The following is a 204,252-nucleotide window of genomic DNA, read 5'->3' as shown; positions in this document are numbered from 1 at the left end:
CTCTGCAGGGTTAGGGGCTGGGGGAATGCATGGGCATTTGCCCATGCCGTGTTCAGCCACTGCCTGCCCCCATGTTGATACACACATACATCTCAGATCCAAGAGCACACAGCTGTACCCTTCTCTCTGATACCTGCCCTGACCTCTCACTTCTGCACCCACCACACCTCTGATCCACACATGCCTTATGCTCTCTCCTCCACACCCTGGATATGCACAACCCCAGTCCTTTCTCTGTCTCATATATGCAAACATGCATATTTCTGTCACACATAAATACACCCCCTGTCTCTCATGTGCAAACACACCCCCACACCTCTCACACATGCACACACCTGCATGTGTGCAAACTGCAAACACACACCTACCTCTCCCCTATACTCACATGAACATGTAAATACCCCCTTTCTCTCTCATACCCCTTTCACGTGCATAAACATACACAAACACACCCCACTCTTGTACCCAAACACATCCCATCCCTGTCCCTTTCTTTCACACACCTTCTCATACATGTGGCTGATCTCACAAGGCAGAAGCATGGTCCTATTCATTTGGACTTTCTCCCTAAGCACCCACATCCCACCAAGAGTAGAGAACAACATGCAGTCCTGCATTTAAAAGAGAGGGGCCCTCATCTATATCAGCCATGATTCCCTTCCAGGCACTGCTGTCCCTGATCCCTGATCCCTTCCAGCTTTTGCCCAGAATACATGCCAGCTTGCTTTCCTCAGCACTGCCACGGAGTCATGCTTGCCGACTTAAGCGCCTGCTGCTGAAATTTCAATGGTGTTTGCAAACTTGCAGTGGGTAATAGCAGGGTAATGGTGGATGCCCACAATGGGGCATCATTAACGCGTGTCTCAATCCATCCCCATTCTTTTCAGCTGAACACCAGCCATTAATCAAACGTCCCCTGGGCCTGTTTTTTCTCTCCCTCTCTTTAAACAAAAGTGACCCACTAATAAGCCTCTCTGGGTTATCGATAGGGATTAAACTGCATGTTAAGGAGGACTGTGCTCCTGTGCTTGGAAGTTTCATATAGAGATAGTGATTAGTTACTAAGTTAACTTCGCTGGGGTGTGGCTTCCTGCCCAGGCCATTCCCCAAACAAAGCCTGTGTGAAAAAAGAGCAGAAGATGAATGAAGCTGATCATATCCAGTTGCCTTCTTGGTGCTTTCATGGGTGCCTTTTGGGATGTGGTTCAAATCAGCCCTTCCTCCTCACTGTCCTTCCCTCACCCTGGAGAGATCCCAGGGCCTGGCCAAGAGACATCATTGGAATGAGGCCAGAGGAGAGCAACAGAAGTGATTAGAGATGTAGAAGACAGGAGGGGAGGAGAGGAGACTGGGGTGATTTCATCTGAAGAAGCCTGAGTGGGGACTTGATAACAGTTAAAGGGTTGTTATAAAGAGGATAGTGAGCAGCTCTTTCTCTGTTCCCAGGGGACAGGGCAAGTGATGGGCTTAAACTGGAACAAGGGAGATTTAGATTGGATTCTAGGAGGAACCCACTAACAAGGGTAATGGTTCCAGGTTCCCTAGAGAGGTGGTGGAGTCTCTGTCACTGGAAGTTCTGAGTGCAAGTTAAATAGACATTGAGCTGGGATGGTTTGGACAGGGCTGATCCCACCTTGAAGAGGAAGGCCCCTAGGTCATCTCTCTGATGTGATTCAAAAGACCCCTGGCTTAATCACTCAAGCCCTCCTGGGGTATTCTGGTGCTCAGACTGGTCTCCCAGATACTGGCATGGAGCCAGTAATGACACCCTGGTCCCCACTTTTTGCTCATGTCTGGGGTTTATCCCCAGCATCCCAAAGGTCTCACTCCTTTGTCCCAGCAAGGGTACAATTCCACATAAGATGCTCACATAGACTTCTCTCAGCATTGGTGGCTGCCATGAGACCCATGGTGGATCCAAACTGATTACCCCACAGAACCAGGGTCCAGTTCCCAGTGGGTCCCAAGGGCATCCATGAAACACAAAGTAGGTGTGGGAGAAGAAGGGCCTATCCTGATTACACATCAGTGTGCACCCATGTGCACACATGGACAGACACCATAGCTCAGTGAGCTTGGAGGAACCTGAGTGCCCTTGGGCAGTTATGCTGCTGGCATTTGCACAAACCAAAGACTGCAGGACTCGAGTGATGTTGCCTGAGACTTGCCAGCTTCAGTACTGGATGAAAACATTTTTGAGCAATTTTATTAGTTGGCTGGTGCCTAATCACCTTTTCCTTCCACTCCAGACTACAAGGGCCTTGCACTTCCACCCACTTCTTTAGAGAGATGTATCCACTCAGGTCCCCTGTCATCTTCCACCCCCTCTGTTTATTTCCATGGTCCCATTTGTTCCTTGCTTGCTTCAAATAGTACTCATGAAGCAGAGATCTATTGGGCTTTTGGTTCTCCTGCCCACCCTTTCCAGACTCCAGGATGGCCAAGTGTTTGGGAAATGCTCAGTCCCCTTCTGCTCCATTGCTCCTATGCTTCAGATTGGAATTGATTTTCATCATCTTAATGTGTTCAGATCCAAAATGTGTATCTTGGCCCATCTGAGAACTCCAAATGGTGCTAGCCACTGAGGACAGGGACAGAGCAGCTTGCAGGAGCATTCAATGTAGCAGCATCCAAGGCAATAGCTGGAGTAGGCTACCTGTCTTGCTCTGTGCTGTGGAATTAGCCAGCTCTTCTAGACTGTTACCAGAGGCCATGGCAGGAGCCACATGTGGGAGATGGGAGAGACTTCATGGAGTCCTGTGTTCCACTGAGTCACCCCATCCATCTGAAAGGCAGGAATACAGCAAGGACAGTGCTTTGTTCCATGCACTACAATTTCCAGACCACAATGGGGTGATGCTTCCTACCTGGTCTGCATAGGGAGTGGTGCATGGAAAAGGTCCCTGCATCTGCAGTGAGACCCCTGGTGCTGTGGTCTGGGGTGGCTACTCCCTTTACTAAGGACAGTAGGGATGAAATCAGGCTCCTTTCTGTCAGGGGTGATGTGAATATCTGTCTGTCTTGGTCTCTTCTTCACCCCCTCCATGGTGGACTAGGCCAGAAGCCACTGGGGGAGTCTCAGGTCCAGATTCCACACTGGGGTATACAATGGTCCTGCTTGGCCAGAGAGCGGATGGCAGGACCTTGTGACCCCCACCCTCATCTGGCTCACATTTACCCAGCACATGCAAACCTGCCACCAGCTTGAATGAATTTACCCTCGTCCCACCCCATCCCTCATTGTGCAGATGGAGAAACTGAGCAAGGCAGGGACTTACTCAATTGCTTAGTGAATCAGTGGCAGCGGCAGTGACAGAGCCCAGCAGCCCAGACTCCCAGGCCCCCACATAGTATAACTGCTCTTCTTCCTGCATGTGACAGACACTAAGAGAGATCAGGTTGCTAGTCTGGGCTCTGTAACAGCCCAGCTGGATGCCCCTGAGCAAGTCAATTCTGTGCTCTGTGCCTCAGTTTCCCCATCTGTGCAGTGTTTGTCTTGTTTACCTCGAGTGCAGGCTTGCTGGGGCAGGGACCATCCCTCAGGAAACCTCCAGGTAGACAAAGGTCCCTTAAAAGAAGGGAGTCCTCTGCTGGCATCGGTAGGTGAGCACAAGGGGACCTGACTATAGGTGCCAGGCCTCATTTATATGTCATTTTCATGTTGGTTAACTGCATGCCTGTTCTGTGACACCTTGAGACAATTGTCTGAAGGTGCCATGAAGGTTTGGGGTGGATAAATTGCTATGAGGCATGGCTGGAAATGGGTGTGTAAGTGAACTATACTCCATGTGCTAATGGAAGGGGTCACCTTAACCTCTGCTGGTACATTGGAGTGAAGGACTCCATGGCTAGGGCAGAAAAGAAAGGAAAGGTGGGCTTTGTAGGTGTGTTGAGAGAGAGAGAGAGAGAGAAGGGAAGGCATTTTGTTCAGCTGTGTTGTTTCGAATAGTCAGGGCTTAAGTTGAGATGTTAACAATGCTGGTTCTCTGTTGGGAGCAGCAGTCCTGTGTTGACAGAGAGTGGCAGAGTGGGGGTGACTGGCCTGGCTCTGGCCACTGTGAAGGATTCAGGGGAGGTGGTGGCCCTTGCTGAAGGCTCAGGAGAGGACGTCCTCACCCAGCACCATGAGATGACACTGTGAGGTGATCAAACTGTGACAGTGGTGTAAGGATCAAACTATGAGTGGGAAGGAGGACAGAAGGAGGAAAGTGGATCTGGGAGGAGGATGGTAGGTCACTGGAGAAGGATGGTGGGTGGGTCACCTCTCACAGCTGTGAGAGAAGGTCCTGGCCAGGACTATTGCCAAAGGTCCAGGGGAGACAGATTGTGATTGTATCAACTGCTTCCTTTCTGAATAAAGACAACCCTAGGGACCAACTACACACAGGGAAATGCTGTTCCTCACAAATGCCCAGACAGCTTGATTTAGTTTTCCTAAGGTTTCCAGGTGTGGGCTCAAACAAGAGGTTGCCAGTAAAAATGCTTAGCAATTGAACCAAGCCCTCATTACTGCTGAGCAGGGGCTACATAGCAGGATTACAATAAATCCTGTCCAGCAGAGCTGAATGGTAGCTACCAAACCTGGTTCAGAATAGCAGGGGAGAGAAGCCTTCAGCTCTACTGGGGACTTTGCTGTTGCTGTTGCTTTTAGGTGGGAAGCACCCAGATATGACAGTGATGGATGGTGATACAAAACCCTAAAATAGATTACAGAGGGGAAGAAGAAGAAATTGCAAGTGGTGGCGGGTAGCCTGGCTCTGGCATGCTGAGGCTATGTGCTGTCTGGCAGTGGACAGGTGCCATAAGGTGGGGGGTCAGGGGTAAAGGGAAAAGACTAAGGAAAGTGGAATTCTTGGCCGAGAAATGAATAACTGATGTAACCTCAGCAACTTGCAGAGGCTGGGGGGTTGTGGAGATGTAGCATGTGGCTCTGTGGTCCATCTGACGTCCTCCTGCCCCTCCGGCCTTCACCCAGAAAGGGAAAGACACCAAAACACAGAACCCAGGAGTCTTTTAAAGTCTAATTACCGGAAAACAAGTGGCTCGGGTTTGCAAGCTGGGCTCTCGTCTCATCAGCATGCACAGCCGCGCAGAGAGAGAAGAAAGTGGAGACATGAAAAAGGAAGAGTAGATGAAAGGGGAGCAGTGAGATGAAAACCCAAATGTTTGCTTAATTGTGCTGTGGACTTTTTCTAATGGACACCTCCCCTCCCCCGCACCTCTCCACCTCCTTGCTGCCACACTCCCCAACCCAGCCGAGAAGGCGCAGCTGGCAGTTGGCCTGAGAGGCAGATGCCGCCAGCGCATGGTGGCATTGGTGCCCAGTGTGGGTTTCCTTGATTGTTGTTATAGTTTGGCGTTTTACAGTTCCCATCCCCCCACCACAGACACTTGAAGGCTGATTCTCCTGAGGAGCATGTGTGTGTGTGTGTGTGTGTGTGTTTGTGTGCACAAGCATGTGCGTGTGTGTGTGCATGTATGTGTGCATGTGTGTGTGATGCTGGTCATAAAGGCTGGGCTTGCAGTCCTGGGAGTGAGGCACCCACGATTCAAAAGCTCAAGGCCTAATCCCAGCACCTAGCCTAGAGGCCAAGTTTTCCACAAAGCCAGCTCCTCGTTTGGCACTGAAATACAGGACTGATCTCCCACAGGGGTCATCACAACACATGTGTGAGTGTGGAATGAACTCTTCCAGCCTCTGTAGAAAATCTCAGGACATCACACTTCAGCAGGAACAATACAGAGAAGGTGGCCATCTTCTTCCCTTGTGTGTGTGCGTATGCGCACATATGTCGGGAAGGGGGTCAGTTCTGTGCTCCAGTAGGCATCTGCATTTTACCTCCAAATGAGTACCCCTCTCAATTGTATCCTCAGTTATATACACGTGCTAAATGTGAGGCCATAAAGGCCTCTAATAACCCAGGCACTGGGCAGTGGCAGGGCATGTGGTCCCTCTGAGATGGCTCCTCTGAAGATTATTGGTATACAGTACAGGCAATGCTTAGGGGATCCCAGGCCTAGCCTCAGACCCTGTGGCACTGGGTGCTGCACAAATGCAGAACATCAAGATGTTCCGTTTCCCTGAAGAGCTCCTGCGCCGAGTAGGTTACTGCTGTCCCGTCAGCGAACTGATGTATGAGATGTGGGGAACCACGGCCCAATTTGTTGCCCCCTAGAGGCCAGAACATAGGAGTTAATAGGCCTGGTCCTTTGACTCAGAGGGGAGATGCTTATGCTCTTTGATGCAACCATCCCAGGTTTGGGATGATGGGATGAGGGGAGGGTTCGGTGTCTGCCTGGTCAGAGACTGTTCAAACTGAGAACATGCCTCCTTTGCAAGGGATCCACCACGAGCTGCCTGTAGTTTCATAGTTTCATAGTTTCATAGTAGCTAGAGTCGGAAGGGACCTAGGTAGATCATCTAGTCCGACCCCCTGCCTTAGCAGGAAAGAGCACCGGGGTCAGATGACCCCGGCAAGGTGCTCATCTAACTTCCTTTTAAAAATCCCCAGGCTAGGAGCCTGCACCACTTCCCCTGGAAGCTGGTTCCAGGCCCTAGCCACCCTGACTGTGAAGTAGCGCCTCCTAATATCTAATCTAAACTTACCCTCCGCCAGTTTGTGACCGTTATTCCTGGTCACTCCTGGCAGTGCACGGGGGAACAGGGACTCCCCCAATACCTGCTGATCCCCCCTGACCAGTTTGTAGCAGGCCACAAGGTCCCCCCTTAGCCTTCTCTTGTGGAGGCTAAACAGGTTCAGGTCCCGTAGCCTATCCTCATAAGGCCTGCCCTGCTGACCCCTGATCATACGAGTGGCCCTCCTCTGAACTCTTTCCATATTGTCCACGTCCCTCTTGAAGTGTGGCGCCCAGAACTGGACGCAGTACTCCAGCTGCGGCCTGACCAGTGCCGCATAGAGGGGGAGGATCACCTCCCTGGACCTGCTCGAGATGCATCTGTGGATGCATGATAGGGTACGATTGGCCTTCTTGACTGCCTCCCCACACTGCCGGCCCATGTTCATCGTGGAGTCAATGACGACTCCAAGATCCTTTTCCGCCTCCGTGCTGGCAAGAGGAGAGTTCCCCAACCTGTAAGTGTGGTGCCGGTTCTTCCTCCCCATGTGCAACACCTTGCACTTATCAGTGTTAAACCCCATCCTATTCTCATCCGCCCACCGTTGCAACCTGTCAAGGTCAGCTTGTAGCCTATTGCACCCTTCTAGTGCACCCACATCCCCCCACATCTTAGTGTCATCAGCAAACTTGAACAGGGTGCTTTCTACCCCCTCATCCAAGTCACTGATGAAGATGTTGAACAGTGCAGGCCCGAGGACCGAGCCCTGCGGAACCCCACTGCCCACATCCTTCCAGGTCGAGAAGAACCCATCCACTACCACCCTCTGGGTGCGGCCCTCCAACCAGTTGGCGACCCATTTGACCGTGTGGGCATCGACACCACAGTCACTCAGCTTTTTGATGAGGACAGGGTGAGAGACAGTGTCGAAAGCCTTCCGGAAGTCCAAAAAGACTACATCCACAGCAACCCCTGCGTCTAATGATTTGGTGACCTGATCGTAAAAGGCCACCAGGTTGGTCTGACAAGACCTGCCACTGATGAACCCATGTTGGTTGCCCCTGAGCATGCATTCCCCCGCAAGGCCCTCCTGGATGTGTGCCAGGATAATTTTTTCAAAGAGCTTACCCGGGATTGAGGTCAGACTAACTGGCCTGTAATTTCCCGGGTCCTCTTTTTTTCCCTTTTTGAAGATAGGGACCACATTGGCCCTCTTCCAGTCCTCCGGCACCTCGCCAGAGCACCACGAGTGCTCATAGAGCCGTGCCAGGGGTCCCGCAATGACCTCAGCCAGTTCCTGTAGAACCCTAGGGTGAAGATCGTCCGGACCAGCGGACTTGAACACGTCCAGCTTCTCCAGAAGTACCCTAACTAACTCCTCGCTAACCCTTGGCCCAGGCGTGTCTCTCTCGGGGCCCGAGGGGGGCCCAGCAGGGAGGTGGCTGAACTGGTCCCTACTTAGGAAGACAGAGGCAAAGAAATCGTTAAATATGTTAGCTTTGTCATCTGGTGTGATGACTAAGTTGCCCATCGTGTCCTGCAGGGGCCCCACATTACCCGGGACCCTCTTTTTGCCCCCTATGTATTTGAAGAAGGACTTCTTATTGTCCTTAATCCGGGAAGCTAGTCCTATCTCCAACTCTGCCTTGGCCCTCCTGACTGCCCCCCTACATCCTCGGGCGACTATAACATAGTCCTTCTTGGCGATGACCCCATCTCTCCATTGGGTATATGCCTCCCTTTTAGCAAGGAGACATTCCCGGATGCTCTTAGTGAGCCATGGGGGTTTATGTGCCCTCCTGCTCCCTTTGACCCTTGTTGGGATTACCTCCCTTTGGGCATGGAGGATCGTCTCCTTAAGGAGCAACCACTCACCTTCGACATCTGATTCCCTTCCCCTCTGGGTCCTCAGCGCTTCCCCAACTATCCTCCTTAGCTTGTTGAAGTCAGCCCTCCTAAAGTCTAGGGCTGTTGCCTTGCTGCAGCCCTTTGCCACCTTACGCTGGATGGTGAATTCTAGCAAGCGATGATCACTGTCTCCCAGGTGGCCCATCACCCGCAGCCCCCTCACCAGGTCATCACCCGTGGCCAGCACTAGGTCCAACAAGGCGTCTCCCCTGGTGGGACTGTGCACCTCCTGGGTTAGATGGAGGTCCTGCAGTCTGGCTAAGAACCGACGTGAGCGATCAGACTTGGCTGACTGCTCCTCCCAGCAGATGTCTGGGAAGTTTAGGTCCCCCATGATGACCCCATGCACATCCTGCAGGGAGATATGGCCATATGTCATGTGATGGTGGGCCCCTTATACCTCCCAAGTTCATCTGTAGAGTGGCCCCTGCAGGGTTATTCCTTAGTATTCGATGAGTTTTCATTCCTCTGCTGGACCAGAACCTTTGGGCTATTAAGTGAATTTTGGTCTTTAAGGGTTTTGTTCTCAGCAATTGCTCCCAAGTGGTCATATGCCTTCTGGGCAGAGAAGGTCATGTCCCTGCATGCAGGGTCCACCCAGGGGCTAGCTACTCTGGCTTTATGCCAACAAAGACCTCCCTCACCTATGGGAGCCTCCAGTCTCCATCTTATAAAGCTCTTGGTTCCTGAAAAATCCTACAGCAGTGAGTGTCACAGATTAACAACCCTTAGCTTTAGATCAGAGGCTTCTAGGCTCTAGATCCCCTCATGAATTTGGGGCCTTCTTCCATCAATACGGCCCCGGTGCTAGGCTGTGGTGAACAGCCCCACCCGCACTGTGCCTCTTCTGGGGCTTCCTCTGGTCACTGCCCAGCACCACTCACTGCTGAATCCTTAGGCTACAAGGTGCTGAAGCTAGAGATCCTCAGCACTTGGCTGGATCTGACCCTAAAATAGTCCCTGTCTGCTTCCTTCCTCCAGATGGCGCATGCAATGACTCAACAGGAAAAAAAATAGTGTGCCACTCAGTAGGGTCTTTTCCTCCAGGAACGTGTCTTGGTAACAAGACGACATAGCAAACTGACCTGAGTTCACCCATGCTTCTGCTTAGAGCTGAACCCACCAGGCAATGGACTCTTCTTTTCCACAGGCAGCGTCTCCCTATGAATCCTAGGGACTGAGAACAGCTATAGAGTTGGGACATCAGCCATGGCCCCAAACTGCCCTCTATCACCGGGCCTGGGCCTCAGGTCAGTGTAGAGTGGTTATGCCAGGTTTCAGCCAGGCCCAAAGCCCTAAACAGGGGCTGGGAGGGCTTATGAGTCTAGAGTGAGGGGCACCCACAGAACTGAGGATGAACCAGGGGCTGGAGTAGTTGGGGGCAGGGCTGGAGTCACAAGTGAGGGGCACCAGCAGAGCTGTGGAGGGAGAAGTAGGGCTGGGGCAGCCAGAGGAGGGCAGCTGGTCATGTTTGAAAGCACTGTCAGAGCTGTGGGTGCAGACAGCCCAGGGTTGGGATTGCAAGGGGTTTCCGTGATGCACATCTACACCAGTCCCTTTCTTTGAAGCTCTGTGGTGGATTTTTTTAAATCCTTGCTGGGTAGCAAGCAGGCAAAGGCCCCCCTCAGTATGATATCATTAGTCATTCTTGGCCAGGGAAGGCTTGAATCCAAACACTCTGGGCCTGCATAGTGGTTCCTAGTGGGTCTGGGTGTGAAATGAGTTTGCTGGCTTTGCACTACGCTCTCACATCACGAAACTGCTCCCTCTGTGCTGGTCCCTCTGCTGGCAGCCTCAGTGGCCGGGGGAGATCTGGGCCACTAGTGCAGCCACCTGGGAGAGGTCTGATGCAGGCATCACAGCAGTGTGTCTATGGGGCAGTGGGGGTAGCTGTTTCTTTCCTTCCCTTTGCTCCTCCAGCTCTGGGCATCCAAAGCTCTTTGCTCTGGCATAAAATTAACCAGGGGCCCCTCCCTGTGAGCAATGAGGCTGCCCCTGCCATGGCCCCCTCCCTCCCTGCTTCCGTGAGCCCTGAGCAGAGCCAGCTCCATGGCATTCACTTGCTTCTCCCTAGCTGAACATTTCCCTGCAAGCTGCAGTTAGGGGTGGGGGCTGGGGTTGGGGGGGAGCCTTGGCAGTGCCAGATGGAGCTGACTCCGCGCTGTAATATTTCTGGGAGGTGAAGGCTAGAGATAGATCGATGTGATAATGTGTGTAATGGAGCCACCGTCAGGGAAAATGTCAGAGGAGGGGAAAAACGAGAGAGGAAAGAGAGGGAGTCTTTTCCCCCCTGCCCTAGATTCCTCCAGTGAATAAATGAGTGCTGGGGCCCAGTCTTCTGGTGGAGTCCAGTTGTCCTGCTCCTCTCCCTGGCCTCCTCCCACAGATGCACCCCAGGGGATTGCATCCCATTAGCTTGCCCACATCTCTGCTCCACCGTCCAGCAGATACTTAAAAAGAAACTGGGAGGGATGGAAAAGCAGAGGCTAATTTTGAGGGGAGTTGGCTCTAGGCCAAGTTGGGTGGGGAGGTTGATCCAGGCAATAGCCCATGCCCAAAGATGGGTGTCAGGAGAGCTGGGGTCTTCTGCAGCCCTGGTCTCAAGGGGCAGCAGCCCTGATCTGTCTCAAGATCTGGTGCTGCAGAGGGCTCAAGCAGAACAGCAACCCCAGGCACTGCTTCAGGGGAACCTCACAGCACTGTGGCAAAGGTGCTCAGTGGTTCTGTCCTCATTTTGCAGGTGGGGGAAACTGAGGCTGAGTAACTTGTCCAAGGTTACCTTGCTGGTCAGTGGCAGAGACAAGATTAGACCTCAGATCTCCCTAGTGCAGTCATCTCCTCATGGGTGCAGTGCAATGGTTACTGAGGCTCACCAGCCACAAGCCCTCTGCAGCTGGGACTGTCCTTCTGTTCTCTATTTGTACAGCCCCAAGCACCAGGGGCCCAGACCAGAATGGGGATAGAAGCTCCCAATTCCATCCTAATGCATATAATTGATGATAATGAACCCTATCATTATTCCCAGATCTGGGAATTTCTTTTTCCTTTGGCAGAGAAGTAGATTTAGGTGCCTAAGCACAGTCCTAGTCCACCCTGCCTGAGTCCCTCAAATACTGGTGATACGGGAGGTAGGCAGGTCCTCCTCCACCTTACTGTGTTTTGATGACATAGCTGAAAGTCTAGAATGATGTCTCAGGAGTAGACACATTCATAGATTTTTAGGGATTCAAGCAGGCTGGAACTTGGGTCACACTTGGGTGATTTATTAGGTCGGGGTGGCCAACCTGCAGCATGCATGCCACAAAAGGCATGGGCAGACTCTGTATGTGGCCCACAACAGACTGGAGAGAGGGTAGGCAGCACAGCAGTAGATAAGACAGGGAGCAGAAAGTAGATCTGTCAATGGGCAAGGAGCAGAAAACAAAGCAGCAGACTGGGCAGGGGAAGTGGATCTGAGTGGCACTCAGGGAGGGTGCAGGGCTAATTTGTGGCAAGCCTACCAAAAAGGTTGGCCCCCGCTGCATTTGAGTGGACTAGATCTGCCCTGAGTGTGTGGGGCAGAGCAAGGGGGTCCAAGACAGGAGGGGTAGCACTCTGTCTGTTCCATATGCCTCCTCCAGCAGGCTGGCAAAGCTTCTGGGTTTCAGTGAAATTCCTTGGGGTTTTGGCCCAGAAAAGTAAGATCTCTCCGAGCCCAAACAGGTCATGGTTTCTTTCAGTGTGTGTTTTCATGCGCGTGTGCACACACACACACACACACACACACACACAAACCCCCCAGATTTCTGCCTTGAAGCTCAATCTTATACCCATTACTATAACAGCTGCAGCCCCCAGCATCTGCATCAAGCAACACCCCAGTGTTTTGGACAAGGGTTTGTTCCATGAAGAGGTAGGTGTTTTTCGTGCTTGTTAACATCCTTTCATTGAGGGGGGCGGGGAAATCCTTCCCCACCTGGTTTGATAAATAGGATTTGTGTGAAAGTCATGGCTTAGGGGTGCCAGGTGCTGCCCAGCCATATGCACAAGGCAGACTCTGCCTCACAGGGCTTACAGTTGTGAGAAGGTGATCTGGACCTGTGGCAGGGCCCCATGATGTCAGAGAAACACCAGCTGCAAGGGGCAAACTCATTGCCTACAGAGTAGGCTGCGCCTAGTATATGAGCCCAGGCCCTGCATTTGTGCCTTAGGTGCTCAATGCTTCACAACAGTAGCCCTACCTGTTCTCTTTCAGCTTGACTCCTGCCTGGTTCTCTGCTCCTGCTTATTCTATTTCAGTGTCCTGGACTCCTTGGCTCCTGACTTCCAACCCTGCCTGGATAATGAACATGGATCTTGCTTAGTGACATGGGATTTTGACTTGGACTCTCTGGTACTGACCATCTTGCACAGCCTCAAGTCCTGGTCTGTATCCTCCTCTGGCTCAGGTACTTGGCTACCTCTGTACTCCTCCAGATTGCCTATGACCCATTCCTTACAACAGTCTTGCTAGGTAAAAGATCATCAACCCTGCTTCCCAAGTGGGAAGCTTAAATGTCTTACCTAAGGGTGCACAACGGGTGTGTGGCAGAGCTAGGGATTGAATCCAGGTGCCCTGGCTCCCTGCACCATACCTGTTGACTCAGGTTCCTTTTGGTCTCTCCTGATATCCCTCAAAGCCAGGAACTCTCTCAGCCAATTCAGGCTTTTCAGGAGCTAGTGGGGTTTCAGGGAGGATTTGTACAAAGCGGGGTCAAGAAAAATTCCCAACAGAAGAGCTAGCCTTTCTGGAAGCTCTGATAACACCCCAGGAAGGCAATATATGCAGGGTGGTGTAGTGTGAAAACAGGGGGGAGAGGGGACAGGCTGCTTCAAGGCTGACATAGGTCTTTTCATATAACCCCAAATAGCAGGAACCTTCACCCCAATCATCCGCTTACTGACACATCTCTTTTCACCCTGGAAATGGGTCCAGCCTGGCATTGCTTGGGCATTCAGGCTCATACTACTTCTCTGGAGCTTGCTGGGCAAGGTGTCTAAGATCAGGAGCTCCCCTTGCTGAGCACATAGAATGATAGAAGTCGGGTTGGAAGGGACCTTGTAGATCTTCAAGTCCGACTCCCTGCTTGGGCAGGAGAAAAACTGGGCTCAAATGATCCCAGCTAGGTAGGCATCAAGCCTCTTCTTAATGACCCCCAGGGTAGGAGCCAGCACCACTTCCCTTGGAAGTTGGTTCCAGATCCTAGCTGCCCTGACAGTGAAGTAGTTCTTACAGATGTCTAATCTAAACCTACTCTCCAACAACTTGTGGCCGTTATTCCTTGTTATGCCAGGGGGCACTAGGGGAAACAAGGTCTCACCCAAACCCTTCTGGTCCCCCCTAGTGAGTTTATAGACAGTCACCAGGTCCCCCCTCAGCCTTCTCTTGTGAAGACTGAACAGGTTCAGGTCCCGCACTCTCTCATTGTAGGGTTTGCCTTGTTGTCCCCGGATCATGTGGGTGGCCCTCCTCTGGACCCTCTCAATGTTGTCCACATCTCTCCTGAAATGGGGCGCACAGAACTGGACACAGTACTCCAGCTGCGGCCTGACCAGTGTCACGTAGAGTGGGAGGATCACCTCCTTGTCCCTGCTAGAGATGCACCTGTGAATGCACGACAAGGTCTGGTTAGCCCTGCCAACCGTGACCTCGCATTGTCGGCCCATGTTCATCTTGGAGTCAGTAATGACTCCAAGATCCCTTTCTGCCTCCATACTCTCAAAAAGGGAGTTTCCCATCTTATAAGTGTGCTGCTGGTTACTACTGCCCAAGTGCAGCACCCTGAACTTGTCAGTATTAAAACGCATCCTGTTTTTGTTAGCCCACCCCTGTAACCTATCCAGATCTTGCTTTAATCTTTCCCTCCCTATTAGCGTGCTCACCTCACCCCAAATTTTGGTATCATCAGCAAATTTAAACAGGTTGCTTTTCACCCTGTCTTCCAAATCGCTGATAAAGAAAGTGAACAGCACAGGCCCAAGGACCGAGCCCTGGGGGACTCCACTGCCCACTTTTCCCCAGGTCAAATATGACCCATCCACCACCACCCTCCGAGTACAACCCTTCAGCCAATCTGCAGTCCATCTGACTGTGTAGGCATCAAAGCCTAGTTTTTTAATGAGGATGGGGTGGGAGACAGTGTCAAAGGCCTTGCTGAAGTCCAGAAAGACTATGTCCACGGTGACACCTGCATCCAAGGCTTTTGTGACCTGATCATAAAAGGCAATCAGGTTGGTCTGACATGACCTGCCCCTAATGAAACCATGCTGGTTGCCCTTGAGCATCATCCCTGAAGCCGGCCCATCACAGATGTGCTCCTTGATGGTCTTCTCAAAGAGTTTCCCTAGGATTGAGGTACGACTGACGGGCCTGTAGTTGCCTGGGTCCTCCCTCCTCCCTTTTTTAAAGATGGGGACCATGCTGGCTATCTTCCAATCATCCGGCACCTGGCCCCAGCACCACGAGTGCTCGTAAAGCTGTGCCAAGGGCCCTGCAATAACCCCTGCTAGCTCCCTCAGCACGTCTGAGCGTCTGGACTCGCTGATTTGAACACGTCCAGGCCCTTCAGAAGCTCTCTAACCCACTCCTTCCAACCTGAGGTCTGGAGGCTTTCCCCTTGAGTCTGTCTTGCATCACGGTGGAGAAGTCCCGGTCCCTGCACAAGAAAATGGAGGTGAAGAATTGGTTAAAGAGGTCTGCTTTCTCCTCTGGCACAACCACCAGCCCGCCGTATCTTGCAGGGGCCCCTAGTTTCCTGGTGCTTTCTTCATCCTCCCTATATATTTGAAAAAGGACTTTTTATTATCTTTGATCTTAGACGCTAGTCCTGGCTCTATGTTCGCCTTAGCTTTCCTGACAGCCCCCCTTCAGGCCTGAGCAGAGGAGGTATACTCCTCTTTGGAGATAGCACCCCCCTTCCACCGGGTGTACGCCGCCTTTTTGGCAATCAGACATTCCCGGACACCCTTGGTGAGCCAGGGGGGCTTTTGGGCACTCTTGCCCCCCTTGCTTCTTGTTGGGATGGTCACCCCTTGGGCCCTGAGTATCATCTCCTTAAGGAATGACCACTCGTCTTGGGCACTGAGTTCCCCTGCTCTCGAGAAACCCAGCGCCTCTCCCACTAATCTCCTCAACTCATTGAAGCTGGCCCTCTTGAAATCTAGGGCTACTGTCTTGCTGCAGGCCCTTGACAACCTGCGCTGGATGGTGAATTCCAGCAAGCGATGATCGCTATCACCCAGGTGGTCAAGGACCTGGAGCACACCATCTTTTTCTCCCCACTCAGGCACCTTTGCTGACTTGCACAGAAACACAGTGGGAGGGCAATGGGTAGGGGAGTGGGGGAGGGTGGTGCTGGATTGGGAGACAAACACTCAGCTCCGGTTTTGGTCTTGGTGTTGCTATGTAATCTTGGGCCAACCTGGGGTCTCTCCATACCTCTAGCTGTCTTCTGTCCGTCTCTCTGTCCCGCTCTCTGTATAGCACTGTCCAGCACCTCTCCTGGCTGGGGTCATTCTGGGTGTAAAAGGGGTGCAATGGCTCTGCCAACTTTGCAGTTAAAGTATGCTGGTGGCTGGTGCTCTCAGTTTGTCCCTTTCCCTTCATGCCACCTTCATTCTAGGTGTCAGTATCAATTTTGCTACTGTCTCTCCTCTTGCTGATCTCTATCTTCCTCCACAGTCCCTGCAGCCAGCGCTTCCAGCTGTGCTCCCTTTGCATGTCTGCCAGGGCCACACTCCTGGGTGCCACCACGTCTCGCCGCCCTCCTGCTCTGGTTTTCCCTGTCTGGCTGCCCAGAGAGAACACACCTCATTGCCAGGCCCAGAGACTGCTCCAGGATTTGGTCCCGGTCTTGGCTGCCAACTGGGCTCTCACCCAGTCCGAAGGGGAGGGCACTGTAGGCAGAGGCAGGGGGTGAGCGGGAGCTGAGCTGGGCTGAGTCCCAGCCACCGGCTCTGAAGGCGGCTGTAGTCTGGACGCCCGTCCCCTTTCCTGCTCTCAGCCAGGGAAGAGGCTTCTCTGGGGAGACAGGCCAGGCTGGCAGCCCCTCCGCCTGGCTGGCAAGCAGCAGCTGACTCCTGCTGTCGCTGCTCAATGTCTCTATTTGGGTGGGTGGGTGGGGTGGCAGCTGTGGCCAAGCGAGGTCTGGGGACGGTGACAGGCCTGTTACCCCACCACCACCACATTTGAGGGCACTGGCTCAGCTAGTAAAAGAGCCCAGGCAGTCAAAGGATAGGAGATGTGGGAGTGAGGTCAGGGCTGTGGGGAGGAGAGCTCAGCATGGCTGGTTAGAGCTGGCCATAGTACAAGGCTTCCACATGGACACTGCTTGGCTAGCACAGCTCAGTTTTGACCCCCACATCCACCCACTTCCTAATGCCCCTCTATTCTGCCACGCCTTGGTATTATACAGCATGCCCCTTCCACCCATGACATGGTCTCTACACTTCCAGTCTCCTGGCCACGCCCAAAGAAGCTACTATGAATTCATTTCATGGGCTACACCCCATTAAGTATGTATAATTGCTCCCATTTTCCACATTGTAGGGCCACTGAAGCACCAAGTGGGGAGTGAGTAGAGCAAGGCCACAGAGTAAGTCAGTGTCAGAGTCAGGGCTTGAGCCTAAGAGGCCTGATTCCCTAGTTGGGGCCTTACTACCCCTCCCCCCCCACCATAGCCCCTCTGAGTGTTAGCGAGAGCCCAGCCCTAGCACTGGGAGCCCCCAGGAAAGAGGTGGCAGGCAGAGAGGTCCCATCACATTCTGAGCAGGAGTAGGCCATGACCAGTCCCTTGTCACAGCTGCTTTCCCCGCAGCCACCTCCCATTGAACACCCCACTTGCTCCCTGCCCAGGCTCCAGGCTAGCATGTGACTGAGACAGGGAGGGCTGTTCCCTTCCCCAAGGGCATGCTCCGTGCCAGCTGGCGCTGAATCCTGTCTGGCTCCTGGCCCTTTCCTGCCATCCCCTGGACCACAAGAAGCTAATGATTGCTATGGCGGCACAGTCCAACATCCTAGAGGGCCCAGAAACATGTTGCCAGCCGTGGCCAGCACCAGCTGCTGCAAAGCACAGTGCAAAGTCTCCCCCTGTAGGGTTGGAGCAACCTGTGGCCCTGAGGTATTTTTAACCCTTCCTCAGTCAGCTCTGGAGAACCCCTGCTCTCCTCGCTTTCCTAAGGGAGCACAGTGAGAAAAGGAACAGCCACATCCCCTCGCTGTTGCATTCTGGGATGGGGTCTCCCTTATGGGCCCTCTAAAGCATTCATCATCCTGTCCATCTCTCTTGCATTGTGATCCCACTTACTTACTGCAGTGTTTAAAGTTCAAAGCTGATCTTGGACCCTAGCAACTCAGGCTAGCACTGTACTGATTCTGCAAATACCCCTTCCCTTGGCCCCATCCATCCTTTCATGGGTGGGGGATGTGTTCCAGGAGAAGGAGGATGTTTTAGCCACTGACCAATGGTGCCAATGCCTTCATTGCACAAGGAGAAGAGCCAAGCTCAGGAAATAGGCCCAAAGACAGCACGCTTGCTTGGTTTGCAGGAGAAGATTACTGTTGTTAGCCCAGACAGCAACTCATTTGGGGCAACAAATCCCTTTTCTGCACGGGTTTGTACAGCACCTAACACAATGGAGAGCTGATCCAGCCTCAGAGCTATTTACCTATTGTCCTTGTAGTACCTAGGAAACCACAGCTGTGACAAGGATCCTGTGGTGCCAGGTGATGTATAGACTAGTGGCTTTCACACTTTTTAAATTTGTGGACCTCTAAAAAATGTCAAATGGAGATGTGGACCCCTATGCTAAGTGTGGGTATTTACATACTTCTGGTTGATCACAGTCATCATTCATGGACCCTTTAAACATAGTCTGCAGATCCCCAGGGGGCTGGGAGCCATAGGTTGAAAACCACTGTGCAGAATGAAAAAGTGATGTGTGCCCCAAAGAGCTTGCAAGCTCAGTTTTGGTTACAGATGTTACTGTGTTGTAGCTAATGATATCTCACCTCATGGAGAGCATCATTGACCTCAGCCTGTTGCAGGCATTCTTGAAGTACTCCTGCTCTCAATCTGCTAGCACCAGAGGCCCTGAACCTCAAAGGTTTTAGGTGTTACATTCCCATTGAATCAATGGAGAGCTGTGAATCAGGGCTGCTGGATGTTAGAAAAGCTGTGTGGGGAACCCAGGGCTGCAATCTCCAAGGGAAATAGGGCTGTGGGTTGGGTCAGATGGGCAGCCCTGTTTCAGTAAGAGTTGGGTGCTTGTGTGACTTGGAGGATCTAGGTGTGAGTATTTTGCAAGCATGAATGGACCTGTTCTTTCCAGGCCCCAGACAAGGTAGGAAGTGTCACTTTACTGATGGGGAAGCAGAGGCATAGAGAGCTGAAGCTTTTTCTTCTACATCAGCCAGAAGGTCTGGAGCAGAGGTGGGATTTGAACCCACATCTCCTGGGTTCCAGCCCCTAGGCACCTCCTACCCTGTAGCCAAAACCACCTAGTGCTGCATGAAAGAAGCTTTTAAAATCTGTCTCTCCAGCTGTGCAGCATGTTATTCCCAGCTCCCGTGGCTCCAACAGTGGTTAAGACTGTAACCGGTCAATTCCCAAGTTGATAGCTGCATAATTAATACTGTATGTGTCTTTAAAAATTGTTTACAAGTCCCTAGGCGCATCATGTAAGCGACAAGGAGCCTGGGAAAGAGCAGGTCCCAGGGTCCCCTGATCTGGGGCAGAAGTTGGCTCTTGGGACTTGAGGAGGGGGTGAAGTCAGGGGTGGAGGCAGGTGTAAAGTGGGCTGTTTGGGATGGGAGTAAAGGCATGAGAGGGAGAGAATAGCATGAACCAGTGAGAACTGAGAACAAGAATGGACAGCGGGGGAAAAAATCCTGGTTCTTTTAAAGTGAAACCCACAGGCACTATTGCCATCCAAGCAGTAGTAATGCCATCAGTGTTGCCTCTTGTCTGGATGCCACCAGCCTATCTCTCACACCCATGTTAGCTTCTGACCCATGTCCATAGTCTGCTGTTACCCCCAGTGGAAGAGAAATCAGTGTGAGGGTACTTTTGTGTGTAACTTGCTCTATTGCAACACAAGCACAGGGCTGGGTTCTACAGGACATAGGCAGCCTTTTTGCCCAACCCTTGTACCACACACAGATGCACTGGGCCCCAAGTAGCAATTCTAGCTCCAGAAGCAGCTGCAACCACGGCCCAAGGCAGAACACAAGCTCTCCTCCTGCTAGCTGGACTCCCAAGGTCCCTTCTTCACAAGTTGTTGCCCAGCGCTGATGCAGTACGTCTTCCCACAAAGTGAAAACTTGCTCGCACACTAAGGATAATGGCTCGGGAGATCAAACATAATGGTACTAGTATGGGAGAAAACATGCCCAGGGAAAAAGAGAGGGAAGGGCTGTTGGAAGGGGACCCCATGGCAAATAGATGATAGGCCAAGAGCTCTCTGTGGCTGCAGTCCCTGTGGAAATCTGGCCAGGACCTAGTGGGAACCTTTGAGCTGAGCAGTGCAGGTTGGGAGTGAGAGAGAACCACAGGGCTTGGTTGCGTTCAGTCCCCACATTAAGATGTCTCCCTGTATTTTCAGGACAAGGCTGCCTAATTTCCAGTCCTTCAAACTGGGACCATTTGTGAGATCATCATGCTGGATTTGGGATGTCATGAGCCCTTATCTATGATGTCATAGGCACAGGGCTCTGATGTCACAGAAGTTGAGCTGTGATCTTCAGCCACCAAGCTGTGACACTCACTTCAGGGAACTGTAGCATTATATGAAGTGAGCTGTGACATCACAAGCAGTGAGTTATGATGTCATATATACCAGGCTGTGGCTTCACCCCAAGCTCCAATCAGAGTGGGAGGTGAAGGCAGGGCTGGGAGGAATGTGACTGCATTCACTGGGGCACTGACTATACTACTGGTAATAGGGCAAAGCAGAACCAGGGCAACAAGGCCCTTCAACACTGGGAGAATTAAATGCCCTCTTCAGAGCTCTCCCATGCTCTCCACACCCCCTGGTGCTTGCCATGCTTCTTTGCAGCGTGTCTTAGGGAGCTGGGCCTCCTATCACTGCCAGGGGAAGAAACCCTTATCCCTCCCTGCTCATCCAGGCTGATTCTAGGCAGATACTATTCCCAGGATGTTTTTGCATCCCCCCACCTCTTCCCCACTCCAGCCACAAAGAGCACATGCTGGCTGGCTCTTCCAGGAGCAGGCAGTGAGACAGGCGACATGGAAATGATACAGTTTGAAGCCCAAATGCGCCATTGGCTCCCATACAGCCACAGTATGTCATGGATTAACGAGAGCTCTTTTGGCATCAGCCGGAGCTGGTCTGTGGGGAGCAAGAACAAGTGTGAAGGCCCCCTCCCTCCCCCCAACACCCCCACCTCCTGCAGATGGTGTCGGCTGAGTCCCATTTCAGAGAGCAGCGTGTGAGCGATCCTAGCCCAGAGCTGCCAGGGTGGCAGGAACTTGCACTGGAGGAGAGCAGGGTGGCAGGGAGAGCAGTGACTTGTCTTGGAAGCCAGGATCCTAGCTGGTGCCCCCTTGGCCACCCCATGGTGCGTGGTAAGCCAGCCCCCACCTTCATTCTTCCCTCTCCCCTTGTTTGACGGAGTCGTGAACTGGAGCTCCCCTCTCCTTCTCCCTCTCTGTGTCTCTCTGAACCCATGCGGCGGCGTATGGAATATTACAGAACTGGCCGGCTGCCATGTCATTTGGAGCATCCAGGAAACGCTCCTGCTGTATTTTAAGCCTATGGAAATGTACTGAGTCACGGTGCATCTTGACACTGGACTATTTTTGGTGGGGGGAATCTCTAAGTACAGAAGAGTTGGGGGGGTCCTGATTTGGGGGCCTGGGAGTAGGGAAGCTTCTGAGCCAGGATCCAGGGAGGGGAGGGGGTTATAGAGACAGGTGTTGTTTGTGGATTGGGGTTCAGGTTTGGTAAATCCAGGACATTGGGTCGCCCTCCCCACCCCTACCCCCACCCCAGACTCTGGTGTCTTTATCTCCCACCCCATGGATGATGCATAGGTGGGGCCTGCTCTTCCCCCATCATGATACCATGCTCCACGTAACAAATGGAAGGAGAGCATGTGGCTTCCCCCTACCTCACTACATTTCAGGGACTCCATCACTGCTGCTACCACCCCCTGGGAGCCCATATATTGCTCTGCTCTGTCCCACTGCTGCCTGACTATGGGTCTCCACCAGACTGCAGAAGTACAGGATGTGTAGGGGATAAAGGCAGCTTCCACTACAAGGACAATGACTGATTCTCAGCAGGAAAAGGAACCTTCTGGGGTGGCAATTACCCATTCCAGGTCCCATATCCACACAGGTGTACCCCAGCACAGAGCTAGGCTCCCCCCGCCAAAGCACACCTAATATTCAGAGGCACAGCTAGAAGGCACTTTGGGGAACACCATGGCAGTTACACTGCTGGGTGCCACAAAGCCATTATCCCTGTGGAAGACAGACACACCAGATGACTGGCTGAAGCTGATTTATACCCTCATCTGGCTTTCTGTAGCCCCCCCTCCCAGAATTGAGCATTGTATGGTGAAGAGAGTCACCATGGAGATAGTGCTGGTGAGGACAGTCACCATGGCAAGGATGCCTGACAAGGATAGTTACCATGGAGATGGTGCATGGTGAAGGAGAGTCACCATGGAGATGGCCCATGGTTAGAACAGTCCCCATGGTAAGGTTGCCTGCTGAGAGCTTGGGGATGTGGCTCATGCCATTGTAAAGGAGATATTGCCAAACTTGGGTCTGGGAAACCCAGAGGCTGGTCAGAGGAGTAGGGTGGGGGATGCTGGGAACAGAGATGAGTTAGAAAACAGGACCTCTCTTGGAGGCCCCCACTCCCATCAGCAACCCAGTAGTCACGCCATGTCTCCAGAAAGATAGGAAGGGTAAAAAATGAATAATGTTGGCAATTAACTGAAGGGAAAAATCTGTCTCCAATGAACTGCGCCCCCTCAAGGCTTCCATGGGGAAGCAGTGCAGGTCTGGGTTTGGGGGACTGTGGGGCTCAAACCTGTAGGGGTGGGGGAAAGAAGGGGCTGTGCAGAAAAAAAAGGCTGCTGCACCTTTAAGGTGGCACTGCTATTAATGCAAGGCCTTGGTTAGGAAACAGCTTGCACCATCCCATTACACATAGCTTAGCTACAAAAGGGAAACATAATGCATAACAATAAGGTTTGATTTCAGCAAACTTGGACTGGTGCCATCAAAAGAAATAGATGAATAAAAGGGAATGTTTGGTGTGTGTGGTGGGGGCTGGGGGGCCTGGAGAACCCATGTGGCTTTGATGTGTGGCACACAGCATTGGTGTGCGAGGCATCGTGCTCACACCCCAGCCTCGTGTGACTCCGTGTCACCCCCTCCTTCCCCTTCCCCTCCCAGCACGGGGCGACTGTGCGTCTCTCCCTCACGCACACCCGCCTGGCTTCCTAGCCGGGATTGTAATGCCGCTAAAGTTCATTTGCACAAGGCTTTCCAGTCCAGTTCACACTAACATCTGACAAGCCCAACTTCTCATTTTCAGAGTAATCACTCCACTGCACTAATTGCACATGCAAATATGCAAATTCGTATTAATTAATTACTATACTAATTAGTTCTGTGGTATTTGCGAGTAATAAATCATTCGATGGGAGCGAGGAAGCTGGAGACCTGGCCCATTTACACTTCGCATAAAATTTTAATAGACGCTCCGGCTGATCCGGGACAGCAGTGCTCTTCGGTAGCATCTTAAAGGGACAGAGACGCTGTTTTGGTTTTTTTGTTTATTTATTTGTTCGGTGACAGTTTTATGAGGCTGGGGATAGGTGGAAAGTCTGAGCTGGGGAGAGAGGGGGTATGGATCAAGCCCCTCCTTACTCGGAGCTAATGCAAGGCCTGCTGCGTGCTCCTTCTCCTTGGGGAATGGGGTCTGGACACTGGGCCCAGCCTTGTCTAGGAAGGGCTGGGTTGAGGCGGGTGTTATAGCCTGCACCTTGAGCAAGGGGCTGGACTGGATGAGCTCTTAGCAGGTGCCATTGTTCATTACGGCCTTGGGAGTGCCAAACAGTGGGCAGAGGAGATAGGGCGGAGGGAGAAGTGATGTCCCTCTAAGAGACAGCAGGTGTCAAGCTGTGGCTTTCCCTTTTAAAAGGGGAGTCTCTCTGGCCTGGTGGCTGTGAGAAGCCAAGGGATTGAGGCTGATGGGAGCTGGCAGGGGTCAGTGGCGGGAAGGGAGGGAGGAGGAATGGGCACAGCACAGTCATGCCTTCCTTTGCCATCGGGTGTTGGCAAAATACTGGGCATGGGCAAGGATGCAGCCACGCTGGAGAGTCTCCTGCTTGTGCCTGTTGATGCCAAAGGTCTATGCAGTGCTCTCCCCCTGCACCCAGGGTGTTCATTCCAGGGCCGAGATTGAGATTAATCCAGGTTTAATTCCCCACTTCCTCTACACATGGGGAAACTGAGGCATGGAGAAGGCGAGGGAATCATTCAGGTGATATGGGCACCTGTGTCAGAGCTGAGGGTAGAGTCCAGGAACTCTGCCTCTCAGGTACTTGCTGGAAACATCCAACCCCGCCACCTTGCAGGGCTGGGAGCAGAGGGGTGACAGTACAGTGAGATTGTGCTGCTCTGGGCAGCAGACTGGAGAGGGTCCTGGCTCCTACTCTCCACTTTGCCTGAAGAGTGGCTGTGGACCTGTGTTAGTGTTTGTCCCTCCTCCACTCCCTGGTCCATTCAGCTCAGAAGGTCTTTGGGGCTGCGTCTATTGTGACCCTCTTTGTGCAGTACCCAGGACCAGGACACTGGATCCCTTCTTTCCAAATGAAGAGGGACGGGAGTCCTACTCCACCTTGCACTGTAGCAGCTGGGCAGGCTGTTCTCCCCAAGGCTATGGGCACTTCCTTCACGCCGCCTGTCAGGAGTCACTTGATTCATCAGCTGCAGCTCTCTTGAGGGAGCAATTTCATTTGCTTGAAGCTGACATTTGGCTTTGTTCGAGCTCAGCTTGAACTTTCCAGGATGGTGTCCTGGTATTTAGACATGGTGGGGTGGGGAGTGGAGAGGGGAGAAGAGATCTGCATGCCGTGCTGCCATGCATGGATCAGAGCCTCCACACACACCTCCATGGGGAAACACCATTGTTTCTGTGGCTGAAGGAACCTGGGTGGTGGTGGGAAGGGGAAAGGGGAAATGAAGTGATTTGCCCATGGTTGCACAAAGAAGCAGTAGCAAAGGCAGGAATGGAGCTCAGCTCTCCTAAGTCTCAGGCCCATGCCTAAGCTGTGCTGCCCATTCCCATGAGAATAGCAGTCTGATGCCAGCCTGGGCTATGCTGTTATCCAGGCAGGCTCTTGCTGCTATGCCAGGAAACACTGTATAGTGTAGAGCAGAGCCGTCAAATGTATGACCCATAAGCCAGATCTGGCCCACAGTCACTTTGTCTGGGCTACCAAAAGTGGAGAGGGGGCATAGTCTTCTTCAGAGTCTTTTGGGCCCTGGGAGACATGACCATAAGCAGTTGGGGGCAAATGCTGGTCCTTCGGTACTACTTGACCTACCACTGCCATCCCATCCCCATCACCACTACCTCATGCCCCAGGTAGGATTCATCCTGTGAAGGGGCACCATAGTGAGGATCTGGCCTGGGGCATGGGGTAAGTTTGACACTCCTGATGCAGACCATTTACTGAAAGATGATCTCCTCAAGCAGGAAGCTGGAGGATTTGGCTCCTGCTGTCTCTGCAAATAGTTTGTACCTCACAGGCCAGTGGGAATGTTCCTTCTGGCTCTTCTGGTCCAGGGTCTTAAATTAGTACAAAGCCCCAAGGCCTGGCTTTCTCACCTTCTGGGGGGCAAGCCTGGTCTGTTGGTTCCTTCTCATTGACAGCTGATGCTCTGCTGCCTGGCTTTGTAGCTCTTGCCGCTCTGCACTGCAAGCACCTGCACCTCACTAGACAGGTTCTGAGATACCCTTGGGCCTCAGCTTTGCCTCCCACCACTGTCTATTTTGACTGCAAGCTCTTTGGGGCAGAGCTTCTACTTCTGTGCAGTGTCCAACATGCTTGAGCCTCCATCTCCGTTGATACTTTGAGTGTTATGGTAGTACCAAAGTGAGGGCAGACCCTGCATATCCTATGGAGGGGATTAGCAGCACTCAGGCTCCATGCTGTATGCACTACTGACTAGGAAATAATGCAATGCCTGTAGATCCCAAAGCACTTTACAGAGGGGGCCTGCATCAGTCCCATTCAAGCTGCAAAAAGTAAAGTGAAGGAACTCAACCAAGGTCACATAGCAAAGCAGTGGCAAAGACAGGAGTTAAACCCAGGTCTTCCAAATTCCGGCTCAGTACTGGTCCCACTAGGTCACCTGAAGAGGAGTACACAGGATTGCCTTTTCCTGTGCATAGCTACAAAATCTGGTTTGCTTCTGTACTTCAGGGACAGCTCCCTCACCCAGAAAAATTCACTTCTCCCTTCTAATTCTTTGTTGTCTTTCTCCAGCTCTCTTCTTTCTCTGAGTTGCTCCCTTGTGCTTTCATTTGGGCTTCTCGGCCTATTTCAGAAGCCAGGGGTGGCCAACCTGTGGCACATGTACCACAAGTGGCACAGGAAACCTCTGTGTGCGTGGCAAGCAGCAGATCAAGGAGAGGACAGGGAGCACAGGGGATAGGAGTGGGAGTGGCACTGGGGGAAGGTACAAGGCTAATATATGGCACACCTGTCAAAAAGCTTAGCCCCCCACTGTCATAGGCCATCCATCACATATTATCCAGTAGCCCCTGGAAACCCCACTGTGCTGGGTGTTGTACATACTGTCCCTTTCCTCAGGAAGGACTGGAAGGGCAGTGGGGAACCAAGGCACAGCGAGATAAAGCAGCTCCCCCGTAAGGCTCTGGGGCCCAGCAAACACATAAACAACAAGCTCCTTCTTCCTTCTGTTGGGCAATTTTATGGGCTCTTCTTTTGCAGCTTCTTTCCTTACTGTGTTTCCAACAGGCTGTTCCCTTGGGAAATCTCTGTTTTCTCATTTGAATCCTAGCACCTTCCTGCTTTGTCTGGCATCTGAGGGGCTTGGGGCAAGCATAGTTTCTCCTTCTCAGCTCCACTCAGAGCCATTTGCTGGTCTCCCGGCAGCTGCTGCTTCCCTGTCAAGGTTCCTTCTCTTTGCCTGTTCATTTTCTGTGAAGTTTCCCCTTACTGTTGAATTCCAGTCCTTGCAGTTATGGGTCCTGAGCCCCTGACTAGGTCCTTTCAGACTTGATTCTGTGATTGTCTCAGAAGAACCTGCTCCACTCTGGAGTCCGGGCTGGGTGCTGCCCAGGCTCACAGGCACCCAATCCAACTCTCCCACTGCCCGCCCGGACTTCCAGTGCCTCACGCTGTCCCTGCCAGCTTCTCCCACCCCCAGCAACCCCAGGCACCCTCCTGCCGCACTCCTCACACTGCCCCTGAGACAAGACAGCCCTTTCCTGGGTGCCCCAGGTGTCTATTCGGCTGCACCAAGCTGCTAGAACCACAAGCAGACACAGCCCAATCCTCCTTTTGGTGGAGCCTGCCTGCGTCCCTGCCACTGGGGGGTGAGCTGCTGGTGGGCCAAGCAGCCCCTGAGCTGTGGGGACACCGGTTCTTTCCTCTGTGATGATGGCACCCCCGGGGCTGCCCAGGTAGGCTGCTAGCGGACTGGGTGCTGCCCCAGCTTGGGGTCAAGGAAGAGTTGGATCAGGCCAGGTGCTGTGTCTAAGCTGGTGGGCGCTGCTGAAGGTAAAAGCAGCAAGGGGCCCAATCCTTTTTTTTCTGCAGAACCTGCCTGCCTCTTCCACGGTGGGAAGCGAGTTGACAGCTGCATCATTGCAATTTGCAACATTGCAAACTCAACTACATCCAGATGTAGTTGAGTTTGCACTGATGCAAAGTAATTTAAAACCCCCAAGTCTTGCACATGTACACTGTGATGCCACTAAGCCACACAAAGTGACATTTTTGTCATGTGTACCTGTTAATGGTGTCACATGTACAAGTGCCCCTAGTTATCCTGGGATAACTGCTTGCTCAGTGCTACTAGTTCATTGTAGGGCTGTCCAACAAGCAGCCTGTGGGCTGCATGCAGCCCACAAGGGGTTAGGTTGTGGCCCCTGAGCTCCCACCCAGCTGCCACACTCCCCATGGCTCTGGCTGCAGCAGCAACAGGAGTCACCAGGCTCCCCCTCCCTCCTCTGGATTTCTCCTCTAGTCCTTGTCCCAGGCGGTGGGCGATGTAGCTCGGGCCGCATTGCCAGGCGAGCCCACCGCCTGGAGTTTTCACATGGTGCAGTGCAGTAGGGGGGCCCATATCCAGAGAGCTGAGGGTGAGGATGAGGTATCCACATGCGTAGTGCATTGCGGGGGGCACCTGTGTGTGTGATGCAGCAGGGGATGCCCGTATAGCATGTGGCCTGTGGATTGCTCTAGTGCAGCCCACAAGGTGTGTGGCCCCAGGCCTCTTACAAGTTGGGCAGCTCTGACCTCCTCTCACATACTCCCTCACCATTTTGTGTTGAGATGCTGTAATAGCATGCTGGTAGATACTGTGGTAGCTACCCCAGGATAACTAGTTGTCTGTCTGCTCCAGATTCTGGAGCCATTTATTTGTATTGCAGTACGAAACTGTATATTAAACCAGTGCCAGCATGCTGCATGCCCAGAACCTTAGGCAGGCAGGAAACCTTGTGTCTCCTATGAAGCTGGGTTGAACAAGGTTCTGAACTCAAAGAAAATGAACTTGGGGAGCAGAGATAACCCCAGAGCAATCCTGATGCATAGTTCTGGGGTTGTGTTTCCATCCCATTATAAATTCAGGGAGTCTGTGTTAGTATTCCAGGTTCTGGGATCTGATATTGTTGTTCAGAGACCATCCACAATTTTTTTTCAGATTCTCCTGCTTTCTCTTCTTCTTGCCCTGGAAAGGAGCTCTGATATCCCTGTGACAGGTTGCAGTACAAGAACCCACCTAGCTAATCTTTGCCCTCCTGGTGCCATCCTCACCCTCTCCCACGTGGCTGCCTCTAGCAATCGGCACTGCAGAGTTCCCCCTCCAGCCACCTTTGGGGATTTTGCAAGCCTTTAATTGTCGTAAGCACAGATTAATTAAGCAGCGATAAACACAAACCCATGCATTATTGATGAATAAGGGTGAGTTCAGGTTGGTGCAAATGTTGTAATTAAATATAAACCTCAAGCTGCCCATTGTTAACTTACAAATTACATTACTATTATGACATGTGTTATTGTATCCAGCTGCTGGGCAGGGGTGTACCAAGCGGAGAATTTAACCCTTAGAGACTGGTGGGAGCAGGACCCAGGCCTTGCTCAATACTGCATCGCGTTGATATGTTGGATGAAAGACCTTGTTTAAATTTCCAGAATCTCCAACTCAATCTATATTGGGAGGGTTGGAAAAAAGCTTTCGTTAATTTGAAATACTAGATAGTAGATTCCTTTTTTTCCATTCTGGTTTCTGAGTCTTTAAGGATGCCCTGGTCTCATTCTCAAATATTTCTCTGCAGTCATCAATGTAATTTATTTTTAAGTGAAAGTTAAGATTGTCTCACATCATAGGACTCCAAAAGGTTGGGCCTTTATAGGAAACAGACTCATCAGAACTGGCAACACTGCCCTTCCCACCCCTCCCACCCCCAACCTGTTTACAAACTGAGATCAGAAGACTTGTTTTGTCCCTGCTTCAATGAACTCACAACTGAAATTGAGATAACAAGGGAAGTCTCATGGTCCCCATTTTTCAGACATAAAACCAAGACACAGCAAGGTCAGTGTCCACAGTGCAAAGCCAGGCAATGCCTGGTGCTAACTGAGCAGCCCCAGACTGAACAGGATTGAGCTCCACTGTCAGGAAGGTATCCAGCTCAGGATGCAGGGCTGGTGGGGGAGTGGTGATGGAAGCCTGCCCTGCAGTGCTCCACTTTGTGGAGCGACAAGAAGTTGATTAGCTCTCATCTGTAGTGCAGTAACAATGAGGGGCCATCAACAGGTTAGGAATTTTCATACACAAGCTGTTTGAAATACACATGCATCCATGCACTTATACACACACTTGCAAAGACTCACAAACACAGCCCTACCGTCAGGGGATAACAGGACAGAAAGGGATCGCAGGGAGGCGTCATCTCACCCAATCACCTCTGTCAAAACCATCCCAAAGGTTGGTCCAAGCTGCATTTTAAGACTTCCAGTGATGGAGCTGCTGCCATCCATTATATAGACACGAATGCATTCACACTCCTACGCAAGCTGGCACTCATATGCTGCCGTGGTGCTGTGTGTACAGGCATCATGCACTCACAGTGCCTTGCTGTCCAAGATGAATGAGAACCCTTGATGTTGGGAAAGGCATGTCCCTGGAGATCCTCTTCTCAATAGTGACAAGGGCTTGTCTCAGAACAGACCTGGAATTTACCTGGGTTTTATCAGAGGTGCAGCCCAAACCTGTGCAAAGCGGGGAACAGGGCCTGCTGTGCTCTCCAGTGGACCCTCAGGGCTACTTTAATTTACAACTGCTCCCCGTAACAGTTATGAGGCCTCTCTGCAGCCCAAGTGAACCAGGTTACCCAATGCCTCTGCTACTCCAGCTGATGCCCCAGCTATGCCCCTGCCAAGGCAGTGCCCATGCATAAGGAAATACTGTAGACTTGCCGATATTGGTCACTGTTGCAGTGGGGAATTGTCCAGCCAGCCATTCCAGCCTCTGGCACAGGGTACAAGTCCCTCCCCAAGGTCCCTCTCCTGAAACAGCTACCATTTAACTTGGGTAAATGCAGCCAATTAGATCACGGTTCAGAGGCAGGAGAGGAGCATGCCCAGAGTCCTAGTGATATTAATCAGCTCAGGTTTGTACAGTGACTGCTTGGAGGACGTGTGCTGTTCTGTAATGAAGGCAGCATTAATTGTTCATGCAGATGTCACCAAGGTGATGCCAAGACGCCTAGCAAGATGGGGTTGGCATGACCCCCCACTGATTTGCCAGAGAGGGTAGCTGAGTCACAAAGTGAAAATGCTCTCGAATGAACTCCAGCTGGAGTCAGGAGTAGAACCCCGGTGTCCGGTGTCCAGTGTCCTCGCTCTTATTCCTCACTAGATAGTATCTCCCAGACTTAAGAGGAGAAGCCAAGAGTTCTCACCCTAGCCCCAGTATTCACTGACACACCTGCCAAGTGTATAAAACCCTCAGTACAGACATGCACGTTCCTACAGCTGGCACATGTATTTTGACCTAAGCCACCTTGAGCTAAGGTCCACATACCTACCCTGCCCTGCAGAACCCTTGTCCCCAGGCAAATATCCATGGACTCTTTACTTTGCTCTATGGATACTGTGACCCCTGTCCAATCACTTGCCATGCCCAGTCCTAAGAAGGGTGCATATGCCCAACTCAATGCAGTCAGTGGAGTCTAGGGGGTTCACCTACCTACCTCAGTGAAGACTGGGGCTTGTTGAGTCAGCACTGGCAGAGTTGGGACCAGTGTGATTTGATTTTTCCCCTTCCTGCCTGTAGCCAGCCCCCATGTTTCCATGGCAGAAATCACTCCTAATGAAGGTAAAATGTCTTAAAGGGGCCCTATCCCTTTGGGAGCCCAATTAAACAGGCTGTTCCCACCCCCCCTCCTCCCACCCCCTGTTTCTTCATGCACACGCACAAAAAATAAAATAATTTCATTCTGAAAAGTAAGTGCTTTGCTTTGCCCATATGTTCCGTCCTTTTTAAGAGATTTGCATTTGAAAGTCCTCTTCGCTGGGATTCCTCTCTGTGGAGCCAACTTAAAAGTCCAATTTCTTTATGAAGGGACAAGATTGCTTTCCATCAGACTCATTATTAGAACTTCTTTTTCTTTCTTCCTAGGGAATCAATCGCTCCTGGGAAGGTTTGGCCACCTACTCTGCTACATGTTCAGTAGCCCAGGCCCCTGGAGCCCCACTCTGTGGGTTTATGCTTTAGCAGCCTCCCATTTTGGGAGCCCCAGTGAAGTGCTGGGACTTGAGATGCAGTGTAAAGATCTGGGCTCTGGGTATGGGTATCTGTGGTTCACACCACAGGCCTGATGCAAAGCCACTCATGTGTTATATTGCAAACATTTACTGCCTGTTCCATCAGTGGAGGCTGCAGACCCCAGTTATTCACCTCAGCAGGTGGCAGCATGCCCAGGAACGAGCTTTGGGTCAGAGCTGTGTGAGAAGGTAAGCACTGTTTCTCAACCAGCTGCAAAGAAACATGGCTTTATTGACACCTTTTACACATTTACACCCATTGGGAGCTAGCCCAAGGGCTCTGAGATGCAGGGGATGGGTGCAAGGGATTTTCCTCCACTGTTTTGTTCCATGATGGTTTCTCACAGGCCCAGAAACCTCAGCAAAAGCCTTTTGCAGAACCAGAGCCGGGCTAATGCTGGTCCAAGCTTGCCTGGGCTTTGAGCTTGCCCAGACCTGGATCCAAACTCCACAGAGGCACCATGCTCTCTTCCCCTCTCCTTATCACAGGTTGAGCAGGGACCCCTCCGATTCCAACCCCTCCCAGGCTGCAGGTTCCCATTGGGAGCTCCGCTGCTTGGCTCAAGAACCAGAACTCACCCATGGCTCCCTGGGAAGTCAGCTCTATCTGGGTCCTGTTCATGCCTTTGCTCCTGACCCATACCTCAGCTAGGTTACTCAGAGGCCCATAAGTTGTGCCCACCTGAGCTTTAAAGGCCCAGAAGCTTCCCATCTGCCTTCAGGTTCAGGATGGATGCTGGTACTTGGGACCTCTACTGGGTGGGCTGGACTCATGGAGAGGAATACGGCAATGTTTTGACCCTCACTCACCAGCCTCCAGTATACCAGGAGGTGCAAAGTAGTCCTACAGGCAGGAGAAACTTCCCACATAGGGTTGGACCTGAGGGATCGAGTCAGTCTCACAGCCACATTATCTCAAAAACCCAGTGAGGGGCTAGTTCACCTGTCAGGTCTGTTTTCAAGGCTCGCTGATCCTTAGCCTGGTTTGCAGAGGGTACAAAGCACCCTGCTTTCCTATTGACTTCAGCATGAGTTATCCAGCTAAGAAGCCTCAGTGGTTCCCCATCACCAGAGCAGACCAAGGTTTTTAATGTTATTGCCCTCACAAGCCTCAGGTGAGGCAGGCAGGGCTACTATCCTCCATACACCATTGAGGAGCTAAGGCAGAGAGGAATTGAGTCACTGACCCAAGTTCATACAAGGGAGTCAATGGCAGAGCAAGGAACTACACCCCAAGTCCCAGTCAATACCTCAGCCCTGATTCAGGCTTCCTCTTAGCTGCATATACTCAGTGGGACCTCCTAGTCCCATGGCCATCCTGCAGCACAAGTGCCACATGTGATACAGGCAGGCTCTCTGTGTGTGGCACATGACAGGTCAGGGACCAGACAGGCAGCACAGCAGCACATAGGGCAAGGAGCAGAAGGGCAGAGCAGGAATCAGGCAGGGAGCTCAGGGGAGGAAGCAGAAGGCAGAGCAGCAGATTGGGCAGTGAAAGGGGATTGGAGTACAAGGTTCATAGATTTCATAGACATTAGGGCTGGAAGGGACCTCGTAAGATCATCAAGTCCAGCCCCCCGCCCAAAGGGCAGGAAGTCAGCTGGGGTCCTAGGATCCCAACAAGATAAGCATCCAATTTTTTCTTGAAGGTGTTCAATGTAGGTGCTTGAACCACCTCTGATGGCAGGCTGTTCCAGACCTTGGAGGCTTGGACAGTAAAGAAACTTTTCCTTGTGTCCAACCTGAAATGGTCTTGCAATAATTTATAACCATTCGACCTGAATGAATCTGATATCTTTTATTAGACCAACTTAAATAGTTGGAAAAAAAATGTTTAGCAAGCTTTTGGGTTTAAAAACCCTTTGTCAGGCTGAAGAAGCCTCTGCAGTTGGTGTGTGCTTTGTGTGCAGTTGGTGTGTGCTCCAGTCCCAATCCTGGATGGACTGGGATTGGAGTGGCACTCAGGGAGGGCACAGGGCTAATTTGCAGCACATGTCAAAAGGATTGCCCCCTACTGCTCTGGTCCATTGTGGTACTTACCCTCTTCTGTGATCGACAGAAGCAAAATGGAGCCAGCTAGGCTTTGTGGTCACACCTGAAGCCACCAGCCCTAAGGAGTAGCTGGGAAGGCCTGCCTCTGTGTCATCTCTGGAGATGAGTTCTAGACCCACAGCCTCTGCTTGGCTTCAGGCCCAGTGACCCCTGCAGGACATTATGCTTTAAGCCCAGAAATGTCCCAGCCCCAAACCTAAAATTCAGCTATAAAGCTGCAAGGAGAAAGAAATGTATTTGGGTTTCCTGGTTAGTTCCAGATCCAGAAAACTCTCTTCCTTTTACCCAATGTATTTTTGATTGTTGGGGAATGAAATCCATAACAACAACAATAATAAACAGCACAGAGAAGAGTGCATGCGAGAGCCTGAGCATGCTGGAAAAACCATCTAGATTAATCTGTTTGTATCCTCAATCCCAGAGTGCCCCTCTCCTGAGCTGAGGGGTAGTGGATTTGGCAGCTGTTAGCTATTTATTAACCAGTCATGGTTAAATTGGTTTATAAATTAACAGATGTTTTAACTTTATTCTTTCTTCTGGGAATGGAGGCAGCAAACTGATCTGTGATTGCAGCTCAGCGCTGACGTTTGCCTTGGCAAGGGCAAGGGGGTAAGGAGCCCTCCCCACCTCTCCACTGGCCACCAAGCCCTCTGCCGAGTGCTCCTCTGGAGAAGATGTCTGTTGTTTGCAGGTACTTAGCTACTCCCCCTGTGCTAGGCAGGAAGAGCACCTGCCAGTTTGCAGTGTGTTTACTTCCCGCTATACCCCCACGTGGCAGGGCAAGGCCCCCACTCCCACAGCATAGAGGGAGAACAGGAAACAGGTAGGCTTTGTCTATGCAGGGAAGCTGACCAGCTTAGTGAGAATGGAAGTGCGCTGTTGTGATCCTCTGGTGTGGGGACTCCAGTGGGGAACCAAGGGACTCTACTCTGCAAAGAGAGGAAGGCATCACTGGCTTCCCACATCTAGACAAGCCCAGAGTGATGGGCCCGCGTGTCACTGGGGAAATCTATGGCAGAGAAGGGATGGGAGGCAGATCACCCAGGTGACTGCTTTGACCTGCCTTGCCTGGCTATAGGTCCTAACTGTCCTGGGCATTGATGAATGGGAAAGGGAAGCAGCATTTCACACTGGCTTCATACTGCTGTAGAAGGTGGTAGGAGGTGAGTGAGCCCCTCCCCTCTGATTTTAGTAGCCCAGCCTTTGTTTTCACAGAGAAGGGTTTCTACCAGATCTGGCCACACCAGTGTCACTTCTCCGTGGGTGTCCCTTATTTGCTGCTTGTTTTAAGCAGGACTGGTTGCTTGGAAAGGGATTTAAACTCAGCTAAAGAGCCACACTTATCCTGGGACAGGAGTGTGTGCACAGCAGGAGTTATACCTGGCTAACTGTAACTTCCCGCTTTCATCAGCCTACACCATTGGCAATGCGTAGGGGGTGCACGCGGGTGCATGTGCACCCCCTGAGACTGGCGGTGCACACCCTGAAAAAAGCACTACTGACACTGCCCACAGCACCTGTGGCCAGTCGCTGCTCGCTCCCCCACCCCCCCAACACTGCCAGCGGCATCTGCGGGTGGTCGCCAATCGCCGGTAGCATCTGCAGGCAGTCGCCGACCGCTGGTTAGCGCTTGCCACCCTTCCCCCTTGGCTGCTGATACCGTTGTGGCCGCCTGCGGGAGCTTCCCACTCACCGCCCCCACACCCCCACCACCGTCACTGCCTGCAGGCAGTCACTGGGTCCCCCCAGCCTCAGGGAACACATGTCATTTATGGGCTATACCTTCCCATGTAGAAAAGACTCCAATTTCTTTTTTCTGTGCATGCCATGTTAGCACCATTAGGTGTGCAAACGTGATTCACAAGAAAAACCCAGAGGTTTCCAATAAGAATCCATAGTGCCAAAACCGTTGTGTGCTGTTGTGGGCTTTCTGAGTTCTTTGCAACAGAAGAATTGCTCGAGTATTTTTCAGCAAAGAATTAGTGAAGGCTAAGAGCTGGCATTTCCCAAGGGGTGCCTTGAGTTTAACGAGGAATGCTTTGAGTTTAAAAAGGTTGAGAACCACTGATCTAAGCAAGGGTCCTGGGCTTCCTCCTCACATGGAAATGGCATCTGCGTAAAGGGTTCTGGGCCTTGCATAATCTTATCCCTTCTGGCAGGGTCGTTCCCTGTGAGGGTCTTCTCCAGAAGTTAAACCGGTAAGTAAGAAGGCTGCCAGGAACTTCTCAGATCACCCCCCACCACCCCCCGCCCCATGCCACCCAACTCTGCTTCAAAAGCCAGGCCAGAAGATTTTTCTTCAGTCCTCTGTAAAAGGTACCGTGCGCAGCCGCTTCATTTTTTTATTAGAATCATTTTTGTGATGAAAACCTGGGGGGAGGGGGGAGTTATTAACATTTGTAACCATTTGCCTACCAGTCAGAAATGTGGTGTCCCATTTTGCTACTGGAAGAAAAAGGGAAGGAAAGGAAAGCTGATCTGGGAATCAAACGATAAAAAACAGTTTTAAAAAACCAAACATGTTCAGTAAAAAACATGCTCATGGAAGGCTCAAAGAAAGTCATGCCTTTTAACCTCTGCCCCTCACCCCAGGAAATACGCGTAGAAAAGGTTTCTGGTATTCTTTTTTCTATTAGCCTATTTCAGCAAGTTCTGCTAGTATCCGTGTGGGCATTAGTCTCAGACCTCAGAGTCCCCTGGCCCAAGATTTTGGGGTGCTTGGTGCTGTGCAAATGTAGAACAACAACAAAAGGCTCTTCTATGGGACAGAGTTGCTCCCTGCTCCCCCCATTCCCCCTCCCTCCTGAGATCCTGTTGTTCAGTGTCATATAGACCCAGTGAACAAATTTCCAGAGGAAGATATCCCCTGAGTCTTCTGAGTCTGTGGGTTCCTCAGACCCAGATCCAGTCCTTCGAACCACACCTTGGGCTGTGGTAGGGTCTAACCTCCCTTAAGGTCTAAGGGCACAGCCGGCAGTTAGCGGCAGAGGTAGGGCCGCAGGGGTGGGGACGCTTGGAGCGTGAGCGCTGTGGACGAGTTCCTGTCAGGGGAGGAGACTGCTTTTATGGTGGACGAAGTAAGCAACATCATTAAAGAGAAAAAAATATTTTATAAAAAAAATTTGGGGATGGTCCTGCTTGGAGCAGGGGGTTGGACTAGATGACCTCCTGAGGTCCCTTCCAACCCTAGTTTTCTCTGATTCTCACCCATCTGAGATGTCTAGTTGGGGCAAATGCACTTTGAGGCATTGACCTCAAAGTGCAGTTGCCTGTGTTGAGGACTGTGGTCTGCTCGACATAGTGAGGATTGATTTTTTTTTTTTATTTTTTTATTTTTTTCATATTTTGATTTCTGCTTATTGAGTGCTCGGCACTTCAGAAATTCTAAGCCCAGTTGTGGGTATTGGGTAGTAGAAATTTGGGCTCAGTATCCTAGCTCTCACAAACTTTCCCTTCCTATCACAGAACCAGTCCAGTTTTTCAGTGGTGTATAAGTTCACCAGCTCCTGCTCCCCACCTTCTCCTCCATGGTACATCCCGCAGTACTGTGCATTGCACTTTTTTCCATGGCAACCATTTGTGAAGTCACCAGAGAAGCTATATGACATCAGGTAAGGAAGGACAATAAAAGTAAGAAAACCAGAAACCACAGTCTTTTGTTGCTGTTGTTCTTAATTTGCCCAGTGGGATGCAGGATTCTTCTTTTTCTGTCCCAGATGGTGTTGTGTAGTGTTGCTGAATGGCTGTTAAAGAGCTGCTGCACCCCACCCCAGAGACAGCTGCATTTCAATAGTGGAAGAAGTGATAACATTATGGAAGTGACAGCGATGTTCTTTTTTTAGTTCTTGTCACAAAGCTTCAAACTGTCCCATAATCCAGAAATGACATTTTCAACAAAACAGGCATTTTTAACATTGAGAATGAACAAAATTCCCAATATTGTCTGATTTTGAAGCAAAATGATTTTTCTTTAAAAAAAAATAAAGTTTTCAAACTTATGGAAACTTTTGCTGAAACATGAGTCATTTTTTCCCTGGGGATAAAATGTAAAATTATTGAGGGAAGGGGGGACGTGTGTGTGTGTGTATGTGGGGGGGCGGGGGATGAAGGGTTTCTTACTGGAGGAAAGTCAAACCAGAAAAGCAAAACAATACCAATTATGTTGTGAGTTTTGCATTCCATTAATGCTTTCCCATCTAATAGTTTGGTTCATAACCAAAATGCTATGGGAACAAAATGTCAAAGATTTCATTTTGCTGTAGAGGTGTCTCGACACTGAACTTCGGCTCTGTCTAAAATAAGAAACATTGATACACATCTGAATTGGGATTTCAGATTCCTCTGGCTACAACCTCACAGCTACGATGGTCACAGGTGCTGAACTGGAAAGTTGTGCACTGTCTCTCCCTCCGCTGTTTGTGTCCTTTTTGCTGGGCCTAGGCAACTGAGGTATGTTTACCTTGGGGTGGAGACAAAACCCAGAACACTTCAAATGGAACCTTTGGAAAATGAAGAACGATTAGCAAAAGGGGTTTTAGATGGAAGCAAGCAACTAGAGGAGTTTTCAGAATCTTTCCTCTGATACGATCCAGAATGGAAAGGATCTCTAAGTTAGCATATAAGCTCTTCAGGGGAAGCTATCTAAATGTACAGCAACTAGTACCACGTTGCCTTGATGCTCCTGACTGAGGCCTGTAGATACTGCTGTATTATACAAAACATAAAGGTGACCAGCCCTAGCCTTGGAGTGGAGTCAGTGATGTTCCACCAGGGATGAGTTTCATCTCTTGGTCCCCACCCGCTCCCCCATGCAGTGTCCTGTCTGTCTGTAGAGGACCATGCAGTAACCAGCTGTTTGTCTGTAGAGTTAGGCCAAGCCCTGCTCAGTGCTCTGCTCTGACTAACACTGGCCAGTGAAACTGTGATGGAGCAGGCATAGGAGTCGGTAGATTTGTTGCTATTGCAGAACCTACCTGTGGATCTTGGTGCCTCAGGAATGTCATTCAGCCCAAAATCTTCTGCAGGGCTCAGCAGGAGAGAGGAGCTGTCGGTAAGGAAAAGCTTGTCTGCAGCTCCAATACATTGGGTAAAAGGACTTTAAAAGGTTCAAAATCTCCTCCTAATCACTCACCCACTAACCCTCTGCAAGAGATTTCTACCAAGGGAGAGCTATGCCCACCAGAGGGCGCCTGCATTGTTCAGAAGCGCCTGAGGTTTAGGCCTGATGGACCCTGTCACCCTTTTGTTCTGGCCACCTAGAGCATGACCTATTCTGTGGCCATGGCCAGGGAACCCCATGGGGAAGGCACAAAGCTGGCTGCCTGGGCTTGTGCAGTGGGTGCACCCAATCCAGGTACACATCAACTGCTTGGACAGTGACTTCTCAACTTAATGTGACCCTCCCCGAGGCGGTAGGCTTGTTTATTCTCATTTAGAGGTGGAGAAACTGAGGCACAGGATGTAAGGGGACTCGCCCTGGGGTACTCAGTGGGTTGGCAACACAGCTTGGCAGAGAGCCCAGGAGTCCCAGCTGAACTGAACTGTGGGAACAAAACTTCCCAGCCCTGTTCTGAGTCCGTATTCTGAATTTGTCCCCTCCTAGAGCTGGGCACAGAACCCAGGAGTCCTGGCTCCCAGCCCTCCCTGCTACAGCCCACTCCCCTGCAGAGCTAAGGATAGAAAAAATGGTGGGGGTCCTTCTTCCCGCCCCCCCCCGCCCCCTGTAGCCCCTACATCCCACTCCCCTCCTAGGGCTGGGAATAGAATCCAGGAGTCCTAGTTCCCTGCTCTCCCCTTCCACCTGCAAGATCCTACCTGCCTACAGTGCTCGGGATATGGCTTTGGGGTCCTTCCTGAGGGCCACCACCCCACTGTATCCCCTTGACCCCACTCTCCTGCAAAGCAGACAATGGAACCCAGGTGTCCTGCCCCCAATGTCTCAGTGCATTCCCCCAAGGTGCTGCACCACCATTAGAAAGGAGCTGGGGCAGGGGCAGGGGGTGGGATTTAATTCTTCCTGGGATATTTCTAGCTGAGGCCCACTGAGCTGGTGAGCAACGCTGTCCCCAGGGCCTGATCCTGGTATTGTGATTTCCTCTTTGTCTGCAGTCAGGCTCCCCCACTTCCCCCCACTGCACACTCCTCCCCCCAACCAGGCTCCCACTCTCCCCTGGGTGCTTTGCTCTGAGCTCTGCTGACGAGGAAGAGTCTGTGTGGGGTGGCAGGAGGAGGTCACAGCCACAGCTGACACCCAGCCCAGTTCTTGGCTCCTGTTCAACCTCATCTTGCTGCTGCTGCTGCCACCATGGTAGCACTGCAGCCTTGGTACAGAAGGTTCCCTGGGCAGGTTGCTTTCTACCCATCAACCTAAGCCCCCACAGGCCCAGTGTCCCCCACCACAGGCCCAGTGTCCTCTTTGCTGCTCTCTCCTGAGTGGGCAGCCACAGGGGGAGAGGGTAGGAGAAGGAATCCATCTATCATCCAAGGGTTGAATTTCTGGCAGAGCCTGCTCAGCCCTTGGCTCTGCTGTGGTGTTTTGTGTGTGTATGCGCACGCAAGTGTAGGGGCAGAGGGTTCCCCCTGTTGTGGGGTTTGGAGGAGCTGGTCGATCTGTAGCACCCTCAAACTGAGGGTCTCACAGCTGTTTGTCAATCTCAGGGAACTGATCCTCAAACACTGTCCTACTTCCAAAGGGCTGTTTCCCTCATTGTATAGAGAGTGCCTGGAAGCAAAGTCATATGGCACGCCTGCAGCAGAACTGGGGAAAAGTACCCAGATAGCCAGGTTCAAACTAGGAATTGCTGCTCTCCTCCCAGAGCCAGGAACAGAACCCAGGAGCCCTGCCAGTCCTGCTCTGCTCTGACTGCTAGACCATGTTTCCCAAGCATTTCCAGCCTGACCAGTGCTTGCCAGCCCACCTCATCCCATCACAAAGAACCTTGAGGCTTTATATACCTTTGAGGGTATCCCAGTGTCCACATCAGTGTTCAGAGATGGGGCATTTTCCGAACACCCTTCTCTCCACTGTGGTGGACACTGCATTCACACCAGCCTGCCTTTGCTATCAGGAGAGAATGAGTCACTGGGCCTGTATCTCTGTGTGGCAGGCAGAGGGCCCCACTGGCATGCCAAATCTCTTCTCCAGGGAGAGGTGAGGGTGCCCTACACACTGTTGCACCCTCCTGGCTACCTTGATGCTTGGCAAAGGGGGAGGGGGCACTGCTCTGGCTGGAGAGATGCAGCCTTGCAGATGCACTGGGCATGGTCTGCTCACCTCCCTGGCGTTTTATGGCAGGCGTGGCTGCAGGGAGTGGGGAGCTGGGAGGGCGAGGGCAGGGACAACAGAGCCAGTATAGGCTCTGGTCAGAGGAGAGGCTGAGAAAGGACCTTGATTGCCCGGGGAAGCTTGGCAGAGCTGGGCAGCTACAATTTGCCAAATTTGCTCTGATCCAGTCTGTCTCTGATCTGGATCCCCAGCGCCAAGGTCATTGATCTCGTGCCCAGTCCTTAACGCGCTATGCATGGGCTGTGCCAGCCCAGCAGCTCCTGGCTGCTACAGAGCAGGGAGCAGGCCTGCGAACTCTGGCCAAGGGCTGACACCTGCTGGCTCCTGGTGGTACTGCAGCGCCTGGACCTGTGCCCTGGCGAGGCATTCCAGTACCCCATCCACACATCCCTATGGAGCAGGTCACTCCATGGTTACTCTCCACTCCCTGATTCATAGATGCTGGGGTCAGAAGGGACCTCAACAGATCATCAAGTCCAAACCCCTGCTTGGGCAGGAAAGAGTGCTGGGGTCAGATGGCCCCAGCCAGATGCCTAACCAGCCTTCTCTTAAAGACCCCCAAGATAGGGGGGAGCACTACCTCCCTTCGAAGCCCATTCCAAATGTTGGCCACCCTTACTGTGAAGAAGTTTTTCCTGATGTCTAGCCTAATTCTGCTTCTGTCAGTTAGTGACCATTGTTCCTTGTTACCCCAAGAGGAGCCCTGGTGAACAGAGCATCTCTGATCCCTTGCTGCATCCCCCTAATGAATTTGTAGGCAGCCACAGGATCACTTCTCAGCCTTCTCTTGCAGAGGCTGAAGAGGTCCAGGTCCCTCAGTCTCTCCTCATAGGGCTTGTCCTGTAAGCCCCTAACCATACAAGTGGTCCTCCTCTGGACCCCCTCGAGTCTATCAACATGCTTCTTGAAGTACAGTGCCCAAAACTGGACACAGTACTCGAACTGCAGTCTGGCCAATGCTGCATAGAGGGGAAGTATCACCTCCTTGGATCTATTTGTCATGCATCTGCTGATGCATGTTAAAAGTGCAGTTAGCTTTGCTGATGAGTTCGTCACACTGACGACTCATGTTGATTTTGGAGTCCACTATGACTCCGAGATCCCTTTCCACTTCTGTGCTGCCGATAGGGTCACTTCCCAGACAGTAGGTGTGCTGGATATTTTTGCACCCTAGGTGCAGCACTCTGCACTTGTTCTTGTTGTACTGCATACTATTGTGTACTGCTTACTTTTCTAACCTGTCCAGGTCTGCTTGTAATCATTCCTCACCCTCCAGAGTGTGTACTTCACCCCACAATTTCATATCATCCGCAAACTTGGACTGAGTACACTTCACACCCACATCCAAGTCCTTGATGAAGATATTAAACAGTACAGGTCCAAGGACTGAACCCTGTGGAACCCCACTACCCACATCTTTCCAGGTCCATACAGACCCGTCTACTATCACTCTCTGGGTGTGACTGCTAAGCCAATTTGCTACCCACCGGACCATGTAATCATCTATATCACAGCCTCTTAATTTATTTATGAGAATAGGATGAGATACTGTATTGAAGGCCTTGCTAAAGTCCAAGAAAACAACATCTATCTTTACTCCTGTGTCTAAGCATTTTGTGACCCTGACATAAAAAGAAACTAGATTGGTCAGGCATGATGTACCTGCTATGAATGCATGCTGGTTTCCCTGCTGCATTAGTTTTCCCACTGGGCTACCACAGATATGATCCTTCATAATCTTTTCAAAGACCTTTCCAAGGATGGAGGTGAGACTGACCGGCCTATAATTACTCGGATCCTCCTTCCTCCCCTTCTTGAAAATAGGGACCACATTGGCCCTTTTCCAGTCATCCAAGACCTGACCCAAGCACTGTGAGTGCTCAAACAGCTGTGCCAGTGGTTCTGCTATGACACTGGCCAATTCCTTCAGTACTCTCGGGTGCAGCTCATCTGGGCCTGCTAACTTGAACACATCCAGGCCATCCAAGTGACTGCACAAAGTCAGCATCAACAGTTGACGGGCTGGCGTCCCTCTGATGCCCATGTAAGAACCCGTTAGGTGACGTATCTTGAGCCCTGTTCAGGAACACTGAGGGAAAAAACTCATTGAATAGCTCAGCCTTGTCCCCCCTGTCTGTCCCTAATTGCTTCTTCTTGTCCAGTAGGGGTCCTATGCTGCCCTGCGCCTTCCTTTTACTCCCTACATTCATTATGATTCATTCTGGCTCCTGGGCCATGTGCTGCCTGTGGGATGAGACTTTGGGAAATGTTGCTGTCCTCAAGTCAATACTGGGCAGGGAGAGCCAGGTTAGGGCTTACCTGCAGCTTGCACCTTGCATAGTGTGGTTGTCCTTGGGGCAACTATACTCCAATCAGGGGTGTCAAACTTAGGGGCACTGGGCTGGATCCAGTCTGCAGAGCCAGGTCATCCAGCCCACAGGTGTTGCCCCACCCCTGGCTGGGATGGGGGATCTTCCCACAGTGACAACAAAGTACCTGGGAGGCTGCCCCAGCAGCACCATGGGAACAAGCCCAGCACTGCAGCTTCCTAGCCAAGCACCTGTTATGCAAGCTTCTTTCCACCAGCCCCTGTCTGGATTGGGTGCCGTGTGCACTGGATCAAATGTCTGGGGTCCATGGGCTCAGTCTAGCGTGCAGGGTCAGATAAGACCAGAGCAGCATGGAGAGGGGAAGCTGAGGTGTAGAGGGGGGAGAGAATGCATGAAGTTTGGCTGTGGGAAGCTGTGGTGGCCTAAAAGGACTGAGTTTATGGAGGAAGGGTTGATCAAGGGCTGGCAAATGCATTAGATGTGGCCTACAGCTGGGGACTGGGAGCACATGGGCATCTACCCTCTTCCTTATCTTCATCCTCTACACCAATGGGGGCCAAGTTTTTTGGCAAGCATGTCACAAAGGAGCCCTGTGTGCTCCTGGTGTGTTACTTTGATCCCCTTTCCTTGCCTGATCTGCTGCTCTGCTTTGTGGTTCCTGTCCCATATGCTGCTCTGCTCTCTGCACCCTGCCTGATCTGCTGCTCTTTCTACTCCCTGCACTATCTGCCACTGTGCTCCCTGTCCCATCCTTTGTTTGCTGCATGGCACACACAGAGGCTGCCCACATCACTTGTGGCATGCATGCTGCAGGTTGACCACCCCTGCTCTATAGCATCTGCTACTTGTCATTACTGAAGCCAGAACACTGAGCTAAAGGGGTTATTGAATGCATTTTAAAAGCTCTTGCAGCAGTTGGGCACTGATATCCCTTGTCCCCTTGCTTTACCTGTGGCAGATTAGGCTGCTTTTAGTGTCTTTGGGCAACATGCCTTATTGTTGTGTGACAGGGTTGTTTGCATAGTTTTAGGAGCAGGCTAGACAAGGACTTGTCTGGGATAGTTTGGATAGAGACGATCCTGCCTCGAACAGTGAGTTGAGCTAGATGACCCCCTGAGGGCCCTGCCAGCCTGACTTTTCTATGATTCTATTACCTTTGCTCTCACAAGGCCTATTCTTAAGTGACTTGACCAAGGTCTCATAGCAGGTCAGGTGAAGAGAGGGGGGATGGGGGTGGAGGAAGGGACCCAGTTCTCTCAAGTCCTCAACCTCAGCCCATACCTCACAGTGCCCCTCTGCAGGGTTCCCTGGCCTCTGTGCCTGGCTCACTGACGACTACAAATGTGCTTTGTCACTCTGTGCCTCTGCTTCCCCATCTGAGGAAAACATACGAACATAAAAACTGACATTACTGGGTCAGGCTACAGGTCCATCTTGCCCAGTCTCTTATGTCACACAGTGCCAGAGAGTGGATGCTGACAGGGAGAAGGAGTTGGGTATGACCGGGGTCTTTTTTCATTGTCCCCCTTTTACTTGCAGCCTCCAGCATTCCCTTTACCAGGGGACATAGTTCTTCACCTCTTGATTTTTTGTGGGGGGTTTTCTGGGGGGGGGCGTTGGGAGGGAGATATATATATATAGTTATATCTATACAACATCTAGCATAAACTGTCCATTGTACACCTTAAACCATATTAAGAAACCATGCACTGTTACAATAAATGCACCTGCTCTCCTGTGCTCCCATGCACCCACCCCATCCCCTGCCTTTCCCTTACCCAATCACAGTTCTTTAGCCCCAGTCCCGATTTGGGGTATACATTCTCAGTTCATTCACTGTCCTTGTCATTGTCGATGTTGCTGTCACTTCCGCTGCTGCTTCTCTTTGTTCTTCCTGTCCTCTTCCCCTCCAGGAGGGTCTTTGAACAGCTTGTGCCAAGTGTCCCTTTTCCAAGTGGAATTGGCTGCGTCTTCTCCATCCACTCCCACCGATTTCTAATAGTAGGACTGAAGTTCACACAGAAACTTATCTTATCTCAGACCCTTATCTTGCTGGGGTAAGATGACCCTAGCTGACTTCCTGCCTCTGGGGTGGGGAGCTGGACTCGATGATCCTCCGAGGTCCCTTCCAGCCCTAATGTCTATAAATCTATGAATCTATGAAACATTTTAACACAGTCTGTTTCCTCGAGCTCCGTGTGTCTGTACATCAGAAGGTTCCTGCATTGTCACAGGGCACTCCTGATGCAGGACACAAACTTCACCTCTTGATGTATTTCAACCTTAGCAAAACAGAGCTGGGATGGCCCTCAGGAAGTCTTCATGTCCAACCACCTGCTCCAGGCAGGATCTGAGAGACATAGTTAGCTGTGTTAGTCTGAATTCAAGTAGATGGCAAGGTATATTTGCCTAACACTACTCTGTCTGTTTGTCTGTCTGTCTGTCTGTCTCTCTATATGTATACCTCAGTTAGTCAATAAATGCAAGTCTACCCTGCCCTCTATTCAATTAGCACAGCCAAGCATATGTCTGACCTGCCTTTAACAACTTCCAAGGGAGAGGGACAGATCCCACTCAATAGCATCTCCCAGTCTGACACTGAGTCACTGATGACCGCTCTGAGCACAATGATCCAACCAGTTATGCACCCACCTTACTGCAATTTCCCTCATCTGAAGATTGTAGGAAGCAGTGTCAGAAGCTTCTTTTCACCATATCCACAGCTCACACCCCCACATCTATCCTCAAAGCTGATCACTCTGTCATTGTGGCTGAAGGTTCTTCCTACAGGAGCTGCTTTATCCGGAAACAAGCTACCGGGCTCACTAGAGGTGAGGGGACTGGTGGGAGAACACCTTGACTTCTGTTAAGATAAGATGACATAATGGTGCCTTTCTGGCCTTAAGCTCCCTAAGCTGATGTAAAATGCCCTCTGGGTAGGTCTGCATAGCAAGTACAGAGCTACAGGTCAGCAGAGATATCTAGGCTGGCTTTGAACTACTCTATATACTTTGGCATGTCATACACAAGAAAATATGGTAGCCCAGGGACCAGTACCTGCAGCATGAAGCTCAGCCTGGGGCAACTGTGGACCTTTCTGAGACTATGATGAATATTAGCAACACCAAGCCCTTTTCTACCAGCACCCCACACCCTTCCCCTGCTACTTTGCAGGAATTGAACCCGGCCCCTCTGTACCTTGAGCTAACCTGATTCAAGAGAGGTAGGTAGCCATGTTAGTCTGAAGTCAGTCAGAAGTAAGGTAGCGGTACACTTTTATAGACTAACTAAATAAGATATATATATATATATATATATAAAGAGAGAGAGCAAGAGAGAGCAAGCTTTTATAGGCTCAAGTTCAGTTCATCAGCTGCAGTGAAAGGATGTGCAGAAAGCAAAGTGTAAGAAGAGAGAAATTAGAATACAAAAGAACGGGTGGAAGGGAGAAAGCGAGATAGGGGGCATGGGGGTAGGGGGCAATTCTAGGAGAGACAAACATTAAATCCATAGGAAAAAAGGGGTCACAAAAGCTAATCCAAGTAATGAAATAAGAATCTGTAGTCCCCGTTTAAACCATACTTAACACAGTCCACTTGTAGATGATTTCTTGTTCTGTTATTTTATGCTCAAACGGATTTAAAAAAAATTCTGCCTGAGAACAGCAGTCCTGAGGTCATCAATGTGGGCACTAGGGATGTTGAAGTGTTCTGCCACTGGCTCTTGTCCCTTTCTGCAGCTGACGTCAGATCAGTTCAATCATTCTTTCATGTACAGATCACCCAGTTTGTCTGCTGTATACAGCAGACAGGCAGTGTAAGCAGGTGATGCCATATATGACGCTGGCAGAGCTGCAGGTGAATAAACCTTAGATGTTGTACTCCTTGTTATTAGGTCCAGTGGTGATGTAGTCTGTGTTGATTGGGAGACACAGCAGGCATTTGTGCCCATTGCAAGGCCTGGTGCCCCTGCGAGGATGGGAGTTTGTTAGTCTGAGAGATGCCCTTTGAGGTTGGGAGGGCTGCTTGTAAGTCAAAACAGGTTTGTCCCCAAAGGTGTCCTTAAGACTGACACCCTTTGCCAGGAGGGGTTGGAAGTCTTTAATGATGTATCTTAGGTGTTCCAGCAGGGGGCTGTAGGTAACAACCAGGCAGATTCTGCTGTCCTTGTCCTGGGGTTGGTATTGGAGCAGGTCAGAGCGAGGTCTGAGCCTAGCTTTGTTGATTTGAGTGGTTACAGTTTGAGGGTTGTATTGTAATTGTAAGAACTCCTACTCCAGGTCCTGAAGGTATTAATCCTCTGGCTGTAATGTGGAGGTTGGCAGATATAACCTGACCCACCAGCTCATCCCAGCCTATTTGTACTCCTGCCACTAGAAGGAGTGCATGAGCCACACTCAGCAGGTGTGGGCTCCAGGAGGCTCACCGCGCTTTTCCCTGTGCTCTCCCAGGAACGAGTTAACCCCCCTCCCTGCACCCCACCCACGCGCCACTTCAATCCATTCCCCACCCACCCCTGTTCTCATGCCGTGCTGCCTCCCCCGCATCAGCCAGGAAGATTAGCCCCACCAGGAGCGCAGGTTCCTTAATTAGCATGCAGGCCCCTCTCCTCCAAGGTAGCAGCATGGGGGGTGGGGGAGCGTGTGCGCAGCACAGGCTGAGCTAGCGCTGCCTTGAAACCCACTGGAGAGGGCTGGCTGCCTAACCCCTCTGTGCTCGGGCCACAGGTGCCAGCTACAGACCCAGGCCCAGAGCCTGGAACAGGAGTCAAGGGTGCAGGTGGGCTGGCAGGTGCATAGCCAGGAGACACAATCCAGCCACTTGCCAGTGCAGTGCTGTCCATAGGTCCCTTCCTGACCCCTGCAAATGCTTGTCCTCCAGGCCATGAAGCATGAGGCTTCCCCATGAGGTCTTCTTGTGAGGAGCAGAGGTGGCTTGTGCTGCACCAATTAGGTCTTAAAGCAGCAAGTGGAAGTAAAGGTTTGGCCAGAGCTGTTTGGGTATCCAGGAAGGAGTCTGCTCTTTGCAAGCATCCATGAGAGTTGCCTCCAGCCATCTGGGGCCCAGGTCAGTCACTGTGTGCAGCTGCAGGAGCTAGGCCAAGGGGAGATGCTAGGGATGGACCCCAGGAGTCCTACCTCCTGACCCCGGCTCCAGCCACAGAATACCGCTCCACTTCCAGAGCTGGGGACAGAACCCCGGGGTCCTGGCTCCCAGTCTCCTGATCTGACCAATATGCTGTACACTTCTCAGCTCAGAAGAGAAGCCAGGAACCCTAGCTCCCAGCCTCTGCTTTAACCACAAGGCCCCACTCTTCCAGAGCTGGAATTTGAACCTGTGTGCACTGCCCTGCAGCAGCTACTAGGGGACACTGTTTTTCTTGTTGCCTTTTCCCATACAAACACAGGGGGTGGCTGTGCAGCACTAGGACAGAGAGTAGTGAAGACAAGATGATACCCACCTTGCTACCCCTGTCTTGAACACTCTGCTGCTAAGCAGAGTGGCAGCCCAAGTCTTCTCACCTTTCATACTATGGTGAGCTGATCTGGGTTATGGACACAGCTGCTTTGGCTGCACAGACATGACTTAGATGGAGCCCCACAGTGTTCACAGCCCTTATTCCCTCAAGGAAAAGCTGCCATGACCTAGTGTTTCCAGTGTTATGGGCACTGTTGCCCTATGCCCTGAAGACCTGGAGTGGGGGTTTCCCATCTCTTCCCTGCTCAGGCTCCTCTGTGAGCTCCCAGAGGCAGAGTTAGCCTGTTGCTTACCCAGTTGTCTGTGATAGAGGACCCTCAGGGGGCTACTCTAACTTGGGCTCCAGTTCCCAATTCTCTGGTGAAGCAGAGGCTAGCCCTAGTGTAGTGCTACATCTGCTGCACAGGGGAAGGGGAGTGCAAAACCCTTATTACATCAGCTTTCCAGCAGCCAAGGAGCCGGGTGGCTTGTCAGGGGCACCACTTTAAAGCCCCTTTATGCTGCTTGGAGGACCCTTGGTGTATCATGACAGCTCTGAGCTTTTGTTTTTGACTAGGGAAAAATACTAGAGCAATTCTTCTGTTGCAAAGAACTCAGAAAGCCCATAGCAGAGTAGAGTGTTTTTCACACTATGGATTCCTACTGAAAATTTTTGGGTTTATCCTGTGAATCAGCTGTAGATGTTTGCACGCCTAATATTGCATAGTACCCTGTGGCACCCTTAAAAGGATCTCATGGCACCCTGATTGAGAATAACTGATCTAGTCTGACACAACACAACACAGGCCACAGCAGCTTACCCTTTATTTCCTGTATCCAGGACAGTGAACCAGCTTAAGCACATCTTTTACAGGACCCCAGCATTGGTTTCCAGCTGGAATGCAATGGAGAGCCCATTGTGTCCCTGGCCTAAACTGTTATGATAGTTAATTATCCTGGCTTTTAACAACGGCATCTGATTATTAGGCTGAATTTCTAGAGCTTCAGCTCTGGTTGTTGGAACTTGCTCTGTCTTTGTCCCCCAGATATAGAGACCTCTGCTCTGGTTACATCTGGATAGACTGCATCACCTCTCCACCAGCTTTCGGATAATTACATGGATTGCACATCTCCAGCCTAGCCTCTCTCTTTCTAAGGGAAGGTGGGGGGCTTCTGAGCCTCACATAATAGTTTCAAAGTTGGTAGGGTCAGAAGGGACCTGAGCAGATCAACAAGTCTGACCCCCTGCCATGGCAGGAAAAAGTACTAGGGTCAAACAACCCCAGCAAGGTGATTGTCCAGCCTTGTCTTAAAGACCCCCAGGGTAGGAGCCAGCACCACTTTGCTTGGAAGTTGGTTCCAGATCCCAGCTGCCCTGACAGTGACGTAGCGCCTCCTGATGTCTAATCTGAATCTAACCTCTGCCAGCTTGTGACCGTTATTCCTGGTCACTCCTGGCAGTGCTCGGGGGAACAGTGACTCCCCCAATGCCTGCTGGTCCCCCCTGACTAGTTTGTAACAGGCCACTAGACCCCCCCTCAGCCTTCTCTTGTGGAGGCTGAACAGGTTCAGGTCCCGTAGCCTCTCCTCATAGGGCCTGCCCTGCTGTCCCCTGATCATGCGAGTGGCCCTCCTCTGGACCCTTTCCATATTGTACACATCCCTCCTGAAGTGCAGCACCCAGCACTGGATGCAGTACTCTAGCTGCAGCCTGACTGTGTCGCATAGAGGGGGAGGATCACCTCCCTGGACCTGCTTGAGATGCGTCTGTGGATGCATGACAAGGTGCGATTGGCCTTCCTGACTGCATCCTCACACTGCCGGCCCACGTTCATCTTGGCATCAGTGATGACTCCAAGATCCTTTTCTGCCTGACAAGAAAGGAGTTCCTCAGCCTGTAGGTATGGTGCCGGTTGTTCCTCCCCAGGTGCATCACTTTGCACTTGTCAGTGTTGAATCCCATCCTGTTCTCATCCGCCCACCCCTGTAACCTGCCTAGGTCTGATTGTAGCCTATTCCTTCCTTCTAGCATGCCTACATCCCCCTACATCTTAGTGTCATCAGCAAATTTGAACAGGGTGCTTTTTACCCCCTCGTCCAAGTCACTGAAGATGTTGAGCCCAAGGACCGAGCCCTGGGGGACCCCACTCCCCACATCCCTCCAGGTCAAAAATGACCCATCCACCACCACCCTCTGGGTGCGGCCCTCCAGCCAGCTGGTGACCCAATTGACTGTGTGGGTGTCGACACCACAGTCCCCCAGTTTTTTAACAAGAACAGGATGAGAGACAATGTTGAAGGCCTTCTGAAAGTCCAGGAAGACTATGTCCACTGCTACCCCTGCATCTAAGGATTTGGTGACCTGGTCATAGAAGGCCACCAGGTTGGTCTGACAGGGCCTGCCTCTAATGAACCTGTGTTGGTTGCCCCTAAGCATAATCTCCCCTGCTGGCCCCTCGTGGATATGTGCCAGAATAATTCTCTCAAAAAACTTACCCAGGATTGAGGTAAGACTAACTGGCCTATAGCTTCCCGGGTCCTCCCTCCTCCATTTTTTGAAGATGGGAACCACATTGGCCCTCTTCCAGTCCTCTGGTACCACACCAGAGCACCACGAGTGCTCGTAAAGCCGTGCCAGGGGACCTGCAATGACCTCAGCTAATTCCCTCAGCACTCGGGGGTGGAGATCGTCTGGACCAGCTGATTTAAATACGTCCAGTCCCCCCAGAAGTTCCCTGACTAGGTCCTCCCTGACCCTTGGCCTGGGTGCACCTCCCCTGGGGCCTGAGGGGGGCCCGGTGCGGGGGGCTGATCTGGTCCCTGCTCAGGAAAATGAAGGCAAAGAAGTCGTTAAATAGGCTAGCTTTGTCGTCTGGTGTGACGACCAGATTCCTAGTGTGTCTTGCAGGGCCCCATGTTACCCAGTACCTTCTTTTTGCCCCCTATTTATTTAAAAAAGGACTTCTTGTTCTCCTTGATCCGGGTAGCTAGTTCAACTTTGTCCAACGTTGATCCTTTTTAAGTCAGCAACAACCTTATTGAATCTTGGACCCCAGAACAGAAACTCACTAGAGGTTCATCTCCTACCAACACCACAGAGTCCTAAGTAGGAGAGACGTCTTGGTTGCCTGAGGCTGGAAGCCAGGCTCTGACCCCTCCATGCTCCCTTCTGCCTAGCTGGAGTGCTAGTGTGTCATCACAGCATCTGGACTGGAGCCAGCATCACAGTAGCTGATAGAGGACCAAGACCTTTTTGTGTTCCTTGTTGCTTGTGTATCGGGAGACAACTGTCCCACTGAGACTGGACCCCAAAAAGCAGGAAAATAATCCTCCAAGATGGCTTTTGCTTGGATTTCTATTGAAATAATTTCCATACCAGGTAATGATTGAGAATGTGCATGCTGGAGCTGGGGCTCTTTGTCACGCTGTAGTGGCTGGATCACCTGTAGAAATTTAGGGGTCCATTGGCTCATGTACTTGCGCAGCAGAAATGCTTGCTGGGTTCACACTCTGTCACAGGTGCTGTTGTAAGCTGTTCTTAAAGCAAGATCCTAGATCTTTTCCCCAGTACCAAGGGGCCCTAACAGGAGCAGGCAATAGTCTTTGACTCCACATCATGCATCTGATGCCCCTGTACCCATGCCCCAGGCATAACGGGAGTAGCATAAAAGAAGCATTGAGCTGTTCTGATCCAGAGACCTTCCATGCACCATTGAGGTTTTTGTGGGGAGGAACAGACTGTGTGGACTAAGATAGCATGGACAGAACGTGGACTCAGCCTTACCGGAATGTGAGACAAGGGTGGCATAGCCAGGGATGCCATTAACATCATGAGGCCTGGCTCATCAGTGACCCTCCATATTGGTCACTGATACCAGTGCGAAGTGGCCCTGATCTGGGTGGCTTCACACCCACCTTGTCCCTGGCTGGAGCTCTCAGGTTAAGGGAGCAGCCTGGGGCAAGGGGCTGTGGTCAGCAGCGAACTTGGTCTACCCTGCTTCCTTCCCAGTGTTCTCCTCCTGTGAGAGTCCCCTCATCCCTCTTGTCTCATCCCTTTCAGTCCTACAGGTCTGTCCTTCCCTTCTAAGCTTCCCTAAAGTCCTTGCCTTCCAAGCTCCACCCCGGGGGGAAATTCACTGTCCTAGCCCCACCTACTTATCTCTAAGCCCCACCCACAACCTGACCTTTTATCCTCTTCTTCTCCCTACTTTCCTGTCCTTTTCTCCCCAGTTCTTTTCCCTCCAGGGTTGGAGGCTCCTCTAAGATAACAGCAACCATGTTATGTGCCATCAAAAAAAAATCAAAGTAATAAAATGTAATTTAATTCCTAAAGGAGGGCGAGGCAGTAAGTGGCAATTATGCTAACTGCTCTGCTATTTTTACTTTCTCTCTCTCTCTGCCAGGGAAATTGCTGCTGTGAGAAGTTGCAGCCTTTTCCATCAGCTAGAAACCAGGGGGACGGATTCTCCCCTACCCCTGCAAGTCCAGGATTCCTATGCTGGATTGAGGGAGCCACACCAGGGTAAAACTGGTGTGAGTAAGCACAGGATCAGACTGTGTGCATATCCGTGTGTGAGGGAGAGCAGGATTTGGCCATGTACATGCATGTTTGCATGCATGAGACTAAGACCATGAGACCATGCATGCATGTGTATGAATGAAAACAGGGTCAGATTGCATATGCACGCATGCGCACGCGTGTGTGGGTGCGTGTGAGAGAGAGAGCTGGATCAGACTATGTGTGTGTGCATGTATCCCCAAAAGCAAAAGCAGACCACACATGCATGTATGTGTGTGAATGATAGCAAAGTCAGACTGTGTGAGTGTGCACGTGCACACATGTATGTGTGCACCTGCATGCTAAAGAGAGAAAACAGAACCAGATCATGTGTATATGTGTGTGTTTTACAGGTATATGTTAGGATTGAAGTCTGCATGTGTGTCTTGGGAGAAATGTGTGTATGTGTGTGTGAGGTAGGGTTCTGTGTTAAGAACAGCGGTGTGAGTATGTTGTGAACATGGTGTGTTACTTGCAGGGCCATTAGTTTCCAGTACAGTGTCAGCCATGCATTGGGGTAGAAGGGCATGATATGGTGCACATAGGTAAGTGAATTTGTAGATGTGCATGTGTGGGTTAGGGGCACATGTGTAGAGTGGATTTCATAGACTTTCACAGATTTCATAGATATTAGGGCTGGAAGGGACCTCGGGAGATCATCGAGTCCAGCCCCCCCGCCCAAAGGGCAGGAACTCAGCTGGGGTCACAGGATCCCAGCAAGATAAGCATCCAATTTACTTTTGAAGGTGTTCAATGTAGGTGCTTGAACCACCTCTGATGCCAGGCTATTCCAGACCTTGGGGGCTTGGACAATAAAGAAATTCTTCTCTATGTCCAGCCTGAAATGGTCTTGCAGGAGTTTTCGACCGTTCAACCTCGTCATCCCTTGGGGTGCTCTGATGAACAAACATTCCCCCAGATCCTGGTGGTCACCTCTGATAAACTTATAGGTGGCCATCAGATCACCCCTGAGCCTGCGCTTTTCCAGGCTAAAGAGCCCCATGGCTCTCAGCCTGTGGTTGTAAGTCTGTTTTCCTGATCTCTGATCATGCGCATGGCTCTTCTCTGGACTCTCTCAAGCTTCTCCACATCCTTTTTGAATTGTGGAGCCCAAAACTGGACGCAGTACTCCAGCTGCAGCCTCACCAAGGCCGAGTACAAGGGGAGAATGACGTCCTGGGATTTGCTTGAGAAGCAACTATGGATGCAAGCCAGTGTTTTGGTTGCTGTACTAGCCGCAGCATCGCATTGCAGGCTCATGTTCATCTTGTGGTCAGTCATGACCCCCAAGTCTCTTTCTTCAGTAGTGCTAGCCAGTGTAGCACTGCTGAGCCTATAAGGAAGCTGCAGGTTTTTCCTCCCAAGGTGGAGAACCTTGCATTTGTCGGTGTTCAACACCATCAGGTTCTCGTCTGCCCATTTGCTGAGCTTGTCCAGGTCAGCCTGGATCACCCTCCTGTCTTCTGGTGTGGTTGCTTTGCCCCAAAGTTTGGTGTCATCGGCGAACTTGGCCAGTCCACTCCTGACTCCAATGTCCACATCGTTAATGAAGATATTGAACAATATGGGTCCAAGGACAAGAGTGTTCAGGGTGGACGGGTGGCATGTGTGTGATGTCTGTGTTAGATGTGTTGGGGGGTGGGTGTGCCTTAAGACATGTCCAGTTTTGCTCCCCTTGGGTTTGCACAAGTGCCAGGGCTAAGACCAGGTCATTAGTTCTGCATCAGGATGCTGGCAATACTGCTCTGACTGCAAGACCCATGTTGACCCTCAGAGTGCTGTGGGATGGAAGATGCTGTACGGTGGAAAGGGATACTGCCAGACACTATGATCTACCATTTAACCCCTCCATGACCTGGTTCCCTGAGGAACCCTGATTTTCACCTCATTCTCCAGGCTCCACGGGAGCTGGTGGAGCCAGGGCTGCTCTCAGCTCTGTTGAGACCCCTACTTCTGACCTCACTCCCCCTGTCCCTCCTCCCCACACCCCAGTTGCTATTCCAGTTCTCATTTCCCCATAGGCAGGCCTGCTGGTGCCCCTTACTTCTGGGTTGTGTCCCAGTCTAGCTCTGGCTCACATACTGCTGGGGGTGCATCCATGTAGCACCATACAGTGCTGTGTAGTGACCCCTGAGCTAGCTCTGGAGCACCTATCCACCTTCTCATGGCATGCCTCTGGCCTGATTAACCCTCCTGAGGTACCTTAGCCTGGGCACAGTGCTGGGCTTTTGCAACTGGACTGCTCTGGGTCTTCAGCCTCACTTGGGCATCTGCAGGGCATGGTATTGTGCCATGTGGATCCCAGCCTACAGCTCTCTGTTAGCCCAACTCTGGGCTCCCTCTCAGCTCTGACAGTACCCCTCGTCCTCAGCCTACAGTCCCTCACTGTCCTGGCATTAGTTCTCCAACAGGTCTGCTAGTGCCCCTCACTCCCAACTTGCAAGCCCCATTGGCATCTGCCCATACAGCTCTGCCAGTGTCCGCCTTGCCTGACTCATGCCCCACCACCCATCTCAGCCCCAGGAACATCCCTGGAGCCTTCCTCTGTTGCATGGAACTGTTCTGTGCCCCCTGCCATGTGTGCACTGGGGCGTGAGCCATGTCCTCCAGGGAGGTGACGCGCTGTGAAGAATGTGCCAGTGAGGTGAGACATTGCAAACCCATGGGTCCTTCCCTGGGCAGGGGTGGGATGGGATGGGATGGGGTGGGAGGGGGACATGACACCTGCCCTGCTCTTTTCGTGCTGAGTGCTTCCTGCGGGGGAGAAGTCTCCCAGGAAAAACTGCTTTAGGACCAAAAAAAGCCTGTGCAAAATGATTTAACAACAATCAAAAAGAACCTGTTGCCATAACAACCTGCTGGGTTCCTTATGCTCATGCAGTGCCAGCTCCCTGTGAGATCACATGCTGCTGCCTGGGCGGTGCCACTGGAGATGGCAAGGTGCCAGCCCCAGGAAGCCCCATTGGATGGCTCTGGGCCTGGCATAACCCTTGCTCTGGTCCCTCCAGAGCTGCTAGGCTGGCTTGTCAGCTGAGGAGATTTGCACAGGTGCGAATGAGCCCAGCAGCAACAATGAGAGTCCAACCCTGGGCCAGGCTGGAGCTGCCCAGCTGCTCCCACGGCACTGGGGAGGGAGGGTTGGTGGGCACCAGCAATGCCTTTCCTCTGGAATTCTGGGAAATCAGAAGCACTTGGAAGGATGAGACTGTGTGCCACCATCCATGAGCACCTGGCGGAAAAAGTTGTAGCCTACGAAAGCTCACTCCTCTTTGAACCAGTTAGACTCTAAGGTGCTTCCCTGCCTTTTGCCCTGCAGAGGTCAACACACCCAAGGCACAAGCCAGTATGAGTGTGTTAGCAACAGTCCACCCTACCCTGCTTGGCTAGCTGTGGTGGATCAGGCTGGCTGCACCCACATACCTCCTCACTGGCTTAAAGAAGCAGCAGGTCCCTAGTTAAGTCTACCTGTAGCACCTGACAGATGCTGATTATTGGTGAAGCTTGTGACTGTTGCCCCAGGTCTCCTGGTTGTGGGCTTCCTTGCTTTGTCTGCTGTACTCCCCATGCCTTGGTTTGTTGCAGAGATTGTAGTTTGGGTCTAGTTATCCCTACGCACCTTCCCTTCCTCACAGATGTGTTTGCGTTGTTGTGCTGCAGCCCTAGTTGTGCTCCTAGGCTTCCTGTTTGCTAGGTGCAAACAGCAGTAAGAAAAGACCTGACAATAATGCATTCAAGAGCATTGGAGTCTCCAATTCATTGGTGGTGGCACCAGCCACGTGAATGCTTCACATAGAATCAGAGCAGAACTAGTCCAGAGAAATCCCCACCCTGTGGGACTTCAACATGGGCAGCGTGTAAGAACATGCTCGTGAGGCAGAGGAGCGTATGGGCCGTAAGAACCGGAGACCTTGAGAATATCATGGCCTTTCTCTGGGGTTTGCAGAACCAGCCTGAGATTGCAAGGCCTTTTTTGCTGTAACTGAGAATGAGGTTCCTTTTCGCAGTGAGTCAACAAAAGAGCCCTTCTTGGCACTGGAAGATGCTTCCTGCCTGCCATCGCCCCTGGAGATCAGGCATTTCAGGTAGGGACCAAGTTTGGTATAATTGGTGGGTTTGGAACAGGGCCCTGACCCTTCTCTTGCTAAGACTCTGTTTTCAGTTGCTTGTAACTTCATCCTATTTAAATCCATTGAACTTTTTGTCCTGGGAACCCCAACATAGTCCAGCTGCCTCAGATAGCAAGGAGAGCAGAAGGGGCAGTGGCTTTTTTTTATGATTTCCTTTTTTAGATCGTCTCTTTTCTGCGACTGGTTTTCCTGCTTTGCACTGGGCCCTTGGAATTCACCCAGAAAAGTTTGGAACCTGTATAAAACCTCAGTTTGCGCATTCGCAGTAGAAGCTCAGACATTTGGAAGTGAAGCCCCTGAAACGAGGTGTAAGGTGGCAGATTTGTGCCAAAGGCTGCCCCAGCTATATGCGGTTTCCTAGTTATCCAGGCTGGGGAATCCAAGAAGGGTGGATGTGATGCTGCCCACGTGATTCACTTTTGTGCCATAGGCTTTAGAAACAGGTGCCCTGTAACCACACTAGCTCAATTAAGCCCAGCTGTGTTTTGACCTTTGACCTTGGAAGTACCTGGAGATCCCATCCCACTGGGCAGACTCCCACCAACGTCTGAGCAGCCCAATGCTGTGCTGGGGTAGGGAGTATTTTGCTAGGGTTTGGAAACCTCTTTTTTCTATGCTTAAACTAATACCACTGTTGCAGCCCAGGCATGTGGGAAAGGAGCTGCTTGATTTGAATGCAAAGTGGGACAAGAGAGGGGGATACTGAGAGGGATGGGAATAGATCATGAGAAAGAACTTAGGGATCATGCAGTGGGGGTCGCTGGGAATGGGGGTGGCAAGAGAAACTGGAACTGAGAGGTAGGGTGGAGGGGTAGACTGGGACTGGGAAGCAGTGATGTCAGCAGAAGAGACCTGGAGAGGAAGACTGAGCTGATAAGCATGGACTCTGGCTGGGAACCTGAGGCACTGAAATTGGACTAGGTAGGCATCAGTGCCAGGCTACAGGCTGGAATCCCTGGGGCTTTTTTACATCCTGGTCTGCTTTTGTCTTTTTTAATTTTATTTTAAAACCCCTGGTTGCTGCTCTGAGTAAGGTCACATAGCAGAGGCAGGGAAAGAACCCAGGCATCCTGAATCCCAGCCCAGCCTTCCACCCACTAGACCACACGGCGGAAAGCGCTTTTGCTTTATTTTCCGTAACGGATCTGGGTGAAAGGGAGGCGGATTTGGATTGCTGGATGCCTCGCTTGGGTAAATATTTTGCTGTAACCACAGCTTCTGGAACCCAGCCATTTAAAGCAGTTGGCTCACCTAGAAATCCCTGAGCCTGAGCCAGCTCAGCCCTGCTGCTCACGTCACCCAGCATCCTCCTTATCAGAGCCAGGCTAAAGGTTTGTAATGACACCTGCCAGTGACGAGCTGGGTTTCCCAGCCAACCAGAGCCATCCATCTGAAGGACTCCTAGAACCAGCCAGTCACCTATTACTGTAGGACCTGGAAGCTGAATGGTCTGTAATCCATTTGTCCTCACGCTATTCCTGTGAGGCAGGTAGTGCTATAATCCCTACTATGCAGTTGGGCACTGGAGACTTTTTTTCCCAGAGACCAAGTGACCTGCCCAAGGTTACACAGGGAGTCAGTGGCAAATGTACAATAGGGCCACAAACTGTCGTGGGTATTGGTTTATCCAGTGCTCCACTGACATGTCCTGTCCACATTAGGATGATACTGTGTGATACTTAGTTGGCATGGGGTAAAACCAGCCTTTTTCTGTTGGAGAAGACAAGGCCAAAGCTGAAGTCATATGGAAAAGAACATAAGACTGATGGGGTTGACAGGTAAGTCGGGGAAAATAATTAGATCCCTTTTTGTATCTAATATCAGTTTAAAATAAGTGTCAGAGACTTGTGTTATGTAGCACAGTGTCGGTATGATGAGAGGTGCTGCTGGTTGTTCCTGAGAGCAGGCTGGGAGCTGGATTTTATCTCTTACCAAACAAAATCAGATTTGGTTGCAGAACAATTTGATTTTTTTCACTGAAAAATCAGAAAATGATCTGCCTCCTACCCCCAAGAACTCAAAACTGTGAATATTTTGCAAGTGAAGAAGAAAATATTGATGAAAATGAGAGCTTTTATAAGCAAATTGGAATTTTGTCCAAAATGCTTTTTTTCACAAGAAATGTGGAAACAGAGTCCTAACCTCTTGGCTGATGTCTGTTAGAGAAGTTAATGCAGCCATATTAGTTCATACTAGCTTAGAGACCCAAGCCGTAGATTTTAGGATTGAGCGCTTTGGAAAGAACATAGGCACAGCTGGCAAACCCTGCTGAGAGTGTCTGAAGGCTGACCTTTTGCCTATAGACTGTAGGCCTTTGGCACAGGAACTTTCTCTCTGCTCTGTTCGTGCAGTACCTAGCACTCTGGTATCTTGGGCCAGCACTGGGCTACCCGGATCCATGAAAGGTGTAAAGGTGCGTGTGGATTAATGAGCCAAAAGGACCTGTTCCTTTTGTCTGGTCTGACCTGCATCACAATGGCTGGAGGAACTCGCCTGGTGCTTCCCTGCAGCAAAGAGAATTATTCTTTTCTGCCACGTAAGTGATGCTTACAAGTCAAGTAACTTGAGTAAATCTTGTAAAACAGCCTTTCCATCTCACTTGAACAACTTCAGATGAAAGGATCTTAAATAACTGCAAATCCCACCGGTGGCTCTTATCTAGATCCATGTGAGGTAATCAAAGTTTTAACAGCAAAGTTGGAGTACATCTGCTTCATGTGGCATGAGTCGTTCCTAACTACCAAGTTGTGTGGGTTGGCTGCAAACTTCCAAAAGAAACGTTTTCCCATCAGGAAATGGGCTTTGGCCAAAACTATTTCTAGATTTCTTTTCCCCACGGAAAGGGTTTTGATTTGGGTGGAACTTTCCAATAGGAAAATCAAAAAGAGAACTATAGTTTTGCAGGGGGTTGACATTGTTCCCTGTGCCTGCCAGAGCCATCATGATGCAGCATGACAGGTGTAGTTTGAACCCCACTGTGCCTTCATATTCCCTTATAGGTCCTGTCATCTGCTTGGACTACATCTCCCATGATACCTCCCATGGATAAGTTCCCATAGTACATTATGGACATCCTAGACTCAAATGAAACAAAAATATTTCTGAACCATATTCTTTTTCTTACCATTTTATTCTGAAATGGATTCTAATATTGTCACTTCTTGTCCTGATCTGAGGGACAAAAGCAAACAGAGGAATGTCACATGACCTACAGGGCATACAATGTCTTTCTGGTCAGGTCTACTAGGTATTTATCTGGCCTTTCTGATCATTTAAGGGTTTTTTTTTTTACCCTCTAGACCTTTGTGGTAGGAGAATGTTATCCCCATTTTACTGATGGGGAACTGAGGCCCAAAGCAGATTAAGTGATTTATCTAAGGTCAGCCACAGAGTCCGTGGTAAAGCATAAAAGAGAATCTGGTAGATTTCCTGTGTCCCGCTCCTAGTTCTGTCTGCTAGCTTCACTTCCTCCCAGCCTTCCCCTTTAAGATGCAGCATCTTTCAATTTATTGGGCTGCTCTTGGAAAAGAGTGTTTTAATGAGGTATGTGCTACTCAGAAAATTCAAAGCCAACACAAACACACACACCTCCTGAAAGACAATGCCTGCTTTCATAGGCACATACAACCAGGGCACTCAGGTACACACCACACACCCAAATAACCCGTTGCACCCACTCATGTGACAAATGAACACTCAGCCACATGCACATGTGTGCACACATGCATGCAGGCTGAGGTATGTGCAAAAAGCCAATGCGCATCTATCTCAGTGCCCCCCAGGATTAAAATGATTTGCGCTTGCATGTATGCTTCACGATGTGAACACCACATGCACATGAAACCAAAATGAGTTGTCTATTGGGATGGCACCTCCATTTAGTTTGTCACCCACAAATCTTGGAGGGATTTAGCAAGAGCAAGTGGGTGCTGCAGGTAGGTAAACTGAGGCACAGGAAAGCTAAGCAACTTGCTTTAAGCCTACTGGTAGAACCAAGGCTAGGACTTAAGTTTCTTGGAACCCACTCAGAGCACCGTGTCTAGTGCCTGCTTGTCCTACTGAGCAGCACTGCCTCCTACCTACACACCCACATAAACACCCTTCTGCAAGCAGGCACTAATCCCAATGCAATCAAATTTCCCAGAGGGGAGGGGGTCCTCTCCTGAGCTGGGCAATTAAAGAGTTAAACACGGATGGTTTTGTTTGAAACCACCCGAATCGGCTCCCGGTGAGGGCTCATTAAACGAGGCCTTTGCCCCCTGCCCAGAGGATTAATAATTCAGACCGTGGCTCCAGTGAGCTGGTAGGAGGGCAGTGCTCCCTCCCTCCCTGCCTCCTCCTACTGTCTCTGCCTCTGCCCTCCCTACCTACACGAGTCACTCCTGCAGCGGGGATGGAGCTGCCTAACTCTGCTGGGTGACAGGGGAGCGGGCACATTTGAGCAGAGCAGAGGGAGACTCCTTTGTGAGGCTCGAACAGGAGCCATCTGGGCTGGAGCACGGGGCTCCAGGGGACTGAGCAGCATAGTTCTCCCTTCCCCGTGAGTTCAGAGGAGAGAGGGAACGGGAGAGCTCCAGAGAAGGAGGACCTGGACTTGAAAGCTGGTTTCAGGAGCTGAGAGAGAAGAGACAGAGACAGAGCCCACCAGCACGATGGACCCCAAGGATCGCAAGAAGATCCAGTTTTCAGTCCCTGCACCCCCCAGCCAGCTGGACCCACGGGCAGTGGAGATGGTAAGTGGGGCATATCAACAGGTTCAGTTGTGTTTGTGGGTCTGGGGCAGAGTGGAGGGCGAGGGGTACAGCAAAGAAGGAATACTGCCTTCTAGGACAGGTGCTGGCACTGGCATATGACCCTAGCACACATGCACACATGTGAACGCACACACTCACACGCACACACACATCTACACGTCTCTATATACACAACACATTTACCTGACACGTTTACCACAACACACATTTACTTAGGCACACAACACACATGCACTTAGGCCACACATATGGCATATATTTATACAAATATAACACATACATGAACGTAACACATCATGCACACTCACAGGTGTGACACACGAGTATGAATGCCATTCCTGCCCCAGTTCTCTCAAACTCCCTGATGCCGTTACACACACAGACACAGATGCACACACCCACATATCTGCCCCAGTTCTCTCAAACTCCCTGGTGCTTTTACACACACACACGCACGCACGCACTCTCTCTCTCCAAGGCACTTGTATGCAGAGGCTCACAAAATCATCCGAACTACCACAGTTGCTAGGCTGTGCATGCAAATCTTGGGTGAACTTGTGTGTGCAAGATACCGTGCACTTGCACACTTGAACCTGAGCTGCTTGCCAAAAGTGGCAGTGTGCAGATGCCCACCTATTCTCGCACAGGGTTAACTCAATTTGCAAAAGTCACAGGCAGCAGTTGCACAAAACTCTGTGTGTTGGTCAAGCCCTCGTGAGTCTCTGACAAGCCAACCAGACCTCTGGGGAGGGGGAGCAGAAGAGTGAAGATCTGGGTCCTGTGAACTCCCCCAAGCCTATCTGGGGAGGAGACAACATGACAGGTCTCAGTTCTGTTTTGCTGTGGCCTCCTGACAGCCATGCGGCTGGTAGCTTTGTAGCTCCCATGTGAGTAAGTGGGGTGGGCAATGAGAGGGTGCAGGGAGAGGGAACAGTCAGTAAATGCTGGCTGCAACTTCAGAAAGGAGCTAGTTCTGCCAAACCAATTTGTCCTCATGCATTGTGAGTGTAACCCATCAATGTCCCATTTACTGCCCTCAAAACCTCCCTTGGCAACACACAGTCATCTAAAAGGAGAGCCTGAGTGCCATGTGACCTCAAGGTTACAGGTCAAATGCAAGGCCTTGTTTCAGTGCTACGGAAATTTCCTTCCTCGAGTTGCTGTCCCGTGGCTGATCTCTGGGCACTGAGCGCGAAGGTTTCTGTCTAATGCCCCTGGATCTGTCTCCATGTGGCAAATGTCACCAGTAGCACCATCAGCCTCCTATTTTGCAGAGGCCAACAGGCCATGAAGGCTGATACCCAGTGGTTGTGTGTGTGTTGGGACGGGGGGGATATTTCTAAAGGGAATCCTGACCTCAGTTTTTCCAACCTGGGCAATAGATGAGGGTGCCCGAGTTCCTGAGTGTCTGAGCTGAGGTACCTTAAGGAGATGTTCAGAGAGTGCTGAGTTCCTGTGTGTCAAAGCAGCTGTGTCTTCTGGAAAAAGATAGGCCCTTTTAATGAATTTCATCCTTAGATATGAATTTCACTCCCATTGCTTTCAGGCATTTTTTGACTTTCAGGTGGTGCTGTTAGCTCTCCAGTACCGATAGGGTTTGAGGCCCAGAGAGGCTAAGTGACTTGCCCAGGTTCACATAGGAAGTTGGTAGCAGAACAGAGAACCCAGGCTTCTAGCCTGGTACGCTAACCAGTGGTCTAGGGACCTTCTGTCTCTATTTCAAGCTGCAAAATGCAGCTGCTACTGATTGGTGACTGCTATTAATAGTTTGGGCCTGATTGGTGCCCAGCAGAGCACCCCAGGGACAGGGTCTTTCCTGGCAAATGTGAGAGCCTTGGAACAACTGAGGGAAGGAGTGTGGAAGGTTGAAAGAAAGCAAAAGGGAAAAGGACAAGAGTTTCCCCCAGCTTGAGCCATCTGGCCAGCCTGAAGCTTTCACAGTCCGTGAGTCAGACCCTTGGAAATCATGAGGCCGGCACAAAAGATCATGAGATTGTAACAGATCAATGAACGGAGAGATCCTTTCACTCGCTCACCAATCTCTGAGCCCTCGGGGTTCACGTGAGTCATGTTTTCAATCTTTCCTCAGGAATTGCAATGGCTCGTAATGCACCAACTCTTTTTAAATGAACTCAGGGAGTTCAGCAATTCCAGAGCTGTGAGCATTCTTAACAGCACAAGGTCTGGGATGAGGTTGCGGTGCGGCAATCTTCATCAGGCTCCTAGCAGATAATATGGCAACTCCAGAGTTGCATGGCAGGAGAGAAAGCTTCTCCTGTCCTTTTGCTGTCGCTGTTGTATTGTTTGTAGCCTGTACAAGGTGTAGGGCAAAAGAGGGCAGCAGTGATGTACTGTGTGTACATTGTAAGGGTTTGGTATGAGCCCTGGGGCACTGTCAGGCAGTGGAAGACAAGTCCCTTGGGTTTGAGTGGGGCCAGCAGAGGACGGGAGGGGGCATGTGTTGGGGATGGAGTAGATGAGGGCAGCAGGATTTTACTATGAGTTATTACTTATGTTGCTGTAGTGCCTGCAAGCCTAGTCCTGGCATGGTGAGTCTCACAGTAATAGGAGCTGTACAGACATGGAACACAAAGATGATCCCAGCCCCAGAGTGCTAACAGTCTGAGATGAGAGACCTCGGGAGGCTGCTGGCAAATGGGGCACCACAAAGAAACACAGACCTGGTTTTGGTCATTGTGGTGGGTTTTTAGAACACACTTTAGTGACCTGAGTTTTTTATAAGCATCACAGCCTATAAAATGCCATGTGAGCTCTAGGCCTAGCCTTCTGGCCTCATCCTCTGATGATGGTCATGGCCTGATGCTTCTGGGTATCACAACAGTGGCTCTGAAGGGGAAGGTAAAGGAAGGAGACACCCAGCTAGACCACAATGATGGTGGCTTTGGTGCCAGAAGAAAGCCGGAGGCAAATATTCATCTCCCAGCTTCCCTATGCTGCCCTCTCCTCTCCTCTCATGGGGCAACAAAGCAACACTGAAGACTTTCTTCCTTCCTTTCTGTTTAGATCCGACGACGGAGGCCCACGCCGGCCATGCTCTTCCAGCTGTCGGAGCATTCATCCCCAGGTGAGGCCTGTTCTGCTAGGTGAGGGGATAAGAAGGGAGCTTTGCCCTCAGGCCCAGCCCCCTGAGCAGCAAGGGGCATGTCAGGGAGGGTGAGGAGGGCAGGCAAAGGTTAGTTTCTATGCAGACGGGGCAGAAGTGGCTTCTGGGGCCATGGAGCTGAGAATGCCTTGCTAGAGGGGAGGAAAGGATGGGGCAGAAAGCCAACCCCACTGGCAGCTCAGGGGAGGTGAGGGGAAGACCCACAGCATTGGGAGAACCTCTCACACCCGTTGTTCACTCACTGGGGGCCAACAGGGAGTGTGTGTGTGTTGGGGTTGACACCTTCCCTACTAAAAGGGGGATGGGTGTCCGTGTGGTGAGGTTTGAGAACTGGAAAGGTTGCATCAGAAACCTAAAATGATCATATTTAATGACAAATTACCATGCGTATTTAAAAATATGCACATGAAAATGCTCTTTCTATTCCCTTTCTGGGCCTTACAATCCTACAAACTGTACTGCAGGTGGGTGGTCTCATTCCCCTTTTGCCCCACTTCCCTCCCCTGGGCCCAGTAGCCATTCAGTGGAGTTCCATGTCATGAGCACTGTCTTTTCTGGTGACTTGACCTCCTCCAAGACAAGGTCACATGTGTGTGATATCTGCAAGTACCATGTGTGAGAGGGTCAACATGCAGACAAGCTGAGGTCATGTAGATGCTGAAAATGGATCAGTTAAGAATATATTTCCAGTGCAGAGGCTGTCCATGAGGGTCCTGGGTTTTGGCCTTTGTTGTAAAAGGGTCAAACAGATGCAGTAGTTACTGTAAGTTTGTTACCATTGAGTAGTGGGAGGTCTTCCCCCAGTGGAGTACCACAGGAACACTTTCTCCCAGAGCCCAGGCACAGATTCCATAGCCTCTGAGATACCATGGGGCAGCTTTGGGCTGTTACAGCTTTGGGCAGTTCCATCATGGTGCTGGACAGGTGACTCAGAGTCCCCTGGGCACCCTCCCTCTTGATCTTGATCTTGATCTCAGCTGGGGTTGGGATTGGGGGCACTTCCCATCTGGTGGGTAGAGCGCTCTGCTCATAGGGTGGGGGAATAAGGGCAGATTCAACCAGGGCATGGTGCTTCAATCTACTTGGGTTTCACCTTCCATCCTTACTAGAGATGGATCTGGGGCCCCTCCCTACCCAGCACCAAGCGTCCCTGCTGCTTGTCCCAAGATTGTGTTTTCTTTGTCTTTAACTCTTTTCCTGTTTTTTGCCTTTTTTGTTTCTCCTACAGAAGAGGAGTCTTCCCCATACCAGGTGAGTGACAGGTGGGAAGGAGGGGGGACCTCCATGAGGAAGGGTAGGGGAGAGAAACAGACAGGGATAGGGGGAGAAAGCTATGAAGATGCAGTAAGACTCAGGAAGTCCCTTCTACTGGAGTCAGGTGAAAGGGCGTGCTGGTGACGATGCTGAAGTCTCTTTCTACTTGGTAAGCTGGCTGGGGGGGTGGGCATTTAGTTTGGGGCTGACACAGACGGGACATCAGAGGAGTGAACCATCTCCAGGGAGATTCACTCTGACCTCCCTGTGGAAAAATCACCCCTGTCACTGTACTGGCACTGCCTTTTACCACCACAACAGCTGCAAGATTTGGGCAGGAATCAGTGTGGGTAGTGGCAAATCATTCATTGCAGGGGCCTGTGGTAGAGTTGGGTGACTCCAGGACAGGATTAACAGTGGGAGGGTTGTGGATTGGGACTGAGGGGTATTGGGGGAACAGTGTATAGGGTGCCCAGGGCTGGAAGAGAAAGGAGTTGCAATGAACAAAACCCTGGTTGAGGAGCCCAGAGCTGAATTAATGAGGGAGGGGCTCTAGATGAGAAGTGAGGGTCCTGAGCAGAGCAGCAAAGGTCACTTGCACTGTGTGTGGACAGCTACTGCTTTTGGTTTCTACTAATCATCACCAAATCCATTCAGAATTTACTAAGGGGAGTGCATGAGGGAGTACAGGGGAATGTCAGCCTATTGATCTATGGGCTTGTGCCGCCTTTTTGCCCTTGTAAATCCGGTATAGCAGGGCTAGATTCCAAGGGGCAAAGTTATCTTGGAAGTTAACAAACACTTCTGGCTGTCGCAAGGGCCAGATCTATTGCTGTGTCACCCTGATCTGGCGAGAGCTTATCTCCGCTCGCATTTTCCATGACTTCTCCTTGATCTTGAATCCAATTAAGTTCCTCACTGCATGTGGCAAGAGGCAGTGCCACAGTGGAGCAGGGAGACATGAATAGGAGCCGGAAGTCAGAGGCTTTGGAACCGGTTGGTGTTTTGGCTGCTCTTCAACCCTGCCTTGTAAGGCAGAGATCCCACATTTTGTAACTCTATCACATCCACAGCTTATAATCGCGGCATGGTTTTGCTACTGTGCAATAAATTAAAATAAAATAAGCCCCTTGCTGGATAGCACAATATAGAATCACTTGTCTTCATGAAGGCCAGGTCACATGGAGCCCCCGTGTAGGGTCAGTGAGGACTCTAACCTGTTACCAGCTGACGGGTGTTCTGCAGCTTATGTGAGATGAACGTGCTGTGTCTCAGCACGTTGCAGGTATCCACAGTTGGTTCTGACTGGCCTGGGTGCCAACAGATGTTCCACAACCAGCTCCCAGACATTGTCTGTGGACCCTTGGTAGGATCCAACCCCCCCTTGGAGTTTGGGTTTATTAACACAGGAATTAGCCATATGTTCTCGGGGCTCCTCCTCCAGTAATTGAAAGCCCACACTAGATTCTCTGTCCTCAGAAAGCCACTCCCATTTCCCTTCACCTGCCTCAGTGCCTTTCAGGCCCCAGGGAGGGAGGCCCAGGGTTAGGGTTAGGGTTGATGGACATTGGCAGCACAGTGGGTGGGTGGAACCCGCACTGCCTCTGGATTTCCCATTTCCATTGGTCTAAGCCTATCAGTCTAGATCTTAGCACCAACCTTAAGGCAATCTCTAGCACTTTGTATACAGCTTGACTAGCTGATGGTGACCTGGGCTTTGCAAAAGCTGTTTTCAGAGGTGTGCTGATATCTATACCCCTGGCTTTGGATTCCCTGCATTTTGCTTCTGTCACCCCCAGTTTTTTCCCATCTCAGTAAGGGCATCTATGCTTAACAACTAGCATTGGAAAAGGTGGCCTTGTCTTCATCAACAGGACACTGAGAGGTTCCCACCACCAGTCCAACTTTTATCAGGGGAGGGATGGGCCACGTTGGCTGAGTGGCTGCTTGGCTTAATTTCCCTGCCCTGATCTTGCCCCTTCCTGCATGCTCAAGGCAAATCTCCTGATCACCCTTCTCTTCTCCTCTCCAGAGAGCCATGGGTGAGGGCCATCTGCACAAAACGAAGAGATCCAACCCATGCACCTACACCCCTCCATCTCTGAAAGGTACGGTCCTGCCCATCCAACTAAAGCTCCTGGCAAAATTCACCCCAGTGCCAAGAGCCCAGCCCAGTCTTCTGCGGATCTCAGACGGGCTGGTTCTCTAGGTCTGTGCATGGGGTACTCTCTCCTGATCCTGCTTTGAGCCATATGCTCTGTGGACTGCTTCAGCTCTGCATTTCTCCTGAGGATGCTTAGCTTTCTTTATGATCTGGCACAAGATGCCTTTTACCCTCACTCACTTGTCTCCATGCTAGCAATGTAGCTAGCTCATGGCTACAGTGAATGGGGAATTCTTCAGCGACACCGAAACTCTCCGCAGGAATGTTCCTAACAATTCAGATGAGGATGGAATTTCTGGTAACAATGAGTGAGGCTGAATTGGGTCTCTCTCTCTCTCATTTTGCAAAGGTTTGATTTTTCCCTGATATAGAACAGGAATCATTTTGAAATTCAAAAATATCCACAGCACAGAAAACCTCTTCTTCTTCCCCCAGCCTTTCCATCAGGGAAGGAACAGAGAGACCTAGTCAGTTTCACTTCCTGCTTCTGATCAGTTTCATGTTCCCTCCCTGGGTTTGGGGTTTCTAGGATTTAGGTGCTCAAACCCCATGAGTGCCAAACCCCATGACTATAAATGTGGGGTTTAGCGCTGCTGCTGCAGAGCTGGGCCAGCAGGGGGAGATGATGCACTGTTTTGTTGTGTTGTTTTTTTTAATTCTGTACCCCTAAAAATAGTCAGTGTGTTTTATTCTTAAATGGCTCTGAGCTGGGAGAAGACCATTGTGCAGGGCTTTGGGGAAGTGCCTTATGGAGGTTAAACAATCCCAGCAGCATCTCTCTAGGTGAAGATTCCTTTCCCCATGCTATGTGTAGGGAAACTGAGGCTTGGGAGAGGACGTGACTGGTCCCACCTCACCCAGCTACCCTGTGATCCAGCTGGGGTTAGAACAGGATGATGCTGGATCTTAGTGATGTGTTCAGTCCTCTCTCCCTTGTTCCTTGGTTATGGAGGCTTTGGATAAGAAATGAGGACAGAGATTGAGATCTAGTATTTGTTCACTGTGAGATTCTGGCAATTTTTAGGTCAGATTTTCCTCTAGCTCAGCTGCCAGGATGAGTCAGCAGGACAGTGACCATCCCTCATTCATATCCACCACTTTGCAAAGGGCCAGCATGCACTTTGCAGGCCATTCAAGATCTCCTTAACCCTTGATGTGGGGTCCCAACGTGGGATCTGAAAGGTGCACGTATTTTTGTGAACAGCTGACCCCACAAGGCAGAATTTAATTCCTTCCAAATTCTCTCTGGTTGTTGCTTTATAGTATCTTCCAGAGGCCAGCCACCTCCGGCCCCTTCATGCTAGGTGCTGTACATAGCAAAGAGCAGCCCCTGCTCCTATGCCAACTGATTTCCATGGAGTTACAGGCATGCTTCTGTCATTGCCGCTGTCCCTATTTTAGCTTTCAGACGCTGCCAGCTTGAAGAGTGCAATGTCCCAGCTCCCCGCCCCCCCAACACACACATTCAAATCTTTAATTAGCACCTTCAGAGCTTAACAAACCTCAATGGCAAAATCAAAGGGCCCCAATTCACTTCTCTCCTCCACCTGGTATAAATCGGGAGCTGTGCATCTAATGTCAACAGAGATGTGCTGATGTAAGCGCGAGATGAATCGGGCCCAGTGTGTTTACTGACATGGCCTATTTAAACCCCTAATTTGAGGCTACGTATGCCATTGACAATCTGCTTGTGTTGCTGATGTTGCCAAGCCTTGTCAAGTTTGTACTGCAAGCCAGACTCTGTGCAGGAATGGGACTGCTCCAGCTGGACAGAGAAATGCCTAGAAAAAGGGGAATGTCCCCCTCTCACTTGCCTCCGTCACCAGGGATCTCAGTGCTTTGCAGGATATCTGTAGATTATGCTTCACCTTCTCCCTATGATGTGGGTAAAGGGTGTTTACCCATGTTGCAGACAGGGAAAGCAAGGCACAGAGAGGGGCATGGTGGGTGGATAGTGCGGGGCAAGGAGTGGATTTAGGAGCATGTTCTCATTTGGAAGCTGCTCCTTCTCTGTGTTACATAACTCGCATGCAGTCACTTGTACACAAGTGCGCACATATACATGCATGCAGTCATTTGCACATGAGCTTGCGCACACATGCATACACTCACCTGGCTGCATGCAATCATGGTCTTATGCCTCCATATGGACACACACACATACACACAGTCATTTGCATGTGAGTGCATGCACACACATCTACAACTTGCGTGCACATGCGCACAGTCGTATGTATCCATACAAAGTCACACACAGAGCTTTTCTCTTATGCACTTTAAAGCATGTACATGCACACCCACCCACCCACACACACAATCTCAGAATTACTTAGACACCATAACCGTGCAGACACATGCTGTACTGTACATGGCAAGTTCTCCCCTCTGCTTCCTGTGCTCTGACCTATTTGCTATTGTTCTCTCCTGTCTCTATGCCCTGTGAGGAGTTTGGCAGGATCTGGACCCTGCTCTCCTTCCCACATGTTCCCAGCTCTCGGCTTTGTTCTGCCGCTGCCTTCAAAGGCACTTTGACTCCTTTACAGCCCCCTCTTGTGATAGGGAATGGCCCTGCTGAGATCCACAGCCCTATGTAAAGGGGAACGAGGCAGAGCAGGGGAAGCCTTATGTCTTGGGTTTCTGCCACATGAGTAACCCAGAGAAGGGACTGGCTGGGAGAGGGCACACACTGGCTGATCCTTGGCAAGCCCAGGCCATACAAGGGCTTGCCCAGGACCAGACCTCTTCACAGAGCCCAGGAGGCTGGATTCTCAGCTGCTGTCGACCCCTGTAATGCCAGGGTAGCCAGGCCTGTTTCTACCCCCTGAGAGGAGGGCTCTGGATCTCAGCATTTCAGATCCATGGGATGAGATCTGCAGTGGCCAGGATATCACCTCACTCCTCTTCCAACATGGTGGAGTTTCTCTGGGGCCATTGTGCCCCATCCTGTGCATGTTGGTGATTCACAGCAACTCATGTATGATGCATTTGTACCTTTAAAGTGACCTCTCCAACAGGCTGTGGTCATCAGGAAAGTATGGCCTGTGTGCTCTATGAGCCCTCCTACCCTTTGAATCTCCCTGATTGGAGATCCCCTTCCCAAGAGCAGTACTGTTAGGGGCATGTCAGAGGCAGGCCAAGGTGGGCCCAGGGCAGGAGGAGCCATGGCCAGTGTTCCTCTGTCCCTAGCAGTCCCCACAGGGCATCTAACCTTGTCCAGAAGCCAGAACAAGCCCCAGCAGCCATAGGCTTGGAGATATGCATTGCTGTTCCCCTCCGCCAGCCCCTGTGCCAGCCTCAGCACCAGTGCAGGACTGAATTGGGATCCCTGGCAGCAGTGAGGTGGGGCAAGGGTTAGCCTCATGGCTTCTCCTAGCACAGCAGCTGCCATGCTGGTCTCTCCTTGGCTGGCTTCAGTGTGCCCCAGTCAGCCAGAGCCTAGGAGCAGTACTATGATGCCAAGGGCTATCTCTCCACCAGCTGATCCTTGGCCGTGGTCCCACCCCCAGGTTCCATGGCCAGAAGCTGAGGCCACAGGGCTTCGTGGAGGGGAGGTCACACGTGCCACTTTCAAGGCTAGAGGAGCATTTTTTCCCCCTTCTCTTTACCATCCTCTCTCTCTTCTCGTGAGCTTACAGCCAGCAAAGCTGAGCAAAGAACTAGCCCCTCCCAACCTCCTCCCTCCCCTTCAGGGCATGTTCAGAAGCTCAGGCAGCCAAAATGGCCTCATGGTTAGCTACCATGAGTGGAGAAGACTGAAATGTGCCCCCCATAGCTCTTCACACCACCTCCATCTTCTCTCAGCCAGAATGAAGGCAAGGGACCCTAAAGCACTATTCTGCTTGTGAGCATCTGTTCTGCTTGACTCACAGCCCCAAAGTGTAAAAGGGACAGGTCTTCAGGTCTCTGTCTGGGCCAAGTATGGACTGCCCTGGGCAAAATGAGTGCTGGGCTGGGAGTTTGCCCCTTGAGCTGCATGGGAAGTGCTGATTCATGTTGCGTCATCTCTTAGGATCCAAAAAAGATCCATAAGAAGCCAAGCAGCTGACTCCTACTTGCACTAGCCAAGAATAGAATCCAGGAGTCCTTGTATTCATTTTGCCTGCTCTGAACACAAGGCCAGCTTGTTCCATGCTGGTCTTTGCCCAGAAACCTGATTTTAACCAAGATCCAGGCAGAGACCCCAGGTGTCCTGCTTCCCAGTTCACCTGTTAGCCCCCAAATCCATCTTTCTGCTGGGCTTAGAAGCTACAGTAGTGTTTACATGTTAGATTCCTGTTTCCAGATGACTATCACTGTCTCTAAAAATGACCCCCTTGGAGCTAGACTTTCTCAACCTGGAGGTGAAAAGAAAATTGAATACTGGGGGAGGGGGCGGAAATCAAACCAGTTCTGTTTGCAAGAAAAGCAGGTAGGAGGGTGTGGGCAGGCAGGTGCTTTTTATGCTGCAAGAAAATCCTCCTGATCCTTTTTACTGATCATGCAAAGAAAATATTTCCTTGTTCCTGGCACTTAGCAGAGCCCACAGTCCTTGGTCAAAAATGTGATCAGCCTTGTTTAGGAAAGACACAAGAGAGGCTGAGACAGTGACTGCACTGTTGATCCAGGGTCATCAAGGAGGATAATTTTACCCACTGCCAAGTCTTGTTAATATCTCCCAGCTAGTCCAACACACCCTTACATAACCTGAGTCTGTTTATTTTTTCTTAAGTGAAATACATTTTGCACATTTCGCATGAAAGTCCCTGAGCAAAAGAGGCCTTCAGTCAGAACAGGATGGTGAGATCTGCAGAAACTCATGACTCTTTTAAATTGGCAGTGGTGTTGTTGCTGTAATGGTCCAGGGACTATGTGAGAAGCAAGATTGGGTTAGTCCAGTGGTTCTCAACCCTTTTAGATACAAGGCACCCCTCAGGAAATACTAGCTCTTCGTTTTCACTCATTTTTTGACTACAGAAAAGTAATAGAGCAATTTTTTTTCTGCTTAGATCTCAGAAAGACAGTAACAGGTCAGAATGTTTTTAGCATTATGGATTCCTATTTGAAATCCTTGGGTTTACCTTGTGAATCATGGTTGCACACCTAACAGTGCCAACATTATGTGGCATGCTGCATCCCCCTTGAAAGGTTCTCAAGGCACCCCAGAGTGCTACAACACCCTGTTTGAGAATTATTGGGTTAGTAATATCTTCAGGACCAACTGTGGAGCTTGGAGAGAGATAAGACAATTTTCTGGATGCTAAAGCCCCTTCCTCAGGTGTTGGAAAGAAACAGAGGCATCTTAAACTCAGTGCCAGGGAAAACAGTAGTTTCTGTTTAATCTCCATGATATGAATGCAAATAATCAATGTAGTACAAGCTTCTCAACTGGAGAGATGTGAGATGTTTTAAAGGGTGATGCAGTGCCAACACCTACGTGATTCACAAGACAAACCCAGAGATTTCCAATAGGAATCCACGGTGTCAAAACTATTCTGACTTGCTGTGGGCTTTCAGAGTTTTCTGCAACAGAAGAATGGCTTCAGTATTTTTCTATAGTCAAGAAATGAGCAAAAGCTAAGAGCTGGCATTTTTTGAGGAGAAGCCCTGCTGTTGCACCTTCGTGCTACATGCAGCGAAATGACAAAGGAGCAGGTTTAAAACAAACCAAAGGAAGGACTTTTTCCCCCAGCGTCTTATTAACTTGTGGAACTCATTGTTACGAGATGTCACAGAGGCTGATAATGTAGCCAGGTTCAAAAGAAGATTAGATTAATTTGTGCATGATAGTTCCATTAGTGGGTATTAAACATGACAGTTAAAGTGCAGGCTCCAAATTAGGCCTCTGAATGCTGGAAGCTGTAGGGGCAGAGTGGCAGGGAACAGCTCAGTCTGGATAGGCCCTGCCTGTGTGTGCCTCTCCTGAGGTTCCACTCTCTGCCCCTGTCCCCTTAGCATCTACTGCCTCACTCTGTCAATAAGAAGTGGGACTTGAGTTAGATGGACCTGTGGTCTGACCCAGTAGGACAGGGGTGGCCAACCCATGGCACAGGCAGCCTCTGTGTATGGCACTAGCACATTCAGGAGGGACAGGCAGCATGGCAGTAGTTAGGGCAGGGGGTAGAAAACAGAGTGGCAGATTGGGCAAGGAGCACAGGGCAGGAGGCAGAAAGAGCAGCTGATTGGTCAGGGGAAGGGCACAGGGCTAATTTGTGGCACCCCTGCTTAAAAGGTTGGTAGGGCATCTCTTATGTTCTTAGAAAGGACAGTGAGCAGTAAAAAACAAAGCAAAGTTATTGCTGGTAGGTACAGACAAAGTCATGAATGGTCAAGAGGCAAACCTATAAATCTGGTCTCTGCTTGTGAGATCCCCCTAGAGCTCAGGGCTGGGTAAGTGCTCGGCACCCACACTTGGACCCAGATTATTAGGCAAGTCAATGTGCCATTTAGGCCTTTCATAACGCAATGACTTGGCAGCTGGATTTTCCAAATGGCACCATCTCCTTTCAGTGTCTGGTCCCTGGTGGCACAAGTGGACTCAACAAACATCATTGACCTGTACAGTATCCTGTTGTTTTGACTCATGGATACAGCAGGAGGGTGTAATGGGAGGATGGGAGAGAGGCTAGGACATGCAGAGTCTTACTGGGAAAGTGCATGCCTTTTTAGCCAGGGGTTGCTGCGTTGCAAGTGCTCCTGGCTGGGAAGCTGATGACTTCCTTGCCTGGGACTATTTCAGCCTGACAGCTTCCATCTGCTCTATCCTGCAGCAAGGAGGAGGAGGAGGATGACAATGCAGAGACAGAGATCTGGTTGGTACATCTTGTGTGGGATCAGACCAGGGCATCAAGGCTATGTTGTCTAGGATTCATTTGAAACAGAAGCAGTTTTGTCTCATGTGCCTTGTCTGTTTCATTGACTCCTCTTCCAAGCAGGGCACCTGATCTATTAAAAGGCCCCACCCATTGCAGCATCAGGCTATTGGCAGTGCCCTTGTCTCCTTGCTCCTCAGCTGTAGCACCTGGTAGGTACTTTATAGGGTATAACTGGGGTGCCAGAGTGGGTGCTTTTGGGGGCAACAAGAATCATCCTTTTGAGCTACCCCCCTGCTTATCTGATTCAGCTCCTTATGGCTGCCCCACCTCATGCCCTGCCCTGGCTTACCTCTCCAGCTCCTTTGATGTGGAATGAAAAGCTGTGAAGGCCTCCCCTTCAAAGAGAGCCCCTAGGGCACATTGCTGGGCAAGGGAGGGGGGGTGGGGAAGGATGTTACAGGAGGCTGGGTCTGTGTTACCTGCTGTGGGGTCGATTTCAAGCTGAAAGGCCATTAAGACTGTGTGCATGGGAATGGCAAGGAGGTTGGTAGTCCCTCCAGCCTTCATATGTGGGTGATCATGCGGTGGGTGGAGCACAGAGGTTTGTTATATCACAGAATCACCTAGCCCAGACCCCTGCTCATGTCAGGATCACCCCTGGCTAATCCACCTCAGCCAGCTCTCTGTCTAACCTGCTAGTAACACCTGTCAGGGATGGAGATTTCACTACTTCTCCTGCTCCACCTTCAGAGTTAGAAAGATACTGGACTGCCCTGCTCAGAGTGGGTGCCCTCCATGTGCCCAAAGGGTCCATAAGAATCCACTTCCAGCCCCCTGGTTATAGAACTCAGAGTTGCAAAGATTTTCCTAATATCCACCCCAAATCTCCCGTACTGCAATTTAAGACCAGTAGCCTGTCCTCCTCCTCTCTCTAACCACCCTTTGGATAGTTGTGCGGTGTTATCAAATTGCCCTCAGCCTTCTCTTCTCCAGGCTAAATAATCCCAGTCCTTCCAACCTGTTCTCATCAGTTGTGTTTCCTCAAATAGTGTCCTTAGCTGTGGCATGTCGCAGGGCAGGTACATGGTGCCTGGTTTTGGTGGGGCTGTTCAGGGCGTGCTCGCGCACATGCACACACATACACACTGTCTCTCTCTGTCTCTTTCACATACACATACAAACACACTTGCATATTCACACACACTTGCACCCACACACTTTTGTACACTCACGGTCTCGCACACTATTTAGTTGGTCTAATAAAAGGTATCACATGTACCCAAAGAACCTTGCCTGCCACTCTCGCGCACACATTCTCACACCCATGCATTCCTGTCTGCCCCCAAAGGGCAGCTGTTCCAAGCACCCAGAAAGCAGCTGTAAACCACTTGCAGAGCGGAGAAGTGCCAGAGCTCTGACATCAGCGTGGCTAATGAAGGAGCTGTCACCACTTTTTGTGAGCTGCCTCATGAACAAACCAGTGCACACAGCCCCGGGCTTCCCAGCTGCCCTGCAGAACTACCACAGTGTTGAAGCCTGGGATTTAAAAGCAACCCTGAAATAAGCTAACACTCAGTGGACTGGAGGGAAGCACTGGTGAGGAAACAAGTGATAGGTCCTACGGGGTGGTTACAGCAGCAATTTGAAGAATGCCTTGGCATTGTCTTTTAAAGATGCTACATTTAGCTATGCAGTGTTTTCCCAGCAGCTTAAACTGGCATTAACTTCACTGGTGTCTGTGAGTTGACACAGGTGTTAAAGAGAAAGGGGAATTGAGGCTGGAAGGAGAGAAGTGATCAAAAAATTGTCTTGAAAGGCAGGATCATTAGGTTCTCTCCCTGGCTCTAGCCACTGACTCTCTGCATAACCTTAGGTAAGTTGCTTTCTGTCTGAGTGCAGCGGGGCTATCTCTGGCCTGCTGTGCCTCAGAGCTAGGGCAGGGGCACTGAGACTAGGAAGGAGTATTTCTGAAGTGCTCTGAGATTCCCCGGCAGGGCCATATTATCGGATACATCTGTGGCAGTGGTTCTTAACCTTTTTAGACTTGAGGCAGCCCTCAGGAAATGCCATCTCTTGACTTTCACTCATTTATTGACTATGGAAAAATAGCAGAGCAACTTTTCTGTTGCAAAGCACTCGGGAAGACATTCACAACAGATCAGAATGTTCTTAACACTGCAGATTCCTATTGGAAACCTCTGGGATTATCTTGTGAATCATGTTTGCATACCACACAGTGCTAACGTTGTGTGGCACCCTGTGGTGCTGTGGTACCCTGGTTGAGAATCTCTGGTCTATGGAGACAGATGGCAGGTGAGCTTGCTCTCACCCTCCCCCACTCAGGGCCAGACCTGCAGCCTCTACTGCCAGGTCAGAACGTGGGGCTGGCTTTGCTGGGCTCCCGCTGGTACGCATCAGCTCTTCCCCTCCACCAGCCTTGCTTCTTGTCCCTTCCAGCTGTGCAGCGCATTGTGCAGTCCCACCTGGAAAACAACAGTAACCTGCAAGATGGTGACCATGACAGCTCCGACGGGGAGACTGAAGACAGCAATCCACATGACCCAGAGGATGCTGAAATTGAGGGCCCTGGCCTGTTTGACCTGGAGAGCAGCAATGATTCTGGTAAGAGTTAAATGAGGCATGAGTATGCATTGGGCGCGGAGGGGGCCAGGAAATAACAAAACCCTGTTGCAAATGCCTTGGGGGTGGGGAAAAACATGGGCAGATATTCCCTGCACCAGAAAGCCTCTTGCAAGGTGTGCGGCAGCCTCCAGGAGGATGTTGGCTAGCGGTCCTGCAGTCTGCGTCTGTGTGTCAGTGGATCATAGGAAAATAGGGCTGGGAGGGCCCTGACAAAGTCATCTAGTCCAGCTTTGGGGGTCAGCAGCTCTGGGGAAGATGGACAATGGTGCAAATCATGAGACACAAGCTCAGATCAGTAGGTCTTCCCCAAGCATAAGGATAGAGGGAGTGATGAAGCAGTGTGATTTTGGACTGTGAGGACAGGCATAGGAGCTAGTAGTAAGCCCTTAGTTCTAGTTGTGACTCTGGTTAGACTAAAGCTGAATCTCAACTGGACATGGGTGACTTACCTGGCTGGGGAAACACTGTGACCACCAAGGCGGTTTTCCTAGTTGCACCTGGGGAAAACTGCTCTTCTGGCACAGGGTAGTACTGACGGAGGTAATGTATAACTAACCTCCTGCTTTCACTTCCAGTGGGAAGAGCTTGGCTTTATGCCCACTTTATGGAAATAGGAGACTCCTCCATACCTTGCTCCTGGGGCCTTACGGCTAAGGGCAAATGAAACTCAGAGGCATCCGAACCCTGAGCCTCTCGTAGGATGCCTGCCAAAGGATTTTGAAACATCTAATGCCCGAGGTGGGATGGAGGATGTTTGCCAGTTGTAGGGTCACTTATGGGTCTTGATGGACTCATGGATTAGGAATTGATTTGGCTGATTTGGCTTGGAACACAAAAAAATTTCATAAAAAACCCCAAAAAACAGGACCTGGGTAGCTCATTCATTGCAAATAATGTGCCCAGACAAGTATAGTCAACTGCTGAGAAGGCTTACAATGTTCGACTAACTTTCATTTACCCAGGAGGCTGGGACTCAGGAGGTCTGCATTCCCTCCCCAGCTTCCCTATGGACTTTCTGAGTGACCTTGGGGCAGGCCAACTCCCTGCCTCACTTTCCCTACCTGAGAACCATGATATTCTCTAACCTCCTGGTCAGATGCCAACTCCAATCTCCTGTTCCTTAGCACAAGACTCCTGGCCTCCAAACAACTCCTGTTTTTATATATTTGACCCCCTAGAAGAGCTTGAGTCTATTCTTCAGGCAGGAGGGCAGATGGACATTTCCAAAGGCACATTGTTGGCCTTGAACTGCTGAGATCCATGATGAAATGAAAGTGGTCTCCAAGCATAGTGCCCTGGAGCAAGCCCTGGAGTGCAGGGCTCACCATGTTGGTTTCCGTAGGTGCTGTGGTGGTGAGTGAGAGCCAGGCTGAGGAGGCTAGGTAAGGGGTGGGCAGAGGAAGGGGGGTGGGGGTGGCTGGTGCAGTCAGCGCACTCTGGCATACGGTAGAGTGGGTAATGCTAGCACATCAGAACCAGGAACCAGGGGGATAGGAAGCAGGTTGTCTGAGGCCCCCAGGTAGACTCCATTAGGGCAGGGGCAGAACATGGGTTTTTCGAGGATATTTGTGGAAAAGATCATAAGAAACGAGGGCTGGAAGGGATCTCATGAGGTCATATGATCCAGCCCCCTACTCAAGACAAGATTGTCCCTGACTAAACCATCCCAGCCAAGTGTCTGTCCAACCTGCCCTTGAAACCTTCTGAGGATGGAGATTTCACCATGTCTCTAGGTGGCCCGTTCCAGTGTGTGACCACCCTCGTCATCAGAAAGTTCTTCTTAATCTCCAAGATAAATTCCCCCTGGCTGAAGCCTGAGGCTGTTGCTCCTAGTCCTGTTCCCTGTGGCCACAGAGAAAAGCCCATCTCCAGTCTCTCTATAACTGCCCTTCAGATATTTGAAAACTGTTGCAGTTCCTCCTTTTAACCCAGGAGGGAGGTGATGGTGGGGGGCCCTGGGGAATATTTGCTAAGGAAAATCTTATTCATTTGCTGTAGTCCAGGGCGATTTCTCTAGAATTGGAGTATGGGGGTCAAGGGCGGGGGGCTTAAAGCAGGTGGGAAGTTAACAGAGTCATCTTTTAAGGTCTGGTTCAGTTCCCATCTCCCTTCCTCCTGCTTCCTCCTTGCCCTCCCCAAGTTTCCTGGATCCTACTTGCTGGGGCCTGCTGTGAATACAGAAATATCCCTTCATTTAATGCCTCTGCTGCTAGGGAGAAACCTGTAAATATCCCACTCCGCCCCACGCTTACTCGGCACAAAGAGCCGTCAGTCACCTAGGAAACCATCTCAGTTGCTTGGCACAAAAGGAATGGGAGCTTGGTGCCTTGGCACTGGATCAAAAATAGACACCCCCCAGCCCATTCATCTGCCCACTTTTCTGCCCATTGGGTTTTGGGGGATTTTTGATCTAGTTAAATTTGGGGAGTGGGTGTGGAACGGAGTTGGGAATGGGCTGTTTCTTTCCCCTGAAAGATCAATATGGAGAAATAGACCCTGCAGCCTTCTGGCTCTGGGCAGTGTGACTCATGTGCTGGGCAGTGAGGATGGGGAAGGAGGGTCAGGTTGACTAGCTGGTTCAAGTTCTACATTAGGCTTCCCCACATGCCAAGCTCCTGATGTCCCTCACTCCTTATGTGCAGTCCCCTGCTCTCCTAGGCCCACACTCTTCCCTTGCATGCAGTTCTGCTGATGCTCAGCTGTCCTAACTCACAGCAGCCCCATGCTTTTCAATTCATGAGTATCCCACAGCCCACAAAGCTCTGCCAGCATGCCTCTCGTTAAATCTGCCAGAGAGCTTAGGATGTATTCATCAGTGGGGCATCTGAGTGGTCACGGCAGGGACATTTCAAGTTTGTGCTACAGTGATGTTTGCAAGTCCTGCTCAGGATCAGGGCCCTGCTTCAATGAGCCCTGCACAAATCCTTGACATTTGTCCCAATGGCTGTACAGTCTAAGACAAGTCACATAGGAAGTTGTGGTAGGGAGAGGGTTATAAAAAAATGCATGCAATCTTACAGACAAAATACCTGAATGGTTAACAAAAGGACAAATACCAGATGCCCCAAATTGTACATCACACAGTTTGTGACCAGTAAGCATCATAATGGAAGGAGAGTTTGAAAGAATCAGTAGTAGCTGCTACAGATGGGCCATGTTGTGTATGTGCCTTATAGTAGCACCAAAGGCCTCCAGGGAAATTAGGGTCCCATGCGCTAGGTGCTGTACATATAAGAAAACTTTCTGCCCCCCAGTTGCTGACAATCAAATGGATTAGACAGACGAAGGGGAGGAAGAGGGAAGGGAGGTACAGTGAGGGGAAGTGACTTGCCCAAGGTCACTTGGAAAATCAGTGGGACAGCAGAGGAGAACACAGGTTTCCTGAACCCCTGTCAAAGCCTGCAGAGCCCCTACAACTGAACAAGGCATTGGGTGATCAGGCCTACTGGATCTGCAAGCCAACCTGGTGCATCACTGGGATGACTCAAGGGCATTTGATGCTCAGGACCTGCTCAGTGCTGGCCCTTTGGGAGCAAAGTGTGCAAGCAGGGCCAGTGGTAGTGTTAGCCATCTGATTTGCAACCAAGCTGAGACCTGCCAAACTCAGGCCACAAAACAGCCATTGGATAGCTGCAAAAGAAATCTAAGCCACCCAGAATTGGTGGTGGGGAGGCAGAGAATCCACCCCCATCTTCCCTTGGTAACAGCGGCACCTTGGCTGCATCCAGATGATGACAAGGATTATGACTCTGATTAGGGCTATGCAGACAGAGCATTGGCTAAGCCAGCTGTACTGACCTTGCTCCAGGAACTGATCACTACCCAGATGGCTTTTTGCACCCCTTAACTTACTCCAGGGTTGGTTTCCTTGCCTGCCAGGGGCGGCAGGTCAGACTAGATGGCCCACTGAGGTTCCTTCCAACTCTAGGAATCTGAATCTGTAACTCTTTCCCACTGGAAGCCATGCTACATCCCAGCCCAGAGGGCTGAAGCATCTATCCAGTATGGGCGTGGCGCCCTCTCATGGATGGATAGGGAATAAGGATCTTAAAATGAAAGGGGTGGAGGGGATAGGTTGGGGGAGAGGAAAAGAGGTTCAAGCCAAATCTGTGAAACAGCTGATGCTGCTTTTCACAGGATCTCACTCCCTCCTGAGCAGGCAGGCACATTTCCCGCTGTGCTGCTAAGCTTGAGAGGTGCTGGAAAGCTGGTGGGTGATTGCAACCGAGAGAAATTTTATCAAGGCAGGAGGCACATGTCATCGCGGCTGCGTCTCTCACGTTGGTAAGGGTGTGGTGTTTCACACCTGCGCTGGCGTCCAGGCCTCCTGTGAACACAAGATCCAGGGGTTTCAGAGGTGGTGAAGAATCTGGTGGGGAGGGGTGCACATTTGTGTAGGGGGCAGATGGAGCGCAGCAGGATAAGCAGCACAGGCTGGGCTAAGTAACTCTTGCAGCCAGATCTGCAGGATCTGTTGGTCCAGCAGGCTCTGTAATGGTTCCCCTTTGCACTCCCTACTCATCACTTTTGCCACCCTTCTATGACAGGAGGAGGTTGATTTGGCCAGTGCTGCTGTGTGTTGAAAGGGGAGTTATCTGCTGTCATTTTCCCTTGGGTAAAACTAGACCAATTGGGGGAAGCTCTGGAATTACTGGCCCCTGGTGTATGGTTACAACATGCAGTGGGACACATTTTTCTAGACTTGTGCTAGTATTTGTCTGGGACTATTGCAGATTTACACTGGTTGAACTGAGATCAGCCCGTGGCCAGCTGTTTCCTTTTCAGTGTTACTAATAACTCCTTGGAAGAATAGAACTAAAAGGATTTATTTCAAAATAAATTATCCATTTAACTCTTCTGGTTGGTGCCACTTGAAATTCCTGTGTCTTTTCTGGACTGTATTGTGTCAGGAGTGCAAGTGTTAACAGCCCCGTGGCCAAAAGGGGGATGCTGTTACACACATAAGGAAACTAAACAGTTTCACTCTGTGTTGCTATTCAGGCAGCAGGGTAGGCTGAAGCCAGGATGTGACTTTTGTGGATTTTTCTTCCCTGCAGAGTTAACTCTGCTGGTCAGTGCATGAGCAGGGGATTAGCTTAGCCCAAGGCACAAAGCAAAGCCCTACTCACGCCACTCTGTCCAACCTGCATGCAGCTATGAGTATATTATGAGAGCTTCTGGGGGCATAACCCATAGTTCTTTGTGATACAGAAAGCTGAACCCTTCTAGGAGTGTTTCCCAGCAGTTGGTAGGAAAACTTGTCTTTTTGTCACACGGGGTGGAAGAAGGCATGGGAGAGCTGTCAGCACATGAGTGTACTCTGGCCTGCACCCACACTGCAAGGTGCCTTGAACTCAGGAGATCCATGGGGCTGTGATGTAAAACACCACAGCCCTCTGGTGCAAAGATTGTACATATGGGTAAGAGGGGAGCCAGAGGCAGCACACGGTGAAGAACCTGCACTAAAAGTGTCCCATGAGAACTGTAGGACTCTATTTAATAGCTGTTTGCTTATCTCAAACCAGAGGCAGCTCTGTTGCAAAGACCATTTTTTTCCTTTCCTGCCTCCAACCCTTGAAGCTTTGTATGTGCTTGGTGGGGTTGATCAAACGTGTTCTTCTGAACAGAGAGAGGTAGTTAGCTGTGTTAGTTTGAAGTCAGGCAGGGCAGAGGTGCACTTTATGGGTTATCACAAAGTGTACGCATCTCTAACTCAGCTCCCAGGCTTTAGTTCAGACTAGTTGTATTTGGGTTCCTTACACTAATGGTCTAGAGCAGTGGTGTTCAAGTTTTTGGCCCTGTGGGCTAGGTGAGTGGCACTGGACCAGTCTGTGGGCCAGACTGAGCTCTGCCTATAAGGATCAGGCTTTGTGTGCCTGCATAGGGCATTAGGTGCAGGGATTTGGTCCTGGGGTCCAGCACCACCCTTGTATGCTAGGGTAGGGCCCTGGCAACTTGTGCCACCCCCACCTGTCCCCAGACACCAAGATCAGGGCTCTCCATGGATTTGGAAATTTGGTAGAAGGGGGAAGTCGTGCCATCATGGGAAGCCCCAACAGGCTGAATGACACAGCATCAGGGGCTGGATCTGGCCCACAGGCAAGGAATTGAGCACCCACAATCTAAAGAAAAGGGGGAGAGAGCTATTTGAACAGAGAAAAAGCAGAAACCTGAATTCCTTCTCCCTGTTTATGAAACCATCTAATAAAAGCTGACATAACTCAGGTGCAAGGGGGGTATGCTTGATGTGGGGCACATGTGGATCCCTTGCTATTTGAAACCAAAGACAGAGATACAGCCTGTTACCCTTGAACCAAGGGCACCCTGAGAATATGCAACTTCCCCCAATTGCAGAGCAAAGTTGTTAAGAGATACACAAAATATCTTAGCTGCAAAGGTCTTACCAGACTGATTCTCCACTCAGCAACACTGACATAAATTCAGCACCGCACTGTTGACTATAGGGGAGTTGATCAGGATAAACCAGAGAAGAATCTCTTGTGAGCTCTTTCTTCCCTCCCCTGGACACAGTCTGTGTAGCAATCAGGGCTCTCATGAAGCAATTGATCACCTAATGCTGTGTTGCCATAGCTTTGCCAATTTAATTGTGCTGTCCCTGATTGATGCCAAGAGATGGTAACCATGCCACACTGTTCAGCTTAGCAGCACAGGGGGCCTCCCTGCCGGGTCACTGATCTGTGCCATACAGAGCTCTGATGACAGTCTGGACCCCTCACTGGTTTGTTTGTCCTGCCCGTTTGTATTTCCACTGGGGATTTTGTGCAATGCATGTCTTGTTCTTTTCCTTATTCATTGCTGCCCCCCTGAGAAGTCCCAGGAAACAAGACCAAGGCATCAGAGCCACATGTCTACCCAGCCATCTCCAAGTCTCACAAAAGAAAAGGTAATCTCTGCCTGTGTAGCAGCAATGGGAGATTGCTGGTGGTTCAGCGCCAGGGCTGGAGTACCCCCCTGGGCCTCTGGGGTTGGGGTCAGACTGTTTCCTTTATGGGTGGGGAGTGGAGGTATCTCTCACATGCCTGGTTTAGCTAGCATGACAGCAATCCCAGGCATTGTCTATGTCCATCTTTCTTTTTCAAAGCCTCAGAATCGTTTGGGTCCAAGCCATGAATGCGCCATTCTGCACGTGGCATCGAGAACCATTAAGGCTAAAATTTGCTTGGACAGTCACCCGTCTTCAAGCAGCCTGTCCTGTGAGGGCTTGAATCTAGTTTTCAGAGGGCCTTGTTACACGTTACACTGTGAACCACATAAATGTTGATTGGCTTAGTGCTAGCTTGCAGTCACACCTTCAACTTGAGCTGAACATCTGTGGGGAGTGACTGGGTTATGTGGAACAGGAGCTGGGTTATCCAGATCAAGAGATAATCCTGGCCTGGCATACCATAACTTTGATCTGCAGGTCCAGATGCCCTCCATCCAAGGGTGTTGAGAGAGCTGGCAGGGGTCATTGTGGAGCCCTTGGCCCAACTATATGAGCATTTGTGGTCATCTGGCCAGGTGCTGGGGGATTGGAAACTGGCTAATGTGGTCCCAATTTTCAAGAAAGGGAGGAAGAAGGACCCAAGTAACTATAGGCCTGTAAGCCTCACCTCAGTGCTCAGGAAGATCTTGGAGAGAATCATCAAGGAGCACATCTGTGAAGAGCCAGCAGGAGAGCTCATGATCAGGGGCAATCAGCATGGGTTCATCAAAGGCAGGTCCTGCCTGACCAACCTGGTTGCCTTTTATGACCAAGTAACTAAATGCTTGGATGATGGTGTCGCCATGGACGTAGTCTTTAAGAAGGCCTTTGACACTGTCTCTCACCCCATCCTCATGAATAAATTAAGTGACAGTGGCATTGATGCCTACACAGCTGGATGGGTAAAAAATTGGCTGATGGGGCACACCCAGAGAGTAGTGGTGGACAGATTGTACTCAACCTGGAGAGATGTGAGCAGTGGGGGTACCCCAGGGCTTGGTCCTCGGGCCCGCACTGTTTAACATCTTCATCAGCAACTTGGATGAGGGGATGGAAAGCATGCTGTCCAAGTTTGCTGATGACACTAAGATGTGGGGCGAGGTGGATACACTTGAAGGGAGACAGAGGCTGCAAATAGATTTAGACAGACTACAAAAGTGGGCAGATGAGAATAGGATGGGGTTCAACATAGATAAATGCAGGGTGCTGCACCTTGGGAGAAGGAATCCACAGCATACTTACAGGCTGGGGAGTTCCCCTCTTGAAAAGCACAGAGGCAGAACCAGATCTTGGAGTCATTATTGACTCCAAGATGAACATGAGCCGCCAATGCCAGACCACAGCCAGCAAGGCCAGCCATACCTTGTCATGCATCCAAGATGCATCTCAAGCTGGTCCAGAGAGGTGATACTCCCCTCTCTGCAACTTTGGTCAGGCCACAATTGGAGTACTGCATCCAGTACTGGGCACCACACTTTAAAAAGGATGTGGCCAGCCTGGAGAGAGTTCAGAGGAGGGCCACCCACTTGGTGAGAGGGCAGGATGGCCCTGTTCAGCCTCAGCAAGAGGAGGCTGAGGGGGGACCTGGTGGCTGCCTACAAACTCATCAGGGGAGATCATCAGCAGGTAGAGCCCTTTTCTCCCCAGCACCACCTGGGGTGACGAGGAACAGTGGTAATAAACTGATGGAGAATAGGTTTAGGTTAGAGATCAGAAGGCAATATTTTACAGTTAGGGTGGCCAAAATCCGGAACCAACTTCCCAGAGAAGTGGTCCTCACCCCGACCTTGGGCAAATTCAAGAGGAGGTTGGATGATCACCTGCCTGGGGTCTTGTGAACCCAGCATTCATTCCTGCCTGTGGCAGGGGGTCAAGCTAGATGATCTATTCAGGTTCCTCCTGACCCTAGCTACTATGAAACTATGAGCTGCATAAGAGTGCTTTAATGTACTTAAAGGTGTTAATGTGCAAGGTTAAGTGCTCCTGGAGTCACGCAAAATTAATGTGTAACAAGGCCCAGAGGGTGTTGTTTGCATCCATCAATGCATCCACCTAATTCCTCTTCTCTTTGCCCCCCTCCTCCCTCTGACAATCAGCCACCAGAAATGGACACCCCCACCTGCAAATCAGTGGCCTTTTTTGACTCCCCAAGGTCTTGCATTAGCCTCCCAGCTGCGCCTGGTTTTCCCCCACTCTTCCCCCCACCCATGTGTAAGTTGCTGGGTTGGCTCAGAAGAAGTTTGGAGCTTGGGGTAGGGGGGAAGTAAAGAGGGAATGGTCTTTCTAGAGGAACCCAGTGTTAACTTTGAAGGGAGGAGGGCTTGGATCTGGAGCTGCCTTGGACTTGATCTGTAATCAGGGTGTGGGATTTCACTGAATTATAACATTTCAAAGAACTCACCTGGTTTGCTGCTTGTTGCCTTGAACCCTTTTACTGGGGGAGGTGGAGATGCTCTTCACTGAACGGACCCAGCTGTGCTTGCTTCCAACAGGTGGCCAGAAGGTGTCCTTTGCTGGAGGCATAGATGACCTTGGGGATGGACTGAAACCGCTCGCTGAATCTGAAATACCTGAAGATGCTGAAGGAGCAGGGGCAGAGGACCAGGAGCCAGAAATGGAGCAGGACAATCCTCCTGCAAGCGGTAACGTCCCCAGTCAGAAAAACAGGGATGGGGGAGGAGGGGAAGGATGTTGAAAAACAGAAGCAACTACGGAACTGATTGGTTGCTGGTTGTACAGTCCAGCAGTGCAGCCAGGTACTGTAGGGCCAAACCACACTCCATCCCACTTTGGGGCACCCTACTGTGTGTGAGGATCTTGGACAACTTCACATGCATTCATTGAAGAAAGCTCAACTGATGGATGGAAAGGAAAATACAGGACCATATCCCCACCCTGTGGTGTAGTCAGCTCCAAGGGGAGGGATGTAGCTATGATTTTAACAGTGCACAGTAACTATTAACTGGGGACATAAAGTGAAGAAGAATCTTGTATCCTGTTGGAACCATGGAGTGAACCTCAGCTCAGCAGAGTGGCTTTCCCCAAGCTGGAATTTGGCTATAACAAGCTCTGGTTAACAACCTGATTCTGCTCTGTGAACCTTTAATAACTACATGCTAGGAATTCATGTCTCAGACTGAGTCTAGAGCTTACTCTGTGGGATCTGTGGACTGAATTTCCCTCCTCATCCTCCAGACAGTTTTGGCTTTGGATTGCAAATGGAAGGCATTTTGTGAATGAGAGTGGTTGTTTGGAAGTTAAGTTCTGTCTTCTAGAGAAGGGGTCTCAGCATGGGGAAGCATAGAGTTATTGTTGTTGCTCCTCATGTTCCCAGTTAAAGACCTGAACCTCGGTGCATGAGAGACTCAGCAAACCAGTAATGCTTAAGTAATCCCTGCCCTCGGGTGCTCACCTGTGGCTTTTCTTTTTCCTTCTCCAGGACCTACCAAGGAGCGAAGACATGTTGGCTTTGTTGAGACAGCCCTACACCCTGTTAACATGGAGAGCCACACTCCTTCCTCCCCTCTGGGTGGCACCAGTTAGTTCGGGAGGCAGGAGGAAGGTGGAGGGGGCCACCCCAGGGATGGAGTCCTCTCATCTTCCCATGCCCCAGTCTGGATTCTCTTTCCTTAATAGCTGCATTTCCTCCCTTTCCTCCCCCTTCTATTCTCTTCTCTTTGATTTCTCTGTCTCCTGCCAATGGTTTGTTTCTATTAGATGAGTTTAGCACTGGCGAATGACGCAAGCTTGGCAGATGATTGAAAGCCTCTGCATGTCCACCTCTAGATGATACAATGGAGAAGTCCTTGCTCTATTGCAGTGTATGCTATCCCAGATTGAGTGGCCACTGCAGGATCTATTTCCTGTTGTCCATTTCCTAGTGCTTTGTCCAATCTACCCATAAGCGTGCCAAACAATGAAGCTTCCACCCCTTCCCTGGGAGACAATTGCATGACCCTGTGCAGCATGGAGGGTGGCAGTGCAAGCTTGTCAGTGTGCTTCAGCCCTAAAGGCAAAGCCTTCCTTTGAGAAGTACAGTCTCTTTGGTCCAGTCAGTCCTTGGTCTCACTGATGGAGACCCACCATGGCAAGATGGGAGGTAACTTATGCCGATGACAGCACCCCATGTGACAGAGACGCCTGAAGCAGACCTGAGATCCATCAGCCTCTGAGCTGTTTTTTAACATGACCTACCCTGGACTGTGAGATCCTGGTCTATACAGAGGTGCTTTGGGATGCACTAATGAGAACCCCACAGAGGGTTGTTGATCTAGTCTTTGGTCCTGTTGGTTTGAATATTTCATCAAAACTTCTGAGGTTCTCTGAAGGAGAAGAAAAGAACACTGGAGCAAAGTCCAGCTCTGTGGGGCAAGGGGACACCCAGAGCTCACTGGATGGGGCTGAACAGAATAGAAAATTTGTAGAACATCCACGGACCTCCAGGACTTTCAGCAGAGCAGAGTAGGACTCCAGTGATATCACACAAGGGAGAAAGACCAAGAGGGACTATTTTAAGATGTGAAGCAGCAATGGAAGGCAAGTTAATTATACTGCTGACCTGTTAGACCTCACTTGATTAAATCAAGTGAGGTCAAACCATAATGTTGGTTGACAGCCCTGGAGACTTGAAATCCTTGAGTTAGATCTGCAGGGCAAAGTGGAAATGCAAGCTTCTCCCACCAACATGCCTCCAACCTAGATCTGCAAGGGGCCCAGTCTAGCGAGGGAGAAGGGAGCGAGTCTCCTTGGCCTCTCTACTGGCAGCAGTGCCCCTAAAAGAAAGCCAAGCAGTGCCAATAATGGGGATTTTTGGGGGCATGACCACTTAACAGGGGGCTACCAAACAGCTTATAATAGTCTTGAGCTGGATTTGAACTGGCGACTTAAAGGGAATGCTAATGTGGAAAATGCAAATAGTTTTTGTTGTGGAAAATGCAGATAGTTCTTGTTTGCCAAATCCCAAACTTGCCAAACACCTTTCTCCATGGTTATGTAGTCCCTACCGGGGGCTGTGAACAAGAGGCAGGTTCTTAAGCATAGTTTAGCTGTCTCTTTCTTTCTCTCTCTCTCTCTCTATACACCCTTTGATCCTGTATTGAGCAATGCCTTTCTGTGCTCCAGATCAGATCTGCTGTAATAAAGCTTTGTACATAAATATTTGCAGACTGTTTTATTGGGGGTAGGGAAGAGGGAAGGACAGGGAAAGAGAAAAGGATCCTGGACCAGGAACAGGAGGCTGGCCAGTCTTCTTTGTCCCATCTAGTGCCCAGCAGCAAAGCCAAGAAGCAGACTCATCACAGGTACTCTAAGTACATGAAGGTGGCATCCTATTATGAGGGTGGTGGAGTGATCCAGGCTTCTTCATGGTAAGGAAGAGGCTCGAGTATGACTCTGATGTTCCCAAGACTGATTATGGCTGCAGAGACAGAGATAGGAAGAAGGAGGTTGGCCCTGGAGCCACTACAGTGCTGGGTGGTTAAAGAGCAGGTTCTTGGGTGATGGCAGGGGGGTGCACCTGGAAGGAACTCCCCACCAGGAGGGGAAAACAAGGAAGTAGGGTCAGCACAGGACGGGCAGCAGCAAAATTTCCTTATGCTGCCCCATCAGGTTCCACTTTAGGCTAAGAGAGGAGCTATCAAGCCCCAAGACCTTTCAGTCCCTGTCCTGGGCAGTGGTGACAGTGATAGGGATGCACACTGTTAGGATTGGATGGTAATCACTTCCACAGCTAAACTGGGCAGAAGTAGGACCAGGAACCCGGATCTGACACTATCTGTAACCCTTTATTTCCCATGCCTTCTGGAGAGCCTACTGGTACCCACTTAAAACTCATGGCACATGAGGCTGTATTCAATAATCACAGAATCCAAACCTACCAGAGCCAGTTGACCCCATCCCTTCACACTGCCCGTCTTGTAAACAGATCTGTAAACATGTCCACCACCAACCTAATCCCTTCTTGAGTATTTTGCTACCCTAAAGGCACCAACAAGAAAGCAGACTATTGACTTGCTTTGAGGAGCTTATTAGTCCATTTAATCCCTCCCTTGCTATGTACCCTCCCCGTCTGCTTTAATTACACAGGTTTGACTTCCCTGTGTTGCCTGCTTAAGCAGGCACTTCCGTGTTTGTACAATAACTGGTTTCACTTAGGGTGATACTGGATCTGCTCACAGCAAAGGCATTGTTGCTTAAGGGGAGCAAAGCCAGCCATACTCTCCTTCCAGCCACTGGCTTTCTACATGGATATGAAAAGACATGGGGTCCTGGCATCCACCCTGATGCTGAGACAAAGGCTAGCTTTGCATCATTAACAAATGCAATTTGTGTTTGCTGATCAACACAGGCCTGTTCCCTTCTGTGATCCCTTCCTGCAGGCCCGTGACTGGCTTGTAAGGACTTGTCCTGGGCTGTTGAGGTATGCTGGCGGGATGCGTTTCTAGGATGGAAATTTTGACTCAGCAGGCAGTTGGCTCACAAACTGTACCGCCACTGAGAGAACGTGGATTTGGGACAAAGCTGAAGTGACCGAGATCAGGCAGGAGAGTGTTTCCTGACTCCCAGTCTTGTGCCTCTAACCACGGCCCCATGCAACCTTCACTGATCTCCACCAGTTTCTTCCAAGAACTTTCTATCCTGGCTTTGTTGCCTCTCTAGAAATGGTTCCCAGCTGTGCACTGAAAGACACATACAGTCCTCTGGATCCCTGTCTGTGCCTGTATTTTGCCATCTTGGCCTCAGAGGGCCTCGCTCTTGCTCTGTTACTCCGCTTTTTCTACTCTCCTCTTTACAGTTAGGGCTGCCAGGCTCTGGAATGGGGTCCCAAGGGAGGTGGTGCTCTCTCCTACCTTGGGGGTCTTCAAGAGGACGCTGGACAGATACTTGGCTGGGGTGATATGACCCCAGCACCAGTTCCTGCCCAGGGCAGGGGGTTGGACCTGATGACCTGCTTAGGTCCCTTCTGACCCAAAGTACTATGATACTAAGATACAAGAAGCATTACTGACATACCCCAGCAGAAACAAGGTAGGAAGGGAAGCAGCTGGATAGTTAAGATGTCTCCCTTGCACTACAGATTAGATCTGTGCCAAAGACTGTGCCTTCTGTAAATGCACACCCAGGCGCTCAGCCTTGGGAACTGAGGGTGGCTGGATGTGACGCTGGCCGGATCGCTTTCACGTGCTGTCGTCTACACAAACTAACCTGCCTTTGCCAGACGAGGCCGAGGCCAGGCTCAGGAGTACACTGTGAAGGGAGACCACCCTGAGGTGCGTGAAGCAGGAGACTGAGGGAAAATGGACACTGCTGGAAGCCCAGGCGGTCTCTGAACAGGCAGAGCTGCCCATCCCATCAGCCACCTCCTGTTTTGCGTGTCCCCTTTGCCACCACCCAGCTCCGACCGGTCCCGGGGCCAGCTCCAGGGCTTGGAGCTCGCCCTGCTCAGGCAGGCAGGCTGCGAACCATGGCCTCCTGCTGCCAAGGGCACCGAGCTTGGCACAGGAGAGGCCGATGCCTCCAGGGATCCCTAGGCCTGGAGAAGCCAGGCCCGGCCCGCCGGCAGGCGCCCAGCGGGGGAGGGGAGCTGCTCCCCGCCCCAGCCGGGGGTGCGCCCCTGCCACGCACCTGCCCTTTCCCAGCATGACCCCCCGCACACGCCCCCACCTTGAGGCGGGCTCCACCCCGAGGCGGTGCCTGCCCTGCCAATGGGCTGCGCAGCGCTTCCCCCTCCCTCTGCCCACGATGTTTGTTCCCTCGAGGATTCGCCCCTCTCCCGGCGCTTTTTATCTAGGGCACAGAGCATTACACCACGCGCCGGTTCTTCTTCCGGGGTCACGGAGGAGTGAACGGTCACGGTGGCTGTCCTATGGCCTGCCGCGGGGTACCCGGAAGTCGTGGGGTTTTACTTCCGCTTGCGAGCTGTCATCGGCTGCCGGGAGCCGCCAGCAGGTACCGCGGCCCCCTCCCCAGCCCGGTGTCCCGTCACCCCCGCGCGTCGGGGCTGCGCCGATCGGCGGCGGCATCCGGAGGCTCCTCCTGCGGCCCGTGCAGCGCCTTGCGCCGTGCGGCCGGACCCGGCCCGGCCCTGCCTCCGCCGGTGCCTCCGCGTGCGTGCGGACGGGCGGCTGGGGGGCCTCGCCCGACCCGCTGCTTCCGAGCAGGAGGTCCTGGGCCCGCGTTGCGGGCTGTCCCGGCGGCTGGGGTGGGGTGCATTTGCGGGCCCATGTTCTCCATCCCTGGGGTAGAGGCTTGCTTTGCCCCCCCTGCTCTTCTGCTTCTTTGGGTTGGGTTAAAAGTTGATGCTGCAGGAAATTTTTTCACGTCCCAGGTCAAATCAGCCAGATCAGGTCCAAATCCTTTCAGTCATTCAAGAACCATGTGCGATCCTGCTATGAGCAAGTGTCCTCCACCCCAAACTTTCCAGCCTGGGGCTTCCAATACTTCCAAATCCTTTGGCAGGAATCCTATGTGCAGGCCCAAGCCTGGAGGCTTGGGGTTCGGATGCCTCTAAGTTTCGCTTGCCCACAGCCATATGGTTGCAGCAGCAAGCTAGAGAGGAGTCTCCCATTTTCCCTAAAGTCAATGTGTAGCCGAGATCCTCTCACTGGAAGCTGGTCAGTAGGAAGCTAACTATGAGGCTGTCATAGGGAACCCAGTCTGCAAGCAGACAAGGGTGCACCCTCCATTACACAGTGCCATTTTAATCACATAGCCTTGGTCAGGGTATTTCCCCTGCCACACTTGTGGTCACGGTGTTTCCCTGATGCTGTACGATCCTAGACGAGTGGGGCTGGAAGGGAGCTCCTGAGGTTACCTAGTCCCACTGCTGGCCTGGGACTGCCCTTTCTGCTTCCTGCTGAGGTTCCAGCTGAACTTCTCCCTGCACTGTTTCTGTTACGTGCTCCCCATGCCTGGCTCCACCAAGCCCTGGGACTTGCAGATCAACCTCCACCTGGTGCTGGCAGAGCTTTTCATCTATAAGACCAGGAAGGAGTATGTGAATGGGATGAGCCCGCTGAGTGTGTGTCCTCTGCTCACATCTTCAGGCAGTTTTACTAGTTGGTGTCACAGGGTCCCTTGACTCATTCAGAGGGCAGTGGGCAGTAGGCACTGGCCAGTGTGCTCTGCTCCATGTTCCCTTCTGTGTCCCTTGTCATTAACCTATGACATCGCTCCCATTTCCTTTTTAGTTGTCCCAAGAAATCATTTGATGGTGTCCCCAGTGGCCTCCCTTATTAAGGGAGGCTTGTAGTATTTGGTGATGGGCCTAAGCCCATGATTTTTCAGCACATCCAGTAGGCCTGCCTAAGGCAGGATCATCTCCATCCAAAACATCCCATACAATCCATAGTCTAAACTTTACTTAATACAACTGTCAACCCTGACACAACACAGATCTAACACCTGAACCTGTTACAGGTAAAGCAGGGGAACCACAGCAGCCAACGTCCGGCTTTTATGAAATGTTGTCAATAATTTCTTAGCTCCTGATGCCATGAATAACTCCTTAGCTCTTCCAAGGGCTGAACATGGCAGGTTCTTCATCCCTTCTTTGACTCTCCTTCAGATCTTCTCTCAGCCTTTTCTGCTCCACAGATCAGGCAGGTGATCCAAGGAACAGCCTCACATGCTTTCTAGTCAAGGTTGTGTCCCTCTTAGCTTTTTCTGATTCCCACTGATGGAGAGCCAGGGTTTCTGCGATTTCAGGGAATGTCTTGTTTCCATTAGACATTTATCATTGTTACTGGGGATTTCTAAAACCTTCATGGAACTTAAAATTTGGACCTGACTTGACCTTCTGAATGTTTGTACTCGTGAGGAACTTAATAACTGGGGGTGGGGGTTAGTGGGGTTCTGTGACTTGTGCTATAACAGAGCTTAAAGTAGGTCCCATTCTGCTTGGTGCTTTATGGTTTAGGCTGTGAGCTTTTGAGGCAGGAGCTTTTTCTTTTTCTTTTTCTATATAGAAAGGTAGTTAGGTCTGTTAGCCTGAAGGTAGGGCAGGGTGGCACCTTATAGATTACTTTGTTCAGAAAGATGTATACTTTTGTAGGTGACAGCCTACTTCTTTGGATGCCATGAATGAGCAGGGGCAATAAATTGTATTTAAATTATTTTATTTCTAAGGGTAGGGAAAGAGGGAGGAAAGGACAGGGAGCGGTCACTGCTAAGGGAGGGGAAGGTGGGGTGAAGAGATGAAAAGGGAAAAAACAAAGAAGTTAACCCACTGAGGGACATGAGGGTTAGAAAAGCTAGTCTAGCCAATGGGATAAGAATCCAAAGTCTCTGAGACCATACTTAACACAGACCAAACTGTGGATAGCTGTTCTGCAAAGTTGCGGTTATTTTTTTTTAAGAACAGCAAAACTTTAAAAAACAACTACCCTGAGGTCAGCGATGAAACGTCCAGAGAGGTGACGTGTGAGGGCACTCAACAGTGTCTCCTCCCCCTATCTTTTCCTCTATCCTTTCCCTATCTTTTTGAATTGAAATTATTTAATTCCTCTCCACTTAGTACTTCTGCTCTTTGCAAGTCAGTTCATAGCATCTGACAAAGTAGGCTGTCTTATATGAAAGTGTATGCCTTTCTCAACAAGTTGGTCTTTAAGGTGCTACCCTGCCTTGTCTTCTTCTGTACAGTGGCTAGAAGAGCAGAGTTCCAGTATTTCCCTAAGTATTTATATGGCTTCCTCATTATAGTGTCTGAGTGCTTTGCAGTTATTGCTGCTTTCATTCACGTGCTACTCTTCTAGGTTTGGGGGGCATTATAACTTGTTTTACAGGTGGGGAACTGAGAGAGAAGAGAAATTAAGTTTTAAGTGACTTTCCAGAAATCACACAGGAGTTGTGTGGCCAAGCAGGAAATTGAATCCAGGTCTCCTGAGTCCAAATCCAGTGCTTTATTTTCTAGACCATTCCACCATCTCTAGACCCAAAAGTGTTCATAATCTAACTTGACAAAGTGGTAGGTCATGGGAAGGGGTGCAACATAACAGATCTTGTTACAAGAATGTAATAGATTGCACTTAAATATACACTTAATTCAAGTATCATACTTGAGAAATAACAATTACATTCATAAATACAAAATGGGGAATGATTGACTAGGCTGCAGTACTGGAGGTTGTAATGGTTTGCAAGCTGAATGAATGTGTAACAGCATTGTTGCAAAAAAGGGTAATAGCGGACTGGGATGTGTTAATGGACTGTCCACCACATATCTTCCACTTTTCAGTAAGCCTCCTCTGGTACACTGCATTCAGTTTTGGACACTGTTTCAAGGAAGATCTAGAAAAATTGGAAAGAGTTCAGAGGTGAGCAACAAAAATGACTGAGAATGTGTTACTCAAGTGGAGTTTGGAAGAACTGGTATTTAGTCTACAGAAGAAGAAAGAACACAGAAGTGATTTGAGAACAGTCTTCAGATACAAAAAAAAACCATAAAAGAGGATGGCAGTCAATGTTTGTCAGTGTTCACTGACACAGGGCAAGAAGTAATGGGCTGAAATGGCTGCAAGGGCAATGTAGGCTGGATAGTAAGAAGTCTTTTCTCTGTATGAGGGTGGTTCAGCCCTGGAATAGATTACCTGGCAAGGCTGTGGAAACTTCATCGCTGGGAGTCTTTAAGAGCAAGCTACACAGACACCAGGTGTGGTGGTTTTGACATGGATGATCTTACTTTCAGCAGACAGGTGGAGAAGACCCCCTGAGGCTCCTTTCATCACTACTTTTCTATGGTTCTCGATTTCACCTTTTAAGTACTGATTTGTTGTGTTGATTTGAAAGCAAATAGGGAGTGTCAGTTCCTTAGGACAGCAGCGATCTGGTTTAAATGTTCTCCATAAATTTTGATTGACAGTGGGGTTTGATGTGGGACAGAGAGAACAGCTGATGATTACTAACAATTTATTGATTTAAATCAAATCCTCCTAAAGCTGCTTTATGCACTAATTCGCCAAGGGCACCGTTACATTTTAAGTGGTTTAAAGCTATCTGATCTGTTTTTTTGGCACTGGTGACAGTGAGCAGGAGTTTCAGCTTAGCTGGAGGAGAGGAAGGAAGCACTATCCAGACAATAAACATCTATTAGGAGCTTACAGAGGCAGAGAGATGTGTAACTAAAAGCTTTATTCCTGTTTAATACCTTTTCTCTTCCAACCAAGGACCTCCAAGGTGCTTTTATGAATACTAATTAAGCCTCTCATCTCTTCCTGGGAAGTAGTATGTATCTCCTGTAGCCTAGTTGCCTTCCCCTCCTCACTCCTATCCCTCTATTGTTAGTCCCTCGCTCGGGCAATCTGTATTTCCCTATCAGCTTTGTCATCTTTTTTCTGAATTCCCAATCCTAAACATTTACTAATAAAAGTCAATCCGCTCTTGCTTGCAGCTGGGGAAACTAAGGCATGGAGAGATGAAGCAAATTGTTTAAGGTCAAACCAAGTAAGTCAGGAATTGGGACCAGACCTCAGTTTAAAGCTTGCAGAGCCCTGCTCTGTTGTTTAGCACTTTATTTGAAATAGGTAAGTCTCTGGAATATCCTTTGAGCTCCCTGTGACTTCCAGCCCCAATAAAGCTATGTTGTAAACATTCTTCAGGGCATGAAAACCTTGGGGTTATGTAGCCTTGGTCACTCGAATTGGTTAGTCTCTTTTAGGAGCCTGTGTTACAAAATGAGACAAGACCCTGGACTTGTGCAGACAAATGATACAAACACTGCAGGCTGCTCTTGCAGAGAACTGTGTCTGTTACTTTGTGTAGTTTCCTCCCAACATGCACACCCATGGATACAGGACTATTGTTTGAAATTTAAATACTGTTATTGTTTCCATCGTATGGAGGAAGGCTCAGGAAATATGGGTGTTTCATGGGGGGGCGCCCTGACTGATTGACTGTATACTGAAAGCACATTGTGTTAAAAAGATCAGCTTATGTTGTTAATCAACACAGTTCTGTCCTCAGTGATGACAAGGACAGTGATTTTTTTTTTTTTTTTTTTTTTAACCAGACAGACAAAAGTTAGCTAGCTATACTTAACCCTACCTTGCCCTGTTCCTAGCAGGTGCTAAGCTTCCTTTAAAATCCATGTTAGCTGCCATAGTCGTGGGTTCAGAAGCCTCCTGGTTCTGTCTTTCCACCCTTGCTTTCGAGCTAAACACCACTTGTCAACATAAGGACAGGATTAGAAGGCAGGACTTCCAGAAGCCCAACTCCCTGATGTGATCTACCACAGTTTGTTATCCTAATTGTGCTTGCCCCAACACCCAGGCTCTGCTGATACCTCTCAGCCCTAGTACCTTGGCACAGCAGAAATGGTCCAATCTGTCTCCTTTTGTTGCCCTTATTCCTAACAGTGTTGTTTTCACTGAGTGCTGATGTGAGTGTCGCTCAAACCTGGGTACCATTAAATGTTTGGTTGGAGAAATACACTGCTGCTTTTGCTTGGAAAGCTCATGCAACAGGGAATGCCAGCGATGGTGGGTCTTGAAACAAAAATTCACATTAGCACTCTCGCTGTGATGGCAGTTATGGAGCCCAGGTTTGTGGAAATTCTTCCCGTTCGGCACAGTAAACCCCACCAGGGTGTGATGTTGTTTAAGCACTGGAAGAACTTTAAACTGTTCAGACATTCTAAAGTCCTCCTGTAGTCATGAATCTGAATCATTCGAAGCATTTGCATCACATATATCACCATAGCGCTTAGCAAATAACAATCATGCCTGCCATAAAGGAGACAAGCACGAATTAGGGGAGATTTAAGATTGGAACACAGTGAAATCTGATCAGTTCTTTTTTTTTTTTTCCACTGTGCTTTTTATTTAGACACCACAAGTGGTGGCAAACAAATTGACACCTCTCTGTTTTGAACAGTTTACAAACCAGACCTAAGCCCTAGGGGGAACAACTGGTCTCGCAGTAGAATTAGTGACAAACTAAAATGGGTTGAAGCAAAATGAAAGGAACTTCTGCTTCATGTGTGGTGTCAGCTTGTGGCATTCTCAAAGCCAGGAAACTAGAGTCATGTGGCTCTGTCTCCCTGACATTATCAGGGACTGCGTAATATCTTAAATGTTTTGGTATGATGATAAGGGTCTCCACTGTCTCAGGAGCAGTTTCTCTGAAGCATCCGGTATTAGCTACTCCCGAAGGCAAGAATTTCCAGGAGTAAAAAGCCTCATGAGAAATCTTGTTTCCTAAACCTATTCCTGGCCAAAGATTTTTCTGCTGCACGTTGTTTAAGTCTTATCTTTACATGAAGCCCAGAGAGGCTCCTCATTAAGGTTGCTCCAAACTCGAGCTGGCAGCTGCTGAGGATTGTTAATAAAAACAGTGACTAATTACATCAGACCTTGAGGTTTCAGCGAACACTTGTGAGACCTTGAGTTGCCAGCCTGGATGGTGGGAGTCTCACAGCTGAGCTGCCATGCCATGGAAATCAGACTCCTTGAATATTTAGGCAAGCCGTGTTTTTTTGCTGACTTGCAGGCACTGGGATGGGAGCAAAAGGATTGGTGTCAGACACTGAACTCCAGGGGGATTGTCAGAGTGGGGAGGGAGATGGCTCAGCCCCACAAATTAAGAATAGTCGTGATCAGAAAGCGTGCTGGCTGGGGGTGGGTTGTGAATTGGAGGCTTGAACGATTAAGTTGCCACTGAAGTACTTTGAAAATTGTTTTGATAGTGTGAAGTGCTAATGAGGAGGCTGTATTTGAGGGGTGTGAGCTTGAGCGACTGCAAATTATATGGAGGAAGGCAACTAGCTTTGAATTAAGAAGGTGGCTAGCTATGCCAATAGAATGGAGTCCTGGTTTTCAGGGTGGGGGGTGTTTAATACTGTGCAGGCTTCCCGGGTCATGGGACATGTTGCAAGGCTTTGAGAAGGGTGCTCTTTGCATCCCCTGGTTGTTGAGTACAGCAGAGAGCCCATCTGGCTTTCAAGTGTCTCTCCTACTAGTGTGACTGTCTTAAAGTGAAATCAGTTGCATTCCTTTTGCCATGATCCCATACTGCATAGTTTGGGAACACACAGAGAAATTCCTGATAACATAACCAGTAAGCTGGAGTGGTGTGGCAGGGGGACTGGCTTAAAAGCCAGAAGGGTGCCATATTCTGCATAATTTATTCTGCCCCAGGATACAGGGAGGGTAGAGCTGAGTTTGGAGCAGGCCCAGCCCTTCAGGGTCAAAGGGGCATCCTGTGGTGGGTCTTGCTCACAGGAATTCCTTGCCATTACATTTTCCTTGCCATTCCCAAACTGGAGCAGCAGATCCAAATGCTTCCTGGCTTTTTGTTGTTCAATCCAAGTTGAACTCTGGTCTGAGCTCAGTTCCCTAATTTAGCATGGGCAGTAAAGGGAACAGGGCCTATGAGAAAAGCTTACTGGTGCCATTCTTCCTTGTTGATTTGGATTTCTAGCAGGAGGAAATCAGGGCCTGAGAGGATGCAAGGTGACCTTTAACACAACTTCCAGATAATGCTTCTCGTGAGTCAGTGTATGACTCAAGTAACTGAGACTGCATCGCTTTTTTTTTTTTTTTGAAAGCCTTTGAGTACATCTCTCGTATGTTCTTCCTGCTGCCCTCACTGTTGCTTAGAAGCTAGCGAAAGATTTTCGAGAAGAGACTTGGCTTAAAGTTCTTACCCTTTTGCTTTTGTGCTAGGAAATTCTTCTATTTTGACTTCTGATGTGCCTGTAGCACCAAGTGTTTAGTCACCCCTAGGTCTGATGACCCTTATACCCAACTTCCCTTTGGTGAATCTAAGAGGCATAGTTCAGTGATGGACAGTTTAATTGCGAGTCTTGGAATGGCTTGCCAGTAGAAACGGAGTATGATGGTGATGAATGTGAATTGCAGATAACTGGATCATCCCTCCTGATGACAGGTACAGAACTGGGTGGCTGGAGGCATCCTTTTCTGAACTGAATGATTTGATTCAGGACAGAAGGGGGAAAAGGCCCATCGAATGCATCTGCCTTCATTTGTTCTGAAGGGATTTCAGCCTTTTCTTGGAGGGACTTAAAAGGACCTGCCTGAGGGGATCTGAGGGTTGTCAAATTCAAAGCTCTGTGGCAGAAACTTGTGCTGTCTCTTGGGGTGGGGGGCGCGGGTGTTGGAGTGTTATAACAGCACTGTACCCCTCCTGGAGAGGGAGAAGCACATTATTTGTATGAGGTGCTTAAGCAGTGGAGCAGATGACCTAGAGAGGCTGCGGAATTGTGATTAGTCAAAGCCTTTAAGTGCAGGTTAAACAGATACTTGTCTGGAATGGTTTACACACAAATGATCCTGCCTTGAGCATAGGGGTTTGGCAAGATGAGCTCCTGAGGACCCCTCCAGCCCTGCCTTTTCGGTGAATCAGCATGTAAGTGTCCCTGTGCTGACTGATTAAGGAGTCAAGTGTCTGTGGGTCAGAGCTAATGGTTGCAGTATGAAGAATGTTCCTGTGTCTGGAAGGAATTAATGAACACTCTCTCTCCCTAGCTGGAGGAGGAGGGAGATTGTGAGGAATCCTACCCTTAGCAGAAGCAGAAAGCGGTGGGAGTGCACCAGAGGCAAAAACAAGGATGGTCAAGGCACCTGCAAGGTTGCAAAAACCTACAGAGGCTAAATACCAACTTTCACCCCTCCGACTTGCACCCCTGCTTTGTGGCTTCCTTGTGCCTGCAGCCTTGCCCTTCTCAGGCAGGGCTTTCTTGATGAGCTAGGATGGACTCTGAGGCTCTGAGATTTTCCCAGTTTAATAGCACGGTCTTGCAGGGACTCAGCAAGGACATCGGGCCATTAAGACTATGCCTTGGCAACATCCAGAGCAGAAAGCAGGCTTGCTGCTTCCCAGCTTTATCCTCTGGAGCTCTTCCACCCCCTCTCTGCAGGATAAAAATTTGAGATGAAGATTACAGCTGGGGCTGAGGCTGGATTTATTTATCGGATGAATAGACACAGCTACTTGGGAAAGACTCCACTACAGCAGGAAGCCTGATCACTTTGTCATGTGTTGGGGGTCCTTGCTGTGGCAGAGGGTCTCTTGAGCAAGAAGTGACAGGACTGCATTGGTTAGGCAGTGACCTCTGAAAGGAGGGCTGTGCTTGCATGTCTTAGGGAAGTGGAGGGGACATGTGAATATTCTTGTGTGTACAGTGCTTCTGCCAACTAATGAGTACGTGTTGGAGAACAGGGGGCAACGGTTTGTACTTTCCCCTCAAATAGTTTAGCATCTTCTTCCCCTCCTCTTCCCAATCTAAGGAGCACTCTTGCTGAGGCAGTTCATGAGCTTCTTATTCAAAAGCTCTCCAGAGGAGACTCTCCTCTACAAGGAGGAGCTCAGCTCTCAGCAGTCAGCTTATGAAATATTTGGGAAGAGTCTCTTTATAGAGAAGCCTCTCCTGAAAGCTTTTGTGTTTCAAAACGTTTATATTGTCTTGGTGGCACTGAGAAACAAACTGTTGTTTTCCTGCTACCTTATTTTCTTTTAATTCTCCTTTTCCCTCCATCTGTCTTTGTCTCCTTTGTGGTCTCACAGCAGGCTTAGCATTGTGGAGGCTTTACCAGAAACTGCTACAGACTGTGACAGAGAGAGAACTAATCTTAAAAATACAGGCCCAGGCTTTAATTTGACCAAAGACTTTAACAAGCAGCTGCCAAACCATGCTTTCAGACTCACCCCCTTATTTTATTAGATCCCAACAGCAGGGAAAAGTGTACACAATAGATGATCTTACCTCCCTTCTGGGGTGATGAGCATTAAATAATATTTGTAAAGTGCTTTGCTAATTATTATAATCAAAAACATAATTGCTGTGTGTTAACAAAACTACCTCTATGCAGGCCTGAGAGATCAGAGCTATGAGCACCATGCAGCCTGCCTGCTCTCTCTCCGTCTCGAAAAAAAGCCTGCTATTTGGATTTCTCTGCATTTTTTTCTTGTTTATTTGTTTGTTTAGGGAGGTAAACCTTTTTAAAAATACAGTGGTAATTAAATGTAAAAACACCTCTCCTCTCTAAGAACCCAGGACACGTTTTAACTTCTAGTAAAACATCTGTAGTTTTTGTATCTTTAAAAGGATCCACCTCTAATCCTCTCTCTAGGCATTTTGTCTTTTGATGCAGTATTTGGTGTAAAGGTTGTAGCTATCAAAGGAGGTGACTTGAGAATTACTTGCGAGAGCCATCAGATGAGCTGAGAACACACATTTGTAGTATGAAGTCTGGGGAGCAGGAGGCAAGGAAGAATGATCTTACCGGGCTAAAAGCCTTTTCTTACTGTAAGGCTTGTAATTAACAGGCAGACACAGGTGAATGTGAAGCTTAGGACTCAAATCAGCAGAAGCGAGGCAGTTCAAATGGATATTGATGCTCCAGGCTGACCCTGTATCATGCATGCCACACATCCTACACAGCTTACTTGTACCTGACTGTGAGCCCCTGCAGGGTTTTGATACAGGTGTCTCTTTTGGGTCAACATCTTTGGGGTTTGAGCGCTTGAGTTCTTGCAGTACAAATCTGTGTGAAAGCATGCTGCATGCATTAGCAATTGACATTCTCTTGGCAGTGAATCTGAGACTTAGTTTGTCTGCTTCTTACTCAGAGTGATAGGCCTGTGTGGAGAATGAGGAGGGCAGTGGCTGGAAGGATCCTGGCATACACAAGTTGAGTTGAGGTGCCCTGGGCAAACCAACACTGGACGCCATCTGCTTTCACAGGGTTATGGTCCTCAATCAGATGAATCATCACTGCCAGTGTTAAGTATGTGCGGATAAGTAAGGTGTTTAATGTATCCGCTTCACAGCAATCAAGGCCCTACTCTGACTGCTGGGTACTTCCTCATTGGAGAGGAGCGGTTAATGGAATAACCAGGTCCAAGGCCTGGTCTTGAGATGGGGCTTTTGGGGCAGGGGTTGGGTGTGGAAAGAAACCTTTCTTTAGTTGTTAGCTTCATTAAGGCCTATGGCACTATTTCTAATGGCAAAAGCAACAGTCAGACTCTCTCTCCTCCTGCTTTTTCTGTTCTGTTATCATTGCCTGAGGAATTTCTTGAGGCACTATGCATGGTTGGTCTGGCATCCTCACAGCTTGTTTTGCTTCCTGCCTTTGGTATTGAGCAATACCAAAAAAGCCAAGTAGTAGCTCGGGCACCCAGACTCTGAGACAGACAGCATTCTGATGCAAAAAAGATTTCAGAGAATATATAAATATGTAATATGCACTAGGGTGCTTAATAATTCATCTTCCACTCTGAAGAAAGCAGGCTTTAAAAAACAACAACGCACCCTCTGGCATTACTCTTCCCTCTTCAAGCTCCAGCCCTTTCTAATGGATAAGTCCAGTGTCATGAGCATCGGAGAAGAAATGCTTCATATTCCACCTTATGACAAGCTTATGTATTCCCTTGCCTATCAGAACTTGTAACTTAAGAAAGAGAGAGAGAAAGAAAGGGCGTTTTGAATGCAACTGACTATTTCCTTCCTCTTTAGAACTGAATTTTATAACTGTTCTAAAAATAGGAAAACCCCTTTTTCTCCTTGGACCCTTCCTAGGTGGTTTAATACAGCTCTCTTCAGATGCTGCTTGATCAGGACTTATCTTTTTATTTCTTCTTCTGGGCTGGTAAAAATGCTAGTTCTTTTCATATCTCCCTAATTCATGAGCAGAGAGATTTAGCTGTATTAGTCTGAAGCCTGGCAGAAGACGGGAAGAATTTCACCTTATTGACTTAACTGAATCAAACGTGCATAAGCTTTTGTGATTATGCTGTCTGATGAAGTGAGCTCTTGCTCATGAAAGCTTATGCACTTCTGACTCCTATAAGGTGCATCTCTACCTTGCCTTCTGATTGCATCACTGACCCATGTGGTATTATAGCACTTCAGGTTCTCTTAAAATCTCCTCCAGATGAAAAGGAATGTTTTAGTTTCAGGCGGGGGTGGGGAAGCACCAGAAAGCATAGTGTGGGAGCCAGGAATATGGATTTTGTACAACTGTAGGCTGGTCACTTTCTACTCTGAATCATCTCCTGTGAAACGGGGTTAATGCTGTTGAAGGCTCTGGCTGGGGAATGGGGATGCGTGGTTTTGGTGAAGGATTATATGGCTAAGTGTTCCGACCTTGGAAGTCGTGTAAGTGCAAAGTGCTGTTCGAGTTGAGAGGAAGGTGACACTACCATAAAGAATGAGGCAGGGAGTATGCACATCGATATATAATTTAGTGCTCACAGATGTCTCCGCTTCTTTTCTTTTTTTTTCTCCAGTTTGAGATTGTCCTCATCACAATGGAAGGGCTTGTTGCAGTTTATACAAAATGACATCATCCTATAAAGTCCCCTCAGCTTGATTTAATTCCATATTTTCTCCTTCCCCCTTCTTACCCTACAATAGGGCTATTGAGTTTGAGAGGCTGGGAGCCATGTGCCACTTGGGCTGCACGCTAAGCAGCAGGCACCCTGCAGGACCCCACGCACCGTGCCACGTACCTCCCGCTTTTGCACAGTTACGGTGCCCTCATGCCCCACACACTGCACCATGCCCATGTGCCAGCATCCCACACTGTGCCAGTACCCTGCTTGGGTCAGACTCGGATATGGTCTGTGGGCTACCAGCTAGGCAGCCTTGCTGTGCAGTTACCAGTGGTTGTGGAGCACAGTTGTACGATGCTCTAGAGCTGTTTTGGCATGTATCTTGTTACAGGGACCTGCCATAGGCACTGAGCCAGCTGCATCTCTGACTCCTCTTGGGCATGGAGGGGCTTTAACCCTTCCTGCATTTTGCCATGGCAGGTGTCTCCTGCCATCAAAGCTGAAGGTTGCATCTCTGGTATTGGCAGTGATTACCACAGCAGCTAGGACTTGAGCTCAGATACAGCACTTCTGTCCCCCCCATCAGTGGTCAGCTTCTTAAAGCAAAACATGTGAAACAAAAGTTTTCCAAAGATAGCATAGCTTGCTTCTTCCTGAGATTAACTCTTCTCTAGATCTTGGAAGAGCCAATTTTTAAGACTGTCAGCAGGCCTCCCTAGATGGCTTTGAGAATTGTCCCCAGCCTCCCTGACTACTTCTTCTAAGAAAGGCTTAACTCTTAGTTTTCTCTTGGTCCCCAGGCTCCTGGCTTTGGGGAAAATAAGGCTGTCAGCTTCCTTGGGCGTAGGATCCTTGAAGCCAGTAACTTGCTATCCATTGTCATTCAAGTGTGCATGTGGAGTGTTCTTGTCTAGATGTATATTGTATGAGCTTCCTGTCTGCTCTTCCAACAACCCCTATTACATTACATTAGCTCAGCCGTACAGAAAATTCAAATTCTCCCCCTCCCACCACCACCATCACTCTCATAGTTATGCAGTAACTTCATCTCACTGCCCAGCTTGTACGCATTGTTCATAAAGTTATCATACCTCTGTATTTTTAGATTACATAAAATTGTTTTGTCTGTCTCTGTACCTGCTTAGGAGTAAACACAGTTGGTTAACATAGCTGCACTGTTGTATTTTTTTTGTTATGCATGACTGTTTGCAGTAAAATGGGTTGCCAGCGTGTTTAAATTTATGCATTTGGGCCCTGATACCTTTTGAAGTGAAACTTTCTCAGCTTCCAAGTTTATTTTGAGTGCCCAGTTCCTGCCAGCACACACTGGGTGTGAAAATGCAGCTGTTTTCTCTACTTCCTTTTCACTGTTGTATACAAAGGTGCTCAGAACTTGCCTGGCAGGGTGGCTAATGCAGGAGGCAGAACAGAATTTGCCTCTCTGCAGCTCTATGAGGAGTTCTTAGGAAAAGGGGTTTTGTCAGTGAAGCAAGTAGATCAGATGCAGATGTCCAAGAAACAGCTTAGGTTAAGACAGGGCTGCACCACAGTTACTGGAATGTGAAGGGAGTTGAGGGGTGATGGTTTGAATATCCATGGACAATGTAGAAGGGCCAACCCCCGTGAACCTTACATTTAACACCCATCATTGGGTGGCTGAGGGGTGTCCTTGGGCTCCAATAAAAGGCCCCTTTCTAGTGCCTTTGCCTTTGCAAACATTTCCATTGCTACAGCATCAGTAAGTGGTAAGATTGGTCCTCTGAACATGCAGTTGGCCATGCTTTCCACACTGATGGAGTGCAACAATGAGAATGTGGACAGGTTTATTTTGGAGTGAAGTTGCGCCTCTTAGCGATACCCGCAATGGTTTGGTTTTGTTTTTTAACCCAGAACTAGCAGCAGTGCATTTTCATTTGCCTGGAGCAAGTGTGAGCCTGGGCGGCAGCAGGGAGAGCCAAAAGAGAAAAGGGTCCCTACTTAATGTTGCCAAGTGTGAAATGGGAGGAAAAATAATGCCATATATTTGCTGCTGCTGCTAGGAGGTCTCTGAAACCAAAAGGATGGAACCTGCTTCTCTCCAGCAGTGTTTTCCGTGGGTGGAATTCACTTTACTTGGAGATGGGGGTGACTTCAGAGTGGCCCCTGTGCCTTTGAAAATCCTCCTTCCTCCCCTCCTGCTCCACTTGCCCCCACAATCAGAGCAGTCAGTCTAGGACCGATGATCTGAGATTCCGCTGTGTTGCAAAGGCTGTAGTAAGAATTGGCTAGTAAAGAAACTATAGTGTGCAAGTATCTTAAGAATCTGCTTCATGTTTCCCACAGGTGATACACTGATGAGCTCGCAGGTGCTGACCTGATTGCCGTAGGATCCAGTTGCTTTGGCTGAGGATGAGCAAGCCTAGAAACTTGCAGCAAGACCTGGAACAGAGCCTCCCAGCCATTGCCTCTATAAGCAGCTCGTTCTCCCAGAGCCAGGGCTTTTCCCCCTACTGCTACCTCTCTCCAGAGAAGCGAAAAGCTATCTCGGACGTCCGAAGGACTTTCTGCCTCTTTGTCACCTTTGACCTACTGTTTGTCTCTCTGCTGTGGATAATTGAACTGAACGTGAGTTTGAGACTCTTTCTACTGGGGAAGTGGCAAGTGGATCTCCCCCTGCAGGCCAGGGTGGATAAAAATCAACGATTAAAAAAAATAAATTAAAAAATCAGATTTTTTTTTTATTTAATCAGATTTTTTTAAGATGCTTAAAAAGAAAGCCTATATAAAGATAGTTTAAACTTAAGATATGTTAAAGTTCAAAAATATCATCATGGAATAGGGATTATAACTTTTAATTATATACTATTTGAGACAATATATTTATGTAACTTTTCTAAAAAAGTTTTATAAATAGATCACAACAGGTCATAGACTATATTAGGGGCCCAATCCTACGGGGTTCCCAGAGGCTTCTCTAAAGATTAGTAAAGATTAAAGAAAACTACTCTGCCCAATGGACCTCTAAGTCTAGAAGATCCCATTAAGTGTCTCTGTGATGCTCAGTTTCAGTTCTCAAACTGGATTTGTGTCTCTAAAGATAACATCCTTGTTAACAGCAGTATATGAAGATTAGAGAGAACTGACCTGATTACCTACCCATCAGCCCTATTGTCTCTCTGCAAGTTGGTGTATATACAGCCAAGCCCTAACCTCTCTAAAAGTCCAACGTTTCAAGAAGTTACATGACTAGAGCAGTGGCTCTCAACCTCTTTTGTACTAGGACACTCATTTGCAAAGATTGATGGCTTGTCCCAACTTGCCCCCCCACCTCCCCCAGCTGTGCTGCAGCCTTGGTACCTGGCCACCTTCTCCCAGTGCCAGTAGGTACCTGTCTTCCCCATCCCCCCACCCCACCCCAACAGACACACAACCATCCCTTCCACACATGCACTGCCCTTCCCACCCTGACAGTCCCCAAGCCCTTTCCCTCCAAATCCTGCTCCCCATACACTCACCTGAATCTGGCTGCTGGGGCTGCTCCCATAACCCTGCCTGGCTACATGCTGGCCACACCCCAAGCAGCAGCTTGCAGGCTGGAATGCTGTTAGCTTGCAAGGAGAAGCCCATGCATTTTGTGTGTTTTTCTGGCACTTGCTTACAACCCTTTGAAATATTCTTGTGACCCACTTTTGGGTCACGACCCATGGGTTGACAAATGTTGAAACAGAGGATTGTTGGGGTGGAGTAGATCTCGGCAAGGAGGAGGAGTCTGCAGATAAATGGAAGGAGGTAGGGGCAGTAGAAACAAAAGAAAAACGTTTTGAGCAGAAGATTCCAGAAGTCTCAAGGGGATAAGTTTCTGAGGGTAGTCTTTCCATTTTTTTTGAGATCTACTGAGGGAATGGTATTGTAGAAGGTAAAACCTATCATGGCAACAGACTTGCCAGGCCGTAAAAGAGAGAAGAAATCAAAGCTAAGAAGAAATCTAGAAGAAAGTGGAGAAATTCCCAACCTAATAACATAGCTGCAGCACTCATTTGATGTCCTTCTAATTCAGCATGGCAAAAACATCCCCCAAATATCCACAATTAATCTAGTGAATTGGAGATAGTTCACCTCCCAATGACTTCACAAGTATCTGCTTCAATTAGCTTTGGTACATAAAATAATCAAATCATAATTCAGTTTTCTGATATAGCTGCAAAATTAATTTGAAAAAAATGAAAATAAATCACTGCTTTAAAATGTATAGCATTTCATTCTAAAAATGAAACCCATATCTATCTCTGAGTTGTGAATAATATCTAGTAAGGTTATATCAAACAGCAAGAATGTTCTTTATTGTAGAAAACAATGGTTAAATCGAGGCTTCCTGATCAGTGATTTAAATTAATTTGATTGAAATCAAACCCACCCTGCTGCAGGCTTTGACTTTGGAGAGGCATTTAACTTACGAGGGGTGTTCAACCCTGCAGCATGTGTGTGACATGTGGCATGGGCAGCCTCTGTGTGTGGCATATTGCAGACTGGGGATGGAGTATGGAACCCAGCACTAGATAGGGCAAGGAGCAGAAAACAAGGCAACAGGTCAGGCAGGTGAAGGAGATCAGAATGGCACTGAAGGATGTGGGGCTTTTGTGGCATACTTGCCCAGAAGGTTGGCTCCTGTTCACCTATGTTAAAGGCCCTGCTTTGAAACTAGAGGGCCAGATTTCATAGATTTCATAAACATTAGGGCTGGAGGGGACCTCAGAAGATCATTGAGTCCAGCCCGCTGCCCCAGGGGCAGGAAGTCAGCTAGGGTCAAAGGATCCTAGCAAGATAAACGTCCAGGTAGATCTCAGCACGATCCTTAGCTGAGTTCCATAGCCCTACACTGGTTTATGTCAGATAGATATCTGGTCTATTCTATAATAAGTAGAAGTACCAGTCCACTTTTATGTGTCCCGTGTTGTATTCAGGTTGTCTGCTTTTTCTGCACTCCTCAGTATTGAAAGCAAAGAAGTTCATTTGCAGCATAGTCACCCTCAGAAACCAGTTACAAGACCTATATATTGTTGAACTGCTCAGTGTGAGCATTTGGCCAATGTCCTCTCATTTCTCCCACCTTAAGGTGGGGCAAATGAACCTTTTTGGCAAGTGAAACCTTGGCCTTTGTGTTGGCAACAATGAACATAGCAAGGAACCTCATGCTACCACAAACTGAGCCTATAGACCAAGGCAAGAGTGGCTGAGTGATTACTAGCAGCATATGTTTACAGCTCTCAGCATCTGAAAACCAAAAATGCTCAATGCATTAGAATGGGTCCATGAGGAACCTTTCCAGTGATCGTAGAACTTATACACAGCTTTCTTTTTCATCTAGAGTTAATTGTGCACTTATAACCAGAAACAACATCAACTGAGAGAGCTTGACTGATGAGCTTCTGAATCATAATTAGAAAAGAGGGAATAGGAACTGTTCAATTATGTGGTCCATGTGCTCCCATTCCAGCCATGTCATAATAATTTCTTACACTGTGGGATGGCTTTTGTCTTCTGTCTAGACTAGTTTTAAACATCTTGGGTGCCTGGGCTTTTGAACTGCACACACTGCTGTTCTGCTGTGTTGCAGTATGAGCAGAAAGAAGAGCTGAAGTGACCTGTTTCCACATGCAACCCTCACTGGCTTGGGTTTATTTATTAGGACTGGATCCTGTGATTCATATGAGCTTGTTATCTTTATGATCCATTTACTTTATTCAGAGTCTGCACTTAAAACTGTATCTCAGTCAGGGGTTCACCTCATGTTGCCCACCAAAAACAGTAGGAATAGTGTTGAGGGTTGAAAAAGAAAGCCCCCCACCAAGAGGAAAGAAATGCATAGTCAACACCACACTAATGCCAATAGGCTGGAGTAGAAACTCAACTTAGGACCTGTTCCTCCGACGAATCCTGTGCTCTCCTGAGGTGATGATGCCATTCTCTGGGGGTTGGTTAGAGAAGAAGTACCTCTTTTCTGTGTAATTTGCTATCTGGTTCAAAGCAATAAACTGGTGACCAAGCTACCAAATTATTTTTCATGTGCCAGTTACACTCGCTGTCATGTTGGCTCATAAGTTTTCTTTAACTGGTGGCTGAATGGTAATGGTTGGGCCCCGAGCCCAGGCACTGCATTTAGAAATGTTAGGAAGGTTCATTTGCAATGTTATGAAAAGTACTGGGCTTGTGCTGTGATTAATGCTTTTTTAAGAAACATCAAACAGTTCTTTTTCTCTTTATTTGGCATAAGCAAATCAGCCAGTCCTCATTAAGTGTGTCAGTTGCTTGCAAGCATGACTTCTTCCGTTCACTGCAGGATTGAAGGAGCATCTCAATTTCCTTCATTCATTCAAGGCAGCAGGGTGCATTGATTCTTATTCCCCGCCCAAGACTTTTAACCCAAAGCTCTTGTTCCCATGTTGAGGTCATATGCCAGGTGTGAGCTTGGAATGAAGCTTTAATTTCTCTAAAACCTGCTGGATTATCAGTCCTGGAGACTGCTACAGAAATAAATACAGCAGGATGGGAGTAGTGCAGAAATGTAGTGACCCCCAGCTCTGTGCCCTGGTTCTGAGCAGGAGGGAAGGCATCTTGATGGCTGCTTATTCAGTCCTTGGCCTCTTTGACAGAAGAGCGCCAATTAGAGTAGTGAATTTGGGTAGGTGGATGTCCATCTACTATGAGCTGGACTGAGATCCACCAGCTTGTTTCTCTTGAGCCGTCAAACAGCTGTCAGAATGCAGGAGCTTCAAGTCCAGCTGGGCTATATTCAAACCAGTAGCCTAAAGGTAAAAAGCTCGTTCCAATTACCTGAGCCATCGAATTCCTTTAGACACCACAGTTCCAAGCTTCTGGAAATAGACTCTATGGTGTTAAAAATACCCCTGCTGTCAAACTCTTATCTGTCTTGTGATTAAGTCTGAGGCCAAAAGCCACTTTGACAAAATAGGTGGTAACCAGTGGGCTCTTTGTATGTGAAACTAGCCTGAAATCATTTTGCTTTTTCTCTCTTTCTCTGACCCAAGCTACTTCACATTATCCTGGGAAATGAATAATAAACAATCTGGTCTTTCAACCATCTTTACTGTTCTCTCAGTTCACATAGAATTGTCAATAGTCCTTTAAGAAAAACAGCTTTTATTTATTTATTTATTTAACTTTAAGTACTGGTTTCCCCATTCAGAGTACACTTTTGATGGCTGGGACAGAAGAGAAGCATTCTCGTTTGAAATCAGACAAGGTGGCATACTGTACCGATAAGGGACGGTAAAGAGTCCTTGCTTCGGGAACCTGGTGGAATTGATCAATGACAGTAACATCTATAAAGATCTCCAAAATGATACTTCTAGGACAGTGGTTTTCAACCTTTTCTCACTTGTCAGCCCATAACAAATTTCAAATGGAGGTACAGACCACTTTGGAAATTTTGAATGGAGATGTGGACCTCTTTGAATTGTAAGCGTGGGTATTCACATAGTTTTGATTGATCGTAGTCATCTTTTTACAGACCCCTTAGACATAGTCTGTGGATCCCTAGGGGTCTGCAAACTACAGGTTGAACACCACTGTTCTAGTGTTTGGACCTGTGAGAAGAAAACGGCAGATTAAAAGACCCCACCTACTTGGAGCAGCTATTTGGTGATAAGTAACTGTCACCTACCTGCTCTTGGGTCTTAACCCAATTTCACTGAGGTTTAAACTGCCCTATTTAGCTTTTATTTACTGCAGAGTAAGAGCAGGTACATTAAACAGTTATGTGGAACAGCTGCTCTGGGGTAAGACCCCGGCTCCTTTTAACTTCTATAGCATTAGTTTGTCCGTAAGCTTGAGGATGGTTTTCATTGCATAAGTCTCTTTTTAAAGTTAATGGATACTTTCTGAGACATCCTCCTCTATCCACACACTGTCTTAATGCACCTAATTGATGCTCTAGCTCTGGTACTTGGCTAACACTCCTTGGCGTAAAACAGACGGTAGAATGGACTGTTGCTTACTTTCATGAATAAATGTTTGTTGATGAGTCTGCTTATGCATTCCCCCGGCCTGTCTGATACCTAATCTGCACTGACGGCAACCTTAAATTAGAACTGTCTGACTTCTGTCATGAGCGTCTTATCAGCATGCTCAGTTGTTCTTTCTCTTATCTCTTGCTCTCAGACGAACAATGGCATCGAGAAGAACTTGGAGACTGAAATCATTGACTACCAGTTTAAAACCTCTTTCTTTGATATATTTGTAAGTATCCCAAACCACAGAATATTCCCCCTCCATGTCTAACATTAAACACACTGTAGTTCAACAGCCACAGCACTGAGCCAGTGTTCAGGGAAACGGGTTCTTTTCTAAGTTCTGTTGCTTCTACTGTTTGACGAGGGGCAAAATACTGCCCTTCTTGTACCCATTTTTCTGTCCTGCCTTCTTTCATGTCTGTTTAAGCCATAAGCTCTTTGGGACAAAGTTCAGTTGACACATTCTCTCTGCACAGCACCTAGCACTGAGGCTTTTAGTGAAGACAGTAATGGAACTAATAATTCATCTCTGCCTTCTTGTTTCTAAAGGTCTTGGCTTTTTTCCGATTTTCTGTGCTACTACTGGCCTATGCAGTATTGAGGCTGCGTCACTGGTGGGTTATAGCAGTAAGTAGTCAAGTGTCTCCTTTTAATATTTATGTTTTCTGTATTTTATTTTTTCCATTGAAGTTTAGAGGCTAATTCTGAGTCTCTTTTTCTGTTTCAGTTCACTACACTAGTGTCTAGTGCTTTCCTGATCGTGAAGGTGATTCTATCTGAGGTGAGTTTTTGGCAAGGCTTCTAACAAGGGATTTCTCATGTTCTGTTGTAACTTCCCATTTTGTATAACCCCCCTATGGTTTTGCTTTCTTCCCCCAGCTTCTGGTCAAGGGGGCTTTTGGCTACTTGCTTCCTATCGTCTCTTTCGTCATTGCATGGCTAGAAACTTGGTTTCTGGATTTCAAAGTCTTAACTCAGGAGGCGGAAGAGGAACGATGTAAGTCAGTTTTTGCCCCTTTCATGTTGCGAGATGACAGATGAAATGAAACTGCTTAAACCATAGTTTCTGTTGCTTTGGTGACAGTGTGACATTATAGGCAGGTTACAATAAGTCACCTGATGTGCCTCAATACGTGGTATATAGGTGCTTTACTAGGAAGAAAATAGCTGATAACGGGGTGGCCAGCCAGCAGAGTAATGCAGAACAAGAGCCAGTGACTGGAAACTGGAACCAGGTCCATTCAAATTAGCACGAAAACACAAATATTTAATGCTGGGAGTAATTACATAGTGAAGCAAACATCAAGGGAAAGGCTGGATTCTTCACCTTTCCATTCCTTTCCATTCCTTTCAGAAGTAACTATTTTAGTCAAATGTGAGAGATTCAGCTCAAGACAAAGGAACCTGGATGAGCTGCTTTCATCTAATGTTTACTCCTGACCTTAGAACAGGGGCCGACAATTATTTTGGGTCGAGGGCCGCTTACTGAGTTTTGGCAAGCCATTGAGGGCCGCATGATAGGCATCCAGGCGCAGATAAATATTAATTTTCTAAATTTTTTAGGGGCCCTACAGGCCGGATAGAATGGCCTGGCGGGCTGCATCTGGCCCCTGGGCCACATTTTGCTCGCCCCTGCCTTAGAACCTGTGAATTAGTTGAAGACCCTAAGCACCTAGGGATCCCATGGACTTTGCTGGAAGGTCTGGGTGCTGAGGCACCTGAAAACCAGACCAAAATAGAAGGTTTCTGCCTTTATCTTTCTGGTTCTTTCTGCTTCTTATAGCAGTTGTGCCTGTGACTGCAAGAGAATCTTCTTATCCCTTGTCTTGTACAAAAGGAGGGGAGGAGCAAGGGCAGGGAAGAGGGAGATGGGGAAGACAGCACATAAACCAGCAAGTATTTGTCAGATTACTTGCTCATAAATGGATTGATGCAATGGAAAAGACCAGAGGATGTTCAAGTCTTGCAAGGAGGCTTTAAGATGAAAAATTACCAAGTGTTTAATGCCATTATTGAATTAAGAGCACGTTGCACATTGCTTGCAGGGGAAGCACTTATTTAATTAGATGCTTAATTGCTTTTGGAGTTGACAGGCAGAAGAACCCATTGATCTCCATACAGATAAAATGTTGCATCTCAAACAAAAGGTGAGGGAACAGCAACAAAGTATGTTTTTTGTTTTTTTTTTAAGCTGGTCTGTGTTCTTGCCAAGGTACAGTCCAGGACCAACACAAACCAGTTCCAAGGTTACTTAACTGAGGTGGTTTTACCTAGAGGTGGAGGGACCTCTCTGTTTCATCTCTGATATGTATATTAACAGCTTGCATGTCCCTTTTTTCCCTGTAGGGTACTTGGCAGCCCAGGCAGTGGCATCCCAAGGCCCCCTGCTCTATTCTACAGCCCTTTCTGATGGGCAGTTCTATTCTCCTCCCGAGTCCTTTGCAGGTGACAAATGTTTTTCCATCTTCACGGCGTACAGTGGCCTTCCAGGTCTGGGTTGAGTTGCTTCCGCAGCATTCCTTGTGGTTTTCCTCTTCCCTGTTACCACCTCCTGCAGAGCTCCTTGCTGAGCCTTACCTAATTAGACCACCCCCCTCTTGGCAGTGGAATTAGCAATGCCAACAACAAGCAAGGCTGGAAAGTAAACTCGCTTTGACTTTCCCTGCGTGTGGGGTGGAGGGGGAGGGTTATGTTGTCTAGTTGTTCCTGTGGCCATCTGTGGAGTGGAGGAGAGGTGGAGAACAGTCATACTTAACATTATGTTGCCTTGACTCTTTTGCACTGCCAGTCAGAGCAAAATGTTTTCTTGGCTGGGTTTAAGCAACAGCTCTAATCCCTGGGACAGAGGGCTGATTAAATGCCCTGCCGGATGTCACTTGGAAGAGGCAAATGTCCTGCATTCCGCCTCCAAACAGCACAGCAGTTAATGTCAGCTGGGTGACAGGAGGTGAGGGTAAGATGAAGGCTTTATGGCTTTTTCAGAAGGAACATCACCATTTCCTGCTCTTTCTGTCCGAGAAATCATGGGCTCCCCTACATGGGTTTGTGTGTCCAGAGCCTGGGGTGAAGAGGGAGGCCCTATTAGCAAGTTCTTTACCTTGTTGTCTCTTTCTTTAGGATCAGATAATGAATCTGATGAAGAAGGTTTGGGGAGGAAAGTGTTAACGGCTCAGGTAAATAATGACAAAGTGGCTCCCAATGCTTAGATGCCAGCTTCTTCCCGTTACTCAGATTTGTTTTCAGGCTGTGGTTCATGAGACCTGCCTGACATGGGTTCATAACCAACCCCGCAGGATGCTGTGTAAATTGGCTGGGAAGGAAGAGCTGTCCCTTTTCCTCTTCTCAGAAAACTGAAAGTCATGAAATGTTTTAGCTACTAAGAGATCTAGGCAGCCGAGTCACATTCCCTTATGGTCTGTGGGACAAGCTGCTTCCGCTCAGAATCCCAGTCACCCCCTCACTGCAACATAAGTTGAACTTTCCTGGCTCCCTATCCCTTTAGCTGCCCTTTTTAAAATGGTTCCGTGCTCATGATTACAGCTGTCTTCTGCCTCTGCTTCCTTCCAGTTTCCTTTAACTCAGTGACCATCCTGAATCAGTAACAGGAGTCTTAGCCCTGTTATCCTGGCCAAATTTTGGCTTAAGTAGCATTCTTCTGCCCCTTTCTAAATCACTCCATAGATGCTGTTCCATCCTTGAGGTGGCTGCATCCAGCACCAGGGGAAGTGACTTTTGGTATGGCTTGTAACATTCCTAGTACTAAAATACTTTGCAAAGAGAGGGGTACCAGTCGCAGAGATGCTCAGCCAGCATGTGAATGACAGCAAGACAGGAATCATGGCTTTCAGGTTCCAGAACACAGGCTTCTGTCTCCTTAAGTGAAAGAAACTTCCTGTAGTGAAAGTGATGGCATTGAGTTCTTTACCTGCAGCCTATCTACTAGCATTAACAAGATTCTCTGGTACCCAAGGTCAAATGAACAGGTTCTTTTTTTCTCCTAGGAGAAAGAATATGTCCAGCAAGGCAAAGACGCAATGGAAGTTGTGGATCAAATCCTAGGACAGGAGGAAAACTGGAAATTTGAGAAAAGCAATGCAAGTATTGACAGCTCAGCCTGCAGGCAGCCCTGCTGTGTTTGTTCAGAGCAGAGGACAAAAGGGGCTTTTGAAACTTTTTTATTTTTTTGTGACATGAAGAATTAACAAGCATTACAATTACCCAGTTGAATTAGGACTCTATAGCAGTTCAGTTAAATGTAAAATCACCTCTTATTTAATGAGATATTTAATTACCTTCCTGGTTGAACCCATCACTCTTCTGCCCTCCCCTCCTGCCCCAACAGCAGGGGAGTGCAGTTGGCCTTTGACTCTAGTTAGGATGTAGAACCACAGTTGACAGTCTGGTAAAGGATCAAAGGTACGATTCATCTTTGCATTTCATGGTCCAGTCTGAGAGTGCATGAAAAAATGCCCAGGTGACAGCCCTGCTAGAGCTCCTCCTGCTGGACCTGCTGTGTTTTAGTCCCCATGCTTGGCTAACGTGCTGCTAAGCTTCCTTTGGTTTGGGTAGGTTCCAGCAGCGTCTTTTGCTTTGCCTCTGCTGCTTCCTGGGTTCATGCTGTGCCACAGAAGCGAGACCTGATTTAACTGCCGTAGAGCCCCAGGACTCATGCTGGCCATCCTGCCCGAACCTTCCCAGGTTCTTTAAGTAAAGCCCTTCCTAAAATTTCAGCCACCTCTGTCTTGTGACCCTGGTCAATGTGATGGGGTGTTCAGAATTCTTCCACTGGTGATCCATTGCCTTATACATCAGCCTACCTAGGCAGACAGGCTTTCTTGGTTGGGCCACCACCTTTGTCCTAGGGTGCTGAGGTTTTAACTAAAGATGTATTAAGTTTTAACAACCCTCCTGCTGTTAACCTCCATCTGTGTTATGGCTGAGAAAAAAGCAAGGAAGGCAGACTGCTAACCTTTCAACTGAAATGGAGTTTGAAGCCCAGAGTTTCATAGCCTCATGCTGGCATTCAGAAGCTGCTTTGAGACTGATTTCCACAATCTTCACACCCAGCCTGAAGGGAGCTCTGACAACCAACTGAAGAATCACCTCATTGTCATCTCTCTTCACTCTCAGGTCTCAAAGTGTTGCCATAGGCTGAGTGCAGTCTCCAATCCTGAATCTTCAAAGTGTGAGACCATCAGATGGAGACAAACTTCACTACCTGTCCTAGAATTCCTGCATCATCACAATGTGCCTAAAAACAACTGCTTTTCAAGGGGGCTTCATTTCAGTACTGAATGTAGTGATAGAAGAGCATATGGACAAATACTTAGGAGGGAGAACTGCTCCTTGGCAATGTGCATCAGCTGCTACCATCTAACTTTCACATCTGCAAGAGGCTGTAGTGATACAAGTTAGCTGAATCACTCCAGCTTTGGCCTTGAATGAACCAGGGTTAAAGCTGTAATGGTTTTGCTTCACTGATTACAGAATCATGAAGATGTAACAGATGCCCTGTAACATCTTCTGTTTACATTGTTTGATAGCAAAGCAGTTATGCCTGCCTGTACTCAAAGATCTGTATCTGTTTAGACACAAACTTGTTAGTGGGCATGCTGGGCTCAAGGGTGGTATACAACTGTCAAATTTTTGACTTGCTAAATGTGACGGATACTTCTCTTGCACAGGATTTTGGTGATGCTGTTTACACTCTTGAAATACCTTTCCATGGCAAGACCTTTATTTTAAAGGTAAGGGTCTTTTGGGTCTAAGCCCCTTGGCACATTATGGCTGTGTCACATGGCCAGAACTCATATGCAAAGGAGCCTTGCTTGATGTCATGTGTATAGTCAGACACTCTCTTCCTTTAGTACAGGTCAAAATTCTGCATGAACAGTAAAAATTCCTTATTAGCACCATCAAGCCTGTTAATTTGTTGTCCTGGGTAATAAAAACTTTGCTGTATTCTTGTACTGTTCTCTATTGTTCTCTCAGCAAAGCCTCTTCAGGGAAATCCTTTGGCTTGGCAGCTGAAACTAGACTGATTAGAGCTCTGATAAACATACTACAGCGTGGTCTTCATGGCCAAAAGTTGGACCCAGGGACTAAAGATATGTCTTTCAACCCCAGGTTCTTTGTATTACAAGAACAGGCAGACTAACTGCCTTTGAGATCAAGACTGATTCTACTTCAGATACTGCTTGGCATTAGAAGTTGCTAGGAAGTGATTCATGGCAATGGCTTGGCTATAAACAATGTTTTCTTGAAGCATTCATGCTGTGGCTGGCTTTGCTGTGTTTCAGTACATATGCTGTCCCACTTAGAAATGGCAAGTGCCTTACTGAAGAGAGCACATGTTATTGCATTAAATTTCTTCCTCTAAAAATCTGCACGTGGCTGCAGACAAATGTGGGTTGTTTCCTTTTTTTGCTGAAGCCCCTCTGATCTCCTCAAACAGCATAATCAAATGTTGCTGGTGGACTTGGGAGTGGAATGGCACCATACACTCAGTTTGTATTGAAAATCCATAGAGGAAGCTCACCTAGTCTTCGCCAGTACTGTCTGGCTCTAGCTAGTTCTACTGCTGCTATTTTGCTTTCTATGAACTTTTGTTCCGTCCCTTTGGTAGTCTCTTGTGAACTTTGTTATCCTGTCCTTTTTAAATAATCTGAAAGGAGGGGAGCCAGATCAAATGGCTCAGTGTCTGCTTCCTCCTATCCCCAGGCCTTCATGCAGTGTCCTGCTGAAACAGTCTACCAGGAAGTTATTCTCCAACCTGAGAAGATGATCTTATGGAATAGAACAGTGGCAGCTTGCCAGGTGAGTGCTTGGTGAAGATGGCTTTTTAATTACCCCTGCAATCTGGGAGCTGGAACTCTTCAGCACAGAGCCTCCTGCATTCAGTGCCAGGCTTGGATTTGAAACATTGAGGCGTTAAGTCATCAGGACTCAACCAGGCGATCTGAATGCTCTGGAACTAGCCAGCTGTGCCAGCAGGTCTATCCAGAAGCCCAGGGCCAAGCCAGTGAGACATGTGGCTGGTAGAGCCAAATTTGTTCTCCCTCCCATGGCTCATTGGAGCTTTCAGCATTTCGGGTGACTGCCGTGTTTGGGATCCAGAAGAGACGCCTGCTTGTTGTCCAGAGCAACCCACTCATCACCTGCAAGATGGGCCTGTTGATCTGAATTGTATCACTGATGCTGAGTCCTCAAAGGCACATCACTGGAAAACCTCAGTGGCTTGTTGTTCTGCTGTTAAAGGCTTATTCAGGACACACAAGCACTTCCTTCCCAATTACTCATGTGTGTGAATCCACAGACACAGTTAAAGGGAGTTCTCCTGTTATCTTTCAGATCTTACAGCGGATTGAAGACAACACTATTATCTCATATGATGTTGCTGCTGGGGCTGCAGGTGGTGTAGTGTCACCCAGGTGAATTTATTCTGCTCCAGTACATTACTGGCTAAAGCCCATGAACCTCTTGCTCTAGGCCAATCTGCCTCCCATTGATTTTTCCCGGGGATGTGAAGTAGAAAAACGTAGTGTTGTAGAGGGCACCTATGAGCTGTCCCATATGTGGATAATGTCCAAGGTGCTATGTACAGGGTATAAGAAACCTCTGCCAACTAGCTAGCCCTACACAGAATAGACCCCCTTGGATCCTGGCACCCAGTGTCTCTTTTAGTCACCAAGCAATCACGAGTCACACAGAGGCAAGTCCTTTTCCACTATAATGGAGTCCCTGGAAAACATATAATGCAGAAGGTGACTAAGCTCTCCTCCTGCTTGGTGCTGTTTGTGACTTTAAAGGTAAGATTGAAGGTGTGTTACAAAGGTATGTGCACTGATGGCCTTTTTTTTTTTCCTCTGGTGTCTCGAACAGGGTGGACCAGGATTATACTTGGTGACTAAGTTCTAGTACCTGTGATCTGGCTCACTGTGTCTGCAGCTAAGATTTTTTTCGTTACACCTTGTCCCACTGGTTTAGAAAAGTGCTTCTCAGCCAAGGTGCTGTGGTACTGTGGGGTGCCATGAGATCCTTTTAAGGATGCCATGGGATACTGTGCAGTATTTGCACGCCTAAGCATGCAAACAGCTACACAAGATTTGCAAGATAAACCCAGAGATTTCAAATAGGAATCCATAGTGTCAAAAACCATTTTGCCCTGTTTTGGGCTTTCTGCGTTCTACTCTTCTAGAGCAGAAAAACTGCTCTGTTATATTTCTGTAGTCGAGAAATGAGTAAAAAGCTAAGAGCGAGCATTTTGTGAGGGGGGGCTTTGACTCTAAAAAAGAAACGTTGGCTTAGCATGTTGGCCTTTTCAAGTCTACCTAGTGTAAAATTCCCACTAAATTCGTGAGCACATACCTGTCTGTCTGTTTGCCTAGGGACTTCGTAAATGTGCGTCGGATTGAGAGAAGAAGAGACAGATATGTTTCCTCAGGGATATCTACCACTCACAGTTTGAAGCCTCCACTGCTCAAATATGTCAGGTAAGAGCTAGGTATGCTTCTTATCAGATGAGATTTCCATGCCCATAACAAGTGTGCTCCTGCTAGTGGGTGGTGTTACCCTCAGGGCAAACCAGAATATTCTGGAAGTCATTTTATTGGCAGAATTAAGACCACTTCCACTGTCCCTTTTTTTTTTCTGTGTAAAGAACACTTTGTGCAGAACAACATGGCTTAAGCCAAGGAGGTGATAGGTACGTCAGTGGAATATGGGGGGAACCAACAGGTCTTAAATCCTGACCAATTCCACATCCTGTTGTGGAATCAGCTGGTGCACAAAGACAGTCATAACACGTGTGGGAAACAAGCAGCTGAATGTCTTTCAAACTTTTCACGGGCCCTTGTCACACAACTGTTTATTACTGTGAAATACCAGGGTGATAAGGAACTGCTGCAAGATGGAGCCTTTTCCAGAGCACTTGCTGTCACTTCCTCATGCCAGACGTAAGTGGCTGCCCATCTTGTGATGAATTAAGCTGTGTTTGAATCTCTCCAAGCAAGGACTCTCTGTTACTGTCAGAGTCTCAACCTCCAGAGCCTAGTGACCAGCTGCGCTGCTTCTCTCACTGACTTTGTTTTTCCTGATAATCTGATTAAAGTAATTGACATTTAACTTGAGCCTTTATAGCTGCCCCAGTCTATTTAAGAGCTGGGGATTTTGAGGCCTAGAAAATCTTGCTGGCTACAGTACTCCACAGCCTCAATTTTTGCACTGTTGCTTTTCCAAGAGGTGAGAACGGACCAGGAGGCTTCATTGTTCTGAAATGTCCCAGCAATCCAAGAGTGTGCACCTTCTTGTGGCTACTCAACACAGATCTAAAGGTAAAGTGTGTTCCCTGTTGGCACGGGGTTGGTGTTTCTGGGCCTGCAAAGGTTCAGATACTTGGAGCAGGAGGTTAGAAAACCTGCAAGAAGCACTCGGCCCCCACAAGAACTGCAACCTTTCAACTTGACTGTGTGACCAAATCTACTTCCTCTCCTGCCTGTTGGCCAGTTCTAGTTAGATCAGAGCAAACCATTTGAGATCTACATAGGCTTAGCAGCTATTTTCCCAGCTGATGGGTGATACTGTGAACCCCATTTGAGATGCCTTAAAGGGTCCTGATTTTTGTTGAAAGGCATACTGAGCAGTTACTGGAATTTGAATATATTTAAGGCACTGCTAGTTGGACCCCCTCCCTGTGCCCCAAGATTACTGTCCTTGAATCTTGGCTATAAATATTGGATCCCTTTGTAAAACAAGGGGGAGTATTTTTGCACTGTTTCAGGCAGCAAAAATAGCCATATATATAAGTCCCCTTTAGACACTTCCCTTGCTTTCATGAGGATGGCAGTTGAATGACTCACTCATGTTGCCAAAGCCTTCAATAAAAATACGGCCTTTTGTTGAATACTTGTGTTGGGAGAGGTTTGTTTGCAAACACATTGCAAAAGGCACTTCAGCCCTGGAAGGTGACCCAGATCTAGGGTTTTTGGAGGAAATGCCGTATTGCTGTCAGTTCACACAATAGCATATACAGGAACTGTAAACTGGAGGTCAGGAAGCCTGGGGGGCTGCAGAAAGAGGCATGGGGCAAAGCCTCCCAACCTCCCTGAATTGCACTGATGTTGTTGACATGGTAACCTAGTGCTAAACAGGGAAACACAAAGGCCTTAATTCATTCCTTGGAGTGCCTGCCGTCTTTTCCTACCCCCAGGAAGAAGCCGATGGCCTGTTTCTTGTTGCTCATAACATGATTAAAAAGGGTTTGAAAAGCTTGCAAAATCAGGTGCTATACTGCGGAATCAGACCAAGGGAAGAGCTTAGAGCAGCAGAACACCACTCTCTTGATCACTGCTGCTGTTGTGCAAAGCTTCTTGGGTTTGATTTATGTGGTGGGGGGAGTTCTTGATGGAAACTGGCTCTGATGCTTGATCAGCTGCTAAAGAAATTGAGTATTTTCCACAGATAAGGAGAGTATTCATTTATAACACATGGAATGGAAATGCACAAGGGCTGTATGTGCTACACTTTAGGGCCTTTTCTGGCCATGTGAGGTTTTTAGGAGAATTTCTTAAGTGGGCAGTTAATAGCCTATTATACTCATGCCTTTCTCCATGGCATCTGGTGCTGGTCACTATCAGAGACTGGAATCAGTCTCTCTGATTCACCCTGGGCCTCTTTAGCATTGAAATGTGTGGTTAACGCCACACTATGCTTGTTTTGATCAGATATTCCCCTTTTTGACTCCTAAGAACACGTGCTGCCAACATCTCTCTCGCTTTCTCTCATATGCTCCTATAAGATGACTTCCCATCTTCCCATTTTTTACCCACAAAAAACTCTTTCCTTAGTCCCACCCCTCTGGCACACTGTGGAAATCCTGGTGGGAGAGAGTGCTGTTGGAATTGCTTTGGAGAGTAAGTCAGGACCTATCACTGATCATTTGCTGAAGGTCTTGGCTGTCTTAAGATAGCCCTTATGACTAGGTTATCCACTGAACAAACAGAACAAAATAAAAAAGATGGTCCCTGTCTCACTGTGATGTCAGACCCCTCCCATGGGAAAAGAGTAGCTTGAGTATCTTTGCTGTGGAAGCCCTGTGAGCTGCTGCTGCTGCTTTTGGCTGTAGTGCTCTCAGATCAGTTGGACAGGCTTGTCTCCACCACTGCTCTTCCCACACAAATGCAGTTGCTTCAGAACAGCTGGCTCTGAGATGCATTGTCTTGAAGCCATCTGTGACCAAAAGGTGAACAGACTCATGCTAGAAACCAGAGGGCAAGGTCACGTGCAGTTTGAAATGGGTGGGTGGCTCTTTGTCATGAAGCCTTTTATGTAGCTGATTCCTAGTGAAACTGGCTCTACAGGAACCATATGTCTGAACCCAGAGTGTTACAAACTACATGAATCATAATCTGTTTGTTTGGGGTTTCTTGTAGGGTCGACTTCCTCGCTACCTTATTCATCAAAGTTTGGCAGCCACCATGTTTGAATTTGTGTTCCACCTCCGGAAGCACATCAGCGAGCTTTCAGCCAAGCCTTGAACAGCAGCTCCTGACACTTTGCCCCATATTCCTTTACCTTCTCTCTCCTTAACACATCCCTGGCAGCAACGTCCAAAACATGGGGCAAAAACTGCCTGTGAGCTGCAGAGACCCTGCCACATAGCTGCAAACCACAGCATCTCCTGGCAGCCTGCTCAGGGAGGAGCTGAGACCTGACGGGGGAAGGAGGTGGCTATGACTGCAAAAAAACGCAACAAAACAAAACCAAAAAAACCCAACAACACCCCAGCACTAACATGTGAATGCACAAACTGTGCAGAACAGAAAAGGGTGGGAGATGCATTGGGGTGTCTGACTGGTTCTTTCAGTCCCTGCATGCTCCAGAGAATGTCTTCCTCATCGCCTCCAATCACTGATCAAACTAACAGCTGGAATCAGAAGAAGTGTTTTATGATTTAAACTCTTGTAACATGTGCCAAATACTTTGCTGATCGCTTCTGCTCCTCCTTGTTCTACCAGAAGTTACCATCACTACTGTATGGCCCTTCCCACTTGTCTTAGCATTTTTTTACATTTTTTTTGTGATAACCATGTGAAGACTTTCATCTGGAACTACTGCGTTTACCCAAATGCCTTTAGCAGGAGAAGGAAAAAGAGCAACGCTGTGCATTTAGCTGCCAGAGGGTGACACTGGATGCCATGACTCTGAATGGGAGCTGCAGATCCTAGTGTGTTACTGACTGTGGGACCCTCTTGCTTCTGATCATCTAGAGGATAACTTGGGCCAAGGAGTGGTTGGTGGGCATGTCTCATATGCTGCTGGCTATCCTGCATCATTACTCAGTTTCCATTGACTGGTATGAGTAAGCCCACTGGTAACAGTATTAAGCTAGGTTGTGGGGAGGCAAAGAGCTCCCTGCCCACTCTTCTGAGCCAATCATGGAAACTTCTGACAGTTTAAAAGTGCCTGGGTGAGGACCCTATAACTGGTACCTAGCCTCTGCCCCACTATTACTACTGTCCTGTTCCAGATGCCCATTCCTCTTCATCTAAAGGCTGTGAAAACAAGGGGTGAACATCTCTGCTCATCCACAGTATCTATGCACCCCTGGCTACAGACACAGTGAGGTCTCCTTTGTGATTGGACATGGAGCAGGGACACCTACACAGTACCTCCCCCCACCCTAAGCCCTTATTTAAATAGCTTTCCTGTACCTTTGTTAGGCTCAGCCTCTTAAATTATGTTCCTGACCACCTCCCCACCACATCTGGTGAATGATGGAGCACTGGAGTCTACCTAAACCTACTCTTGCTACATCTTGCTACCATTACCACATAATGGGCACATGGGTGGGGGGCCAGGGAAGGGAATGATTTTTAAATATGAAAAAAGGGAACAAATTTGCCTTATTAAGAGATGTTTGGCTTAATAAGTGACTGGGTTGGGGTATATCCAACTGGGAAGGTCTACTGCAGTGAGGGCTGTCAGACCCAGGCAGTTGTAAACCTGTTTTCATCAAGGAGTGCAATATGCCTGTGTTCTGTGCAAATAATGAAGCCCTTTAGGTGAGGGGTAGGTTGTAGAAGGCAGAGAGTTGAGGGTAGGATTAAGAAGAAATATAAACATCAGCTTTTTGACAGGCCTGGCTATGGCCTTTTCCTCTGAATAAGTGTTTTGTGTAGCCGTGACCAATTTCCTAATGGTTGAAAATACGTCAGCTTGCTCAGTCCCTCTTGCCCAGAGTCCCTTGCAGAAGGGTGTGGTGAGGGGATGGGAAGGTTTTGCACTATCTCCCCTACCTTTCAGTGCTGTGGGAATGGTTGACATTACTCTACATGGCCACCTGTACAGTGAGTCTTCCTAGGATTTGTGGTTCTTGTATATGTACTGGCCTTCCATGTCTCTAGGGGACCTGGCAGAAAGAGCTGGTCACTTTAACAACCTGTTGCCTTCTGCCTGCAACCTTTGTAACTTGATCAAATAAAAACCTAAACCAGAAGAGACTTTTTTTCTGTTCCCCAGTGTTTGTGCTACAACCCCTCAGCATGTGTACAGTCACTGGAAGCTCAGCAAAGCCAAACTTAAACTGAAGAGCCCTAATAGGAGTCAGATGGCCAGCTCTGTTTAAGTGCTCTGCATTGCTGGGGTTGGAGGGTGCACAGTGATGAAGGCAGTGCTGCCTATAGCACCTAGGAGTCCCAGGTGCTCTCCCAGCCATGTACTAGCCAGGCATGATCTAATGCATTCAGTCCAGCAGGGCTGTTCCTATGCATCAAGTTAATTTGCAGGAATCATCTGCAGGTAAGTAGCTCCTAGCTGCTGGTCTTCACTGTGTAGCAGTAAGTAAAAGCAGGGGGAATGCTCCTCAGCCTGGTGCTTTCCACCACAGGCACCCAAATCCAGTGGTTACAGCTGTGCCATGTAACTCTGGACAAATCCCTTTCCTTCTCTGTGTCTGCTTTCTTATCTGTATTTTCAAGGTATTCTGTTCTCCCTCACCTTTCTCCAGCACTATGAGGGATACAATGTGGTCTTCTCCAGAACTTGTACTGTCCTTGCTACTGCAGCTAACAAAGGTGGTGAGTCAGACCCTCTCCCTTTCTCCATAGCAGTCACATCCTTGCCTCACTCCCTCAAAGCTTTTGGAACTGCTTCTGCATACACCAGGGCTATGTCAGGCCCATTACCTCATGCTTTTCTTTTAAACAAAGCAAAGCCCCAAGCCTTGCAAAATCAGCAGCGATTCAAGGAATCAGGTTCAGCTGAACATGGCAGCAAAATCCATCTGTCTCCACCTTCCCTGTCCTGGGGGCACATGAGAGCCTGTCCTTGATGTGTGCTCCCCTCAATGCCAGGACAGTCGGGACCTTTCTGCCTGTAGCCAACGTGTGTCTGGTGTTGATAAAGCAGAAACAGCCTGCAAATAGCCAGTCCATAAATGGCATGAATTCCTTGTGGGTTGGGTTGTGGAGATCAGCAGAGCTTCAGCCCTTTCCTAGTGCCAGCTCTTTTAATTATCTAGTAAAATGTGAAGCCCATGGTGTACAGGCTAAGCCTGATCTAATGAAGCCGTTGCTAACCACCAAGCCCAGCCACCGTCTGTGAACAGCCAAGCTGGAGTATGACCTGCTGCCCACGGGGTGATGATGGCACAGATAGGGGAGCCTGGACACACCTATGGCTGTGTGTGTGTCTGTCCAGCGTATCCTACACATCCTCCTCCTGTGTTCTCCCACTGAACAGCAGAGTGTATAGCACACAGGAGCCTAGAATAATGGCTCTGATCACACAGTGCAGGCTGTACCCATTATGGGGTCAGTCCTGTCTATACAAAAGGTGGTAAGAAAGGTCAGCCTATCCCATGTCATACCATAGGCCTTGGTGGCACAGAAAGGCAGTAGCTGGTTCTTTTGTGAAATCCCAGGAGAAAAACCAAGCAGAGTCAATGATCAAAGCCAATTTGTACCTTTTGACCCCACTATTTGTCTCTGGGAAGACTGCTACCTTTGCAGGACAGAGGAGAAAACAAAGGCTGCCTGATTGCTATTGTACAAGCACTCAGTGCAAATTATTTGGAGTATATTCAGAAGCAGATTAGGGGTGGGGGGTGGAGGCTGGGGAAGACTGATGAAAGGGGTCCAGTTGAATGCAATCTGTGTAACTTGCACTCTGCCACTCACGTAATACCTTGATCTCAGAGGAGGGGACTTCCTCTGGGCATGTCAGTCCTCATGACTACCTGAGGCCCTGTCAACCTCAAGCTCCATCTTGGTGGTTCTGAGCTTAAATCACCCCCTTTTCATGAAGCCTGACCACTTTCACCCAAGAGCCATCTGCAATACTCAGGGGTCATCTCTCCCAGAATCAGTCCAGCTCATCCCAGCCTCTGCCTTCCCACGTGGGTCTAGGCTGCCTTAGAAGTGCCCCAAACCATGTGCTGTCCTTGTGGGAGAAAAAACAAGCCCACTTACATCACTCCATGACCTCAAGCACTGCAGAGATAGGGAGTCCATTCTCCAAGAGGCCTGCTGTGCTTATTGCTCCAGGCTGGGAGCCTGAGTGAGGGGACTCTCACATGATTGCAGCTTATGACTTGCTTGTGAATAAGGAGACTACTGAACTTCCCAGTTGCTCTTTTTCAGAGCAGTTTCCCTGCAGAAGGAAAACAGAGTTCTGTGCAATCTAATGCCCATATCATTGATGACACTTTTGTGGCTTTTCCTTTTGATTTTAGCCAGTGGCTGCATGCAGTCGGGAGGTTTATCCTTTAAAAGCTAGGAACATGGATGTTTGTCTGCAACTCTTCTGCTGTTGCTGTAGACAAGAGGAGCCAGAAAAAAATCCACTCATCAGGTATTAGTATTATTATTATTTACTTCTCTGTAGCCTCTAGGACTGGCTCAGTGTGGAGGCCCTATACTGGGTGCTAAGTTAGGCAGGCCATTCTTTGAAGAAGTGGATGAGAAAGGCAAGATTATCCTGCTTGTAAAGAAGGGGAAACTGAGGCACAGGGAGAGGAAGTGGCTTGTTTAAGATCCTACAGGGAAGCTGACTGTGGTAGGAATGGGTGCTAAAGCAAGGCTACAAGCATGAAGCTACTCTCTGTTCTCAGGTGTGTGAATTTGGTGTCTGTCATACAAGTTTGTCTCCAGGGGTCTTGGCTTTTGGCAAGAGTAGGACACCTTTCCTGGTTGGAACTCCTCTAGACTAATTATAGTCTGCCTCTATTGAAGCCTCTATTGCAACTCCCAACTATCCCACAATGGACTAGGGCATTTTTCTCTTTCACCACCTATCCTGAACTGGTTGTAGAATAGTGTTTGCTGCAGCATCCTGAACACTATGCAGTAGTCCACCCCAGTCAGCCTGATTTCCATGACCCTGGCATGAAATATTTTGCATGAAGCCTTCGTAGTCCCATGAGAAAAAAAGATGTGGGGTCCAAACAGGCACTAACATGCAAGTTGTGGAAGATACTGAAGTCCCTGGGAGATGGGTGCCCATGGCTGCATAAGCTGTAAATGGTCTTTTTTCCCCACCTCCCTCCTTTGAAGGTGAGGGGTTCTGGCTAACCAGGAGGGAGCTAGTCATAATACACCCCAATGATGAAGAAATAATACACCTGAAATTGCTATCTGCTCCCCTTCCCCACCCCCCAGCACCCCCATGGCTGGCTGGACGGCAAATCGGGGGATCCCCTATAAACATCAAAATGGGCTCCCCTTCCAAAGCCCCTGGTGCCAGAGTTTCCCAGCTTAGGGTACCTCAGTCTGAAACACCCCTGCTGCCCACCTCTGAAACACCCCTGCTGCCCACCTCTAGCTTCCCCCTCCTTCTGAGACTCTGTGCCAGGCCCCTGCCACCTTAGAGCTCCCTCCCTGCTTGTCCTTCAGATGTGTGGGTTATGGAGTGACTTTCAGGGCACTCACCCCACTTCTTGCCCACGCAAGCCTGCATATTCTTTCCCCAGGGCACACAACACTGGAGCAATTAATTGTAGGAGAGGGGGTCTTTTTCTCCTTGGTTTTTAACTCTGATTAGGAGCAGGGGGCTGAGTTCAATGAATGTGAAGGGGGCTGGACCTGATGATCTTCCGAGGTCCCTTCCAGCCTTACAATCTATGAATGTGCCCCTACTGGATGGGCTTATACGCATCTACAGCACCCCTACCTGGACAGGCATATAGCTCTCCACTACCCATGCTCTTCATGCCCCTAACTTAATCATCTGTTGACTGTGCATTAACCATTTGCAACCCCTTTACCAGAGAGTTATTACTATACTATGTGCCTGATGGTTCCTTGTTCCCCGGTCTGCTGGGTGACAGTGGCCCCCACTTGCCCTGGAACTGTGTCGTTCCAGCTACTAGCCTCAGGATTGTGTGCATTCCTGTGTGTGGAAGCTCAGTCCCAGCCCCAAGGATGGGGCAGAGGCAGGGTGGGGGGATGGATGTAGGCCGTAGGAGTGATGGGGTCTCTCCTGTCATAGGAGTGAGACGCTCCAGTACTTCAACCAGCTGGTGAAGCGCAAACGGGCTGAGGCCACCAACCTGTGGAACGAGCCCGTGGATTCCACCCACATGGAGCGGGATGACGACCGGGAGCTCTACAACCTGCTGCAGAAGCGGGCCAAGCTGCGCCGGGGATCAGAGGTTGGTGCCCTTACCCCCATCTGCCTGGGGCCCTCCCCCAGGCTGTGGGACTTGCCTGTATCTCCTGTGGAAGATCATTCATTCTCTGCCTTTGTGCTTGGTACTGGACCTGGGCAGGATTTCTGAGCTCTATTTCTGGGGGATATGGCAAGTCACTTCTGGGTTTCCCACCTCCTTGACCTGCAGGTTATGAGCTCGGGGCAGGGGCTTGCCCTCACTCTGTGTGCAGCTTCCAGCACAGTGGGGCTCTGAGTTTCTACTTAGCCTTGTAGGTGCTGCTTGAGCATACCAAACAATAATTTTCCCACCAAAAAGGGGCTGTGAGAGAAGAAATAAGGCCAGGGGGAAGCACTGTGGTGAGGTCCATAGAGTCTTGCCCAAACTGCTGCATCTCCAGAGCACTGGAGTGTTTTGGCCTTCTCTATGTCTCTCTTTTGCAGGTGGGAAAACTGAGGCATGAAAGCACTGGGGCTTCTCACACAACAGAGTAAGAGCTGGGGTTAGATGCCAGGAGTCCTAGCGCTCGGCTCGCCTTGCTCAATGACACTGGATGCAACCCAGCTGATTCCCAGACCCATCCCTCCTGTTCTAACTTGCTGGACACCAGGCTGCTCCTAAAGACAGGATGCAACCTCTTGCTCCACACCCCCTGCTGGAACCACTGGATCTGCTCTCCAAAGCATCACTGTCCCATCCACCTCCCGTGGGTTTCCTAGTGTGTGGGACCATGACCTGGCAGTTGTTGCTGGATAGAGAAGGTAGCAGGAGAGGTTTGCCATGTGGAGTGGGAGCTGTAGTCTGACACTCAGCTCTGTCCTCCTCTGCTGCAGGGATACCGGCGCCTGAGCTTTGACATCAGTGCCCACCGGCAGATTCGCCGTGAGGTGAAGGACCGGTGGAAGCACATCCTGGAGGCCTTAGGTATGGACACAAGATTGGTCAAGGGAGGTGGGGGCAGCTGGACAGCTATGCCCTCCCTCCTGATTCAGATGGCAGTAGTTAGGGCACCCCCCCTGAAGCCATGGTGCACATGGGCTGGGCTGGGCTGGGCTGTGCCATGCCCTTGCTCCTAGAAGGTAGCCCTTTGGGCTGGGGGTCATCCTGTCCTCACTCCATGCTCCATGCCCTGTGCTAGGCCCCTGGGATGCCCGCATGGCCCCTTGATGATTGAGGGGATGGAGGGTTAGGATGAGAAGCATGACAGAGGTGTACGTGGGCAATACTTCCAACAGAGGGTTGTCCTTGCCCTCCCTTTCCTGGGTGCCATCTCTGTAGAGAGCTTGGTCCAGACAGAGGGCAGAACCTAGAGAGAGGCATGGCTTGCAAATGGCATTTGAGCCCCTTCCAACTGGTGGTAGAAGTAGGTTTTTATCGCCCTGATACGCTGCATGGTACTAACAGGGACCGTCTCTCCTCCCCACCGGGCAGGGTTCAGCGCCGAGGCAGATGGCCTGCTCACCGTCACCTCCACCATGTCCTACAGCTCCCTGCGGCACCCGCAGCAAGCCTGTGCCCTGCTCACCTCACTGGCCACAGAGACCAGCCTCTTTGACCGGCACTGCAGCCCCCCAGAGAGATACCTCTTTGTCCTGGTACGTGTGTGGGGAGGGGGCTTGGAGGGGAGAAACTAAGCAAATGGCTGATGCTTCCACCCCCTTGGGAGTAGCTGGAAAGCAGGGACCCCGCTGCCCTCACTTCCATCCCTGCTCTAAATCCCCTTGGGTGTGCAGGGGGGATCCCGAGTCATCACTGTGGGCAGCCTGACTGGGCCCATGCAGCCAGTTCCACCCCCCCTCCCCAGCTCGTCTTACATCTTGGCCCCCCTGTTGCCTGGGCTCCACAGTGCCTTACGGCCCCTGCTCTGCCTTCTGCCACCCTCGCTGTGTTGCCCTCACCAGGACCGGCTTGTTGTCCTCGACGTTGGTGATGACTTTCTCTCTGCGGCCCGGCGCTATTACCCGCTGGAGGAAGACGAGGCCCCCCACAGTGAGGAGGAGCCCTTCAGTGAGAAGGCCATCTTGGTGACGCTTAGCCCAGGGCCTGAGCTGCCCAAGGGGGTGGAGGAGGAAGAAGAGGAGGAGGAGGAGGTGGCTGAGGAGGTGGATGAAGACACCCTGCTGGCCAAGCTGATGGAGTGAGGCCTGTGTGGGCAGCGGTGGGCATTATGGCTGATGCTGAGAGCTGCCACCTCAGCTCCTAGTGTGGCAGGGTACCTGGCAAGGTGTGGTGAGCGCCCCTCCAGCTGCAAAGGAGCCAGTTGGCAACTCAGACCCTCTCCTGCCCTCTCTCCATGCAGATTCCCCCCACACAATGATCCCCGCTCCCAGCCCTGCAGATCCCAATTTTGTAGTTGTCAGTCATCAGGTGCTGGTGGGGATGAGGGGGAGAGCACGACCACCTTGCACTTTCCCATCCTACTAAATTGGAGAGGGAGAGAGCTCCTTGGAAACTGGGAGGTGGCTGCCCAGGGTGCCTGTTGGCTGGAGAAGGTTAGGATCTCCCCACCCAGCCTTCCTCCAGCACAGCCAAACCCATCAAAAAATTCAGTGCAACAGGTTCACTCCTGGCCCCTGCTAGCATTGAAATGCGGCTACTTCTGGGGTGGAATGAGCCAGCTGGCTCACAACAGCTGTTTTGGAAGTGAAGAACATCTTAGCCAGGGTGCAGCAGCGACCGGATAAAAGCTTTGAACCTTCCTTTCTTGTTGGTGTTGATTCTTTGGGTTATCAGCACTCAGCAGCCCTAGTCCAAGCCAAAATTGCCTGTAGTGACTTGTACTGGTGTTATTGGGAGCAGAGGTGGAGTCTCTGCTCTTGTATAGGAGGGGGTGCTGGGTTCTGCCAGTGACCTGCAGCTTGCAGGGGGCCTTGCCCCATTCCTGAAGCATAATGGTAGGTGTTACCTGCAAGGGACAGTCACACCCATGAAGTAGGATAGGTGACTGTAGCTGGACTAAGGGCTGGCACATGTATTGAACCGGACGAGGTAGAGGCAGGCACTGTTCTTTTAAGCTACCTGAAGTGGTAAGGTTTGCTGGTTCCATCTGTTGTTCACACCAGAAAAATAATCCTTGGGGATTTTATTCCTGAGTTTTTCATAATTTCTCCAGGGGACTTCAGGGCTTTTTCAGATGCCAAATCAATCACCTGTCCCTACCTCTACCTCTACTATGACAGTCCTTTCCCAGCCACCTTCTCTTGCCCTCCACCCATCTACCCCAACTCTGCCATTTCTTACCAAGACAGCGCCTTGAATCTTCTGGCCCTGGTTTGTGTCCTCCCCCACCAAAGTTATGCCAAAGCTGTTCTGGGTTCAGTCTGCCTCCCAGTCCATGCCCTTTTAGGCCAGCCCAGGTGCCTGCCTACTCCCCTCTTCTGGGGCTATAGAGCTTTGCAGTACAGCCATCCTGCCTCTGATACCCCCTTTGCTGTATTTCCCCCACCTGTTGTATCTTATCAGTAAACCTCAGCTGTGAGGGTTCAAAGAAGGTATTGGAGCCTTCCACTGCCCATGTGCATAAAGAGCCTGGAAAAAACTCGCCTTCCTACCTCCCATCCCTTCACATTTCCTCTCACTGGAGCCCAACAGGGATTAGTCACAGAAAAGTGCCAGGAGCAAATGGAACCAGAGGGGCAGCCAGAGCTGGCAGCAACGCCATAGGCTGGCATCAGTTGATGCCTCCGAGCCAAGGGATTTAGATGGGCTCAGTTTTAATCAGCCTGCCCCCTCCCCAGGCACTCTACTCCCCACCCCACTCATCTTGGCTCCAGGGACCTGTTAGCAGTTAACAAGTCTCTAAATCAGTTTGTTTACTGTCCCCTCATCTCCCTCGATTGCTGCCAATGCAACTAGAGTTTCAAAGCAAAAGACTCCCTTACTAGGCTGTGGCTGGATTGCATGGGGGATTGGGGGGGGGCATCCTACACAGCTCTGCTATAGGTCTCTGTGATGAGGGCAGTGTGTGTTGAGAGGGGGTGGGGACATTGCCTGCTTGGTTTAGCAGCAAGGGGGGGGGGGGGGCGGGGGGCTCCTCTATTTTGGCGAGGGAGGGGACACTATCTGGAAGGCAGCCAGTTAGGATGACAAACAGCAGCCTGCCCCCCCTGACCTGAGAAAAATCGTTCATGCTGTGGGCAAGAGCCTCAGGAAGCAGGCTGGGCTGCAGCCCTTGGGCCACAAAGCAGCTGTGAGATCAGGAGATTTCATAGATTCCATAGACATTAGGGCTGGAAGGGACCTCGGGAGATCATCGAGTCCAGCCCCCTGCCCAAAGGGCAGGAAGTCAGCTGGGGTCATAGGATCCCAGCAAGATAAGCATCCAATTTACTCTTGAAGGTGTTCAATGTAGGCGCTTGAACCACCTCCGCTGGCAGACTGTTCCAGACCTTGGGGGCTCCGACAGTAAAGAAATTCTTCCTTATGTCCAGCCTGAAATGGTCTTGCAGGAGTTTGTGACCGTTCGACCTCGTCATGCCTTGGGGCGCTCTGGTAAACAGATGTTCCCCCAGATCCTGGTGGTCACCCCTGCTAAACTTATAGGTGGCCATCAGATCACCCCTGAGCCTGCGCTTTTCCAGGCTAAAGAGTCCCATGGCTCTCAGCCTGTCATCGTAAGATCTGTTTTCCTGATCTCTGATCATGCGCGTGGCTCTCCTCTGGACTCTCTCAAGCTTCTCCACATCCTTTTTGAATTGTGGAGCCCAAAACTGGACGCAGTACTCCAGCTGCGGCCTCACTAAGGCCGAGTACAAGGGGAGAATGACGTCCCGGGATTTGCTGGAGAAGCATCTATGGATGCACGCCAGCATTTTGGTCGCTTTACTAGCCACAGCATCGCATTGCAGGCTCATGTTCATCTTGTGGTCAATAATGACCCCCAAGTCTTTTTCTTCTGTAGTGCTAACCAACGTAGCACTGCCGAGCCTATAAGGGTGCTGCAGGTTTTTCCTCCCAAGGTGGAGAACCTTGCATTTTTCGGTGTTAAACACCATGAGGTTCTCGTCTGCCCATTTGCTGAGCTTGTCCAGGTCAGCCTGGATCACCCACCTATCTTCTGGCATGGATGCTTTGCCCCAAAGTTTGGTGTCATCGGCGAACTTGGCCAGTCCACTCCTGACTCCAATGTCCACATCGTTAATGAAGATGTTGAACAGTATGGGTCCCAGGACAGAGCCTTGAGGGACCCCACTGGTCACAGGGCACCACGATGAGTGACTGCCATTAATCACAACCCTCTGGGTCCGACCATGAAGCCAATTTCCCAGCCAGCGGATCGTGGTGGAGCCAAAGCCACAACCGGCCAGTTTGGCCAAGAGGTGATCATGGGATACCAGATCAAAAGCTTTTTTGAAGTCAAGATATATGACATCAGTCTCTTCTCCCTTGTCCAGATGATAGGTCACCTGGTCATAGAAGGAAATGAGATTGGTCAAACAAGACCTACCCGCAACAAACCCGTGCTGGCTGTCCCTTAGAATGTTAGCCTGGGCCAGTCCCTCAAGGATGGCCTCCTTAATAAACTTTTCTAAGATCTTCCCCAGGATACAAGTCAGGTTAATGGGCCTGTAGTTAGCCGGATCCACTCTCCTCCCTTTTTTGAAGATCGGCATCACATTGGCCTTCTTCCAGTCTTCGGGCACTACACCAGAGCGCCAGGAGTTTTCAAAGATCCGTGCCAGGGGCTGGGCTATGACGCTCGCCAGCTCCTTGAGTACCCTGGGGTGCAGGTTGTCAGGGCCAGCTGACTTGAAGGTATCCAGCTTCTCAAGCTGTTCCTTCACGAGGTCAGCATTGATGGAGGGTAGGGGATCCCCCTCACCCAGATTTCCCTGTCCCATAGCAGGCATGGGCATCCCGTGTGACTGATGAAAGACTGACGCAAAGTACCTATTTAATAGGTTGGCTTTTTCCTGGGCGTCAGTTGTCAGTTGCCCCATCTGGTTTAGCAGGGGTCCAACATTGCCCTTGCTTTTCCTCCGGCTCCCCACATATCTGAAAAAGGACTTTTTGTTGTCCTTGATGCCTGAAGCTAGTTGGAGTTCAGTTGCAGCCTTGGCTTTCCGGACCAGCGCGGAGTAATCCTCCTTGGAGGTGAATCCCATCCTCCATCCTTTGTAGGCTTTCCTTTTTAGCCACAGTAGGTCCGCTAGGTCTCTGGAGAGCCAGGGGGCTGCTGTGCCTTCTTGCTGCCTTTCCTCCATGTTGGAATAGATTTAGCTTGCGCACTGAGGATCACTTCCTTGAGAAGCAACCACTCTTCTTGAACTCCCAACTCCCTGGGGTCACGGTCCCTGAGGGCCTGACTGACTAGCCTCTTGAGCTTGTCAAAGTCGGCTTTTCTGAAGTCAAGGACTTCTGTGTTGCTGACTGACTTGCCAGCTTTACGGCGGATGGTGAAGGTGATCAGCTCATGGTCGCTGTCACCCAACTTCCCATCAATCACTAGGTCGCCGATTAGGTCGTCCCCCGTAGTCAGTACCAGGTCAAGCAGCGCTTTGCCTCTCGTTGGCCCATAGACTTCTTGAGTCAGGTAGAAGTCATCCACGCAGGAGAGAAAGCTTTGCGCCCGCTCAGATTTAGCTTCAGGAGGAAGCAGTGTGGGCAAGTGAGGCCAGGTTAGGCACCGACCACTTGGCAAAGCGTCCTTCCTGAGGGCACTGGGGATCAGGAAGAGGCAGGGTCTGTTCAGCTGGGTGCTTATCATGTTCCCCAGGCCTGTGGTCAATGTGACACTGTGCCTGACCCAGCTCAGCTACAAATGGCCCTCAGCTCCAGTCTAGTCCTGCTTAACAAGCTGTATTAGCTAGCCTGTCCTTGCCACACTCCCTCTGGTTCCTAGTTCCACCCCTACCCCCACCATGTCAGAGCTAGGCACGGGGCTCTTCATGTAGTGGCCAGGGGTTGAATGGCCACTGTGAGTATGAGCCCAGGTGCAGCTCCATCCAGCTGCTATGCTTGGAGGACTTTTACTTGGCTCAGCACCATGGGGCTCAGCTATAAATCCCCTTGCTCCTTATTAATAGCAGGGACAGGCTGGGGGAATGTGGAGGATGCACAAGCTGAGATGCCACCATGTCAGCACCCTGCCAGCCTGTCCCAGTCCCACCTCTCCCTCCATGGGCAGGTGCACATGAGCATGTGTGCGCTTACGGGCAGGGTTTACCTTATGGCAGTAGGTTCTGCATGGGCCCCACTCTTGACCAGAAAGCCTAGGGCTGAAAGGGATGGCTGCCTGCTGCACTGCTGATGTGCTCAGCATTGGACCGTGGGGAACTCTGAGGGAAGAGCCTGGAATTAAGGTGGCAGCTGCCTCTGCACAGGGGTTGGGATGTAACTTTGCACCACTTTGTAGGGAAAGGGCCAGCCAGTGGCCTTGTTACATAATCAGGCTTTTAGGCAGGTCTTGGAGCTCTTTTACCCCACGAGTGGAAAATCAGCTGATGGGCCAGTCAGTGAGTACATTTCCATAGGGATCAGCCTGCAGCCCATGGGATCAAAGCAGATTTTGGAAGCACATGTGTAGCAACAGCTGCCCTGCACCCTCCAGCATTCATTCATATGCACTGCTTTCACACTCTCCTCCCAACCTTGGTTGGGTTTGGACATGGCAGCCTGGCTGAGCCCAGATGGCTTTGACCTGTGAGGGGAGTGACAGGGACAGACAGGGTTATGGGGATCAAGCATCTTCTCCTGACAAATATTGTTTGCACCCCCTTTTTGGTGTTGAGGGAGGAGCTGGGATCTGCCCCATGGATGGCCTGTGCTAGGGCAGTGCAAAGCGGAAGTCCTGGGCAGCTAGGGCAACACTGGGCCTGGGAGTGAGCGGGGTCTGGGCCTGGGGTCAGGCAGAGCTGGTAACAGAATGGCTGGTGTTCTGGGCTAACCCGGGTACTCCTGATGGACGCCATAAAGGGGCCAGTGAGTGCCAGGCAGTGGGGACATCCCCGGTCCATTCTCTAGCCCTGCTGGAAGGAAGGGACCCATGTGGCACTGCTGTCTACCCCAACTCATGGGATAGGAGAGGTGCAGAGAAAATGTCCAGGAGCAGGAACTTGCTGGAATCTTCCCACAGACCAGTGTGACACACACACAGCCACGTGCAAGCGCACACACACACATACACACACATATGCAGGCATGCATCATCACACATTTCCCCCAAGCACCTGCTCATGGCAAGGGGGCCTTGGCTGCAGTCCATGCAACATGTACATGCTGTGCCAGTGACACCACCTAAAATAGCAGCAGGGAGGCTATATATGCCCAGGCTGGGCAGCCGAATCCCACAGGCTGAGGCGCACACATACCTGGCAGAGGAACAGGCTCTGGACACAGCCATGTTTGGCAAGAGCGTGGTGCTGTGCAGTGCGGGGCTGCTGTCGGCAGCTGAGCTGGGCTGCCTGGTGCAGGAGGAGGACATGGGACGGAAGGAGTCCTTCCAGGCTGAGTGGAAGGACCTGTCACTTTCCACCAGGCCTGAAGAGGGGTGAGTGATGATGATGACATGGGCTCCCCAGGTTTGGGGGGTGGGCACCAGCACTGTTGCAGCCCCTTCTTGGCCAAAGGCATCTTGCCAACAGGGCTGAAGGGAGGCCTGGGACCCTCTGTGGAAATGGGGCCAAGGGTCCTGGAGCAATGAGTGGCCCTGCCTCAGCCCCTCCAAGGTGCCCAGGTAGTCACAGGCATAGCCCCTGGGCAGAGCAGTGCCCAGTGCTCAGCATCTCCCCGAGCCCAGCCCCCTGTGTCTGCCTCTTTCCCCTTGTTCTTTGGCAGACCTTTGGCCTCTCCCCACTCCAGGAGGTGCACCACCTCCCAAGTGGGAAGGGGAATGGGGAGGGTCATATCCAGTTTGGCCCCATCTCCCTGCCCCAGCACAGCTCTGCCACCTGCTCAGCTGGGGGCAGAAAGGATCTAAGTGTCTGCTCCTTCCCTGGCACTGACAGTCAGCACTTTGGGTCCTGGGACTTATCTGGGCTCCCTGGCTTGGGGAAGTGTGTGTGTGTGTGTGGGGGGGGGGGATGCCCCGCTGAGCTGTGCCCATATCTCCCTAATGCTGCCCCCTCCCCACAGCTGCTCCCGGCGGGAGGTGGATGACCGGCACAAGGAGACATTCTGGCAGCAGCAGGAGACGCGCATTGTGGTGCAACGGTCACCTTGGCAGGTGCTACGGCTGGGCCGCCTGGGTGAGCCCCTGGCCCAGTACCACCTGCCATACCAGCGGGTCCTTCCCCTGCCCATCTTCACGCCAACAGACCTGAGTGCCAAGGCCGAGCGGACGGCCACCCCGCCCCAGCTGCATGATATGCTGGACTTCGAGGAGGCGCTGGCTGGGGGTACCCAGGCCAATGGGCTTTGCCCAGATAAGACGGCCGTGGCCGAGATCACCAAGGAGCTGCCCCCTGTCATCCCGCCCAGCCGGCCCAGCTTTGGCAAGGACGGCCTGCCCCGCTCCTTGTCCCGCTCCATATCCCAGGAGGCCCAGAGGGGCTGAGAATCTGGTACATAGACTTTCCTTTAGGGCTCTGTTTTCCCAGCTTTTGGCTCCCTCTGCATGAGAAATACCCACAGGCCCTAGTGTACTGGGACACATGGTTATTAGACAGGCCCACTGTGGGGCAAATCCATCCCTAGTGTGAGCTCAGTGAGGCTACGCCATGGGTGCATTAGGCTTCTTGAGTTAGACTATATGCTCTTTGGGGCAGGGACCATGCCAAGTTTGTCCGACACCTTGCATGCCAATGATTGCTCATATAATAAGGCTGTCTCTTTAAGGACTGTCTTCCTGGAGGAGCTGTCAATCAGCTGTCACAATGGCTGATAGATTTAGCTTCACGGAGCAGGGAACCTTTCCAAGAGACATTACTGCTCTTGGGCCCCCAGCTAGGTGAGGGCTAGTGTTTGGAGAAGTTCATTGCAAGCCTGGGCAGTGAGAGGAGTGCATGCTGGTATTTGGAAGCTGGGAACTGGGACCCTTGGGTTCTAGTCCCAGCTTGGAGAGGGCAATACAGGCTAATGGCTAGAGCAGGTGCCTGAGTCAGAAGAGAGTGAGTGGCTGTTGGGAAGGGAGCACTGTCCAGTAGTTGGAGAGGCTGATAGGACTCCTCTTCCCCACTGTGCTCCTGACCTGCTGTGTCACTAGGAGCACCTCCCCCTTCCTAAACTGGAGCCTTTCTTTTGGATTGGGTGAATGCCCCTGGGCAGAGCAAAGGCTGCTTTTACTGCTGTGGGTTTGGGTAGCTGAGGGTACTGGAGGAGGTCAAAGGGTTCAGAGGTAGGGGTGAGCTGGGATACAAGGCTCACTGGAGCACTAAGGGGAGAGGCTCCAGAGGGCAGAAAGTGGGTGAGCTTGGTGCTCCTTCCAGCAGCTTTTGATTCTGGGGAGGAACCTGCTGCACATGTCTCTGTTGTTCAGTGTTTTCCCCTGTTTCCATCCAGGATCACGTTCTATGAGGCTCATTGAATAATAAAATAAGAAAAGACTGAGTGAGTCCTTCTGTTTCACTGTGGGACCTGCTCTGGGTTGGGGACACACCCCAGAAGGATCAAAACCCAGGCAGGCCAGGCAAACACTTCCAGCAACTGGCCCCTTTGCCACTGGGACTTCGCACACAGAGGCAGGACACGGGTGTCTTAGGACTGGGGAATCTGACCCCCTCCCCCTTAGCTGAGCAGCAGAAAATGTTGAGACTCTGCCACCTCCTTCCTGCCACTGGGGGGACGAATCAGCAAGGTGGACTCTGAGTAGTTCCTTAGTGTGTCTTGCTTGTGTTTACCTATATGGACTATCCTAGTCTCAGCACACAAGCCAGCTGCTGGGACACCAGTCTTAGCCTACACACACATGCCTGGCTTCCAAGGAGAAACTCAGCCCCTAGCACTGACTTCACTCAGAGATGAAGGCAGAAAGCAAACCCCTGCTGCTGGCTACAGCACCCCACAGAGATGTGCATCACAGACTGACAACCCAGCAGTTCTACAGCCTGAAAAAGATCTTGTAAGCCATAGGTACAGCACCACCTAGTGGCTCCTGCTGGTGTAACAGCCCTTCTGGATTGATGTTGGGTCCTTCGCCAACAGCCCTGGGGTTTCCTGCATAGCACAGGCACTAGCAAAGCCCATGCCCTTGCACAGGGCTGAGACAGTGGGACCTGGTCACAGGTGTCTTCCAGCTGAGTAGAAAGAGAAGCTGCAGTAACAGTTGCCAGAAGCTACTCTTTTCTCCTCTTTGGTGCTCCAACTTAAGAGTTGTATGTCCAGCGCTATTCGGCAGGGTTGGGATGCAGGACTCCTAGGTCCAACTGCCCCATACCCTCCCAATGAGCAGTATCATGTTGTATTGAGGACCCACAAAGGTCTACCCTGGAGGCCTGTTCTCCATGCAGATGCCCTGAAGAAAAGCCCCCTTCCCTTTGGCTCTGCACTAGGGCTGTCCTGCTTCCCCTGGGCTGGGAAGGAGGAGGTAGGTATGGGACATGCTGCCTCCAGGACTTTTCCAGCACTTGGAGACCCCAGGGCAGCTCCCCTGGCAGACTGTAGTTTGCTACCTGTTGCAGGGCAGCATAAGGGAGCTCAGGTGTCCTGTTCCACCCCTTTCACTACCTCTCCCCAACCCGGAATAGCTCCAGATGACCCACCCAGGCCTGGACTTAGTACCAAGTAGAGCTTTGTCATGGAGCAGGGCAGGGGGTGTGTTAGGGGAGAGGGTGTGGTGGGGGCAGGGAGGAAGGTGAAACCCACAATGTGTGTGGGGGAAGGTACAACCAGATGTGTTTGGGGGGTGATGCCCAGTGTGTGCAGGGCTGGGGGAGTGAGGGGAACTGGCCTAGCCTTCCTGACCTCAGCTCAAGAGTGAAGGTGGGGATGGACCCTCTTCTTCCCCTTATGCTTTCCACCCATGGGCAGCACAGCCTCTCTGGGGAGCCCCCACCAACTGGCCTCTCCATCCCTGCTGTGTCCCAAGGGCACTGGGAGGGTGAGCAGCGCAGGGCTGGCTGCCAGGGAGCTGGGAACAGATGGCCAGGGAGGGGGCACATAGCCAGGGCCCAGGGAACAGTGTGCTCAGGCCAGGACAGTACAGCTAATCTGGGGTTTGAGGCCTGTGCTTGGTCTCCCTGCACCTCCCTCCTCCACCCTTCCCTCCACAGGGCTGGGCACTCGGACAAGAAGCAGGATTTGCCATTATTCAGGTGGCGATGCTGTTACATAAGCCAGACAGCTGGCTTTGCTGGTGCCCATCCAGCCTCATTATTGGGTCCAGGCTCTTCCTGGCCCTCACTGCTGTCTTCAATGCATGTCTTCTCAGCCAGTGGCAACACCCACCCCCACCCTGGCAGGTATGCCAACCCAAGAACCCCCATAACCCACCCTGCACAGGGCTGGGAGGGTGAGGGGAGGCAGAACCATTGCCTCCTACAGGGCCCAGGACACTGTTCTGGCCAATTCTGCCCCAGCATTGGGAGGCGAGTGGAGTCCAGTGGCTAGAGCAGGAGTGGGAACTAAGTGCAGGGACTCCTAGGTTTTGTCCTGGTGTATAGGGACAAAAATTACACATAAACTGGTTTAAGTGATCAGAAATTGGTTTAAACCTGTAACAGAGCAGAAGCTCAGTGCACATAAACCAGTTTCAGCCATTTTGCAATGGTTGAAACTGGTTTAAGATAAACCTGGTTGAATGTAGTATATCAGACTTAAGTGATTTGCATCAAACCGGTTTATGAAACTTCTGTCCCAGACCCCTTCCCCATTCAAGTTAAATCACAGTTCCTCAGCATCCCAGCATGCTTTCCAGCCCTGGGCTGGGCTGTCTGCTCCTAGCTGGAACAGTGAGGATTGGCTGGTGAGGAGGGTTCAGGGGGGGCAAACCCAGGTGGAGATGCAGCCCAGTCAATGGGGGGGGGAGGGGGGAAACAGCTCCTGCAGGCAAACCCTGGCTAGGGTCTAGGGCCAGGAAGAGGGGTTAAACACCCCTTCCCTGCTCAAACTTACTGCTGGCTACAACTGTGGACTACAAATCTCAGAGGCACCTGGAAGCAGGAAGGGAAAGTCATGACCATGAGCAACCAACTCTGCAGAGTCCTGTTGTTGTGAGTCTGGACTGTAAATCCCAGAGACCTTGGGGGAAGTAGGAAGAGGAAGTGAACACACAGCCAGAGAGCCTGCTCTAGTGGCCCCCAGCTTCTGGCCTGAGCTATTGCAGGCAGGTGGCTGCATTTCCAGAATCAAAGGTAAATGTGTATTTACTTCTGTTTCCCTTTAACCTCTGCAGCTTGGACCAACCTGCAAAGACTGAATCGATCCAGTCTTGGGCTTTTTGACTGTTTGCAGCAACTCTGCCCTCCTGCCTGCAGCGCGGGTGTGTGAGCTTATATGGGGATACACCCTCACAAACCTGTGCCACAGGCCCGGAGACTGTTTATGGCCTTGGCATAGCTTTGTTTCTAGGAAAGGAGCAGGTGGTAGCTTCTAGAAAGTGAGGGGATTGCAGGGGGCATCAGTGTTGCACAAGGGGCCGTTCGAGCTCCTGGAGGCTAAGTTCTAATTTGGTCCCCAGAAGTGAGTCACACCACAAGCCACAGAGACAAAGCCTTTATTGCTTCCAAGCAGGTCAGCCTGGAGTCATGAGACTCAGATCAAAGCTGACCCTGAGTGCCTATTCTCCATTGCTTATATACTCGATTACAAGGTACTGGGAAATTCCATTAGCGCAGGCATACTTCGGGTTACATAGTTGCAAAATTGGTTGTAAAGTTTGGGACTTTCTAGCCATTAGCTTGTTTTGCATTCTCACGCAACAAAGCGGAAAACCCAGTTGCAGGTGCTTCTTTGGTACATTCTTGTGAAAGCATGAGAATAAGAGTAAGCAGTTCTAGCCCCAGCTTGTCCTACATCAGCACTGCCCTGACCCTACTGGACATGTGGAAGGCACCCCAGGCGCCCAGCATGGTCCTGGGGCTGTTTGTTTGACTGACAGCGCTGGGTGACTAGTGACTGGATGGCTCAGCCGAGCAGAGGCTGGGTATCAGCAGTGCTCAGGGCAGAGGAGAGCTTAGGGATGAGAGTGCTATTAGCTTAGCCATGGCGACCCCAGGGCTGGGCTAGCAGGGGGCTGTGGGCTGGGAGTGAAGGGCATCAGGAGAGTTGGGGGAAATGGGACACTTCCACAGTACCTGCCTGCAGGCACATGGCTGGATTGAGCTGCCCTATGAGCACATTGTAGGCCCGGTGCTGTTATCTAACAGCAAGGCTGCATGGGGAATTGTGGTAAGAGGACATGGCACCTTTAAAAATAACAGACTGGCAGTTAGCAGTGTCACACGGGTCTGTGCTTATCTTGCCAGCCGCTTCTGTTTACACCCATAGTACCCCCCATGCCTACGGCAGGATGCCAAGCCTGTAGGGAGCGGGGACTGGTTTGGACAGTGGATGCCTGGCTGGGTTATATTTAGGCAGAGCAGGCTGTTGTGGATGGGATGAGCCAGAGACTTCTTATGGATCTAGGGCCCCCAGCTGGGGAAGGCCTGAGTCATGCCTTGGTAGCCCAGCAAGTGGATCTACGTGCCCCCTCCATGCTGGGCTCCTGGGTGGTGGAGAGCTGGAGCTCATGTCACCACGACTGGGCCTCTGCTGCTATAAAAAAAAAAAAAGCCACCTCCCCCTTCCAAGCTGAAGGATCCACTCCCCGAGTTGCCCAGTGACAAGCTGGCCACTCGGCATTTCTGCAAACCAGCCACTAGAGGAGACAAGGAGCCCTGATGGTCTGCCCCTGGGTTACCCTGGTTCTGGGGTGGGCAGCAGGGTACAAGGTGGGTGATGCCCCCTGACAGACTGAAGTCTGCCGTTCCCCAGGCCTTGTGCATTGGGACCTTGGTTCAAAGCCCCCTCTGTATTTGGTGCAGATTCAGCAGTTTTGCTTCTGAGCAGGGCATTCTGGGACAGCCAGAGCCCTGTTACTGGTGTCTATAGGGGCAGATAAGAGGCAGCTGGGTTATAGGGACTAGCAGGCCTGTCCCACTGCTGTTAATAAATCAGGGAACAGTGCTGCCAGCTGAAACCCCAGAAAAAACCAGGCTCGCAGGGCCACCCCTATCAACACCACCCCACAAAGCTGCTCACCTGAGTTAGAGATGCACTGGCTGGGAAGGGAGCAGCTGAGAAGGCAGCCAAACTCCCCAACCCCTCACCACTGGGCAGAGGGCTCCCTGAAACTTCACCTCCTCAGAGCAGCATCTCATCACAGATGGGACTTGAATGCACAACCCTCATGTTGATGATTAGCAGCTGAGCCATGAGGGGGCTTCTCAGCCCTTGCCCAGCTCTTTGGATGGGAGGGGAAGGTGTAGAACAGCAGAGCTTACCCAGCAGGACCTGCTCTTGGTAAATCCCCCCAGGCCTGGGCTTTTCCCTACTCCCCATTAGGGACCACACTGAAGTCCTGGGACCAATGTGCTGGGGAATGACTGTCTCCCACACAGCTGCAGCCTCAACAGTCATCTCAGCCTGTGGCCATTCAAAAGGATTGGGCCCTTTGGGCTGCTGCAGCCCATCTCAGGAGGAGCTGGAGGTCTCACAACAGTGACAGAACAGGGTCCTTGGAAAGAACGGGAGGAAACTGAGGCACTGTGCAGGGAGCTGACCTGGCTGAGGCAGGGCAGGGGCTGAACCGGGTGCAGAACCCAGGAGTCCTGGTTCCTGATCCCTGGCTCCAAGCACTTGATTCTCTCCCAAGCGGTGTATGGACAGGTGTCCTGTCTCCCAAGCTCTGGCTGCACAATTCATGGTGCTGAAACCACATGAGGACTGTGGTTGCTCCTTCTGGCACAGACTTCAGATGTGCCAGATGAAACCCCAGAGAAACCAAGCTGGCAGGGCCACCCTTATCAGAACGTGGCTGCTCCCTCTGCTCCTACAGCCCAACCTTCCTCTGACCCCAGCCACAAGTGCTCTGAACTCCACTGCCTTTCCCTGGCTCCCCTTACTCTCCTGCTCCTTGGGCCACAGTGCACTCCTGCTCCCAGTACCCCAGACCCTGTGGATCTCCTGGCTGCCAGGACAGATCTCGCTCCTCCCTCAGCTCACTCCCCAGCTTGAGAAGCAGATTCAAGGAGGTTCTCCCACCCCCAGCCAGCATGGCTCTTTCACCTCAGCCCAATTCTGTCTTTCTTTCCAAAGCCTCAACAAAGCAACGGGGTGGGGAGTCAGGCACAGCCCTGGGTCCTTCTATACTACAGTTGTCTGTGCTCTGACCAGGAGGAGGGACAGGGGGTTTATAACTGAGCCAGGCACCAGCCCTGACCAGACCTGGCTGCTTGGGTTATGCTCAGTGCAGAGATGCACCTGCCCCTACCCAACCCTTTCCCCTGCTTGCTTACAGCAGGGATCACGTGTCTCCAAGGAATGAGCAGAGCAAGGACTTGGAAGTTTATTATTATATAAAGAATTTTAGTGCAATACGATATTGGAATTTTATTGCAATATAAAAACCAGTTCCATGGACAGACACCCCCACCCATGGATGTGGCAATAGGCAGGACCCTTTACCCCAGAATGAGCCTGCGTTAAGCACCTACTGTGCCCCTCCCACCTCAACCCATCTCAGCAGCATCTACATCAGCCCTAACCTGCTCCTCCCCACCAGACTGGTTTTAAAGGGCTCCCTGCCCCGCGGGCTGCAGGGTCACTGGAACCTTGCCTATGGAGGGGACTGGCATTTCCATCCTTGCCACTGGTGCCTGGTCTGGAAGAGCCTCTGCTGCACTGTCTTTCCCTGCAGGGGCCTATCACTTGCCCCAATCATGGCCTAATTTTCCCTTCACCATCATTCACGTACGACTGCCATCTCTGCCCTGCTCCAGCTGGGAGTGTCTGTCTTTTGGGCCCTTACCCCATGGCCCATAAGAAGAGACTGAGGTTGGGCCAGTGGGTTGTGCGAAATATCTCCTCCACCTTCCCTGCACATGGGGAGACACAAGAGCAGGGATCCTGGCACCTTCCCCTCCCTCCAAGGGACTCAAGTGTTAACCCCTGACTCGCATGAAGCAGCTCAGCATCCCCACAGTTTATCCCTGGGGAAATTGAGCCATAGACAGGGGGAGTGCCTGTACCCAAGAGGGAGTTGGGAGAAAAGCTGGGTAGAGAACCTAAAACTCTTGAAGCCCCTTCCAGTCTAACCACTAGACAATGCTCCTCTCCCACATCTGGGACAAGAACCCAGGAGTCCTGGCTCCCAACCTCCCCATCTCTAACTACTTAACCACACTCACCTCACAGATCTGGTAAGAGTCCTCTGAAATCTTTCAATCACCTTATTTTTACCTCAGAATGAGGAACAGACTCAGGCTTCTGAATCCACTATCCCCTTACCTTGCCCTAACCACTACCCACCCTGCCTCCCCATAGCACCATGCCCCTACGGTTTGCTGAGCATGCCAGATCCCAGCCCCCCTGCCTGACCCCCCACCTCGTAAAACCCCTGGCAACTAAGGAAAGCAGCAAAGCGTGGTGAAAGGCACCCGGGGACAAGTGCCCTGTGCCTGCAGCAGGGCACAATTCACCCTGGCACCTGGGGAATCGCCCAGGGTCCTCCATAGACACAGCTCTAACACACACAGGATGACACATCTGCCTGCAGGCAGCACTAGCTCTAGAGTTCTTCCTAGCTGGAAGCTGATGCCCTCCGGCAGGGGGTGCCCCCCAGATCTTCAGCCCCTCTGGGCATCCTGGGACATGGAGCGGGACAAGGAGCGGGGCAGGCCGCCCTTGCCAAAGCTGGGCCGGCTGGGCGGGATGACAGGGGGCAGCTCCTTGGTGATCTCGGCCACACCCATCTTGTTTGGGCAAAGCCCATTGGCCTGGGTACCCCTGGCCAGCGCCTCCTCAAAGTCCACCATGTTGCGCAGCTGGGGCGGGGTGGCCATCCGCTCGGCCTTGGCACTCAGGTCTGTTGGTGTGAAGATGGGCAGGGGAAGGACCCGCTGGTATGGCAGGTGGTACTGGGCCAGGGGCTCACCCAGGCGGCCCAGCCGTAGCACCTGCCAAGGTGACCGTTGCACCACAATGCGCGTCTCCTGCTGCTGCCAGAATGTCTCCTTGTGCCGGTCATCCACCTCCCGCCGGGAGCAGCTGCGGGGAGGAAGCAACATTGGGGAGCTGTGGGCACAGCCCAGCAAGGCAACCTTCCCCCACCCCCTTCCCCAAGCCAGGGAGCCCAGAAGAGCCCCAGGACCCAGAGCGGTGACCATCAGTGCCAGGGCAGGGCCGGCAGGTAGCAGAGCTGTGCTGGGGCAGGGAGGTAGGGACAGAAGGGGTGTGATACTTGCCATTCCCCACTCCCACTCACCTCCAGGGGAGGGGAGAGGGCCCGGGGTCTGCCCAGGAACAAGGGGAAAGAGGCAGACACAGGGGGATGGAATGGGCTAGGCTGTGGAGGATACTGAGAGCAAGGTGCACTGCTGTGCCCAGTGGCTGTGACTCCCTGCCTGGGGCTGGCTGAGCATCATGGAAGGGGCTGAGGCAGGGCTACACTTTGCTTCAGGACCCCAGGCCCCATCTCCACAGAGGCTCCCAGGGTTCCCTTAAGCCCTGTTGGTGAGATGCCTTTGGCCAAGAGGGGGCCACAGAAATGCTGGTACCTCCCCCTGCCCCCCAACTTGGCAAGCCCATGCCATCACTCACCCCTTCTCGGGCCTGGTGGAGAGCGACAGGTCCTTCCACTCGGCTTGGAAGGACTCCTTCCGTCCCATGTCCTCCTCCCGCACCAGGCAGCCCAGCTCAGCTGCCGACAGCAGCCCCGCGCTGCGCAGCACCACGCTCTTGCCAAACATGGCTGTGTCCAGAGCCTGTTCCTCTGCCAGGTGTGTGTGTGCCTCAGCCTGTGGGATGCAGCTACCCAGCCTGGGCATATATAGCCTCCCTGCTGCTATTTCCGATAGACATGGCGTAAGGGGCTATATCTGTCCTGCGCAGTCACTCTCCAGTGCTCTGGACACTGGATACTGCCTCAGCCTGAGTGTTACTGGAAACACCTCACCCCCACTAGAGCTCCCATGAGACATGCCAATATTTATACTCTTGCTAACCCCTTCCCTCATGCAGCCTTTGGAAAGGCTGTAGGGACTCCTGCTTGTTGAGGGGCTAATGCTGGGCCTCTCTGGACTGTGGCGCTTTGCAGGACTGTTCCTTTGCCTTCAAGAGCATGAACCATTCTGCTCTGCTCTGCTCTGCTCAGCACACAGGGAGAACTCAGGAGTCCTGGCTACCAACCCCTACCCTGCTCCCCCTCTCTTTACTCACAGCAATAACTCACGACTTCTTTCCCACCACCATCCCCTAATCCTCTAGATGCTACTACCTTCCCTAAGCCACAGGCAGAACCTAGGAGGCCTGAGCCAGTCCAATCTCACTGCTCTAACACAGCAACCCTTGCACCCCATTCAGAGAAGAGAATAGAACCCAGAAGTCCTGACTCCTAGCCCTCCACCCACCCTCCCCTGCAACGCTCAATGCTAAAAACTAGACCTGCGCTGAAAGGAGGTGAGCCAGCTGTTAACCGCTGGGCCCCAGTACAGCCCAGATGCACACACACAGGAGTGGAATCAGTGGGAGCTGAGAGCACTGTAAGAGTCCCATCCATGGCTGCAGCGGATCAGGTGCCATACTGTAGCAGGGCACTAGGGTGCCTGCTACTAATAACAGGAATATGGGCAGCTGCCACTCACCAGGGCAGCACAGGTGTGGGTTGCCGGGACAACCCCAGAGGTCAGCTGACCAGAAGGGGGCAGGGCCTGGCCTTTATAAACAGCCTAGGCTGAGGCCAAGAGGCAGTTCCCTTCTGGCAGCTGTGAAGGAGAGAGCTCTGATGGGAGTAGGTAGAAGTGGGAGGCTGGATGACCTGAGCAGTTCCTGGGTGAGAATATCAGGCAGAGGAGCCCTAATAGGGAAGGAAAGAGTGATGAGCCAGAAGGCTTAGGGTTTATGTTTTAAGCCAGGAGGCTAGCACTTGAGTTGGGTTTTTGTGTTACGGCTGATTGGCTTATGGTTTGCGTTAATATTAGACCGGAGGACTGGGTGAGGCTGTAGGGGTGGAGGAGGCCTCATAGGAGCTCCCCAGTAGTGTGGGGGGTCCTGGTGCCAGAGAAGGCACAGCAGTTTGGTGCCGGAGAGTGGTGCTGCGTTTCAGGGAGCCCCGACCCTGGCCCCAGTGGGGCAGTACTGGGAGGAGCCCAGCGTGGGTGCAGGTGAAAGGCCCAGGGGGGCGTAAGCCCCAGGAAAGGGGGCTGGGGCCAGGTAAAGCTGAGGCTGCCTCAGCCCCAATTGGGAGACGCCCAGTGGGGTGTAAGCCCCAGGAAAGGGGTCTGGGGCCAGGTAAGGCCAAGGCCGCCTGAGCCCCGATTATGGGAGTTGCGAGGAAGGCCCCAGTGCAGGCGAGCACGAGGCATAGGACCCGGTTGGGGGCAAGACCATGAGGCACAGGCCTCAGTGGGACATAAGACCCAAGAAGTGGGTCTGGGGGCCAGGTAAGGCCAAGGCTGCCTGAGCCCTGATTGTTAGAAGCCCAGTGGGTGCAAGACCCAGAGAAGGGGGTCTGGGGCCAGGTAAAGCTGAGGCTGCCTAAGCCCCAATTGCATGAGCGCAAGCCAGACCCCAGGAGGGGCAAGCGTGTTGAGCAGGCCCCAGGGTGGGTGACAGTAGGACTTACAGGTAGCCCCAAGGCTAGAGTGCACTGGGGCAACTAGACAGATCATTGGCTAAGTGACGTCAAGGCACCATGTCAAAGCAGATGGAAAAGGCAGCCTCCCCTAAACATTTAAAACATCAGAGACATGGTGGGTGAGATTGGTGAGGGTGCATTGACACTGGCTTGACATGGTAGCCAGGGGGTGCTAGGGGAGGTCACGGCACCCCTAGAGGCTGCCCTGCCACACATACAGATCTGGTCTCCTACCAGGGCAGCACACCCAGCAGCTACCCACTGTGTTATACCCTGTTGTTTGCAAAGAGGCTTTGCTGCTTTAAATGCCTGTTATCCCACTTCACCTCCATGCCTGTGTGCCAGGGCTCCCCCTTCTCCCCCCAGCACACTTAGGGCCAATACCACACCTTCCCTAGGGAACCCCTTGCTAAGGTAGCTGATAAATCCAGGTGCTCAGTGATATGGCAGCTTCTGGGGGCTGAGACCCACCAAACTCAGCTCGCTTGTGGCTTAAGTCAAAGGCCAGGAGAAGATAAGCCAGGCATGCTGAGCCATGAAAAGGAAGTGGGAGTATACCGGAAAACTAAAGGAGGGAGAGGCGGTGGTGAAGGCAGGTTGGGTTTATCATTGATGGACTGGATTGGGCACCTGGCCTGGGCTGTGGAGTTGACAGCCTGCTGCTTGCCGGGTTTGGGGGATTAGTTCATCCTGAAACCTGACCCTGCTGTTCCTCATCCAGCAACCCCCAGCTGGGGAGCGAGATGCCCCACGCTCTGTGGGGAACAGATAAATAGCATCCTGAGCTCTGTCTGGGGATGTCATGTGAAAAACATCCCCTCAGCTGGGATAAAATGTACTAGGACACCTAAACTGCCCTCCCACAGTGGGAGGGAGTGTGTGTGTGTGTGTGCATATACATGCACATATATGGAGTCTCCCTGGATGACGGCTCCCTGGCAAAGGGGTGCTGAAGCTCATGACTGACTCATGTTTCCAGCTCAGAGCTTCAGGACTCAGTGCAGGGGACTTACATCCAGAAGGTGGGTAGAAACTAGTGTGGCGATACTTAACCAGGGTGCCACAGCATTGCAGGGGCACTACCAGATTCTTTGAAGGGTGCCTCAAAGTGTGAGCTGATAAAAGAAGTATGAGGAGATAAGCAGATAAGGGCAGGCTCAGGTTTGTTCCTGCCTGAGCAATCCCCTATACCCACAGCCTGACCTCTCTGCAAGGGAGGTAAGCACTAGTATTTTTTGAAATTGGATGCCACTCAGTTCACAAATGATATGGAGGGGTGTCTTGTGTCCAGTAAGGGGTGCCTTGTGCCCAAAGAAGTTGAGAACCACCGAACTAATGTCTGGAAAAAGGGACCTGGGAGCTAGAAAACCTGGGTTCCCTACCCAATTCTGGGAGGAGGAAAGATCCAGTGGTAGAAAAGCCAGGCTAGGATTCAAGACTCCTGCCTTCTAGTCCTAGCTCTGAGAGGTGAAGCTAGCAGTTACAGCAGGGGACTGGGCACTAAGGTACTAGGGCTCTAGGTCCTGCTCTGAGGAAGGGGAAAGGGCAAGGGAGATAGTAGCAACTGGACCATTTCTCTACCAGGTCCACAGAAATCTCCTGTTCTTTTCAGGCTTCAGGTTTACATTTTCTTCCTGAAAAAACTCATTTCCAACACTTTTCTTCCAAGGCTTCCTGATGTTTTGGGGAGGGAGGAGGTTACCAGTGGAACCCCTCACATTAGACACACCTCTGGCATGGATCTCTCCAATGGCTTGAATACCACAGCCTGGCTCAGGAGACTACTCTGCAGGCCCAAGTCCAGTCTAATGACGTCGCTGTCACTAGGACACCGAAGTCAACATGCAGGGTCTGGCAGGAAGGACTGTGGAATCTCGAGGGGCTTCTTCAGGGCACGTCTGCACCACCTCCACCCGGGCCAGGAGCGCCCACTCCCCAGGTAGCAGTCCAATGCTGCATGGGGTTCACTTCATGCTACCCTAACTCTAGGGTGTGCCAATGGCCACCAATCCATGCACTGCTCTTCTGGTGGCCCTGGGGCACTCTCCTGGCATTTGCCAAGGAGAAAGTGAGCAGAGTGTGCGTTCATGGCAGCCCTCTCAAGCCTGATCAGAGAGAGCATAGACTGGGAGTGGTCAACCTGTGGCACAAATGGCACAGGCAGCCTTTGTGTGTGGCACGCAGCAGATCAGGGAGTGGACAGGCGGTACAAAGGCAGAAAACAGAGCAGCAGATCAGTCAGGGACAGCAGGGCAGGGAGCAGAAAGCAAAGCAGCAAGTCAGGCAGCGAAAGGGGATCAGAGTAGCACTTGAGGAGGGTACAGGACTAATTTGTGACACTCCTGCCAAAAAGGTTGGCCCCCACTGAAAGAGAGCCACTCCAAGTGGCCTCCTGCCCTCGGCAAGGAGATAACAGACTGAACAGGCCAGGGAGAACATGAACCGGCTGACTCCATCTGGTCTGGGTTAGTGGATGGCAACTCCAGCCCTGTGGCTCTGCGGACAGTTCTGGGGGTCTGCAGACCCAGACTCTTCCCTCAGCAGTGAATTCATGTGGCAGGCCTTCTACTATCCCTGTCCCAGCAGCCTCCCCCTCCCACAACAGACAGCACTGAAAGCAACCACTCCTGGCCCTGCCCCAAAACAGCCAGCCACTAGCTAATCAAAACACATCTTTCACCCCCTGCCAAGCCTGGCTCAGCTGGGATCGCTCCCTTTTTAATGGCTTTTCGCTGACATAATTTATAGGTTGAAAAGCCTTTTCCAAAACAGCCTGAAAGCATGTGGGGCTGATAACCTGTTCCAGGCCTCATGTTATCTAGCTGTGCAGAGATATTTCACAGCCACAATTGACAGGGCACTCATGACTCTCTCCTCCACTCCCCGCTAACTCCATTACTGTCCTGGTTTGCATTCAGCTGGGCCAATTAGCCCTTTCCCATCAAATGTAAAAGGTTGGGGGTTGCGAAGGAGATTGGGCTGCCCAGTGGGATTATTGGAGAGGAGCATTTGTGGGTTCCTCCCTGTTTCAGGGACTGAAATGGGCTAGGAGGCTGAGAGTGATGAAGAGAAGCAGGCAAGGCCCTGGGACAGGAGGTTTCCCCCTCCCACAATGGCAGCACCAGATCCCAGTGCCCTGAACTGGTGCTGGGAGTGGTGCTAGTCGCAAGCTCAGCCCCAGTACAGGCAGTACTAAGGAGACCCAGAAGAATGACAAGGGGCTTGTCCCTTGTGTGTAAACAGGGAGGCACTCCTGTAGCACAAGGCACAGCAGACAGGCCAGAATTTGGGCTCAGGTGGGTTTGATGCACAGAGGCTGGAATCTGGGGACTGTCATGAAGCCGCTGGGTGGTTAGGGGCAGTGGAAATGTCTGGTCATGGAGCTGAGGGGTCGGGGGCAACCAGAAGGGACAGTGAGTCAGGTCTGAGGGGGATCAGCAAAACTGTTAGGGGGGATCCCAGGACTGGGATGGCAAGAGGGATAGTAATTGGAATGAGGGGCATCAGCAGAGCTGAGTGGGGGACACCATGGCTGGGCTTGCAGTAGGGGAGGGGGCCAGTGAGCCAGGACAGAGCAGCCTTAGCAGAATCCCCCCCTCCTCCTGTTCTCACAAGCATTCAATTCATTTGCAAAGAAATCGTACTAATTACCAATGAAGCCCGAAGCGGCTGGAGAGCTGTGTCTGGAGAGGCAGCTCTTCCAACAGAGCCCCGGCCCCTGGCCCTGACACTAACCTGGTTAGGGTGGATGAACGGCCACAATAAAGTCGCCTTTCAATACACTTGGCAAATGATCATCCGGTGCGAGATAAACTAATCTGCCCACCCTGGACATATCTTCATTAACTTCCCTACAGGTCCCTGCCATGGTTCCCTCCCAGCTCACCTCAGCCTGTGCACTGGAGCTGTGGGTAGAGGCATGGGGGTGGGTAGTGAGAGAAATAGCATTGATTTCCATCCTCCCTGCAGGGAGCACCAGATCCTCCTTGCCTGGTGCGCGTGCGGCTCTAATTTGATTGGGCCCAATTAGTACATTGCAATGCCCTGAGCCACATGAGGAAGAGACTATAAAGGCAGCTGCCCCAGCCCCAGCTAGGGCACAAAGTGGCCAGCCAGTTCCCCAGCCATGAGCAGCATCACTGCTGTTGGGGAGAGCTACCAGAAGTTCAACCCCCGTGCCTACCTGCAGAATAACTACATGCCCCCCCGTGCTGACTTCACCTCTGAGGACTGTGTGGTGCCTTGGAAGCTGCGATGTCTCGCTGAGGCCTTTGCCACAGGTGAGTGTTTGAGAGGGGTGGCAGGGCAGGCATGAGCCTATCCCAGCCCTTGCTTTGACCAAGGGCTTTACAAGCATTAATGACCAGGCTGCACCGGGAGGTGGGACAGTGGGAACGTCTCCTTTTTTCCTCATTGGGGAAACTGAAGAACAGACTGGTGACACCACTAAGTCAGCCAAAGAAGTGATAGCTTGCATGGGAATGGGACCCATGAGTCCCGGCTGCCAAACTCATGCTCTAACCTCTGCACCATGTTCTCAATCAGAGCAGGGGTATAGCATTTAAGTGTCTTGGCTCCTACGCTCAGGCTGTCAAAGGTACAACACACAAGCTGGATCCAGCCTGAGGGGATGTCCTATCCAACCTGCCAGCTTCTGGCAGGCCAGGGAATTTGGGGACAGAGCTAGTGGGGGCAACACCTGCGAAGAAGCCAAGGCCCTGGCACCCTGTTGGACTTGGCCATCAGGAGCAGGGGTGAGCAACCACTGTGCAACACAATCCAGCTCACCCTGCAGCCACCTTGGGCTTCCTCCACTTGATCCACCCCTGTTCACCCCACCACTGCTTGCTCTGCTGCCACCTCTCCTGGCTCTACAACCTTTGCCCCCTGTCCCGCAGATGCAGCCTACAAGGAGCCTGTGGGACATGGAGTAAGTTCTGCTGAACCCACAGGGGGTCCAGGAAGTGTGTTATTGCATGAGACTTGGCGAGTGGTCAGCAGAAACTTCCAGGTTGCAAGCCAGGCTGGCTACAAAGGCAGAAGCAAATGCTTCTCTCTGTACCTTAAATACTTGTATAGAAGTTTCTGTAACTAATAAGAAACTGTTTCCACATGACAAGCAACAAAATACTACAGCCTAAGTTGGAGACACCTGCATTACATTGTGTTTCCTTTTCAGAGCAGGGATGCAGAACCCAGGAGCCCTGGCTTCCATTTCGCACCATCCCCATTGAAAACTGCCAGCATTGCTCTCATATCGTGTCTATAGCATTAACTGTGCTGCAGGCACTGTGGAGACTGTTAGGGCTCCCTCCCTTCCCAAGGGGAAGGTGAGTAACCCACAGGTTACACGCCAAGGTAAAACAGCAAGTGTAACCTTTTTTATTGCAAAAACAATACGCACCAAATCAACACCGCAAGCTTACAAGCCGCTAGTGCGTCGGGCTGGAAGAAAGGCACTCCCCACCCTGTTCCAAGTTATTACCTGTTGGGTCTCGGGAACCCCACCCTGCATCCAGGGTGGTGAGACTACCTCCTTTATTGGGTCCTCAGCCTCGTCCTCCCCAAAGCAGTTCTGCTCGGGTCCCAGTTTTTCTGACTTTTATACCCTCCTTCTCATTAACTCTCTCTGTCAGAAGGGGGTTCACTTTTAGCCTTACTGCCTTTCTGGGATTACAGCCGAGCATTATCTCATTTTGCAAAGCTGTCATTTCTAAGTAAAAACTGTTATCTTTAAGTTCCTCTTGGGCTGGGATTTCCAGGGCCATTGGTCGGGCAAAGACAGTTTTCTCCCCCTTTTTTTTTTCTTTCTTATTTTCATCTTTGCATATCAGCAAACAGCAGCAGATGCATTAGGTCATTATCCTTGTGGTTTCCACAAAGCTGACCGCCCCGCTTCAAGGTGTCAGCTTGGCTTCCTCCCAGAAGCCTCTTCGGGATGGGCCTCACAGAGACCAAGGCGACAGTGGGTCTTACGGCCTCAGTAACATCCATCAGCTCACACCACCCTGATCTGGGTCTCTTATTACTGGGGAAGACTGGAGAGTCTAGGACAGTGGTTCTCAACCTTTTTTAGGGTACTTAACAAAAATGCCACCTCTTAGCTTTTGCTTGTTTTTTGACTACAGAAAAATACTAGGGCAATTCTTCCATTGCAAACAACTCAGAAAGCCCACAGCAGGGCAGGGTGTTTCCCATTTGAAATCACTCGAGTTTATCTTGTGAATCACATCTGTATACCTAACAGTACTAACATTGTATAACAGCCTGCAGCACACCTGAAAAGGTCTTGAATACCCCAGGGTGCAGTGGCACCCTGGTTGAGAATCACTGCTCAAGGACATGGGCTCCAATTCTTTTCTCTGATACACACTGCAACCCCACCAACATCAGTGGGTGTGATCAAAATATCCTTCCTTCTTATAATTTTCATATTGACACTGGCCTCTCCCCTAGGTGAAATCCACGGCCACACCCTGATAGACATCGGCTCTGGTCCCACCATCTACCAGCTCCTGAGTGCCTGTGACCACTTTGAGGAAATCATTGCCACTGACTACCTGGAGGTAAATCGTGAGGTCCTCCGGCAATGGGTGCAGGACAAGATGGATGTCTTTGACTGGAGCCCCTACATCAAACATGTCTGCAAGATTGAGGGCAGAGGGTAAGTGGTGGCCAGAGTATGGCATGGGTGGACAGGGCCAAGCTAACAGCAGTGCAAGCAGATTGAATGGACTGGGTGGTGGCAGGGTTGAGGTTGGCCTTGTCTGCATTTACCTGTGTCTGCCCCTGAAGTGTACTCTGGGAAGGACCAGAGACAGCAGGGGCTGGCAGAAGGCATGGGATCATCTACATATGCCTGAAGCCTTCCTCCAGGCAGCAGAGGTGGTATAACCCTGCCAGCAAGACACAGGGCTCTGATGTCCAGAGGTTTGGTTGCAGACACACTGTAAGGAGAACTCTGGCCTTTGTGACCAGGATCAGGAGCGAGGGGACCCACTGTGCTGGGGGGCTGGGTAGTGTTGGAGACACCAGGCAGCTCAGCCTAAAACCCCAAGGTCTGGCTGAATTTTTAAGTCAATGGAGATGTGTCCAAAGCTGGGGGTGGGGGGGATGGGACCTGTTGTTGTTTGCTAGTTAGGAATGGATAAGAGGAAAGTGGGGATGGAGCTGCAGGGATGTGCAGATGGGGTGGTGAGCAAAGGAGAAGGGGCTCGGGGTGTCCTGTCAGCTTGCATGTATCGCAGGTAGGGGGCCCCATACAAAGAGTCTATGACCCCCCAGCACTAGCCATGGTATGACATGCACTTACCATAGTATGACATGTATGCAGTCACAGTGATATGCAGTTGCACATGCAAACAAATGCTCTCGTATTCACACTCATGCCATCTCTCTCTGTCATGCTCAGCTGCACGCACACACATGCATACTAACAGTTTTGCAGATTCAGATTCACACTCACACTAGAGTCATAGAACCACAGGGTTGGAAGGCACACAAAGAGTAGGTGGTCCGAGTCCCAGCCCTAAGGCAGGAATGCTCCTCCCTGTCCAGTGCTTGTCCATCCTCCTCTTGAAAACCTCCAATGCAGGATAGTCCATATAGCCTCCCACACCCAGTCACACTCCCTCCAATTCACACTCACTGTCACCCCCATATGGTCTGACACGCACATTCCCACTCTCCCCTCTTTGCTGTATAAGTGAGTCCAGGCCCATGACTCCTTCACTCACCAAGTGATGCTTCCCATACGCATTCATCTCCCTTGCGTGCCTGTAGCACAAATCAGACTCAACATATTTGTTAATGCCCCCTCCCTGTGAGCAGCTGAGTCTCCCTCCCCAACCCCTGCCATGCTCTCTCTCATGGGCAGCCCTGATCCTTTCCTGGCTCACACAGGGAACAGTGGAAGGAGAAAGAGCAGAAGCTGAGAGAGAAACTGAGGCAGATCCTGCCCATTGATGTCCATCAGCCCAACCCGGTGGGCTCCCCGCTCCGCCAACTGGCTGATGCCATGGTTTCCACCTTCTGCCTGGAGGCTGTGAGCCCCGACCGGCTGAGCTTTGAGCAAGCCCTGCAGAATATCACCTCGTTGCTCAAGCCAGGGGGACACTTCCTCCTCATCGGAGCCCTGGAGGAGTCCTTCTACCTGGCTGGGGAGGCCAAGCTCTCGGTGGTACCAGTGAGCGAGGCCGATGTCAAAGAGGCCTTGACCAAGAGTGGCTACAAGATCCATGACTTCCGTTCCTACATCATGCCTCCTGGCCTGAAGATCGGGGTGGATGATGTGAGCGGAGTCTTCTTTGTCCATGCACAGAAGCAGCCTGTGGTGTAGGATGCAGGGCCGGGCAGGGCAATACTCTTGCTCTTGACTAAGATAGACGTGCAGCTTTGGTAGCTAGATAAAACCCATAATAGACAGATAATCCCACCAGTGCATGATGCTCCATTAACCTCTCCCCCCTCCCTGCTAGCTACACCACTCATGTCCTTAGTATATTTGGCAGTGAAGGGGTAAGCAGGCAAGTGAATTAGGGGTCCCTTACTAAATTCTAAGCTTCTATTAACAACAAGGGCTGTGGGCAGAGGCTGCCTGTTCCCAAATAGGGAGCATGTAAGGCCTAGTTAGGTTTTGGGAGCTATGATAGTACAGAAGATGGGGGCAGCCTTCCCTAGTCTTTGAGGTTTAGATATTTAAAGTGAGATCATATTCAATTCATGCATTTGCAAAGCATCTGCTGCTTCAGCAGCTGAGTACTTATCAGACTTGGCTAATCAGCCAGGCCTTCTGGGGGCTGCAGCAGCACTTGATATTTTTCTGCTTCCCCCCCCAGCCCCAAGTTAGCACCCAGGGCAACTTCCCCAGTCACCCCAATGTAGTTGTTATACTGGCACGTACAGAGCACTCTCCTAGGTTCAGTGTGCTTATAGGACATCCTAAAACTATTCTGCATCCCTCAGAACAAGAGGAGAGCTGCAGGCTTGTTTCATAGATGGGGAAGGGAAACCAAGTCACAGAGCTATTAAAGAGGGGGTGGTTACTTGAAAGAGAGAGATTTAGAGCTGTTATTAGAAGTCTGCTGCTTCACATTTCTGCTCATTCATTCCTCTGTGCCCCCCCCTCCCCCACCCAACTCAGCCTCATCCTGCATGATGTAACAGCAACCTTTGGACAGAGCAGGCCAGCCGATAGTGTGCAGCATCAACTCCAGAATAATTTCTAGGAGGCAATCGAAGAGGAGTGCATTCCCATTTCCAGGAAGGGAAGTTATCAGTAACAAGACTAGTAATTAAATCACTTTTGTAGTTGCACAGAATATAACTGTCTGAGCTAGAATTTCACTGGGATTCCTGGGGCAGAATTATCAAAGTTCATGGTCTGATGCCAGTCCAACTGATCAGGAATTGAAAGGAAACTTGGAGATTGATATTTTGAGAGTGAGTTTAAAAAAAAAAGCCTGGGAGAGTCTTACACAAAGCTAAGTATGTTTATGACTTATTTTAGTGACTGCATATGCTGATTTTGTGGCAATCTGTGTTTTCCAAGCAGAAGTATGTTTGAGATACGAACTCTGTGCCACAGCTCTACTGCATGAGAATCTAATGAAAATAAAACCTATGACTTGAATGCAAGTGAACTGTTTAGTTTTACTATTTCCATTGGGCAAAAGCACCTGGAAGAGCCCTTGAGAGGTCACAATGTTTCCCTTTTCCCCAAGGCATGATCAGCCAGCTGCCACGAATGGTTGAGATCTGTTTGCCTAACCTGTTCTTAGACAGTTCACCTCTCCTTTGGTGAATCCTGCCACTACTAAACCATCCTTCTGATAGAAAACTTTTCTAACATCCAACTGAAATCTCCTTTGCTGTAATTTAACTCCATCACTTCCTGTCATAGATACAGTCCACCCTCATTCCACGAGCCACCAGGGAGTGACCTCAGCTGGTGGCTCCTCCACAGAGCCATCTCCACAGGCATATGCCTGGCATGATGCAGGGACATCCCCAACACCTGTCCCTTCCGCCACCCTGGCACATGTCTACCTTGAGTGCATCAGGCTGCAGCCTTTTTACCACCTCCTCAAGAACCTTTTGCCAAAGTTCTGGCTGTATTACTCCCTGCACCTTTTCATTTATGCACGCCACATCCCTGACCCCACCAAGTCATAGGACCTCCTGGTCAACTTCCTCCTGGCTCTGGCTAAGCTGGCCCTCTATCTGACCAGAAAGGAGGCTCTGGCCAGGGGGAGGGAGTACCCCTATTGACTGTGGGTCTTCTAGTCTTTGATCCGCTCACATCTCTGGACAAGGTTTCAGTGGCTCCCTGCAAACCTTCTGTGTGGGCCCATGCCCACAGTCCCCTATGTGTCCCAACTAGGTCCATCTTAGATGGAATAGGCATGGAGAACACATTTCTTTTCTCCCTCTTCTTGGCATCCTTTTACATGTTTGGAACATTATTCTGTCTCACCTCACAGCTGTTAGAAAAAGACCAAAAAGCAGGTGAGATTCTATAGGAGTGTGAAGTGGTTAGGATCACTGCTCAAAAGACTTTCAAAATGCAAAATCTTTAACTCCGCTCCAATCCCTCTAAAGTTTCATACAGGAATTCTCTCCTTCCTCCTGCAAACCAGCACATGGCATCATTCTTTCCCAAATTAATCCTCTTTCTAAATCACTCTCCAAAATTGTTTGGAAGCTAAAAGGCTAAGGGGCAGCATTTTGCAGAGAACTTAGTCACTGAGAATCTTAACATTAAGAAACATCCAGGCTTCAAAGGGATTTTTACTTTTTTGCATGGTCCCCTGCTATTGTCTAAGGAAGGGGTCAGCAGCGTTTTGGGAACAGTGGGCTGAAAGAACCCAGGAGTTCCAGAGGTTCCTACCCAGCCACTTGCCACCACCGAGCCATTGTGCAGGCAAAGCCCCACACGGCCAAGTCACTGCTGATATCTAGGCTTTGTGACTCTTGCTGGGTCAGTTCTGGCCTGGGGGGGGCGGGGCATGGGCACCAACTGCTAGCTTAAGTTCTGCCGTCTCTTGTCTCTGGCAGATGGCCCAAGACAAAGACTGCCAACAAAGCCCACAAGCTGCACTGAGAAGGGGTAGTTTAAAGGACTCCCTGCTTAGTTTTCAGAGGCAAGAAGATACCCACACACTTCCACTGAAGATGGGAACAGCAATGGCTCAGCACCTTTGGAAAAATTAATATATTTTTGGAAAAATATTTACACACTTCAGCTTACAAAGCTATGTATTTACTGTCTGCAGTGACTGGTCACATTCCCATTTCCCCACCCAGAAATACCAGGTCTCAAACTGCACTGGAAAGAGTCCACGGAGCTTATAGCTACTTTCCAACCCCAGGAAACTTCAGGGCCACTTTGGATCTGGCACAGCTCTATTGCTTGGGGTTACCTCATTCATGGAGGGCAGGTTTACCAAGTGCACAGAGGGAGTGGAAGGAATTTCAGGCTTAGAATAAATCTTGAGACATTAAATCCTACCTTCTATCTAGTGGCATTGCAATGAGCTCAGAGGGATTTGGCCTCCGCATTGACGTTAGCAAGTCTAATGTTACTAACTAAACGTGGTATTTACACTGTGCCAGTCACTGTGGTATGCAAGCACTGGGTACAGGACAGAAAGCCCTGTTTGGAGGGATCGATTGATCCCCGGCTGAGCTTAGGTGGAGCTTCCTTTTCTATGGCTTTGCCTGCTGTTGGAAAAAGGCAGATCGCTGCTGTGACTGCTTAATTTCTTTCCCTAGGGAGGAATTCCAAACAGAGCGGGCAGGCAGCAGTAAAGAAAGCAATTTGGTCTGGACTTGGAGGTGTTGGAGTCTTAAGTTAGAAAGCTTCCCTCCGCTCCTAAGGATTGGCTGCCCATTGCTCCTTTCCATCTCTGCCCAGGAAGATATAATGAAGAGCAGGGCTGTGTTAGGGTCTTTGGATCTGATTGTATGAAGTTGCCAGCAAGCATCACAATCGTGTCAGCTGAACAGCAGAAAGTAGACAAAGCCATGGAAAGGGAGTGGAGCTGAATAGAATTTTAATGTATATATAAACCCCAAGCAGAGCCCCTGGGCTGATTTCACAGCCTCCCTTCCAGCCCTTGTTGATGCAATTTAGAGAGGGGGAGGCTGTGATTCCGGTCCCATCAGGCTTCCTACAGAGAAATCTAACCATTTGCAGTTGCAGTGTAAGCCAGCTTGACCACTGGGCCTGCTGGCCAGGGGCTTTGAATCCAGCCCTGATGATTCCTTCTCATCCACTTATTCCATGTCAGTTGTGCTTTCCAGCCCAACCCAATAACTAATACTAGCTCCAAAAATATCAGCACATCTTGGGTGGATGCTTGCTTCCTTCCTCTTGTGCAGGTGTTAGACAGGGCGACAGTGTCACTAGCCCAGCCCCAGTCACCAGCTGGCTGCCCCACCATGCTCTACTCAGTTCAAGATTGGAAGCACAGCTCAGGAATTAAGAACTTGGTGTGGAGTTAGGGGTGTAACGAGGAGGTTTTGCAACCTGGGTAGCAGATCCATTCCTGCACTCCCTCTGAGTTGGTGCCTGGGGCAAAGAGATATCACTATAAATTTTAGTGCCCTGAGTGGAACTTGGGGGGGAAGCACTAATTTGTTACACCTGGAGCAGCCCCTGTGCTGTGCCCCCCACCGCACCCCCCCGCCACAGAAACCTGCACATTACCCAGCTGTAAGAATCCTGCCCTGGGGAATCAAAGGCCCCTGATGTGTCCCTGCATCTGGCTTCTATGGCCGAGCAGTGTAGGAGTGCTCCTGGTTGGTTTCTAGGGCTAGGTGCCACTGGGCTGCTCCTGCACTGTCCTGGCACATGGTTCTTATAGCCAGGAGGTACAGAGCTTCTCCAGCTTGGCTCCTACAATAGGGGCAAAGATTCTGGGGGAGGGAGCATCATTTCAGTGACCTCCCCAACCACAACTCAGTGTCTGGGACTGGTGCCCCTCTTGCCTCCCCTGTCCCCAGTTACACTACTGCTGGGGCTGGTGCCTTCAATATGCACCCATAGTAGTTATGCTACTGTTTGGAGCTGCTAAAATGGACCCACTTGGATAGAAATAGGGGGTGAAGGGTAGGGAGGAAATCAGATGAAGGATAGTAATGATTAGATTAATTACAATTTTATTTCCAGAGAAACCATGACCAAAAGCAAGACAGACACCTGAGATGGTTCGCAAACCACATCAAATAAAAATAGGCGACTTGACCCAAGTCTAATACAATGAAATGATCAAACTCCAAAAGAGCCAATTTAAAAAGAGAGAGACAGCAACAGGATGCAAAAATCACATTCACATCCCCAGGGATGAGTGATTTGATCTATACAAGGCCTATAAGGTCTGCCTCATACTTACATCCAAGACTGCACCCTTCGTTGAAAAAAGAAAAGGATTATTTCCACATGTATATTATTCCCATTACCCCATCCCTCCACTTGGATACTGAGGAAGGAAACATTCTTGAACAAAAATGAGATTTTAAAAAAAGAAAAGAAAAGAAACCCACATCTCTGTGCTCTTTCTTCCCCAGCAGCAAAACAGCTGCTCATGCCATCAGTCCTTTCAGGTCACCTTCAGCCCTCCTGTTACAAGCACAGCTAAAGGGGCTGGCAGGGCAGATGCGCTAAGAGAAGGTCAGGTCATTTTCCATGTGGAAACAGATGCAACATTTTGGGGGTAGCAAAAAGGATGACAGGACGGGGACTGATTGTACAATATGATAGGTTGGCAGACAACTGTATGGTATACATGGGAGGATGGCAAATCCAGCCTGCAGCAGGAGAAGTGCAGGCTGTGGAAGGACAGGGAGGTATTTTTTTTTTAATCTTCTGCCTCTAAAATTAGACACTCAGAGCTTTAAATAAGAAGTTAGCCCACCCTTCTAGAAGGCAGGGGTGGAGCTTGCTGCAAGGGTCAGTGTCTCACACGCACACTTCCTTCAACCGTATTGCAAGACACTTCCATTGTCTTGAATGCAACCAGTTGTTTCACACCCACCTCACTCCAATCTATTCCTCTACAGAATGCCCAAGTGAAGCCTCAGCAACAATCCTGCAAGCTATCCTGAATGTCTCCATCATGCATTAGAGCACCTATGTGGAAAGCTCCAAGAAGAAGAGAGTTTAGAGATCAGCCCCTCCAGTGCAACAGAAGTTTAACTGGCCTGAAAGCATTTACTTTGTGGGAAGAATTTCTTTTAGGTCAGGGTGTCAGACTCATTTAGCACCCTGGGCTGGATCCAGACCCATGTTCAGCAAGCAGCATGGCAAGAGGCACTGGTTTTATCCCACTCCTCTCCTCCCTGTGGCTACCTGAGCTGCTATATACACAGGGAGCTGGGGACAAGGGGGCAGGGAGGAGGGGATTAATGCCACTTCTGCTTGCCCTACTGCTGAATTCCTAGCCCCTCCAGGACCTCTGTGAGACACTTGCATTGGCTGGATGAACTCTGCAGCTCGTATCTGACACCCTTGTCCTAGGCAGTATGAGCTCCTACTATAGCCCAAGAAATCTTTGCTGTTACTCAAAGTTGGCCTGCCCTGTTATTGCAGCATTGATCTAATACAGCAGCTGGGGCCTAGCCTCTCAGATCCACCCACATAAAGATTAGCCCTTCTCTGCTTGTAAAAAGTAGGTGCTCCCAAAACTCCAGGTGCCAAAGACTGTACTGTTTAGCTTCCTACATCCAGGAGGGCTTAATGTGCTAGGAAATAAAACTGCCAAGTCACATAGTTCTCCCTTCCTCTGCTCTGGATACAGACCTGCAGAGATACATTCCTTTGCTAGTGGCTCCTGTGTTACAGTCTGGCCCAAGTTTCTGTTGTGAAGCAAGATGAATGAGGGAGGCCAATTTATAAACTCCTTAGTGCTGATGACCTGGGAGGATGAGACCTGGTGAGCTAATCAAATCCAGGGCCTGCCTGTGTTCCTACCTTTTATTACTCAAGGGTGTTAGTTCTGTTTGATCATCCTGAGCTTCTCACAAAACACCGGGGACCAAGTAGAAAAATGTCACCTACTGCAGCATGGGGTCTATTCTTGGGCAGAGGTAGAGTTTTGGAATTGGCAAGTAGGTAGGCAGGGCTTGGAATTTCTTCAGGCATGCAAAAGGCAGGGTGAAGGAGGACTGATGACCAGCCAAGGCAAACCTGTTGTGGGACAGACACAACAGAGGGGACAGTGGGCAGCTGCAGGAAGAGTTTAGGTTTTGAAAAATAAAGCAAAGCAGTGTGAGGAGACAGACAGACGGTGCCTGCCTGGGTGAGAGGTGGTCTGGTCTCTCTCACTCACAGAAAGTGTGGTTGCACAGAGGATGAATCCCATTAACATCAATTTTGTAGAGCTTCTGATTGTTACCAGGATACTCCCACCCTCTTCACAAAGGGACTCTTCCTTTTCTCATCTGGACTTCAACTTTGCAAAACAGTCATGTGCACAGAGACACACATATCCCACTTGCCACTCAAACAGCAAATTAAACACCACAGCCCCATGCCAGCCAGGAGTCTTGGCTTCTGGTGCCTTCCAAGGTTTTAAATGGAAGTAGAAACTGTCCTATATGCTGTCAAGGGTTCACAGGCAGCCAGGGGACATTCAGGTAAGGCAGGGATTCTCTAGGAAACACCTGGGGCTTGACAATGGAGTATCCAGCAGAGACCAACAGGTTCTCTAAGCTGATGTGCCAAGCCGTTCTCTAATGGCACTGGGGTGGATGGATGCCACCGGCTTTCCACTTCTAAATGCAAGGATCTGTGCAGCCAAGAGAATGCAAAGTAGCCTGGCTCTGGTCTCCCAACAACCTTGCACAAGCAGATCAAGGAGCTGCAAACACCAAACGGGCTGGCAACGATCGCCACCTAGTGCCAGCACAGCCACATGGCAAGTGCCATGGCAAAAAGGGGCCACCACTCTCCAACATCACTGACTTAGCAAGGGAACCCTTGGTCCTTTGGCAATCTATCAGAAAAGGCACACAACAACCCTCCCCCCCAATCAATACAGCATTCCTGGGGTCTCTGCTTTAACACACAATTCCCCAGCACTCTAGGATTCCCCCCATGAAGTCCTTTTTGTGTTGGGTATAGCAGTCTACCACCTGATACAGTTAAAATGGGGGAGAGGACTGGGATGGGGTGTGTGGCAGGAGCCAGGAATGCCATGTGGCACACAACAAATTTCAGTGACACTTTGATCTGGGCACCTCGGCAACTAGTAAGTGCTGCAGAGACAAGGGAATCTGCAGGACCTGCTCCCTCCAGGGCAGATGCTTTCTCCCCTTCCCTCCAGTTAGGGCACACTGGATAGAGCTTTGCAGCATCCAAAAATTCACAACTAATCAATGAAGGGGAAGTGGAACCTTCCGAACCTGCCCCACATTTCACGCTAGACCAAGTTTTTCAAAGATTGCACAAGCATCTAGAGGGCACCCTGGGCTATCCAGCATATTTAAGATTAACTATAATCCCTTTTCAGCAAGCAATAAGGCTGTGGACCTTCAGAACCTCAGAACTTCATGATCAGATGTCTCCGCAACGTGCTTTTGTTATCTTTCAGTTTACCATGCCACTAGTTGCTTTGGCCATTTCTCCACTCCATCTGAAGTCCCCCGAGCAAGCCCAGAATCACTCAATGTTTTCTTTTAAATGGTGGAAATGGAAATGAAGGTTGCCTGGTAGCACAGAAGAGAGTTACAGCGAGTGGGGAGGACAAGTGGGCGAGATGGATCACCGATGTTCTGACAGATCCTTGACACTCTAATGGGGAGAGTCACAAGATCAAGAGTAAGAACTTCTGAAGGCAACAAAAGAGTGGAGGAAGCAAAAGTAAAGTTCTGAAGAAGAATGTGGTGTTTTCCAGTGCTTCCAGGAGCTTGGGAAGAGAGCAGGCCTTGGCATAGCAAGAGGCTCCAGATATGGACACTTCAACAGTGGAAGACAGAAGATGCACAATGTCACCACTCCTCAAGAGAAGCTGTCTTGAGACCAGGGGTGCTGTTGGGACAGTCACCAGGAAGGTTTTGCACAGCACCTTCTGTCAGGGAAGAGTTAGCTCTTTCCCATTCTACTTTCCTCCAACAGCTTCAGTCTGTTTTGATAATGTCCGAGTTTGCCTTCAAGAGGTACAGGCTGTCATCAACGAGGAAACTGCAACAACAATGGGATGAGTGTGAGCGGAGGTTAACAGAGGTGGGATAGTGTACGTGTCTTTCCTGCAGCAAGTTTACCTTCTTTAAAGAACCATGTAATCAGTACAATATTTCGCATGCTATTTGCAGATTACAGGCCATACCTACCACACCAGGAAGTCATCTTCATGCTGGCAAAAACACTTGCCCGAGATATTCCCCCCACCTTCTCAGTGTGTCATAAGACTGATAGCAACTATGTCTAATTCAAAAGCAGCAGCTGTTGGCACAATAGCAAGGGAACCAGAGAGGACTGGGGGAAGGTTTGATTTGGGCTGTGGGAATGGGACATGCCTTACACTGCCAGAAGAGACCAGGCTGGGCACTATGTCCAAATGCAGATCCTTGGAAGGGAAAACCTGCCTGGGTGACTAGCATGCCAATAAAAGGGCATCATTTGCCTAATATAGCTCCTACAATTCAGATCCCATCAGTTCATTAATATTCATGAACTTATGTGACATTCATGGTTCCAAGTCATTGCTTGTGGGCTGATGCACTGCACCTTCAGGGCTCCCTGCAGTGTCACTTGCTTATGTCATGCTGATTGTTAGAAGCCTAGCCCCTGGGTGGACCACTGTGAAGACAGCTAGGCTCTAGAGGAATAAAGCATAATAGTGGCACAGCATTACACACATCAAGGGAACCAGTATACTACTTGATGCCATGATAGAGTATCTGAATAGTATACTTATCAGCACGTTTCAGGGGTAGGGCAATGCTATCACCTCCCTGTTACTGATGGCATCCTGAGACATAGGAAGATTTAAATGACTTGTCCAAGGCCACACAAGAGTCAGGATTTTGGAAGGGCAGAACTGAACCTGAGATCTCCAGAATCCCAGATCAGAACACTAGGGAGGATTTGGGGTATTCACTCTCCCTTCAGTGGGGCTAGGTCTTAAGATCAGCCTCTCTAGCTGGCACTCCACATAGCTCAGACTGAAGAAGTCAGGGTTTCCTTGCCAAGATGCCAACCATATAAAGACAGCTCTGAACTGGCCATTCACTAGTGGTGGGGAAAGAGTCCTTCCAAGACTACTTCCCAAAGGCTTGGTCTTCCATGTAACAGGTGACCCAAGCCTGATCTGATGTGATCAGGGCACAGTTTGGCCACATAATAAGAGGGGCTGAGTTTCAGATCTCCTCACTGGAGCTTCTCCAGGGTTTAATCTTAAACAGGGCGCTGCTTGTTACATCACCACATGGTTTCTTCACCCAAATAACCTCCCAAGGTAAGAGAACAGTGTTTGCATGCACCAGGCTGACCTGTAGAAGAGGACGTTGACAGGAATGGTGCTGATGTGCCAGATGGCGTGTGCATCAAAGATCCAGAACAGGGGAGGGAAATCCAGGAGCTCAAGCAGCGCCAGAACCTGGAGAAGCAGCACCACCACCATGCACTTCCAGACGTAAGGGAGGCGCTGTTGGTTCCTGACACACCAGGCCAGCCACCAGAAGAGGTTGAGGAGGCCTGGAAGACAAGAGGATTATGGTGCAAGGGATCTTGCTTGGTGATGTGAAGTGGGATTAAGCTTCTGGGATGGGTGGGTGTCTACTGGTCAGAGGGAAGAAGGGGAAAAGACCCGTCAGCCCTTGGACTTCAGTCTCACTGTTACTTTGCTGCCTTAAGCAGTCAGGGGCTTGTGCCATTCTTGCCATGTAGGTCAGGGCTCTCAGAACTGGCCAATGCTTGCCCCAGTGGGCCCACGCTAGCATGAAGACCCGATCTCGCCTATCCCTTTTCAGAACCACTGAACCACTCCCCTTTGCCAGTCTAAGGAACAAAGACCCAGACAAGGTTCAAATCTCTGCAAGCCCTGGAGATTATCTTGGTTTTTCCTCAACAGCATAGCTCACAACCCAGTACAAGCTTCCCTGAGAAGTGCCAAAGCCATGCAACCAGATACTCCAATTCCCCATCCTTCCTAAAGGGCAGTCACTACATCAGTCCTTCAGATGTCCAGGACTTCATTCCACAAAGATTTCCAGCCCTCCCAGTGTGCCTTTCCATTGCCATGTCCCTTCCTTATCTCCTCCACTGCAATCTGGTCCAACTGGATTTAGGTTGGCCCAAGAAAGAAGACTCCAGGACTCCTCCTCTGTTCCAGAGGTGACCTTGGGGCTCCTTCCACTGCTTTCCCTTCTCAAATCTGCCAAGGTAGCAAAGAAGAGGGGAAAGGCAAGGTGAAAGTGATGTGGCCAAACTGCCCATGGGCCCTGCCAATCTTTAGCCCCTCAAGGCCATTTACAACTCATTCTGGGATTATTTGCCTTTTCTTGAACTGTTGGTGATGCTGTTTCTTGAACTGTTAGCGGAGAGTTTCTTCAGGTATTTCTCTGAGGCCATATGGGCTACAAACTACATTTTGAGGGGTTTTTAAGGAAAACTGAGACTCCCCAAAACCGACAGGAGTAAACACCAGAGATCATGGAGTAAAGATGAGAGGGAAAGCAAATGACTCAACCACTGCCAGTAAAGTCAGTGGCAGAGGTAGGAATAGAACTTGGGTGTCCCGACTCTCAGTCCTGCTGCTGCAACTGCTGAGAGCTCAGCTGTGCTATTAAGTGTTTAGGCTGCTACTAATTGGCTGAACAGCAGTGGCATGGACAGGCACCACGGGATGCAGAAGGTGCAGTTTTCTGTTAACTCCGTGCAGGGGGCAGATGGCATAGTACAGTGTCAGTGCTGGGCTGAGAATCAGCTGTAACATGACACCCCTTCTGCTAGAAAGGACAGTGGTAAATGTATTCTATCCCTTCAATTTTGGCTCCTCTTTCTTCTAGCACAGGGGTCAGCACCCTTTTACAGAGGTGAGCCAGCTGCTTCGAACCTAGCTGCTGCTTTGGGCCACCACTTCCGTCCATAGTACACAAGCCACTTTCTGCCACTGCCTCTAGTATCTGTCCCCAGTGGCAGTGGGGAGGCAGAGATGCTAAACAACACCTGCTAGGCAGGGGGAGGACAGGAAGAGAACAGAGCGGGGTGCTGTGGAAGGAATCAGTGACCTGGTGTGGGTGGAAGAGATGAGGCATAAGTTGAGTTGAGATTTGTGCCACTGATCCCCCTTGCCACTGAGGGCTGGATCCCATCACTCTACATGCCAATTTGGCCCACTGGCTATAGGTTGCCAACCCCTCTCCCAGTCCATTATAGATCCTGGATCTTCCATGGACATGCTCATGGAGACCTAAAATAGACCCAAGTCCTGTTTGTAGGGCTAGCATCCAACTGCAACCAGGTTTGAAGCCCAGGCACATTTACATTAACCCTGAGGTCCCTTCACAGAGAAATGAGACCTCCCCAGAAGGAAGAGGACTGTGGACACAGCCACTGTCTATTCTCTGCTGGGCCTTACCTATCACCACATTCACAGCCATGTTGTAGCCGTAGTCAAAGCGCACAAGTGTCAGGTATGCGACGTGACAGGCCAGGAACAGGATAAGGAAACCCCCAAAGGCATTTGCAAAAGCTGGACGCTTCAGCCCCAGAGTCCTACAGTGGAAACCGAGAAGATGCAGAGAAGCACTTGAGCACCAGCGGGGTCACACGACCCCTTATGATCCACTAACAACATGGTCCTGACTCCTGCAACCTTCTCTTGTACTTGTCACCCCAAGAGATGCAGGTAGGATCATAAAGATGACAGTGAAATGCTCCCATACATCATACACGAGGGGACTGAGTCCCTGAGCTCAAAGGCCCTTCTGCCTCTTTGGGCATCTCCTACTTTGCTTTCTGGCCCTGGTTATACAAAGGTTTATCAGCACTGGGATCAATGCCAACGCTTGATTCATGAGCTATACAGCAACTAGGGACTTTGGCCTGTGACTGCCACTACAGCAGCCAGAAGCCCCAAGCTTTGGGACCATGAGCAGCCACCTTTCAACAAAGCTTACACCTAACTGACACTCAGAGATGTGCCATTTCTGCTCCTGGAGCCACTGGGGCTAATCCTAGAGGCAACATATGATAGCTCACTCCTAGTTCTGCTTTCGCCTCCTGAATATTAACTGGCATGGTTAATGGGTTGAACCGAGTCCCTCCCTCTCCTGCAGCACAAGAAGTTATATTTTGCTCTTTGAGTCAATAAAGCAGGAGACATACTCTCAAGGAAGAGAGCAGAGTAACAAAGGTCACTAGGCTATCCAAGCTTATCGTGGAAGGGCTCCAAACCAAACTGCACCTGTGGAGGACAAAGCACACCCAGCATCTGAGACTCACCTGACACAGCACAGGTAGATGGAGTGCAGGATAACAGCTGAAGCGCAGAAGTAGTCCATTTTCTGTGAGGGGGAGGAAGGTGGAGAGAACAAAAGGCCTGATTAGATAGTTGAGAGAAGGGTGGCAATGAAACTGAGGCAGGGATACCACAGACCAAGGGCAGGGCAGGGAGACTGGTACACTCTAAGGGCTGAGTTGCAGAAACAGAATATCAATCGCTTTAAGCCTAGGGGTTTGGGAGGCCAAGAAACAGTAGCCAGATTTCCAAAAGCTTTGTCTTAAGCCTTACTCAGGATCCACTGGGAGTTTCGTCTGGGTTCAAGAACCCCCTCCATTTGGCTCACAATGACTATAAATGCGCCATGCAGCTGAGAGTGCATTTACTGGCAATTGCAGCATGGATTTTCACTGCTATCAGGCCCCTGAGTGTCCAGATAAAAGTTGGTAGTCTGGTTTCTTAATGCAGCAAAGCACATTGATAAGCTGAAGACAACAGGACCATTCAGATGCTTGAACTTGAACACATACGCTCCTGCCTTGGAGAAAGTGGACCCTGGCTGACAGGACAGTCAGAGTAGGGAGAATAACCTGAATGAATTCAGCATGGAGTCAATTTTTAGGGTCTCCCACAGGCCCCACACCCCCTGCCAAATTTGTGAGGTTGTATTATTTGTTCACTAGCATTTAGTCGCCAGTCCTGGATCACAGCTGCACATGCCAGCTGTGCAAGAACAGAGCAAAGAGTTCTGCCCCAGATAGCTCACGGACTAAGTAGAAAGCAAGAACCAAATAGGTACATGGCAAGTGTGACCTGCTTTGCACTTACCATGTTCTAGGTTTCTTTCTTTCCCCTGTGAGAACACTGCACAAGCAAGAGGCACTAATGCCCAGGTGGATTCTCAGCCTTGTTAGAAACACATTTTCCACATCAGACAGTATCCTTATAGTCCCTTTTTGCAGTCCCTAGTTAAGTCAGCAGCACAGGATCTCTCAGAACAGGATGAAAGCAAGGCAGATCTTTCCTTGGCTTGTAGATTTCAGGAGAGGAGAAGGAGACCTCACTGCTAGACTCTGCTGCCTGGACATGCAGTCATCTTATGGTGGGATCCCACTTACCTCAGTTACATCAGTGTCCTTTGTATGGAAGATTGTAGACCACACCCAGGCATTTAGTGAAACCTAAGAGACGGACACAGACAATTAGATGTTCTGCATGAGACAGGTCTCTTGCTTGAAAGGGTTTACAGTCAGAGATAAACACAGGGAGATAGGAAACATTCAGCAGTACACAAAAAGTGAAAACTTGGAAGAGGGCTTTTTAAGAACTCTTTCATTAGGAAGTTAATACACCATTTGTCTGCAAATAATGCTTAATAGTCAAGATCACCTTCTGTTCTCATTTAAACAGACATGCAGCTCCACTGACCCCAACCAGAGCTCATCCAAGGAAGAAGGGCATAACCCACCCCTCAGTCCTCTTCCTTTGTCAGGAGGGATTGATTACTCAAAACCCTGCAGCTGTATAGAGCTGAAAAGTGTCTCCTGGCCTTTAGCATTTGACTTGATAGGTCAAAACCTCACCTAGTAATTCCTGCACTGAACCCAGGATATGTAGCTGAGCCACAATTGTGCAAAAAGTCCTAAACCACTTATGTCCCAGAGCCTTGGACTTATTTCTGTCCCCAAGTGCATTTGGGAATTATACTTTAAGTGTATTTTGCTTGATTTGGGGGGGATTTTAAAAATACTAACAATATAGAACACATGTGGAATGCAGACCACCAGGGACATTTACTCCCATTCTATTCACCCAGCTGCTGATTATAACCCCTGCTTCACCAGAGTGCTGTGAAGATCAATCAGTTCTTACAGAATGCTTTATGAGCCTAGAGCAGTTGTTCTCAACTTTTTTTTGTACCAGGACCCATTTGTAAACATAGGTGGCCACTCTGACACAGTGCCCCTCACTCCTGACCTGCTGCCCCCACCCCCAAGCTCCCAGTGTGTAGGGCAGCACGGTGTGTCTGTGTGTGGGGGGGTGACAATCACCCCTTGCAGGCTGGAACTCTGCCAGCCTGCAAGGGAGAAGCCATGTTTTCCCATATTGTTCTCCTTTAAAGGAGAATCCATTTATAAAGTTTGTTGATCCATTTTTTTAAATTTAAAGTACATGACCATGACCCTTTCATATATTCTTGTCACTTCTGAGTCATGACCCAAAGGTTGAGAAATGCTGGCCTAGAGCAAACAGCACTGCACTAGAAGTAAACATGTTACTATTGGAGATCAGGGTTCCACCCCTCTGATACACAACTGATAGGTGTTTTCACCCATTTATTTCCTTCTTCAGCAATACAGGTGATCTCAAACCTTGATGAAGGCAAAGCAGATCTCTCCTTAGCTGCAGTCCTTGTCACATAGGGTCTTTAAACACAGGGATAGGAGATCAATATATATCCCCTGCTTCTGGCTTCACAGGCCCTCCTCTGCCCACCTAAATAATGCTCTTGGGGGTCTTTTGAAAAAAAACGTTTCAGCACAGCTCACATGGAAACTTCAGCAACAGCAGCTATAACCAGCTTTTCTTATTTTATCTGAGTGTAAACTAAAAGGAGCTCAGCCTCTGATTAGGGAAAATAAGCCACAGAGGCAAAGCAAACGACCCTAAACCAGTGGTTCTCAACTACCTGCAGCAGCCAGGAAAAACTGTCCTGTGCACTCCCCCTGTGTTAGGTCTCTCTATTCAGCCTCAAGCAGGTAGCAAAGCTGCCTCCTCCCTCGCTGCTCTTTCTCTGTGTCTTTCCCCCACTATGCTCCTCTCAGAAATAAGCATGGGAACTGTTTTGTCCATTTCTGTTTCCAGGAGGAGTGTTGCAGGCTCTATATCAGAAAGAGCAGCACAGCATGAGGGAGCACCTGCCTGCTCTAGGCAGATCAGACAGCTCTTACGTGGGAGGAGTGCACATGTGGCACAGCCATATGAGGCAGTTTCATCACAGTTTCACAGCCCTTCCGAGCAGCAGAACCTAAGCAGCACTCAGGTAAGCTGAGGCAACTAACAACAGCAGTTCTCAGCCAGAGGTGCCACCACATTCAAAGAAGGGGGGTGGTAGGGTACCTTGACTCTGAAGATTGAGAACCACTGACCCAAAACTAATCAAATGCAGCCACTTCCAGAGCTGAGGGAAGAAACCTGAAGTGCCTTTGATTACTGGATCAAGAACATGCTCCTAAGGACCACCAACAGCAGCTCTGAATTTTGGAGTAAAACTGCTCATCAGGAAACAGACACAGCCTGAAACTAACCAAACACGGAGAACCCCAGAAAAGAATTCAAGCCTCCTAACAGATCAGGACACAGTTTGAACAGAATCTGTAATGGATACAAAGAGTGTTCTGTGCAAATCTAAGCCAGGGTGAAGCAGCCAGGAGTTTCTGTATTTTTAATAATACAACTGAAGAAAACTGCTCAGCTTATTTATCTCCCTGTTGCCAAGGACACACAGCTACCAAGAGTTCAGAGTTCTCAGACACTAAGGGTTTTTAGACAGACTTATTATATCTTATCAAATGAGACAATGTAATGGTTGCATAGTAGCAGCTTCCATCTGCAAGCTTCAATAGCAGGACAAGTATAACAGCAACAAAAAAATCACTCTAAATCCTGTCACATTCAGAATCAATGTTTAGTTATGGTGATTTTGCTTCCTTGTATCACTAAGGAAGTATGAAGATGAAAACAGTTACATGCAAGAATCCAGTGGAAAGCAACAAAATGATTAGAAGTCTGGGAAACATGACTTAATGAAGGACAGTTGGAAGAACTGAGATTTAGTCTGGGGAAGATGTGTGTGTGTGTGTGTGGGGGGGATTTGATAAGTCTTCAAATATCTGAAGAATGATTGCAAAGAGGATGGTAACTGACTGTCCCCTGTGACAAGGAGTAATGATTTTAAAACTGTAGCAAGGGAAACTTAGTTTGGAGATCAGGAAGAACTCTCTCACTATAAATTAGTTCAACACTGGAACAGAGTACCCAGAAACTAATGTGACCTCCACCCTTGGAAGTTGTAAAGTGCGCTAGACAGACACTCAGCTGGGATGGTTTACCAAGGAATGATCAATCTTGCCTTGAGCAGTACGCTGGAACAGATGAGACCTGTGGGCCTTTCCAGCCTTATTTTTCTACAATTCCATGTAAACTGAGTGCAAAGGCTTTTAAAGCAGTTAAAAGTTACCTCTCTATATAGCTCCTGGAAGTGAGGTGGCACTGAGCTCCCAGATCACAAGGAAAAAAGCAGGATTCAAGACAGGTGTATTAAGGATAATATAGCCCAGGACTGAATCTGCCCCAGGATAACTCCAGAGTCCATACAGTCCAATCAAGCAAGGAATACAGCCTCACACATTTCTGAAGTGAGATAAGACTCTGATTTCAAAACTCCCTCTGCAGAGCAGTAGGAAGAGGGTGGCTACACTTCATCATGTTGTTAACAGAGGAAAACTAGCTGGGGGAGGATTGAACCACTGACTACTGCTATTAGCTAAGTGCCAATTATTAGTAGGAATCACACTCCTACTAAATGTCTCGTCAATCTCATTATCAAATGAGAGCACCATGAAAATTGGATTTGAAGATGTGTACTGCAAGACCCGGCAGCAGGGAACAGGGATGTGCAGGTTTTCATGATCAGCTGTTTATTTAAAATCCCCTTGGGATAGAGGAGCCTTCCTAGTTCAACATCAACAGCACCTGCTATTATGGCTTCAGCACAGGGGAAATGCTTTGATGAAGTGCATGGTTAAGAGTTGCCAGATTGCGACAGGGCTTCTGTAGATGGCCTTTTTATATGCAAGCCTCCTATCCCAGTACTCAGTGCCTCTCTGCATGTCTTCCCACTCCCTGAGAACCAGGTTATACCAAGTGGTCTGACTATGAATTAGTGTTAAAACAGGGGTGCTCAACCCCCAGCCCACAGGCCAGATTTGTCCCACAGGACTTCCCAGAGGTCCAAAAATTTGGCAGAGAGGAGAGCAGTGGCAGTGTTAATCGCTGCTCCCAAGTTTCCAGACCCATAGGGTGACCTGCAGGCTGCAGAACATGGCCCTAAACACTAGACTGGATCCCACGCTGCCCACCCCCACATGTCCAATTTTGTCTGCAGACCAGCCCTGCTCCACTCATCTGGACCGCAGAGCCAAAAGGTTGAGAAGCACTGTATTAAAACATGTATTAGAGAACTCAGTCTTCCTCTGCACAGAGACTGGGGGTATGAGGTCAGGATTAACTTGGTGAGGGACACCAACAGGAATTATAGACACAAGAACTGGCAGCCTGAATTAGAGGCAAGGTCCAACTTTGCCCAGGACCCTCTCCCATGGCAACTGTACCACATGCTTTGAATAAAAAGACAACAAAGAGCTGCAGGTGTGGAATAATCTAGCCCTCCCTAGAAGGTCTCATCCTGATCTCTAGCAGTTCTGGGTGGACTTAAACATAAGGCAACCCTCATCCACGCTATCAAGAGACGTGATTTTTCCACTTTAATCAGCACCAATGGGGTCCCACTGGGAGTACTGTGTCCAGTTTTGGGTCCCTCACTTGAAGGAGGATGTGGACAATTTGAAGAGAGTCCAACATGATGTGAAGACTTCAGCTTTTTCGACAACAGGCGGATGTTCTTGGGAGGAGGGGTGGTATCAAGAGCTGGGATCCAGCTGACAAGCACAGGAAACAGCATCTTTGGTCATCATAAAAGGGGCTTTAAACTAGGTTTCACAGGGGATGGTGATCAAAACCTTCCAGCAACACAGCATGCAGTGCAGAGGGGAAAGGACTTGAAGGAACTCAACTCTGGGAAAGGTCCAGAGAGCTACAGGACCTGCAACAAGTGGCACAAAAGGTAGCAAGGAGGTCAAAATGCAAAATATATCTGATGCATATATAAAAATGTGAGCAGTAGGGGGACTAAACAAGATGAGTTGGAAGCTACAGTGTGAAAAGAACTATGATCTGACTGGCATCACTGAAACCTGGTGGGACAGTTCTTATGACTGGAACATGAACTTTGAGGGTTGCACTCTGTTTCGGAAAGACAGGGTTGGAACAGGGTGGTATTGCCTTGTATGTCAAAAAACACATACACTTGTTGCCTCAAAAAATTAATCCCTATTAGGTATCTGGCAGCTTATCTAGACAAGGAAGGGGGCAAGCTGAAGGAAGAGATAACAAGATAGACAGAGAGCTTTTGTTGGGTTTGAATCAATTCAAGTCAGCAGGGCTGGATAAGCTTCATTCCAGGGTCCTGAAGAAACTGAGGGGAGGTCTTGGAGGTCTTTTGGCAACGATCTTCATGAAGTCATGGAAGACAGGCTAAGTACCAGAGGACTGGAAAAGGGCCAATGTAGTGCCTGTCTTTAAAAAAAGGCAAAAAAGAGGACCCAGGGAGCTACACACTGGTTGGCCTCACTTCACTTCAACACGTGCAGCATATTGTAAAGAAAGCCACTTACAAACATCTGGAGGAGGAAAAGCTGATCAACAAGCAGCCAGCAGGAATTAATAAAAAACAAATTGTGTCCAACAAAGGCCAACTCCTTCTTTGACAAAGTAACTACTTGGGTGGATGAAGGGAATGCTGTGGATATAGTGTATCTTGCCTTCAACAAGGGTTTTAACAAGGTGCAGCCCGACATTCTCAGACAAATTGGAGAAGTGTGAGCTGAATAAACCTACTACAAAGTGGATAACTGGTTCGGTAGCTGTAAGCAAGGGGTAATTATTAACAGGTACATGTCAGAATGGCAGGAGGTTTTGAGTGGAGTCCCATAGGGGTCCATCCTGGGCCCAGTGCTGTTTGTGTTTATTAACGATTTAGATGCCGGCATAGAAGCTTCTTGAGCAAGTTTGCAGACAACATGAAACTGGGAGGGACTGTGAACAAGCTGGAGGATGCAAGCACAATTCAGAAGGATTGTAACATTGGAAACTTGGGCTAGAGCTAATAGGATGAAGTTCAACGCAGACAAGTGGAAAGTGCTGCACCTTGGAAGGATGAATCAAAAACACAAATACAAAATGGGGGACATCTGGCTGGACAGTGGCTTTATGGAAAAGGACTTGGGAATCTTGGTAGACCAGAGACTCAAGAGGAGCCTGCTGCATGATGCAGCCACACAAAAGGCAAATGCAGTTTTGGGCTGCATCAACAGAAGCATTAGGTGCAAGGCATAGGAGACAGTGCCACTACTTGGCACTGGTCAGGCCTCATCTGGAGTACTGTGTGCAGTTCTGGGTTCCACATTTTAAAAAGGACATGGAAAAGCTAGAGAGGATCCAGACGTGGGCAACAAAGATTATCAAGGAATTGGAAAGCAAATCATACAAGGAGTGGCCGAAGGAGCTGGGAACATTCAGAAAAAGCGCTTAAGAGGGAACATGACCGCAGTCTTCAAATACTTGAAGAACTGCCATAAAGAGAGGGGAAAACACCTTCTGTCTTAATACAGAAAGCAGGACTCACACCTACGGCCTGAAGTTGCAAAATAAATTTAGATTGGATATCTAGAAAAAACTTCACTGTGAGAATAGTGGGGTAATAGAATAGATTGCCTATGGAATTTGTGACTCTCCATCGCTAGAGGTGTTCAAGCAGGTTAGATAGCTACTGGTTGGGGATGAGCTAGATGTAGCTATGCCTATTGGCCATTTCCCATGCTTCTCAGCTTTGCTGGTTGCTTTTGCTCCCCCCCCCCACTTTTTTTTTTTTTGCTTTATGTGTCAGGGTGTTTTTAAGCCTCCCCAGAGGCGTTGGATGTTGGCAACAGCTAAGGGTGGGGACTTCAACTGGGGTGTGCTAGGAGCAAAGCTGAAAGTTCCTGAAAGTTGCCTCTCTGTTCAGAGTCAGACTGATCGCCATATTTGGGGCCAGAAAGAAATGTTGCCCTATGGTCAGAATGGTATGGACTTGTAGAGGGTTTTGCCTTCCTCTGTAGCAGGGCGTGTGTGTGGCCCTCTACCTGGGACCTCTTGACCTTATATTAACAACATTTTATAGAAGGAGGACATTGGCTGTTGTGATTCCATGCTTTGCCTATGGCACATTTGCGTGTTAGGTCTATGTTACGCCAAAACTGACAGTAGTTTTATAGAGAGTTTAGATTATGGTTGTATGGGATGGTTTGGACAGGAATGATCCTGCCTCAGGCGGGGGGTTGGACTACATGACCTTTGGAGGTCCCTTCCAGCCCTAGTTCTCCAATTCTGTAACACAGAGCAACAATAATGATCAGGGGGGCCTGGGAGACAAGTCCTATGAGGGAAGGCTGAAAGAACTATGGTTATTTAGTCTCAAGAAGAGCAGGTAGCATTGGGATTTGATAAGTCTTCAGATACCTGCAGGGTGATTATAGAGAGGTTGCAAATGGGCTTTTCTCTGTGGTCATGGAGGACAGGACTAAGACCAATTGCCTCAAGCTGCAGAAGAGGAAGCTTCCTCTTTTGCAGAAAGGTCAAGTATAAAGTTGGTCAAGTATTGAAACAATCTACCTAGAGAAGATGTGGATTTTCCATCCCTAGAAGTTTTCAAGTGCAGATTAGACAGACACTTGGCTGGAATGGTTTAGTCAGGGACGACCCTACCTTGAGCAGGGGCAGCACTAAATGATTTTGTGAGATCCCTTCCAGCCCTGCTTTCCTATGATCCGTACACAGATGTGTCCTTGTGTAGAAGAGGCCAAGAGAAAATGCTTTCCTGTGGACTAGTGCTTTTGCTACTGGACGGAGAATGCTGCCTCAGAACACCAGCTTGCTTTACATAGATACTGGACAACCCTGCACCTAGTGCCAGTCCCTATGGACCAGTCCTAGAGAGTTAAAAGCACCTGGCAGCCCAAAGGACTAGAACCCTAAAGCATGAATCTAATAATGCCCCAAAGATGAACCATAACTCATGCTTCAGAGCTTAATGACTAATTTTAAGTGTCAGAAAGGGAATCTCTCCAGCATGTACAAGAGTCTGAGATAAGCCAGAAAGAGAATTTCCACCTTCTTTTGACACAGGCATTGTCTGGAGGGAGAACAAGAAACACTGCAATAAACACTGAACTCATAGCTGGACCCTCACAGAAGCATAACATGGGCCTCTACTGCTCAGGACTTAGCATAAGCTTGCTAGAGAAAGTCAAAGAGGATGTCAGGAAGGAGGCATGCAAGAAGGCAAAAGGGGTTAAAGGAAGGGGATGAAGCACCTACAGTGCCAGCTGGCAAATGGATGCAGAATAAAGGGGAAGGGGAAAAAAAGCCGCTTTCTGCCAGGCTAAGAGTAATAAATTGCATTTTAGAGCAGGAGGAAAGGCAAGCCAATAGCTAAACTGATGCCACCAGGAAGCAAAACAATGTAATTAGCCAAAGATTGCTACTATTGAGTAGCACAGTGTTGAAATCCAGAGGAGCAAAGTACTCTCATGTTGCAGCAGACAAAAAGCAAGGGAGATCTGGGGCAGGTGAGAAAAACTATTCATTTAGCTGATGCTCACCCCAGCACAGAATCCAGAAGAATTTGGCAGGGCTAGATTAAAATTAGACCAGCTTTCAAGCTGAAACCAGAATGCCACCCATGCCTCTCATTGTCCCTGGGGGAGAAGCTGGGATGCTATTCTAGTCTCCCGCTAAGCAACATGGTAATCCAGCCCCCACAGTTAAGCCCCTTCTGCATTTCTAGGATGCTGCAATACAAGAAACGAGTGAGGCAAGTTAATCCGCTGCATCAAAATAGCATTGCACAACTCAGACAGAGGGCTGTTCTCTCACACACACAGCCAGCTATTCATTGCTAACTCTGGAGTAGTGTCATTCACCCTGTCCATACTGGGCATTGGGGGAACAATAAACAAAGGGAATTCGTGATCTTTTCTGGGTAAAGTGGAAGGTTATGTTTCCATGTGTACTCAAGGAAAATCCAATTAGCTCACTGCCCATCCACCTATTGGGGCAACCGGACTCAAAATTATTTCTTCTAATCCAGAATCACCTCATAAAAGCAGCTGCATTTCGGGTGAAAGACAAAGAGATGAGGCTTGCTGCCATCTTACAGGACCTCATCAGCAAGTCCATAATATAGATGCAAGATTTCTTACAATAGACTAAATCAGGGTGATGAATCTCTGGAACAACCCACCAAGGCAGGAACAGATTCTCTACCTCTTGCAGTCTCAGTATCAGAGCTAGATGCTTTTCTGAAGAAGTGCTCTAGTCAAACAAACAAAATTAGCAGGTTCAATCCAGGGCAACTGGAAAAGTCATTGGATCATAAGAAAGTAAGGCTGGAAGGAACCTCCTGAGGTTGCCTAGTCCAGCCTCCAGCTCAAGGCAGGATCATCCCTGACTAAGGAATCCCAGCTAAGTGTCTGTCCAACCTGCTCTTGAGCATTTCCAGAGATGGTGAATCCACCACTTCTCTATGTAGCCGTTTCAAATACCCGACCACCCTTGTAGTCAAAGAATTCTTCTTAATCTCCAACCTACATTTCCTGTGCTACAGCTTGAAGCCGTTGCTACTAAGGTCCTAATCCCTTACAGAGATGGAGTGGAAAAAACCCCCCAATTTCCCTCCCCTCTGTAATCACCCTTAAGGTATTTGAAGACATATCAAATCCCTCCCCTCAACCAGTCTGCTCACAGCCCTAGGTCTTTCATCCTTTCCTCCAAAGTCTTGCTTCCCAGGCTTCTAAATCATTGTTGTTGCTCTCTGCTGGACTTTCCAATCTGTCCTCATCTTTCTTGAAGCATGGGACCCAAAACTGGACACAGTACTCCAGGTGAGGCCTCACCAATGACAGGCTTAGGGTTCATGTTAGATAGGTCAGACGAGATCCTTCTAGACTCAAGAAAAAAAAATCTGAGTCCTTGGAGCAATTTGCAGTGCTGGCTGGCAGAGTCAGAACAAACACCCTCCACACATCCCTTGTATGACGATGATGAATTTGAGGGCTATACACCCCTCCTCACAAACATATCTGGTTTTCTCTGACCTTAACTGACTGTTAGAGAGTGGGACTGTGAAGGGTCCTTTCCGCAAGGCTCTTCATGATTTGGCTGCTTGACTGCAACTGTTATACAGTTAAGCCTCTTCACAGCAGTCACTTTATTCTAAGCCACAAGCCCCATTAGAACTGAGCACACATTAGAACAAGTCAAGATTCTTTCCCTGTCCCCCATACACTGGGCACCTCTAGATCCAAGTTCTAGAAGCAGGGCCACCACCTAGATCCCTCATAACATATTCTGACCACCCTCTCACTGGGCATGGTTTATTTGCTCCATCCTCACTGGGTGGGATTTGTTATGCTGAATAATACTACCAAAGGCTCAAATCTGGTTCCTGACCCTGCAGAAACTCACCTGGCAGGTAAACAGTTGAACAACAGACAGAGGCCTTTGCCTATTCTCTTGGCCAATTTATTTAGCAAAATGCTGAGAACAGCATATATCTCAGACCAGGCTAGATCATAAGCCCGAGTACCTGGGAGCTATGGAAGATTCTCAGCTCAGTCTGCAGACAGCTCCACCCCCAAGTATGGTCCTAATCCTGATCCCACCCAGGCAAAGACCCTTTTGAATTCAATGGGACTTTGCACAGCTGAGGGAGATTTGTCCAGGCTGGGAAACTGGCTCCGTGGTCGGACCCAGAGGGTTGTAATCGATGGCAGTCACTCATCGTGGTGCCCTGTGACCAGTGGGGTCCCTCAAGGCTCTGTCCTGGGACCCATCCTGTTCAACATCTTCATTAATGATGTGGACATTGGAGTCAGGAGTGGACTGGCCAAGTTCACCGATGACACCAAACTTTGGGGCAAAGCATCCACGCCAGAAGATAGGCTGACCTGGACAAGCTCAGCAAATGGGCGGACAAGAACCTGATGGTGTTTAACACCGAAAAATGCAAGGTTCTCCACCTAGGGAGGAAAAACCTGCAGCATCCTTATAGGCTCGGCAGTGCTACGTTGGATAGCACTACAGAAGAAAGAGACTTGGGGATCATCATTGACCACAAGATGAACATGAGCCTCCAATGCGATGCTGCGGCTAGTAAAGTGACCAAAACGCTGGCTTGCATCCATAGATGCTTCTCGAGCAAATCCCGGGACGTCATTCTCCCCTTGTACTCGGCCTTGGTGAGGCCGCAGCTGGAGTACTGCGTCCAGTTTTGGGCTCCACAATTCAAAAAGGATGTAGAGAAGCTTGAGAGAGTCCAGAGGAGAGCCACGCGCATAATCAGAGGTCAGGAAAACAGATCTTACGATGACAGGCTGAGAGCCATGGGACTCTTTAGCCTGGAAAAGCGTAGGCTCAGGGGTGATCTGATGGCCACCTATAAGTTTATCAGGAGTGACCACCAGGATCTGGGGGAACATCTGTTTACCAGAGCGCCCCAAGGGATGACGAGGTCGAATGGTCACAAACTCCTGCAAGACCGTTTCAGGCTGGACATAAGGAAGAATTTCTTTACTGTCCGAGCCCCCAAGGTCTGGAACAGTCTGCCAGCGGAGGTGGTTCAACCACCTACATTGAACACCTTCAAGAGTAAATTGGATGCTTACCTTGCTGGGATCCTATGACCCCAGCTGACTTCCTGCCCTTTGGGCAGGGGGCTGGACTCGATGATCTCTCGAGGTCCCTTCCAGCCCTAATGTCTATGAAATCTATGAAATCAACAGTCAGATTCAACCTAGCATCTGAAAACTCTTATCATGTAACAGGAATCTGCCACCTAAAACACAGAACCTCTGAACAGGAACCCCTCCCACTTCAAGTTATACAAGCGTCTGCTATTCAAAGAAGAATTTTTCTTTGGATAAATATCTCCCTAAAATCCGTTTTTTATTTTTAGCCACTTGAAACACCCTGATTTCCAGATGGCCCCTTGTGCTGTTAAATGGCCGTTATGTTCCACTCCAGAAGTGGCTGCATTTTAGAGCTACTTTTTGGAAAGCGTGTTTCATCCCAAAGCCATGTCTAAATGCCAGCTATTATAAACAGCAGCGCTATTTAAAAATCCAACAACTGGAAGATACATAATAGGGGCATGAAACAGAAGGGGGGGGGAAACAGGTCATTGAAACATTTTTGCTACTTACCCAGGCAAAGGCGATGCATGTGTGGTACATGGGAGATGAAGGCGGGACAGATGCTTTGTATTTATTCAACATCACAAGGTTGGCAAGTCCATTAAGTAAAGAAGCAAAGGCAGAAGCAGGTTCCTGGAAGAACAGGAAGCGGGAGAAGGGCCACTAAAGAGAGATCAAGGGGAGAAAGGGAAGAGAGGAGCAATCAGTGACAAAAATTCAAAGGTCCTGTTCTCTTCAAGCAATTGCTGCAGGCAAGAGCTGGTGCCTGAAAGGTAGGAGACAGTTTGAGCAGCAGTGGTTCCAGGCAAACCATTCTGTCCTAAGAACGCTGCCACAGCTGGAATTTAAAGCCTGCCTCCTCTATCATGGCAGTTCCCTCTACCTATTTATAGCCAACTCTGACCCTGCCCAGACCCTACTGAGATCTGTGAGAGCAAAGGTCACCTGAGTCGAGGGGCCCATGGAACTATTGTGCTTATGGTATGTGCCACTTTCCGTAGCCAGTGGCACACAAAGAAGCAATGTAGTTATTATCACATCCAGCCACTTTCAGCTCCAAACCTGAACAACTACATGCCCATTTACAGCTGCATCACTGGTGGCAGGTTCAGTTTAGAGCAAGGCTTTAACTCATGCTCCTAGAGCTGTAGTTAGATGCCTTACCTGCCCTGCATGCGTCTGTACAGTGGTGCAAATTAACTTGTACATTCAGACACATACAGACAATGCAATGTGGCATCTCTGGGCATAAGGACCCTATGCTGCCAGCTGCTGTGCACAGGTATAGGAAGACAGCACAGGCTTAGTAAGGGTCTACAATATAATTAGACAAGGCAAAGGATGAGAGATGGGAGAGCATCACTTGTACAGTCCTTACAGAGCACCATCACCAGTGTTATGTCAAGGCTTTAATCACAAGACCATTCTTCATTACTCCTGCAATACTAAGTCTCCATGGAAACAGAAACAATGCTCAAATCAAAACCAAATTAAGTCAGATGTGCCAAAGACTTTTCTGATAACCAGATTAGCAGGGGCATTTGGCATAGGTACATGTTTTGAGCAGTTTTAAGGGATTTTCTTTAGAGTTTTTTGTAGCCAGCATGAAGTGGACAGGCTTGTCTGGGTTCACTGCCAAGCATCATTCAGAGACATGGCTTTGGGATTTCCAAGAGCGTTCCAGTCTCAAGGATGCCTTGGAAAGAGACACCTTAAGATTTCTAACAAAACCAAAAGCATGTGCCTGTAAATCAGAGGCTGAAAGAAGTTGGTGCTGTTTAGAAGTTTAGTTCAAAGGGTCCATGCCGGACACTTACTGGGAGTCTTCAATACATGCAGGAACACTAGGCATTTGTACACATTTCCACCCCATGCTGTGGTGCATGCAGTTGTATAAGCAGTGAAATGCGCATCAGCACTGAGAAAATGAGAACTAAAAACACATCAGAAGTGTTTTATTTCAAAAGTGCACCATTGCCATTTTCAACAGGCTAACGCACATTTCACCACCTATACAACTGCATGCAGCGCAGCACAGTACACATCAGCTTGTACGCAGAGCAGACTCAGTAATCAAGTCTGCTCCAACCTGCCGCATCTCTGGTGCATCACAGGACAAAAATGCACATGTGTAAATGCCTGCTATGCCCTCGTTTTTCTCCTGTTGTTGATGGAACCAAGCCCAGTATCATGTTCCTGAAAGCGGAAGACTTCATGGCCCCAACAGGTAAGTGAACTCAAGGCCAAGCAACCCCGCAATCCAAGAAATTGAGGGCCTACCTTTTTGCCACAAGATTGGCCCTGGCTCCAAGAGCTGGTTATTTAGAAAACAGGGCAAAGACAAGCAGCCTCCTCAGAGCTGCTGCACAATTCTCAGGGATAAGGTGAAAGGGAAGTTTTTCTGCGGCAAAAGTTCTGCTCACCTTGCCATGGAATTGAGGCACCTTATAACCTCCTTGGACATAGCGTCCAACCGTAAGCCACATGCATTCATATTTACAGTCATCTCGGCAGGTCCAGCCTGAAAGAGACACAGACAAAGAAGATGGAGACAATGATTAGAGGTTGACTGATGCAACACAGAGCTTATTCTAGCAGAAAGATAGCCTCTTAGACTGAGAACTATCTGTGAGAAAGAAAAAGGATCTAAGCAACAGAGCTCCAGACCCACAGCTCTGCTTTACCAGTTGCTCTTTCAAAAAATCAAAGCTGACAGCTCTTCGGATTTAACTTCTCAAGGAACACACAGTCCCATTTTAAGCCTCCTGCTTTTCAGATGGTTCAAGAAAATTAACTGGCTTAAATGCATCTGGTGCCCAAAAGCTTGGCTAGCATCTCTCCCCGCTGTATGGCTAGTCCCATGAAAAGGATTACCAACAAATCTTACTCCTCTTAAATGCTTAAGGCATTGGCACTAGGTGGCGTCTTCTGACCACAGTTCTAATTAGCTTGGGGCAATTTATAGTCACAAACAAACAAGAAACCCAAGCGCATGATCTCATCCCCAGCTTCTCAGCAGGGTAAATTTGCTTCTGCAAAGCTGTTTGTTGATGCAGCAAAGAATTGGCTTCCAGTACGTGAGCCAGCTTGTTTACAACTGATCAGGTGTCTCTGTATTATGCTGCGCCCTGCAGCAGAGGCTTGACCTCAAAGGCAGTCTCCCAGATTGCAAGACCCTTTGCTTGGTTCACGGAGAGGTCAGACAGTGGAAGGCAGGATAGAGGGGCTCCTTACACACTAACTGAAGCAGACGTTCATAAGCTTTCCTGAGCAAGAGCTCACTTTATCAGATGCTATGAGCTCATGCTTTTCTGATTTAGTCTATAAGGCAATCTCTGCCCTACCTTCTGGCTAATTTTAGGCTAGCACAGCTAACTACACCTCTGCCACATGGGAGTAGTACTGCACGGTTTCTCACCACCATCTCAGTCCTAATAGGGAGGGAGCTCTGTGTGAAGGACTTGTACCAAGGATAAGGTAAGTCAGAAAGACATCTGGTAAGGCTGCCAACAAGCCAGGAAAAGAGTCTGCTGGTTTGCTTCTAAGAGCCACCAACCTTCCAGCCAACACCCTTACAGCATGGAGATAACCTTTCTTCCACTACCAATATGGGAGGACTTTCAATGGGCCACCAGTTCCAGATTCCTCTCCATGCCCCAACAGTAGATCCAGCCTGCATAAAAGTGTGGCACCAGTTTTCACCAGCTCCCTGTACTCTCTTGCCCAGTGTGTCTAAGGTAAATGTGACCTACTCACAGTGCGCTTGGGCATGGGCAGCCTCTGCGTGTGGCACATGTCAAAGTAGGGAGAAAACTGGCAGACCACTGTCAGATAGGGTAGGAAGCAGGGGAGCAGACTGGACAGATTTGCTGGGCTCGGGGAATGCAGGCCTAAGCCCACCACAACCAACTACAAGCTCCCCTCGAAAAGGGAGGCCACTGGGAATGCAACAACAGATTTCTGGGGACAAATAAAAAAGAAATCAGGAACAGGGTCAGAACAAGGGATCCAGAAGGGGACACTCAGCAGACCACACTGGCCAGCATCCACTGCCCCCTGAACGAGTCAAGGGAGCCTGTGGATGAAGCAGCTCGGACAGGCCTATTTGTTGCATTCGGTGACACAGGCCTAGGCCCATCACAAACAACTATGAGCCCCCTTAAAAAAAGAAGCTGCTGAGAGCGTGATTCCCGATTGCTTGGGACCAATAAAAAGAAACATGGGGAGGGGGCAGGGGGCGAGGTGTACCACAGGTTCAAAACAAGAGATCCGGAAGTAGATTGAGCAAAGCATGCCAACCAGCACCCACCGCCCCCTGAATGAGTGGAGGGAGCCTGTGGACGCTTAAGTAGATGGGGCAGGAAGCACAGGATGGGGAGCAGAAAGCCGAGCAGTTGACAGGGCAGTGGAAGGAGATAAGAGTGGCATTTGGGGAGGGTACGGGTCAGCCAGGCTGCACCCTGCTTTGCTCTAAGGCACCTGATAGAAGTGATCAACCCACCCACTCACCACCCTGGCACCACTCAGCAACCCAGGACCAAGCCAGTTATCCCCAGCAAGTCTTCAGGACGGCTCACAGCCCTCTCCCCTACCCCCCTCCCCATCACCCCACAAGCTGCAGTCTGCCCCCTCAGCCAAGCTATGGGAGAAGCAGGCTCTACAGGGTGGGGGCTGGGAGGTCGCAGAGGAGCTGGGGAGAGGCAAGGGGGGAGGAAGGGTCCAGGAGCATCCTGGGGCTCCCGTGGGGTGGGAAGGGTTAACTCTGCAAGGGACGGGGACGCACGGGTGAACGCGCCAAACCGCAGCAGGCGGGGCCGTTCGAGGCGGGGGCGGGGCCGGCGGCGCTACCTGTGAGGCTCATGTAGAGTGGCTGGCGGGAGCGGAAGTGGCGCAGGGCGGCCCCCGAGCAGTTGCGCTGCTCGCACTGGGTCAGGCACTGCCGGTACGACGGCTCCCGGTCGCCCTGCGAGCCCCAGGCCGGGCTCGGCGCCGCCGCCGCCCCAAGCAGTAGCAGCAGCGCGGCCCGAGCGGCCCGTGTAGTTGTCATCCCGCCCGACCATGGGACCGCTGCTTCCGGCTGCACCGGAAGGGGCTGCCGGCTTCTGTGGCCCTCCGGAAACGCGAGCCGCGCCCCAGGGTTCCTGCCCGCGCGCGGGGAGGAGGGGATCATGGGAAGTAGTCTCGGCCACAGCGCGCTGCAGCCCGGGGGATGCGGGAAATCCCCCACCATGACTGCTCCTCTTGGGCCTGCTGCCTTCGTGGCATGGCTGTCTCGGCACACACATGTAGGGTGGCCATCCTAGAGGGCAGTCCGGTTGTCCTCTTGATCCAAAACTGGACGCCTTATGTCCTCTATTTTTCTCTCGAACACACAGGCATATGGGGGAAGTAGGCTCTACGGGGTGGAGGTTGGGAGGTCGCACAGGGGCTGGGGAGAGGCAAGAGGGGAGGAGGGGTCCAGGAGCATCCTGGGGGCTCCTGTGGGGTGGGAAGGGTTAACTCTGCAAGGGGCGGGGCCGCACGGGTGAGCGGGCCAAGCGGCAGCAGGACAGAAAGGTGTCGGGTTTCCCATCTATAGAGGACAGAGTAGCAGAAAACTGGAATGTCCTCTGATGGCCACCCTACGCACGTGTCACACCGACTGTATGGAAATGGGAGACTCCTGCCTAGCTTGGTCCTGCGGCCATACAGCTGAAGGCAAGCAAAACTTGGGGGCATCTGAACCCCAAGCCTCTGGGCTTGGGTCTGCACATAGGATGCCTGCCAAAGGATTTGGAAGCATCTGAAGCCCCAAGCTGGGGTGGAGGATGTTTGCCGGTAGCAGGGCAACCTCGATTTTTGAATGACTCACAGATGTGGAATTTATTTGGCTGATTTGACTTGGAACACGAACAATTTTCCATAAAAAAACCCAACCCCCATGTGAACACCTACATGCATGCGCACACACACACAACCTGGATACCTCACACATCATGTGCACTCCCACCTGTGTGCACAGACATATGCATATCTTACACCTGCAGCTCCAGAAATGTCACATCTCTCATCCAGTGCACTAAATGCCCCGATGGAAAATACGTAGGAGAAACCAAACAACAACTGCGTGCCAGAATGAACGCACACTGAAAATCCATCAGAGACAAAAATACCCAATTGCCTTTAGGTGCACACATCTCTCAAGGTAGCCACTCTCCCCGATCTCTCAGTTCTAATCCTCCAAGGGAATTTACATAACACCTTTTGTAGATGAGCCTATGAACTTCATTTAATAAATCTACTGGATACAAAAAATAATGTACTCCGTATAGATATTGGATTTATGACACATTATAACCCGCCTGACATCTGATTCACCAGGTACCTGCCTGAAATTGACCACTTGCATTCCTTCACACATTTTCACCCCTTTTCTCCCCTCCCCTCCTATCTCTACCCATTGTCTTCCAAACTTCCACTCCTTTACATTTAGCTTTTCTACCTTGGAGAATTCAAAACAGCAACAGTCTCCCAATGCCTGAAGGGGGTGTTTGTCCAAAAAACTTGCAAATAACTTTTTCCCAACTATTTAGTTGGTCTAAAAAAAGATATCACATCTACCCACAGAACCTTGCCTGCCACAGATGCACATGTGTGCATACCCACGCATGCATGCTCATACACATACACACAAAAGGCCCCTTGATTTCCATGGGAGCCTCTGGTTGGCTATCTAAGCCACAGCCTATGGCAGCAATTCTCATCCAGGGGCCCATGGCACCCTAGGGAGTCTTGAGATCCTTTTCACGTGCTGTAGGATGCCATGTAGTGTTAGCACCGTGAGTTGAGCAAACACGATTCAGAAAATCAATTATTTTAGATAGGAATCCACCATGTCAAAGCCACCCTGCCCTTCTGTGGACCTTCTGAGCTCTTTGCAACAGAAGGATTTTTCTTGTACTTTTTTGTAGTCAAAAAACAAGTGAAAACTCAGAGCTGGCATTTCGTGGTGTGCCAGAGACCCAGTTCTGTCCTGTGGGGGCTTGCACTGGCAATTAGGGTTACCATATTTCCATGATCAAAAAGGAGGACACCTGTGGGGCTGGGACTGGGGAGAAGACAAGGAGGAGGAATGTGATGGAGAGTGGGGCATGATATGCCTGTGCCCTGCCTATGCTCCTCACTCCTAAGCCCCTGCCCCCCAGCCCTGCCTGTACCCCTCACTCCCAACCCGCAGCCCTGCCTGCCCAGCCCTGTCAGTGCCCTGCACTCCTGACCCCCAACCGCCTACTCCTCACCAGCCCTGTTGGTGCCCTCCACTCCCGACCCACAGACCCCTGCTCCCCCCCCTCCCCGCCCTGCCGGTGCCCCGCACTTCAGACCCACAACCCCCTGCTACCCCCAGCACTGCTCCCCACTCAGTTCCCACATATGCTTACATGCTGTTACCTAGAAACAGCTTGCTGGGGCCCAGGTGCAGAGCACGTGACCCCAGACAGCCAGTCATCTTGCCCACTGTTCCCAGCTGCAAGCATCCAAGCTGCTCATGCCCAGGAAAAGCCAGAGGCACAGCAAAAACCCAGATGTTTGCTCTCATTTTTTTAAAAATGCCTGGATAGACGGCGAGGGGCCAAAAAAGAGGACATGTCTAGAAAAACCCAAATGTATGGTAACCCTAGTTGGGGCGGGAAATAACCCTGGAAGATTTGTGTGCATAGAGGCCTCAAGATGTTTGTCTTTCACCAGAACTCTTGCTGCCCTCCCACAGCTGGCTTACTGTATGCCTTGAGTCAATTAGCCTGTGCAGGCAGTGGCAGTACCAGGAATAGAGCTCAGGAGTCCTGACCTCTGATCAAGCCCCTAGGCCAATGATTCTTAGGCAAGGTGCTGTGGCATCCTGCAGTGCCATAAGATCCTTTTAAGGGTACCACACAATATTAGCACTGTTAGGTAGGCATATACTGATAAGATAAACCCAGAGACATCCAATAGAAATCCACAGTGTCAAAACCACTGCCTTGCTGTGAGCTTTCTGAGTTCTTTGCAACAGAGGAATTGCTTTTGTATTTTTCTGTAGTCAAGAAACAAGTGAAAGCTCAGCGCTGGCATTTTTGAGGTGTGCCAGAAGTCTAAAAAGGTTGTGAACCACTGGTCTAGGATGCTTTCCCTGAACCCTGTTTCTGCTGCCACCAGCATCAGCCTGAGAGTGTTGGGACCCAGAGGCCTTCAGGCCTGGGTTTGACCTTTGTGCTCAGCTCAAGCAGCATGCTTAGTTTGAATTGTGGTCAAGACCAGCACCCAGTGAAAGGAGCAGATGGAAAAATACTGTCCCAACTTAAAATGAATCAGGAAGTTGGCTAACTAAATTGAATAAATTTGAAGTGCTCTGATACAGCAGTCCGATATTGGATCGGTACCGATATAAGGAAAATTTGCCGTATTGGTTATTGGCCCAATGGGGCTGATAATTTGGTCAATAAATGCCTGTACTGTGCACAGCCGCAGTACAGCACGGAGCAGATCTGACAGCATGGAAAGCTGCCTTCAGCTGGTAAATTGGAAGGGGAGTGGGGAGGGAAGGAGCATTGGGGGCAGGTCAACACCTCCACAGTGAGGGAGAGAGGGGGCAGAGGCAGGCACTGCACAGGAGGGGCAAAGGTGCAGGATGGGGACATAGCCCATGTGGGGGGGCAGCTGCCACTGCTGCTTGCACCCTGGAAGGGTGGGGTGGGGTGTATGCCCCTGGATCTGGGCAGGCAGGTGGGCTGGAGCCAGAGCTATGCAGGGCTCTCCTTGGCGGGAGCTGGGCAGGAGCTGGGCTGCAGCCACCCCAAATTTTGCTGTAGCTCTGCTCCCAGCCCTGCACCAGGCACAGCCCAGCTCCTTGTCCCACCTACACCCATGCACTGGGAAGAGCCAAGACTGCTCCAGGTGGCTGGCAGCAGTGGCGGTGCTGGGAGTGGAGCTGCGGCAAAATCTGGGGTGGCTGCAGCCCCACCCAGCACCCACTCCTAGCCCACCCCCACTGAGAAGAGCCCCTCGGAGCAGGCCCTGGCGGTGCTGGGAGGATGTCGCATCCACCCCAAATTCTGCTGAAGCTCTGCTCCCAGCGCTGCTGCCAGCCACCCAGTGCAGCCCCAGCTTGTCCCAGCGCATGGGTGGAGGTGAGCCATGGAGCTGGGCTGCACTTGGCACCGCCGGGCTGGAAGCAAAGCTGTGGTGAAATTTGGGCCTCCACCCCAGCTGGGCAGTGCCTGTCCCTGCTCCACCCCTCCCTAACCACAGGGGTGTTGATCTGCCCCCCATGCCCTTCTCTCCCCCCTCCCCTTCCAACACAACAGACTTGCCACCTGGAGGCAGCTGTACAGGATAGCGGATCGGTATCGGCTGATACACCTCCTTAAATATTGGTTATCAGTATCGGCCCCCAAAATCTCTATCGGTCCACCCCTAGAATAAACAGAACTTGGGCAAAGGAGGGACAGTCAAAGCAAAACTTATCCCCATCTAAGAATGAAAAGATTACCTCAGAATACAGACCTGCAGTCAAAGGTAACCATATCTGACAAACAGAAGCAAGGTTATTGTGGCAGGGCACCGTTGATGCCTGCCACTTCAAGATCAAAGCCAAGCAGCCAGCAGGTGCTTGATTGTGGTGCCCATGTTAGACCTCTGGCTGCCCATATAAACAGGGCAGCCCACTGCTGGTAGCCTAGGTATATATTGCCTAGCTACAAAGCTTCATGCAACATCCTGGTGATAAGGGCAGGAGCTGTAGGGGTTGGTTTGGAGGCTCCTGGTCCTGGGCATGACCTAAAACAGTACCCTGTTGGGTGTGGGTGGTCTGATGGTAGTGTGGGAGCCTCCAGGAAATACCAGACCAGTTACCACCCTGGTGCAAGGTGGGTCAGGGTGTCCTAACCCTAGCCCCCACCTTTGGGTGGGCCACATATCATCAGAGGTAGTTGGGCCCAGGCATGGCTCTGGCCACCTGAGCCCACTGGGGAGGGAAGCCCTGTGACCCCAGTGAGTGGGGCAGAGATGAGGAGTCCCAGTATGTTTGAATGTATAACATTGCCCCCAGAAAGAGCCAGGGCAACCTTGGACCTGGTCAGGGAATTGGCTGGCCACTACCCCGGTGAGGGTCGTGGGAGAGGCCCATAAGACAGTACGTCTGCCACCCAAGGTATGAGCTAGCTAAAGCCTACGGCCTAAGGGGCCTGCTCCAAGAGGGAACAAGGCAGTATAAGTTGTCAGCACATGAAAGAAACCCTGTGAGAGGGGGTGGAGTGTGTGAGGCTCTGGTGAGGGGAGGGTGGTATGACTGTGTGTATGTCTGTGGCCTGACAATGAGGGCTAAGCTTGGTCTGGCTGTAGGCCGGGAGCATTGTCACCTGGATATCATCTGCGAGGCTTGGGCTGTGAGGTAGGGGAGGAACAGAGCTGCAGATAGTGTGCCCTGGCATAAGGGCAAGTATGAGCAGCCTCCTGCCTAAATTAACCACTTAACTAACAACAAGGCATGAAAGGTGAGACAGGTGGGTGGCCTGCCAAAAGGCAGGTGGGGAAACTAGCACTGTGGCTAGTTGGGGAGCCCCACTTTGCCACAGTTATTAATATTCATTAGGAGGAAGGCTTAAGTTGCATTTCTTAATGCATAAAATGAAGCTATATGGTATATAAAGAGAGGTGAGAGAACATACCCTTCAGAACACTATTGAAGAAAGCCTGAAGTTGAATTTGCAACACTTTGGGGTGGTGAGTATCTGCTTTGACTAGCTACAAACCTAAATTTTTTTAACTGCTACTGCTACTTCAGTTTTAATTACAATTCTATCTGTTAGGGTTCAGTAAACTTGCCTTTAGTTTAGGACAATCATGTCCTAGTCTCCTTGCCTGGTAGGAGACTCATTATAGTTTCATAGGGATGCAATAAATTGGTGGAGAATTGGAGGCAGCCAGGCAACAGGTATGGGCTGTGGATTCATAGATTCATAGATATTAGGGGCTGGAAGGGACCTTGCGAGATCATCGGGTCCAGCCTCTGGCACTTGGGCAGGAAAGACTGCTGGGGTCAGATAACCCCAGCAAAGTGCACATCAAGTCATAAGTTCCCTCGTGTTGTTTGGACTGCGGATCTAGGTCCAGCAGCAGGGCACAGTCATTTTTGGCCTGCAAAGGGATGCAGGTCAGATCATGCCTTTTTGGGAGATCTAAGCCACACATTTTCAAGGCACAACTGTGGGCGTAGGTTGTCAGATGATCATGGCTAAATGTCATCTGTTTAGCCTTTACACAAGGTCTTCCCCCAGGCATGATTGTAGATGTAGGTCATCAGGCAACTGTGGGTGTAGGTTGTCTGTTTAGCTGTTTAAAACGACCTGCCTCAGTCGTATCATTAGTTCCCAGGGAAGTAGGTCATTTTGGGCCTTGGGAAAGGGATACCTGGGACACTTGCAAATTATAGTTGCTAGTTCTTTGTGGTGACTAGGGTCACAGCCTATTGCTATGTCCACCCCAGACCAGTATCCTCACACTGGCAGGGGACGAGACACTGATAGATAAATAGGCCTAAGAAAAAAGTTCCTGTCCCTGGAGTCTGAGTGCCTTTCAGGGACATGATACCTTAAAACAGGCTTGTAAGGCATTCAATATTTTAGTTACTGCCACCAAACCAAAAGTAACTAAGGAGAAAATACAAGCAGAAACTGTGTGGGTTCTCTGGAAGATTGCAAAGTATTATGCAAATTTAGTCCAGCATCAGAATCAACGGCTAAAGGATTTCTTGTGGGAGAAGGAGCATCTTAAGAAAAAGTTTGCTATATATAGAGCTCACTTCTGTGGTGTAACAGCAAAAGCACTACAGGCTGCTACAGACTTGCCTTGAGAGGCACAGTTGCAGGAAATCAGCTGAGACAAGGAAACCACTTTTGTGGGTGACTCGCTTGTGTCAAGAATGTATGACTCCAAAAGATTTTGTAGCACTTACCCATAATGTAAAGGGTAGATCAGTGACACTTAGTGTTAAAATTGAAATTGTTCTTCCCCATAAAAGTTGGTACTGCATTAAAAAAAAAGACAGCAGCCATGGGAAATTATGTAGGGAGCTAAAGAGGGCTATAAAATTGGGCAGAAGGCTATAAATGGCAACCAGGAGGGGAATTCTTTGGCTCCTCCATGGAAAAAGCAAACTTTTCTGGCACCCCCAGTTTAATCCTTGTTGTCACTGACAACCATTAAGTATAATAGCTAAACTGTTTCTGTGCAAGTCAAAATTTGACACAATGGGCGATGGCACCAAGGCAAAGAACATTAAATGATATGGGTCCCTCATTTTCAATTGTAAGTAATGAAGAAAAAAAGAACTTGAATAAATCTATGGTTTGCTCAAATAAATTTGGTTAGCTGATAAGAAGGTAATTCAGTTTAATAAAAGATGGCTTGTCAGGCATCTGAAATTAAGCATACTCAGAGCCTGGAATAAGTAAAAGGGGAAAACCACACTTTAAAAATTGGCTCTAAGACAAGTAGTAAGCCAGCAAGGCAGAGATTGAAACATAAAATAGCCTTTGATTCTTAGGGCTCTGTATATTTTTAAAAAAAACAAACAAACAAAAAAACAACCACCCCCAAACACCCATGAAATTACTCCCCACAAAGCCATGACTGGCAGAGAAAAATGCAGATGTCCAAGCTTTAAAGGTAAAACATAATCAGATGGACAGGGGTATAGACTGTAGCTGTGTCAGTCTAAGGACATAGGGTAAATCTAATATCTTTTATTAGACCAACTCAAATAGTTGGAAAAATTCTTCTTAGCGAGCTTTTGGGCATAAACACCCTTTGTGAGGCTGAGGAAGCGTCTGCAGATAGTCTATGCTCTTCCTGGATAGAGTGGTAAAGCAGCCAGAGGCCAGTACATATCCAATAAGATATTTGATTTACACAAAGAACCTCATCAGATGGACAGGCAGTTTGGGCCACTTGAAAAACCTGTCAAATGAACAGTTCATGATTTGGTCACGTACTAGGCTTACAGGGTGGGGTGGGGTGGTGGGGAGGAGTGCATTGTGCTCCATCAGGGCTGGACTTGCCAGAATTGTAAATAAGGCTACTCCTACTGTGTATCAAATTAAAATACAATCAAAGGGAAAGGAAATCAAATTAAAATGGGTCAACTCATCACAACCAATGGCTTGAAAAGAGGGCAAAACCCTAATAATAATAACTAGAAGTTTAGTGAGGCATCTGCCTTGGCAGTACATTAATTTTATTCTGCAGGTTAATGCATTTCCCATGGAACAAAAGGAGAACATCCATGGGCTTCCAACAATTGAGTTAGTAAAATACTTTTTACAATATGAAAAGAGAAAAACAAACAAGCCTGGGCAAGATATGTTGCGGAAAAGAAGCACCTGTATTTACTATAATAAGTAATTTGTCCTCCCTGTTCCTATTCTGGAATGCAAATATAGTAAAGTCCCTTAAAAGATTCAATTAAAAGGAGACCAAAACCCCTCTAGCAAACCAAGAAATTTATTTTTACAAAGAAGCAGGAAAAAGTAATTTACATATAATTCCTCAAGGGTGCATGGGGCTGAACAAGAGATGTTAGCCAGCCAGCACACAAAGGTGTGGGTTAAAAATAAACTGAAATGTGGGAACAGTTGCCTGATCAATACCAAACTGCAGTTATATCCTATGTAGATAATGTTTTAATTCATGGACACATACAAGAATTTATCAAGTTATCTGTGTAATATTATAAATTATTCAAGTTACAGGATTTGAAGCTAACAGGCAAAAAGCTCAATAACTTCCCCATCAAAGGGGGAAGTTCTTTGTTTTATGTTTCTTTATAGGAAGGCTGATGAACTGTGAGGCCTCAGAACCACCAAAAGAATCAACAGCATCTTCCTTAAGCCATGTTTTTTCTATGATAACAAAGATTGTCTTGTCTGTTTTGTGTTGTTCACCTTGTTTAATTTATTTAGCTTCTAAGAGTTTAGATGCATATGAATATCATGTAGATGTAATAAAAATTGGGGATACACCACCTGAAAATCAAACTTGTCTGTGGATCTCAGACACTTCTGTCTAGCTTGAACTGGAAGGATGTCCTAATCCTTGGAGTAAAAAGTGGCAATTTATACGGTAATTCCAGGTTAAAGGCACCATTTATTTGGTAAGATGGCATTTTCAGGGTGGTAATGTGTGCTTTTTATAAATCTGGTGGAATAGATATATTTGTTTTGTTTTTCTTATTTTCCAGAAAATCTCATTGGCATTTACATGTAATGTATAATGCTAACTTACTAGGTTGTATGTGGGGAAAACCTCATTAACCAATTGTTTTAAAGGAAATGGGAATATGCAGAGTCAGAACTTCCCCAAACCTGGAACCCATGTGCCAGAATGATGATGGTTCAAAACAAAATTTTTACGTTTTGGCTCAACAATAGTGCAGGGACATTTGGACAGCTGCAGCAGACTGGAAGGTAGGTCTGGTCTTTGCAATTCAAATTGCTGAAGGATTTATCAACTATAAATTGCAAAGTACCTGGGAAAGAACCCCCTTAGTCATTGGCGATGTGTAGGGGATGCACATGCACCCCCCTGAGCATGGCGGTGCACCCCCTACGAAAAGGCACCGCTGACACTCACCACCCCCACCTCTGCTGCCAACACTGCCGGCAGTGTCTGTGGGTGGTCACTGACCACTGGTCAGTGCTCGCCACCCCCCTTTACCCTCCCAACTGCTGACAGCTCTGTGGCTGTGTGCGGCAGCTCCACACTTACCGCTGCCATGCTCCTGCAGGAGCTTGCCATGCCCTCGCAGCCACCAGGGGTATGCGGTGTTCATGCCCTTAGTGGTACATACCCCATCTAGAGAGGCACACAGGTTCTATGGCAAATGTCACACAAACTTGGTGGTAGCAAAAAAATCTGAAGTTAATATGAACCCATGGTACATTCAGTAGTTTGCAGAGAAGCCCATTTGTGGGGATCAAGCAAAGTAAAACTAAGTCATATATGTCAGGGCCATGTAACTTTGATGGGTGAAGATAGGAGTTACATTACTGAGTTCTACTCGACTTCAGAAGTAACTGAAAGTAGTAGACCCCCTTTCTATAACGTTTCATCATGACATTGGATGTGGGGGTAAAAAGCACCCTGTTCAAATTTGTTGATGACACTAAGATGTGGGGGGATGTGGGCACACTAGAAGGAAGCAACAGGCTACAATCGGACCTAGACAGGTTACAAGGGTGAGTGGATGAGAATAGGATGGGATTCAACACAGACAAGTGCAAAGTGATGCACCTGGGGAGGAAAAACTGGCACCATACCTACAGGTTGGGGAACTCCGCTCTTGTCAGCACAGAGGCAGAAAAGGATCTTGGAGTCATCATCGACTCCAAGATGAACATGGGCCAGCAGTGTGGGGAGGCAGTCAAGAAGACCAACCGTACCTTGTCATGCATCCACAGATGTGTCTCAAGCAGGTCCAAAGAGGTGATCCTCCCCCTCTATGCGGCACTGGTCAGGCCGCAGTTGGAGTACTGCTTCCAGTTCTGGGCGTCCCATTTCAGGAGGGATGTGGACAGCATGGAGAGGGTCCAGAGGAGGGCCACTCGCATGATATGGGGACAGCAGGGCAGGCCCTATGAGGAGAGGCTACGGGACCTGAACCTGTTCAGCCTCCACAAGAGAAGGCTGAGGGAGGATCTAGTGGCCTGTTAAACTAGTCAGGGGGGATCAGCAGGCATTGGGGGAGTCCCTGTTCCCTTGAGCACTGCCAGGAGTGACCAGGAATAATGGTCACAAGCTGGCAGAGGGTAGATTTAGGCTAGATATCAGGAGGCGCTACTTCACGGTCAGGGAGGCTAGGATCTGGAACCAACTTCCAAGAGAAGTGGTGCAGGCTCCTACCCTGGGGGGTTTTAAGAAGAGGTTAAATGAACACCTTGCTGGGGTCGTTTGACCCCACTACTCTTTCCTGCCATGGCAGGGGGTCGGACTAGATGATTTACTTGGGTCCCTTCTGACCCTAGAAACTATGAAACAGTCATCAATATTAGTGCATGGTTTCAGTTGAGTCCCACAAATAAAGGTAACATTGCATATTGTAGTGGGACTTTGGGACTCCAAGCTGATTTCCTAGTTGGAGAATTCTCCCATCCAATTATCTGCTCCTGATGGAAAAAAATCTCTTCCACTACATTGGCCTGTACACACTAGTCATAGATATTTGATTCTTTATTGGTAAATAATATGGTCCTCTCTTGATGATGCAAGGCAGTGTTTATGGAATGTGCAGGGAATTCAGTTTTTATGGTTATGCTTGGGAAAAGTGTCACAGATTGTAGAAAAGGGTGGCTGTTTGGTATGGACAATGTGGTATAATTTATCATTACAAGTGATTAATCCCACTTTAGATGCCTCTTGGATAAGTACAAATTCTATTACGGGGCCTCATGTTGTTAAGCTGGATCATGATAAACAAGTTTGATTGGGAGTACAACGAGCCATTAAAAAAATTCAGATAGTTTTAAAGGGGTTTAATTTGGCCATGGCTGTTCCAAATGTGCTCCCTATGTGCAAACCAGTCATCAAGGCTGGAAGCAATGGCTGAAACTTTGGTATGGTAATAATGCCCAAGTCCACACATGAACAAAGTGTGATGTGCTATAGATTGCAGTTGCTAGAGCAGGACTGGGAGCAGCTGTTTTAGATGGTGCTAATATCAAAGTTTTGGCAAACAAATTGAGCTATGCTACTGCTGAAATGCAAAAGATTGCAAAGGCTTTAGTTGGATCATTTTCCATCCTCAGGCTGGGAGATCAACTGGTGGGAGACATTCTACCTGTATTACAGCAAGTTGCAGAGGATAATGACTACTAATAATGAACATCACTACCATTGACGCACTAATTCGATACAATGCTTACTTGGCTCTAGCTTGCATCCAGGCACAGGCCCCAAGTCAAAGTATAGTTATTCCAATGATTTGTTCAGGCCTTCAAGGTCACCTTCCTATTGGACTGAAAATTGTACAGGATCATTCCTCTCTGGCATGATCCCATACCTTTCTGTTTGGTGAAAGTTCATCTCTTTTGTATATAAGGAAGCACAATAAATTGTTGCTCATATAGTTTCTGTTGGAGCTAATTCTCAAATTACTATATACATATTGGTGTTGATGGGTCTTGAAGTTGGAGAAGGAGTTGTCATGTACTCACAATACCACCACCACCAGCAGGCATATAAAAAGTGGGTGCATGGGAGACAATTAACCTGAAAGGATGCCTCACTCATGAAGGTGTGGGATATGTATGTGAAGATTATAATCTATATGAGCAACATGATATGTGACCATGTGTTTTTTGTTTGTTTGTTTTGTTTTGGGTTTTTTACATGATTTGTGAAAATCATTCTGTAGTATTTTATGCTAAAAAAAGGATGTATTTGTGTATGAACACACTGTCTCTATGTAATGCTTGATCAAATTTGATTGTATTTAATGGCACTTTCCAGTAACCAAAGTTTTTGTAATGTTTCATCTACCAAAAGCTGTAACTTTAAATACTTTGGGCCCTGTTGGATGACATAAAGTATCCAGGCTAAACTATGGATTTATAAAAACATTACTGCAATTCAATTAAGTTTAAATTTCCCAATGTTAAAACAAGTTTTATCTCATCTGGATGTGCAGGCCATGGTAAATTCTATTAAACAGCACAATTGTGAAACCAGGGTACAAATTAAACATAAAAAGCTTTGCAGGTAAAGTCCCGAGACATTCTTGGTGGGAAGTTTTGCTGGGATGGAGCCTTACTGCCCAAACAGCTTTAAATTGGAATGCTTCACTCCACTGTGTTGATTGGCATCCAAATTGCTTTCGTCATCTTTCTTGTTTGTACTGACTGGACATATCACTAAGTTTATCAGTTTCACAGAGGACTTGTTAACCTCTTTTAGACGCCCCACTATGAGTCCTTATATTGGAGGAATGAAGAGGTGTACACTCCTTGAAGACAAGGTACATTGGTGTGATAACCCCTCTGTGGAGAGGTTACCGAAAGGGGGACTTTTTGGGACCCAGAGGCCTTCAGTCCTGGGTTTGACCTTTGTATTCAGCTCAAGCTGTGTGCTTAGCTTGAATTGTGGTCAAGACCTACACCTAGTCAAAAGAGTAGATGGAAAAATACAGTCCCTGATTTAAAACTAATCAGGAAGTTGGTTAACTAAATTGAATAAATATAGCCTTGGCAAAAGAGGAACGCTTATGCAAAACCTAACCCCACCTAAGAATGAAAATTTCAGTTAAGGGTAACCATATTTGACAAACAGAAGAAAGATTTATTAATATGCACTGGGAGGAAGGCTTAAGTTAATGTTATATATTAAGAAATGCAAGCTATATGGTATATAAAGAGAGGTGAGAGAGCATACCC

General features: G+C 49.7%; 6 protein-coding genes and 1 long non-coding RNA gene across 16 annotated transcripts; 5 read left to right on the top strand and 2 right to left on the bottom strand.

Annotated features, from left to right (window-relative positions):
• The first annotated feature begins 34,168 nt into the window (after nt 1-34,168).
• On the top strand, nt 34,169-90,251 carry PPP1R1B (protein phosphatase 1 regulatory inhibitor subunit 1B). Of its 6 annotated transcripts, none has more exons than XM_090044525.1 (11): nt 34,169-34,314; nt 35,783-35,821; nt 37,089-37,234; nt 37,959-38,072; nt 65,158-65,218; nt 66,486-66,508; nt 68,544-68,619; nt 77,924-78,088; nt 84,942-85,013; nt 87,587-87,736; nt 88,534-90,251. In XM_090044525.1, exons 5-11 carry the CDS (start codon nt 65,185-65,187, stop codon nt 88,635-88,637), a joined length of 624 nt encoding a protein of 207 aa, XP_089900651.1. In that variant the 5' UTR covers nt 34,169-34,314; nt 35,783-35,821; nt 37,089-37,234; nt 37,959-38,072; nt 65,158-65,184; the 3' UTR covers nt 88,638-90,251. The 6 variants fall into 6 exon arrangements, with proteins under 6 accessions (XP_089900651.1, XP_089900652.1, XP_089900653.1 ...); XM_090044526.1 differs by having other exon boundaries at nt 35,783-35,939; XM_090044527.1 differs by having other exon boundaries at nt 34,199-34,232; nt 35,783-35,939.
• Nucleotides 90,246-92,895, bottom strand: LOC149866963 (uncharacterized). The gene is made up of 3 exons (XR_016441959.1): nt 92,757-92,895; nt 92,298-92,379; nt 90,246-90,510 (listed from the first exon to the last, which is right to left on the bottom strand). It is a non-coding gene; the product is annotated as an uncharacterized LOC149866963 (long non-coding RNA).
• Nucleotides 92,896-92,902: 7 nt separating this feature from the next.
• Nucleotides 92,903-126,889, top strand: STARD3 (StAR related lipid transfer domain containing 3). The gene is made up of 15 exons (XM_090044522.1): nt 92,903-93,041; nt 107,703-107,984; nt 113,538-113,615; nt 113,939-114,016; nt 114,117-114,170; nt 114,269-114,386; nt 115,736-115,834; nt 116,507-116,562; nt 117,391-117,483; nt 119,074-119,136; nt 120,110-120,205; nt 120,740-120,819; nt 121,777-121,881; nt 122,628-122,721; nt 124,819-126,889. Exons 2-15 carry the CDS (start codon nt 107,769-107,771, stop codon nt 124,921-124,923), a joined length of 1,335 nt encoding a protein of 444 aa, XP_089900648.1. The 5' UTR covers nt 92,903-93,041; nt 107,703-107,768; the 3' UTR covers nt 124,924-126,889.
• A 2,162-nt stretch (nt 126,890-129,051) lies between these two features.
• On the top strand, nt 129,052-133,726 carry LOC149866961 (melanoregulin-like). Its single transcript, XM_090041202.1, has 5 exons — nt 129,052-129,238; nt 130,874-131,036; nt 131,867-131,957; nt 132,465-132,628; nt 132,935-133,726. Exons 1-5 carry the CDS (start codon nt 129,168-129,170, stop codon nt 133,172-133,174), a joined length of 729 nt encoding a protein of 242 aa, XP_089897328.1. The 5' UTR covers nt 129,052-129,167; the 3' UTR covers nt 133,175-133,726.
• A 5,581-nt stretch (nt 133,727-139,307) lies between these two features.
• Nucleotides 139,308-141,515, top strand: TCAP (titin-cap). Its single transcript, XM_090044520.1, has 2 exons — nt 139,308-139,521; nt 140,106-141,515. The coding sequence occupies exons 1-2, from the start codon at nt 139,373-139,375 to the stop codon at nt 140,524-140,526; spliced, it is 570 nt and encodes a 189-aa protein (XP_089900646.1). The 5' UTR covers nt 139,308-139,372; the 3' UTR covers nt 140,527-141,515.
• A 3,090-nt stretch (nt 141,516-144,605) lies between these two features.
• Nucleotides 144,606-190,913, bottom strand: PGAP3 (post-GPI attachment to proteins phospholipase 3). Of its 4 annotated transcripts, none has more exons than XM_090044515.1 (8): nt 190,664-190,913; nt 188,239-188,336; nt 186,326-186,448; nt 174,305-174,367; nt 173,189-173,250; nt 172,323-172,459; nt 170,233-170,437; nt 164,885-168,922 (listed from the first exon to the last, which is right to left on the bottom strand). In XM_090044515.1, the coding sequence occupies exons 1-8, from the start codon at nt 190,860-190,862 to the stop codon at nt 168,859-168,861; spliced, it is 951 nt and encodes a 316-aa protein (XP_089900641.1). In that variant the 5' UTR covers nt 190,863-190,913; the 3' UTR covers nt 164,885-168,858. The 4 variants fall into 4 exon arrangements, with proteins under 4 accessions (XP_089900643.1, XP_089900642.1, XP_089900641.1 ...); XM_090044514.1 differs by having other exon boundaries at nt 186,326-186,478; nt 190,664-190,912; XM_090044517.1 differs by lacking the exons at nt 164,885-168,922; nt 170,233-170,437; nt 172,323-172,459 and adding an exon at nt 144,606-149,153 and having other exon boundaries at nt 186,326-186,478; nt 190,664-190,877.
• Nucleotides 150,072-160,139, top strand: PNMT (phenylethanolamine N-methyltransferase). Of its 2 annotated transcripts, none has more exons than XM_090044519.1 (3): nt 150,072-153,679; nt 158,197-158,404; nt 159,643-160,139. In XM_090044519.1, the coding sequence occupies exons 1-3, from the start codon at nt 153,583-153,585 to the stop codon at nt 160,076-160,078; spliced, it is 741 nt and encodes a 246-aa protein (XP_089900645.1). In that variant the 5' UTR covers nt 150,072-153,582; the 3' UTR covers nt 160,079-160,139. The 2 variants fall into 2 exon arrangements, with proteins under 2 accessions (XP_089900645.1, XP_089900644.1); XM_090044518.1 differs by having other exon boundaries at nt 150,072-156,020.
• Nucleotides 190,914-204,252: the final 13,339 nt, after the last annotated feature.

This window comes from Crocodylus siamensis, chromosome 4, assembly GCF_052110815.1.
Source record: "Crocodylus siamensis isolate JL-2025a chromosome 4, ASM5211081v1, whole genome shotgun sequence".
Taxonomy (NCBI): domain Eukaryota; kingdom Metazoa; phylum Chordata; order Crocodylia; family Crocodylidae; genus Crocodylus; species Crocodylus siamensis.
Note: the sequence above shows the minus strand (reverse complement) of the source record. Positions and strands in the feature narration are given on the sequence as shown.

Bases quoted from the DNA above. Each gene is read 5' to 3' on its own strand.
- PNMT (XM_090044518.1), top strand. From the start codon at position 155,867: ATGAGCAGCATCACTGCTGTTGGGGAGAGCTACCAGAAGTTCAACCCC. The intron at 156,021-158,196 runs GTGAGTGTTTGA...CCTCTCCCCTAG, and splicing joins CGCTGAGGCCTTTGCCACAG to GTGAAATCCACGGCCACACC. The intron at 158,405-159,642 runs GTAAGTGGTGGC...TGGCTCACACAG, and splicing joins TGCAAGATTGAGGGCAGAGG to GGAACAGTGGAAGGAGAAAG.
- PPP1R1B (XM_090044523.1), top strand. From the start codon at position 62,032: ATGGACCCCAAGGATCGCAAGAAGATCCAGTTTTCAGTCCCTGCACCC. The intron at 66,509-68,543 runs GTGAGTGACAGG...TCTCCTCTCCAG, and splicing joins AGGAGTCTTCCCCATACCAG to AGAGCCATGGGTGAGGGCCA. The intron at 68,620-77,923 runs GTACGGTCCTGC...TGTCCCTTCCAG, and splicing joins CACCCCTCCATCTCTGAAAG to CTGTGCAGCGCATTGTGCAG.
- STARD3 (XM_090044522.1), top strand. From the start codon at position 107,769: ATGAGCAAGCCTAGAAACTTGCAGCAAGACCTGGAACAGAGCCTCCCA. The intron at 107,985-113,537 runs GTGAGTTTGAGA...TCTTGCTCTCAG, and splicing joins TGTGGATAATTGAACTGAAC to ACGAACAATGGCATCGAGAA. The intron at 117,484-119,073 runs GCAAGTATTGAC...TCTCTTGCACAG, and splicing joins GGAAATTTGAGAAAAGCAAT to GATTTTGGTGATGCTGTTTA.
- TCAP (XM_090044520.1), top strand. From the start codon at position 139,373: ATGTTTGGCAAGAGCGTGGTGCTGTGCAGTGCGGGGCTGCTGTCGGCA. The intron at 139,522-140,105 runs GTGAGTGATGAT...CCCTCCCCACAG, and splicing joins TCCACCAGGCCTGAAGAGGG to CTGCTCCCGGCGGGAGGTGG.
- LOC149866961 (XM_090041202.1), top strand. From the start codon at position 129,168: ATGGATGTTTGTCTGCAACTCTTCTGCTGTTGCTGTAGACAAGAGGAG. The intron at 129,239-130,873 runs GTATTAGTATTA...CTCCTGTCATAG, and splicing joins GAAAAAAATCCACTCATCAG to GAGTGAGACGCTCCAGTACT. The intron at 132,629-132,934 runs GTACGTGTGTGG...TGCCCTCACCAG, and splicing joins AGAGATACCTCTTTGTCCTG to GACCGGCTTGTTGTCCTCGA.
- PGAP3 (XM_090044517.1), bottom strand. From the start codon at position 190,862: ATGACAACTACACGGGCCGCTCGGGCCGCGCTGCTGCTACTGCTTGGG. The intron at 186,479-188,238 runs GTGAGCAGAACT...ATCTCTCTTTAG, and splicing joins TGCCTCAATTCCATGGCAAG to TGGCCCTTCTCCCGCTTCCT. The intron at 149,154-173,188 runs GTGAGTCTCAGA...TCCTCCCCGCAG, and splicing joins ATCTACCTGTGCTGTGTCAG to CTGCTCCCGGCGGGAGGTGG.